This window comes from Panthera tigris, chromosome X, assembly GCF_018350195.1.
Source record: "Panthera tigris isolate Pti1 chromosome X, P.tigris_Pti1_mat1.1, whole genome shotgun sequence".
Lineage (NCBI taxonomy): Eukaryota > Metazoa > Chordata > Mammalia > Carnivora > Felidae > Panthera > Panthera tigris.
The window spans coordinates 43,496,725-43,785,082 of record NC_056677.1 but is presented as its reverse complement, the minus strand read 5'-3'; the positions used below and the strand labels follow the sequence as shown (position 1 = coordinate 43,785,082).

Sequence of the window (288,358 nt, the reverse complement as noted above, 5' to 3'; positions counted from 1 at the left end):
TCCATGTGCACTCGAGAAGAAAGTATATTCTGTTGCTTTGGGATGCAGAGTTCTAAATATATCTGTCAAGTCCATCTGATCCAATGTGTCATTCAGGGCCCTTATTTCTTTATTGACCGTGTGTCTAGATGATCTATCTATTTCTGTAAGTGGGGTGTTAAAGTCCCCTGCAATGACCACATTCTTATCAATAAAGTTGTTTATGTTTATGAATAATTGTTTTATATATTTGGGGGCTCCGGTATTCGGCGCATAGCTCTTCCTGGTGGATAGACCCTGAAATTATTATATAATGCCCTTCTTCATCTCTTGTTACAGCCTTTAATTTAAAGTCTAGTTTGTCTGATATAAGTATGGCTACTCCAGCTTTCTTTTCGCTTCCAGTAGCGTGATAAATAGTTCTCCATCCCCTCACTCTCAATCTAAAGGTGTCCTCAGATCTAAAATGAGTCTCTTGTAGACAGCAAATAGATGGGTCTTGTTTTTTTATCCATTCTGATACCCTATGTCTTTTGGTTGGCACATTTAATCCATTTGCATTCAGTGTTATTATAGAAAGATACGGGTTTAGAGTCATTGTGATGTCTGTATGATTTATGCTTGTAGTGATGTCTCTGGTACTTTGTCTCACAGGAGTCCCCTTAGGATCTCTTGTAGGGCTGGTTTAGTGGTGACAAATTCCTTCAGTTTTTGTTTGTTTGGGAAGACCTTTATCTCTCCTTCTATTCTAAATGACAGACTTGCTGGATAAAGGATTCTCGGCTGCATATTTTTTCCGCTCAGCACATTAAAGATCTCGTGCCAATCCTTTCTGGCCTGCCAAGTTTCAAAAGAGAGATCAGTCATGAGTCTTATAGGTCTCCCTTTATATGTGAGGGCACGTTTATCCCTTGCTGCTTTCAGAATTTTCTCTTTATCCTTGTATTTTGCAAGTTTCACTATGCTATGTCGTGCAGAAGATCGATTCAAGTTACGTCTGAAGGGAGTTCTCTGTGCCTCTTGGATTTCAATGCCTTTTTCCTTCCCCAGTTCAGGGAAGTTCTCAGCTATTATTTCTTCAACTACACCTTCAGCACCTTCCCTCTCTCTTCCTCCTTTGGGATACCAATTATGCGTATATTATTTCTTTTTAGTGTATCACTTAGTTCTCTAATTTTCCCCTCATACTCCTGGATTTTTTATCTCTCTTTCTCTCAGCTTCCTCTTTTTCCATAACTTTATCTTCTAGTTCACCTATTCTCTCCTCTGCCTCTTCAATCCGAGGCGTCGTCGTTTCCATTTTGTTTTGCATTTCGTTTAAAGCGTTTTTCAGCTCCTCATGACTGTTCCTTAGTCCCTTGATCTCTGTAGCAAGAGATTCTCTGCTGTCCTCTATACTGTTTTCAAGCCCAGTGATTAATTTTATGACTATTATTCTGAATTCACTTTCTGTTGTATTGTTTAAATCCTTTTTGATCAGTTCATTAGCTGTTGTTATTTCCTGGAGATTCTTCTGAGGGGAATTCTTCCGTTTGGTTATTTTGGAGAGTCCCTGGCGTGGTGAGGACCTGCAGTGCACTTCCCCTGTGCTGTGGTGTATAACTGGAGTTGGTGGGCGGAGACACAGTCAGCCCTGATGTCTGCCCCCAGCCCACCGCTGGGGCCACAGTCAGACTGGTGTGTGCCTTCTCTTCCCCTCTCCTAGGGGTGGGATTCACTGTGGGGTGGCGTGGCCCATCTGGGCTACTTGCACACTGCCAGGCTTGTGGTGCTGGGGATCTGGCCTATTAGCTGGGGTGGGTAGGCAAGGTGCACGGGGGCAGGAGGGGCAGGCTTAGCTGGCTTCTCCTTAGGTAATCCACTTCAGGAGGGGCCCTGTGGCTGCGGGAGGGAGTCAGACCCGCCGCCGGAAGGGTGGCTCCGCAGAAGCACAGCGTTGGGTATTTGTGCAGAGCAAGCAAGTTCCCTGGCAGGAACTGGGTCCCTTTGGGATTTTGGCTGGGGGATGGGCGAGGGAGATGGCGCTGGCGAGCGCCTTTGTTCCCTGCCAAAAAGCTCTGTCGTCCCAGGGCTCAGCAACTCTCCCTCCCTTTGTCCTCCAGCCTTCCCGATTTCTGAGCAGAGCTGTTAACTTATGACCTCCCAGATGCTAAGTCACGCTTGCTGTCGGAACACACTCTGTCCAGTCCCTCCACTTTTGCAAGCCAGACTCGGGGGCTCCGCTTGGCCAGCAGGCTGCCCCTCTGCCCTAGCTCCTTCCCGCCAGTCCGTGCGGCGCGCACCGCCTCTCTGCCCTTCCTACCCTCTTCCGTGGCCCTCTGGTCTGTGCTTGGCTCCGGAGACTCCGTTCTGCTAGTCTTCTGGTGGTTTTCTGGGTTAGTTAGGCAGGTGTAGGTGGAATCTAAGTGATCAGCAGGACGCGCAGTGAGCCCAGCATCCTCTTACGCCGCCATCTTCTCAACATTCACCAAGTGTTAGAATTTTAATCAAAGGATCTGGAGTCCACACATACAATAACTGTACATTACTGACTCTCATTAATGCTAAAGGGCTAATTAATAGGCAGAGGCTAGTCTTAGTCTCTAGCACAGTGACTTGCACAAAGAAGACATTTATTATATAATTTTGGAATGGTGAATGAACCATTCACTATTTATGCCTCTTTACCATGCAACTTAGTAATAATTGTGCATTTAATCAAATAAATTAGACTTATGTTATTAATTTGTCTAATTACCAAATCAAACTATTTGCCTGGATTCTCCTTCAGCATGGTTCTATGTAATTTAATCATCTTTTCAAACTGCATAGCGAAACCATTCATTCATCCTTCATTGATTGAGAATACTTCCCAGAAAACAAGCCCCCATGTGATCTCTACCAATATAGAGATAGACATAATAACTCACAATCTAGTGGAGGAGACACACATATATACAAATGCAAATGATACTATCTGATCAGAAGCATTGAAAGGGAGAGAAGCATGGGAGAACATAAGAGGAAAACTACATGTGAACATATAGTGCTCTTGTTACCCCAAATGTCTTTTTCTGGTAACAGATTTTATCCAATCTAGATGGGTATATCACCCATTTTATATGTCAACTTGATACCCAGATATCTGGTAAAATATTATTTCTGGGTGTGTCTGTGAGGGTGACTCTGGAAGAGATTAGCATTTTTATCAGTAGACTGAATAAAGATCACCTTCACCAATGCCTGCAGACATCAACCAACCAATAAAGGGGCCTGAATAGAACAAAAAAAAAAAAAGCAGAGAAAAGGCAAATTTGCTATTTACTTGAGCTGAGATATCACTATTTACTCCTGTCTTTGGACATATGTACTCCTGGTTCTCAGACCTTCTGGCTTGGACTGAATTACACCATTACTCCTGGTTCTGCAGCCTCCATGCAGCAGATGGATCATAGGACTTCTTGCCTGTTTGTTTCTCTGATAACCCTGACTCATACACCTGGCTAATTCTCTTTCTCTGGATGTTAGTGGTTCAGGGATGGACTTATTTCTGGAAGTTTTGCTGGGACTATGAGAAAGCAGGTCTGTGTTTACACTGGGGTTGCTAAGTGGCAAGATACAAATATGTAGCTCTTTGTGGTTATCTTGGCCACCATGTAGGGAGAGCCTCCTGGAGAACTGAGCCAACATAAAGATCAGAACTAAGACATAGAAACAGATTGCTGATGACATCATTTGAGCACCGGGATCTATCTATGCCTAAAATTACTCCTGTGCTTTTCAATTAGTATAAAGAACCCTTTTCTTTTGGCTTAAGTTTATTTGTGTTGTATTTCTGTTACATGTGATCAAAAGAGTCCAGATTTATACAGATATATATCTAGACACTGTGTGTGTATGTGCAAGTGTGTGTATGCACACACGTGTGCATGTTGGTTAGTTGAGGAAGGCTTCCTGGAAGAAGTGAGGCCTGAGGTAAATCTTAAAGTGTTGGTAGAGGTTACCTAAAGCAAAGGCAAATGTAGGCTAGATAGAGAAACAGTATGAGTAAAATCATGGAGGTAGGATATACCAGAAAATGAGGGTGGTGGGGATACGGTTTGGTGTTGCCAGAGGGTAAAGTGAGAGAGGAAGGAGAGGCAAAGCTGGGGAGCAGGACAGGGGCCAGTTTTTGGAGCATCTGGAATGCTATGTTAAGAATATGGCAATTAGTATTTCATATATTCTTTTTTCCTATTATAGCACAGCAAAATTTTTACATTTTTTTCCTCTTCTTGTTATTAGTTCTTCAGTAACATGTACCAATAAACAGCATCCATGTAAAAAGATTTCTGGGCTTGGAATTTGGTCAGTCTCAGAATCCTCTAGAGGAGCCTGTTTGTGGTGTCCTATTTGCTGGATATTTAGGGAAGGCAATTTTTATCTTCTATTCCATGATGAAGAGACATATCAAGGTGGTTGCCAGAAGAAAGGGGGGTGGGGTGAATGGAATGGGTGAAAGAAATCAAAGGTACAAACTTCTTATTATAAAATAAATATGTCATGGGTATGTAATGTACAGCATGGTGACTATAGTTAATAATACTGTATTGCATTTTTGAAAGTTGCCAAAGTAAAATCCTAAAAATTCTTATTACAAGAAAATAATTGTAACTATGTATGGTGGTGGATGGTAACTAGACTTATTGTGGTGATTATTTATCACTATATACAAATATTGAATCATTATATTGTACACCTGAAACTAACACAATGTTATATGTTAATTATGACTCAAAAAAAGAGATATATCAAGACACCAACCATAAAGATCCTTCTCTATGACCAAAAATTCCTTTGGTCTTTCACACCTAGGGTCACATGTCAGTGATGATTGAACATCAAGTCCATACCCTATGCCAGACACTGGGGAGAATATTGAAGAATCAGGAACATCCAGCCCAAGATAATTAGAATCAAATATGATCAGGCCCACAATGGAGTGATATAAAGGGGTCAGTGGTAACATCAAGAAAGAACAGCTTAGAAGTATCAAGGAGTGTTTTTTCTACAAGTACAACCTGTGTAACCTTGGAACTGACTTGAAGAAAGAGTAGAGATTGGCCAATGGGCAAGGATGAAGTGAAGGGTATTCCAGACAAGAATAAAAGTTTGTGGAAAGGCCTAGAAGTACAAGAAAACATGTTGTGTCTGGAATAACTGCCCATACTTTGGTATTTTTGGAGATCCAAGTGTGTGTGGAGGAATTTGGGACAGGGTTGTGGCATGGGGGAAAGGTGCTGTCTATGTATGCATGAGCCATATAAGAAGGATCTTAGTCAAAGGAATTAGATTTTATTCGGTAAACAATGGGAAACAATTGAAAAAAATTAAACAGAGGAGTGACATAGAGTTTGTGCTTTAGAAAGAGTGTCCTGGCTGCAAAGTGCTGCAACATGGAGAATGGATTGGAGGCATCTGGGCAGAACTGCAGGCATCAGAGAACCCAGTTAGGAAGCTGTTCTAGTGGTCTAGGTGTGAGATAATGATGGAGTGGCAGTAAAAATATGGAGAGAGCAGATGGATTTGAGAGCTATTTTAGGACTAGAAATGACAGGGCTTTGAGACTGAATGCATGTCAGTGATGTGGGGAGAAAGACAGACTTAAGTATGATAGCCAGGTTTCTGAAGTTTAATCTAAACCAGTGACAGAGAAAACACTGAAAGTTCCCTATGTATTAGAACATCAAGTAACTGTCAGTTTCCTGGAAGTTGCTTCAGAATATTCTTTCTTTAGCAATCTGAGCTGCCAGACTCTCAGAGAAAGGAACCAGTCATTTCCAAATGTGAACATTGGTTCTTCTGTGTGGTTATGTTCATATATCTATACGAGCAAAGGTTGTGTGTGTGCACATCTAAGCACATGTACACCTGCCTAGAACTATCTCCCCCAAAGAAGGTAGTTGGAGAAATGACTCCTTTTCAGAAGCCCTTATGATATTCCTGGAAAAAGGAAGCTGGTTATTCTTTTCTCTTTGGGCTAGGTCATTTTAGATTCAAGCCAAAGCAAGATGGTTTCCTCCTTCGCCAATATTTCATAAATGGGTTCATGTCTACTTGATCCAAAGTAAAAATAAACTATAAAAGAAAAAATAAGCACATCTAAATCTATATTTTGAGTGTCAGCTGTGTACTTCTCCAGAACTTCATCAAAACTGTAGCAGGGGCTTTGTTTTGCTCAAATGCACTCTGAATTGGTGTACCTTCTCTGCCTCTATATGAGAGCAAAATGATGGAAACTTTTTGAGAGCAAAAAGGCTGGGTTTGGTATGTTTGTGCATGTGAATTTTTCCTTCCATAGATGGAGGAGTTGAGGTAAGAGCTTAATACATACCAAAAATATTATTTTATTAAGGAGCAATGAATGGCTCACAGAAAACAGCATTTGAGAAAGTAGAACAGATTGGTTAACCCACAACTGAAAGCAAGGGGTGGCCCCTGTCCAAACTGGGTACCAAGAAGAGGCCACCTCCAAACCCACATGTTGGATCTGAGCAGTTCATTTGATTTTCACATTCTTGATATGAAGGAGTCAATCCCTGGCTGAAACTCCTCTAGAGCAATGGCAAACATCCATTACATACCAGCTGAACCTGTATCAGATGACTGATTTTGCCAATGGCAAATTGAGGTTTTCCAATTGGGCTGACATTAGTGTGAACTTAGAATACAAACAAACCAACTCCTGCCCCAACAAGCCTTCTCAGAAAGCACCGATCACCACAGATGCCACCTCTTTTGCACACACACACGCACACGTGCGCGCGCGCACACACACACACACACACCCAAAAGCTGTCTAAATTTGTCAGTTCAAGGATGAAGAGGCTCTACATCTATAATCTTAAGCATAATACCAAGTCAAGATTCTGAGATTCCATGAGACAATTGGTATTTTTCCTGAGTGGATAAAAGTATAGCATGATCCAAATGGGATACCTTGACAATAAGAGGATTCTTTATAAAGTCACCCAAGAAGAAACTAAAATTCCATATGTCTTTAGCACTATGTACTTACTACAACCTATTTAACTAAAATAGTTAAATAAGGTGATAGTATACTAATGTTATAGTAGCTTTACCTCAAAAGAAACAGTCCTTGACCATAAAATCTTTCCCTAACCCTAGGCAAAATTCTCCAGGAATCAGACTCTTTAATAGGACAGTCTACTTAAAATTGTCTTCTTCTGCACTCCTCCCACCACACCCTTAGATGCACAGCTTGGGTGGAGGGAAGAGCTTGATATTATTTTCATATAATCTGTATATGAATAATACCTGATACATTAAACTATGTTTCCCTTTTTACTGATAATTATCATTGCCCCAGATCTCTCCTCTGTGAGAAATATTCAGAAGAGCCAGGGTAATTGTTGGGCAGGGTGAGGGTAAATCGGGAATAAAGGAAGAGGGGCTGTAGAAGTCCAAGAGGAATAGTCCAGCATATCTAATTGATAAGAGAACTTTTGATATATTTATAACAAAATCCATTTCATTAAAAAAATGCTCTGGGTCCCTATTTGCCTATGAGTTAACTGGTCCAGGAATATTATGGGCCCACCAACATTTGATTTTCCAGGGAAGCATGGATGGATGATTAGTAAAGCAATGAATCTATTTTGCCTTTGGTTTCACCTATAAAATGGTGACATCAATTCTCTTACCTTATTTTTTTCCCAAGGTTCTGATGAAATAAAGAAGAGAACTTGATAAAAATTCACTGAGTATGTGCCATACAGCACTAGATAACAATTACAAAACGCAGGTTAGATTTCTCTAATCTGATCATTTGTCTATGACAAGTGAGAACCCCCCTAGTCAGGAAACAATCTGTAAACTATCTTGGAGCTAGAATAGAAATGGTTTCTTAAATGGTGACTGTTAGCACACACACAGAAAGAGGGAAGTCTCTGACTCCAGAATGGAAGAAAAGGTAAAGAAATGGGACTAAGCAGCCTTTCTAGGTAAAGCCTGCTTCTATGGGAGAAGGGCAACAATCACTTGTGGTAACTATGGGAAGATGGCCTCAAAGCCAAATTCAAGGAGTGTTCTTGATTCTTTCTCTCTTTCCTGCATACACTCAGATCAAACTCCCTTAAGGATCATATGGAGCTTGGGCCTAATACCCACACACACTTTATTTTTTCTCTTTTATATTCTCTCTTGTTTTCAACATTTATTTATTTATTTTTGAGAGAGAGAGAGAGAGAGAGAGAGAGAGCACTTGAGTGGGGCAGGGGCAGAAAGAGAGGGGGACAAAGGATCTGAAGCTGGCTCTGCACTGACAGCAGAGCCTGATGTGGGGCTTGAACTCACAAACCATGAGATCATAACCTGAGCTGAAGTCAGATACTCAACTAACTGAGCCACCCAGGTGCTCCCATACTTTCTTTTTTAAAAAAAATCCCATCCTGTTTTATTTTATTTCTCTTAATTCCAATTAGTTAACATACAGTGTTATATTAGTTTCAGGTGCACAATATAGTGATTCAATACTTTCATATATTAATCAGTGCTTATCATAAGTGAACTCCCAATCCCCTTCACCTATTTTACCCATCCCTCTATCCACCTCTCCTCTGGTAACCACCAGTTTGTTATCTGTAATTAAGAAAGAGTCTGTTTGGGGTTTTTTCTATTTTTTTTTCCTTGTTCATTAGGGTTTTTTCCCTTAAACTTCATATATAAGTGAAATCATATGGTATTTGTCATTCTCTGACTGCCTTATTTCACTTAGCATTATACTCTCAAGATCCATTCATGTTGTTGCAAATGGCAAGATTTCATTTTTTATGGCTGAGTAATATTCCTGTGTGTGTGTGTCTGTGTGTGTGTGTGTGTGTGTGTGTGTGTATCTCATCATCTTTATCCATCATATATCAATCGATATTTGGGCTGCTTCCATAATTTGGCTATTGTAAATAATGCTGCAGTAAACACAGGAGTGCATATATCTTTCTGAATTAATGTTTTTTTATTTGGGGGGTAATTACCCAGTAGTGGAATTAATGGATCATATGGTAGTTATATTTTTAAATTTTGAGGAACCTCCGTACTGTTTTCCATAGTGGCTTCACCAATTTGCATTCTCACCAACAGTGTTTGAGGGTTCCTTTTTCTCCACATCCTCACCAACACTTGCTGTTACTTGAGGTTTTTATTTTAGTCATTCTGAACGTGTGAAGTCATATCTCATTGTGGATTTGATTTGCATTTCCCTGATGATGAGTGATGTTGAGCATCTTTTCATGTGTCTGTCATCCATCTAGATGTCTTCTTTGGAGACACAGGGAGATGCCTAGTCAATCAGCACTGTGTTAAGAAATAGGCCCATATAGACATTCAGGTCACAATATGGAATATATAAGGACACACAAACTATGTAGAAATAGCACCTATCTTGTTTACTCTCAAGTTCGGAACCAACTGAGAAACACAGGAAACAGGCAGAGATGAAAAATATCTGTTTATTACTGTTAAAAGTTGGATAGGTCAACAGAGAATATAAAGGCAGTAATAATAGGCTTCCTAACACTCTTCTCACTTAGCCAGACAGAATTACTAATTCCCCCAGGGGTGGAGAAAGAGGTCAAATGAGTTATTCTAGCAGAAGTACTCCGAAGTAGAAATATGAAGAGAACAGAATGGAGGACTCCAATCACTTGCCCCCTTCCTTGGAAAAGGGAAAAATATGACAGAGACACGATTAATACAGTTATCACAGGATGCTTCCCAGCCTCCTTGCCTTGTAATCCTGGTTTTACCATTTCTTGCCTCAGTTGAAAAGTCACTCACTTCTCACTTGGAAAACAGTTAAAAATACCCATTTTGCAGGGTCATTGTAATCATTGCCAATAATGAATGGAAAGTGCTTTGCAGAATGCCTAGCATTTAGCAATTGTTCCCTCAATCTAGGGCAACTTAAGCACACCTGAATGAATATTGTTAAATTTTCTCTTGAAACACTGTTTCCATAAATATGTAAGTCTTTAAATGAACACATGTTACTTCCATATAACGCAAAGTGATCTATAGATTTAATGCAATCTCTATCAAAATTCCAATGGCATTTTTCACTGAAAGAGAAAAAACAATCCTAAAATTTATATGGGACTACAAAAGACCTTGAATAGCCAAAGCATTCCTGAGAAAAAAGTAGAAAGCTGGAGGCATTACACTTCCTAATTTCAAACTATATTACAAAGCAATAGTAATCAAAACAGTATAATACTGGCATAAAAACAGACACATACATAAATGGAATAGAATAGAAATCCAAGAAGTTAAACCCAAGCATATGTGGTCAGCTTATCTTTAAAAATGGCACCAAGAATACACAATAGGGAAAAGATAGTCCCTTTAATAAGTGCTCTTGGGAAAATTGGACCTCTACATGCAAAAATAATGAAACTGGACCCCTATCTTACACCACCCACAAAAGTGAACTCAAAATGGATGAAAGACTTAAATGTAAGACTTGAAACCATAAAATTCCTAGTAGAAAACATAGGGGAAAATCTTCATGACATTGGTCTTGGCAATGATTTCTTGGACATGACACCAAAGACATAGGCAAGAAAAGCAAAAGTAAACAATTGGGACTACATCAAACTAAAAAGCTTCTGCACAGAAAAACAAACAAAAATAACAAAATGATAGGCAACCTACATAATAAGAGAAAATACTTGCAAACTGTATATCTCCTAAGGGCTTAATATCCAAAATATATAAGGAACTTCTACAACTTCATAGGAAAAAAAAACAAAAAACAAAAAACAACTCCCCCCAAAAAAATCTTGATTAAAAGATAGGCAAAGGACTTGAATAGACATTCATCCAAAGAACACATATAAATATCCAACAGGCATATGAAAAGATGTTCGACATCACTAATCATCAGGGAAATGCAATACATATCACATCATACCTGTTAGGATGATAACTATTAAAGAAAGGAAATCTGTATCAACAAGTGTGGGTGAGGAAGCTGAGAAATTGTAATCTTTGTGCACTATTGGTGGGAAAGTAAAAAATGGGATAGCCACTATGAAAAACAGTATGGAGTTTCTTGGAAAAATTAATAGTAGAATTACCATATGAGCCAGCAATTCCACATCTGGGTATTTATCCAAAAGAATTTAAATCAGGATCTTGAAGAGATATTTGCACTCCCATGGTCACTGAATCATTATTCACAACAGCCTAGAGGTGGAAACAACCTAAATGCCCACTGAAAGATAAATTGCTAAACAAAGTGTGGTATATACAGACAGTGGAAATTGAATATTATTTAGCCTTAAAAAGGAAAGGAAATATTGTCATAAGCTACAACATGGATGAACTTTGAGAACATTGGGCCAAGTGAAATAAGCTAGTCACAAAAGGCAAATACTGCATGATTCCACTTATATGAGGTATCGAAAGTAGTCAAATTCATAGAAGTAGAAAGTAGAATGGTGATTGCTAGGGGCTGGGGAGAGGTGTTGCTGTTCAACAGGTGTTGCTGTTCAATAGGTATAAAGTTTCAGTCATGCAAAATGAAAATGTTCTGGAGATTCACACAGTACATTGTACAACATAGTGCAAATAGTTAACAATACCATAATGTAGACTTAAAAGTTTGTTAACAGGGTAGATTTCATGTTATGTGTTTTTTACCACAATAAAAAAATCTTATATTTTATTAGAGCAAGGATTCTGAAGCTATGGTCTATAACCCTCAGCCCAAATTGAATATAACATTGCATGATGATGTGTAGCTCTCTAGGGGGGAATGCATAGATTTCACTAGAACCTCAAAAGAGTCCTTAATTCAGAAAGGTTCTAGAGGCACGGCTCTGAGGAAAATTGTACTCAAATTTGAGTTTACAAAAGTAGAGCTAAGGAAGTTAAAAAAAAAAGTTCAGGGAACGACTGGTATTTTAGTCTTCTTCCTTCCAAAAAGATAAACTGGTCAATAGATTTTCAATGAAGAAAAGACTCGTGAGGATTTTTTCAATGAGGTGGAAATAAACAGCCTGTTTTTAATTTCTCTCCCTGTTTCTGCAGATTGGCCTTTGTCCACCTCCTCTGTCTGCTCCTTTTTAGATCCTTTGTGATCCTTCTTGACTTTTAAATATTAGCATAATCCAAGATTCCATCTAAAACCCCCTTTTCTTATCATTGTGGTACCCCTGGGTGAGATTATCCACTCCAAAGGCTTCAACTATAATCCAAATGTGTATTATCAACCACCACCCTTCTCTTGATATGCAGTTTCCTATTTTTACCTGCTTACTGGACTTTCCACCTTTACTCTCACAGGCAATGTAACATACTTTAGAGTGTCTTCATTATCTGTCCCTTAGCCACACAATGTGTGCACACCCACACAGAGAAATACATCCTTGGATTTTTCTCCATTGTATTATTTTCACTTGGTTCATCTCCATCATCAAGCCTTTGTTTTCACATATGCTCTATTTTTTGAGAGAGAGAGAGAGAGAGTGAGAGAGAGCACGCACTCATGCATGAGCAGGGGAGGGGAGCAGGGGAGGGGAGAGAGAGAGAGAGAGAGAGAGAGAGAGAGAGAGAGAGAATCCTAAGCAGTCTCCTCGCTGAACAAGGAAGCCTACACAGGGATTGATCCCACAACCCTGGGATATGACCTGAGCCGGAATCAAGAGCTGGAGACTTAACCCACTGAGCCACCCAGGTGCCCCCACACACGCTCTTTTTAGCCACCTGCCAGGAAGTAGTTAACATAACTTGCAAACTGTAGAGAAACTTAAGAAATCAAGTAGCTCGAACCCTTCAGTTTACAGAGAGGGGGTGTGATCTTTTTTTAACATCACATGGCAATTTAACAGTAGAACAAGCTGAGAATCCAGGCATCTCAAGTTCTACCCAATACCCTTTCCACTACATAATCATGCTCCCACTAACTGGAAGGAAGAATAAGATCCCTGCTACTAGCAGTGATTTTTACCAGTAAAGAAGGCAACATTATCCAGCCATCTGATGTTCAAAATGTCTACTTATGTGTTCTTTGCATCAGGGACAAAGTAATTTAGGCTCTTCTGTTGTAATGATAAAAAGGATAAACTAAAGAGTGCAGGAGGACATAGTGTGTAATAAGTCTTGGTATAAAAATAGATTGGTTAAAGGCTAGCTCAACATTTTTTTTCATAATCATGTTATGAGGATTTTTACTCTTTACTTACCAAAGTGTTTTCATATGTATTATTTCATTTTAGTCTTCAACAGGCCTGGGAGGTTATGTAGGTCAGGGTTTTTACTAGCTGAAGTTTAAAGATGAAGAAAATGAGACTAATAACAGTTCAGTGATTTTCCCAAGGTCACTGATCTAATTAGTGACAAGGCCAAGGCTCACATGTGTGTCTCCTATTTCCAAACTTCTTCCTCTAGTCTAGACACATAATTCTAGTAGACTTTGAGTGATGACTACACATTCTGTGAACTGAACTTTACAGATTTCAATGTGCTGAGACTGAAACATGCTGAGTTCTAGCAAGGAACAACCATGAAGATAGGAGTCTTATCCTGCAAAGAAAAAAGTTCAGTTTAAAGGTGAGACCAAGCAAATGCATGTCATAGGTTGACACACAATTAAGAATCAAGATATAGAGATGCCATTTTTCTCAAACTTTCTACTTTCTAGGAGGGGAAATGCAAACCAATGAACATGATCAAAATGGTTCCTGTGGGTCTAGAAGTCTAAAAGATTGAAGGTGGTTTCCTACGTGAATCATCTCTAAAGACTTTAAAAAGGAAGGCTATCACTGTCATTCAACATAGTATTGGAAGTCTTAGTATCTGCAAACAGACAACACAAAGAAATAAAAGGCATACAAATCAGCCAGGAGGAGGTCAAACTTTCACTCTTCGCAGATGACATGATACTCTATATGGAAAACCCAAAAAATTCCACCAAAAAACTGCTAGAACTGATTCATGAATTCAGCAAAGTTTCAGGATATAAAATCAATGCACAGAAATGGGTTGCATTCCTATACACCAACAATGAAGCAACAGAAAGAGAAATCAAGGAATCGATCCCATTTACAGCTGCACCAAAAACCATAAAATACCTAGGAATAAATATAACCCAAGAGGTGAAAAATCTATACACCGAAAACTATAGAAAGCTTATGAAAGAAATTGAAGAAGACACACACAAAAAAATTAGAGAAGAGATTCCATGCTCCTGGATAGGAAGAACAAATATTGTTAAACTGTCAATACTACCCAAAGCAATCTACATATTCAATGCAATCCCCATCAAAGTAACACCAGCATTCTTCACAGAGCTAGAACAAATAATCCTAAAATTTGTGTGGAACCAGAAAAGACCCCCAATAGCCAAAGCAATCATGAAAAAGAAAACCAAAGCAGGAGGCATCACAATCCCAGACTTCAAGCTATACTACAAAGCTGTAATCATCAAGACAGTATGGTACTGGCACAAGAACAGACACTCAGATCAATGGAACAGAATAGAGAACCAAGAAATGGACCCACAAACATATGGCCAACTAATCTTTGACAAAGCAGGAAACAATATCCAATGGAATAAAGACAGTCTCTTCAGCAAGTGGTGCTGGGAAAACTGGACAGCGACATGCAGAAGAATGAACCTGGACCACTTTCTTACACCATACCCAAAAATAAACTCAAAATGGATGAAAGACCTCAATGTAAGACAGGAAGCCATCAAAATCCTCGAGGAGAAAACAGGCAAAAACCTCTTTGATCTTGGCCACAGCAACTTCTTACTCAACACGTCTCTGGAGGCAAGGGAAACAAAAGCAAAAATGAACTACTGGGACCTCACCAAAATAAAAAGCTTCTGCACAGGGAAGGAAACAATCAGCAAAACTAAAAGGCAACCGACAGAATGGGAGAAGATATTTGCAAATGACATGTCAGATAAAGGGTTAGTATCCAAAATCTACAAAGAACTTATCAAACACCCAAAAAACAAATAATCCACTGAAGAAATGGGCAAAAGACATGAATAGACACTTCTCCAAAGAAGACATCCAGATGGCCAAACGACACATGAAAAAATGCTCAACATCACTCATCATCAGGGAAATACAAATCAAAACCACAATGAGATACCACCTTACACCTGTCAGAATGGCTAACATTAACAACTCAGGAAATAGATGTTGGTGAGGATGTGGAGAAAGAGGATCTCTTTTGCATTGTTGGTGGGAATGCAAGCTGGTGCAGCCACTTTGGAAAACAGTATGGAGGTTCCTCAAAAAACCAAAAATAGAACTACCCTAGACCCAGCAATTGCACTACTAGGCATTTATCCAAGGGATACAGGTGTGCTGTTTTGAAGGGACACATGCACCCCCATGTTTATAGCAGCACTATCAACAATAGCCAAAGTATGGAAAGAGCCCAAATGTTCCTCGATGAATGGATAAAGAAGATGTGGTATACACACACACACACACACACACACACACACACACACAATGGAGTATTACTCGGCAATCAAAAAGAATGAAATCTTTCCATTTGCAACTACGTGGATGGAACAGGAGGATATTATGCTAAGTGAAATTAGTCTGTCAGAGAAAGACAAAAATCATATGACTTCACTCATATGAGGACTTTAAGAGACAAAACAGATGAACATAAGGGAAGGGAAACAAAAATAATATAAAAACAGGGACGGGGACAAAACAGAAGAGACTCATAAATATAGAAAGCAAACTGAGGGTTGCTGGAGGGGTTGTGGGAGGGGGGATGGGCTAAATTGGTAAGGGGAATTAAGGAATCTATTCCTGAAATCATTGCTTCACTATTTGCTAATTTGGATATAAATTTTAAAAAATAAAAAATGAAGTTAAAAAAATAAAAAAAAAATGAAAAGGAAGGCTATCAACACCGAAATTGCAGTTTTATTAAAGAAAAGTCTGGTCAGCATCATATAATGCAGGAGTTTAGAAGGCTCAGAAGAAAGGATTGGGGGGAAGGAGGGGGCCTGTGAGAGAAATTTCAGTGGCCTGTTGGGCTACACAGCAGGCATGGGGGAGAGTCAGTGACAAGTGAGGGAATGGAAGTAGAGAGTGGAAACCTTGTCTGCATAAAGCTGACTGTGGAAGGCTGGGTGCCACAGTGTGTTTCTTGGAGATTTGGAACAACTTGCACAGGAAGAGGGCAAGAGACTGAACAGGCAAGAGGGAGTGGGAAGGTCCCCTTGAGTCACAACTGACTTGTTAAAACTTTCCCTCCTAGTGTGAGGTCCTTTAAAAACTCACTGCCTGCATGTGGCTCTAGAGTGAATACCTCAGAGAGGGTAGGCAACTTGTCTAGGTCAAGACTATAAAATCAGCATAATATTTAATAACAGATTCGCTTTTTGAGACTATTACTGGGCGTTTGCTTGTGTGTGTGTGTGTGTGTGTGTGTGTGTGTGTGTGTGTGTGTTTGGTCTGTTCTAAAAGCCCAGCTTAGAAACTACAGCCTCAAGTATGGATAGATGAGCAGAAATATTCTGGACCCTGTCTAAAAGCTGATTCTTCCAAAAGGCACATTGTTAATTGGGCAGCTTATCAACGGATGCTCTTTCCTGTAGGTTTGTTTAGGAGTGGAAACAATAGTACTAGTCTGCTAGCAGTTTAGTGATTCCTGGCTTGGTCATCTCAGTGGGAGCAAGTGCATGGCCGTGCCAGGAACTCCAGATGACTGCAACACACACAAGCACAGTGCTACCCATAGACGCCAGCGCTGAGCCAGGGTGCGGCTAAGCCCGGGCAGGGGGCATCCTCAAAGTGCTTCTTTATTTAAACTATGCTCCGGGGCAATGTTTCAAAATGACCCCACACACCTAGTGCATACACACACAGCAGCCTACACACACAGTCCCACTGTGTTCGCTGGCCTGCTTGCTTTACTTTCCATCCCTCTAGGCAAGGTCCACAAATGAGGAGCCTTGTAACCCTCCCAGGACCCGGTTTGGGGACCCTCAGAAGAAAAAGGCAGTCAGAGAAACATGAACGCACTAATCGGGAAGCCAGAGTTTCAGCCCACTGGGCCACACGGGCTATCCACACTAACGACTTTCACCTCCTCTAGCTTTGGCTGGCCCGAGGGGCGGGGAACCCGGCCATAAGGAGGAGGACCAAAGGGGTGGGGGGGAGCTTGAATGAAACAATGTAACAATTGATGTAAGGCCTCGCCTGGCTCCCGCTCCCCAGCGATCCTATAGGCGAGGTCCCACAGACTGCCCCTCCCCATTGCTCCGTTTTCTTGTCCATTACGCGCTATCCCTCCGCCTCTCCTTCTTTCTTTTCTTTTCTTTTTTTTCCCCCTTCTCCTTCCCCCCTCCCCCTTTCTCCAGCTCTGTGTCATTTCCTCCTCGAGCTAGGCTCGCCCGCTGCCCGAGCTTCTCGGGCCGGGAGAGTAGGCGGAGCAGGGCGGTGCGGGGTGGCGTAGCACTGGAGGGTGATGGTGGCGGAGCTGCTGGGGGCGGAGGCAACGTAGCCCCCGAGGAAAAGGAGCTCTGCGTCGCCTGAGAAGAGCGGAGGATGGAGAGCCGGCCTGGGTCCTTCCAGTACGTCCCCGTGCAGCTGCAAGGGGGGGCGCCCTGGGGCTTCACCCTGAAGGGGGGTCTGGAACACTGCGAACCGCTCACAGTGTCTAAGGTAAGACCTGGCGCCTGTGTCCCAGCAGTGCCCAACTTTGAATGGGCAAGCGGGTGCGCAGGCTGCCGTGGGACGCGGCCCTCAGACCAACTCTGAAACTTGGTCGGAGCTGGGCGTGAAAGCCCTCCTGTGGAGCATTTAGCTGCCCGCAGGAGTCTTGCCACCAAGGCCAGTAAGACACCCTTGACGGGTGGCTGGAGCACTAGACGGGAGCACGCCTGGCCCTGGGGCGAGAGCCCCGTGCGCGCACACTCGGGAGGCTCTGGGGACAGTTTTTGCTCCCCCACGTCGGAGCGGCTGCTCCCCTCAGTTTGAGCTGGAGGAAGTGGTGGCTGTTGGAGGTTTCTCCTTGGAAGTTCCCGCGCCCCTGCGGGACAGGCAGCGCCGCTTGGCAGCTCTCTCGGAAGCGGGGTCGTCCCACCAGGGCAGGTTGCAGGTCAAGGGTTTGGTGTGGGAACGGAGATGGGGCATTGGTGGCTTTCGTCGGACTCACTTCCCACGGCCGGAGGCGCGCACATCCATTCAGCTGGCGAGGCGTTGCTCCTGCGGCTTCGGCCCAGCCTTTCCCTCCCTCCGGAGTCCTGCCCCAGCGCCGGCGAGACTTCCTGCACGTTGAGAAGTGTGGAGGAAACTTTTGCGCCATGGAGCGCAGCTGTGCTGGAGCTGCCGCCGCCGCCGCCGCCGCCGCCGCCGCCGCCGCCGCCGCCGCCGCCGCCGCCGCCGCCGCCGCCGCCGCCGCCGCCGCCGCCGCCGCCGCCAGGGTTTGTTTGTTTTTTAGGAGGCTATGATCCGCTGGAAGCCAAGTTGCAGCCAAGGGCAGGGGAGAGGGGCTCTCCTGAGTGCTCCAGAACTCCACAGACGAGCCATCGTCAGCAGGGGTGAGGGAGTGTGGGGGCTGCGGGGACCGTTCCTGGGAAGAGAGATTTGTGGGGCCACTCACCTTGTGGCCCCAGATTGCCAAGTGAACGGACTTCACGAACTTTATCCCATTTTTTTTGTTGTTTTGTTTCTCGTAAACGTTCGCATCTTGAGAAACTCTTCCCCTGCCAGCCCACGCAGATTGCAGTTGGGGTTGTGGGTGTGGGTTTGGGCTGGAGATAGAAAGGTGTGGCTTCTCAGCAGGGCACAAATATCACTAAGTTTTGGCTTTGTAAGGGGAGGTCACGTCTCAGCAAGGGGTGGCTAGTGTCCTGCCACGCCCCCCCCCCCCCCCCAGGAACCAGTGCTGCTTTTCCGCTCGCATTGGACCTGCTGGTCAGCTTGTAGTGTAGAGGTCCTTCAGGCCTTGGGGCCCATATCGTCACCCAGCTCTCTCTTCCCCATACTAGCCATGTATTTCTAACCAGCCTGAGATGCCTTTGTCACCGACTGCACCTCCCCCTCTTAAGGTACTCTCCCTCCAATATTTTCTGAGGGAGTAATAAGCTTTCTTTGAAAAAAAAAAAAACAACAAAACAAAATGAAACAACACTCTCAAACAACCATTTTGGGGAGGGGAATCCTGACCTTCAGGAATTTCTTCTAATCAGACTCCTGTCTTCCCCTTTTCCACCAAGGTCCGAATTGGCTATACAGCCCTCCAGGGTCTGGCAGTTCCTCCCTTTCTTTTTCTCCTTATACCACCCACAGAATTTCCACAGTCTGCCTAAACAGCCTATCTTGGAGAGATCATGTTTTCACCTCTGCCCAGGGCTGACCCATCCTGAGAAGTGCCCCAGAGAGTGCTTATTGCTGTGGCCCTCCCTGGATTGTTTTCTGTGCCAGTGCTGAGCATAGCAGGGGGTGTTACTAAGTATGGGGCAGCCAGCAATTTGTGGTCTGGCTGGGGGATTATTTGAGGGTAGATGAGGGTTTCCTTGGCCAAGCGGTTGAGGAAGTGACTCGTGTGTTGAGAGGCAGGGTGCCTTTTAATGATTCCCTTTCCACTGAATGTACAGTTGACCCCTATTATATGAAAGCTCATTATTACACACATTTGGGTATGCAGGGGGTAGAATCATTTCTCCCATCCCTCCCACATAGCCTGGCACCTTACAGTAAAAGTATGGTATTTAAGTTCAATGGTATTTTTTTTTCTTACCAAGACACTCTGTGGCATAGTTCATTAGTCCCCTTTTCATTTTTCTAACTTATTTTTGTTTCCCCTTATGCTTCAGAACAATACAGCTTTCTTCTCGAAAGTAGCCTAAGCCTGCACACACTGGTGTGGATGAGAGGGAAGGTAGTAGAAAGAATTGTATTGGCAGATTGAAAACTTGGGTTCTAATCCTTATTCTCCTGCTTATTTGCTTTGGGGTCCTGAGTTCATCACTTCCCCGCCCCCCCCCCCCCCCCGCCACGCTGGGCTTAGGTGTCCGCATGTCTATAACAAAGTTCAAGTTGGGGGGGGTCTTTAAATAAGACTATGACAATCTGGTAGGCAACCCTTTCTGCTAGCTTTGGCCCTTTTCTCAAGGGTTGTGGACTGAAGAAGAGGCTTTGTTCCATTTGCATACAGTGTTACTGTTTATACTGTGTTTCAATATCCCTTGTTTCATTAGCCTCTTCCCGCCACCCCCTGAGGCAGTCAAGGGAAGGTTGTGGAGAAACTGATGGAAAAACTGAGGCTGTGATTCACTGAATGGCTTGCCTAGGTCTGCCATACAGTGAGTCAGTGGTAGGCTCTAAGTCTATCATATTTTCTACTACTTGGAGAGTTTCTTGTTTCTTCTGGTAGTATAGCAGTTTGTGAAGGGGCATGGGGCAGTACCATTCAGGGACGTACCTAGTCTTGACAGCTTCCCCAGTGACTCTTTCTGTGCCAGCCTGTAGCTCCATAGTAGGTGAGGACCAGATTGCAGACACTCCCTGCTGAAGTCTGGGCTCAGGAAGTAGGAGAGGATGGTTTTAGTGCCTCCAAATCACTGTGATCATTTCAGGTCAGGCAGAGAGAGGGGTAAGGTCCAAGACCCATGATGAGAAATGCTGGAGAACCTCCTTTTATGTCATGGGGAAAAAAATGGATCTGGTGTGGCGTACATGCTTGGAGATAGCTTGTGGAGACATCTAGGGAGTGGTGGGATTTGAGAAAGGGTGATTAGTGGGAAAAGATCACACTGAGTGTGAAAGTCTATCTCATATTTGTCATGATCAGGTTGGAAAATGGTCAATTCCTACTGACTGTTGTGATTTTCTTGAATATGGGAATTCAACTGCCCAAGTTTTAGGAGATTGGTGTAGTCTTCTGATAATCAAGTGAGAAAAAAAGAAGAAATGTTAAAAACAAAACAAAACAAAACACCTTTTATTGATTATCCCAAGTGTTAAGGGATGGTTTATGACTTCACCATACATTGTGATGTTTCCAAAGAAACATAACCCACAAGGGCCTTAGGCCCATGACCTTGGTGTTATTAATTCCTTTGGTTAGCATCTTCTACTACCCCCTTGGCCCAGGAGGCCTGTTTGGATAAAGTGGAAATTCTCTTCTAATCATATTTATCTGTTTTGCTATTTGGGGTCCCATCTACAGTATAAACAGCCATCCATGAAGTTGGCTCCCTGCACTGGAAAAGATCTTCTTTGGGGATGGGTGACCCTTCCAAGGTTCTGGCAGCAGTAATTCTGCATCAAACAGGACCTCTCAGAGGCCTCAGAAATTCAATTGTATCCTCCTGTGGGGTGTGTATGCGTGTGTGTGTAGGAGAGAGACAGACAGACAGACAGACAGATAGACAGACAGATGGACAGACGGACAGAGATAGAGAGAGAGAGAGAGAGAGAGAGTTACTGAGCTGTAACTTGAGGTTCCTATACTGATTCTGAGTTCTTGCAAATGTGCCCTGAGGTGAGTGAAAGGTGAAGAAAAGGAGTGCAGACCAGTGGGGATGCAGGAGAAGGAGGAAATTTGGGGAGGAGAAGACAGACTCCTCCTACATATTTGCCGTGTTCCTGGCCCATTTTTGGTGGCAGTCTCCATCTGGCATGGTGAAGCAAGCGGGGGCTAGTTGTCACCGTGGAACAAGGTAGGGTGGGATGGGGGAGTAGCCTGGAGGAGAAGGAAACTTCACTTCCTCCACTTAATGGGTATTGCTATTGCTATATCATTTTACCCTCTGTATACCCAGATGTCTATTTGCTAAATGGGAGTAGGCAGATATCTTTATTATCAAAGATGATGTGAGAATGAATTGGGAAAACTCTAATACTGTTTGCTGTCTTTAGCCTAGAAAGATGGCAGAGCATGCTCTTTAAGTTGTTTTTAACTCCCCCTCACCCATCCCCACTGTGACCTTATTACTAGGAGAAGCACACAAAGAGGTGGTTGAGATTTCAAGAGGACGTGGGTAAAGTAAAATGGAGGCTTTCGTGTGACTGGCAGTAAATTTGGCTGTGAGTTTGAGTTCTTGCTGGCTGCAAAGATAGTGTTCTATGAGAACCATTAGTTACAGTGAAACCTTCCTGGGCCCACCCCAGACCAAGGCTTGGCATTCACAGAGGGACCTTCAAGGGGTGTGCTTCTTGGGAGCTTAGTCCAGTCTGGGTACTTACATGAATACCCTCCTCATCTGCCTCTAGAATCAGCAAACACATCTAGGGCCTCAGTTCCCCAACTGCTACCCTCTCCCAGAAAGTAGAAGGCATTTAGACACATGGAATGGGAATCCATCCAGAGAGATACAAAGAAGGTTAGATGGAGGTAGGGCAGGAAGAGTGGGGAATGGGTAGTGTGTCTGGAAATCCTTGGCTGAGCTTTGAGTACACACTATTTTGGGGCCTGCTAGGCTCTCATAATACACCTGGTACCCTATTGAGATCCATACATGTGCTTCTTAAAGTGAAACAGGTCAAGCCTGTTAGAGGATTTTCCCCCTCCAAAACCTCAGACAAAGAAAATAATTCAATTCCATCTGGAAGACACTTGAGCATTGTCCCTTTTAAAAAAAAAATTAAAATGATTTCCCCTCTTGCTTTTCCCAACCCTCTCCCAGGATTTTTTTTTTAAAGAGGAAAGAGACTCAGGCTTGACATTGGTGTTTATGGAGCGATTATCTGGAGAGAACACCACAGTTTTTATAGTTAAGCTTCTTCAGAACCAGGAGGGCAAAAGGATGCTGACCCGTCTGAGGAGAGTTCATCACTACCCCACCCCCATCAAGCACCAAAGGACAGACTTGACTCAGGGCTGCTAACCGAATGCTGTTGTTGGAGGAGGCCTAGAATCATCACAGACTCTCAGAGCCAAGAGGGCCTTTTGGAAGTCACTTGGTCTTAATCTTAACCAGTCCATTAGTCTTCTGTGTATTTTATTATTTTTTTTTTAATTTTTTAAACGTTTTATTTATATTTGAGAGAGACAGAGCTTGAGTGGGGAAGGGGCAGAGAGTGATGGAGGCAGAATTGAAAGCAGGCTCCAGGCTCCGAGCTGTCAGCACAGAGCCCGATGCAGGGCTTGAACTCATGAACCGTGAGATCATGACCTGAGCTAAAGTCGGACGCTTAACCGACTGAGCCACCCAGGCGCCCCGTATTAGCCTTCTATGTAGTAGCTCTAAGCTTGTTCTCCTGTGCTTATGCTGGGAGTTCACTGCCTTCTTAGCCAATCCATTTCCTGGTTGGAAAGTTTTGACCATAGACAACTTTTTCATATATTGAGCTGCAGTCATTATCCCTCTAGCTTCCATCCACGGGTCCTAGCCCTACCTTCTGGGACCACACAAAACAAGAATGCTTTCTCTTTGTCTCAGGACAGTCTTTAGGAGGTGCAAAGACACAGACCATGTCTCCTTGTCTCACTTTTCTAGGCTAAAGAACCCCAGCAACTTCAGCTATTCCTTATGGCATCTGAGATCCAGCCTTCTCTCCTGCTTCCTCCTCCTACTCTGGATGTAGCCTGTCCATGTTTCTCTTGAATTATGGACCCTGCAGCCAAATACAATAGCTGAGGAGAATCTGACCAGAAGGATGATTCTTTAAAAAAAATACAGCTGAAGACCACTCTGGCTCTTTCTGGTGTCCTTGCCTACAAAAGCCCGATGTCAAGCAAGACCTTTTATTGGAAGTCCATGTGCTGCTGTGAAGCCATACCTGCCCAAGGTGTCTACATAGGCATCTGAGATAGCCACATAATAGATTTGGGAGGAACACATTTCATCTCTTATTGTTTAGTTAGAATTGCTCCAGCCCCATGCCTAGCTCAGGCTAGTGTTAAGAAAAGTGTTCTAAGGGAGATGAGAGAGAAGATATAAGCCCTGACCTCAATGAGCATATATGTTTATACAAAAAGGCACAGAGAAGGAAGGTGTATATTAGAAGAAGGAAGCAGCATTTAATGAATAGGGTCAAAACCAGAGCTTCAGAATGTCAGATTTATTTCATTTTATTTTATTTTATTTTATTTTATTTTATTTTATTTTATTTTATTTTACTTTATTTTATTTTATTATCAACTTTTGGCTTGGAATTTGTAAGAGTAGCCTCTCTGAACGGAATGTTCCCTTTCTGAGAAAAACAGGTGTCTCCAAGATTGAAGATGCTGACCATATGTGACATACAGTCTCCAAGTTGCAGAGCCCCTATATAGGATTTTAGACACAGCAGTTCCCATCCCAAACCCCTGTCAGATATTTATCTCCCTGCATATTGCCACTGGCCCAGACTGCAAAAGCTCCTGCTGTTGCTATCATCCCTGGGTTCTGAGGTCTTCTGTCTATACCTTGAATACCCATAAGGGTCACTTCTGCTGGAGGCCTTGCACCCATGGCCTTATCTCCTCATACCCTTCACATCTACCAGTTTGCCACCTGAGTTGGGCAAATATTTTTTCTTGCTACTAAAGCCCTGATCAGGGAGTGTATTGGATGGAGCTTAATCCTCATTATTATTGAAGGATGAGAAACCTGGAGGAGGCACCATTGAAGAGTAGGAAACATGTCTTTCTGACACAGTGTTATTGATAGTGCCTAGGTTCACAACAGTTCTGGGGAGGCCTACTTAATCCATAGTGTAACTGAAGAAATTATAGAACCTATGGACCATTTATAATATTCTGTCTACAGGAAACCATCCAAAGCTCCAAGCTGTTTATTTTCAAAAAGTATTCTTGAGAAAACAGTTTATTAATAAGTTAGGGACAAGTGCTCTAGAATCTCTGTTACAGAGATCTGGGTGGGTTTGGGGTTTCTACTACTACCGGTGCCCAACATGTTCATATTCTTTTTTTTTTTAAATTTATTTATTTATTTTGAGAGAGAGTGCAAGTACACAAGCGGAGGAAGGGCAGAAAGAGAGAGAGAGAGAGATAATCCCAAGCAGGCTTCATGTTGTCAGCACAGAGCCCAGCATGGGGCTCGATCTCATGAACCATCAGATCATTACCTGAGCTGAAATCAAGAGTTGGATGCTTAATCAACTGTACCACACAGGCACCCCCCTGAACATGCTCATCTTCTTGATGCTGGGAACAGATGTATGTCCCCAGTGTATGTATGGTCAAATTTGTCTCTGAAATTGAACTCCAGGTTTACCTGTTACCTTGTAACCAACAACTGATCCTTTTATATTGCTTATGTTGGTACCTAGATCACTTTCACTCAATTTCTGTGAAGCCAGTATTTTGTCTCCTGGTGCTCTCTCTCCTGAAATATCCCCTTCAAACAGACTTCAGTTAAGTCATTAATGAATAGTTTGAGATATTTTTTCCTGCCTAAAGATTGTGTTCCAAGGACTGGGATGGGGTAGAAATTTGTCTCTTTATACCCCTTTGCCACATCCATTGTAAATAGGCCAAGTGGAAAGATTGTCTTGGGCATTAGTTTTGCAAGGGATGATCCGTTCTTCCTCACATAACACTAGCATGTTTACTTGGGCACATAGCCATCCCGGCTGGGCACTAAGGTTGCAAAGATCAAGACGACTTTGTTTCTCAAAGTGACTAACCCCTCCCCTTTGACTTCACATCCACTCTCTCCTCCATCAGTGCAAGTCTATGGCTATGCTGTGTCGCAGAGTGAGCACTGCCTAGTAGCAATAGAAACACATTTTACTGGTATCCAAGCTTCTCTCTTCTTTCATGTCCAATCTTTGCTTCCCAGCCCCCACCCATCAGCACCAGTTGCTCGAGGCCTACCCTTTGGACTGGCTTATTCAAGTGCCATTGCCTCTTTGTTCATTCATTGGCCACTCAGCCCTCTGTCCAAAACCCAACTTTTTTTTCTTCTTTGGTCACAGAGGGCCCTTCTAGTCTGCTGTACCAACGTTGTCCCTCTTGACTCAGCCATGCTACCAGTGCGAAGCTCACAGAGTAAAGGTTGATAAAGTTTGAAAACACTCAGCAAATTAATAGCTGCACATGGGGGGGGGGGATATTGTCTTATATTGTGTCTCTATCCTGTTTCAGTAGAAGACAGGACCTTTGTCACATTACTGATACTCTTTCATCAACTTGCAGAGTAATCTTGGCAAGCTGCTTCACTTCTCTGCACCCTCCTCTTTCTTCTCAGACTCTCCGTGGGGTGAGCTTCTGCTTTATTGAAGGTCTGTTAAGGGCTCCAGGATCCTTGCTTGGTCTGGGCTGTGGAAGTGTGAAGCCTGACTGACATCAGGCAGTTATTACAGGGCATTGCTTTTCTCCATGCTACTACTTCCCATCTTCCCAGAAGTGGCTGTTTCCTGGTATGTTCTCAGGGATGGCATGCGGCATGGTCTGTTAACTTTCACTCAAGTCTTTTAATGTTACATCTGTGAGGAATGCGAGAGGTGGGACTAATTTGACAAGATCAAGGGTTAAGCCCAGTGAGGGACAGACCCTTTGTGGTGTCTCCTTGCCCCCACCCGAATGCCACTCAGCAGATTCCCAGCGGTATGCTCAGCTCTCTTCCTGAGCCTCTGGCAGGGAAGTTTTGAATGGTTCTCCTATACTGCCTTTCACGGTCCATCAGAAATTGATTTTTCTTTTGGGGAAGGGGGTTGGGGGTGATGTGAGATAGACCTGGGAGTAAAGCTGGTTCAACTAGTTATTCTGGAAAGCGGTTAGAATCTCATGGCTGCAGCCTCATCTTTGCTTATGAGAAGATGACAAGCTAAAGCCTTGTCTTTGTTGAGCTGCCTTGCTGTTTTCCATTTTGTTTTGCATGTGTTTGATGTCAGTAAAAGCTCCTGTGGAAACTTCTGCAGGTAGGCAGCTTTTGATGGCATATTATCTGACGGAGAGGGTGAGTGATGACATCTTGGAGCCTCGGGGGTGAGTAACTAGATCTTGACTCTCATGTTCTTTGAAGGGCTTTGACTGAGAGTTTGGAGCTCTGTGTTAATTTAAAGTTGCAATCAGGGAGTATCAAGACAACAGGCTGAAAAGTGGACTGGGCAAGGACCTGGGTACTCCACGTGTGTGGATGTGCCTCACTGGCTGCAGGCAATGGAGTTTGGAAGGATCTCAGGAACCTCTCACATCCAAAGGGTAGTCAGCGCCTAGACATGGTGGGATACAAGAGGTAACAGACCTGCTATGTGGCAAATACTGCTGCTTCCAGGTGTTTTACATGTATTCTCATTTCATTTTTTACAGTAACTCTTTGAGGTAGATACTGATGTCTCCACTGTAGAGATGAGGGGACTGAAGCTCAGGGAAGTTCAGTAATAGATTCTAAGTCACACAGTAAGTGCAAGAGCTGGCATCAAAATTTACTTCTGTCTGACCCCCAATCCCAGATTCTTTCTACAGTACCATAGGTGAATGAAAGAAAAAGAAAGACAAAAAGAACTGGATAAGAATATGATCCTGGTGGGGGAATGAAATGAGATAGAGAAATAAGATAGAAATGAAAAGAGAAAAATGAGCGGGAGCAGGGGAGAGAGGGAGAGGAAAGGAGGGAGAAAGAAATGAGAGAAATGGAAATTTGTGCAAAAACCAGTAACATTACCTGTATATGCCCCTGAGGGGCCAAGGTCAAAGGAAGGATTTTGTTTCATTTTGTTTTAAATCTCAAATCAGGGTAAGGGGTGCAGGCTCCTATTCAGAAGGCCTGAAGTTTAGTCTGTGCTTTGCTACTCAGTTGTGTGTTCTTAGGCAAGTCATTTCCCTCTCTGTGTCTCAATTTCCTGTTTTGCAAAATGAAAATGATAAAACTCACACTTTTTTCCTAAGAGGAAGGGAGATTGATTTTTATCCTTTATCTCATATAAATACCAGACGTGTATGTGATTTAGGAGAGCAAAAGCATTCCACAGGTGTCTCTTATTAAACAAAAATTCTCTTAAGGGAATTTTGAATTTACAAAATTAATTGTATGAAGTTACGGAATCTTTCAGAAGGTGTGAAGTGGCAAGACACCATTAATGGGATGTCTTCTGCGGCCAGAAGTTGGAAGACCAGACATAATTTCTGGCTAATGTCTGAACAGTCAGCAATTTGAAAGGCTATGCTAAACCTTGTTTGGCCTCTACCTAAGAGCTCTCAACTAAGCCTCCAATCAATCAATCAATCAATCAATCAAACGACCAGTCAACACATATTTGTTGAGTACTTTTAAAATGCCTAACTCTAAACTAGAGAATGCAAGAGATAGCCATCATAGAAGACCTATTCCCTGGAAGTGACAGTTCTGTGAGGAGAGCCACTACTGCAAGCCCAGGAAACAAAAACCTTTAAGTGCTGAAACCATGGTATAGGATCTAAGAGCAACATGTATTCAGTGGAGAGAAATTTCACTGTGGGCTGAGGTGGTTAGGGAGCCTTGTGGAAAAAGGAAGAAGAATTGGAGCTAGGCCATGAGGGATATATAGGACTTAGGTAGGCTGGGGAGGAAGAAAGGCATTAATTCTAGTTAGTATATGCTAGTATATATACTGTGTGTCCTAAAGACAGGAGATTGAGGTTGGTTTGCTCACCCTACGGTGAACTAACAGCATGAGCTCCCCAAGGACAGGTTGTGTGTTGTTTGTTCATTCATTCATTCATTCAATTTATTGAATGTTTGTTCTAGGAACTGAACTAGTTTTCCTCTGGCCTATGAAACCAGCACAGAGCGCCATAACTGTCACTTTTATTTGTTTTCTAACAAGTAAAACTTTCATGGTACATTGTCTGAGCCAGACAGTGGTTTTCCAATTGAACAATTAGGAACTCATTATTAACACCATTCTACAGATATGAAAATTGAGGCATAGAGAGGTTAGTTAACTTGCCCAATGTCATACTGCTTGTATGGTTAGATAAATGAGTCAGTGGAGATCTGCTTGAGGGTTGCAGACTACTGGAATATAAAGGTGAATGGATTTGAGCCAGCTATTCTGAAGAACCCAGAAAAGTTGGATGTAGAATAGATTCAGGTTTGAAGTAGGTAACCATTTTGTTGTTTTGGAGGATTAGAGTTAATGTATTCAAGATAAAGCACCTAGCAGAGTATCAGCCACTTAAGTGCTTCCATGAGGAAAGACCTGAGCTGAACAATATGAAGGGGCATTTTTTTTAAGAGAGAGAGAGAGAATGAGAGAGAGAGAGAGAGAGAGAGAGAGAGAGAGAGAGAGAGAGAGAGAAACAGGCAGAGGGAGAGGGACAGAGAGAATCTTAAGCAGTCTCCACACCCAGGGCAGACGGAGCCTGACGCAGGGCTGGATCTCATGACCGACCATGAACCATGTCCTGAGCCAAACAAAATCAAGAGTCAGACACTCAACAGACTGAGCCATCCAGGTGCCCCATGAAAGGTCATTTTAAGGGAATCAGCCATCTTGGCAATGTTCATTAGCAAGTTGACAGAGATTTGTGATAATACACACCATTTGGATCTAAAGAAATGAAGGGGAGGCAGGGGTTAGAGATGAACCCCTTCCAGTATAACTAGAAGGTTCTAAGTGGTGTTAGGGATTGGGAGGCCAATGAGTTTTTGTTCATTTTTGGGTCTTCTGAGACACAGGTCTGTAGGGACTATCTAGTTAAGAAGTTCCATAGACAGTTTGGAGAAAAAAAAAAAAGATGTGTTTATTTAAGGCCACTGATAGGTTAAAATAACAAATCATTATTTTAGGACCCTAATGGTTAACAAAGGCAATTTACCAATCTGCTGATATTTTTGGAAATTAGTTAATTACCAGACAATCTCATGCTTCAACAGACATCACAGGCCTGCATTGTTATTTAATGGGCTTTTCTGGTCATAGCTTTGTCTTGTTGTTTCATTCAATCTGTGGGATGCCTGGTCACCTGAGTTGTTACTGGCTGAAGTTCCTTCTGTTTAACTTAGTACTTTCAAGTGATGGGAAAGTCCACAAATCAAACAAACAAAAAAATAGAAGAAAATGTCAAAATGCCAAACTTCAGACATGGAGCTTGAAATGTTAAAAGGTTTGAGGCTGTTAAAAAGCATCAGTTGACTTGCCAAGATGTTTAAGGATTGTTTTCTCTATATGAAAAACAGAATGTGGAGGCATGGTAAAACAAACCTCAAACCTCTGGAATTTCAAGTCTGTATTGCATTTAAAAATTTATTTTATTTTATTTTATTTTATTTTATTTTATTTTATTTTAAGAGGTGAGGAGGGGCAAAGAGAGCCAGAGAAAGAATCCCAAGCAGGCTCTGCACTGTCAGCACAGAGTCCTATGCAGGGCTCGATCTCACGAATGTGAGATCATGACCTGAGCCGACACCAAGAGTCAGACACTTAATGCACTGAGCCACCCAGGCATCCCTGTATTGCATTTTTGTTGATAGCCGTTTTCTATTCTGCATAGTGTAATATTATTGATCTGTGAATATCATTCTTAATATTTCTACAGTAGTATTGGTTGTTAAATATGATCTTTGAAAAAGCACTGTTAAACTTGCAAGTATGATTTAACTGCCTTCTGTGGTGTCCTTACCATAGTCTCATCCTGATTCTTATATTAAAATAAGGAGGAAATAGAGAATTGCTTCAAAAATTAATTTATTGCCAATCTGGCTGAAAAATGTCACTTTATTATTAAGAGACGTTTAAAAATTTGGGGGTGATTATCTGACCCAAACCTTAGCTCTGATGCTATGTATACTTACATTCTCAGGAGAGGTTAATTTCGTGTGCAGATGGGCTTATCCATTCCTCTTCTGCCTCCATCCTTCTGAGATTTGCTTTCTAGATCCATTATTTTCGGATAGTGTCACCTGCTTTTCTGCATGGTGAAGAAGTAAAATTCAGAATGTTCCAAAGATGCTTGTGCTGTGGAACTTGGTCTCTCCACTCCCTCCCTACCTCCTTGTAGACACAGCTCCCTTCCTGCTAAGGGCTAATGGGCAGGCACATGGGTTCCTTTACCTAATTGTTCTCTCTGTCAAGGTGAAATAGTTTAAAATTTATATTTGAAATTGACTTGAATATCTAGCTGCTGAGGCTCTTTTGTGTAAAGGACTCCCTGAATGCCCTGGCTTTTATAAGAGCTGGCTTGCTAACTTCTCTCTGCTGTGTGAGTTCTGGTGGGAGGATGATACTCTCCTCCTCTGGATGTAAAGGGTTAAATTTGTAATTTTCATATTTTCCTGTGCCTTTGGCTGGATAAATGTGCAGTATTCTGAAACCTGCCCAAGCCCTGCACATACTGTATCTGCTTAAGGAGGGTTTTGGCTCTTAGCCCTTCTCAGCTGCATTAGGGTTCAGGTTACATCCCTCTCCTCTTCCAGCCACTACTAAAAGCCAAAAGAATTAAGGATCAGGGAGAGTTAATTCCCACTGCTAAGACCCAGGTGGGGCCCTTCCACCTCCCATCCCGGCTTCTAGGTTGGAGCCCTAATTTAGGGCTGAGATCTAGTCTAAGCCTATAAGTGGCAGTGATCTGGAACAGGCCCCAGAAATGCATTTGACAATCAGGTTTTGCCCTATGTTGGCAGTTATCCTGTCTCTGTCTCTGTCTCTCTTTCTCTCTCTCTCTCCCTTCTTCCTCTCTCTATCTCCCTTTTTCTCCCTCTCTCTCTGCTTCCCACTTTTCTGTTGGGATCTCACAAGAGACCAGTGACCCCAGGGGTCAAGCCACCCGATGCTATTACAGAAATGGAAATGATGTATCATAGTTCCTTTCTTCTAAACTGGAAGACTTGGATAGATGAAGCTTCTACTTTTTACTTCTACTTAAGTCCATGACCCAACTTCACTACAATATTAGGAGTCTCATTCAGAATAAGAAGTGTCATTCATATCTCACCCAGCTTAAAAGAAATGCATAGTCATGAGCTTTGAAATAGCTCAGAGTGCAACTTTGAAGGAGGATCTTGCAAGAGCTGGGACAGGCAGGAAGAAGCCTCCTTCTGGAACAACTCTACTACTGTAGTGGCCTCCCTAGTAGTTTCCGTCATTTTGATCATCCCCTCCCCCTGCCACTTAAAGTTAGTGGTTCCCTGCTACCTTTAAAATAGAGCCCAAACTACTTCAGCTTGCTGTATGGACCATTCTCAATCTGGCTCTAGTCTTATTTGTGGCATTCCTTCCTTCCAAGACTCAGGTTTTCAGCAAGAATAATTCCCTCTCTGCCCACCGCCCCCCCAGACACACTGGGGAAATTCTGACCTCCAAATACCCCATCCTGATGTTCCTTGAGTGGCTTTGCTTTACACTGCATACTTGGAAGGCCTTCTCTCATCTCTGCCCCTTCCAAATGGGCCTAACCTTCAAGCCCTAGCCATAAGCCTCAAGGACATCATCTCAGTGTCTTCCTGGAGGAAGTAATCGCTCCCTTTTTTGGATACTGGAGTTCTGATTTTTCCGGTAGAAATCTTTGGGCACTTTGGCTGCCTTGTGTCTGGCTTTCTGGACCAAGATCTTCTAGAGGACGATGGTTATATCTTCTGTATCTTTATTATTATCTTCAGCCCTGAGTACCAAATAGACTCTCCATAATCGTTTGCTGGAGGATTCAAGCAAAAGTCTTGTACTCAATAATTGGTCATTTTCCCCTTCCCACTTCCAACCCCAAATTAGAAAGAGGATATGATTTGAAAAGCTGGATATACTGACCAAGTTTTCTAGTCTTTTGGTGACACCTAGTAAGTAGGGTGAGCCTTAAATGACACACATGTGTGAGCTAGGGACAGGGGGAACATGTAGAAAGAAATAGTGGTTCAGGTATAAATTGAGAGGGATCCCAGAGGCAACCTTGGATGAGAGGGACAATGGCAGCAGTGGGGGATAGGGGAGGTTACCTGCGTGTCTCAGAGCTGCTTGGAGTTTGGTTTGTAACAGTTGGGTTTCTTGCTGTTTCAGCTCTTGTGTGTGAGCTATGTTCCTGAGGCTTGCATGTGAGAGAGGCCTGCTGGCTGATGATTACAGCACTGTCCTTGCTGTTGGGCAGTGTTGTTTTGAGACTCTGAAAATAGCAGCCACTCCTCCTGTTGCTATGTGTTCGAGGAGGGCATAGTGTGAGTCTTCTGCCTGTCTTAAGTGTTTTTGATGCTTCAGCTGAAAGGAGATAGCTTTATGTGAACATACTGTGTGTGTGTGTGTGTGTGTGTGTGTGTGTGTGTGTGTGTGTGTTTCCACTTTTGCTTAAGCAAGCCCTAACGTGTTCTGTTTGACTAGCCTTGGATGTGAGTCATCGTCTGGTATTTATACCCAGTGCCTTAAGTGTCCTCATTATTTGACCATGACATTCCTTTTCTCACTATTTTACTCAAAGCTGAGAATGCTGAAAAGGGCCCCAAAGAACCATCTCTGTTCTTCTTCCCAATGGGGTCTAATGTAATTGGTGACTGTCTCTGTGGAAGTCAGTTAGGTCATGTCAGGGCACCAAAGGAGACAGATTGAAACTCATAGTGGCAGGACTATGACAGTTTAAAAGACACACTGCAGGGCCTTCTCTTAGTTTGCTCCTGCCCAGGTTACTGCTGGAGAGTTTGAATCACTGGAGCTAACTTTGGGAACAGGGCTCAAAAGGGACCCCAGAAGCATTTGTCCTTATCAGGATCACCTAGTAAGTTTGAAAGGAGTACAACCTGAGAAAGCCTTAGAGGAGATGATTCAGCCTTTGCAGGCATTGGTTGGAGAAGCAGAGACTGTTAGCTTGCTCCTTACCACCCTTTCCATCAGGGTCCTCCAAAGCTGAAAGTTTTGTTTTGGAAGCATGCTCCTAAAGTGTGGGAATGGGAAACCCCATTAGGGGCACCATTGTTATCAAAGGGAAAGAACTTCAGAGAGGAAGGACATGACTGCTAGTATGGTCATTTGGAGGACAGGCAGCCAGTAAATCATTTGAGAATGAATTGAAAGTTCAAAGGGCAGGAGGGAATTCTTTGGGAGACTTCATAGGTGCTTGAAAAATGAAAGGGATGGCCGATGTGCTTTTATTTTTTGAGCGCTGGTCCGAAGGCACAAGGGAATGGAAGTGCACAGTAGGAAATGTGCATTGTTGTTTTCGTGTGCTTGGGAGCCCCAGCTCTGGGCTGGGATGATCAAAGCTACCATTAACTAAATGCCAATTATGTTCTAGGAATCTTACATGCATAATCTCCAATCTTCTCATCACTACTGTAAATTAAGTGACAAGTGTTCCTATTTTACAGATGACAAAACAAAAGAGGCTCAGAGAGGCCAAACAACATTCTCAAAGTAACAGAGCCAGTAAATGGTGGAGCTGTGATTTGAACTCAGCTCTATCTGACTCCAAATCCTAAGTTTGTCCCACTATTCTTTAGAATTTTGTTTTAAAATCATCCTTTTGTGCCTCCTTCTTATACCAATATCAGCTATTCCTATGACCATGTTCTTTGTGTTGTAGCCTTGGAGAAAAGTGGATCACACAGACTGCTTGTTCCCAGGCTTTACTAGGAAGCTTGTTAAACACAGCCAACCCTTGAACAACATGGGCTTGAATTATGTGGGACCACTTATGTGACGATTTTTTTCAATAAATACGTGTACGGTACTGTGAATGTATTTTCTCTTCCTTATGATTTTCTTAATAACATATTCTTTTCTCTAGCTTAATTTATTATAAGAATATAATATAGAATACACATAACATACAAATATATGTTCATTGACTGTTTATGTTATCACTAAGGCTTCCAGTCAACAGTAGGCTATTAGTAGTTATGTTTGGGGGCAGTCAAAAGTTATACGTGGATTTTTGATTGTGCAGGGGTTTGGTGCCCCCAACCCCCACGTTGGATTAGACTCACGATTACATAATCTGATATATGAGTGGTACTTAGTAGTATCCCTATTCTAAGATGCATAAATCGAGGTTAAGAGGGTTAATTAACTTTCTAAAATTCATGGGGCCAGTACGTGGCAGAGCTAGTATCTAAAATTCAATTTATCACATTTTAGAGTGTTTGTTCTTCCCAGTGTCCCTGTTGACTCTTATACTGGGATGGGGGGAATGATAAACGAAAAATCAAACTTGATCCTCTTGGCCCTCTACAAAACCGACCTGTGTTAACCTGCCCTCATTGCAACCAATTTTTGTGAAATGAGGAGTGGCCCAATATTCGTCCTTCCTTCCTTCCTTCCTTCCTTCCTTCCTTCCTTCCTTCCTTCCTTCCTTCCTTCCTTCCCTCCTTCATTCCCCTCTTCCCAATACAATCTATTTGTTTAAATTGTTATTCGGGGGATAAGTGATAAATGTTCATGGAAAAAGAATTAAAATTATATAGGTGGGCAAGTGTTTCTTTATCCCTAATTTCTCTTCCCAAAAGCAGCCACTGTTATCAATCCCTTGTTTACCCTTCCAAAGATAGCATGTGCATTATATGTAAGTGTGTAGCATATGCTTGTATATTTGTGTGCTCAGTGTGTCTGTTTTCCTCATAGCCTGTGTACTCCTTGGTCCTCTCCAATCTGGCTTCCATTGAGGTCTTCGTGAGGGCGAAATTTACTGGCCTTTTCATGGTTGTCATCCCACTTGTCTTCTTTACACAATTATTTTATATTTAAAATTATGTGTAGGGGCACCTGGCTGGCTCAGTCGGTTAAGTATCTGACTCTGGCTTTTGGCTCAGGTCATGATCTTGTGGTTCGTGAGACTGAGCCCCACATTGGGCTCTGCACTGACAGTGTGGAGCCTGCTTGGGATTCTCTGTCTCTGTCTCTCTGAAAATAAATAAAAAATAAACATTAAGAAAAATAAAGGGGTGCCTGGGTGGCTCAGTTGGTTGAGTGGCTGACTTTGAATCAGTTTCTGATCTTGTGGTTCGTGAGTTCGAGCCCCATGTCGAGCTCTGTGCTGACAGCTCAAAGCCTGGAACCTGCTTCAAATTCTGTGTTTCCCTCTCTTTCTCTGCCCCTCCCCTGCTCACACTCTGTCTCTCTCTGTCTTCTCAAAAATAAATAAAGATTAAAATAAATAAATAAATAAATAAATAAATAAAGAAATAAAATTATGTGTTGAATAGGTAACATTCACATGGTTCAAAAGCCAGTTAGTATGAAAAGGTAGACAGAGTATAGTGTCCTGCTCTTCATTGTCCTTCATCCTGTCCTAAGTTCTTCACCCCCTACTTTGCTTAGATTTTTTTAATGGGCACCTGAGTGTCCAGTTAAGCATCTGACTCTTGATTTCAGTTCAGATCATGATCTCAAGTTTCGTGATATCGAGCCTTTGCTGTCAGCACAGAGCCTACTTGGGATTCTCTCTCTGCCTCCCTCTCTCAAAATAAATAAATAAACATTTTAAAAAAGAGTCTTAAATGCATCTTTCCAGAGTATCTCTATACACACACGAACAAATCTGGTATGGATTCTTTATCTTGTCTTTAATGCATACTAAACCAATCTTCTGCACTTCGTTTTTTTTAACTTACATATACTGGAGATCTTTCTTTATCAGAATATTCAGGGCTGCTGCATTTTTTAACAGCCATATTATATTTAATTATTTGAACACTCTTTAATATTACTAGTCATTGGCCTTGTTTCCAAGGTACCCGTCTGGTGTTCTCAAAGCCCTGCTGCCAGCATTCTTCTGTGGCACTGAACTATTTTGTTTCTCCACTCTTTCTCACTGTTTTCTCTGTTCTCTTTGTGATTCAACTGCCTCTCGTATCCTTTCTTTTTAAATCTCAAACCCCAATATGTCTAAAATGGAACTTGTTGTCTTCCCCTTGCCAAAGAGTCTCTGTCCTTAGCCTTCTGCCTCCCACTAAACTAGCATTGAAATCTTGGAGTCACTGCTTACTCATTCCCTATATCCAATCAGTTAACACCCCTGTGGTCTTTCTTCCTTCAAGAGAGCCCTCATGTCTATTCCCTTTCTTTCAAGTCCTGCTACTTCCACCCTTTTTGAATCTCCTATTATTTTAATTTCTGGATTTCTGGATTCCTGGCTGGCTCCCCTGCCTCTAGGCTTGCCCCATTTAAATTTACCCTTTAACTCACTTCCCCAATCTGAGAATTTTAGTTTCCTTGTCTTTACAGTGAGGAAGCTGGATCGACTGGTTGATTTCTACAGTCCTTTCCAGCTCTGAAACTCTAGAGTGTCAATCTTCCAAAACAGTGTGTTCCCACCTCCCACCATTGCCACTCCTAGTAGTACTTTGCACAAGTCTTTCCTCCATATTGTTCCTAGTTTCTTTATCCTAAATCAACTTACAGTTGAAAGGGATCTTAGAGGCCATTCAGTTTGGTCAACACTGACCTACTGCCTGACTACCATTTATAACACCCTTGAATTTGGTTGAACAGGATGTGTTTGAACCCTTCCATTGATGGTAACAACTCTCTCACAAACCAGCCCTTTGCATTCATTGCCAGGTAGCTAGAGTTGTTATAAATCTATCACAAAGTGACACAAATTTGTCTGCCTTTCTGACACTCTGTTATTCAGTACTTCCTTCATTTTGATTTAAGTACCAACCCTCAAGTCAGGCATCACAAGTTCTCCAAAATATGGCTCCTACCTTCTCTTCCAGCCTTAAATCCTGGATACTTCCTTTGCACTTCATCCAAATAAAAAATGGCTAACATTTATTGAGCACTTACTGGATGTCAGACACTATTCCAAGTCATTTTACATGTATTACCTCATTTAATCCACACAGCAACCATGTAGGTTTCTATTATTCTTCCTCATTTTACAGAAGTGGGAAATGAGGTTTACAGAAGTCCAAATGATTTACCCAGAGTCTCATAGCTAGTAAATGGTAGTGCTAGGGTTTTCATCCAGAAAGGCTGTCTCAAGAGCTTATATAGTTTTAAATCAGGAAGTGCAGTGCTTCTGGCTGTGTTCTTCTTTCTCAAGATTGTTTTGTCTATTCATGGTCTTTTTTGGTTCCATGTGAAGTTTAGGATTGTTTTTCTATTTCTGTGAAAAATGCCATTGGAATTTTGATATGAGTTGCATTGAATCTGTAGATTGCTTTGGGTCGTATGGACATTTTAACACAATTCTTGCAATCCAAGAACACAGGCTATCATTCCATTTATTCATGTCTTCAATTTCTTTAGTCAATATCTTATAGTTTCAGTGTGCAGGTCTTTCATTTCCTTGGTTAATGTTATTCCTAAGTATTTTAGTATTTTTGATGCTATTGTAAATTGGATTGCTTTCTTAATTTCTTTTTCAGATAGTTTGTTGTTAGTGTATAGAAATGCAACTGAGTTTTGTATGTTGATTTTATATCCTGCAACTTTATTGAATTTGTTTATTTAGTTCTAACATTTTTGGGGGGGAGAGTCTTTAGGGTTTTCTATATATAAGATCATGTCATATGCAAACAGAGACAATTTTACTTCATTTCCAATTTGGATGCCTTTTATTTCTTTTTCTTGCCCAGTAGCTCTGGCTAGGACTTCCAGTGTTATGTTCAATAGAATTCTTGAGAGTGGGCTTTCTCATCGTGTTTCTGATTTCAGAGGAAAAGCTTTTAGCTTAATATTTATTACTTCTCATTTTCCTTCTCCCTTGCCCTTAACATTTATTGCTATTCTATTTACAAATTAATATGAATTTTCTTTTTGACGTAGATGGATGGATAAATATGTCACCACTTGACCTAGAGATTGTGAGGTTTAGTGCAAGTGAGTGCACAAGAGAAAGACAGACAGATGTGGTGGTGGTTGGGTAGTCAGGGAGTGATTCTTTTGGAGTAGAAATGTTCCTTGTCTTCTGTGCTAAGAAAGCTCTTTTAAAATGCTACATCCTATAGATGTAGGATTTCCCCCTCCCTTCCTCTCTCCTTTCTCTCCTCTTCTCTATTTCCTCCCTTCTTTTGGAAGTGATTGTGGTTTCCCACTTGTATTTTGTAAATGATTTCCATCCGAAGTTTCCAAGCTCTCTGGTTGCGTGAGATATTCTTATCTAGCTTGTTAGACAAGGACATGATTTACTACCCAGACAGGCAGACTAATTCAGTGGGTAACACATTGTTCTTTTAAGGATCATGATACTGTTGCTAATTCCCTGTGTGTACCAATTTAATTACATTTCAGAAGTCAGAAAAAATTAAGTAGTTCCAGTCACAGTGTTCCAGTTCACTAAGCATTAACTATAAATCACTAGTGGGTACTTTAAAAAATATGTTGATGGATTGGCTGGTATTTTATATGAGTAGAAGCCACCTACCTAAGGGTCTCTAAGTTGGTTTTGCAAAGTAAAAATGTGCTCTTGATCTCTCTCTCTGGCCTCATAATATCTTTGTCAAACACCCCCTCATTCCATGCACCTTTCACAGGGCCCCCTTTTTTCTCCCTTCATATATTTCATCAGACTCTAAGGGAGTTATAGACTGGTTGTGATTATTACTGAACCATATGGGAACCACACGTCTTATTTTTTTTTCTTCTGTGTTCTTGAATAATGGTTATGTCTTCTTAAATGAATTTAAAAAAAACAAGGCTAGTAGACAAGTTTTTAACTATTGAGAAACTTATTACCAAGTAGCCCTGCCTTAATTTCATCATCTCATAAAGCCAAAAGTTAATAGCCCCTCTTTTTTCTTACACCTAACACCTGAAATCTGTTCCACAGGAGGGGGATAGCAGTTACTGCAATATACATTAGTGTGCAGCCTTCATGACCCCTTATTGTTTTTACTAACAATTTTTTGGATTAGAAAGGTCTGGGAGTCATTATTTAGTCTCTTTTTCCAGAATGAACTGTACATACTGTGTAAAGTTTGACTACAGAATAAGGATACTGATTTTTATTTGCTTGGGAAATCAGTCCCTGTTTTACAGGCATATTCACTATGATGTCGAGGCAAGGTTGAATTATATTTTATAGCTTTATTGTAGTATAAGTGATGTATATAATTATACATGTACAAGTACATATGCAATTTGATGAGCTTTGGTGATGCCTGTGAAACCATCATCACAATAAAGATAATAAACATCTCCATAACCCCCAAAAGTTTTTTGTACCCTTTTATAATCCACCGCAACAATCCCCAGGAAACTACTGATATATCTGCTTTTCTGTTGCTACAGATTAGTTTACATTTTCTGGAATTTTATCTACATAATAATATAGTATTATTATATTCTTCAGCATGAATATTTGTACATTTGTTCAAGATCTTGCATATACTAACGGTTTGTTCCATTTTACTGCTGAGTGATATTCCATTGCATGGATGTACCAAGTTTGCTCATTTATTCACTTATTGTTGAACATTTGGATTGGTTATGGCTATTATGAATAGTTTGGCTATTATGAATAAAACTGCTATGAACATTCATGTATAAGACTTTGTGTGAACACATACTTTCATTTTTCTTGGTTAAATCTATAAGTGAAATGGCTGAGTCATATGGTACGTATATCTTTATCATTTTTTAAAGCTTCCAAGTTATTTTCTAAAGTGGTTGAAAATGTCTTACACCAGCAGTATAAGAGAGTTTCATTCCTCCACATCCTCACCAATACTTATGGTCAATTTTTTTAAAATGTCAGCCATTCTGGTAGGTCTGTATTGGAATTTTTTGGTATTTTTAGTTTATATTTTTCTAATGACTAGTGATGTGCATCTTTTCATGTGCTTCTTTGCCATACATGTTATCTTCTTAGTGAAGTGTCTATTTAAATATTTTGTCTATTTTTATTTGTTTTTCTCTTCTAATATTGAGGTATAAGAGTTCTTTATATATTCTAGATATAAGTCCCTTGTTGGATATATGTGATCTGCAAACATTTTCTCCCAGCCTGGGCTTGCCTTTGCATTTCTTAACAGTATCCTTTGAAAAGTTAAAGGTTTTAATTTTGATTAAATCCAATGTAATGATTTCTTTTATTTTAAGTTTCATCTTTTTTGTGTCCTTTTAAAGAAATCTTTGCCTTACCCAAGGTAACTATGATTTTTTTTCCTATATATTCTTCTAGAAGTTATATAGTTTTAGCTCTTGTACTTGGGTCTAGGATCTATTTTAGGTCAATTTTTTAGGGCCAAGTTTTTTTTTTTTGTCTTTTTTTTTAATTTTTTTTTTGTTTATTTGTCTGTTTTGCATATGAACAGTCAATTGTTCCAGTACCATTTGTTGAAAAGATTATCCTTTTTTCATTTAATTGCTTTGGCACCTTTATCAAAATTCAATTGACCCTATACACATGGGTCTATTTTTGAACATTTTGTTACGTACCATTGACCTATATGTTTATCTTTATGCCAAAACCACATTGTTTTGATTACTGTATCTTTCCAATGTCTTGAGATCAAGTAGTATAAGCTCTCCAAATTTGTTCTTTTTCAAAAGCATTTTGACTATTCTCAGTTGTTTGAATTTTCATATAAAGTTTAGAATCAACTTGTCAATTTCTATTTAAAAAGCCTGCTGGAGGGGCGCCTGGGTGGCGCAGTCGGTTAAGCGTCCGACTTCAGCCAGGTCACGATCTCGCGGTCCGTGAGTTCGAGCCCCGCGTCAGGCTCTGGGCTGATGGCTCGGAGCCTGGAGCCTGTTTCCGATTCTGTGTCTCCCTCTCTCTCTGCCCCTCCCCCGTTCATGCTCTGTCTCTCTCTGTCCCGAAAATAAATAAAAAACATTGAAAAAAAAATTAAAAAAAAATAATAATAAAAAAAATAAATAAATAAAAAGCCTGCTGGGATTTTGATTGAGGTTATGCCATGTCTGTAGGTCAATTTGAAGAGAGTTAACACCTTAACAGTACTGACTCTTCCTATCTAGGAACAAGGTATACATCTCTATTTATTTACATCTTGTTTTGTTTATCTCAGTCATGTTTTGTACTTTCAGTTTACGGCTTCTTAGACATCTTTGGTCAACTTTATCCCAAAGTATTTCATATTTTTGAAACTATCATAAATGGTTTATATTTTAAAATGTCACTTTCTGATTGCTAGTATATAAAAAATATGATTGATTTATATCTATTGATATTTCAGTCCTGCAACGTACTAATCTCACTTAGTAGTTCTAGTAGGCTTTTTGTAGATTCCTTAGAATTTTTCACCTAGCTGATCATATGGTCTATGAAGAAAGATGACTTCACTTCCTTTCTAATTCATATCCAAACCTGGTTTTAACTAGCAGTGTTTAGGTTAGATGTGTCATGTAACTTCTCTTAAACCTCTGTTTCCTCATCAGTAATGTGGGGATCATATAGTACCTGCTCATAGGGTTATTGTGAGGATTCAATAAGATAATGTAAATAATGTTACTAGTACAGGACTTTGCAGAATATATAGCTCCCAAATGCTCATCTTTTGGGTCCTCTTCCTCTTTCACTAAGTCAACATCCATAGTAAGGGATGTCCTCCAAACATTAATTTCCTTTTTACTATCTGTCATCAATGAATTTATCAAAACCTTTTTACCCCCACATTTCTATTGTCAGACTGTTCTAAACATTGGGGATCAATGTGGGTTTTCTTTTGAGGGGGGAAAGGCTGAGGGGGAGGGAGAGAGAAGGAGAATCTAAAGCAAGCTCCATGCCCAGTGTGGGATCATTACCTGAGCCAAAATCAAGAGTCAGCTGCTTAACCGACTGAGCCACCCATGCACCCCAGCAATGTGTTTTATAAGTATACTAATTGTATGAAGTTGAAATATGTATGACATATGGATAAAACTTCATTTTATTTATTGTAAATTTACCATTGTTATGCCTTTTTTTCTAGACATTTTCTAGCCTTATGTTATTGTCCCTGAGATGGGGTGACCAGACCTACACATGATATCCCAGGCAAAGGAAACCCAAGAAGAATGAATTGGAGACAGGGTGACGTGACATAGTGAGGAAATGGAGCATTTTATTTTTTATTCTGTTCCTGACAGGCCTAGACCAATAATTACTTTGTTAATGTTTATTTATTTTTGAGAGATAGAGAAAGAGCACAAGCAGGGGAGGGGCAGAAAGAGAGGGAGACACAGAATTGGAAGCAGGCTCCAGGTTCTGAGCTGTCAGCACAGAGCCTGATGTGGGGCTCAAACACAGGAACTGTGAGATCATGACCTGAGCTGAAATTGGACGCTTAACTGACTGAGCCACCAGGAGCCACACGACCAATAATTATTTTCACTAAAACAGTAAACTAGAAGGGTGTCTTTAGGAAGCAGTGTACAGTGATTTCCAGATCCCTTTCCTTGTTCAGAGCTTATAGCTTGGCATGCATATTCCCAGAGGCTGAACCCCTATGCTAAACAAACAAACAAACAAACAAACAAAAAATACCTTATACTTGTCCCTGCTGAGACTGTATCTGGAGTAGCTGGGAGGTCTCTTGGTCTCCTGGCATACAAATATAGGTATCCAGGGTCATACAAAAGCCTCATTGAAGGTATCCAAACTCCCCACCTCCCACTTCACTCCCATCTCTGCCCTTCTACCCAAGAGCACTCACTGGAAATATATGCATATTTATAGAGCTGCTTGCCAGTATTACCTGCCCACCCCTAATCCATAGTGGACTTCAGCTCTATTTACATGACCAGTGTGGAGCAAAAGAAGAATTTTGGTTTAGAGAAAATGAAAATAAGATGCCTAATATCAGACTGGCCTTTCATGTTAGTCTTCTATTATACTCCTGGTATGTCTTAGAACCTAAAGATATAAAATGAAGGAAATTTTGCAGCTTAACTTGGCATAGTTTGATGACCCTGTGCCAGAGAAGAGAATGTACCCAGGTCATTTCAAATGAACTTTGATAGCTGGTGGGATCAGGTAGGGGTGGAAATAAGGGAAGGAGGATTGGGGTCAGGCATAAGTTTGATTTGAGACTTTACTGTGGGGTGGACAAGAGTAGCTGGGCTATTTAAATTGCCCCATGGCTTTTGTAGCTACACAGGTAGGCCCCTGTCTGTCTCCTAACTTCCTTTCCCCCGAACTACATATGCATTCAGTAAACATGGTTTGCCACCTGCTATGTACAAGGCTTCCATTTTTGAAATCTGGGTTATTTCCTTCTCTGTCCATTTGCTTGTTTGTTTGGAGGGGTCCTTGGCTTGGCAAAGTGACTTTTTGAGATGATTATTCAATTCATGTCAAGTAGAGAATTGGAAATAGAGAACATGCATGGTCCCAGACTTCAGGGAACTTTATCCCACCCCACCCCACCCTCACCAGATTTCTAAGTCATGTAAAGCAAAATACCCTACAGTGTGCAGTTTACATTATTACTTCCATGATATGTTACCTTGGACAAATTACTACCATTTTCTAGGTCTCATTTTCTCCATCTGTAAAGTGGAGAATTTAAACTAGGGACACTAAGGACCTTTCAGTCTTGAACATTCTGGTCCCAACCTTTGTTTTCCTTCTTTGAGTGCAATATAGGGGATAACAAAATACTGTGAATTGTGATGATGGTGGTTTAGTTTTAGATTAAAAAATAATTTTAACTACCTATTTGAATCTTAACTCTGTTAGAAGTTTTGCTTTTCAGGCGATCAAGTAAAACTCTTATCCAGCTTTATGTTTTTTTTAAGTTTTTATTTAAATTCCAGGTAATTAATACTCAGGGTAATGTTAGTTTCAGGTGTAAAATACAGTGATTCAACACTTACATACAACACCCAGTGCACATCCTCACAAGTACCCTCTTTGATCCCCATCCCCCACCCACCTCCCCGCTGATAACCATTAGTTTGTTCTCTATAGTTAAGAGCCTGTTTCTTGGTTTGCCTCTCTTGTTTTTTCTCCTATGTTTCTTTGTCAGCTTTATGTTTTTAAAGACATCAAGTGAGAGATGAAATAGCTGGATCTGTTTGGGGTTAACACATTAATACTTGTCTGTATAATCATGATTTTTATCAATTATGAAAGCCCCCGAGGACACAGACTTCTGAGCTTCTGCTAGCCCAGATGGTGCTTTTATGCCATTTACAAAGAGACTTTCCTTTCTTCAGGTGCATACCCCTCTGTGTAGAGGCACCAGTCTTGGTAAGTAGAGCCCAGGTGCCCATTTACTCCCTCAGCATGCGGACCTTTTGTAGTACTTAGATGTTAGGTGATTTCATTAAAAGCTCTTTTCATAATGTCCTTTACAGATAGGACTCAATTTTGCTTGTTTTTCTAACTCTTTACATTTGAGTTTTCCAATTGGATCTTATCACTGTCATCACAGACTCATTTTCAGCCACAGCATCCTTTGAGGTTACAGTTCAATCATTGCTTCTTCTTCCTCACATTTTTGCCCTTTGTTTGGTATACATATTGTTGATTCTAGATCTCATGATCTCTGCCTACTTTTTGGTTGCCTTTTAAAAATTACCTTGGGGAGCCTGGGTGGCTCAGTCCATTAAGGGTCTGACTCTTGATTTCAGCTCAGGTCATGATCTCAGGGTTCATGAGTTCGAGCCCCATGTCAGGCTCCACGCTGACAGTGCTGGAGCCTGCTTAGGATTCTCTGTCTCCCTCTCTTTCTCTGCCCCTACCCCACTCACTTTCTCTCAAAAATAAATAGACATTTAAAAAGTTCTCTTATTCACAATCACTGGATGTCATATGTAAGTGATGAATCACTGAATTCTACTCCTGAAACCAATATTGCACTGTATGTTAACTAACTAGAATTTAAATAAAAATTTGAAAAAAAGATCATCTTATTTAGATGGTTAAATAGTCTCTCACATGTATACACAGAGAACTTACTGTCTGTTTTCCTGCCTTTGGTATGCATGGGGCTGACTCAGGACTCTTTTGCATACTTCCTTATCCAAAGGATGTATTACTTAACAGCCATGCACTGAGGCCCTCACCCATGTGCCAAACACCCTACTGGGAGCCCCACAGCTATGCCTCTGGTTCCAGGGACCTTTCTTTTCACAGTATGCTGCCACTGCTTGCTAGGAGTTTGGAAGATTCCCAAAGGCCACCACTTGCCACATCCCCTTTCCATCAGGGAGGGAACATTATACTACTTTCCCAGTGCTGCCACCAGTCCCATGCATTATCTCCCTGTGATTTCTCTTAAGAGTAGCATGTGGTTTACCTTAACTGGGGATTATGGTGACTGGGGGAATCCCTAGGGCAAGAAAGAAAAACCAGTGGTAGCAATGTCTAGGAGAGAAGTGTTGGAAGCACACTGTAGGCCTCTCTTCTTCCTGTGTGTTCCTGACTCCCTTATCCCAGCATAGGAGTATCTGTGCTGAATTCCTGTCCAGGAGCAGTCTAGGTAGCTGGGGGTGCAGACAAGTTGCCATTAACCATTTATTGGCCTAGAACACTGAAGGAGAAGTCCCAGAGGTCCAGATTATTACTTTTTGCTTACCCTCCACAAAACTTCGCTTCATGTTTAAGTCACCGAATGTAATATCTACAACACTATTTTAATTCTTTGTATCAGTGAGCTTGTGAACTCTTACAAAAACACATCCTGCTTTTCCAAAATCAGGGTAAGCAGAATAGTCTCATCAACTTTAACCTCATTCTATATTATCTTTTAAAACCATCAACTCTTTCTTTATTGCCTATAAAGCCTCCTGCTTACATTTTTTTTTAATGTTTATTGATTATTTTTCAGAGAGAGAGAGACAGTGTGTGAGCAGGGGAGGGGTAGAGAGAGAGGGAGACACAGAATTGGAAGCAGGCTCCAGGCTCTGAGCTGTGAGCACAGAGACTGACATGGGGCTCGGAACTCATGAACCGGGAGATCACAACCTCAGCCAAAGTTGGACGCTTAACTGACTGAACCACCCAGGCGCCCCCAAGCTTCCTGCTTATAAATATTGGAGAACATGGACTGTGAACTCCTTTGGACCTGAGTTCAAGTATAGCTGTGTAAGCTTTGCCTTTTGTAAAAGAAGACTACCATCAATCTCATTGAAGAGTTGTGATAATTCATTAAGACTATGCCTTTTAAATCTGTAGTGCATAGTCCCTCAAGGAAATAATTCAGTCGTCATGATTATTAATGGCCTGAATTTTGAAATACTTACCATAATGATCTTCTAAGGAAACATGTATAATACCTAAAATTTATATTGTGATAACTGTGGCAGATGCTGTTTAAAGCTTCCCATCACTTTTGCTCATTTAATTCCTTGCAAAAATGTTTTCAATATTAGTATTACTATTTCACAGATGAGGATATTGAGGCACATAGAGGTTAAGAAAAGTGCCCATGTTTACTCAGCTGGAAAATGGTGAAGCCTGGTTTATGATCTCAGGCTGGCAGGCTCCAGATTCCATATTCTTAACCAGTCTGCTATATGAAACAAATTTGATCCTGGTAACTTTAAAATATGGCCTTTAAAATTATTTTTAGTTGATGAGCACTTCCTGGGGGCCTCCTGGATGATAGAAGTTGAGACAAAGGAAGAGAAAAATATGTTACTTCTTTTAATGATCTTACCATATAGGGGAGGAGATGGACAAACACATGAGAGAGGCATAAGGACAGCTTGGAAAGAGTATATAAATCTGTCAATTAATTACAGTTGTCAACACTTTGCTTTACCTTGATAGCTTTAAGGCCTTTTGGGCCAGTGCTTCTCAAACATTACTGTGGAGGCAAATCACCTGGGAATGCTTTTTTTTTTTTTTAATTTTTAAAATTTTTATTTATTTTTGAGAGGGGGGAGGGGCAGAGAGAGAGGGAGACACAGAATCCGAAGCAGACTACAGTCTCTAGCTGTAAGCACAGAGCCTGATGTGGGGCTCGAACTCACCAACCGCGAGATCATGACCTAAGCTTAAGTCAGACTCTCAAATGACTGATCCACCCAGGCTGCCCAGGAATACTCTTAAATTAATGCAGACTTTGATTAAAGAGGTCTGGGAAGAGCCAGAGAGTCTGTCTAAAAAACTCCCAGGTGAGGCTGATGATTCTGCTCCAGAGACCACATTTTGAGTAGAAAGGTATGACACATTGAAGGTCTACAATGTAACACAGTGCTTTCTAGTTAAGCAAAGACATGTTGAAGACTTTAAAGTTGACTGTATGGGGACCGGTATGATAGTTGGACAGTGTCTTAGATGATTTGGTTTAAAGATCATTGTGGTATATGTGAAGAGTACTTAGGAATCTCTGTTTGAGTCTGAGGAAAGGATTCATATGGTCAGAAAGGTGATTCTTGTTGCTTCGTGGAGAGTGGAGAGAGGGTGCCAGAGACTGGAGGAGGTCTAGCTCTGAGACTGGTGTGGAAATTCAGGCAATGAGGGGCTCAAGGCCTGGAGTGTGATTATGTTAGTGGAAATGGGCAGGAAGTCCTGGCTCCAAGAGAGATTGATTTCTATAAATCACCAAAAATTCAGCATACTTAGGATGTCCTCAAGAATAGCTCAGAAGTTAATAGTACTCTAATGTTTGAAAAAAATCATTTCCATTTCCATTAACTCATTTTTAGTGTTTATTTTTGAGAGAGAGAGAGAGAGAGCGAATGAGCATGAGCGGGGGAGGGGCGGGGGGGGCAGAGGATCTGAAGTGGGCTCTGCACTGACAGCAGCAAGCCGTATGCAGGGCTGGAACTCACTAACCATGAGATCATGACCTGAGCCAAAGCTGGATGCTCAACAGCTCCTTTAACTCATTTTATCAACACAGCAACTATGGGAGTTTAGTAGTTACTTTCACCCTCCCTTTTACAAATGAAACTGAAATAATGTAGCAAGCAGCAACTTAAACCATGCCTGAGAAAAGGTAAGTTTAATGTCTGAGAAAAGACACTGTGAAAAGGGTCACAATTATTCATCTTGCTTTTATAAATTGACTTTTCCTCATTAACGGAGTAATATATTTTGATTATACCAGTAATGCATATTTGAAATCATACTACATGGCTATATTATCTGTGTTCCTCCCTCAAATTTTTCCACTTATTAGGTTTCTTTTTTGTTGTCATTAGAAATATTTTGAAAAGTTTAAATTACAATTTAATTTACTACTTCCATGTAATTGTCCATTTAGGTTTTCCAGTTTTTGTTTTTGTAAATAACACTGTGGAAAGCATCTTTGTGCATATATCTTTGTCCAAGCATCCGATAATTTACCTAAAGATGTATGAACTCGCAAATTTACTGATGATTGAATGCTTGTTAGAAGATTGGGTCAGCCTAGGGTTTGAAGAGGTTCTCAAAGTATCTCTAATTGTCTCAGATTACACAGTGAACTCTTGCTGGGCCCCTAGTTTCAGGGAGTCATGTTTTGGAAGTTTCTGCTGCATTCTGTTATCATCGCTGATCTTGGGTCTCCTCATGTTCATCAGCAACAGATAATGAGTATCCATTGGGCTTCAGATAGAAGATGGCATACGACAACAGTGGGGGTGGGGGGGGGGCGGAGAGAAGTAAATAGAAGGCCTACTTCCTGCCTGTGAGGGCCTTATCAGCTCTTTGGAATGAGAGGCCAGACAGAGCAAATCAAGATGCCAGCTCATGTAGCTTGAAAGTCTGTAGAGAAAGAAGATATGTTAATGATTTTTGAGTGATTTGTTTCCCACTTTTTGCTAATCTATATTTTCTGTGGTATCTACAGAGAAGAGGTAGGAAGGCATGTAGTATAGGTCAGGAGGCAGAGGTGAACTGAATTTCTGTCATTTATTCCTTATGTGACGTTGGGCAAGGTATTGAACCTCTCTGAGCCTAATTTATTTATCTGTGAATTGATGATAATGTTACTTATATGCAGATTTTCTGATGTGAAGAGATGATCTAAGCCACTGAGTGCTTAATCCTGTGCCTGGCACCCAGTAATGTTTATTACTAGGTAATAAGTACTACCTAGTATTATTATTTAATATTATTGGATACTATTTAAATAAAAGGTTAAAATATACATATGTAGTTAAATATGTGTGCATGTGTGTATATGTATTTCTATATTCCTATCTATTCTGTTGTTTCTAAATATAACTATAAATAACATGTGTGTATATGTATGTGTATCTATCTATATATACACACGTACACATATATAGTTATATTTAGAAACAACAGAATAGGTAGGAGGTTAAAGAAGCCTAGAAATTCAGTTTTGATTTTCTTTCCTACTTCAGGAGGGAAAGCTTTTCTCTGGTACTGGGCTGCCAAGGGAAAGTTGCTGCTGCCTTGACCATCACCAGTGTTGGGGGCCCAGTGCCTTAGTTGTGCAGGGCTGGAACTATTCAGCAGCAGGCTGAGTTGAAAGACTACAAGTTGTAGAGCCATAGACATCTGGGTCCAAAGCCTGGAAGTTTTCTTTTCTAGCCAGGTACCCTTGAATAATTTCTGTGAAACAGCTCCCTGTATCTCCGTTCCATCATTTTGTTAAGTGGCCATCATATTTAGGTTTCAGGATTGTTGTAAGAAGACTTCAATTAAATAATAATGCTGATGTGACTGTATTTGATCCATGGTTAAGTGAAATTATTTTATTGTGCCTTTCTTTTCTCACTGGAATTTCTGCCTGGCTTTTACAATACCACACACTCCACTGTCTCTCCTAGCCTGTACTAGGGACCACTTCTCCCATTTCTCACACCTTGAAGACACTTTGGATGCTAACGATATCTCCTTTTATTTGCCCCCCAAGTCAGGATCTGCCATCCCCAGATGTTTGTTTCTTAACATGAGTAAGTAAATATGTTAACAGTCATGTGAGCTTGGTAGCAGATCCTTGTCTAGTTGAAGGTCAGATGAAACTCCAGCCCTGACGAACACTTTGATTACAGCCTTGCAAACAGCCCGACTAAGCCATGTCTGAATTCTTTGCCCACAGAAGCTGAGAGATGATAAATGTGTGTTTTGTCCATCCAATATTAAAAATCAGAAAAGAACAAATGGACAGTGTCCAGTTGTCTGGATATTCAAACCATTCTACCTCTATGATGACCATCAAATTTCTAGTGGTGAATAAAGAATCTATGGAGGGGCACCTGGGTGGCTCAGTCAGTTAAGCATCCTACTTCGGCTCAGGTCATGATCTCACAGTTCGTAAGTTTGAGCCCTGTGTCGGACTCTGTGCTGAAAGCTCAGAGCCTGGAGTCTGCTTTGGATTCCGTGTCTCCCTGTCTCTTTTCCCCTCCCCTGCTCATTCTCTCTCTCTCTCTCTCTCTCTCTCTCTCTCTCTCTCTCTCTCTCTCTCTCAAAAATAAATAAAGATTTTTAAAAATTAAAAAAAAAAGAATCTGGAGAATTCTAGAGGCTTGGTTTGTTGCATTTGTTCCATTTTGTTTTCATATTAAACTCGTTCCTTAATCCAACTTAACAGAATCATGGCTGTGAAAATTTATACTGTATGTAAAGCATTTAGCCCAGTTCCTGCCACTACCAGTAGGGACTTAATAAAATGTTAGCTGCTATTTTTCTTAGTAGTAATCATAGTACTGCTAATAAGATATGTGACAACACCTAACACAGGGCCTGGTACACAGTCATTGCTCAATAACATTGGCTGGTTTGGGGTAATTGAATCCATATACATACTCTTCTTTTTTTTTTTTAATTTATTTTTATTTTTTTATTTTTTATTTTTTTTATTTTTTTATTTTTTAATATATGAAATTTACTGTCAAATTGGTTTCCATACAGCACCCAGTGCTCATCCCAAAAGGTGCCCTCCTCAATACCCATCACCCACCCTGCCCTCCGTCCCACCCCCCATCAACCCTCAGTTTGTTCTCAGTTTTTAACAGTCTCTTATGCTTTGGCTCTCTCCCACTCTAACCTCTTTTTTTTTTTTTTTTTCTCCTTCCCCTCCCCCATGGGTTTCTGTTAAGTTTCTCAGGATCCACATAAGAGTGAAACCATATGGTATCTGTCTTTCTCTGTATGGCTTATTTCACTTAGCATCACACACTCCAGTTCCATCCACGTGGCTACAAAAGGCCATATTTCATTTTTTCTCATTGCCACGTAGTATTCCATTGTGTATATAAACCACAATTTCTTTATCCATTCATCAGTTGATGGACATTTAGGCTCTTTCCATAATTTGGCTATTGTTGAGAGTGCTGCTATAAACATTGGGGTACAAGTGCCCCTATGCATCAGTACTCCTGTATCCCTTGGATAAATTCCTAGCAGTGCTATTGCTGGGTCATAGGGTAGGTCTATTTTTAATTTTCTGAGGAACCTCCGCACTGCTTTCCAGAGCGGCTGCACCAATTTGCATTCCCACCAACAGTGCAAGAGGGTTCCCGTTTCTCCACATCCTCTCCAGCATCTATAGTCTCCTGATTTCTTCATTTTGGCCACTCTGACTGGCGTGAGGTGATATCTGAGTGTGGTTTTGATTTGTATTTCCCTGATAAGGAGCGACGTTGAACATCTTTTCATGTGCCTGTTGGCCATCCGGATGTCTTCTTTAGAGAAGTGTCTATTCATGTTTTCTGCCCATTTCTTCACTGGGTTATTTGTTTTTCGGGTGTGGAGTTTGATGAGCTCTTTATAGATTTTGGATACTAGCCCTTTGTCCGATGTGTCATTTGCAAATATCTTTTCCCATTCCGTTGGTTGCCTTTTAGTTTTGTTGGTTGTTTCCTTTGCTGTGCAGAAGCTTTTTATCTTCATAAGGTCCCAGTAATTCACTTTTTCTTTTAATTCCCTTGCCTTTGGGGATGTGCCGAGTAAGAGATTGCTACGGCTGAGGTCAGAGAGGTCTTTTCCTGCTTTCTCCTCTAAGGTTTTGATGGTTTCCTGTCTCACATTCAGGTCCTTTATCCATTTTGAGTTTATTTTTGTGAATGGTGTGAGAAAGTGGTCTAGTTTCAACCTTCTGCATGTTGCTGTCCAGTTCTCCCAGCACCATTTGTTAAAGAGACTGTCTTTTTTCCATTGGATGTTCTTTCCTGCTTTGTCAAAGATGAGTTGGCCATACGTTTGTGGGTCTAGTTCTGGGGTTTCTATTCTATTCCATTGGTCTATGTGTCTGTTTTTATGCCAATACCATGCTGTCTTGATGATGACAGCTTTGTAGTAGAGGCTAAAGTCTGGGATTGTGATGCCTCCTGCTTTGGTCTTCTTCTTCAAAATTACTTTGGCTATTCGGGGCCTTTTGTGGTTCCATATGAATTTTAGGATTGCTTGTTCTAGTTTCGAGAAGAATGCTGGTGCAATTTTGATTGGGATTGCATTGAATGTGTAGATAGCTTTGGGTAGTATTGACATTTTGACAATATTTATTCTTCCAATCCATGAGCAGGGAATGTCTTTCCATTTCTTTATATCTTCTTCAATTACCTGCATAAGCTTTCTATAGTTTTCAGCATACAGATCTTTTACATCTTTGGTTAGATTTATTTCTAGGTATTTTATGCTTCTTGGTGCAATTGTGAATGGGATCAGATTCTTTATTTGTCTTTCTGTTGCTTCATTGTTAGTGTATAAGAATGCAACTGATTTCTGTACATTGATTTTGTATCCTGCAACTTTGCTGAATTCATGTATCAGTTCTAGCAGACTTTTGGTGGAGTCTATCGGATTTTCCATGTATAATATCATGTCATCTGCAAAAAGCGAAAGCTTGACTTCATCTTTGCCAATTTTGATGCCTTTGATTTCCTTTTGTTGTCTGATTGCTGATGCTAGAACTTCCAGCACTATATTAAACAACAGCGGTGAGTGTGGGCATCCCTGTCGTGTTCCTGATCTCAGGGAAAAAGCTCTCAGTTTTTCCCCGTTGAGGATGATGTTAGCTGTGGGCTTTTCATAAATGCCTTTTATGATGTTTAAGTATGTTCCTTCTATCCCGACTTTCTCAAGGGTTTTTATTAAGAAAGGGTGCTGGATTTTGTCAAAGGCCTTTTCTGCATCGATTGACAGGATCATATGGTTCTTCTCTTTTTTTTTGTTAATGTGATGTATCACGTTGATCGATTTGCGAATGTTGAACCAGCCCTGCATCCCAGGAATGAATCCCACTTGATCATGGTGAATAATTCTTTTTATATGCTGTTGAATTCGATTTGCTAGTATCTTATTGAGAATTTTCGCATCCATATTCATCAGAGATATTGGCCTGTAGTTCTCTTTTTTTACTGGGTCTCTGTCTGGTTTAGGAATCAAAGTAATACTGGCTTCATAGAATGAGTCTGGAAGTTTTCCTTCCCTTTCTATTTCTTGGAATAGCTTGAGAAGGATAGGTATTATCTCTGTTTTAAACGTCTGGTAGAACTCCCCTGGGAAGCCATCTGGTCCTGGACTCTTATTTGTTGGGAGATTTTTGATAACCGATTCAATTTCTTCGCTGGTTATGGGTCTGTTCAAGCTTTCTATTTCCGCCTGATTGAGTTTTGGAAGAGTGTGGGTGTTTAGGAATTTGTCCATTTCTTCCAGGTTGTCCAATTTGTTGGCATATAATTTTTCATAGTATTCCCTGATAATTGTTTGTATCTCTGAGGGATTGGTTGTAATAATTCCATTTTCATTCATGATTTTATCTATTTGGGTCATCTCCCTTTTCTTTTTGAGAAGCCTGGCTAGAGGTTTGTCAATTTTGTTTATTTTTTCAAAAAACCAACTCTTGGTTTCATTGATCTGCTCTACTGTTTTTTTAGATTCTATATTGTTTATTTCTGCTCTGATCTTTATTATTTCTCTTCTTCTGCTGGGTTTAGGCTGCCTTTGCTGTTCTGCTTCTATTTCCTTTCGGTGTGCTGTTAGATTTTGTATTTGGGATTTTTCTTGTTTCTTGAGATAGGCCTGGATTGCAATGTATTTTCCTCTCAGGACTGCCTTCGCTGCGTCCCAAAGCGTTTGGATTGTTGTATTTTCATTTTCGCTTGTTTCCATATATTTTTTAATTTCTTCTCTAATTGCCTGGTTGACCCACTCATTCGTTAGTAGGGTGTTCTTCAACATCCATGCTTTTGGAGGTTTTCCAGACTTTTTCCTGTGGTTGATTTCAAGCTTCATAGCATTGTGGTCTGAAAGTATGCATGGTATAATTTCAATTCTTGTAAACTTATGAAGGGCTGTTTTGTGACCCAGTATATGATCTATCTTGGAGAATGTTCCATGTGCACTCGAGAAGAAAGTATATTCTGTTGCTTTGGGATGCAGAGTTCTAAATATATCTGTCAAGTCCATCTGATCCAATGTATCATTCAGGGCCCTTGTTTCTTTATTGACCGTGTGTCTAGATGATCTATCCATTTCTGTAAGTGGGGTGTTAAAGTCCCCTGCAATGACCACATTCTTATCAATAAGGTTGCTTATGTTTATGAGTAATTGTTTTATATATCTGGGGGCTCCGGTATTCGGCGCATAGACATTTATAATTGTTAGCTCTTCCTGATGGATAGACCTTGTAATTATTATATAATGCCCTTCTTCATCTCTTGTTACAGCCTTTAATTTAAAGTCTAGTTTGTGTGATATAAGTATGGCTACTCCAGCTTTCTTTTGGCTTCCAGTAGCATGATAAATAGTTCTCCATCCCCTGACTCTCAATCTAAAGGTGTCCTCAGATCTAAAATGAGTCTCCTGTAGACAGCAAATAGATGGGTCTTGTTTTTTTATCCATTCTGATACCCTATGTCTTTTGGTTGGCGCATTTAATCCATTTACATTCAGTGTTATTATAGAAAGATAGGGGTTTAGAGTCATTGTGATGTCTGTATGTTTTATGCTTGTAGTGATGTCTCTGGTACTTTGTCTCACAGGATCCCCCTTAGGATCTCTTGTAGGGCTGGTTTAGTGGTGACAAATTCCTTCAGTTTTTGTTTGTTTGGGAAGACCTTTATCTCTCCTTCTATTCTAAATGACAGACTTGCTGGATAAAGGATTCTCGGCTGCATATTTTTCCTGTTTAGCACACTGAAGATATCGTGCCAAGCCTTTCTGGCCTGCCAAGTTTCAAAGGAGAGATCAGTCACGAGTCTTATAGGTCTCCCTTTATATGTGAGGGCACGTTTATCCCTTGCTGCTTTCAGAATTTTCTCTTTATCCTTGTATTTTGCCAGTTTCACTATGATATGTCGTGCAGAAGATCGATTCAAGTTACGTCTGAAGGGAGTTCTCTGTGCCTCTTGGATTTCAATGCCTTTTTCCTTCCCCAGGTCAGGGAAGTTCTCAGCTATAATTTCTTCAAGTACCCCTTCAGCACCTTTCCCTCTCTCTTCCTCCTCTGGGATACCAATTATGCGTATATTATTTCTTTTTAGTGTATCACTTAGTTCTCCAATTTTCCCCTCATACTCCTGGATTTTTTTATCTCTCTTTCTTTCAGCTTCCTCTTTCTCTATAACTTTATCTTCTAGTTCACCTATTCTCTCCTCTGCCTCTTCCATCCGAGCCGTCGTGGTTTCCATTTTGTTTTGCATTTTGTTTAAAGCGTTTTTCAGCTCCTCGTGACTGTTCCTTAGTCCCTTGATCTCTGTGGCAAGAGATTCTCTGCTGTCCTCTATATTGTTTTCAAGCCCAGCGATTAATTTTATGACTATTATTCTAAATTCACTTTCTGTTATATTATTTAAATCCTTTTTGATCAGTTCATTAGCTGTTGTTATTTCCTGGAGATTCTTCTGAGGGGAATTCTTCCTTTTGGTCATTTTGGATAGTCCCTGGAGTGGTGAGGACCTGCAGGGCACTTCCCCTGTGCTGTGGTGTATAACTGGAGTTGGTGGGCGGGGCCGCAGTCCGACCCGATGTCTGCCCCCAGCCCACCGCTGGGGCCACAGTCAGACTGGTGTGTGCCTTCTCTTCCCCTCTCCTAGGGGCAGGATTCACTGTGGGGTGGCATGGCCCGTCTGGGCTACTTGCACACTGCCAGGCTTGTGGTGCTGGGGATCTGGCGTATTAGCTGGGGTGGGTAGGCAAGGTGCACGGGGGCAGGAGGGGCAGGCTTAGCTCGCTTCTCCTTAGGTGATCCACTTCAGGAGGGGCCCTGTGGCAGCGGGAGGGAGTCAGATCCACTGCCGGAGGTTTGGCTCCGCAGAAGCACAGAGTTGGGTGTTTGCGGGGAGCGAGCAAGTTCCCTGGCAGGAACTGGTTCCCTTTGGGATTTTGGCTGGGGGATGGGCGGGGGAGATGGCGCTGGCGAGTGCCTTTGTTCCCCGCCAAGCTGAGCTCTGCCGTCCGGGGGCTCAGCAGCTCTCCCTCCCTTTGTCCTCCAGCCTTCCCGCTTTCTGAGCAGAGCTGTTAACTTATGACCTCCCAGACGCTAAGTTGCGCTTGCTGTCGGAACACAGTCCGTCAGGCCCCTCCGCTTTTGCCTGCCAGACTCGGGGGCTCTGCTTGACCGGCGAGCCGCCCCTCCGCCCCGGCTCCCTCTCGCCAGTCCGTGAAGGGCGCACCGCCTCACCGCCCTTCCTACCCTCTTCTGTGGGCCTCTCTTCTGCGCTTGGTCCGGAGACTCCGTTCTGCTAATCCTCTGGCGGTTTTCTGGGTTTTTTAGGCAGGTGTAGGTGGAATCTAAGTGATCAGCAGGACGCGTGGTGAGCCCAGCGTCCTCCTACGCCACCATCTTCCCTCCCATACTCTTCTTTTAAAGTGTAGTAATGAAGGATTTGGCTACCTGCTTCCAGTCTTTCCAAGTTTCCTGCTCTGGCCCCTTGGCCAGTGGTCACATTACAACCTGGAATTTGTTCTCAAGTAATTCTGAAGGTAGAGAGCCTGCCTTATTCATCATGGTACCCCTACAGTTCCTGGCAAATGATAGGTGCTCAGTGAAGGAATACATGGATGGAGGAAGCAAGGGTTTAACTCAAACAAGGACTTGCCTTGCCTTTGTGAGATTTTGGGGACCAGGCTTTGATTTGGGCTGTTGTTTACCCTGGGCTTTTGGAATTAGGTTTTGATGGTTCTGCATATTCCTTGAAAATTTTCTCTGAGCTGGAAATAGTTGTGCTCTTAATGGGGTCTTTCTGGCATGAGTACTCAAAAGTACAGAAGCTGGGTGTGGTAGATTGAGCACTTCAAGGGAGAATGGCCCTTGAGAACAAAGGTGATAGAGCAGCAAATAAGAGCATGAGATTTAGAGTCAAGAGAAACCTGGGGCACCTGGGTGGCTCAGTTGGTTAAGCTTCTGACTTTGGCTCAGGTCATGATCTCTTGGTTCATGAGTTCGAGCCCCCCAGCAGGCTCTCTACTGTCAGTGCAGAGCCTGGTGCCTGCGTCAGATTCTGTGTTTCCCTCTCTCTCCCCCTCATTCACACGTGTGCACGCGCACACACACACACACACACACACACACACAGACACACTGTTTCTCAAAAATAAAGAAATGTTAAAAAAAATTAGAGTCAGGATGCCTGGGTGGCTCAGTCGGTTGAGCGTCGGACTTCAGCTCAGGTCATGATCTAGAGGTTCATGGCTTTGAGCCCCAGGTCAGGCTCTGTGCTAACAGCTCAAAGTCTAGAGTCTGCTTCAGATTCTGTGTCTCCCTTTCTCTCTGCCCCTCCCCTGCTCACACACTGTCTCTCTCTCTCAAAAAATAAATAAACATTATTTTTTTTTAAATTTAGAGTCAAGATAAACCTTAGTTCAAATCCTAGTTTTGTCACTTCTAGCTATGTGTCCTTGGGAAGTCCCTTAAACTCTCTGAGCCTCAGTCTCCTCATCTGTAAGATGGGGGATGATATTAAATACCTCTTGCTGGTGGTGTGAGGGCTAAAATATGATAAGTGTGCTTAAAACTATGGATATAATAATTGCCCAATAAATGTTAGCTACTATTGTTGTTGCATGCCTAATCTACTCTCCTTTTCAAAATGAATATAGTTTGATCACTTTCCATGTCATCAAAAGCAATACTGTCTATTGTTTTAACATCAACTTAGACAATATCTTAAAGTTTAAAGAAAATAAATATTACCTACATGCCTACTACCTAGAGATAACAAGCATTAATAATTAGGTGTATGCAGGGGTGGCTGGGTGGTTCAGTCCTTCAAGTGTCTGACATCGGCTCAGGTCATGATCTCACGGTTCGTGGGTTCGAGCCCAGCGTCAGGCTCTGTGCTGACAACCAGGAGCCTGGAGCTGCTTCGGATTCTGTCTCCCTCTCTCTCTGCCCCTCTTCTGCCTGTGTGCGTGCTCACTCTCTCTTTCTCAAAAATAAATGAATATTGAAAATTTAAAAAAAAATTAGGTGTATGCATATCTCAGTTTATTTTTCTGTTTATATATACACACATACACACATTAAAAATGAGGTTGTATGATATATGTTGTTTTGTAGTCCACTTGTCTATACCTAACAATACATTGTAGAAGTCTTTTCAAATCTACATGATCATTTTAGTGGCTTCATAGTATCACACTTTATGACTATATGAGTACGATAAATATTTTATCTAGTACCATATTAATTTAATTTGCTTCTAATGATTTGCTATTATAAACCATGCTACAGCAGCCATTTGTATACATACATCCTCACACACTTGTCTAATTATTTTATTAGGAAATATTTATAAAAGAAGAATTGCTAGGTCAAAGAGAATACACTTTAAAAATAATCCGCTTCATTAATTGCAGCACACGCTGGATTAATCATTATTGAATGGGAGGAATCTTTACAACTGTCAAGTGCTGTGCAAGTGTGAATTATTGCATTGTGGTTGTTATTGTTAGAGGTGTAGCAGATTGATGACCTTAAGGACTAGGAGAGGGGATAAGGCTTGATTTCTCCCCATGACATATGCCTGTATGAACATGAAATACACCTGTATCAACCTGCATCCATAAGTGGATAGTTACTGTCTATTCTAAAGGATATACATCTCCACTCCCTCCCCAAACTGCCAAGATGGACAAAGGCTCTTGTAATCTTGAAGTGAAACAATTGCTTTTAAATACGGCTGCTTCCAGCCAAATGTTGAGACCTGTTCTTTGCCAGCCTCAGATTCTAGGAAAGCACTTGAGTAGAGAGAGCACAAGTTCTCCCAAGCTGCTTCTGTGCTGAGTTGTTCTGCTATACTCTTGAGAACCAAGCCTGAGGGCCTGCCTGCTTTGTCTGTATGTGTGGTGGTTGGGGGGCAGGGGTGGGTGTTGGGGAGAAATACATTTCTATGGCAAGACTGGTTGGTTGGTCAGTGCCCAGCCTAAAGGTACCTTGGTCACACCTTCAACTTTCCAGCAAGCCTGACATTCCACAGAGCTCAGTCCAGCCTAGAGAGACTAACTCACCCATTCACTCCTCTGGCATCCTGTTTTTCTAGCAGCCAGAGTGTCTCTTGAGTGTAACTTTATTATAAGCATTGTTGAGTAGGGGGAAGTGTGTGTTGAGAAGTCTTGAATCTGGATCTCCTCATCTAACAGCCTGAATTCTCTCTGACTTCAAAGGCTGGGCACTTATCCAGGAATGATGCTTTTGGCCCCTGCTAGAAGGTGGGGCCAGGTGTGGGAATGCATACAGACTGTGGGGGCCCATACAGGGGCGGAAGGCAGCAGGAGAATATGTGATCATGGAGGCGAGCAGATGCCTATGTGCTTGGCCAGGCTTCACCTTATTAAAGGTGCTCTTTGCATGAATGTTTTCAGTGATATCTTTCAGAGAGCTTGGGCTCTTTGTGTGTCTAGATCTGATTCGGGTGATGTTTGCCATAAGCAGTAATGAGCATGGAAATGATTTGTTCTAGGGCCTTGACTATGTTACTGTTATATCACTGGCATACTGATGGGACCTATTGATCCTCCAACTGTTTCCTGAGCTCTCTTTGCAAATCCATTCTTTCCAATCCGATCCCAGCTAATCGGTCATCACTGCTGGCTATGTGTAGGCTGCGATCTTGAAAATCAGAACCCTGTGGGCATTTGGGACTCCATCCTCTTACTTTCTCCCCAGGTCTCCAGCTCACTGAGCTGTGAACTTTCATTACCCCTCCACAATCTGTTTATTTTCTCTTTGAACTCTGTAAGCAAAACTGTGCATAATACCTTTTCTCATGTGTTCAAATGCATTTATGGGTATGCATGCTTGGCAAGAGGTATTGCATTGGAGGGGAGTGATTTGCCTTGTTTAGACAAGCAGGCTTTGTTGAGCCCTTAATTGAATTATGAGTCTAGATAACAGGGAAGTTTATTTCCCGGTGTTGGGGAAAAGATGGAAGATTACACTGACTCTGGAAGAAAATTTCTTCCTTTATTTTTTTTTTTCTAGAGCATGTGGGGTGGACTCAGGTAATGAGTGGATGGTCTAGATTCAAAAGGCCTCTTCTGCTCAGGAAAATGTGGGGTTTGAGATGTGCAGGTGGGCTTAAGACAGGTGAAGGTTTTGAGTGGTTCTAACGTTTCCCACCCTCTCTAGACTCTAAGCCCTTTGAAGGTACATTCTTCCATATTTTCGCATTTCCTCTCTAGGCCTTGCATAACACAGATGCCTAATAAACAGTGAATGGATTATTAAGACAGAAGAATAGACTACTAGGCTTAGTGAGACTGTCGATGGCCTTACAGAGTCCCACATAACTACCTAGGAAGGAAGGCTTAAGCCTGGGAGGTCTTGTTTCCAGAGCTGGCCTTAAACAAGGATCCCACCCTCCGTACTCATGAAATAATTGGCAGAATGGCTAGAACAAGTGAATAATTGTGCCATAATTAGTTTATGACCTGAGGGCATGTCAGTTTGTAGCCCTGCCAGTCTGCTAGCTGCCACCAGCACAGATATGCCTCATAAAAGTGCAAGTGACAAAACTATGGTACTATTCCCTGGGCCTGCTTAAGCCTAATGACTCAGGCCCATGAACTGAGAGTAACTGAGCTAGTGTGTTAACATTTCGAACACTGACCTTTTGTATTTTCATTTTATGCAAAAGTAACCTTTATTTCTTACAATTGTTAATCCTTGCTTTGACTTAATTGTAATGTTCCTCCTTCGCTGTCTTCTTTCCTTCCTTCCTTCCTTCCTTCCTTCCTTCCTTCCTTCCTTCCTCTTTGTTTTGGAAGGGGGAACATAGTGAGGCTAGGGTAAGACAGAGCATTTGGCTCATTGTGTGACAATAATTGAAATCATTCTGTTCTGATATGCTCAGGAAATGGCTCAGCCAATATCTCCTGCAGGTCCCCCCATCCTGCCCTACTACTAGGTTGATATTCTCTTCCAGTGTCCTAAGAGTTCAAGAAACCAAACTTTGGTAAGAAGAAATCTATCAATCTGACAACCTAATAGAGTGTCAGTGTTAGGTGTCAGTAAATCTGGACTCTGGAAGTGGGCTTTGAGTCTGCAGTTCTTTGAGCTCTTCTTTCCTTTCCTGCCCATCAACGTGAGTTGCATTTTTATTTCACATGCTTAACATATGGGAATATTTGAACCCCATTAAAGCTGAATTAAGAGGGGCGCCTGGGTGGCTCAGTCAGTTAAGCGGCTGACCTCAGCTCAGGTCATGATCTCGCGGTCCGTGAGTTCGAGCCCCGCGTTGGGCTCTGTGCTGACAGCTCAGAGCCTGGAGCCTGTTTCAGATTCTGTGTCTCCCTTTCTCTGACCCTCCCCCATTCATGCTCTGTCTCTCTCTGTCTCAAAAATAAATAAACGTTAAAAAAAAATTTAAAAAAAAAAGCTGAATTAAGAGTGTATAGGGGCTCCTAGGTGGCTCAGTTGGTTAAGCGTCTGACTTCGGCTGAGGTCATGATCTCACAGTCCGTGAGTTCAAGCCCCGTGTCAGGCTCTGTGCTGACAGCTCAGAGCCTGGAGTCTGCTTCCAATTCTGTGTCTTCCTCTCTCTCTGACCCCCCCACTGCCTCTCTGTCTCTCTCTCAAAAAAAAATAAACATTAAAAAAAAGTTTTAAAAAAAAGAGCATACATAGTATTTGTAGATGGCCAAAGCACTAAGCAGTTTATGTTCATAGGTAGAGAAAAGAGATTTATAGATTCACTAACACTGTTTTTACAGAAATAAAGCAATTTGCAGAATGACCAAAATCAAAGAATGGCTCTCATTCAGGGATTCCTTTCAGAACTATTAGGATTATTGTTTCCAACATTATAGAAGCAGAATTAACACCCCTCTCCCCATCCAGGGAATAGACCCAAGGTGGGAAATTTTTCACTTTTTGAAATCTTCTTGTCATCACAGCCAAGTTATCATAGCTTGAATTTCTTCTAAGTGTTTTTGTTTTGTTGGTTGTGCTGCTCAAAATGAAGGTGTCGTTCTCTTTTTTTAAATTAAAAAAAAAATGTTTATTTTTGAGACAGAGAGCATGAAGGCGGGGAGGGGGGGGGCGGGGAAGGCCAGAGAGAGAGGGATACAAAGAATCTGAAGCAGGCTCCAGGCTCCAAGCCGTCACAACAGAGCCTGACACGGGGCTCGAAGCCATGAACTGTGAGATCATGACCTGAGCCAAAGTTGGACGCTTAATCAACTGAGCCACCCAGGTGCCCCATGTGTGTCATTCTCTTTCAACATCGCCAACAATCATTTTTCCCACCCCAAAATGTTATTTCTGTTTATTTTGAGTTGCTTTTAAAGTGTCTTCTAACTTCTTTGATGAAGCTGGCATCCACTTCTTTCACAAAAATGCTCTAATATGTTCATGTTACAGTCTATATTTGAGTCATTCACTGATTTCAGATTTGAAGGCTAATTATGTATGACTTTAAGTAATGCCTATAACTTGCAGAGTAGTGACATTTTGCTTTAAAAAATAAGTTTGAGATTGGGTGCTTGATGAAAAATGTAAGACCGTGTTTTACATATTTGTGAAATTCGTTTTCATTATTTCAAAGCAGTAATAAGCTGTAATAAGCCAAAGAAACCTAAGTGTAAATAAATGTATTTTGGTTGATAATGGGCATTTAAGCATGACTCTAAGGAATGAATTTCCTATTACTTGTCCCTAAGTTTCTCTTTAATCACAACATGACCATATGTATTTTCAAGACTTATTTTTTACTTTAATTTCAGTATAGTTAACATACAGTGTTATATTAGTTTCAGGTGTACGAATAGTGATTCAACACTATGTCACCTGGTGCTCATCACAAGTGCACTCTTTAATCCCCATCACCCATTTCACTCATTTCCCCCACAACTTACCTCCCCTCTGGTAACCATCAGTTTGTTTTCTATAGTTAAGAGTCTGTTTCTTGGTCTCTCTCTCTCTCTCTCTTTCATTTGCTTGTTTGTCTTATTTCTTAAATTCCACATGAGTGAGATCATATGGTAGTTCTTTCTCTGACATCACTTAGCATTATACTCTAGCTCCATCCATGTTGATGCAAATGACAACAACATTTCATTCTTTTTATGGCTGAATAATATTCCATTTTATATATATATATATATATATATATATATATATATATATATATATATATATATATATATATATATACCACATCTTCTTTATCCACTCATCTATCAATGGACACTTGAACTACTTCCATAATTTGAGTATTGTAAATAATGCTACTATAAACATAGGTGTGCATGTATCCCTTTGAATTAGTGTTTTTGTGTTCTGCCGGTAAATAACAAGTAGTGCGATTGCTGGATCATAGGGGAGTTCTATTTTTAACTTTTTGAGGAACCTCCATACTGTTTTCCACAGTGGCTGCACCAGTTTGCATTCCCACCAACAGTGCATGAGGGTTCCTTTTTCTCCACATCCTCACCAACACTTGCTGTTTCTTGTGGAGGTTTTTGATGTTAACCATTCTGACAGGTAAAGACTTATAATCTATAGAGTTTAAGGCTATCTTTGCTGATCAGAGGTGTTTCCATTAGAAAATATTTCTAGTATGAACTAGAAGAGTTTTATTCAAAAACAGTGTTCATGAAATGCAGTGTTACTAAGGGCCTGTAATTAAGGCAAAACCATTTCCAGTAATGCCTCAATTATTTGGAAGCTCAGAACATAGCCTGGGCCCCAGGAATTAAGTTTAAAAAATAAGGATTTGAGATTTTCAAACAGCTACCACAAAGCCCATGGTATAGGGGAAGAGGCCTCCATGCCTTGACATTAAAGAGATCCACTGATCCTTCGTTTACTTAGAGCCTATTAGAGGTATTCCCCACTTTTCAAAAGTTCACACCATGCCACCATGCTTTTATGAAAGATTTATATTACTACTCATTTTTACTATTCAAAAGAATTCAAAGCGGATTTTTGCTTTTGAAAAAAAGGTGAAAAGTGAAAATAGTGTTCAGTGTGTATGTGTGTATGTGTGTGTGTGTGTGTTTACAGCAAGCTAGTATAGAGGCAGCAAGAGTGGCCCCACCAAGCTCCTTCCCCACAAAATACACTATTTCAACATCAACTGCCATAGTGTTGAACCGTGTCTGCGAGCATCTGTACTTTATCTCGACTTATTTTGTACCTCCATTAGCAAAATGTATCCTAAGGTATCAGAAAAGCCTAAGAGACATTATTTTTTGGGTCTGTGAACACTCAAACATTTTTCCATATATAGCTGTCCCTTGAACAACATGGGGTTGGGATGCCAATCCCCATGCAGTCCAAAATACGTGCACAACTATTGACTCCCCCAAAACTTAACTATTAACAGCCCACTGTTGAGTGGAAGCCTTACTAATAACATAAACAATCAACACATATTGTGTATGTTATATGTATTCTGTAGTGTATTCTTACAATATAGTAAGCTAGAGGAAAGAAAATGTTAAGAAAGGCATGTGGAGGAGAAAATATATTTACAGTACTGTACGGTATTTATTGAAAAATCTCTGCATATAAGTGGACCCATGCAGTTCAGACCCATGTTGTTTAAGGATCAGCTGTACATTAATAATAAGTGCTTCTTCCCTTTACAACATTTCAGCTTATTGAAGGTTTCATAGAAACCGTCTACTTTCAGATAACAGGAAACCTGTATTCCTTCAGTTATAGCAGAATACAAGCAGTAGATTAGAACTGGTGGTGGCAAGTTGCCTGGGTTTTGAGGAGGTAGTTTACCCTAGAAGTAAGCACAGTGACAGTTGTGTACTAGACACCTGAGATGGAGAGACCACAAAAGGAAAGACCTGGTAGTATGGAATAGGTAGACAGCCTTCCACACAAAAATATAACATTGTGGTATTCTGTAGTACTGATATGCCAGGTTTTGCTTAGCTATCCTGTGAGTATTGGAGATTTAAGTTCTCTAAAAATTTTCACTCTCATGAAAAGTGATGCAGTGAATGATTTCTGTACAAATTGCCTCTATTCCGTTTAGAGTTATTGCTTTCTGGTATCTTACTAAAAGTATAATAACCAGCTCAAAAGGTATGAGCTGTTTTATAGCTGTTGTTACAACATGTTGCCAGATTTTACTCCCCAAAGATTATAAACTGTGTAAGTATGTCTATTTTCTCCCAGTCCTACAACACTGTATGTTATTATTTTTCATATTTTTGTTTAATAGGTATGTGAGTATACTGTTCATTTTAATTGTTATTTAATGAGGCTTTACATTTCTTAATGTCATAATTCCCTTCTTCATTTTCTTTGAGCACTTATCATGTAAAATCTGTTGACCTTCTATATTTTTATCCATGCTTTATATTTTGGGTAGTCCAACTGTGTCATCTGTATTTGTCACATGTTTTTCCAATTTTATTGCTTTCATTTTTGTGTGAGCTTTATTATATTTCACTATGCAAAAGTGTTCTTTTTCACATTTATGTATTCAGATCCATCTATCCTGTCTGTGATGTTTCTTTCATTTTTCAATATTCAGAAATCTACCACTCCCCCACAGCTGGGACAAATATGTGATTCTGTCCTTTCTACTCCCCCAGGGTGTTTTTCTTTTTTGTGTTTAATTCTTGGATCCATCTGGAATTTATTGAACTGTATGGTATGAGGTATGGATCTAAAGTACAATCTCCATACTGATATTCAAATGTTTTAGCAATTCAATTTGGCAAATATTTCTTGAACTCCTTCTATGTGCTAAATATTGTGCTAAGTACCACAAGAAGGTTTTTTTTAATGACGCAAAGCACTGCTAGGAATTTACCCAAGGGATACAGGAGTACTGATGCATAGGGGCACTTCTACCCCAATGTTTATAGCATCACTCTCAACAATAGCCAAATTATGGAAAGAGCCTAAATGTCCATCAACTGATGGATGGATAAAGAAATTGTGGTTTATATACACAATGGAGTACTACGTGGCAATGAGAAAGAATGAAATATGGCCCTTTGTAGCAACATGGATGGAACTGGAGAGTGTTATGCTAAGTGAAATAAGCCATACAGAGAAAGACAGATACCATATGGTTTCACTCTTATGAGGATCCTGAGAAACTTAACAGAAACCCATGGGGGAGGGGAAGGAAAAAAAAAAAGAGGTTAGAGTGGAAGAGAGCCAAAGCATAAGAGACTCTTAAAAACTGAGAACAAACTGAGGGTTGATGGGGGGTGGGAGGGAGGGGAGGGTGGGTGATGGGTATTGAGGAGGGCACCTTTTGGGATGAGCACTGGATGTTGTATGGAAACCAATTTGACAATAAACTTCATATATTGAAAAAAATAAATTAAAAAATAAAATAAAATAAAATAAAGTTCGAAGTTGACTAATCTCATCATTTTATGCAACATTGTATCGGAGATCTTTGTCAGCGAATAATGCAAGAAAATTAATAGATGTTACACACATTAATAAAAAAATAGTAAACCTTTCTTTATTTGTAAATGATATGATTGTATGTGTAGAAGTCACTAAGAAAATAAACATCATTGATAAATCTTTAAAAAAAATAAAAATAAAAAATAAATAAAAATGACGCAAAGCCCAGGGTCTCCAAGTGTGTGATCCCATATCTGTATCTGTCTGTTTCTCACTCTCCCTGTTTCCCTGAAGATGGGAAGGGTGGCAGTGGTAGTAATAAGGTAGATATTTAAATAATTATAACAAAGTATAAGGAAGACTATGATAGGTATCATTAGAGAGTTTAAAAGCAAGAAGCTGTGAGAATTTAAAGGAGTAAGAGATTCCACCTGACATAAAGAAAAGCCTCAAGATGGAGGTGATGTTTAAGAAGGGCACAGATAGGGGCATCTGGGTGGCTTGGTTGAGTGTCTGACATCAACTCAGGTCATGATCTCACAGTTTGTGAGTTTGAGCCCTGAATCAGGCTTGCTGCAGTCAGTGCAGAGCCCCCTTCAGATCTTCTGTTCCCTTCTCTCTCTCTCTCTCTCTCTCTCTCTCTCTCTCTGTTCCTCCCCAGCTTGCACTCCCTCTCTCTCAAAAATAAATAAAACATTTTAAAAAATTAGAAAAAAGGAAGGGCACAGATAGCAGGATTTCATTCATTCAAAAAACACCTACTGAATATCTCTTCTGCCAGGCCTTATCCTTTTGCTAGGGATAGAGATTAACAAGACCTAATCCTGACCTCAAGGAGCTCTCAGACTAGCAAGACAGGGTGCTGCTAAAGGAAACATAGAAGAAGGAGGTAGGACAAAGGGAAATGGATGTCTTTGGAGAAAGTTAAAAGTTGGAGAACAGTAGAGATTGAGACTAGAAAGGAAGGGTGGGGCAGGTTTTGGGTGGACCTTAAATGTCAAGAGGAGGCATTGATTCTTCCTTTGTTTTTGTATGGAGAGGGTTTAGGAATATGAAAGAGTGCCAGGATCAGAGTGGTTTTCTAAGCCAGTCCATTTCATTTGGAAGGTTGTTATCTGTTTGCCAAACTGTTCTCTGAAATGTGAGTGAGGTAAATGTGTGTACCATTTTGATATTTGGTCTCCTTGACAGTATCAAGTCTACCCTTTATAGAGTCTATCGATATTTCTGATACCTCTCTATAATTGACAGCGTTTGTGACATTTTTTGTATATTGCAGCTAGTTCTTTTTTCTGCAGTTCTTCATTCTGTTTCAAGGAGTAGTTTCAAGTAGTCTCTGCCTTTTGCCTAAGTTATTTAGGAGACATTTTAGAGTGAATACATCAAGATGGCTATAATGAGACTGGTGTTTGAAGGAATAAAGTCCAGGTATCAAGAAGATTCAGTTATGAGAAAACAGCTCATTCCCACCTTCTGGAAAAATGAGGGGCCAGTATACATCATGAGACACAAAATTAACTTGAATGTGGCTGTTCACATGAACATATACTTAGTGAATTTGTGAAATATTTTCTTTCCTGTTGTGGGCATGAAGACTACAGTATAGAAATTAAACCTTTGGTAAATGGGCCCAAGGCATCTACAAATTTTAAAATTGATTGTTTCTCAGAGGCCAAGTAAAGCTTAATCAGAGGCTTTAAAAATTAATGGTTTGGGAGCAGGACTTCCAGAAAGGCTGTGTGAGGAGCTTGACAGACCCTCTTCCCAGTGAAATAAGTACTTAACTGGTGATAATTATCATAAACAACCAGTTAATGTCTCTGGAAATTGACCTAGGGGAATTCAATATATTGAAAAGAATTTATTCCAAGAAATCTGCTAAGTCTCAGTAAGAACAATGGGAGTCTAGTTGTCACTTCTCCCCAGACCCATGCTATGGGATGCTTTACTCTGGGCAGGTGTAGCCAAGAACATGGAGCTCCCTTTACCTCTAGGTCCCAGTCACAGGGTTGTGGTTTCATCCCAGGCAGTGTGGGGAGGGAATAGTCTATCAGCATCTTTCTTTCCACTCTCTCAGCTTCATGTTGTAGAAACTTTATTTTGGGCTGGCATGGACAAGATTGGTCTCCCCTCCCAGCTGTAAGATAAGAGGTTCCATGCCAGGGGAAGCAAGCTTAGAAGACCACAGGGTACCAGCCTCCCCCAGGTCCTGCTTGTAGGGTAGAGATTCCATACCAGGAGAGACCTACCAAGAAGATGAGGACTATCATTCCCACCTTACAAATCTTGGTTATAGAGTGAAGGAATCACTCAGGGATAATCAGGCCACCACCAGACCCTCATTCTAGTGAAGTAATACAGAGATCTGGCTTAGGGGTTAGGCAAGATGGGAGGATTGGCAGCTCAGCATCTTTGTTGAGGGAGCTAACTTTATTTGGGAAAAACACAGAGGAACTCATTTCAGAAGGTGTTGTCAAAAACAGTAGAGATCTTTGTGTTGAGCAATTCTTAGAAGGCTAATAGTTCCATGAAACTAGGACAAACAAATGAAATGACACACTAGCCAGAAGCTTAACAGAACCGGAGAGAGAGAGAGAGCACGCACTAAAAAGAGCCATGTTAACATCAGACTTATCCCTGGAGATCAGGAAGGCTGTGCACATATCCTACACTGCATTCACTCAAAATCAACCAGAGTGGGCATTTGAGAGCTAATAGTCACTGCTTGAACATGGATCTGACTTCTAAGCATTTCCCAAGCCACACAGAGATCTAGCATCTTACCAACTCAAGGGGAATAAGCATAACCTCTGACCAATCATTAGCTGAATATTATGAAGTTATGCTCACCTAGGAGCCACTCTGAGGTAGTTAACACACAAATAAGGAGGAAAAACTGAGTAGTAACATCAGAGGTACAATGCAGAGGAAATGGACTTCATAACCTTAATTCAGGCAAGCCACCAGACAACAAGGGCTGTGGTGTTGGTGGTGGTACTAATCAGAATCTGGAGCTGCTATAAAATATGTAAAATGTCCAGTTTTCAGGGGTGCCTGCGTGGCTCAGTTGGTTAAGCATCCGACTCTTGATTTTGGCTCAGGTCATGATCTCACGGTTTGTGAGTTTGAGCCCTGCATTGGGCTCTGCGCTGACGGTGTGGAGCCTGCTTGGGATTCTCTCTCTCCCTCTCTCTCTGCCTCTCTCTCAAAAATAAATAAACAATAAAAAAGTCCAGTTTCAACAAAAATTACAACGAATGCAAAGAAATAATGTGATGATATAGGAATAATATGGGGAAAAAAGCAGGCAATAGAGACTACTTTTGAAGGGGGGCACATGATATATTTAGCAAACAAACACAAACACTTCAAAATAGCTATTATAAATATTTTCAGACAACTGAAGGAGCCAGTTTGAAAAAAAATGATGAAAGGAAGATGTAACAATGAGTCATCAAAGGAGAATATCAGTAAAGGGATAGAAATTATATTAAAGAAACAAATGAAAATTCTGGATTTGAAAAGTACAATAACTGAAATGAAAAATTCACTAGAAGGGCTCAGCATCAGAATTAGGCTGGAAGAAGAAAGAATTAATGAATTCGATAATAAGTAATTAGAGATTATACACTTTGAACAACAGAAGAAAAAAATGAACAGAGCCCTCAAAACCTATGGGATAGGCATTATTAAGTGCACCAACATACACATGATGAAAGTACCAGAAGGTGAGAGTCAAGGGAGCAGAAAAAAGATATAATGGGTGAGAACTTACAAAACATGACGAAAAACATTAATCTATACCTGCAAAAACCTCCCAGAGCTACATGTAGGCATATCAGTTAAAATGTTGAAAGCAAAAGGGAAAACCATAAGATCAGCAAGAGAAAAAAAATATAAGTGAACCGCACCCAATAAGATCAATAGCTGGCTTCTCATCAGAAAAAAATGGAGACCAGAAGGTAGAGGGGTGACATTCAAAATGCTTAAGTGGAAAAAAATCAAATAAGAATTCTATATCCAACAAAACTGTCTTTGAAAAATGTAGACAAAATTTTATTTGATATTCTCTGATAAACAAAGATGAAGATAACTCATTGATAACAGACATGCATTACAAGAAATATTAAAGGAAATTCTTCAGGCAGAAAGGAAGCAACACCACACAGAAATTCAAATCTACATGAAAAAAACAGAGTGCTGGTAAAAGTAATTATGTAGTAACTATAAAATAATATAATTTCATATTCTCATTTTTCCTCAACCAATATGAAAATCATTTGCATAAAAATATCTGTATAACTGAATTTTTTGCCCTGCAGTCTACGGAGATATACTTAATAATGATAGCATGAAGTATTGGGAAGGGAAGGAAGTGATAGTGGAGCACGAATGTGACATCAGAGAGTACCTCAAATGCACAGGAAGAAACAAAGAGTATCATAAATAGTAAATAAGAAGCTTAATATTAAAAAACCCTTTGTATAATTTATTTCTTTTCCCAGTTTACCTAAACAGCATAAACTTATTAAAGAATAGTTATAACATTTTGTTGGTTTTGTAATATATATAGATACAATATATATGACAATAATGCAAAGGAGAGGGAGAGAATGGAACTATAGTGGAACAGATTTTTTAACTAACTGGAATTAAGTTACTATAAAATTTAAGTGGAATATGATAAGTTATGGTCTGTATTGTAATCCTTAGAGGAACAAATAAGAAAATGACTTAAAAATACAGTTAAACATTAAATAAAGGAATTAAAATGGTACATTAGAAAATACCCATTTAACACAAAACAAGACAGTAAAGACAGAACAGAGAAATAGACATGTGACACATAGAAAACAAGTAGCAAGATGGCAGATGTTATTTCTATATTCACAATACTGTTAAATATGAATGAACTAAATGCAATGAAAAGGCAGAGATTCACAGACTGGATGAAAAAAACTTAAATTGTATGCTGTCCAAAAGATACACCTTCAGTTCCAAAATCCAAATAGGTTGCAAGTAAAATGATGAAAAAAATATATCATGCAAACTTCAATCAGGAGACAGCAGGAGTAGCTATACAATATCAGACAAAATACACGTTAAGACAGAAAAAATACTACAGATAAAAAGGGATATTTTATAATGATAAAAGGGTCAATTCATCAGTAAACAACTATGAAAGACACATATGAACTTAACAGGGCCCCAAAAATACATGAAGGAAACTAACAGAATTAAAGAGAGAAACAGACAGTTTAACAATAATAGTTGGGGACTTCCAAATCCATTTTTAATAATGGATAAAATACTTAAAAATCAATAAGAAAATACAGGACTTGAATAACTATACAGACATTTGCAGGCCACTCTACCCAAGAGAAGAATATGCACTCATCTCAAATGTGTATGGAACATTTCCAGAATACATCATATGCTAGGCCATAAAACACTTAAAAGTCGCAAAATACTTAAAATAATAGAAATCTTACCAAGTACATTCACAGACCACGATTCAGAAATGAACAACAGATGAAAATTTGGGAAATTAAAAAATATGTGTAAATTAACACATTTTTAAATAGCCAATAAGTCAAAGGATAAATCACAAAAGAAATTAAAAAAGACATTGAGATGAGTAAAATGAAAACAGCATATCAATACTTAACAGGATGCAGCTAAAACCATACTTACATGGAAATTTAGAGCTGCAAATACCTATATTAAAAAGAATAAAAAGCTAAAAATCAAAAACCTAACCTTCCACCTTTAGAAACTAGGAAATTAAGAGCAAAGTAAATGCAAAGAAAGCAGGAAAGAAATAATAAAGATTAGACTGGAAATAAATGAAATAGAAAACAGAAAAACAGCATGGTGAATCAACAAGACCAATAGTTGGTTCTTTGAAAATATGAAAAAAAAATGGTGTTTTGGTTTGCTAGGGCTGACATAATGAAATACTATAGATTAGGTGGTATAAACAACAGAAATTTATTATTTCGCAGTTTGGAAGGCTAAAAGTCAAAGATTAAGGTGTCAACAGGTTTGGTTTCTACTGAGACTTCTGAACTCTTTGGCTTTCAAATGGCCTCCTTATTGCTGTGTCCTCACATGGTCTTTCCTTTGTGTATGTATATTTATCTGGTGTCTCTTTTGTGTCCACATCCCCTATTCTTATAAGGACACCAGTCAGATTGGATTAGGGGTCACACTAAGGGCATCCTTTTAACTTAATTATCTCTTTAAAGGCCTTACCTCTAAATTCAGTCACATTCTGAGGAATGGGGAGTTAGGGCTTCCATAAATGAATTGAGGGTAGACACAATTCATGCCGTAACAATTAACAAAACCTTAAATATACTGATTGAGAAAAATAAGACTGAAATTACTGATATCAAGAATGACAAGGGAATATCACTACTGAACTTACAGAAAAATGACTAAAAGATCATAGAGAAAACTGTATGCCAACAAATTAGATAACTTAGATGAAATGGACAAATTGTTGGAAAAGTAAAAATTTCCAAACTGCTCAAGAAGAAATAGGAAATTTGAAAAGATTTCTAACAAAGTGATTAGTATTTAAAAATCTTCTCACAAAGAAAAGCCCAGGCTTAGGGAGCTTCACTGGTGAATTCTACCAATGAATTTCATCAGCTCTACTTAAAGAATAGTTAATGACAACCCTTCACAAACTCTTCCAGAAAATAGAGGAGGGAACAAATTCCCATGTGTTCTCCAAGTACTGCTTTGATACCAAAGCCAAAGATATCACAAGAAAAGAAAACTAGAGACCAATTTCCTTTATGAATATAGATGTAAAGATCCAAGACAAAATACTTAAACTGAATCTAACTGCATAAAAAGGATTATACATCATGACCAAGTGGGATTTACCCTAGAAATACAAGGCTCAATTAACATAAAAAATCAATCAATGTGAACATTGTGTTAGTAGAATAAAGTACAAGAGCATGACCAACTCAATAGATGTAGAAAAAGCATTTGACAAAATCCAACACCTGTTTGTGATAAAAACCCTTAAATTTAGAAGAGAAAGGGACTCCTCAAGCTGATAAAGGGCATCTGTTAAAATCTACAGGTAACATCAAATTTAACAGAGAAAGATTGAATGTTTCTGTTTTAAGATGGGAACAAAACAAGGATGTCTGCTGTCACCAGTTTTTTTTTCAACATTGTACTGGAGGTTCTAGCTAGGTCAACTAGACAAGAATAAGTAAATCTGTCTTTATTTGTAGATGGCATGATGTTATACATAGGAGACCCTAAGGAATCCACTAAAAACTACTAGAACTAATGACAAGTTTATCATCTTTGTAGAATATAACATCGATATTAAAATGCAAATGTATTTTTTTTACTGCAGCAATAAACAATCTGAAAACAAAATTTTAAAAAACTACATTCACACTAGCACAAAAAATAAAATAATTAGGAACATATTTGGCCAAAAAGTACAAGACTTGTACACTGAAAACTATAAAACATTAGTGAACGCAACGAGAAAGAAGACCTAAATAAATAGACATCTCACGTCCATGAATTAGAAGACTTACTTTTTTTTTTTTTGCAGAAAATGATAAGTTGATCCTAAAATCCACATGGAAATACAAGGGACAAAACTGTCTTGAAAAAGATCATACTTGGAAGACCCTACACTTGTCCATTTCAAAACTTACTACAAAGCTACAGTAGTCAAGCTCAGTGTGGTACTGGCATAGTGACACATATATAGATGCGTGGCGATCACTTGAGATCCCAGAAATAAACCCTTACATTTATGATCAATTGATTTTTGATAAAATTACCAAGAAAGTTCAAAGGGAAAGAAATTGTGTTTAACTAATAGGGGTTAGCCAATAGGATTGGCCAAGATTGGTTTTTAGCCAAATGGTGTTTAGCTAATAGGATATCCACATGCAAAAAAAAAAAAAAAAAAAAAAAAAAAAAAAAAAAAAAAAAAAAAATTGGTCCTTTACACACCATACACAAAAAATAATTCAAAATGTATAAGAGGCCTAAGTATAAGAGGTTAAACTATAAAACTCTTTGAAGAAAACATTAGGAGTAACTTTTCATGACCTTAGGTTACACAAAGCTTTTTAGACATGACACCAAAACCACAAGTGATAAAAGAAAAAGAAATGAACTGGATTCAAACAGAATTATTTTTTTTTTTACTTCAAAAGATACCACCCTGAAAGTGAAATTTCACCCCAAAGTCTGGGAGAATATACCTATAAATCATTTATATTATAAAGTATTTGGATTCAGAAAATACAAAGGCCTCTTCCAACTCAATTCTAATTTTTTTTAATGATTATTTATTTTTGAGAGAGAGACAGAGTGTGAGCAGGGGAAAGTCAGAGGGAGAGGGAGACACAGAATCCGAAGCAGGTTCCAGGCTCTGAGCTACCAGCACAGAGCCAGACGCCGGCCGAACCCATGGTCTGTGAGATCATGACCTGAGCCGAAGTCAGACGCTCAACCAACTAAGCCAACCAGGCTCCCCATCTTCCAACTCAATTCTAAAAAGACAACTTACCCATTATTGGGGTACCTGGGTGGCTCAGTCGGTTAAGCATTTGACTCTTGATTTCGGCTCAGGACGATCTTACAGTTCTGAGTTCAAGCCCCACATCAGGCTCTGTGCTGGAAGCACGGAGCGTGTTTGGGCTTCTGTTTCCCTTTGCCCCTCCCCTGCTTGCTCTCTCTCTCTGTCTCTCAAAAATAGATAAACATTAAAAAAAATTAAAAGACAAGTTACCCATTAAAAAACAGGATAAAAATTTGAATTGGGTCCTGACTTCGGCTCAGGTCATGATCTCACAGTTCATGAGTTCGAGCCCTGCATTGGGCTCTGGGCCTGGAGCCTGACAAGCTCGGAGCCTGGAGCGTTCTTCAGATTCTGTGTCTTCTCTGTCTTTCTGCCCCTTCCCCACTCACTCGCATGCCCCCTCTCTCTCAAAAATAAACAAACATTAAAAAAGAATTTGAATAAATATTTTCCAAAGAATACATACAGATGGCTAATAAGTACATGAATAGATACTCAACATTAGTCATTAGGGAAATGAAAATCAAAACCACAACTAGATAACATTTCTCACTCACTAGAATGGCTATATTAATAAAAAAGACAATAAGTGTTGGTGAGGATGTGGAAAATTTTGACCTCTTTCATACATTGCTGTTGGGGATGCAAAATGGTGCAGTTTTTGGAAAATAGTTTTGTAGCTCCACAAAATGTTAAACATAGAATTACCATGTGACTTAGCAATTCTGCTTCTACATACCTGTTCATCCAAGAGAAATGAAAATATATGTCCTCATCAAAACTTGTACAAGAGTGTTCATAATGTCATTGTTTATACTAGCCCCAAAGCAGAAACACCCCAAATGTCCATCAAATGATGAACAGATGAATACAATAGGTCTATGTATACAATGGAATATTGTTCCATGACGAAAAGAAATTGAGCACTGTTACATGCTACTAATGTGAATAAGCCTCCAACACATTATGCTCAATGAAAGAAGCCAGACACATAAGGTCACACATTGTATGATTCTGTTTATATGAAATGTTTTGAGTTTTTTTGTTAAAAGCAAATCGGTAAAGACAAAGTGATTGGTGGTTGCCTGGGGCTGGGTGTGGAAATGGAGACTGTAAATGGCAAAAGGATTTTTTAGGCTGATGGACATGTTCTAAAATTAGATTGGACTGATAGTTGCACAACTCTGAATATGCTAACATTCATTAAATTGTACATTATAAATGGGTAGTTTATCATGTATAAATTACATATCAACAAAGCTGTTAAAATGCAGTGGTTTAAGATAATAAATTTGGATGGTTTTATAAAAAATAGGATCACTAAAACAAATTCAACTATTAAGTCCATTCCCAGATAGAGTATAACTCTCCAATTCCTGTTGCCTTTTCAGGACCTTGTTCCATTTGTCAATTTCCCCCATGTACTCTTTCCATACCCTACCATAGACCTCTTGCTTTGGATTTTATGCTCCATCTTTTCACTTGCCTTGAACCTATTTACTCTTCCAAAACTTCTTTCACCCCCAGCATCCTGGTTTGTGCTCTGACTTCTCTCCTAAAGCCCTTTTTCCTTGAGGTTTATTTCATTTCCAAATCCTGAGTGTTTTTCTCAAACTGCTGGTTCTATCTCTTTGGTGAAAAGTGGTAAATAGTTTCTCTTGGATTTATGCATTTGACAGACATTTACTGAACATGTGCTGTGTGCTTTACCCCATGATGATACTTGTTGTGGCTTATGTCGCTGATCCTTATATTTGGGGAGAATATGAATTTTAATGTGTCACGTAAAATATTCTGTGTAGAAGCCAGGACAACGGCTGTATTTTATGGCAATTTTTGCTCAACAAATAGAAGGTTATCTATTTAAAAGTGACAAAAGGGTGATGGGTATTGAGGAGGGCACCTTTTGGGATGAGCACTGGGTGTTGTATGGAAACCAATTTGACAATAAACTTCATATTAAAAAAAAAATAAAAGTGGCAAAAGTATAATTGCCTTCTCTTTGTCCCTGAGTTGCCCTTGTGTCTTAGGGCTTAAGGCACTGGAGTGCTGGTAATGGCTCTCCATGGAAAATTAAATAAATAAAACCTGATTTGTAGTATTTGTGATTTCCAGAGTGGCTATACTCCCACCATAGCCAGTTTCAAGTAACTAATGTGATATTACTGAATGCAGAGTTGGGAAGCTAGCCAGTTTGAACCCTCTACTAAGATGCAATTGTTTAGTCCTAATGCCCCAAGAATAATTTTCACACTGTCCCCGAGATACCACCCAACCTGGTATTGGAAGGACTTTGGGATGAAGAGAACTAATGCTTTTATAGTAGCAACTCTGTGCTAGGCAATGTGCCATTTAAGTACTCTTTTTCATACCTGTGAGGAAGATACCCAATTCACAGGTGAGTATATGGATGCTAAGAGAGTTAAAATAGTCTGCCCAAAGCCACACAGTACACTTCCAAGCTAAGATTTGAATCCTGATCATTAGGATGCCAAATCTGATGCTACTTTCATTGAACCATGATACTTCCTAGGGCAAAGCTAGCAATGGAGATAATGAGGCAATGCACTTTTCCAGTGATAGTGCTCTGGATATTGTTCACCTTCTGAGGATTTAGTATCAGGACATCGTTTATAGTGAATTTGGCTTGCTAGAGAATATTTGGGCAATCCCTCTGAGCAGCAGGCAAGGAAGGCAGTGAAGACCAATGCATGATGTGGGACAGAGAACTTCTCAACTCTGATTGATTTGAGTCTAAGGAGGGACTGAGTTGAATGGCTAGTAGTTCCTGACTTCTCTGGAGGAGTGGAAGAGATTCTGAAGCAGCACATTCTTTTTCAACTTCAGGCAAGGCCTAGACCTGTCCATTTGAGAGATCCATGCTGTCCCTGGAGGTAGTGGTTTACAAATCAAGTCAGGAGGTATAAATGATTGAAGCAAATTTCTGAAGACAGGTCTATGCCTATTTTTCACTAGAAACAAAACTCCCTAACAACAGGAATCTTTGTTTTCTTCATTGCTATATCCCTGCTGTCTAGAACAGTGCTTGACACTCAGTATGTTGCATGGATGAATGGATGGATGAACAGATGATTTGCCTCCAGGCCTGTAGGTCTTTCCATTTTGGTTACTACCTGAAACCAAGTTTTTTCTCAGATCCATAAGAGGCCAACACTTAAGTTTCTCACATTTCTTCCAGCTAAGGATCCCTTTAGCAATTATGTAAAGACAAATGATGTCACTTGAGTGATGAGATGTATAACATCGCTTTGGAAAGCCCTTTTTATTTTCCTTGAGTAGCATAGCTACCAATTATTGAGTGTTTCTGTGTGCCTGGTAGAGAGATAAGTGCTTTACATCCATTAACCCATTAAATCTTCATAATGACCTTCTGAAATAGACATTTAATTAGGCACATTTTACAGATGAGGAAACTGAGACCTGAAGAGTTTGTAGGTTGCCCAAGGCTGCACAGCTAGTATGAGGAAGAGCCAGTAATCAAACCAAATTCTTCCATTAATCCTGATCTTCTTCCACTATTCTACATTGTCTCCTTTTCTGTGTTACTACTTATTCAGTGATTCAGGGAACATTTATTAAGGCCCAAACTCTACTCTATGCCACACACTTAGACCTACTTAAGGGAAAGGGGAATCTTGCCTTGCTGAAATGTCATAAAAAACACTTATATTTTCTAACACCATGTCTTCTCTTTCCTGTAACAATGATTGCCTGGTGATTTGGAGTTACCAGGGATCATTAAATAACTTCATCCCTCCTCTTCCAAAATGCTTCAGCAAGTTCCCTGGGGTGAGAGTGTCTTATTTAGCCCCAGAAGATGAATGAAATCTCAAGCAATGGTTTTATAAACTCTATTATGGCCAAGTCCCAAAAGTTTTCTTTTTGCTTTTAGAACTTGAAATGCTCTTCTCCAAAACATTTACCTTCTATCCGATGGGGTCAGGGTCTTACGAATACAGCCTTTCCTTTCAAGAATGTTCTTTCAAACATGCTAAATACTCTTAATGCTAGTAAAAGGGCTTTAAAGTGTCACATAAGGAGTCCAGAAGCACAAATTCCTCATCTTGGGCTTGGAGACTCAGAAAGAGGTAGGAAGAGATTGGGTTAAACCCAGGGCTGAACCAACTGTTCCTTGATACCCCTGTTAAGGTTCTTGTCCTTTTTCTGTTGCTGTTGTTCTTTTGTTCCTTCAACAAACATTTATAGAATGTCAACTATGTGCCAGGCAAGGTGCTAGGCTAGTGTTACCCAAAAGAAATATAATGAGAGCTACATATATGCCATTGTAAATGTTCAAGTAATCATATTAAAAAGGTAAAAAGGAACAAGTAAGATATATTTTAATAATATATTTTATTTAACCCAATGTATCCAAAATGTTAACATTCCAACATGTAATCATTATAAAAAATTATTCATGTGATATTTTACATCCTTTCTTTCATATTAAATCTTTGAAATCTGGTGTGTATATTAAACTTACAAACACATTTCAATTTGGCCTAGTAACATTTAAGTGCTCAAAGTCACACATGGCTAGCATGTAGCTACTGTACTGGACAACTCAGAGCTAGGCCTTCCTCTCATGGATACTGAAATGTATTAGATACCTTTCTGTAGTGATGAGGAAAGGCACATCAGCTGGAATGAGTCTGATAATTTATTTAGCAGAAATATGTTCTTTCAATTATTACCTAGATGGGCTGCAAATCAGGAGGCTAAAATCCCATTTAACATTAACAATCTTTTAAGTTCTTTCAAAGTCTCTTCCACTGCTTCTGGGAGAGTAATTATCTTAAATCAGGACGTCATTTTGATTCTGCAAACATTTTCCAAGGCATGGAGGTCACAGACCTCTGCATGGTGGCCGTGAACTGAGGCAGGAAGCAATTTAAGGTAGGGACTTAAGGGTCATCCAAGAAAAGTCCCCTGCCACTCAAGTCCTTCAAGTGATCAAGGAGAAAGACCAAGAAAGAACTACCTACCAGCCTGACAATTCTCTCATTTCTCTATCTACTCTTACATTGCTCAATCTCTTCTCCCAGGACATTCCATCTCTTAGAGGCTCCCTGTGTTTCCTCTATGATCTGGTGTGGGGAGGGGGGGGGAATGTGTAACTGTATGTGGGAGGGTATGCAGTCACACAGTGACTGTGTGAGGGTGTATGACTGTGTGTGGGCTATCATGGCTCAGCTTTGTAAGTAATGGGTAGATGGATGAGTTTATAGGCCCAAAGTGTATCTAGAAATAAGCAAGGGAAAAAAATTCTTTCTAGTTTGTGTCCTCTAAGCAGGAGACACAAGTTAATGGAGACTGAATTTGGACCCTGAGCTCACCTGACAATTTCCAGTGATAGACTCTCCCTATAGTTGCAGGGGCTGTCTATCACAAAGGGGGATTCAAAACTGAAATTGGGTTCTTCTTTGGAAGACAATATTTTAAATCTATTTTCTTACATAAAGGACTGTTAGAGTTGTCTTAAGTGGTCTTAGGTCTTCCTTGATTCGAGATTTAGATATGTGTTTTTTAAATGTTTATTATTGAGAGAGAGAGAGAGAGAGAGAGAGAGAGAGAGAGAAGGAGGGAATATCCCAAGCAGACTCTGCACTGTTAGTACAGAGCCTGATTTGGGGCTCGAACCCATGAACCGTGAGATTATGACCTGAACTGAAATCAAGAGTCAGATGCTTAACCGATTGAGCCACCCAGACAACCCTAGAAATGTGTTTTTATTTAAAAACATTTTTTTAATGTTTATTTATTTTTGAGAGAGAGAGCATGAGCAGGGGAGGGGCAGAGAGAGAAGGAGACAGAATCCGAAGCAGGCTCCAGGCTCTGAGCTGTCAGCACAGAGCCCAACACAGGGCTTAAACCACAAACTGTGAGATCGTGACCCGAGCCGAAGTCGGACGCTCAACTGACTGAGCCACCCAGGCACCCCTAGAAATGTGTTTTTAAAGAGGGCCCTTTGAGAAGGAGGGTTTCTTTTTTTAACCATTTGGGGTAGAATGGAAAGGCGTGATGAGACAGCAATACTTTTTAGGAGGGATTGTTTGAAGCAGCCCTTGAGCTACATTAGACCTTCTCTTAGACTTCTTATGAAGACACTTTGGCTAATGGGGTTAATCATCTGAAAAGTAAGACAGGTGGCCATCTTGCTGCCCTGAAACAGACACAATCAGATTGTTGTCTGCTTTCTCCAGGGAGAAGACGTTGCTGTAAGTCAGCACATCAAAACAGAAGAAAAAAGGCACATTCCTTAGGATTTAGGTATGAGTGAGACTTACACTGTCTGCTCTATCAGAATAGGAAGTGCTTATAGACCACATTTCCCAGAGGGATTAGTCTGCTTGTTGAAGAACCATGTGCATCCAGCAGTGACTAAATCTGGGTTTAAAGCTGGAGGGGGATCAGGACAAGGAATCCTTGTAATATTGGACAAAAAAAAAAACCATGAAACAAAATGTTTATCCTCTATGTTTAGTCAAGATTTACTGAACACCTGATCATAACATTCTGTGTTATCTTGCTAGATGTAGGGATTATAGAGAAGAAAGGAGGTAACTTTAATTTACAGAGATGTGCCAAGCACTTTACATATTCTTAAGGCCATCCTGTGGGGTAGATGGCATATTCCACAGTTCATAGATAAGGGAACTAAGACCAACAGTCCTTATGTGACTTATAGCTAGTAAGGAAGGGAGTTAAACCTAAATATGCCTTATTCCAAAGCCCATTCTTCCCACTGCCCTATGCTCCTGTCTTAAATCTTACTGTTTAGGGAGATATAACTTGTATTCTCAAGAAACAATCAGAGGAAAAAAAGTACTATGTTAACTATAATTAAACTCTAATAAGAATGTAAAGTGGAGACAATATATATTTGACACGATTAGGAATACTTCTAAGGTCAGGCAGGGAACACTTTATATTTCCCTGATAGTGCTGGTTACTATTATATTGGGTAGTAGGAAAAGTAGACAAGGAGCTGTCAATAATGCAGCTTACTGTTGCCTGAAGAAAGTGACTATGGTAACTCTCCCCTCAAACTACTGCAGAAACAAACTTGTACCAAAAATCTAACAATGAATCCCACTTTTTCTTGATAGACAGAGTATCATTAGCTCTTTAGCTGACACTATTTTGCCATAGTGATAGACACTCTTTGGGTAACACTAGGTCTGATTTCTACCAGTGGGTGGAGAAATACTAGTCTTGTATTGTTCCCCCAGGACCTATAGCTGAGGATTTAATGCCTGATAGTTCTAGAAGATAAAAGCTCCATTATTCTTTTATTCTATTGTCACAGCACCCTAGGAGCAACAATTTCACAGTTGGTCAAAGTGGTGGTACCACATGGGCCCATCTATATTCTCAACTCTGTTTAGCATGGAGTATGTGATTTCAGTTAGAGTGACAGGATTCTTTTTTTAAGTTTATTTATTTATTTTGAGGGAGAAGAGAGAGAGTGAGGGAGGAGCAGAAAGAGAGGGAGAGAGAATCCCAAACAACCTCTGCATTGTCGATGAGAAGTCTGATGCAGGGCTCGAACTCATGAACTGTGAGATTATGACCTGAGCCAAAATCAAGAGTCAGATGCTTAACCTACTGAGCCACCCAGGCACCCCTAGAGTGACAGGATTCTGTTATTGCCTCATAAGTCTTGATAACAACAATTACCTTGTTATAAATGAATAAAGACAGGTTTAATTAGCATGCTTCCAAAAATACATTCTTCTATGTTTGTCTTTATGAAAACATGGGTGAAGATGAATGAAGGCAAGTCTTAAAATTTCATCCTATTTTGGGGTGCCTGGGTGGCTCAGTCTGTTAAGCAGCAGATTTCAGCTCAGCTCATGATCTCACAGTTCGTGGGTTCGAGCCCCACGTTGGGATCTGTGCTGACAGCTCAGAGCCTGGAGTCTGCTTCAGATTCTGTGTCTCCCTCTCTCTTTACCCTTCTCCCGCTTGTGCTCTGTCTCTGTCTCTCAAAGATGAATAAATGTTAAAGAAAAAATTATTTTAAAAATTCATCTTATTTTTACTGAGCAAGACAGATACACTTGTGATGAACATAGCATAATGTATAGAGTTGTGGAATCACTATGTCACACACCTGAAACTAATGTAAAATTATATGTCAACTATACTTCAATAAAAATTAAATTTTCAAAAAAGAGTCTTACTGTTAAATATGGAATATCATATGAAATGGTGTTTTAATGGCTTGGCAGATCTTTTGTGTTGATGATTTATGACCAGCTTAAAGTTCTCAAGAAGCATCTCTGTTGTCCATTACTAGTTCACTTTGATAACCCTCAAAGAGATAGATGATGGAGATCTGTCTTCTAAAAATCAGATTTCTGGTGGCCCAGTCTGCGATCACCAGTAGAAGGCATGTCATTGTATCAGCAATTGTTAAGTTGGCTGAAAGTCTAGTTTTAGAGAGAATCTCCCTGTAATGAGAATACCAAGAAGTTGATTCATCACATCCTTACACATCCTATACCCTAACCAATCTATATCTGAAAAGCAGTCTTCTTTTTTTTCAATATATGAAGTTTATTGTCAAATTTGTTTCCATACAACACCCAGTGCTCATCCCAAAAGGTGCCCTCCTCAACACCCATCCCCCACCCTCCCCTCCCTCCCACCCCCCATCAACCCTCAGTTTGTTCTCAGTTTTTAAGAGTCTCTTACGCTTTGGCTCTCTTCCACTCTAACCTCTTTTTTTTTCCTTCCCCTCCCCCATGGGTTTCTGTTAAGTTTCTCAGGATCCACAAAAGGGTGAAACCATATGGTATCTGTCTTTCTCTGTATGGCTTATTTCACTTAGCATAACACTCTCCAGTTCCATCCATGTTGCTACAAAGGGCCATATTTCATTCTTTCTCATTGCCACGTAGTACTCCATTGTGTATATAAACCACAATTTCTTTATCCATTCATCAGTTGATGGACATTTAGGCTCTTTCCATAATTTGGCTATTGTTGAGAGTGCTAAAGCAGTGTTCTTCAAATGTACCAAGATCTTTCTCACTTCTTTGTCTTTGCACATGTTGCACCCTTTGCTAGAATGTCCATTCTTCAAGGTCCACTCTTCAACCTTCTTCGAGGTCCAGCTCAAATGATATATCATCTGTATACCTTTCCCTCATTCCCACCCTACCCTTTCTGTGGTCCCAAAGCCTTTTGTATAGATCTCTATTCTAGCATTGCTCATATGAGGGAGTAAGTTATCTATGAGGGTACCTCTCTGTTAAACTGTGACCCTTTCAAAAGTGGAAATTATGTCTTATTATCTCTGTTATCTCCAATAGCCAGAACAGAGACTGGCATACAGCAGGCTGAACCAAGCAAATTCTGATTGAGTAATTGAATTATTTATTCAGATTCAGCTTGGGTTACATATTTCTGGGTTCTATCATTCTTAGGCTTGATTCGGTATCATACCTTGTGTGTGTATTTCAGGGACCTCTTGTTTAATGAAATGGTTAGGCTTTTTGACCTTTTTTGTTTGTTTCCTTGAGAAAAATGTACGTTGGTAGGCTTCAAGTGAATTGGTTCAATGCCCAGATTCCAATGGAACACCACTGGCTCCCTCTTGTGAGGCAGGCTCAGATTTTCTCCTATAATTAATTTTTAAGGAGACCTGTGAACAAGTTCCTCTTAGTAGAGTTGTTCCAGTAGTATGAATGCTTTGGCTCCTAAGTGTTGCGAACCAACTAGTTCCTTCTTGGGAAAGGTTAAGGCCTTCACTTGAAAAGGGTAAAGGAGCCATTCTGGGAATCCTGACCAGCTCAAAATCTGAGCATCCTAGAGTTGAAAGGGTTCCTGGAGGTTATATTCATAACTAAATTTCACAAAACAACTCATGCCAGTTTTGAGTAGCTGCCTTCTAGAGGTTTCTCTGTATTTTAGAAGAATATTCCTTTTGAGGAACTAAAATCTGCCTCCAACTGGTCCAAAGCCTAGCCTTTGGAGCCATACAAAATAGCCTGTGTGTTCTTTTTTAAAATTTTATTTTTTAATTTCTAAAATTTACATCTAAATTAGTTAGCATATAGTGAAACAATGATTTCAGGAGTAGATTCCTTAATGCCCCTTACCCATTTAGCCCATACCCCCTCCAACAACCCCTCCAGCAACGCTTTGGATTTTAATGACCTTTTTTTTTGTGTGTGCAGGTTTTTGTTTTGTTTTGTTTTGTTACATTTATGAACACTTTTCTAGTGCCAGGCACCCTGGTCTAATCTTCTCCAGGTCCCTCAACAGTTTCCCATATGTCAGGTTTCCACTCCTTTGAATCACTTCTTCTAGATAATTTCCATCTTGTCACTGGCTCGAAGTTTATAACTTGTTTCATGTTACGCTTGTTAAATGCTTCCCGTTTTTTCCAGCCAGTCCATATGTTTAGGATCCCATAATATGTAGGACCTACTATGTCTTGGTTGAGCTTGCTCTTTTTAGTTTACCAGTATAAGTTCTTAGTTATGGGACTTTGGAATAGCACTTCTCACGAAACAGCATGGTAGAGTTGAATTGGAGGGCACCAGATATATGCTCAATTCATTTAACCTCTTTGAGACTAAAATAGTGATGATTATCCTTCCTTCATAGGATCATTGTCAGAATTCATTAGATATTGTCTATAAGGCATTAAGCACTGTGCCTGAACACTTAGTGGGTGCATGACAGAAGTTAATGTCCCTCTTTTCTTTCTGCCATCCTTGCCCTACCCACCACTGCCCTCTACTGAGAAGAGTCAGTAACTGCTTTGAACTTGAATTTTGAACTTGAATTTCTGGTTTGAGCCAAGTAGCTCTGTTCCAATTAATTTCTTTTTAGCCCTTTAGAGAATGGCAATCTTGCATGAAATATTACACAAACTGACAGACTGGCTCCAATTTTGCAAAGTAGTTCTTATAAAAATATTGTGGTAGTATCTTTGCCAATTTCTGACACAGCACAACTGAGTTAGAGTTCTATATTGCATGGATAGTTATTGGTGAGAACTTTTTAATATCATAAGATCTCAAGGTGCTAATCATGGATGCTTGGAATATAATCAGTCCAGTTTGTGTTGTTCATTGTCATGTAAACAGTCAAAATCACACCCCTAATCTGAATTCATTCATAGGTTTTCTGGATAATGTGATTCCTGTATTTTTGAGGAGGAACATTTATATGACTTGATGCTTTTAATTCCTCTGAAAGGATGATGTAGGTTTGAGTAAAATCAATAAAAATATAGGTAACAAAATGACACTCAGTGCCACACTGATAAAAGGTCATATAACTGGAATTCTCTTCTATGAGAGGATTTGGGGATGTGGAGGAAAGTCTCTAAGCTTGGCAATCAGACATATAGTAGAATTTGGGTCATCTTGGTGTCAGATCTAAGTTTGGAATTTATATCTGCCATTCACTAGTTGTATGGTCTAGGACAAGTTCTGTGACCTCATGTTACCACAGCTTTGTCTTATGTAAAATGAGAAACAATTATATCAACCTTGAAGCTTACTGTAAGTATTATAAATGGCGTTAACAATTCTGTACCACTTAACACAGTGCTTGGCACCTAGTAGGCAAACATTAATCATTGCTCTTAGGATCAATTCCAGTTAATAGCAGCTAAGCACTTGGAGCTACAGTGTCATTTCCCTGTTGGAGACTTAAAGGAGTAGTATGTCCAGGATTGGAGATTTAATTCCTGGGTTCATGTAGAAACTGAATATCCCTGGGTCCTTCAGATTTTGCTAGAAGTTTATAACCATTCCCCTGAAGGGCAATGGGAATACACTGGTTTGCTTAATAGCCCTTGGTGGCACATGGATAAAGATAGTGAGAAGAACCCTGGAGAGTTAAGGCACCTCTTAAGCTATGGCCCACAATTCTTTAGATGCAAAAACTTGGATTTACCAACCCAAACAAGAGTGAAGTTGCTGCTGCCCTTTTTTATTTTTATTTATTTTTATTTAAAAAATGATTTTTAATGTTTATTATTTTCGAGAGAGAGAGAAAGAGAGCGAGCAGGGGAGGGGCAGAGAGAGAGGGAGACACAGAATCTGAAGCAGGCTCCAGGTTCTCAGCTGTCAGCACAGAGCCCAACACGGGGCTTGAACTCACAAACCATGAGATCATAACCCAAGCCAAAGTCAGAGGCTTAACCGACTGAGCCACCCAGGCGCCCCATTGCTGCCCTTTTTAGATGTCTATAAACATATATTCATGAATCTGGTGAGCTAGTCACCAAGGCTCCCTTTGGAGGGGAGGAAGGTAGCTGGAATATTTGTTTCCTGTTGAGGAATCTTGACCTAGAGACAAAAATAAAATCCCTAAAATATTCTGCTCACAAGAAAAGAGCAATCTGGCTGATATGGGTTTCTTAGTGAAGGATAAACTTCATCACCAATCATCTTTTTAAATTAAAAATAGGCCCACAAACTAACCAGTAGTGACAGAACGATGATCAATGGTTGCCTGAGGAAGTGAGGAAAAGAAAGGTAGGTGGCAGTACAAAGGGCAGAAATAAACTTTGGGGTTAATGTGTGTGTGTGTGTGTATATATATATATATATATATATATATATATATATATTCACTATCTTGATTATGGTGATGGTGCATACATATGTCAAAGCTCATCAAATTGTACACTTTATGTTCAGTTTAATGTATGTCAACTGTACATTAACAACGCTGTTACTTAGAGCAAACTCAGTGCACATAACACCTGGCACATAGTAGGTGTTTGCTAAATACATGTTGAATTAAATAATTGTAACAGTCCAACTTTTGGAATAGCTGTGTGAGGAGCTCAGCAGAGCCTCTTATCAGTGAAATAACCACTAAACTCTGGTAAAAGTTATCAAAAACAGCCATTTAAAGTATCTGGAAATTGGTTTAAGAGCATGCAACAAATTGAAAAGCATTTATTCAAGAAAATTTATGGAATCTTGGTAAGAAAAATCGGCATCTGTGACATTTGAGCCAGGACATGCTCCTACTCCTCATCTAGCTTTATGTTGCAGAAGATTTATTTCAGGTGGATGCAGCAAAAACAAAAAAAAAAAACAAAAACAAACAAAAAAAAAAAACAAAAAAAAAAACAAAAAACAAAAAAAACCCCAACAGGGGTTCTCCTTTTTACCAGCTCCAGGTTGTAGGGCTATTGTTGCACTTCAGAATGGGGAGGCTGCTAGTGCCTGTCATTCCACCCTCTAGTTCTGTGTTGTAGGTGATTTATTTCGGGTGGGAATGGCCAAGAACATTGAGGGTTCCCATCCTTTGCCAAGCTCCTATTCTTAAGGTGGAGTCTATATCCTGAAAGATGCAGCAAACTCTGAGTGGTATTTAGAGAAGACTGGGGGCTACCATTTTCTCCCTTCCAGGGCCAGGACCCAGATTTGCTTGTCAGATAAGGATTTCAAGAGCTCATATTGTCACTCCAGAAGAAGCAGGCTGCCATATCACCCTCTCCCCATCTAGCTCCAGCATAGTGGCACAGCCTATGGAGGCTTTTTGTTTTTAATACGGAGCATGAAGGAACTCATGCCTAAAGGTGTTGTTGAAAACCATAGAGATAATAGTAGTGAAAATTAGAATATCAATTACAAATTAATAGCAGACATAAAAGAGCAGACCAGCAAGATTCTTGTCAGACAGACCTAAGGAAAGAAAACATCAAAAAGAGATCTTGCTAAGATCAAACTCATCTCTAGTAGACTGGAAGGCTATACACATGCATTAGAGATGTTATTTGTGAACTGCTAAACTCTGTTTGAATGTAGGGTAGAATCAAAAACTCTCTGAACTGTGAAAGCAGTCCCCAAGCTATACAAAGATACAGTGGATAGAAACTTTACTGGATCTAGGAGCTTAAGAAAAACCTCTTACTATTTTATCACAGGTTAAACACTACGCTGAACTACAGGTGACTTCTAGAAAGCCAAACTTAAAAATAAAACAAAAGGGAAAATGAGCATGATGTCAGAGGCTGCACACTGCAGAGAAACTAGACTTCAGAGAGAAATAAAACAACAGAAATTCATTAAACAAATAGAGCAAAACAAAGCAGAACAAACACAAACAGGACCTGTGGGTGGATAAGCAGAATCCAGAGTTATTACACAATATATTTAAATATCTAGTTTGAAACAATGATGATCCTTGTCAAAAATAACAATAATAATGAAAGACAAAGAGTGGGAAAGTATGAACATGGAAAAGAAGTAAATCAGGCAATAGAAATTACTTCTGAGGGAGCCCAGATGTTGTGCTTGTCAGATAAAGACCTATAAGCAGTTATAAAAATGCTCAAAGAACTAAAGGAAAGCATGTTTTATGATATAAAGAAAAGTATGATGGCAATGATAATCAAATAAAGAATATTAAATGAAAAGACAGAACATATTTTAAAAAGACAGAGAGCCATATGGAAATTCTGGATTTCAAAAGTATAATAGGGGCACCTGGGTGGCTCAGTCGGTTAAGTGTCTGACTCTTGATTTCAGCTCAGGTCATGATCTCTTGGTCTGTGCTGACAGCACAGAGCCTGCTTGGGATTTTCTGTCTCTGACCATCTCCTGCTTGCATGTGAGCTCTCTGTTTCTCTCTAAATAAATAAATAATAAAAGAAAAGTACAATAACCTAAATGAAAAATTAATAAGAGAGGATCAACAATATATTTGACATGGCAGAAGATAGAATTACTGAACTGGAAGACAGATCAATAGAAAATATACATTCTAAAGAAGAGGAAGTAAAAAAAAGTGAAGAAAAATAAACAGACACATGTAGAACACAATTAAGCTCATCAACATAGGTGTAATGGACATACACAAAGGAGAGGAAAGAAAGGGACAGAAAAAGTTTTCATATAAATTATGGCTTAAAAGTTCCCAAATATGATAAAATATGTTTATCTAAACTTCCAAGAAGTTCAGTGAGCTCCAAGTAAGATAAACTTAAACAGATCCACACCTAGAAATATAGTCAAAATGTTAAATCTAAAGCCAAAGACCAAGTCTTGAAAGCAGCAAGAGAAAAATGACGCATCACAAAAAGGAACCACAGTAAGTTTGGAAACTGTTTTTATAATAAATAAGTCTTATTTAAAAAAAAAAAGAAAAGAAAGAAAACTAACTTTTCATGAGAAACCATGGATATCATGAGATGAGAGGATGGATGACATATTCAAAGTTATAAAAATTAACCAATAATGCTATATGTAGAAAAACTAACTTTCAAAAATGTAAGTGAAATAAAGATGTTCCCAGATAATCAAAGATAGAGAGAATGTGTATATAGCAGACATCCATTATAAGAAAAATGAAAAGAAATCCTTCAGGCTGAAAACAAGTAACATTGGGCAATAATTTGAATCCACATGAAAAAGAGTGCTGATAAAGTAATTATGTAATAACTATAAGAGGCAGTATAAATACATATTCCTTCTCCCTCTTCTCTTAGTTGATGTTAAAAGCAATAGCATACTAAAACAGTAATGTGCACTCCTAATACCCAGACTGTATACCATTGTCCAATAAAAAGAACTGGAGAATCCTTGGATAATTGGCTGATTCTAGAACCAGGAAAAAAAAACATACAAGATTAGCCTGGAAAATCTTGTAGTTCCCAAAATAAAGAAGAGCTAAAGTGCTAACACACACACACACACACACACACACACACACACACACTCACACTCACACACACTCACACAGACACAAATGCAATGAAGGGGGTATATTAAAGAGACACTGGAGTCAACTGAAAGAGGTCCCAATGGCCAAAGCTGGAACAACTTAAGCATAAAAAATAATAGTTATAAGGTAGCAATGATCTGTGTCCCTAGGTATAAAATGAATATCCATGAGTTTATACAGGTAGAAATAAATGATTGAACAAACATATAAATAGGGAGAATAGACAACTCTTTCATGTGGAAGAATTCCAAATAATTTATGTTGATCCTCTTCCTTCAGGTCCACAGAGTATAACTTCCCTCTCTTTAAGTAAGGTCTGTTCATAGTAGCCACTTTGTAAAAGTACAGTTTGGAAAGGAAAAAATAAGAGTAATTTATAGTGAGGAAAGCTGACAAACACTACCTCAGCCAGGTGATGAAGGTTAACATCAGCAGACAAGTCTTGTTGATAATATGTCCCTTGATATAATGTGATAAAAGGGAATTTCACTTCTGTGATCTTCCCTTTAAAAACCCATAACCCCAGCCTAATCATGAGAAAAACATTAGACAAATACCCGTGAAGAAACATTCTACAAAGTGCCTAACCAGTACCCTCAAAACTGTCAAGGTCATCAAAAACAAAGGGAGTCTGAAAAACTGTCAAAGGAAAGAAGAGCCTAAAGGGATGTACCAACTAAATGTAATGTCATATCCTTGGTTGGCATCCTGGAACAGAAAAAAGGACATTAGATAAACACTAAAGAACAGAGGGTTACTGGAGGGGTTGTGGGAGGGGGGATTGGCTAAATGGGTAAAGGGCATTAAGGAATCTACTCCTGAAATCATTGTTGCACTATATGCTAACTAATTTGGATTTAATTAAAAAAATAAAATTTAAAAAATTAAAAAAAAATAAAGCTTTTGTGCTCCTCAAAAAGAAATCTGAATAATATGGACTTTAGTTGATGATAATGCATCAATATTGGTTAATTATTTTCAATATATTAACGTAATATATTAATAATAGGGGACATGGGGGTATATGGGAAACCTCTGTACTCTATTTGAAATTTGCCTGTAAAGCTAAAACTATTCTAAAATAAAAGTTTATTTATTTATTTATTTATTTATTTATTTATTTTTCAATATATGAAATATATTGTCAAACTGGTTTCCATACAACACCCAGTGCTCATCCCAAAAGGTGCCCTCCTCAATACCCATCCCCCACCCTCCCCTCCCTCCCACCCCCCATCAACCCTCAGTTTGTTCTCAGTTCTTAAGAGTCTCTTATGCTTTGGCTCTCTCCCACTCTAACCTCTTTTTTTTTTTTTTTTTCCTTCCCCTCCTCCATGGCTTTCTGTTAAGTTTCTCAGGATCCACATAAGAGTGAAACCATATGGTATCTGTCTTTCTCTGTATGGCTTATTTCACTTAGCATCACACTCTCCAGTTCCATCCACGTGGCTACAAAGGGCCATATTTCATTCTTTCTCATTGCCACGTAGTACTCCATTGTGTATATAAACCACAATTTCTTTATCCATTCATCAGTTGATGGACATTTAGGCTCTTTCCATAATTTGGCTATTGTTGAGAGTGCTGCTATAAACATTGGGGTACAAGTGCCCCAATGCATCAGTACTCCTGTATCCCTTGGGTAAATTCCTAACAGTTCTATTGCTGGGTCATAGGGTAGGTCTATTTTTAATTTTCTGAGGAACCTCCACACTGTTTTCCAAAGTGGCTGCACTAATTTGCATTCCCACCAACAGTGCAAGAGGGTTCCCGTTTCTCCACATCCTCTCCAGCATCTATAGTCTCCTGATTTGTTCATTTTGGCCACTCTGACTGGCGTGAGGTGATATCTCAGTGTGGTTTTGATTTGTATTTCCCTGATAAGGAGCGACGTTGAGCATCTTTTCATGTGCCTGTTGGCCATCCGGATGTCTTCTTTAGAGAAGTGTCTATTCATGTTTTCTGCCCATTTCTTCACTGGGTTATTTGTTTTTCGGGTGTGGAGTTCAGTAAGTACTTTATAGATTTTGGATACTAACCCTTTAACCGATATGTCATTAGCAAATATATTTTCCCGTTCCGTTGGTTGCCTTTTAGTTTTGTTGATTGTTTTCTTTACAGCGCAGAAGCTTTTAATCTTGATGAAGTCCCAATAGTTCATTTTTGTTTTTAATTCCCTTGCCTTTGGAGATGTGTCAAGCAACAAATTGCTGTGGCTGAGGTCAAAGAGGTTGTTGCCTGCTTTCTTTTCTAGGGTTTTGATGGTTTCCTGTCTCACATTTAGGTCTTTCATCCATTTTGAGTTTATTTTTGTGAATGGTGTAAGAAAGTGGTCTAGTTTCATTCTTCTGCATGTTGCTGTCCAGTTCTCCCAGCACCATTTGTTAAAGACACTGTCTTTTTTCCATTGGATACTCTTCACTGCTTTGGCAAAGATTAGTTGGCCATACATTTGTGGGTCCAATTCTGGGTTCTCTATTCTATTCCATTGGTCTATGTGTCTGTTTTTGTATGCCAGTAGCATACTGTCTTGATGATTACAGCTTTGTAGTAGAGGCTAAAGTCTGGGATTGTGATGCCTCCAGCTTTGGTTTTCTTCTTCAATATTGCTTTGGCTATTTAGGATCTTTTGTGGTTCCATACAAATTTTAGTATTGTTTGTTCTAGCTTTGAGAATAATGCCAGTGCAATTTTGATTGGGATTGCATTGAAAGTGTAGATCGCTTTGGGTAGTATTGACATTTTAACAATATTTATTCTTCCAATCCATGAGCATGGAATGTTTTTCCATTTCTTTGTGTCTTCTTCAATTTCCTTCATAAGTTTTCTATAGTTTTCAGCATACAGATCTTTTACATCTTTGCTTAGGCTTATTCCTAGGGATTTTATGGTTCTTGGTACAATTGTAAATGGGATCAAGTTTCTTTATTTCTCTTTCTCTTGCTTCATTATTAGTGTATAAAAATGCAACCGATTTCTATATGTTGATATTGTACCCTGTGACTTTGCTGAATTCATGTATCAATTCTAGCAGTCTTGGTGGAGTCTATCAGATTTTCCATGTATAATATCATGTCATCTGCGAAAAGTGAAAGTTTGACTTCCTCTTTGCCAATTTTGATGCCTTTTATTTCATTTTGTTCTCTGATTGCTGAAGCTAGGACCTCCAACACTATATTAAACAACAGCAGTGAGAGTGGACATTCCAGTCATGTTCCTGATCTCATGGGGAAAGCTCTCAGTTTTCCCCTATTGAGGATGATACTAGCTGTGGGCTTTTCATAAATGGCTTCTATGATGTTTATGTATGTTCCTTCTATCCCAACTTTCTTGAGGGATTTTATTAAGAAAGCATGCTGTATTTTTGTCAAATGCTTTTTCTGCATCTGTTGACAGGATCATATAGTTCTTATCCTTTCTTTTATTAATGTGATGTATCACATTGATTTATTTGCAAATATTGATGCAGCCCTGCAGCCCAGGAATGAATCCCATTTGATCATGGTGAATAATTCTTTTTACTTGCTGTTGAATTTGATTTGCTAGTATTCTTGTTGAGAATTTCTGCATCCATGTTCATGAGGATATTGGCATGTAACTCTCCTTTTTTGTGGGGTCTCTGTCTGGTTTGGGAATCAATGTAATGCTGGCTTTATTGAATGAGTCTGGAAGTTTTCTTTCCATTTCTATTTTTGGGAACAGCTTGAGAAAGAGAGGTATTAACTCTGCTTTAAATGTCTGGTAGAATTCCCCAGGGAAGCCATCTCGCCCAGGACTCTTATTTTTTGGGAGATTTTGATAACTGATTCAATTTCTTCACTGGTTATGGGTCTGTTCAAATTTTCTCTTTCTTCCCATTTGAGTTTTGGTGGTGCGTGGGTTTTAAGAATTTGTCTATTTCTTCCAGGTTGTCCAGTTTTCTGGCATATAATTTTTCATAGTATTCTCTGATAATTAATTGCTTGTATTTCTGAGGGATTGGTTGTGATAACTCCATTTTCATTTGCGATTTTATCTATTTGTGTCCTTTTTCTTTCCTTTTTGAGAAGCCTGGCTAGGGGTTTATCAATTTTGTTTATTTTTTCAAAAAACAAACTCTTAGTTTCAATGATCTGTTCTACTGTTTTTTTTATCTATTTTGTTTATTTCTGATCTCATCTTTATTATATCTGTTTTTCTGCTGAGTTAGGGGTTTCTTTATTTTTCTGCTTTTAGTACATTTAGGTGTGCTGTTAGATTTTTTATTTGGGATTTTGCTTGTTTGTTGAGATAGGCCTAGATTGCAATGTATTTTCCTCTCAGGACTGCCTTTGCTACATCACAAAGGGTTTGGATTGTTGTGTCTTCATTTTCATTTGTTTCCACATATTTTGTAATTACTTCTTTAATTGCCCGGTTGACCCATTCATTCTTTAGTAGGATGTTCTTTAACCTCCATGCATATGAAGGTTTTCCAAACTTTATCCTGTGGTTGACTTCAAGTTTCATAGCATTGTGATCTGAAAGTGTGCATGGTATGATCTCAATTCTTTTACATTTATTGAAGGCTGTTTTGTGACCCAGTGTGTGATCCATCTTGGAGAATGTTCCATGTGCACTTGAGAAGAATGTGTATTCTTCTGCTTTAGGATGAAAAGTTTTGAATATATCTGTCAGTCTGTCTGGTCCAGTGTATCACTCAGGACCATTGTTTCTTTATTGATTTTCTGTCAAGATGATCTGTACATTGTTGTAACTGGAGTATTAAGGTCCCCTGCAATTACCACATTCTTAACAATAAGATTGCTTATGTTTGTGATTAATTGTTTTATATATTTGGGTGATACTGAATTCGGTGCATAAACACTTATAATTACTAGCTTTTCTTGATGGATAGACCCCATAATTATGATATAATGTCCTTCTTCATCTCTTGTTACAGCCTTTAGTTCAAAGTCTAGTTTGTCTGATAGAAGTATGGCCACTCCAGCTTTCTTTTGACTTCCAGTAGCATGATAGATGGTTCTCCGTCCCCACACTTTCAATCTGAAGGTGTCCTTAGGACTAAAATGGGTCTCTTGTGGACAGCAAATGGATGGGTCTGGTTTTTTTTTTTTTATCCATTCTGATACTCTATGTCTTTTGATTGGAGAATTTAGTCCATTTACATTCAGTGTTATTATTGAAAGATATGCATTTAGAGTCATTGTGTTATCTGTAGGTTTCATGCTTTTAGTGATGTCTCTGGCCCTTTGTGGTCTTTGCAACATTCCACTCACAGACCCCCCCTTAGGATCTCTTGTAGGGCTTGTTTAGTGGTGATGAATTCCTTCAGTTTTGTTTTTGTTTTTGTTTTTTTCTGGGAAACCCTTTATCTCTCCTTTTATTCTGAGTGACAGGCTTGCTGGATGAAAGATTCTTGGCTGCATATTTTTCCTATTCAACACATTGAAAATTTCCTGTCACCCCTTCTAGCCTGACAAATTTCAGTAGATAGGTCTGCTACTACCATTATGTGTCTACCCTTCTAGGTTAAGGCCCATTTATCCCTAGCTACTTTCAGAATTCTCTCTTTAGCTTTGTATTTTGTCAGTTTTACTAGGATATGTCATGCAGAAGATCGATTCAAGTTACATTTAATGGGAGTTCTCTTTGCCTCCTGAATTTCAATGTATGTTTCCTTCCCCAGATTGGGGAAGTTCTCAGCTATTATTTGTTCAAGTGCACCTTCAGCTTCTTTCTTTCTGTCTTCTTTTTCTGGAACATGTATGATACAGATATTGTTCCACTTCATTGAATCATTTAGTTTTCTAATTCTCCCCTCATGGTCCAGAATTTTTTTATCTGTCTTTTTCTTGGCTTCGTCTTTTTCCATAATTTTATCTTCTATTTCACTTAATCTCCCCTGCCTCTTCAATCCTCATTGTCACCACCTCTAGTTTATTTTGCATCTCATTTACAGCATTTTTTAATTCATCATGACTATTTTTTATTTCCTGGATTTCTGCAGCAATAGATTATCTCCTGTCTTCTATGCTTCTTTTCAACCCCAGCAATTATTTTTTATTTTTTTATTTTTATTTTTTTTCAATATATGAAATTTATTGTCAAATTGGTTTCCATACAACACCCAGTGCTCATCCCAAAAGGTGCCCTAGCAATTAATTTTATGACTATCATTCTAAATTCTTGTTCAGTTATATTGTTTGTATCTGTTTTGATCAATTATTTAGCTATCATTTCTTCCTGGAATTTCTTCTAAGGAGAATTCTTCCATTTCATCATTTGGCTAGTTTTCTGTTCCTTATGTTTTTTACAAGCTCACTATGTGCCCTGCACCTGCAAGCACTATGTTTAAAAGGGGTCATACGCTCTCCAGGGCCTGGACCTTCAGGAGGTGTTTTTTGGAGAGTGTTACTTGCTCTCTGTTGTTGTGACTTTGGTCCTGTATCTCCCCCACTCGTATTAATGTTTTGGACCTGCCACCAGGTGTGCTTTGGTTTGTTCACTGAAGTAGCCCAGGAAAGGAAAACAAACAAACAAACAAACAGAAAATAAACAGAAAACAAAAACACAAACAAAAAACAAAAACAAAAAGCCAGAAACACCAGCTACAAGTAAATAACAGGGTGGAGGCAGTGCTGATGGAAGAGGCCCATACAAAGAGAGAAATGACAGGGGCAGGGAAAAATAAAATAAAACAAAATTGACCAGACAGCAAAACTATAAGGCTTAATCCAGAGAGAGAGAGAAAGGAAAATAACGAAGGAGGTGTAGAACTTGTATAAAGAGAATAGATTAAATATGTCTGCTTAAAGAAACTAACAACCAGAGTAACCAGACTAGAGGAAGAAAGAGATAAGGAGAAAAGGAAGGAAGAATATATCTATATAATAAGAATTGTCAGAGTTAAATCAGGCAATGCAACAGCACTGGTCTGGAGGAGGGGCTGTCTGCTTCCTCAGGGTCAATCTCACTCTATTAGATACTCAGTTACCAGGCACAGAGGGGCGTGGTTTGGTGTAGGCGGGTCCTGCCTCCACTGTGGGTGGGCTGTCTGTTCCCTGAAGCCCCACCTTGTTGGTGATGGGTAGAGAAATAGCAACACCCCAGTCTCTCCTCCACCGACCAGGTATCCCAAACCCCTCCTTCCAAGCTGTCCTCATTGTGCCCTGGGTGTGAAGGAGGTGGTTTGTCCTGCTCCACTGACTCCTGTGCCTCCCTTGTGCTCAACTGGAATTTAAACTCCGATGTCTTAAAGATTCCCACTCCATGCACCCCTGCTCCAGGGAATTGCTGCTCTGTGCCACTGATATATAGCCTCTGGCTGGCAGGCACAGGAAATCTTTGTCCTTTGAACAGTTAGATATCTTCTTCCCACCGCCCTCCAGGGAGGGGATTGCTTTCACCCACTGTGGACTGCACCTCTGAACTAGTTACCAGGGCTGGGGCTGGCTCCCTTCCTCTCCAGGTGCAGAACAGGGCAGCCAGCCCCCATCTGGAGAAACCCCACAGTTAGAGATTGGATCTTTCTCTGTCCTGGTCCGTGGTTTTTCTCTTGTGCAGATACAGTCTTAAGCTTCCCAGCCTCTTTTTCTTTCCTTTTTCTCTGAAGAAGGGGATCCCTCCCCTCAGTTCTTCTGCCTCCCATTTTATCTCTCCCAGTCCACAATCACATGCCAATGGCCTGTCAGATTATCCTGGTGAGTCCCTGGAGGCATCTCTGTCACTCTGCCACCCGGACTCTTGGAGTTCAAAGTCCTTTGGCCTCAACACTGCTGTGTTGAGAGATGAGGGAACTTCAGATCCCCCTACTTCTCTGCCATGTTGACCCCTTCTCCCCTTCTTTGTCTTAAATTCTTCAAAATACACTAGATTAGAAAGCAATCATTATAATACTATTTTCTTGGGTTTGCAACATTTAAAAGTGTATGTTTTAATATATAAACAGGAATGCAAGGCTGGTTTAACATTCAAAAATCAAGTAATGTGGGGCACCCGGGTGGCTCAGTTGGTACAGCATGTGACTCTTGATCTCAGGGTTGTGAGTTCAAGCCCCACATTGGGTGTATGACTTACTTTAAATAAATACATAGATGAATATGAAAAAAATACAATGATGAGGGAAAAGTCATGGCCCACAAATACTTAAAAACTACACCAAAAATCAACTCATGTAACATATTAGTAGAAAAGAGGGCAAAAACATGATTATCTCAATAGATGAAGTCAAAGCATATGAAAAACATGGGAAACACTCATGTAAAAACCCTCAACAAGCTAGGAGGGTAACACATTTTCTTCAAAATTATAATGAGAATCTGTTAAAAACCCATAGCTAACATGATAACCAGGCATGTCTAATTGATTCCCCCAAATATCAAATGAGAAAAGGATGTCAACACTTGACTCTTCTATTCAACATTGCACTGGAGATTCTAGCCAAAATAAGTGAGCAAGAAAAATAAATAAAAAACATCCATATTTGAAAAGAAGAGGTTAAACTCTGTTTGTAGATGACATGGTCTTATATATAGAAAACTCTAAGGACTCTTTAAAAAGCACCCAAATCTAGTGAGTTAAACAAGGTAACAAAATACAAGATAAGTGTACAAAAGTCTATTGTATTTCTATACACAACAATGAACAATTCAACAGTAAAATTAAGAAAACAATTCTCTTCATAGTAGCATCAAAAAAATAAAAAAAAACTTCTGAATAAATATAACAAAAGAAGTACAAATATTACACATTGAAAACTACAAAATGTTGACCAAAAAATTAAAGAAAACCTCAGTAAATATAAACACATCCCAATTTAATGGATCAGAAGTGTCAAAGTTGTTAGATAGCAGCAGTCCACAGTTTGGCTCAATGCAAACCATATCAATATCCAAGATTTTTTTTTAGAAATTGAAACATTTATACCAAAATTCATATTTAAAAGAGAAACAAAACAGTGAAAACAATCTTGATAAAGATGGAAGAGGATTTAAACTTACTGATCTCAAAACTTACTGTGAAACTACTGTAATCAAGATAATGGAATGGATTTGAGATTTCAGAAAGAAATGCTTACATTTATGGTGAATTGATTTTTTGACCAGATGATGTACGAAAGAAGAAAAACATACAGTTAATTCAACTGACTCAGAAAGAAGACTTGATAAAATTCAACAAACTTTCATGAGAAAAACATTGAATAAAAGGGCATCTAGGAAAAATCCACAAGCAACAGCATATCTAATTGTGAAAAACTGAAAGCTATCCTTTATTCAAGAATAAGACAGAGATGTCCACTCTTGCCACTTCTATTCAACATTGTTCTAGAATTTTTAGCCAGGAGAATTAGGCAAGAAAAAGAAATATAGGTCATCCATACACAGATGACATGATTGTTTATATAAAAAATTCTAAGTAATAAGAAAAAAATCTATTAGAGATTGTAAACAAAATGAGCAAATTTTCAGGATACATGATCAACATTAAAATATCAGTTGTTTAATGAAAAACCATGGGAATCTACCCCAAAAGCCAAGAACACATTTTACACACTATATGTTAGCCAATTTGACAATAAATTATATTAAAAAAATAAAAACCAATAGTACAAAATAGATAAAATAAAATATCAATTGTATTTCTACATGTATGCAATGAACAATCCACATATGAAATTAAGAAAATTCCATTTCCAATACTATCAAAAAGAATACTTAGGAATAAATTTAACCAAGTAAGTGCAAGACTTGTACACTGAAAACTACAGAATGTTGTTGAAAATAATTAATGAAAACCTAAAATAAATTGAAAGACACTCTATGTTCATGGATTGAAAGACTTAATATTGTTAAGATGACAGTACTTTCCAAAGTGATCTGCAGATTCAGTGCAATTCCCATCAAAATTCCAATGGCCTTTTTTTTTTTTTGGCAGAAATGGACAAGCTGGATATTCATTTCATTCATTCATATTCATCTAATGTTAATTCTGAAATCCACATTGTTACATGTATTCTCTTTAGCCAAAACAATCTTGACAAAAAAATAAAAAACAAAGTTAAAGGACTCACTCCTCTTAATTAAAATTTAGTACAAAGCCACAGTGATCAAGACAATATAAGGAAAGGCATATATAGATAAATGCAATAGAATTGAGAGTCCAGCAATAAACCCATACATCTATGGCTTATTACCATATGATCTAGCAATTCTACCCAGAAAGAAATGAAAACATTTGTCCACATGGAAACTTGTACATGAATGTTATTCCTAATAGCCAAAGTGTGGAAATGTCCCAAATATCCATCAGCTGGTGAATGGATAAACAAAATGTGATATATCCATACAATGGTGAACTATTTGACAATAAAAAGAATTGAAGCACTGATACATGTCACAACATGGATGAACCTTGAAAACATTATGCTAAGGGAAAGAAATCGGACATAAAAAAACATGTTTTATGATTCTACTTATAAGGCAAATCTATATAGACAGAAGTGATTAGTGGTTGCCTAGGGCTGGGAGCGGGAACATGGAGTGTGTATGAGCTCACGGTTTCTTTTTGAGAGTGATGGACATGTTCTAAAATTAGATGTGGTGATGGTTGCACAACTTTACAAACGCACTAAAAATCATTGAATTGCACTTAAAATTGACGAGTTGTATGGTATAATTGTATGGTATGTAAATTATATGTCAATAAAGCTGTTAACTAAAATATTATAAATAATTGTTCCCCTAAATGCTACACATTGTCACAAGACTTCATTGTACTTTAAGATATATATCTCTATCTCTCTCTCTTTCTTTCTCTCTCTCTCGAGAAAGGAAATGATAGGAAGGGAGCAAGATAGAAAATAAAATCTACCCCCCTAGTCATTTTTCTGTAATTGGGATTTCAAAACTGAAATTGTCTGTGAGTAGGTTCTCAGTCTGGGATAGACATACTCATGACCAGGTTTCTCATTTGGGCTCTATTTCAGAATTGTAAAAATATATAAAGAGGGAAGCCTGGGACGTTTTTGTAAGACCTTCCTGTTCTATTAGGAGTGTGGGCTTCCCAGGAGTGCATTGCTGGCTGCCTTTGCCTATGAAGTGCTTTTGCTACATTTCAGGGCTTTAATTTCCTCGGTTAATGGGGCAGGGCTGGGAGCCCACACCTTGGGGTTGTGCTGACACTATGGCAGCTGCTGATGACCAGAGCAAAGTCAGTCTGAGTGTTGATGGCAGAGGAAGTAAAGGCTGGAGCTGGCCAGGGTGTCAGGGGCCACTTCCCTTAGGTAAGATTTTGCCTGACTTCTATACACTTGCCCTACCTGAAAACCTGCCCTGCAACAGCATTCCTTGGCCTTCCCTGAACATTGCTGTGGGCCCCCACACTGGATTTCTCTCCCTCCTCCGGACTTTTCCAGAAACATCTTTTCTGCATTGTGGCAAACCTTCATTTTCTTTCCCCACTCTGCTATTACTTAACTCAAGGACAGAGGAAATAGCTGCAATACAGAAACATACTTAATAATAGGAAGAAGAAGAAGAAGAAGAAGAAGAAGAAGAAGAAGAAGAAGAAGAGAGGAGGAAGGAGAGAGGAGGAGGAGGAGGAAGGAGAGGAGGAAGAAAAAGAAAGGGCAGAAGCCCCAAACCCATCCCAAATCTTTAAGAAAACAATCCTGGAGGATTTCGCTTTGAATTGCCATGCAATGTGGGGAATGTGAAACATGTGCTAATCAAGGCCCCTTCTGCTTGGAGCCTACCTGACTTCTCCCCACCCTCCCTAGCCAGCTGGGCTAGGCTGAGCCCAGGGGAGCTGCAAACCTGCTAGCTTAGAAGATGGAGACAAATGGGGAGGCCCCAAAGGACAAAGCATGACTTGTTACTAGTCTTGAGGCCAGAGCTACACAAGCAGTGTTTAAGGGCCATAGGGGTAGGTGCTGCAAATCCTGGAATCCCAGCTTTGAAGTTAAACTGAGGCTGACTTGCAGTGACTGCTCTGGAGGCAGCATTTTCTGAGCTGGGCCCCCATTTCCTTCACCACTCTGACTCTTGCTTTCACTATTGCCATACATTTCCAACTCAGCCTCCCTGAAGCGAATCTGCCCACATGGCTGCCACAAGTGCTCTTTCCGAAACAGAGATTCAATCTCTACTCCTTTCTCGTCTCTCATCTTCAGGAGAAAACCTGCAATTCTTAATATGATATATGAGACCCTGTATAAACTGGCCTCATGTTCCATCACCTATCCTCACCCTCAGGTAACCCCACAAGACTATTTACCATTTTTCTGAACATGTTTTTTTCTTTCCTGCATCAGCCCCTTTGCATCTGCTATCCCTTCAGCCAGTAATGGATAACTTTTCTTCTTTTTCTCCCATAAGGCATGTCCCACTCATCATTTAAGACCAAGTGCCTCTGTGAAACCTTAGGCTTACTGGGGAGGGGTTTTCATATTCCTTCTTGTTGCCAGAGCTCAATGAGTATATCTCAGAAAGGCAGAGTAGTGCCATGGAAAGAGCCCAGATTATAGAGTTAGCCAGACTGTGTGATAATGGGTAAATTACTTAATCTCTCTCTGAGTTTCAGTTTCCTCATCTGTAAAATGGAAATATGATTCCCAATAGGGCAAAGGAGGTGATGATAAGTGCCAAGCACAGTGCCTGATACATGTTAGGTACTTAGGTAATGTTGCATGTTGTGAAAGAAATAGAAAAATGATTCTTTAATCCTTAGTTGGTACTCTCAGGAGGCTTTTATCACCAGGCAACCCACTGGGTGGTGTTCACTGGGACCTGCTTTACCTATTTGTCTTCTTGGGATTCACCTGCCTTTGGCCACACCCTTGTCTAAAGTGTGTTTTGTAAGTATCCTGCCTTGCTGGGAGCAGCTATCAGCTCCTTTCCCATTCATATCCCTTAGAAATATGTATGGGTAGGTATGAGGGAGGAGAGATGAAATTTTAGCACCCCTTTATTCTTTTCCTCATGCCCTAGTCTTGCCCTCAAGCCTCAAAGAGATTGTCTAGCAGTCACTCCAATGTTGGCCTTGCTCTTTTCTACAACCTGGCTCCCTAGTCCTTTTTCTGAAATTGGGATTTCAGAAATGAAAATATCCATGAGTAGGAATATACCATTCTAAGATTGGGATGGACATGCACATGAGCTGGTTTCTCATCTGGACTCTATTTCAGAAATGTACACAAGATGTCAAAAATATACCACTTGGAACCAGAGCAGTATTTATTTTTTAAAAATTAAGGGAAAACATTTCCTTGCTTCAGTTCCTGCTGGAATGTAAAATAACTATGTGTTGATGCTGCACTTTGACAGCATTGATTTAGTTACCCTCAGCGTCACTAGGTGAGTGGTGCATGCACACACACACACACACACACACACACACACACACACACATCCCGAGTACTTTGTTGTGAATTTCAGCCATTCTGATGGTGGAGTAAGGCTTTATTGGATCAAGTCATCCATTAACAACACTTTACTAAGTGTTCCTTTGTGTGCCAAGTATTGTGCTAGGCAGAAAGAAGAAAAGAAGCCAGGGCAGCAGAAGTCACAGATGGAATAATGAGAACACAACAAGAAAGCATAAAGAAAGCACTAAGACAATGATACAGACTAAATATTAAAGGAGAAGGGCTTGAGGTTACTGAACTGGAGTCCCAGGGCAAATTTCCTGGAGGGGATGATGAGACCAGAGCAAGGCTTTGAAGGACAGGACTGGAGTCATCTGCAGTATTCTCTTAGAAATGTCAATTAGAATGGATTGAATGAGGGGCACCTGGCTGGCTCAGTCAGTGAAGTATGTTTCTCTTGATCTCAGCATTGTGAGTTAGAGCCCCACGTTGGGTGTAGAAATTACTTAAAAATAAAGTCTTCGTTTCGAAAAATAATGGATTGAATGAGTGTTAGTTTGCAGGAAGTGAGAATACGAAAGATCTGGAATTATTCTCAAGGGGACCATATGGAAGATTGAGGGGAACATGAGACTAAGAGGCAGAGGGCATCTTAGTCCTCATGCCACCACTGATTAATTGTGAATGATGTTGGGCAAGTCCATCCTTCTGAACCTCAGTTTCCCCAACCATACATTGTAACTAAATAATACCAGTCTTACCCACCTCTTAGGACCATTGTTAAGAAAACAAATGAGATAATTGTGTGACTGCTTGGAATAGTAGACAGGACTATCCATAACATAGGGTGGTATTATGAAGGCAGGTGTTTATACTGTAGCCACTCTCCTACAGCTGGGAATAGGATGACCTCAGTATTTGAATGAATTTTTCTTGGCATGCCTCTTGCCTGCCATAATTATAGCCTGCCAGCCACTGGTTTAGTGTGTATACTTAAACAGAATCTGTCACATAAGTATACACCTGTGTGTGTGTGTGTGTGTGTGTGTGTGTGTGTGTGTGTAATGTGTGTAAGCTCACATTGAGCTAGGATAGTGGCGCCATAACAGCAGAAAGACTGGAGAACTATTAGGAACAAAGGTGATAGGCAGAGATGGCAATTTGTGCAAGCATCTTTGCGCCTCTTACAGAAAGAACATGCCCTGTTGCAACTGCACTAAGCCCCGTTATCTGTCTTCCTTGGTGTATTGCAAAGCCTTTCTACTACTCCCAGACTTCATGCTACTCCAATCTGGTCTATCCATCACACTGCTGCTAAAGTGTTCCTTCCAACACACATGGAATTCCTGGGCTTCTGGATGCCATGGGTAACATTCATGCTCATTCACATGATATTGAAGGAGGACATGGATACAGTCACACATTTTGTTAAAATTATGGAATACTTTGATACCAGCTTCTCCTCTGAGTCCCCTCAAGACCCCTTCTGCTACCTTGTTCCCCACTCCCGGACCTCTTTTTGACATCTTCAGGACTCAGCAACTAAAGGGATAGTGCCCAGCACAGCAGGGAGCCTGGTGATCACTATTCCATGGGTTGACCTGCATCCATACTGCTTGCTCGGTGCTCCCGCTCTTTGGGTTTTTTAATATTTTGAGGATTACCTCTGCATTTATTATTCTTCTTATCCCAGCTTATCTTTCTGGCCTCATCTTTATTTATTTATTTAAAAATTTTTTTTAATGTTTATTTATTTTTGAGAAAGGGAGAGAGACAGAGCGTGAGTGGGGGAGGGACAGAGAGAGAGGGAGACACAGAATCGGAAGCGGGCTCCAGGCTCGGAGCTGTCAGCACAGAGCCTGATGCGGGGCTCGAACTCACAGACTGAGATCATGACCTGAGCCGAAGTTGGACGCTTAACCAACAGAGCCACCCAGGCACCCCTCTGGCCTCATATTTAACAAGTTCTCTAGATAGATGTCAATAACACTGAAATTCTCATATTCCATGTCTGGATTTATACACCTGTCTCTCTCACTATACTGGGAACTCCTTGTGTTTCCAGGCTTCCTTATCAATGTAGTACCAAAGCCCAGCTTAAGACTGAACACATAGTGGAAACTATGTTTCTTAACATAGAGAATGCTAATAGATAGGACCATTCTGTTTGTAATCTTATAAACCACTCCAGGGTCCAGACCTGAAGCTGGTGGAAGGCACTTTCCTGGTCTTAATATGTACCTCATGAATGCTATTCACATTTCCAGTATCCTTGAAAGAGAAAGAAAGAGAAAGTACTATTTCCATTCTATTACTGGAGAGATGGAAATATTTCAAGAGTGTGTCTCAACCACACAATGAATGCTTAATAGAACTGAGACATAAAGTCATGTCTCTGGAACTTTTCCTTACCCACAGTGCGGTAAAGCCCTTTGGGATTTGGGGGTGAAAACTGCTGCCCTAATGTGAGTAATTATAGACAGCTGCCTTCTGGGGAGTTGTTAGCTTTCAGTCTCTCTAAGGGGACCCGAGGACTATCTGTTGGAAGTGATATAAATGTTCTTGCCCCTTCTCCTCTAGTACTGCCAGGAGAGACACTGGCTTGTGGAGCTGGGGTGGAGAATATATTATGTCTCTCTTGATTTAGTTGCCAGCTTCTGCCTCATTAACATGGTTCATAACTGGTAGTCCCTTGAACAACAAGCTAACTTTTGTTTCAGAAATCTCTGACAACCTTTCCATCTGTTGTACCCCCATAAGAATAGTCAACTGTAGCCATCCAAGTTGTGAGTTTTGTCGAGAAGTTCAGACGGGTAGAATGGGTGAGCCCTATCTTCAAAGAACATAGTCTTCCTGAGGAAGCAGGCCTCATACATCAAGTATGACTTAGGCTGAAAGTAACTAAAAGTCTGACTCTGGAAATTATCTCACATAACAGGAAGTCCAGGGAGAGGTTGGTTGTTCACCTGCTCATGACTGTCAGCAGGTACTAGGATGATTAGTTACCTTGTTCTCATCTAGCAGGAGAGAGAAGAATATAATAACTAGTAGTCTAGGAAACCACATTGGCATCAAATGCACTCAGTTTCATCTTTATAGATAATAGAGAAACATGGGCACTGGAGAAAATAGGGTAGACTCAGAGTACCCACTGAGTTCATATTAACTGTGTGGACTTGAACAAGTCAATTAACTGCTCTGAGCCAGTGTCTGCATGTGTCAAGTGACAATCATTATAGTATCTGACTTGCCTCCTAAGAGGCTTGCAGTGGGGATCATATAAGTTAATGTGAAAGCATTTGGTAAGCCATATAAAGTGCCATATACCTTTGAGACCTTTTTAAATTACTATCATCAGAGAAGATATACATGGAACACCTACTGTGTACAAGGGACTATTAGATTACAAGGTTAGAATAAAATCTACTTAATAACCTCAAGTTCCCCCTCTTGCGTTATGGGTGGGAATGCAAACTGGTACAGCCACTGTGGAAAACAGTATGGAGGTTCCTTAAGAAGTTAAAAGTAGAATTACCTTACAATTCAGTAATTGTGTTTCTGGGTATTTCAAATTCAATTCAAAGGGATGCATACATACCCCTATATTTATAGCAGCAGTATACAATAGCCAAGATGTGGAAGCAGCCCAAGTGTCCATCGATAGATGAATGGGTAACGAAGAATGTGGTGTGTATATATGTGTGTATGTATATGTGTATATATATATATATAACAGAATATTATTCAGCCATAAAAAAGAATGAAATCTTGCCATTTGCAGTGACATGGATGGAGCTAGAGAGTATAATGCTAAGTGAAATAAGTCAGAGAAATAAGTTAGAGAAAGACAAATACCATATGATTTCACTCAAGTGGAATTTAAGAAACCAATGAGCAAAGGGGAAAAAAAGAGAAAGACAAAACAAGAAAACATCTCTCTTAACCATAGAGAATGAAGTCATGGTTACCAGAGGGGAGGTGGGTGGGGTGATGAAATAGGTGATGGGGATTAATGTGCACTTGTCGATGAGCACTGGGTGTTGTATGGAGGTGTTAAACCACTCTATTGTACACCTAAACTAATATAATACTGTAAACTAACTGGAATTAAAATTAAAAACTTTAAAAAAATAACCTCAAATTCCCCTAAACAGTTCAACAAACATCTACTAAGCACCCATGGGTGCTGAGGACAAAGATACGAGAAAAGACCTAGTCTCTGCCTTCAGGGAGCTTCTAGTAGAGCAGGAAACAGGCCCATGAACAGACAGTTTCAATAAAATTTGGTAAGTGCATGGAACAGTAGAGGTGTGTGCAGAGTACATTGGGAGTACACAGGAGTTACTGAACTATCCAGGCTACATAGTGAAGGGATAGGGGTAGTGTCAGGAATTTAGAAAGCAATAAGAAGATAAGAAAAGTGCCATATAATATAGATACATGTATAGCAGAACCTCCAAACAGCATTCTTAATTTATACTTTAGGAGAAAACTAAGGAGTAGACTCTGTAGAAAACAATGAGTAAACAATGGGGTGATGAATTCTTTTGTCCCTCCTCTCCATATATTGTGGTTAACCCACACATGCTCCCTAGAGCTTCCCATCCACATTTACAGTATGAAATCTAAGCATCTCCATGTGTAATAGGGTCTCAGATTGTCACTGAACATTGATCCTCACTGGCAGGACAGTATCCTCTGAAGTTGCTTCATGATCTTCCATAGCATGTCCTCTGGGAATTGCAGAAGATTAGGCCCCTGATAACTTACTGGGGCATGTGTATCAACTTTTTTCAGAGAAGATTATTTAGGACTGTAGGGTCTCACATATCCTGCCATTAAAAATTACCATCTCCTATCACACATTTCTATTTTAACATTATTTATTTATTTATTCATTTATTCATTCATTCATTCATTCATTCATTTATTATTTTTTTAACAATTGTTTTTTTTAATTTTATTTTTTTTATTTTTTAGAATTTACATCCAAATTAGTTAGCATATAGTGCAACAATGATTTCAGGAGTATATTCCTTAGTGCCCCTTACCCATTTAGCCCATCCCCCCTCCCACAACCCCTCCAGTAACCCTCACTTTGTTCTCTGTATTTATGAGTCTCTTCTGTTTTGTCCCCCTCCCTGTTTTTATATTATTTTTCATCATCAGGGAAATACAAATCAAAACCACAATGAGATATCACCTTACACCTGTCAGAATGACTAACATTAACAACTCAGGCAACAACAGATGTTGGCGAGGATGCGGAGAAAGAGGATCACTTTTGCATTGTTGGTGGGAATGCAAGCTGGTGCAGCCACTCTGGAAAACAGTATGGAGGTTCCTTAACATACTTTAAAACTATATTTATTCTTTCTCATTGCCAAGTAGTATTCTATTGAATATATAAGCCACATCTCTTTATCCATTCATCAGTTGATGGACATTTAAATCATGCCATTTACCTAGTATCCAAAATCTATAAAGAGCTCACCAAACTCCACACCCGAAAAACAAATAATCCAGTGAAGAAATGGGCAGAAAACATGAATAGACACTTCTCTAAAGAAGACATCCAGATGGCCAACAGGCATATGAAAAGATGTTCAACATTGCCTTTCATCATGGAAATACAAATCAAAACCACACTCAGATATCACCTCATGCCAGTCAGAGTGGCCAAAATGAACAAATCAGGAAACTATAGATGCTGGAGAGGATGTGGAGAAACGGGAACCCTCTTGCACTGTTGGTGGGAATGCAAATTGGTGCAGCCACTCTGGAAAACAGTGTGGAGGTTCCTCAAAAAATTAAAAATAGACCTACCCTATGACCCAGCAATAGCAATGCTAGGAATTTACCCAAGGGATACAGGAGTACTGATGCATAGGGGCACTTGTACCCCAATGTTTATAGCAGCACTCTCAACAATAGCCAAATTGCGGAAAGAGCCTAAATGTCCATCAACTGATGAATGGATAAAGAAATTGTGGTTTATATACACAATGGAATACTACGTGGCAATGAGAAAGAATGAAATATGGCCCTTTGTAGCCACGTGGATGGAACTGGAGAGTGTGATGCTAAGTGAAATAAGCCATAAAGAGAAAGACAGATACCATATGTTTTCACTCTTATGTGGATCCTGAGAAACTTAACAGAAACCCATGGGGGAGGGGAAGGAAAAAAAAAAAGAGGTTAGAGTGGGAGAGAGCCAAAGCATAAGAGACTCTTATTTTTTTTTAACGTTTATTTTTATGTTTTAAACAGAGAGAGACAGAGAATGAACGAGGGAGGGTCAGAGAGAGAGGGAGACACAGAATCTGAAGCAGGCTCCAGGCTCTGAGCGGTCAGCACAGAGCCCGACGCGGGGCTCGAACTCACAGACTGCAAGATCATGACCTGAGCCAAAGTCGGATGCTTAACTGACTAAGCCACCCAGGTGCCCCATAAGAGACTCTTAAAAACTGAGAACAAACTGAGGGTTGATGGGGCGTGGGAGGGCAGGGAGGGTAGGTGATGGGTATTGAAGAGGGCATCTTTTGGGATGAGCACTGGGTGTTGTATGGAAACCAATTTGACAATAAATTTCATATATTAAAAATAAATATAAAATTAAATTAAATTAAATTAAATTAAATTAAATTAAATTAAATTAATAAAATAAAATAAAATAAAATAAAATAAAATAAAAATAAATCATGCCATTTACAGCAATGTGGATGGAACCGGAAGGTATTATGCTGAGTGAAATAAGTCAGTCAGAGAAGGACAGATATATGTTTTCACTCATATGTGGATCTTGAGAAACTAAACAGAAGACCATAGGGGAGGGGAAGGGGGAAAAAATAGATACAAACAGAGAGTGAGGGAGGCAAACCACAAGAGACTCTTAAATACAGAGAACAAACTAAGGGTGGATTGGGAGGTGGGGGAGAGGGAAAATGAGTGATGGCATTGAGGAGGGCACTTGGGATGAGCACTGGGTGTTATATGTAAGCCAATTTGACAATAAATTATATCCATTAAAAATAAATGCTAAATAAAACTATATTTATAAATGGTTTTTGTGCATTTTTTAAAACAAGATATACTTTACATATAAAGCAAGCTTTTAGTTTATTCACATACTGTTCTCATTGACCTTATCCATTCCTTGAACTGTGTAAAGCCCTGATGGAGGTGCTGTGGTGATAGGGTATATAAAGTCTGTAGGATCTAATCCTTGAACCAAACCTCAGGGGTAAATGTTGAGTCCCAGTGACAATGTCTTGCCCAAGGTCATACTTCTACTAAGTGGCAGAACTAAGATTTAAAATATGGCCTAGCACATAGTAGAGTCCCAGCTCATGTATATTGTTTGTGGAATAAATGAATGAGAGGCCTTTCTGATCACTCTTCTGTAGAGATCTTTGCTGCCCAAGGCTGCCTCCTACAATATCTTAATTAGAGTCTGATTGGATTTGACCACTAGAAAGTCTGCTGTGCTTTTGGTACATGGTTTCCTGTGCTATGAAGAGTATTGCTGTTCAGTAGGCTCATAAAGCACTCTCCTGGACAGCTTCTCAGGCCCAAATTTCTGCTCTTTGGCAGACTCTGTGCTTTATTACCTCCTGAGGTACCTAGCCACCTGCCTGTTCTCAGGTTGCACCGCCAGGCCCAAAGTTTGACAGTACTTTCCTGGGGGACACAGTTGTTTTCTCTGTTGCCCCAGACCAATGAGGGGACTCACAAAAGCCAGAGGCAACCACTTGCAGGGGCCTGGCCTTAAAAAGTGGAACACTTCACCTCTTGCACACCAGTTAGTGAATGATGTGATCTGCATTAAGTGGAAGAGGGCTGAGAGAATCCTTCCAGAAAATAAACAGAAACCAAGAAGGGGTGTACACTTTCTCCAGATGGTGGGGCTCCTTTTCTTTTGGGACTCATCCAGGAGCTGGAAAAGATGCCAGAGCTGTAGGAGAGGATGAACAAGTGAGCTAACTATAAAGGATTTTGACCGTGGGTTCAAATGGGTGTAGCAGAATTACCTTAGACCACATTCCAACTTCACTATTTTTCTTAAATTTGTCTTCTACTCCATTCAAAAAAATAAGTTGCTTTCTAGCTTTTTTGTTTATTTTTTTGCAAAAGGGAGTTTGCAATCCAAAACATGGTTGAATATCAGACTAATCAGTTAAAAACATTTGAGTCCTATACAAACACCATAATCTAAGGTCTTGGCCCAAGCTGCAAACAATTTCCAAGAAACAAAAAGTGCTCAGCAATTAAGTTGAAGCTGTCCTAAAAGGACTTCCAAGGTTGAAACACTGTGGGTCTCAAGGGAGTGAGGAACAAGAAGCATTTCATTGAGAGTTCCCTACTCAATATAGTTCTCATTAAGAGCTCAGCAATTTTAATGTAATTCCAACAATAACCAATCTGTGAGGAAGGTGTTGTTATTCTCCCCATTTAACAGAGAAAGAAGCAAGTTTCAGAGAGATGGAGTGACTTGCCCAAGGTTAATACTACTAAATGGCAGAGCCAGGATTTGAACTAGTGCCTAGCACATACTAGTTTCATCTCATGTATATTATTTGTGAAATGAATAAATTAATGAAAGGTATTTCTGACAATTATATCCAGTAGTATTTTTCTTTCCTGTTTATGTTTCTGACACTTCATAACAAAATTTTCAAACATAGAGAAAAGTTTAAAGAATTTTACATTAAACACTTATATGCCCATCATTTAGATTCTATTACTAACATTTTACTATATTTGCTTTATCACATTATCTATTCATTTATTGATTCCCTCTGTCTATTCATTACTCCCTATTATTTTCTGGTACATTTCAAAGTAAATTGAGGACATCAGTACAGGTCCCTATAAATATTTCAGCATGCATATCACTACCATTTGTTTACAGTTCTTTTGTTTACAGTTCTTTCTTTTTTCTTTTGAGGTAAAATTTACATACGATGAAAGGCACAAACTTTTAATAAATCTTTGGGTGAGTTTTGACACAAGCTGCCCCTGTATATCCCAAGTCCCTATCAGTATATAGGACGTCACTATTGGGGTGCTTGGGTGGCTCAGTTGGTTAAGTGTTGGACTTCAGCTCAGGTCCTGGTCTCAAGGTTCATGAGTTTGAGCCCCGAGTCGGGTTCTGTGCTGACAGTGCAGAGCCTGGAGCCTGCTTTGGATTCCATGTCTCCCTCTCTCTTTGCCCTCTCCTGCTCACACTCTGTCTCCCTTCCTCTTCCTCTCTCAAAAATAAATAACCATTAAAAAGAAAAGAACATCACCGTCAACCCAGAAATTTCCCTCATATATGTTCTTAAATGCTGTGCAACTTCCCCAATTGAACCAGCGGCTCTGTTGGCAGCCAGAAGTCATCAATGATTCTAACTGGGAAGCTGTGTTGAAATTGCTTTTCTTTAATTGACTGATACTCTGGGGGAGAACCAGGTGGCATTTAACAAGATTTGGTCCTTAGGGCCTTTCACTTTGATAAATTTCACCTGGAAGCATTTCTTCTCCTTTCAAGTAAACATTTGTGAAAGATTGCCTGTTGATTACGGCAATTAACTTTATCAGTTTAAACTGAGGTGAAACAATAAATTTATTTTATTGTGATTTAATGTCATTAAATGCACAAATGCTAGCATTAATGGCTGCTTTTTTCAGCAGGGACTCTTTCATCTGTGTTTGTTTAAAAGTAAAAATAATGCTGCTAAACATAAAATGTTTCCAGCTTTGTCCTCACCATGAACTCCACTCAGTTCATTGAAACTCAGATCAGGGCTAAGAGCTGAAATATACACACAACACTCAAAGGAGAGTGTGTACCTGAGTAGGATTTAGATAACCAAAAGGACCTTTCGCCTATTTTAAAAAGGCGTATTGGAGCAGATAAGCTGTGTTACCTCCTGGAAACCCAGGATTTTAGTAATTTGGTATTTAGTAAGAATCTGGCTGTTCCATGATTTGGGGACTGTGAGAGGCATTATAGGTTGAATTGGCAGAGATAATGATGGGCCTACCAAACATGCCTGTGGCTTTGGTACTTTTGGTTAATGGTACTGTTGCTGGTTGGCAGTGTGAGCATTGTCACTAGGACTTTTTATCTAGGGATTTTCACAATTTAAAGTTTATCAGAATTGCCCCCCAACGGATTAAAACACATATTGCTGTCCCACCCCCCACCAGAGTTTGTGACTCTGTAGACCTAGAGTGGGTCCTGGAAATTTGCATTTCTTTTTTTTAAGTTTATTTATTTTGAGAGAGAGAGAGAGAGGGAGGGAGAGAGTCGTGGGAGGGACAGAGAGAGATGGAGAGAATTTCAAGCAGGCTCTGCACTGTCAGTGCAGAGCCCAACATGGGGCTTGAACTCCTGAACCGTGAGATCATGCTCTTAGCCGAAACCAAGAGTCAGATACTTACCCGGCTGAGCCACCCAGGTGTCCCCTGGAAATTTACATTGCTAATAAGCTCCCTGGAGATGCTGTTGCTGATTCAGAAACTACACTTTTGAGAACCACTGCTTGAATGAATGAATGAATGAATGAATGAATAGGATCCCTTGTGTGAGACCACATTTCTTCCCCTCCATAACCCTTTGGCATTATTTAGAGTTGAGTGAGAATGGACAGCCCCTGTGTAGCATGTGCCTGTTCCTGCTAAGTTTTAGAGTTGGGGGATGCTAGGGAGGAGAATATATACACTACCTGCTTCTCCAAACTACACAGCAAGAATTTGTGCTTGGCTTATGATGATCCTGTTTTTTTCACAGTTCTAACTCATCTTGCCACAGACAAGGAAAGAACCCAGGCCCCAAACCACATGGCATAGTTTTAATTAACTCCCTCCTGTGTCAGGACCCTTAGAAAGAGATAATATGTAGCCATGGAGACCATACGTCCCGTATTTCCTAGGACAGCTCTGATTTCACATATTATGTCCTCTCGTCCCCATAAATATAATTGTCAGACCATGTCCTGCTTTTGGGTTCAGAAAAGATTGTTCCCATATGCCTGGCCCTAGGGAGCCAAAACCAAGTCTTTGCTTTCTTTCTTAAGATTGTGGGGGCCAGGGCAAAAGCTTGGCTCTTGGAAAGGGCTAGAAGCTGGGGTAAATCTAAACATTTTAGATGAGCAACAAGCTGCTTGTTACTTTTTTTTTCTTTCTTTTTTTTTTTTTTAGGTATCTCTCAGTGATCCCAATTATAGATCCTTGTATGTTACAAATGTGAGATTTGGAGTCCTGAGAAGGACTGAATTGGACCTCTGGCTGCCTCTCTTTCTTCCTCCCCCTCCCTACTTCCACTCTCACCCACTGGAAAGACCACACAGAAATAGCCCAGACAGAAGAGCCACTCAAAAGAAGGAAATCCCACAGCCTTCATTGACCGACCGCTCAGCCTAGTATTTACCTACCTTCTCTGGCATGAAGCTCTTCCTTCTTGCTAGCATAAGTCCCCATCATTGCAATTTCAGTTTCTTTTCCCTTGCTCTGCTTTCAATAAAAATTAACAATAGCTGGTCCTCACCCTCTGTGTTCTTTATGTGTTCTTTATAAAAAAACCTAGTAAACCATCTTTCCTGGGCCCGGGTTTAACCATCCTTGGAGCTCCTTTTTCCTTCCTGCATATATCTGACTTGCCAACCATTTAATGATCTTTTGCCATAGGGAAGCAACTTAGGCAGTTTGGGCCAACAGTGCAGCAAAGTCTAATGCTTTATGACTTGTGCTAATGGACGTGCTAAATGTTTAGTAGAGACTATTTTTGAGCACACAATTGTGAACAATTTAAAGTGGACTGTACATGGAACCCATTTCCTCTCCCAGTTCCCCCAACAGGGCCTCCCCTTAGCAGCTGAAATGAGTTAGTGGCAATCAGTGCAGAGTAGGAATCCTGTGGTTTCTTCCCTTCCCTCCTGCTGGTTCAATGGCAGCTAGTCTCTTTAAAATGAGCTTTGTCCTTAGTATGGCCGGTAAATGTGACTTTAGAATCAGCTGGGCATGGAGTCTAGAAATCACCTTAGCCAAAAAGCAGGAGGTACTAATAGTGCTGAAGCTCCACATGAATTTTAGTAGAGGGTGGGGGGACAGGGGTGAACAGGGATCCATGAGCTAAAAATTGGACCCAGCATGTTTGCCATCTACAGAATGATTGCACCTCAGAGTTGTACAGGCCAGATTTGCAAGTTTGCAGAGAACTTGTCTGGCTTTTGTTTGGGGACTTGGCCTTGGTCCACCGTACCAACTCAGTGAAAGTGATGCCTACAGTCTGTGGCAGAAGTCCAGCCTCAGAGCCTGTTGGGTTCCTAAAGAGAGGAGGTAACTTGCCCATGCGATGGGATTCTCTTTTGTCAGGTGGGTTACCTGCCTTTGATGGGATGTGTTCCTGAACTGTTTGCATGGTGTGGGATGCTATCTTAGGTCACACTGCAGGCTGATCAGGGTGACCTAGATCTAGCTGATGGCACTGCAGAGGAAAGGGATAGGGCCAACCCCTATTTGTCCTGTTCTCATCTTCTCACTGTTGGCTCCTCCCTTTTAATCAAACCTTAAAAGGTCTTCTCTTCATAAAGGCTAGCCAGGCAGTTTGCCTTGGCAAAGCTGCAGAAGCAATTCATAGACCTGGCCATAAAGAAGGAAGAGAAAGTGACAGAGAAAAAAAAAGTTGGCATTTGTATTAAGGTGTCATTGAGGGCTTCATCACAGATACACTCAAGACACAGACAGGAACAGAAATTGTCTTGGGGTGGCGGGTGGGGAGAGCAGTTTGATTGAAGCATCAGCTGCCTTGGCACTGAACCAAGGCAAATTGCCAGAGAACCATTATACTTTGTGTAATTCCATATAATTCACAGCAGCAACAGGTAATCTGAATCAGACCTGACAAAACTTCCCTATCACTTAGCGTCCATTAGTGCCAAATGCATACTCTACAGTTAAACCTTTTTAGTCATATCATGGTGGCTATATTATCCAAACCCCAAATCAGGAAACCTGCCTTGACCAAGGATTTTTTTTTCCCTGACTCATGAATTTGTTTATATGAAAAGCCTCACAAATACATAAACACTAAACTGCGCTTAAACACTGAACAAATGGCCGTTAAGGAAGGAACTATAGTCACATGAAATTGGGTTAGTGCAAACTCCCATTCAGACATTGGTGAGCCCCCCACCCCCTGCCGTCATACACCTTTTTAGGGGTCTGAAGGAATTGGTTAACTAAGCACTAAATCAAATTAGAGTCTGTTTTAAACCCATCATCTGGATTTGCTCTTAAAATTTTCCAGGATGGTAGACTGAAAGGGCCTTGTTGTAATGTCTGTACACAGGAAGGTGGAGTAGATGTTACTTTGAATTCCCAGATGCTGGGAGCAGTTAAATCTCCCAGTATTCATGGTCTGTTTGTGAGGGCTTGTGTGTGTTTTAAATTAACTTCTTAAGGCTGAGAATGTTAAAAACTAAGGAGAATCCTATATGAAGACAACATATTGTTACCATGTACCTAAGTTTACTTAAAAGCTTCATTCCTCCCATCAAATTAAGAGCCTAACAGTCACCTCTGGGCACTCACCACAAACAGGAGACAGTTAGCTCAAAGGATAATTATTTTGGAATACTCTGAGCCAATAATAATAATGCTTTTTAAAAGGCTTGGTGACTTAAAGTCCCTCTTTAACCAGAGCTCTTTGCATTGCTAGTTAAGGATCATGAGTAGCAATATAACTATGGAAAGCAAAAATGTTTTGTTGCATCCTCACAGAAGAAAATATCTTAAACCTCATAGATTCTCTATCTTGTGCAAGTCACAGAACATCCATGAACCTCAGTCAGATGATCAGTGAAGTGAAAATGTTATTTGTCCAGAAGCAGGCAAATGAGTAGGATGACATCCTGAAATTATTTCAATTCTACTTTCAACAAATACTTATTGAGCAACTACTACACAGCTCAATACAGACATTTGTTTTTGTAGGTGCCAGCGATAGAGCTATAAAAATATGGTCTGTGTTTCCCACTATAATGTAGGTATCCTGCTGGAAAGCAAACATATCCAGAAATAAATGAGCTAATGTAAAATGATAAATTCTGTGAAGAAAATAAAACAAGATAATGTGAGGGAGAATGATGAGGATCAGGGCTGGGGAAAGAGAGAAGGCATCTACTTTATATTGGTGGTCAGGGAAGGCCTCTCTATGGAGGTAGCATTTAAACTGACCCTTGCATGATGAAAGGAGCTACATAAGGACCTAGAAAAAGAATGTTCTCAACAGAGAGAAATGCAAGGGCCAGTGTCCTAGATGAGGATGGCTTTGACCTCTCTGAGGAACAGAAAGTTCAGTATGACTTCAGTGTGTGTAGGAAATGAGGCCAAAACGGCAGGCATGGCCAGACTGTGTAGTGTTTCTAATCTTCTGCTATTTGAATTGCAAGAATCTTTCCTTGGTCTCCCTGTCTTATTTAATTAGTGAACATAAGTGCCAGATGTTAATGATAGGGGTGCTTCATGTTTGCCCATAAGAACCCCAGGAAGAGGCACTGCTGGGGGGTGAAGGAGAGGCTAAGACAGACAAGACAAGCTCAGATGTCTGGCAGGGGAAAGAAGTGTGGATGGAAGAGAGTGTGTACTCAGGAGAAGTGGTTAGGGAGAGGTGTAAGAAGTCTGGAGGAAGAAGGGAAGGCACCAGAGTGACCTTGGCTATGAGGAACATCTTCAGTGCCAAGGTTTGTGGCATCTGCTGTCAGAAGGTGTCAACCATTACAGGAGAAGATGCAGGGTTCTATCCTTGTGTTTAAGATTAGAAAGTGGGGATGAGCAGGGACAGGAGCTAAAAATCTTCTGGAGGTGGGGGGGAGGTAGTGGTGGTGGAGTGGGCCAAATGGGTGAAGGGGAATGGGAGGTAGAGGCTTCCAGCTGTGAAATGAATAAGGCATAGCATAGAGAATATGGTCGATATTCTTGTAATAGTGTTGTATGGTGACAGATGGTAGCTATACTTGTGGTAAGCCCAGCATAACATGTAGAAATGTTGAATAATGATGTTGTACATCTGACACCTAATGTAACTAATGTAACAGTGTGCATCAACTATACTCAAATAATAATTTAAAAAGCTGGTTCTTTTCATCCAGCCATAACCTGTAAAGCAAACCTGCTACCAGGAGAAAGATTTCTATACTACTTTACTCTTATCAATTCCCCAGATCTTGAACTCAAATGCCCACCATGTCTTGCTTCATTTGCTTCTCAGACTAATCCTGGCATTGCAAAGGGAAATGCTCTCTGATGTAAGTGTCCCTCCCCTCCACTAACACACAAAAAATTGACTGTATCTTCTCTCCCTTTTTTTCAACTGCGGAAGCAGTTTTGTTTTATGTTATTTGATACATCTTGCTGGGCGGGGTAAGAGATATGTCACTTCTCAGTCACCATGTGAACAGGACAGTAGCCTGGAACAGAATGGTGTGATGGCTTATGTGTTCCCAGATTTGCACACTATGTGAAAACAGCAGTAAGTGGACCAGTTTAATTTAAAATTGGATCTACCCTAGGGTCAGTAAAGCATATTATTGTTATTGCCTTTGCAACATACATGTATACCTTGGTAGGTTATTTATGTGGGAACTGTTGGCTTTGATAGCAGTTATGCAGAAGTATGGGAGGAAATTAAATGTCCCTTTCCCTCCTTCTTCATCTAACACTGTTCAGAGTGCTCAGTGAAGACCAAAGATTAAAATCACTGATGGAGAAAGGGGGCCTGGGCAGAGGCAAACAATGTTCTGGGAGCAGAATGCAGGGGCCAAGCTTTGGAAAATAGAAAGCAAACTCCCTCTTCCTTTGTCCACATCTGGTAGAAGGCATGCGGGTGCCCAGTAAGCTTGACAAGTGGTTTCCAGACAGTAGACCAAGCTGAGTGGTTTCCAGAGGCAGCATTTTGTCCCTGTCCTGAAGGGTGTTAATCCTTTGGTCTTTTTCCAGTCAGAAATGACTAATGTTGGATTTGTGCACTCTTTAGAAACTGTCTTTGGCTTTTTGCATAATGGGTTATAAATAAATGGCTTCAGGGAACCAGCAATGAGTTATTGAGTGAACCTGGCTTTGGGATGGTTCAGATTCTGGATAGTTAATCACATCATCTTGGGCTGAAAGGCTGTATCTAACTCATTTGCATTCAGCTGGAAAGTTAAAAAGATTCTTTGGGTCAACTTAAATAGTTTTAACATCAACCATGGGTTGATGCTGGAGAAATAAAGATTACATTAATCCAAGTAGAATTATTTCCATCTCTCTCTAGTTATCTGCTGGAATTTAATGTCCATTTTTGGTTTAATTGGGGCATTTCTTATAAGCATTCATTGTACAGTTCATAAATGCCAATAAGTTAATATATCCTATTTCTAGCAGTTTTATATTAGGTGGTATGAAAAAGACTTTTGGTGTTTCCACCCATGTAGGCTCACCCACTAGATTTGCACACTGTTCTATCTTAATGCTGGGGGCCATCATATGGATCTTCTGGTTTGTCTTCAACTGTTTTAACCCTATACAAGGAAGCTTATATCATGGTTGTATATAGTGAATTCTGTTACTGCTTCTAGAAGTCAGGAACAAAGTCTTTAACACACTACCATAGCCTTTCTTCTCCTTCCTTGCACCCAGTCTTCCCTGAACTCTCTACTATATCACCGTTGCAAGGTTCTTTGCTCACTTGTACCACTGAAATGCAGAGTTTATTAGACAGCCAACTTCATAGGCAATCCAGTAGGAAGCAGTAATGATTGATGCCTGAAGAAGAAATAGTTGCCTATATGGCCTTGGCCTGACCAGGAGTTCTGGTTCTCACAGTGGGTATTAGCAATTCTGAGGACCACAAGAAAGAGATATATCTGGGATAGGCAGAGCAGAAGTAGATGTCTCTGAGACTAGATAAGGGATTGATTCCATTTCTATGATATGTCAGGATAGAAATGAGTTGGTGATTAAAAAAAAAAAACACTCTTCACCATTACCAGTTGGCAGATTAAAAAATGAAGTGTTTGTCTTCATTTTCATTTCCTACTGAAACCATTCACTTTATGAACACGCACTGTCTCAAAGCAGAGAGGAACAATGAGGACATTCATAAATTATAGCCCTATCATGAATGATTGCCCTTTAAAGTGAAATGCTTTGCCTTGATTAAAGCTATGAGTATGTAGAAACAGTGGGTGCTTGTTGGTCCCTACCTTAGAAATATAATCTGTAGTCTAGTGCTCTTTATTTTAAAAATTCTTAAGGAATAACATATACAGAGAGTAAAATGCACAAGTCTCAATTAATTTTTATTTTATTTTATTTTATTTTATTTTATTTTATTTTTTTTACATTTATTTATTTTTGAGAAACAGAGTGAGACAAAGCATGAGTGGTGGAGGGGCAGAGAGAGAAGGAGACACAGAATCTGAAGCAGGCTCCAGGCTCTGAGCAAGCGGTCAGTACAGAGCCTGATGCGGGGCTCGAACCCATGGACTGTGAGATCATGACCTGAGCTGAAGTCAGATGCTCAACCGACTGAACCACCAAGGAGCCCTTAAACTTTTTTTAATGTTTATTTATTTTTGAGACAGAGAGAGACAGAGAATGAACGGGGGAGGGCAGAGAGAGAGAGGGAGACACAGAATCCGAAGCAGGCTCCAGGCTCTGAGCTGTCAGCACAGAGCCCGACGCAGGGCTCGAACCCACCAACCGTGAGATCATAACCTGAGCCGAAGTCAGATGCTTAGCCAACTGAGCCACCCAGATGCCCCTCAATGAATTTTTAGATATGTATAATGTTCCAGGTAATCAGCACCCAGATCAACATGTGAAACATTTCCAGCACCACTGAAAATAATGCTCATGTGCCTTCACAGTCAGTACACACCCACTCCAGAAGTAACTAATATTCTGAGTTTTGTCAACATAGATTAGCTTTGTCTGTTCTTGACCTACATCTGAAATGGAATCACACAGGATGTATTATTGTAGTCTGCTCTCTTTTACTAAGCATAATATTTTTGAGATTCATCCAATTTTTTACATTCATCAATAGCTTGTTCTTATTGCTGTGTAATGTATAATTTTGTGTATGTGTGGGTTTTTAAGTTTTTATTTTAATTCCAGTTAACATACAGCGTTCTATTAGTTTCAGGAGTACAATATAGTGATTCAATACAGTGATTCACACTTTCCTACAATACCCTGCCCTTATCAGTACAGGTATGCTCATTAAGCCCCATCACATATTTAACCCATCCTCCCATCCCCCTCCCCTCTGGTACCCATCAGTTTGTTCTCTGTAATTAAGAATCTGTTTCTTGATTTCTGTCTCTGTTCTTTTTTGCCCTTTGCTCATTTTTTTTTTGTTTCTTGAATTCCACATATGAGTGAAATCATATGGTACTTTTCTTTCTCTGTATGACTTATTTTGCTTAGCATAATACTCTCTAGCTCCATCCATGTCTTGCAAATAGCAACATTTCATTCTTTTTTCTTGGCTGAGTAATATTCCATTCTATATATTTATAATACATTTTATATATATATAAAATAATATAATAATATAATAAATTTATACACACATACACATACCCCACATCTTCCTTTCCATTCATCCATCGATGGGCACATGGGCTGCTTCGATATCTTGGCTATTATAAATAATGCTGCTATAAACATAGAGGTGCATGTATCCCTTTGAATTAGTGTTCTTGTATTCTTTGGGTAAATACCCCATAGTGCTGTTACCAGATCATAAAGTAGTTCTATTTTTAATGTTCTGAGGAACCTCCACACTGTTTTCCAGAGTGGCTACACCAGTTTGCATTCCCACCAGTTGTGCAAGAGTGTTCTTTTTCTTCACATCCTTGACAGAACCTGTTATTTCTTGTGTCGTTGATTTTAGCTATTCTGACAGGTGTAAAGTGATATCTCATTGTAGTTTTGATTTCTATTTCCCTCATGATAAGTGATAATGAACATCTTTTCATTGTCTGTTGGCCATCTGGATGTCTTCTTTGGAGAAATATCTGTTTATTCCTTCTCATTTTGTAATTGGATTATTTGTTTTTGGGTGTTGATTTTTGTAAGTTCTTTGTATACTTTGGATGCTAAGTCTTTATCAGATATGTCACTTGCAAATATCTGCTCCAGTTCTGTAGGTTGCCTTTTAGTTTTGTTGATTTTTTTCCTTCACTGTGCAGAATCTTCTTATTTTGATGAGTCGTAATACTTTATTTTTGCTTTTGTTTCCCTTGCCTCAGGAGACCTATCTAAAAAGAAGTTGATACAGCCAACGTCAAAGAAATTACTGCCTGTGTTCTCTTTTAGGATTTTTATGGTTTCAGGTCTCACATTAAGGTCTTCAATCCATTTCGAATTTATTTTTGTGTGTGGTGTAAGAAAGTGGTCCAGTTTCATTCTTTTGCATGCTGCTGTCCAGTTTTCCCAAGACCATATGTTGAAGAGACTTTTTCTCATTGTATTTTCCATTCTTTCATGATTTGCTGAGGATTAATTGACCACATAGTTGTGGGTCTATGTGTCTGTTTTTGTGTCAGTACCATACAGTCTTTTTTTAAAGTATTTATTTTTTATTTGAGAGAGAGAGAGAGAACATGAGCAGGGTGGAGTGGCAGAGAGAGAAAAGGAGAGAGAGAAGGAGAGAGAGAGGGAGAGGGAGGGAGGAAGAGAGAGAGAGAGAGAGAAGAGAATCTCAAGCAGTCTCCATGCTCAGCATGGTGCCTGCCATGGGGCCCAATCCCACAACCCTGGGATCATGACCTGAGGTGAAATCAAGAGTCAGATGCTCAACTGACTGAGCCACCCAGGCACCCCCAGTACCGTACTGTTGTGAGCACTACTTTTGTAATAAAACTTAAAGTCTGAAATTGTGATGCCTCAAGCTTTGCTTTTCTTTTTCAAAGTTGCTTTTACTATTCAGGGTCTTTTTGTGGTTCCACACAAATTTTAAGATTGTTTCTTCTAGTTCTGTGAAAAATGCTATTGGCATCTTGATTGGGATTGCATTAAATGTGTAGATTGCTTTGGGTAGTATAGACATCTTTTTAAAAAAATATTTATTTAGTTTTGGGAGAATGCAAGCATGGGAAGGGCAGAGAGAGAGGGACAGAGGATCTGAAGCGGGCTCTGCACTTGCTGACAGCAGCAAGCCTGATGCGGGGCTTGAACAAACCGTGGGATCCTGACCTGAGCCAAAGCCGTATGCTCAACTGACGGAGCCACCCAGGTGCCCCATTGGTAGTATAGACATCTTAACAATATTTGTTCTTCCAGTCCATGAACATGAAATGTTTTTCCACTTCTTTGTGTCCTCTTCAATTTCTTTCATCAGTGTTTTATGGTTTTCAGAGTACAGGTTTTTCACCTCATTGGTTAGGTTTATTCCTAGGTATCTTATTATTTTCGGTGCAACTGTAAATGAGATGGTTTTGTTAATTTTTCTGCTACTTCACTTTGGTGTTTAGAAATGCAAGAGATTTCTGTGCATTGATTTTTGTATCCTGTTACTTTACAGAATTAATTTATCAGTTCTAGCAGTTTTTTGGTGGAGTGGTTCAGGTTTTCTATATAGAATATCATGTCATCTGCAAATAATGAAAGTTTTACTTCTCCCTTAACGATTTGGATTCCTTTTATTTCTTTTTCCTGTTTGATTGCTGTGGCTAGGACTTCCAGGACTATGTTGAATAAAGGTGGTGAGAGTGGACGTCCTTGCCTTGTTCCTGACCTTAGCAGAAAAGCTCTCAGTTTTTCTTAAGGATAATATTAGCTATGGGTTTTTCATATATGACCTTCATTATGTTGAGTTATGTTCCCTCTAAACCTACTTTATTGAGGTTTTTTTTTAATATCAGGAATGGATGTTGTACTTCGTCCAAAGCTTTTTCTGTGTCTATTGAAATTATCAGGTATGGTTCTTATCCTTTCTCTTGTTGATTAGCTGTATAATGTTGATTGATTTGTGAATATTGAACCATCCTTGCAACATAGAAACAAATCCCACTTGATTGTGGTGAATGGTTTTTGTAATGTATTATTGAATTCAGTTTGCTATTATTTTGTTCAGGATTTTTACATCCATGTTCATCATGGATATTGGCCTGCATTTCTCTTTTATTTTATTTTTTATTTTTTAATTATTTCATTTTATTATTTTTTTTAATATGAAATTTATTGTCCAATTGGTTTCTTACATTTCTCTTTTTTAATGGTGTTTTTATCTGGTTTTGGTATCAGGCTAATGCTGGCCTCATAGAATGAATTTGGAAGTTTTCCTTGCTTTTCTGTTTTTTGGAATAGTTTGAGAAGAATAGGTATTAACTCTTCTTTAAATATTTGGCAGAATTTGCCTGTGAAGCCATCTGGTCCTGGACTTTGTTTGTTGGGAATTTTTTGATTACTGCTTCAATTTCTTGGCTGGTATCAGTCTATTCAAATTGTCTATTTCTTCCTGTTTCAGTTTTGGTAGTTCATATGTTGCTATGAATTTATCCATTTCTTCTAGGTTGTCCAATTTGTCAGCATATCGTTTTTCATAATATTCTCTTATGATTGTTTGTTATTTCTGTGGTGTTTGTTTTTCTTTCTCCTCTCTCATTTGTTATTTATTTGAATCCTTTCTATTTTTTCCTTTGTAAGTCTTGATATGGGTTTATCAATTTTAGTAATATTTTCAGAGAACCAGCTCTTGGTTTCATTGATCTGTTCTATTGTTTTAGTTTCTGTATTATTTATTTCTGCTCTACTCTTTATTATTTCCTCCCTTCTGCTAGTTTTAGGTTTTGTTTGTTGTTCTTTTTCTAGATCCTTTAGGATCCTTTAAGTGTAAAGTTAGGTTGTTTGAGATTTATCTTGCTTCTTGAGATAGGCCTGTATTGCTATAAACTTCCATTTTAGAACTGCTTTTGCTGCATCCCAGAGGTTTTGGACCATTGTGTTTTCATTTTAATTTGTTTCCATGTACTTTTCAAATTTTTCTTTGATTTTCCATTGACCCATTCATTGTTTAGTAGCATGTTGCTTAAAACCTCCATGTATTTGTGGCCTTTCCAGATTTTTTCTAGTGGTTGACTTCTAGTTTTGACACTATTGTGTTGTTGTCAGAAAAGGTGCATGGTATGATTTCAACCTCTTTGTACTTGTTGTAGCTGGTTTTGCAGCTAGCATGTGATCTATTCTGGAGAAAGTTCCATGTGCACTTGAAAAGAATACATATTCTGCTGTTTTAGGATGGAATGTTCAGAATATATCTGTTAAGTCTATCTGTTCCCATGTGTCATTCAAAGCTATAATTTCCTTGTAGATATTCTGTTTAGATGATCTGTTCATTTATGTACATCAGGTGTTAAAGTTCCCTGCTGTTATTATATCAATTAGTTCCTTTATGTTTGTTATTAACTGTTTTTATGTGTTTGGGTGCTTCTGCTTCTGTGTTGTGTGCATAAATATTTTCAATTGTTACATCTTCTTATTGTAATGTCCCCTTTATGATTATATAGTGTTCTTGTTTGTCTCTTGTTACAGTCTTTGTTTTAAAAGACTGTATTGTCACATGTATTGTGACTCTGGCTTTCTTTTGACATCAATTTGCATAATAGATGTTTCTCCATCTCCTTATTTTCAATCTGCATGTCTTTAGGTCTAAAATGAGTCCCTTGTAAGCAGCATACAGATGGCCCCCCCTTTTTTATTATTTTTTTAATATATGAAATTTATTGTCAAATTGGTTTCCACACAACACCCAGTGCTCATCCCAAAAGGTGCCCTCCTCAATACCCATCACCCACCCTCCCCTCCCTCCCACCCCCCCATCAACCCTCAGTTTGTTCTCAGTTTTTAACAATCTCTTATGCTTTGGCTCTCTCCCACTCTAACCTCTTTTTTTTTTTCCTTCCCCTCCCCCATGGGTTTCTGTTAAGTTTCTCAGGATCTACATAAGAGTGAAACCATATGGTATCTGTCTTTCCCTGTAGGGCTTATTTCACTTAGCATCACACTCTCCAGTTCCATCCACGTTGCTACAAAAGGCCATATTTCATTCTTTCTCATTGCCACGTAGTATTCCATTGCGTATATAAACCACAGTTTCTTTATCCATTCATCAGTTGATGGACATTTAGGCTCTTTCCATAATTTGGCAATTGTTGAGAGTGCTGCTATAAACATTGGGGTACAAGTGCCCCTATGCACCAGTACTCCTGTATCCCTTGGATAAATTCCTAGCAGTGCTATTGCTGGGTCATAGGGTAGGTCTATTTTTAATTTTCTGAGGAACCTCCACACTGTTTTCCAGAGTGGCTGCACAAATTTGCATTCCCACCAACAGTGCAAGAGGGTTCCCATTTCTCCACATCCTCTCCAGCATCTATAGTCTCCTGATTTGTTCATTTTGGCCACTCTGACTGGCATGAGGTGATATCTGAGTGTGGTTTTGATTTGTATTTCCCTGATAAGGAGCGACGTTGAGCATCTTTTCATGTGCCTGTTGGCCATCCGGATGTCTTCTTTAGAGAAGTGTCTATTCATGTTTTCTGCCCATTTCTTCACTGGGTTATTTGTTTTTCGGGTGTGGAGTTTGGTGAGCTCTTTATACATTTTGGATACTAGCCCTTTGTCCGATATGTCATTTGCAAATATCTTTTCCCATTCCGTTGGTTGCCTTTTAGTTTTGTTGGTTGTTTCCTTTGCTGTGCAGAAGCTTTTTATCTTCATAAGGTCCCAGTAATTCACTTTTGCTTTTAATTCCCTTGCCTTTGGGGATGTGTCGAGTAAGAGATTGCTACGGCTGAGGTCAGAGAGGTCTTTTCCTGCTTTCTCCTGTAAGGTTTTGATGGTTTCCTGTCTCACATTCAGGTCCTTTATCCATTTTGAGTTTATTTTTGTGAATGGTGTGAGAAAGTGGTCTAGTTTCAACCTTCTGCATGTTGCTGTCCAGTTCTCCCAGCACCATTTGTTAAAGAGACTGTCTTTTTTCCATTGGATGTTCTTTCCTGCTTTGTCAAAGATGAGTTGGCCATATGTTTGTGGGTCTAGTTCTGGGGTTTCTATTCTATTCCATTGGTCTATGTGTCTGTTTTTATGCCAATACCATGTTGTCTTGATGATGACAGCTTTGTAGTAGAGGCTAAAGTCTGGGATTGTGATGCCTCCTGCTTTGGTCTTCTTCTTCAAAATCACTTTGGCTATTCGGGGCCTTTTGTGGTTCCATATGAATTTTAGGATTGCTTGTTCTAGTTTCGAGAAGAATGCTGGTGCAATTTTGATTGGGATTGCATTGAATGTGTAGATAGCTTTGGGTAGTATTGACATTTTGACAATATTTATTCTTCCAATCCATGAGCAGGGAATGTCTTTCCATTTCTTTATATCTTCTTCAATTACCTTCATAAGCTTTCTATAGTTTTCAGCATACAGATCTTTTACATCTTTGGTTAGATTTATTTCTAGGTATTTTATGCTTCTTGGTGCAATTGTGAATGGGATCAGTTTCTTTATTTGTCTTTCTGTTGCTTCATTGTTAGTGTATAAGAATGCAACTGATTTCTGTACATTGATTTTGTATCCTGCGACTTTGCTGAATTCATGTATCAGTTCTAGCAGACTTTTGGTGGAGTCTATCGGATTTTCCATGTATAATATCATGTCATCTGCAAAAAGCGAAAGCTTGACTTCATCTTTAATGGCCCCCCTTTTTTATCCATTCTGATACCCTATGTTTTTTGATTGTCCCATTGAGTCCATTTAAATTTAAAGTAATCATTGACAGATATGTATTTATTGCCATTTTATTACTTGTTTTGTAGTTGTTTCTGAACTGTTTCTCTGTCCTTTCTTTCTCTCCTTCATGATCTGCTGATTTTCTTTAGTGATGTATCTAGATTTCTTTCTCTTTATTCTTTGCATGTTTAGTAGTGGTTTTTGATATATGATTACTATTAGGTTTGTATATAACCTCTTGTGCATATAGAAGCCTATATTAAGTTGATGGTCATTTAAGTTTGAACTCATTCTTTTCTCCTCTCATCCCCACATTTTAGATATATGTTACTATATTTTATATCCTTTTTTGTGATGTCCTTGACTCTTTTCTTAATAGAAATATTCATTTTAAAAAATTTTTTAATGTTTATTCTTGAGAGAGACAGAACGTAGGTGGAGAAGAGGCAGAGAGATAGGAAGACACAGAATCCAAAGAAGGCTCCAGGCTCCAAGCTGTCAGCACAGAGCCCAATACGGGGCTTGAACTCATGAACTGTGAGATTGTGACCTTAACCAAAGTCGGAAGCTTAACCGACTGAGCCACCCAAGTGCCCCAGAAATATTCAGTTTTTAATGGTTTTGTGTTATTACCTCTATAGTGTCACTTTTGGTCTCTCCTTTCCACCCAGAGTACCCTTTAATACTTCTTGTTGGGCCAGCTTAGTGGTCACAAACACTATTTTTTGTTTTCTGGGAAACTCTTTATCTCTCCTTCTATTCTGAATGACAGCCTTGCTGGATAGTGTATTTTTGGCTGCAGATTTTTTCCCTTTCAGCACTTTAAATATATCATGCCACTCCCTTCTGGCTTTCCAACTTTCTATTGAAAAATCTCCTGCTAGCCTTATAGGCTTTCCGTTGTAAGTTAGTGACTTCTTTTGTCTTGCTGCTTTTAAGATTTTTTTCTTTATCACTATATTTTGCCAATTTAATTACAGTATGTCTGGATGTTGGTCTGCTTTTGTTGACTTGGATGGGAGTTCTCTGTGCCTCCTGGATCTGGATGTCTGTTTCCTTCCCTAGATTACAGAGGTTTTCAACTAGTGTTTCTTCAAATAAATTTTCTGCCTCCTTTTCTCTCTCTTCTTCTTCTGGGATTCCTATAATACAAATGCTGTTACCTTTGGTGGAGTCACTCAAGTCCCTGAGTCTACTTTTGTTTTGTGTAATTCTTTTTTCTCTCTTTTCAACTTGGCTGCTTTCCATTACTCTGGCTTCTAGGTCGCTAATTCATTCCTTGCTTCTTCCACCTTGCTATTCATTCCATCAAGCATGTTTCTAGTTTTGTTTATTGAGTCCTTTATGACTGCTATGTTATTCCTTATCTCTGTGTTAAGGGTCTCTCTCATGTCTTCCACTCTTTTCTCAGGTCCAGTGAGTATTCTTATGATCACTGCTTTAAAGTCTCTCTAAGGCATGTTACTTACATCTGTCTAACTCAGATATCTGGCCATTGTCTTGTCCTGTTCTTTCATTTGGGATAAATTTCTCTGTCTCCTCAGTTTGTCTGCCTCTCTGTGTCTGTTTCTTTATGTTAAGAATGTCAGCTGTGTCTTCTGCCTTGAAAGGAGTGACTTCATGAAGAGGAGTCCTGGAATGCCGTGCATTGTAACATCCCCTGTTCACCAGTACTTGGCACTTCAGGAGAGTATCCTGTGTGTTGCTTACACGCTGGTGTTTTGTCTAAGTCACTTTTCCTTTCAGTGTAGTCATCTTCACTGACTCTCTGCCAGTTGTGGTGCTTGCTGTTGGTAGTGTTAGTGGGACCATGGCAGGCCAGCTATGAGGGAGGCATGCCCTCCTGAAAACTTGGGAGCATGGCAGCCTTGTTAGTAAAACTTGTGTTGGGCCACTATTCCTATGCTGGATCCCCTGAAGCACTATGGTGGCTGGAGGCAAAGGTGGGTGCAGCACATGTTGGTGACTAGGGAAGTGTGACTGGGCTTGGTGCAGGCGCTGGGCAGGGAATGCAATGGTCACTGTGCTCCCAGTGACTTGGTGGGACATGTGCAGAGCTTTAAAAAATTTGCCCTGAAATAACTCACCAAACTCCACGCCTGAAAAACAAATAATCCAGTGAAGAAATGGGCAGAAGACATGAATAGACACTTCTCTAAAGAAGGCATCCAAATGGCCAACAGGCACATGAAAAGATGCTCAATGTCACTCCTCATCAGGGAAATACAAATCAAATCCACACTCAGATATCACCTCATGCCAGTCAGAGTGGCTAAAATGAACAAATCAGGAGACTATAGATGCTGGAGAGGATGTGAAGAAACGGGAACCCTCTTGCACTGCTGGTGGGAATGCAAACTGGTGCAGCCGCTCTGGAAAACAGTGTGGAGGTTCCTCAAAAAATTAAAAATAGATCTACACTGTGACCCAGCAATAGCACTGCTAGGAATTTACCCAAGGGATACAGGAGTGCTGATGCATAGGGGCACTTGTACCCCAATGTTTATAGCAGCACTCTCAACAACAGCCAAATTATGGAAAGAGCCTAAATGTCCATCAATTTACAAATGGATAAAGAAGTTGTGGTTTATATATACAATGGAATACTACTTGGCAATGAGAAAGAATGAAATATGGCCTTTTGTAGCAATGTGGATGGAACTGGAGAGTGTTATGCTAAGTGAAATAAGTCATACAGAGAAAGACAGATACCATATGTTTTCACTCTTATGTGGATCCTGAGAAACTTAACAGAAGACCATGGGTGAGGGGAAGGGGAAAAAAAAGTTACAGAGAGGAAAGGAGTCAAACCATAAGAGACTCTTAAAAACTGAGAATAAACTGAGGGTTGATGGGGGGTGGGAGGGAGGTGGGGGTGGGTGATGGCTATTGAGGAGGGCACCTGTTGGGATGAGCACTGGGTGTTGTATGGAAACCAATTTGACAATAAATTTCGTATTAAAAAAATAAATTTGCCCTGAGCCGAGGCTACAAGTGTCTGTGGAGACTTGCCTCCTGCAGGTGGCTCTGTGTTTATGCTGGACGATGGGAGAGGGAAATCGAGCCTACCAATTCATGCCTTCTCAAAGAAGTCCCAAAACACTCTCCAAAATCAATATGAATAGGTCTGCCTCCCATTTGCCAGCAGCATTTTGTAAACTGCTGTTTTTATGTTGCCTGTCTGCATAGACTGCTGTCTCTTTAAGTCAGCAACTTAGCAATCACTAGCTCTCCCAGCTAGCCCAGTACTGAGGCAGCTGAATATTAAAGCTCCAGGCTCCAAGTTCCACTGGTTTTACAAACTCACAGAATTAATCCCCTCTGGTTTTTAAAGCCAAAAGTTATGGGGATTAGTCTTCCCTGTGTGAGCTCCCTGGTACAAGTGCCTGTTTCTCTTCTCCTTCCCTTTCTCCTGCAGGCAACCCCCATCTGCCTTTTCTTTTTTTAAAAAAATTAACGTTTATTTATTATTTTTGAGACACAGAGACAGAGCATGAGCAGGGAAGGGGCAGAGAGAGAAGGAGACACAGAATCCAAAGCAGGCTCAAGGCTCTGAGCTGTCAGCACAGAGCCCAACGTGAGGCCTGAACCTACGAACCACAAGATCATGAATTGAGCCTAAGTCTGCCACTTAACCAACTGAGCCACCCAGGCACCTCCTGCCTCTGCCTTTCTGACCTTCCTAACCTTTTAGATGCTGATTCTTCTCTATATTTGTTTGTGGAGTTTGTTCTGCCAGTCTTCAGATCACTCTCCTGTTTACTGACTTGGATGTAGATGATAACTAGTTGTAAATGTGGGATGGGGTTAGCTCAGGGTCCTCCTGCACCACCATCTTCCCAAGTTCTTGGATGTGTGTGTTTTGATGGACATTAGGGTTGTTCCTACTTTTTTTGTCTATTGTGAATAAAGCTATTATGTCCAATCACATCTTTTTGTGGACACCTGCATTTCCTTCTCTTGGATATACCTAAGTGTGGGATTTCTGGGTCCAACAGAGTGTGTACAGAATTTCTACACTGAATGTACAATTTTATACTCCCACCAGCAGTGTAGAGTTCAAATGCTATATGTTCCTGCCAATACATGGTATTTTCAGTCTTTTTAAGTATTCTAATGGATACTTTAAATTGCATTTCTCTGATGAATAATGATATTGAGTACCTTTTCATGTGTCTATTGGGTATTTGGCTATCGTTAGTGAAATGCCTGTTCAAGTCTTCTGCCAATTGTTAATTGGCTGTGTTTTTCTTCTTGATTTGTAGGAGTTCTTTTCATATTCTGGATACAAGTCCTTTGTCAGGTATATGTAGTATGAATATTTTTTCCTAGTCTGTGACTTGCCTTTTTACTTCTTTAGTGACATTTTTGATGAATATATATGTGTGTGTGTATATATATATTATTCTGATGAACTCCAATATAGCACGCATTCTTTTATGGTTATTGCTTTTGCATCCTTTCCAAGAAATCTTTGCCCACCTCAAGGTCACAAAGATATTCTCCTATGTTTACCTCTAAAAGCTTTTTGGTTTTAGCCCTCTCATTTAAGTCTATGATTTGGCCAAATTTTTAGTAAAAATTTACACCAGCAAAAATGTTTTAAGTTTGTGTTTCCAGTACACATAATTTTATTTATGAATTATATAATTTACTACCACTGATATTAAATATTAATAATGCTTGATTTTTAAATTATTTTTTGACTATTTTGGAGAGAGAGAGAGACAGAGCATGAGCAGGGGAAGGGCAGAGAGAGAGAGGGAAACACAGAATCCAAAGCAGGCTGCAAGCTCGGAGCTGTTATCACAGAGCCTGATGCAGGGCTCAAACCCACAGACTGCAAGACCATGACCTGAGCTGAAGTCGGACGCCCAACTGACTGAGCCACCCAGGTGCCCCTAAATTATTTTAGATAAAGGTAAACATAAACAGAAGTTCAAATCTCTCCCCTTCCAGTAGATTATCTTGTGCATAACCTGGGATATATACACCCCACTCTGGAGATCATTGTTCTGAACCACCAAAGGCTGATTTTTTTGACGAACGCTGAGAATATTATTAATGTCAGCAAAAGACTTCAGTGTAAATAAGTAGCTAGAGTTGACAAAGTGTCACCAGGACCTCAATAAGCATATTTGCTGATAATGTAAGAAGCCCTGAGCTGACTTTTGCACAGTGATGTTTGTTTCCCCTTACTTGATTTATGGAGATAGCAGGATGATCTGAATTGGTAGGAGTAAAGACCAATTTGCTTTTGATTGCTGATGTAGGATGCAGTGCTTTTGACTCTACTCCTTTCTTTATCACCAAATTCCTAGAACTGAGCTTGGTTCTGGACTAAGTTTTTGGCAAAGATACTTAGAATTCAACTTGGGCTAATTCCTAGGGAAATTTAATGATTCAGAGCTTAGGGGACCTTTGTTGTAAGGATTAGTTAACTAGATGGCGATTAAGCAGCTAGGGAGGAAGGCACTGTCTGTAAGGATAGGTCATGCTGTGTGGCATAGCATAGTTCCATTGGTCCAAGATCAGGGGAGACCATGGGCCTTATCTACAGAACTTTACACTCTTGGAGCAGCTCTATGTAGGATTTGGGCATCTGCTTCTGAGATAGTAGAGGGGAAAAAATCTCCTCACTTGGTGTCCACCTCCTCAATCTATCTGCATAAAGGGATTACCACATAGAACCAGGCCCACTTATATCTTTTTAATTGGTGGTTGTTTTTGAATTGTTGTTTAAGAGACAGGTTATGTTTTCTGTTTTGCCTTTGGGTAAAGTAGGGAAGATGAGGAAAAGCAGAGTTTCTTGTTTTTCCAGTCTAAACTACTTTGGAAATTTGAGAGGGATTTTGAAGGAAGAGAGTTGCTAAGAAAAAGAAGTTACAGCAGCCAGTATGTCCACAGCCTGGCATCAGAGTGTTGAAAGCTATGGCAAAGAGATGGCAGATGTTTCAAGGCCTCTGTCTTCCCTGTCCAGGGCACTCTGATGAATTTTTCCTAGCATTATCAAATTCTAAGGGATACCAATCTGGGAGAGGGCAGATCAGAAACAGATATAGCTCAAGATTTCAAACTAAGTTTCAAAATAAGCATGGACTGTATCGATTATTTTATAATCCTACTTCCTAATATAACTACTTCCTAATAAACTTCTTTTTTTAATGTTTATTTATTTTTGAGAGAGAGAGACAGAGAAAGTCAGAGCATGAACATGGAAGGGGCAGTGAGGGAGGGAAACACAGAATCCGAAGCAGGCTCCAGGCTCTGAGCTGTCAGCACAGAGCCCAACCTGGGGTTGGAACTCACAAACCATGAGATCATGACCTGAGCCGAAGTTGGACACTCAACCGACTGAGCCACCCAGGTACCCCAAAATTTCTTAAATCCACCTTTTATCCCCTGTCTACATTTTCTCTCAGTTGATTCCCCAGAAAAGACTGAATTACTGAATTGGTGTCTAAAGTGTCACTAAAAACTTGAAAATCTTTTGAAGGGTGTTAATAGGACATTCAGAGGAGATTCTTTTTTTTAAGCAATATGACCACTATTTAAGGTGGACCTTTTCTGTCTATTTGCAAAAAAATAAATCAATGTAAACAATTGACTATATTAAACTATGTTTAAATATGTTGTTTGCCTTCTTAGACTATAGACAAGCTGGTGGAAGTAGGAGTGTGGGCTGGTAATTTGGCCAGAAACTCCTAGAACTGGTCAGGAAAGTTTTAGTCAATACCTATTTTTTTACAATAAATTTTGTGTAGCAAACTGAGGTATTCACAGTCATGCCATTGATTTTTAATGCTGCTCTTACACTATTATAATAAGAATTCAATACATGTTGGTTATTGTTGCAGATGATGTGTCTCCTGATGACTGCCTTTGAAAAGATAAACCTTATTTAACTTTTCTTTCCTTCACTCTCTTCTATCTCCTAAATCTATTCAAAAGCCCCAAGCAAGTACCTGCTAGCATCTGACTAAATAAAAGCTACTACTAAAAAGCCAGTAAGTGTTTCTAAGTCCATTTTTCTTTGCCTTGACTCTCAAGGGGCCAGCTTGTCACTTTGTTGACAGGTATCAGAGCACTTCATGCTTCATTGGAGATGCATTAAAAATTTCCAAGTTGCCAGCTCATTAGCACAAAATTGGGCTTCATTCAGGAATCTCTTTCTCTCAGTGTCCCAACTGTACTTTTCAAAGTGTTCCAACCTTGATGGCCCGCTCCAAAACAATGGATAAAGACCACAGGGAAATGAGAGATGAATGTTAATTAGTCAGTCTTGAAGGAGTGAAACATGGGTGAAGGCAAAGTACAGTGGGGCAAAAAGCTGAGATTATCTGTGCCAGCAGAAGGATAATGCATGATTTTGTTAACTGTTCACAGGTCACTGGATGTCAGAGCTCCAAGGGCCCTCAGAGATCATCTAGTCAGATCCCCATGTTTTATCAGTAAGGGTAAAAGAAGCCACAAGAGGGGAAAGGGACTTGTCCAAGGTCAGTCAGCTCTTCCCATTTTCCAGACACGAGCTGGCTTTTGGTTATATGACCTTTATGCAATCCATTTTCAATTACTCAGGCCACTCACTGCTAGCCCAGAAATCGCTTGGAAAATCCAAAATGACACCTAAGTTAACCATCATTTACATTGGGCTTTGTGATGTGTGTTTATACTGACATTCCAGTGTGTCTGGGTCCAATCTGAGAATTCCCAACACTTGAAATGAAACAAGAAAGCCACCCTAAAAGTCTGATTCAGGAAGGGCTGGGATGTTTGTCAGCCTTACTGAATAAGCAGTATCAAATAATGGTACACAGCCTCTCAAGCAGGGCATGTTATCCTCAGCAAGTTTGTTGATTCACAGTTTCCCTGGGCCTCAGCCAGACTTATGAATGGGGTGCTGGAAAGGGAAAACAAAACATTTTATAAAAGAATATATGCATCTTCTCTCCCTGCCGCCCCCTTCCTCCTTCCTTCCTTTCCTTGCTTCCTTCCTTCCTTCCTTCCTTCCTTCCTTCCTTCCTTCTTTCCTTCCTTCCTTCCTTCCCTTTTCATTTTTTTTCCTTGATAGAAAAATGAGCAGCTGTTTTATCTTCTATGTAAACAAATATGCGGTTGAGCCATTGACCTGGAGAACTGGCTATCAGGAAGCAAAACAATAAATGGAAGACATGCTGTAATGAAGAGGTGGAATGGAGGAAAGACTAGTAAACAATAATTTTTAAAAGCATCAAAAAGTCAGGAGAAGTAAAAAGGAACCAGTTGCATAAATTAGTAAGTGCCCAGGGTCTGGGAAAGAATTGGTTTGGAGTATAGTCCGAGGGACCTTCAATCAATTTCATCTCCTGATCCAGACTCATCTGGACTCTAGGATTGTGCCAGCTACCCATAATTTACTGCTTTGTTGTCTGCAGATTCTTGCACTTGTGCTAAATTGGTATTATTACACTCAACACATCTGTCCTGAGGAGGATGCTGCTAGTGACTGAGAAAGGGCAGTAAACAGAAAAGCGGCATGCGTAGTTGACCTGAGGCTTATAGTCCAAGAAAGAGTCCCTGCAAGGACTCAGTGGCAGCCCCAGTGGCAGAAGGGAATGCAAAATGCTTAAGCTTTTCCTGCAGCAATAATTAAGATTTTAGTTTAAAAGGTCCCCCCTCCTTTCATTTTCTGGCCTAGAATAAACAGAGATCTTGTTGATGTAACAAAGTGCTTAATTAACTCGAGGTGGTACTTAATATCAATACTTAATGAAGGGAAGACTTGCTATTGGTAACAGTAATATAGATAATTGAGTTGCATGAATAAAAAATGGGTAGAGTGAATGCAGACTAATGTACATCAACAGGAAAAATCTATTAGTATTCATTAGTTAGGCTCCTGTTTATGGTGCTTTGTTAGCCTAAGGAAGCACTTTTAGATGGCTGATCCTTTTTGAAAGTCCTGCCTGATGCTGAGGGCCTTCTGCAGATGCCAAAGGAATGAGTCATTCAAATAGAACTTCTGAAATTCAAGTACAGCACTTTACCTTTTTTTTTTTTTTTTTTTTTTTTTTTTTTTTGGCAGCAGGCAGCACTGACTGTGAAGTAATAATGATAATGACAATGGAAATAAGAATGTGATCCTAATTAATTTGCTGAAAGTTGTTCCCCATTTACCAATATTGGCTTGTTTTGTCTTGAGTGGTGGCCCAGGTACTGGAACAAAGGTATATATATATTCAATGTCACTTGGCTAACTTATGATTTGTCAGACAAAGGTTAATTAAAAAAAACACAAATGTTGGGTTAGCAGCAATAAATTTAATAAGTCTGTGATTTAACTTAGAATTTCAATTTATTTGATGGAGATTTAAAATCCTGAATTAACATTTTTCTCTGTACTCAGGAGGTCTCAACTGCCAAATTGTACATGAGCTGGCCAACCTAAACCTCAACAATATTCTGACTTGCATGCTGGGGGATAGATTGGAGGGGTGCTATAAAAGACTGAGAAAAAGATTGGAAGAAGAGTAGAAATGTAAAAACACCTGCAGAAAGGACCAACCTTTAGTTGCCCACTTCCCTAAACACTGTATGGCTTAATCATCCTCACCTCACTTGTCCTGAGGAGAAAAACAAACAAGCAAACATCTCTTCCTGATTTTATCAGTGGAGTGGATTTTTTTTTTTTTACCTAACCATCTCTGTGGACATATGAACTTCAGACAGTAACCTAACCTTGAGGCTGAGTGCCATGTGTGCTTTGTTCATTTCACTATGTCTAGCACTTAGCATGCTGATCTGTGCATGCTAGAAATTTACTAAAAACTTGAGGAATGATTAATGGATGGATGAGATGACTTCTGCCACCATGGATGGAACTGATGTTCTAATAGGTATACTTCACCTTAGTGGTAGAAGGAATATAAAAGTAGCCATAATCAAGCCCTCCCCGCCCCCCACCACAGCGGGGACATTCTGCTTTGCTTTTCTTTTGCCTACCTTACCTGCTATTATTTATCCCTTTGCTTTCAATGCCCTCCAGCCTGAATACCTCTCTGCCAAGATTGCCCTGGTCAATGGAAATTCTGTAGGCTGTGGTGAAACAGTGAACACCCATGTTTCCAGATTTTGGTGAATTCCCACTATGTTCCAGGACCCTAGAAGCACTCTTCTAGGCACTTGTTGGAGACATAGGTAAATGATCAGGTACTTTGTTTGTACATACTTTTTTGAATTTGCAATGCCACTCACAGCATACTGAGCTGAAAGCTCAAGGTCTTCAGAGTCAACTCCCTTGCTATAATCATCAGAGCTCACAATGATTGAGGACTTAACTGCTCTCAGATATTTCATGTGTTGACAACCCTGTGAGGTAGGTACTCTTGTTATTTATACTTCACATATCAGGTAATTGAGACACAAAGAGGTCAGGTAACTTTCTCCAGGTCACACAGTTAGGAAGTACTAGAACCAAAATTCAAACTCAAATTTATCAGACTTCAAAGGCTGACCAAAGATAGGAAAGGACTTGCCAAAAGTCATTTTGCTGCAGCCTAGCTCTTCTGTCTGTAATTTGTGGGCATGTTTTGTTATGCCATGCTGCTCCTTCAGCTCACACTGTCCCATTCCTTCCAAACATTATTCTCATTTAGAAGCACTTGTCTTCCCAGATGAACCGTGGATTCCTCCAGAGCAGAAATTGCATTATTTCTGTGTTGTCTCCTTCCTGAAGGGTTTGCCCAAGCTTTGCCTTCAGTAAGTAATGACCTGTGATGAGCTTCTTAGCTGTTTCTTGGAGCTTCCTGGAGCCATCCCCCAGTACTACTTGAGGCTCAGAGGTTGGGAGGAACCAGGATGTCGAATTTTGGGTAAGGGGTCGTCTCACCACCTGCTTTCTGTTTTGTTCTCTACAACACAGATTGAAGATGGGGGCAAGGCAGCCTTGTCCCAGAAGATGAAAACCGGTGATGAACTGGTGAATATCAATGGCACTCCACTGTATGGATCCCGCCAAGAGGCCCTCATCCTCATCAAAGGCTCCTTCCGGATCCTCAAGCTGATAGTCAGGAGGTAAGGCACAGGGAGATTTTCTGTAAGGAACAGGGACCGCTGAGACCACTTGGTTGGTACTAAAGCCTCAATACAGTTATGTCTCTTATCAGTATCATCAGAGAAAGAGGTGTTTTTCATAAACCGAATTTTGCAGACAGCTGAAGCAGAGTGGCATAGGAGAAAGGGTCTTTGGTTCAACTCATGACACTGCCACATATTACCCATGTCACCTTAGTTCACATCGATGGCACTACCCGTGTCATCTTGGTTAAACTTATTTCACATCTGCAAGACTTGGTCTCCCTATTTGCTACTGAGAGAACTAAATGACTCCATACACACCAAGAGCCTATCTAACCTGATGTTCTTCTGTACCCTTCATAACAGGCTGCCACTGCTCAATCACATAGATTTATTTCTTTTTCAACTTTTTATTTAAATCAATGACACCTATTTAAAGAGACCCTACTACCAGCCATGATAGGCATTCTGGAAGCTGTGGCAACCTCTAAGATAGAAACGCTGCCCTTGAGGAATATATAGCCTGATAGGGGAGACAAGACACACGTGTGACAAATTAATTAGCGATACATTTTTGAAAAAAAGCTATAAAGGAGATTTCACAGGGTGAAGGGTGATTGTCAAATGGATTGTCCAGACAGAATTTCCTACTATAATTCAAGAGAAAGTACTTCAGAAGAGATTGATAGGGTAAAAGTTCAGAGAGGAGGTGGAATTTGAGCTAAAGTTTAGGTAGAATTAGACAAATAAGACATCAGGAGGAGAAAGGCACTCAAGAGAAGTAGAGTGGCATAAGCAGAAGGAAGGTAAAGACGTATTTGAGCATAGTTGTGCTGTTGCTACTACATATCTGGTTGTTGATAAATTTTCCATATGGCTTCTTTTTCATTTTGCTGCTGTATCTTTGCTCTGTACTACTGGAGCTCATACTTCTCCCTTCTATTAGTTTCCTGCATCCTGTATACATGCCTGAGTTTCTCCATCTTAATTATTTTTATTAAAAAAATATTTTAAGCCATCTTCCCATCATCATACTTCCCCTTCTGGCTACTGCCCCATCTTTCTCCTTTTGTTAATACTTAGTCTCTTAAAAGAAGAGTGTGTACTCACCACCTTCATCTACAGTTTAGCTTTCCACCCACCGCAGTCCGAATTGTGCCTCTAGAACCCCACTGAAACTACTCTGTCAAAAGCTACATATTACTTCCTAATTGTCAAAGTCAATGGATTATTTTCAGTCTTTATCATGTGTGACTGGCATATGACATTTGACATTGTTGCTCTGGATTATGTCCTCCTTGGTGAAATTCTCCTTTCTTGCTTGCACGACACATTTTCTTGTTCTTTTCCTACCTCTCAGCTCATTTTTTAAATATTTATTTTTATTTCAAGTTTTTATTTAAGTTCCAATTAGTTAACATATATGGTAAAATTGGTTTAGGCGTAGAACTTGGTGATTCATCACTTACATACAACACCCAGCACTCATCACAAGTGCCCTCCTTAATACCCATCACCCATTTAGCCCATCCCCTGCCCACCTCCCTACATAAACTCTCAGTTTGTTCTTTATAGTTAAGAGTCTCCCATGGTTTGCTTTTTTTTTTTTTTAGAATTTCTTTCAAGAGTAATCAGGTTTTTTTAACTTAAATTCAAGTTAGTTAACATACAATATAATCTTGGCTTCTTGACTAGAACCTGGTGATTCATCTCTTACATATGACTCCCAGTGCTCATCCCAAAAAGTTCCCTCCTTAATGGCCATCACCCATTTAACCCATCCCCCCACCCCATCTCCAGCAATCCTCAGTTTGTTCTCTGTATTTAAGAGTCTCTTATGGCTTGTCATCTTCTCTGTTTGACTGATGAATGGATAAATATGTGGTGTATATATATATATATATATATATATATATATATATATATAATGAAATATTATTTGACAATGAAAAATAATGAAATCTTGCCATTTGCAACAACTTGGATGGAACTCGAGTGTATTATGCTAAGCGAAATAAGTCAGCCATAGAAAGACAGATATCATATGATTTCACTCACATGTAGAATTTGATAAACTCAACAGATGAACATAGCGGGAGAAATCATTTGCTTTTTAACACCAGGCTCCTCTACTACCTGATCTTCCTCTGATCATCCATTAAATGTTGGTGTTTTCTCTAGTTCCACTCTTTCTAACTTCATTAATATACCGTGGAAAACCTCACTCAGTTATAGAGCTTCAATTATCATTTATATGTATCTGTGACTATATCTTTTGAGCCCCAGACCCATATAGTCAACTGCCTACTAGACATCTATACTTGAATGTCTCAAAAGCATTTCAAGCACAATATGCTCAAAACCTAACATATAATCTTCTCCTCCAAGCCCCTTATCTCTGTGCCTGGGATCAACTATGCCCTCAACCAAACCAGAAACACAGAAGCCATCTGTAATTCTTCCACTGTTCTCATGCTCTACATCCAATTGATTTATCTCGAGGGAATACATAAGGGAGAAAGGGTTTTAAGTTAGTAAGGGTGAGGTTACATAGGATCCCATTGATTTATTGGATAACTTGCTGGTACCTAAGGTTAAGCTATCCCTGCTCACATACCTGGATAGGAAGGGACATGTTAATAAATGCCTTACACAATAGACACATTGTTACTGATTCAGTCTTGAATTGGTCAGGATTTACGTTTTAGATAAGGCTTCTTGGAGAGGTCACTTGGTAGTTTTTCCTTTAGAGTCAGATCCATGTATGGCACTGCCTAGTTCCATCACGTGGGAAATAATAGTTCCTATGTAATGGCACTGTTGTGATGATTATATAAGGCAATTTATATAAAATGCCTTTCATGTAGTGAATTCTCAAGGAATCTCATTCCCATTCCTTTCTCTGGGGTATAAAAGAAGCATAATTGGAGTAACTAAGCATTATTAAATAAGGAGAACATCAGAACTCTAATGTGCTTTGCAGCCTAACCTTCAAAGCACAAAATTCACAGGGAAATCATTAGGGGTGACAAAGATGTGGACATGAAATAGAGGTCCCTGTGAGATACTGGTTATACACAGATACCAGCACTTGGAGGGAGTGTAGATACCATCCATGGTGGCTTCTGAGTCAGTCCTAAAAATGAGAGTATCTGGGTGTGTCACCTACTCAATCTCTCCTGGTGATCTCCATGTTCTCTTTGTTCCTGCTGTAGCAACATCTCAGGAATGGTTGTAATCCTGGCTTTGGAGATAGTAGGGCCCTTTGGTTTTCATGGTGTGGCAGGTCCTATGGCTCCCAGAACCTACTCTGTCTACCCTTTCAGCCTCCCATCTCAGCCGCCTATTGGAGGAGGGGCTCAATGACATAATTTATTAGGTGATGCTGCCCTCTTGTGGAAAACTGAAACTTCATGTATGGATTACCCCAGGAATGGTACAGGGAGGGCATTTATTTATTCCCCCTTTCTTAGTCCAGATGATTTCTTGGATTTATGAGGGTACTCTTAGCACATAAAAGAAATGTTATCTCCCTGAGATTTAATATTTAGCCTAGTGTTTTATACTAAAGTAGAAAAACTTTGGTTTGAGTAAGCAATCAACTGGCAAAGATTCAACACTCAGCTTTAGGTCTGTACTTGAGCCCTTTGGGATGAATATAATGAGAAAGAAGAACTTTAGAAAATGGCCTATTCTGAAAAGCCAGGCCAGCTTTTTCTCCTATATTTCTTTTTAGACAATGGTCAACTAAGTCAGAAATCTAGGTATTAACCCTCAACTCTTCTCACTTGTCCCAACCCCCTTCAATCTAAGTAATTCCAAGTCTTGATGATTCTACTTGCTATAAACCTCTCTGCAGCCTGTCTCAATCCAATTACTCATGATTTCTTACCTGGACTATTGTAAGAGTCTTTTCACTGGCTTCTCATCTTTTGGTTTTACCTCCTTATAATAAGTCCATTTTCCAAATAAGGCCAAATAAATTTTCCAAATAAATGACCATGTCATTTATCTATTTGGAAACAAAACAAAACAGGATCAATAACCATATAATCATTTTGGTCCCAAGAGATTTATTTTGCATTTATATTTATATCCTTATAATTAAGTATTTTATATTCATGAGACATATTTTTACATCCAAATATTTAAATAAATAACTATTGGCAATACAAGAAGAAAACTTACAGAAATGTCTTTATGGAAGACTTCCCACAATTTAGCTATGACATATAAAGTAAGTAAAAATAAGCGCTTAGAATATATGAAAAACATAATTCATCAGATTTAATTAATACCAAAAATTATATTTGATGGACAGTGAATATACCCTCTTTTCAAATATCCAGAGAACATTTTTTAAATGATCATATGGTATACAACAAAGAAAATCTTTGCATACTGTTACAAGTAGAAATCATACTTGCCCTGTTCTCTGATGATAATGTAAAACTTCTACAAATTTAGAAACAAAGCTAAACAAAAGTCTTCCATTGCTATAATATTTCAGAACACATTTATATGCAAGTATTAGACAAAAGAAACACTGGCTTCTAGTGACTAATAAAAAATAACAAAAATGAGATCAGGACTTATAAAAACTTTGAGAGCAATATTCAGAAGTAAATTAATAACCTTAAATATTTCATTATTAAAAATGAAGAATGAGATTACATGATTAAGAATCCAATATAATATTAAGCCAAGGGCTATGTTGTTTTTATGGGGAGATGAATTAAGTATATAAGCCTCCAGCAAATTTAATTAAGAAAACAAAGATAAATTATAAATAAAATTTAAATGATAAATGGAATATAACAACAAATACAAAGAAGTTTTCTTAAATTATAGGAAACTACTGTAATTTTACCTCAATAAATTTGAAAATCTCACCAAGTTTGAAATATAAAATGTTAAACACCAAGCATTAGTAAGAAATTTAAAACTTAAATGGACCTGCAACTGTAGAAACCTTGAAAACAATTATCAAAGAGAAACTACCAACAGTACTTTAGGGCCACATGTTTTTTTCTTCACATTTTCTAGGAATAGCTAATTCTATAACAATATTATAGAATTGTTATAGAACACTGTTATAGAAATGAAAATCTTACAGAGTTATTCACATTGATTTTGAAACTAGCATCATTCTAATACCAATATCTGATGGACGGTTCCAAAAAGAATATTCTCTTCAGTTTGTAAGCTTAGATACAAAACCTATAAATGAATTTTATCAAATCTATTTCAATAAAATTGCACAATAACAATTCATAGCAAATGTTAAAAGGTAATTTTTTAAAAGGTAAAAATCTTAACTCATAATGATATAAAAATGAACATATGTTAAAGATTTTATTGAGGAAATTGTAAGGTGTTACAACGAGCTCAAAGGATAAGTCAAAGAAGCACAAATTTAATTTAAAACAACAATAGACCAGAATAACCAATTAAGAGCTATAAGGAGAAATACATTCCATTCATGATAGCAACCAAACACAAAAAATTCTTAGGAATGGCCTTAAGAATAAATATGTATGACAGAAAGAGGATGTATATGGTAAAAATTATAGAACTATACAGAATGAGAAAATGTGTATAAGTAATTTTTGATCATGTGGGTAAAGTCTCAGGTCATTGTATTAAATGATAAAATAAAAAAGCCAAGACACAATTTAATGGACAGTGTGTTCATATGCCCTGATTTAGGCATGCTCTCTATATACAACTTCCAAAGCATTATTCCTCCACCCTCATGCAGAATCTCTTCACTTTTGAAATCCAAATATGCAGGCTTTGGAATTTTCCTTTCCCTACCACTGGCATCTATCAGCCTCCAGGTCATTCTCCCACTTCCATTTTATACTTTGGCACTTGCTTCACCATCATCTTCCCTACCTCAATTCATACTGTCATACTGAAAGATTTCATTGTCCTTGTAAAGGATCACAAACTTTAGTTTTATGAGTCTTTGATTATAATTTCAGCAATAAACTCTCTATAGCAGGAGCTTCCTCCTCTGACTGTACTATGGACCTTGCCAATCTTTCAGTCAACATGTATTAATTGAATATCTAACTTATGCTAGAATCTGGAGAATCAATCATGAATAACATAGGTATGATCTCTGCTCTCATGGCCTCTGACACTTTCCAGTCTTTCTGACAGGGTTCCTTGAATCACAGGACAAAGAAAGTCAGTTGAGTTCCATTATCTTAGTATCCTCAAGGATGACACATAACTAGAAGCATTCTAGATGCATAAAAGAGAAGTTAACTTATTGCATACAATGGATGCTTTTGGGCTGTGATTCTTGCTGGTGAACATCACTTAAGAACTTGTTAAAATGCAGATTATTGGATACCACCAGAGACCTACTGACTCAAAACTCTGGGGCGCATGCCAAGCAATGTGTTTTAACAAAGCTTTCCAGGTGAAAAGCATACAGTTTGAGAATGACTGCCTCAAGGCATTAAAGGATTAATTAAAGGATTTTCAGGAATCTGTTGTGAAAGACTAAATTCACCTTTCTGATAGCAATCTCTTCTCCTTTTAGCTTTCTCATACTCCATTCTCTTCACAGCTACTTTTTAATATCATCAAAGTCTCAAATATCATTTTCTCCTATTCTTCCAGTCTCCTATAATCACCATGGCCCATGACTCTCCTTACTCTACTCACTGAATCTGAGCATCTTCATTCATTCATGGTTTTAACTACCACCTCTGTGCTCATAACTGTATCTCTAGTTCTAATCTGTCCCCAAAATTCATATGTACAGTAGCCTGGCAAAAATCTCCATGGGAAAACCCAACAGTAAATGCATTGCAATGTGTATAAATCTGAATTCATTATCTAGCTTATAAAACTCTCCTTCCAATAGCACTTGGTGATACTTTCATCCACCTAGTCATCCAAGTGAGAAACCCAAGTCGTTCTTGACTTCTTTCTCTCCTCACTAAGCCATGTTAATTTTACCTTCCAGATGCTTCTATAATTTATCCTCTTCTCAACATTTCCATTACTTTTTCCCTGGTTCAGGTCCTCATTATCTCACCCTTGGACTTTTTCAGTAGCCTCTCAGCTGTCTCAGATCTGTCTGCCAAAGTGTTGCCACAGAGATATATCTAAAATACAGATTCAATTATATCAATCCCCTGCTGAAAACTTGTCAGTGGTCGTCATTGCCCAAAGGCATGGTGTGTGTGTGTGTGTGTGTGTGCGCCTATGGTATATATATACACACCATGGTATATATATTTTATAGCGTCATCCCTACCCTTACCTACAACTTCATCTGGCATTCCTTATCTTTTATTTTAGAGCAATAACATTGCCCAAGAATTTCATGCTGTTTATCAATTATGTGACTCTGTTCATTCTCTGCTTTTTACTTGGAGCCTACTTTCCCCTTTCTTTGCTTACTTAATGCCTTCATATTAACATTCTTTAAGACTCAGCTCTGGGGTTAATGTTTATAGGATACTTTCTTTAATGCCTTAGGTTAAGTTAGGTGGCCTTCTTCTGACTCCCAGAGAACCATAGAACTCTAGCTTTTATCACATTGTATTGAAATAATTTGTTTCTGTATTAATCTTCCACATTAGACTAGACAGGGGTAGGCACACTTTAGCCCATGGGCTAATTCTGGCCCACTACCTGTTTTTGAGTGGTCTGCTAGCCATGAGTGTTTTTTAAAATATATTTTTAAATGGTTGGGGAGATAAAAAATCAAAAGAAAAATAGCATTTCATGACATGTGAAAATTATATGAAAGTCAAATTTCAGTGTCCATAAATAAAGTTTTATTGGAACAAAACTATGCCTATTCAACAACAGCACAGTTTAGTAGTTCTGATTGAAACTCTATGACCTAAAAAGCCTAAAAGTGCTTTTTATGTGGGCCTCTACAGATAAAACATTTTGCCAACTCTTGGGGGCATGAGAGAAGGCACTGCTTTGTATGTATTGTTGTATCCCTAGCATCTAATATATGTATGGCCCATTGGAAGGATTCAGAATTTTTTATTTATACATCTTGATATAGGGAAGCAGAGAATATGAGTAACTGGTCCACTTGGTAGTTATATTGTCATGGTCACCTGAACTGGCAGGTAAGATTGTATTCAGTCTCTTGTGAGTATGCTTATTTGTGACTCTTGTTTTTCAGTAACTGATCAGCTCTAGACACACTGATCAAAAAACAAACAAAAAATCTAGTTTTTGTCCTGAAAACCTGATGTCCAGATCTTAGATCAACATGAATATGAAAAGGAACTACCATATTTTGGGGCTTTGTCCAGTCTACCCGCCAACTTCCCTAGTTGATCTCTCTCTGTTGTTTTCATTATACCCATGTGATCTACAATTAAATGGAAGCTGTTAAACTGTTAAAACTGATTAAAACTGTAATTATCCTGTTGTGTATTAATATACCAGGGATATGCTGCCTCACTAAAGCCAATAGGCATGTCCCAGCCCTGTGCCTTCCCACTGTTCCACTAAAGCCAGTGGGCATGACCTGGTCCTACTATCTTGCTCTGCCTTGTTAAAACCAGTGGACATGTGTAGTCCACACAGGAGAAACCCCTTGATCTCCTGGATATTATGGCCAGGGGCCTTGCATCTCTAGGTCAATAGGACTGAAAAATTCAGAGACACAGTTCTGGTCAGGCTACTACTACCAGGGCATTGCACAGGCAGCAGGCACCCCCTGAGTCTTCCCATGAAAAAAGCCTATTTACTTGTCCTGGAGCTTCAACCTTAGGGATAGGTGTCAGGTTTCCCATACATATAGAGGCTAAGGAGATACTCTTAGGGAACATAGGCTGGGGAATGCCATATTTGCCTTGTTAGAGTTTGTTGGTACCCTCCAGAAAGGAGCTTGTACATTGTTCAGAGCCCTGATTTTTGCAACTGTTGCCTAGGGGAAACCTCCAGATTGCTGGGACAGGCCAGCAAGGATTATGACTGCAGTCCCACATGCCTGTATATATTTGCATACATTAAAACCTGCTGCCTGAGGGGCTGACTTCCAATCAGCCTGAAACTAGGTGCTGACTGAGAGGACAGATCTTGGCATACCCTCAAAAACTGGCAACTATTAAGAATAAATCAGGCTAGTTAAATAATCACAAACATTTCAGAGACAACTAAAAGCAAGGGCAAAGTTAAATGATAAGGTTTATCACCTACACAGGCTGCTCCTCTAAGGCTGGGAGCTAGAGCTGTTTCACCTAATACATGGAAACAAACAGACAGTCAAGCAAAATGAGGAAACAGAAAAATATGTTCCAAGCAAAATAACAAGATAAAACCTCAAAAAGAAATCTTAATAAAATAGAGATAAGTAATTTACTTGATAAAGAGTTTAAAGTAATAGTCATAAAGATGTTCACCAAACTTTAAAGAACAATGGATAAACACAAGAACTTCAACAAAGAGATAGAAAATATGAGAATGTACCAAACAAGTCACAGAGCTGAAGAATACAATAACTGAACTGAAAAGTACACTAGAGGAGTTCAAAGGCAGACTAAGCAGAAGAAAGTATCAGTGATCTGGAAAACAGGGCAGTGGAATTCACCCAAACAGAACAGTGAAAAGAAGAACTTTAGAAAGTGAAGATTACTTAAAGGACTTACGGGGAAACACCAATCAAAATAACATTTACATTATAGGGGTTCCAGAAGGAGAAGAGAGAGAGAAAGGGGCAGAAAACTTATTTGAACAAATAATGGCCAAAAACCTCCCTAACCTGAAGAAGGAAACAGACATCCACATCCAGAGAGCCCAGAGAGTTTGAAATAAAATGAACCCCAAAGATCCACACCAAGACACATTATAATGAAAATGTCAAAATTTAAAGAGAAAATATTAAAAGCAGCAAGAAAAAAAAAAAAAACTTCCACACACAAGGAAACCCCCATAAGGCTATCAGCAGATTTTTCAGCAGAAAGTTTGCAGACTAGAAGAGAGTGGCATGATATATCCAAAGTGCTGAAAGGAAAAAACTTCCAACAAACAATATTCTGTCTGGTAAGGTTATCGTGGAGAATTGAAGGAGAGGTAGGGTTTTCTAGACAAATAAAAGCTAAGGGAGTGCATTACCACTAAACTGGTCTTATAAGAAAGTTTAAGGGACTTCTTTAAACTGAAAAAAAGGTACTAATTAGTAATGAGAAAATTTATAAAAGTAAAAATCTTATTGATAAAAGTAAATATATAGTAAAGGTAGTGAATTAATCACTTATACATCACTTAATATGAAGATTAAAACAAAAAAGGAGTAAAATAACGATGGCTACAATAATTAGTGAAGAGACACAAAATAAAAATATGTAAAATATAACATCAAAAATATAAAATGGGAGGATGGAATAAAAAGGTAGAGCTTTAGAATATGTTCAAACTGAACTTGCTATCAACTTACAATTGACCACTTTATATATATAGGCTATTACATGTGAGATTCATAGTAATTACAAAATAAAAACCTATAGTTGATACACAAAAGATGAGAAAGGAATATAAGCATAACACTAAAAAAAGCCATCAAACCACAAGGGAAGAGAGCAAGAGAAAACTAATGATGAGAAAGGAACTAAATAGCCAGAAAACAATTAACAAAATGGCAGTAAATATATACTTTACTTTAAATATAAATGGACTAAATTCTCCAAGAAGATATAGAGTGGCTGAATGGATTTAGAAAACAAGACAAATTTATATGTTGCCTACAGGAGACTCACATCAGATGTAAGGACACACATAGATTGAAAGTGAAGGGTTAACAGACTCTTAACTATAGAGAACAAACTGATGGTTACCAGAAGGGAGGTGGGTGGGGAGATGGGTGAAACAGGTGGTGGGAATTAATGAGTGTACTTGTCAGTGAGCATTAGGTGATGTATGCAGTTGTTGAATCACTACATTGTACACCTGAAACTAATATAACACTGTTAACTATATTGAAATTATTTTTTTAATTTTTAAAAATTAAAAAAAAGAAAGTGAAAGGATAGAAAAAGATTTTTCATGCAAATAGGAATCAAAAGAAAGCTGGGTTACCTATACTTATATCAGACAAGATAAATTTTAAAACCAAATAGTTAATAAAAGACAAAGATGTGTATTATATAATGGAATAGGGATCACTTCAACAAGAAGAGAAATAAAATTTGTAAATATTTATGTACCCAACATAGGAGTGCATAAATATAAAGCAAACATTAACAGACCAGAAGGGAGAAATTGACAATACTACAATAATAGTAGGGGGCATTAATATCCCACTTACATTAATGGTTAGATCATCCAGACGAAAAATCAATAAGGAAACATCGGCTTTAAATGAAAAATGATAGCAGATGGACTTAATAGATATATCCAGAACATTCCATCCAAAATCACCAGAATACACATTGTTCACAAGTACACACAGAACATTATCCAAAATAGATATGTTAAACCACAAAACATGTCTCAATAAATTTAAGATTGAAATCATATCAAACATCTCTTCCAATAGCAATGGTATGAAAGTAGAAATCAATTACAAGAAGAAAACTATAAAAGTCACACATATATGTATATTAAACAATGTGTACTGAACAACTGATGGGTCAATGAAAGAATCAAAGGAGAAATAAAATATCTTGAGACAAATGAAATTGAAATACAACATAGGAAAATCTATGGGATGCAGCAAAATCAGTTGTAAGGGAAGTTCATAGAGATAAAGGCCTACATCAAGAAACAAGAAAAAATTTAAATCTAACAGTACACATAAAGAAACTAGAAAAAAGAACAAATGGGGCACCTGGGTTTCTCAGTTGGCTAAACCTCTGACTTTAGCTTAGGTCATGATCTCACAGTTTGTGAGTTTGAGCCCCATGTCGGTTTCTGTGCTGACAGCTCAGAGCCTGGAGCCTGCTTCAGATTCTATGTATCCCTCTATCTCTGCCCCTCCCCTGCTTGCTCTCTCTCTCTGTCTCAAAAATAAAAAAAAAAAATTCAAATTTTTTAGAAAAAAAAGAACAAATGAAACTTGAAGTAAGTAGAAGGAAGGAAATAATAAAGATCAGAGATGAAATAAAGACTAAAAAGACACTAGAAAAGATCAGTGAAACTGAGAGTTGATTATTTGACAAGATAAAATTGATAAACCTTTAGCTAGACTAAGAAAAAAATAAGGGCTCACATAAATAAAATCAGAAATAAAAAAGAAATTACAACTGATACCACAGAAATACAAAGGGTCATAATAGACTACAATGAACAATTATACATTAACAACTTGAACAACCTAGATGAAATGGATAAACTCCTAGAAACATAAAATCTTCCAAGATTGAATCATGAAAAAATAAAAAATCTGAAGAGACTTGTTACTAGTAGGGAGTAAAATAATCAAACAGTAATAAAAACAGTAATCAAAAGCCTCCCAACAAACAAACTCCAGGACCAGCTGGCTTCACTGATGAATTATACCAAACATTTAAAGAAGATTTGATACATATCTTACTCAGACTCTTCCAAAAATTTTAAAAGGAAGGGGTGCTTTCAAACTCTTTTTATGAAGCCAGCATTATCCTGATAACAAAGCCAGATAAGGACACCACACACAAAAAAATAAACCTACAAGCTAATATTCCTGATAAAGATCAATGCCTTAACTCTCAACAAAATATTAGCAAACTGAACTCTACAATAAAAGGATCCTACATCATGATCAAGTAGGATTTATACTAAGGATGCAAGGATGGTTGAGCAAATCTGAAAATCAATCAAAGTGATACAACACATTAAGAAAGTGAAGGGTAAGGGGCCAAGATGACAGAACAGCATGAAGTCTTGTTTTCCTCTCTTGTCCCTGAATTACAGCCGGATCAACACTAAACCATCCTGCACATCTAGAAAACTGATTTGAGGATTAACACAACAATCTACACAACATGAACCACAGAACTCAGCAGGTTCACGGTGAAGAGAGGTGAACTGTGGGAGAAAGGAGCCACAGAGTGCATGGAGCTGTTTTTGCTTGCAGAGAGAGGACAGAGATGGGGGAAAGTATGGGAAAAGCAGCCCCTAAAGCACCTGGAGAGAAAGTGGAAAAGTGGAAACAGTCATAGGGACTGAACAAAAAAGGGAGAAAGGATAAAGGAGAGAGTTTAAATTCCATTAAGACTCCATAAACAGGGGGAGCACAGAGTCTGAAACTCTGCAGCTCGATACCTGGTGATGCTCTGGTGAGAAGGACAAATCCTCAGGAGCAGAGAGCGAGGTCTGAAGGGTCACACAGGGAGAGACTCTTCCCCTGCTGGGAGGACATTTGGTAGAGGTTGTGCAGCCACCCCACAGGAAAAGGTCCCAAGGGACCCCAGAGAACAACCACATTCACTGGTAATGGAAAAAAGACATTAAGGGTGAAGCCTGGTGCCAGATGTGTGTTGTGATTTACCATAATCCCAGAAACATTGCTGCTACATGATCATGTGTACTTTTTTCTGGGGTGAGCTGGGACCCAGCCACAGTCTCTGGGCATCTGCAGCAGCATGGTTCTGCAAAGGTTCCTGGTGGTGTGCAGACACCCAGCCACTGCTCGGTGAGACCCTCCCCCAGATGGTCTGAGCAGGTCAAAGCCTCAGTCCCTAAGAAGTGAGGGGTTGGAAAACACAGCTGCATCTGAGATAAAACTCAGGAGGGAGGTGCCTCCTGGCAACCTGATAGCTTGGTCACAGTATAAAAGTAGGGAGTGGATGGAAGCCAGAGACAAAGGAGGGATGCAGATTGATGGTCAGGGAGAAGAGATTTCGGATACTAGAGACTGAGTAGCTGGATGATGCCATTTTCACCCCTCCCACACATGTGCATACACACCTACAAGCACCACAACAATCCGCCCCAGTAAGCTAAGCAGTGCCATCTACTGGAGAACAAAGCTATTGCACTAAGCCCCGCCCAACTGGGCCAACCTTGCTCTTCATGAACACCACATGTCTCTCTGCCTGCTTAGTTTACAGACTATAAAGTGCTTCACAGTTTAACGTCTAGGGGAAACTGATGTAATTTCAATAGTATTTCAGTCTGTTTGCTGGTCCATCTATTCAATTTTTTTCTTTTTTTTCCTTTTCTTATTCTTGTATACAGAAAGAGAAAAAATATTTTTATATTCAATTTTTATTAAAAATATTTTTCTTTATTTTTTTATACTATATATTTACTTTATGGTAATTTTTTCAAATTCTATTTTACTTCCATCATGTCATCTTATTCTATTTCATTGTATTCATTTTTTCAAATTTTCAAATGTTTTCCTTATTTTTTCTTTTTCCTTTTTCTTTTTCTTCTTTTCTCTTCTTTCCCTTTTTTCTACAATCTATCAAGCTCCTATCGACAACCAGACAAAAACACACCCAGGATCTAGCATCATTATTTGATTATTTTGTGTTGTTTTTAATTAGTTAATTTTAATTTTTATTACCTTATTAATTCCTTTTCTTCCTTCAAAATGATGAAACGAAGGAATTCACCCCCAAAAGAAAGACCAGGAAGAAATGACAGCCAGGGACTTAATACAAGCAAGATGTCTGAACCAGAATTTAAAATCACAATAACAATACTAGCTGGGATTAAAAAATAGATTATAGAGGCAGGGAAGATGGTGGCGAAGGAGGACGCTGGGCTCACCGCGCGTCATGCTGATCACTTAGATTCCACCTACACCTGCCTAAATAACCCAGAAAACCACCAGAGGATTAGCAGAACGGAGTCTCCGGAGCCAAGCACAGACGAGAGGCCCACAGAAGAGGGTAGGAAGGGTGGCGAGGCGGTGCGCGCTCCACGGACTGGCGGGAGGGAGCCGGGGCGGAGGGGCAGCCTGCCGGCCAAGAAGAGCCCCCAAGTCTGGCTGGCAAAAGCGGAGGGGCTGGACGGAGTGGGTTCCGACAGCAAGTGCGACTTAGCATCTGGGAGGTCATAAGTTAACAGCTCTGCTCAGAAAGCGGGAAGGCTGGAGGACAAAGGGAGGGAGAGTTGCTGAGCACCCAGATGACAGAGCTCAGCTTGGTGGGGAACAAAGGCGCTCGCCAGCGCCATCTGCCTCACCCATCCCCCAGCCAAAATCCCAAAGGGAACCAGTTCCTGCCAGGGAACTTGCTGGCTCCGCGCAAACACCCAACTCTGTGCTTCTGTGGAGCCAAACCTCTGGCAGCGGATCTGACTCCCTCCCGCTGCCACAGGGCCCCTCCTGAAGTGGATCACCTAAGGAGAAGCGAGCTAAGCCTGCCCCTCCTGCCCCCGTGCACCTTGCCTTCCCACCCCAGCTAATACGCCAGATCCCCAGCACCACAAGCCTGGCAGTGTGCAAGTAGCCCAGACGGGCCACGCCACCCCACAGTGAATCCCGCCCCTAGGAGAGGGGAAGAGAAGGCACACACCAGTCTGACTGTGGCCCCAGCGGTGGGCTGGGGGCAGACATCAGGTTGGACTGCGGCCCCGCCCACCAACTCCAGTTATACACCACAGCACAGGGGAAGTGCCCTGCAGGTCCTCACCACTCCAGGGACTATCCAAAATGACCAAACGGAAGAATTCCCCTCAGAAGAATCTCCAGGAAATAACAACAGCAAATGAACTGATCAAAAAGGATTTAAATAATATAACAGAAAGTGAATTTAGAATAATAGTCATAAAACTAATCGCTGGGCTTGACAACAGTATAGAGGACAGCAGATAATCTCTTGCTACAGAGATCAAGGGACTAAGGAACAGTCAGGAGGAGCTGACAAACGCTTTAAACGAAATGCAAAACAAAATGGAAACGATGACGGCTCGGATTGAAGAGGCACAGGAGAGAATAGGTGAACTAGAAGATAAAGTTATGGAAAAAGAGGAAGCTGAGAGAAAGAGAGATAAAAAAATCCAGGAGTATTTTAAGGGAAAATTAGAGAACTGAGTGATACACTAAAAAGAAATAATATACGCATAATTGGTATCCCAGAGGAGGAAGAGAGAGGGAAAGGTGCTGAAGGGGTACTTGAAGAAATTATAGCTGAGAACTTCCCTGACCTGGGGAAGGAAAAAGGCATTGAAATCCAAGAGGCACAGAGAACTCCCTTCAGACGTAACTTGAATCGATCTTCTGCACGACATATCTTAGTGAAACTGGCAAAATACAAGGATAAAGAGAAAATTCTGAAAGCAGCAAGGGATAAACGTGCCCTCACATATAAAGGGAGACCTATAAGACTCGTGACTGATCTCTCTTTTGAAACTTGGCAGGCCAGAAAGGATTGGCACGAGATCTTCAGTGTGCTAAACAGAAAAAATATGCAGCCGAGAATCCTTTATCCAGCAAGTCTGTCATTTAGAATAGAAGGAGAGATAAAGGTCTTCCCAAACAAACAAAAACTGAAGGAATTTGTCACCACTAAACCAGCCCTACAAGAGATCCTAAGGGGGATCCTGTGAGACAAAGTACCAGAGACATCACTACAAGCATAAAACATACAGACATCACAATGACTCTAAACCCGTATCTTTCTATAATAACACTGAATGTAAATGGATTAAATGCGCCAACCAAAAGACATAGGGTATCAGAATGGATAAAAAAACAAGACCCATCTATTTGCTGTCTACAAGAGACTCATTTTAGACCTGAGGACACCTTTAGATTGAGAGTGAGGGGATGGAGAACAATTTATCATGCTACTGGAAGCCAAAAGAAAGCTGGAGTAGCCATACTTATATCAGACAAACTAGACTTTAAATTAAAGGCTGTAACAAGAGATGAAGAAGGGCATTATATAATAATCACAGGGTCTATCCATCAGGAAGAGCTAACTATTATAAATGTCTATGCGCCAAATACCGGAGCCCCCAAATATATAAAACAATTACTCATAAACATAAGCAACCTTATTGATAAGAATGTGGTCATTGCAGGGGACTTTAACACCCCACTTACAGAAATGGATAGATCATCTAGACACATGGTCAATAAAGAAACAAGGGCCCTGAATGATACATTGGATCAGATGGACTTGACAGGTATATTTAGAACTCTGCATCCCAAAGCAACAGAATATACTTCCTTCTCGAGTGCACATGGAACATTCTCCAAGATAGATCATATACTGGGTCACAAAACAGCCCTTCATAAGTTTACAAGAATTGAAATTATACCACACATACTTTCAGACCACAATGCTATGAAGCTTGAAATCAACCACAGGAAAAAGTCTGGAAAACCTCCAAAAGCATGGAGGTTAAAGAACACCTTACTAACGAATGAGTGGGTCAACCAGGCAATTAGAGAAGAAATTAAAAAATATATGGAAACAAACGAAAATGAAAATACAACAATCCAAACGCTTTGGGACACAGCAAAGGCAGTCCTGAGAGGAAAATACATTGCAATCAAGGCCTATCTCAAGAAACAAGAACAATCCCAAAAAGAAAATCTAACAACACACCCAAAGGAAATAGAAGCAGAACAGCAAAGGCAGCCTAAACCCAGCAGAAGAAGAGAAATAATAAAGATCAGAGCAGAAATAGACAATTTAGAATCTAAAAAAACTGTAGAGCAGATCAACGAAACCAAGAGTTGGTTTTTTGAAAAAATAAACAAAATTGACAAACCTCTAGCCAGGCTTCTCAAAAAGAAAAGGGAGATGACACAAATAGATAAAATCATGAATGAAAATGAGATTATTACAACCAATCCCTCAGAGATACAAGCAATTATCAGGGAATACTATGAAAATTATACGCCAACAAATTGGACAACCTGGAAGAAATGGACAAATTCCTAAACACCCACACTCTTCCAAAACTCAATCAGGAGGAAATAGAAAGCTTGAACAGACCCATAACCAGCGAAGAAATTGAATTGGTTATCAAAAATCTCCCAACAAATAAGAGTCCAGGACCAGATGGCTTCCCAGGGGAGTTCTACCAGACGTTTAAAGCGAGATAATACCTATTCTTCTCAAGCTAATCCAAGAAATAGAAAGGGAAGGAAAACTTCCAGACTCATTCTATGAAGCCAGTATTACTTTGATTCCTAAACCAGACAGAGACCCAGTAAAAAAAGAGAACTACAGGAAATATCCCTGATGAATATGGATGCAAAAATTCTCAATAAGATACTAGCAAATCGAATTCAACGACATATAAAAAGAATTATTCACCAGGATCAAGTGGGATTCATTCCTGGGATGCAGGGCTGGTTCAACATTCGGAAATCAATCAACGTGATACATCACATTAATAAAAAAAAAAAGAGAAGAACCATATAATCCTGTCAATCGATGCAGAAAGGCCTTTGACAAAATCCAGCACCCTTTCTTAATAAAAACCCTAGAGAAAGTCTGGATAGAAGGAACATACTGAAAGATCATAAAAGCCATTTATGAAAAGCCCACAGCTAACATCATCCTCAATGGGGAAAAACTGAGAGCTTTTTCCCTGAGATCAGGAACACGACAGGGATGCCCACTCTCACTGCTGTTGTTTAGTATAGTGTTCGAAGTTCTAGCATCAGCAATCAGGCAACAAAAGGAAATCAAAGGCATCCAAATTGGCAAAGATGAAGTCAAGCTTTCGCTTTTTGCAGATGACATGATATTATACATGAAAAATCCGATAGACTCCACCAAAAGTCTGCTAGAACTGATACATGAATTCAGCAAAGTTGCAGGATACAAAATCAATGTACAGAAATCAGTTGCATTCTTATACACTAACAATGAAGCAACAGAAAGACAAATAAAGAAACTGATCCCATTCACAATTGCACCAAGAAGCATAAAATACCTAGAAATAAATCTAACCAAAGATGTAAAAGATCTGTATGCTGAAAACTATAGAAAGCTTATGAAGGTAATTGAAGAAGATATAAAGAAATGGAAAGACATTCCCTGCTCATGGATTGGAAGAATAAATATTGTCAAAATGTCAATACTATCCAAAGCTATCTACACATTCAATGCAATCCCAATCAAAATTGCACCAGCATTCTTCTCGAAACTAGAACAAGCCATCGTAAAATTCATATGGAACGACAAGAGGCCCCGAATTAGCCAAAATAATTCTGAAGAAGAAGACCAAAGCAGGAGGCATCACAATCCCAGACTTTAGCCTCTACTACAAAGCTGTCATCATCAAGACAGCATGGTATTGGCACAAAAACAGACACATAGACCAATGGAATAGAATAGAAAGCCCAGAACTAGACCCACAAACGTATGGCCAGCTAATCTTTGACAAAGCAGGAAAGAACATCCAATGGAAAAAAGACAGTCTCTTTAACAAATGGTGCTGGGAGAACTGGACAGCAACATGCAGAAGGTTGAAACTAGACCACTTTCTCACACCATTCACAAAAATAAACTCAAAATGGATAAAGGACCTGAATGTGAGACAGGAAACCATCAAAACCTTAGAGGAGAAAGCAGGAAAAGACCTCTCTGACCTCAGCCGTAGCAATCTCTTGCTCGGCACATCCCCAAAGGCAAGGGAAATAAAAGCAAAAATGAATTACTGGGACCTTATGAAGACAAAAAGCTTCTGCACAGCAAAGGAAACAACCAACAAAACTAAAAGGCAACCAACAGAATGGGAAAAGATATTTGCAAATGACATACCGGACAAAGGGCTAGTATCCAAAATCTATAAAGAGCTCACCATCTCCACACCCGAAAAACAAATAACCCAGTGAAGAAATGGGCAGAAAACATGAATGGACACTTCTCTAAAGAAGACTTCTGGATGGCCAATAGGCACATGAAAAGATGTTCAACGTCGCTCCTTATCAGGGAAATACAAATCAAAACCACACTCAGATATCACCTCACGCCAGTCAGAGTGGCCAAAATGAAAAAATCAGGAGACTATAGATGCTGGAGAGGATGTGGAGAAACGGGAACCCTCTTGCACTGTTGGTGGGAATGCAAATTGGTGCAGCCGCTGTGGGAAGCAGTGTGGAGGTTCCTCAGAAAATTAAAAATAGACCTACCCTATGACCCAGCAATAGCACTGCTAGGAATTTACCCAAGGGATACAGGAGTACTGATGCATAGGGGCACTTGTACCCCAATGTTTATAGCAGTACTCTCAACAATAGGCAAATTATGGAAAGAGCCTAAATGTCCATCAACTGATGAATGGATAAAGAAATTGTGGATTATATACACAATGGAATACTACGTGGCAATGAGAAAGAATGAAATATGGCCCTTTGTAGCAACGTGGATGGAACAGGAGAGTGTGATGCTAAGTGAAATAAGCCATACAGAGAAAGACAGATACCATATGGTTTCACTCTTATGTGGATCCTGAGAAACTTAACAGAAACCCATGGGGGAGGGGAAGGAAAAAAAAAGAGGTTAGAGTGGGAGAGAGCCAAAGCATAGGAGACTCTTAAAAACTGAGAACAAACTGAGGGTTGATGGGGGTGGGAGGGAGGGGAGGGTGGGTGATGGGAATTGAGGAGGGCACCTTTTGGGATGAGCACTGGGTGTTGTATGGAAACCAATTTGACAATAAATTTCATATATTGAAAAAAATAGATTATAATCCCTTTCTGCGGAGATAAAATAAGTAAAAGCTAGTCAGGATGAAATAAAAAATGCTATCACTGAGCTGAAATCAGAAATGGTTGCCATGGCAGCAAGGATGGATGAGGCAGAGCAGCGAATCAGCGATATAGAGGACAAACTTATGGAGAATAATGAAGCAGAAAACAAGAGGGAGACTAAGGCTAAAGAGCACAACTTAAGAACTAGAGAAATCAGTCACTCATTAAAAAGGAACAACATCAGAATCATAGGGGTCCCAGAGGATGAAGAGAGAGAAAAGGGGGTAGAAGTGTTACGTGAGCAAATCATAGTGGAAAACTTTCCTAACCAGGGGAAAGACACAGAAATCAGAATCCAGGAAGCACAGAGGACTACCATAAGATTCAACCAAAAATGACCATCAAGGCATAACATAGTCAAATTCACAAAAAACTCAGGCAAGGAAAGAATCATGAAAGCATCAAGGGGGAAAAAGCCTTTAACCTACAAGGGAAGATAGATCAGGTTTGCAGCAGACCTATCCACAGAAACTTCGCAGGCTACAAAACAGTGGCAGGATATATTCAATGTGCTGAATTAGAGAAAAATTTGCAGCCAAGAATTCTTTATCCAGCAAGCCTGTCATTTAAAATAGAAGAGATAAAAATTTTCCCAAACAAAAATTAAAGGAGTTTGTGACCACTAAAGCAGCCCTGCAAGAAATTTTAAGGGGGACTCTCTGAGGGGAGAAAAGAAAAAAAGAAAACCAGAGGCAACAAAGAAAGAGAAGACCAGAGAAACCACCAGAAATTCCAACTCTACAGGCAATATAATGGCAATAAATTCATATCTTTCAGTACTCTAAACGTCAATGGACTCAACCCTCCAATCAAAAGACATAGGGTAACAGAATGGATAGGAAAACAAGATACATCTATATGCTGTTTACAAGAGCCCACTTTACAATTAAAGACACTTTCGGATTGAAAGTAAGGGGATGGCGAACCATCTCTCATGCTACTGGTCAACAAAAGCAAACCGAAGTAGCCATACTTACATACACAATCTAGAATTTGAAATAAAGACTGTCACAAGAAATGAAGAAGGGCATTATATCATAATTAAAGGGTCTATCCAGCAAGGAGACCTAACAATTATAAATATTTATGCTCCCAACGTAGAATATACCAAAATATATAAATCAATTAATCACAAACATAAAGAAACTCATTGATAATAATACCATAATAGTAGGGGACATCAACACTCCACTTACAGCAATGGACAGATCATCTAAACAGAAAATCAACAAGGAAACAATGGCTTTGAATGACACACTGGACTGGATGGACCTAACAGATATATTCAGAACATTTCATCCTAAAGCAGCAGAATATACATTGTTCTCCAGTGCACATGGAACATTCTCCAGAATAGATCACATAATGGGACACATATCAGTTCTCAACAAGTACAAAAAGATTGAGATCATATCGTGCATATTTACAGACCACAAAACTATGAAACTCGAAATCAACCACAAGAAAAAAATGTGGGAAGATAACAAATACTTGGAGACTAAAGACCATCCTACTGAAGAATGAATGGGCTAACTAAGAAGTTAAAGAGAAAATTAAAAAGTACATGGAAGCCAATGAAAATGATAACACCACAGCCCAAAACCACTGGGACACAGCGAAGGTGATCATAAGAGGAAAATATATAGCAATCCAGGACTTCCTAAAGAAGGAAGTAAGGTCCCAGATACACAACCTAAACTTATATCTTAAAGAGCTGGAAAAAGAACAGCAAATAAAACCCAAAACCAGCAGAAGACAGGAAATAATAAAGATTAGAGCAGAAATCAGTGCTATTGAAACAAACAGCAACAACAACAACAAAATGGTAGAACGGATCAATGAAACCATAAGCTGGTTCTTTGAAAGAATTAACAAAATTGATAAACCCCTAGCCAGTTTGATCAAAAAGAAAAAGGAAGGGACCCAAATAAATAAAATCAACAATGAAAGAGGAGAGATCACAACCAACACAGCAGGAATACAAACAATAAGAGAATATTAGGAGCAATTATACAGCAATAAAATGGGCATTCTGGAAGAAATGGACAAATTCCTAGAAACATATACACTACCAAAACTGAAACAGGAAGAAATATAAATTTTGAAAAGACCCAGCCAGACCAGTAAGGAAATTGAATTAGTAATCAAAAATCTCCCAAAAAACAAGAGTCGAGGGCCAGATGGCTTTCCAGGGGAATTCTACCAAACATTTAAAGAAGAGTTAACACCTATTCTCTTGAAGGTGTTCCAAAAAACAGAAATGGAAGGAAAACTTCCAAACTCATTCTATTAAGCCATATTTACCTTGATTCCAAATCCAGACAATGACCCCACTAAAAAGGAGAACTATAGACCAATTTCCCTGATGAACATGGATGCAAAAATCCTCAACAAAATATTAGCCAAACGGATCCAATAATACACTAAAAAAATTACTCACCATGGCCAAGTGGGATTTATACCTGGGATGCAGGGCTGGTTCAATATCCACAAAACAATTAATGTGATTCATCACATCAATAAAAGAAAGAACAAGGACCACATGATCCTCTTAATACATGCAGAGAAAGCATTTGACAAAATACAGCATCCTTTCTTGATAGAAAAAATCCTCAAGAAAGTAGGGATAGAAGGATCATACCTCGAGATCATAGAAGCCATTTTTGAAAGACCCAACACTAATATCATCCTCAATGGGGAAAAACTGAGAGCTTTCCCCCAAGGTTAGGAACACGACAGAGATGTCCACTCTCACCACTGTTATTCAGCATAGTATTGAAGGCTTAGCCTCAGCAATCAGAAAACACAAAGAAATAAAAGGCATCCAGATCGGCCAGGAGGGGGTCAAATTTTCTCTTCACAGGTGACATGATAGTCTATGTGGAAAACCCAAAAGAGTCCACCAAAAAGCGCTAGAACTGATCCATGAATTCAGCAGTGTCGCAGGATATAAAATCAATGCACAGAAATTAGTTTCATTCCTATACACCAACAATGAAGCAACAGGAAGAGAAATCAAGGAATCTATCCCATTTACAATTGCACCAAAACTGATAAAATACCTAGGAATAAATCTAGCCAAAGAGGTGAAAAATCTATACACTGAAAAGTATGGAGCTTATGAAAGAAATTGAAGAAGACACAAAAAAATGGAAAAAAGATTCCATGCTCCTGAATAGGAAGAGAAAATACTGTTAAAATGTCAATACTACCAAAAGCAATCTACATATTCAATGAAATCCCTATCAAAATAACACCAGCATTCTTCACAGAGCTAGAACAAACTATCATAAATCTTGTATGGAACCAGAAAAGACCCCAAATAGCCAAAGTAATCTTAGAAAACCAAAGCTGGAATCTCAGACTTCAAGCTGTATCACAAAGATGTAATCATCAAGACATACTGGCACAAGAACAGACACTCAGATCAATGGAACAGAATAGAGAACTCAGAATTGGACCCACAAACGTATGGCCAACTAATCTTTGACAAAGCAGGTGAGAATATCGAATGGAATAAAGACAGTCTCTTCAGCAAGTGGTGCTGGGAAAACTGGAGAGTGACATTCAGAAAGATGAATATGGACCACTTTCTTATACCATATACAAAAATAAAGTCATAATGGATGAAAGATCTAAACGTAAGGTAGGAAGCCATCAAAATCCTCAAGGAGAAATCAGGTAAAAACCTCTTTGACCTTGGCCGCAGCAACTTCTTACTCAACACATCTCCAGAGGCAATGGAAACAGAAGCAAAAATGAACTATTGGGACCTCATCAAAATAAAAACTTCTGCACAGCAATGGAAACAATCAGCAAAACTAAAAGGCAACCGGCAGAAAGGGAGAAGATATTTGCAAATGACATATCAGATCAAGGGCTAGTATCCAAAATCTATAAAGAACTTATCAAACTCAACACCCAAAAAACAAATAATCCAGTGAAGAAATGGGAAAAAGACATGAATAGACATTTCTCCAAAGAAGACATCCAGATGGCCAACCGACACATGAAAAAATGCTCAACATCACTCATCATCAGGGAAATACAAATCAAAACCATGAGATACCACCTCACACCTGTCCTAATGGCTAACATTAACAACTTAGGCAACAACAGATGTTGGTGAGGATGCGGAGAAAGAGGATCTCTTTTGCATTGTTGGTGGGAATTCAAGCTGGTGCAGCCACTCTGGAAAACAGTATGGAGGTTCCTCAAAAAACTAAAAGTAGAACAACCCTACAGCCCAGCAATTGCACTACTAGGCATTTATCCACGGGATACAGGTGTGCTGTTTTAAAGGGGCACATGCACCTGAATGTTTATAGCAGCATCAACAATAGCCAAGGTATGGAAAAAGCCCAAATGTCCATCGATGGATGAATGGATAAAGAAGATGTGGTATATGTATACAATGGAGTATTACTCAGCAATCAAAAATAATGAAATCTTGCCATTTGCAACTGTGTGGATGGAACTAGAGGCTATTATGCTAAGCAAAATTAGAGAAAGACAAATGTCATATGACTTCACTCATATGAGGACTTTAAGATACAAAACAGATGAACATAAGGGAAGAGAAGCAAAAATAATATAGAAATGGAGGGGGACAAAACATAAGAGACTCTTAGATATGGAGAACAAATGGAGGGTTGCTGTAGGGGTTGTGGGAGGGGGAATGGGCTAAATTGGTAAGAGGCATTAAGGAATCTACTCCTGAAATCATTGTTGCACTGTATGCCAACTAACTTGGATGTAAATTTAAAAAAATAATAAACTATTAAAAAAAGAAAACAGAAAGTGAAGGGTAAAAATCCTATGATCATCTCAATAGATGCAGAAAAAGCATTTAATAAAATTCAGCATCCATTTGTAAGAAAAACTCTCAACAAAGTGGTTATAGAGGGAACCTATATCAACATAATAAAGGCTTTATATGACATGTCCACTGCTAACATCATATTTAACGGTGAAAAGCTTAAAGCTTTTCCTCTACAATAAGGATTAAGACAGGATGCCCACTCTTGACAATTTTGTTCTGCATAATACAGGCATACCACAGAGATATTGTGGAATGATTCCAGGTCACCACAATAATGTAAATAAAGTCAATTGAATTTTTCAGTTTCAGTGCATGTAAAAGTTATGTTTATATTATACTGTGGTCTATTAAATATGTAATAGAATTATGTCTAAAATAATGTGCATACCTTAATTAAAAATATTGCTGGGGTGCCTGGGTGGCTCAGTCGGTTAGGCGTCTGACCAGCTCAGGTCATGATCTCACGGTTCATGAGTATGAGCCCCACATCGGGCTCTCTGCTGTCAGTACAGAGCCCATTTAGGTAAATCTGTCCCCCTCTCTCTCTGCCCGTCTCCTGCTTGTGCTCTCCTTTCTCTCTCTCTCTCTCTCTCAAAAATAAATAAACATTTAAAAAATACTTTACTGCTAAAAAATGCTAATCATCATCTGAACTTTCAGTGAGTTGCATTTTTGCTTGTAGAGGGTCTTGTCTCAATGTTGATGGCTGCTGACTGATCAGGATGTTGGTTACTGAATGTTGGAGTGGCTGTGTCAATTTCTTAAAATAAGATAACAGTGAAGTTTGCCACATCGATTGACTTTTCTCCTGAATGATTTCTCTGTAGCATGAGATGTGTTTGATAACATTTTACCCATAGTATAACTTCTTTCAGAATTAGAGTCAATCCTCTCAAACTCTGCTGCTGCTTTATCAACTAGATTTATGTAATATTTTAAGTCCTTCGTTCTCATTTCAGCAATCTTCACGGTATCTGCACCAGGAGTAGATTTCATCTTGAGAAACCACTTTCTTTGCTTATCCATAGGAAGCAACTTCTCATCCATTCAAATTTTATCATAAGATCACACTGATTCAGTGTCATCTTCTGGCTCTACTTTAATTCTAGTTCTCTTGTTATATCTACCACATCTGCATTCACTTCCTTCACTGAATCTTGAAACCCTCAAAGTCATCTATGAGAGTTGTAATCAACTTCTTCCAAACTCCTGTTAATATTGGCATTTTGACTTCTTCCCATCAATCATGAATGTTTTTGATGATCTAAAATGGTGAATACTTTCCAGAAAGTTTTCTATTTATTTTCCCATATCCATCAGAGGAAACACTATCTATGACAGCTATGGTTTTACAAAATGTATCTCTTAAATAAGACTCGAAAGTCAAAATTACTCCTTGATTCATGGGCTACAGAATGGATATTTTTTTAGCAGGCATGAAAATAACATAATCTTATTGTGCATTTTCATCAGAGCTCTTGGTTGACCAGGTGCATTGTCAATAAGCTGTAATATTTTAAAAGGACTCGTTTCTTCTTTTTTTTTCCTCATCAGTAGGTCTTAACAGTGGGCTTAAAATATTCAGCAAACCATGTTGTAAATAGATGTGCTGTCATCCAGGCTTTATTGTCCCATTTATAGAGCACGGGCAGAGTAGATTTAACATAATTTTTAGGGGCCCTAGAATTTTCAGAATGGTAAATGAGAATTGGCTTTAACATAAAGTCACCAACAGCCCCTAAGAAGAGAGTTAGCCTGTCCTTTGAACCTTTGAAGCTAGAGAGTGACTTCTATCTAGCTATAAAAGTCCCAGATGTCATCTTCTTCCAATATAAGGCTGTTTAATCTACATCAAAAAATCTGTTTTTTATTGTGGCCACCTTCATTAATTATCTTAGCTAGATCTTATGGATAATTTGGTGCAGCTTCTACACCAGCACTTGCTGTTTCACCTTGTACTGTTATGTTACAGGGTTGGCTAATTTCCTTAAACCTCATGAACCAACCTCTGCTAGCTTCAAACTTTTTTTCTTTAGCTTCCTCACCTTTCTCAGCCTTCATAGAACTGAAGAGAGTCTGGGTCTTATTCTAGATTAGGTTTTAGCTAAAGGGAATGTTGTGACTGGTTTGATCTTCTATCCAGACCACTAAAACTTTCTCCATATCAGCAATAAGATTGTTTTGCTTTCTTATCATTTGTGTGTTCACTGGAGTAGCATTTTAAATTTCCTACAAGAACTTTTCCTTTGTATTCACAACTTGGCCAACTGTTTGAAGAGGCCTAGATTTTGGCCTATCTCAGCTTTTCACATGCCTTCCTCATTAAGCTTAATCATTTCTAGCTTTTGATTTAAAGTGAAAGACGTAGGGTGCCTGGGTGGCTCAGACAGTTGAGCAGTTGAGTGTCCGACTCTTGATTTCAACTCAGGTCATGATCCCAGGGTCGTGGGATTGAACCGCGTGTTGGGCTCTGCTCTGAGAAGGGGGCCTGCTTAAGATTCTCTCTCTCTCTCTCTCTCTCTCTCTCTCTCTCTCTCTCTCTCCTCCCCTGCCCCCTCCCCTGCTCATACTTTCTTTCTCTGTCTAAAGTAAAAAATAAATAAGATAAGAGACACATGACTCTTCCTTTCACTTAAACACTTAGAAGCCATTTTAGGATTATTGATTGGCCTAATTTCAATATAGCTGTCTCAAGGAGTAGGGAGTTCCAAGGAGATGGATAGTGGATAATAGCTTCTCGGTGGAGTAATCAGAGAATACACATTTACTGATTAAGTTTGCTGTCTTATATGGGCATGGTTCATGGCACCCAAAAACAATTACAGTAGTAACATTAAAGATCACTGATCACATATTACCATAACAAATATAATAATAATGAAAATGTTTGAAATATTGCAAGAATTACCAAATTATGACACAGAGACATGAAGTGAGCAAATGCTGTTGGAAAAAATGACACCAATAAACTTGCTTAACACATGATTTCCATAGACCTTCAATTTGTAAGAAAAAAACCGAGTACCTGTGAAGCATAATAAAGTAAATAAAATAGAATGAGGCATCCCTGTTTTGGAAGTCCTATCCAGAACAATAAGTAAATAAAAGAAATAAAATGCATCCAAATTGGAATGGAAAAAGTAAACTGTCACTATTTGTAGACAACATAATTTTATATAGAGAAAACCCTAAAGATGTTACCAAACAACTGTTAGAACTATTAAATGAATTCAGTGAAGTTATGGGGCACAAATCAACATACAAAAAATAGGTTAAATTTCTATACATTGACAATGAACTATCAGAAGGAGAAATTAAGAAAATCATTTAATTTACAATTGCATCAGAAAGAATGAAATATATAGAAATAAATTTTATGTAGGAAATTAAGATCTATATAATGAAAATTATAATATATTGATGAAATAAATCAAAGATGTCACAGATGAGTAGAAAGCAATTTCATGCTTATGGGTTAGAATAATTAATAATATTAAAAATGTTCATTTACCCAAAGAAATCTACAGATTCATTATAATCCCTATCAAAATTCCAATGACTTTTTTCCCCAGAAATAGAAAAAAATAGTCCTAAAAGTCAATGGAACCACAACAAGACCCTGAATAACCAAAGCAATTTTGAGAAAGATAATAGCGGGAGGCATCACACTCCTTGATTTCAAACTATGTTACAAAGCTATAGTAATCAAAACAGTATGGTATTGGCATAAAAACAGACACGTGGATCAATAGAATAGAATAGAGAGTATGGAAATAAACCCACAAATATAGGGTAAATTAACTTATGACAAAGAAACGAAGAATATACAATGAGGAAAGGGCAGTCTCTTCAATACATGATGCTGGGAAATCTGGACAGCCACATGCAAAGGAATGAAACTAGACTATCTTTTACCATATACAAAAATTAACTCACAATGGATTAAAGACTCAAATGTAAGATCTGAAACTGTATAACTTCTAGAAGAAAACAGATGATAAGCTCCTTGACATCAGTCTTTGCCTAGATCTTTTGGATCTGACTCCAAGTGCAAAGGCAGTAAGAGCAAATACAAATAAGTGGCACTACATCAAACTAAATATATTTTACAGAGCAAAAGAAGCCATCAACTAAATGGAAAGACACCTTACTGAAATGGGAGAAAATATTTGCAAATTATATATCTGATAAAGGATTCATATCTAAAATATATAAATAACTCATACAACTCAACAGCAAAAAAGCAAATCCGATTAAAAAATGGGCTGAGGATCTGAATGGACATTTTTCCAAAGAAGACATACAGGCATATGAAAAACTGTTCAACATCACAAATCACCAGGGAAATGCAAGTGAAAGCACAAAGAGATACCACCCCACACTTCTTAGAATGGCTATTATCAAAAAGACAAGAAATAACAAGTATTGGCAAGGATGTGGAAAAAAGGGAACTCTAGTTCACTGTTAATGGAAATGTAAATTGGTGTAGCCACTATGGAAAACAGCATAGAGGTTTCTCAAAAAATTTAAAATAGAACTCCCATATGTTTCAGGAATTCCACTTCTGAGTACTTAACCTAAAGAAACAAAAACACTAATTTGAAAACATACATGCACCCCTATGTTTATTGCAGCATTATTTACACTAACCAACCTACAAAAACAATTTAAGCATCAGTGGATGAATGGAAAAGAAGAAGTGGTATATATGTACAATAGAACACTGCTCAGCCATAAAAAAGTAAAATCTTCCTATCTGCAACAACATAGATGGGCTCCAAGGGTATTTGCTAGGTTGAATAAGTCAGACAGAGAAAGACAACTGCCATATAATTTCACTTATATGCGGAATCTAAACAAAAAACAAATGAACAAACAAAAAGTCCTGTACACAGAGAACAAAATGGTGGTTGTCAGGGGGTAAGACGTTTGGGGTTTTGACAAAATAGGTGAAGGGAGTCAAGATATACAGTATAAAATCAATCAGTCATAGGGATGTAATGTATAGCATGGTGACTACAATCAATAATATTGTATTGCATATTTGAAAGTTGGTAAGAGAATAAATCTTAGAAGTTCTCATCACAAGAAGAAAAAGTTTTTTGTAATTTTGTATGGTGAAAAATGGTAAATAGACTTACTGTGATGATCATTCCTTTTTTTATATGAAATTTAGTGTCAAATTGGTTTTCATAAAACACACAGTGCTCATCCCAACAGGTGACCTCCTCAATGCTCAACACACACTTTCCCCTCCCTCCCACCCCCTATCAACCTTCAGTTTATTCTCAGTTTTTAAGAGTCTCTTATGGTTTGCCTCCTTCCCTCTCTGTAATTTTCACCCCCTACTCCTCCCCCCTGGTCTTCTGTTGAGTTTCTCAGGATCCACATATGAGTGAAAACATATGGTATCTGTCTTTCTCTGCCTGACTTATTTCACTTAGGGTAACACTCTCCAGTTTCATTGATTTATTTGCAAATATTGAACCAGCCCTACAGCTGAGGAATGAATCCCACTTGATCATGGTGAATAACTCTTTTTATATGCAGTTGAATTCGATTTGCTAGTATCTTTTTTTTTAATTTTTTTTAACGTTTTTATTTATTTTTGAGACAGAGAGAGACAGAGCATGAATGGGGGAGGGGCAGAGAGAGAGGGAGACACAGAATCGGAAGCAGGCTCCAGGCTCTGAGCCATCAGCCCAGAGCCCGACGCGGGGCTCGAAATCACAGACTGTGAGATCGTGACCTGAGCCGAAGTCGGACGCTTAACCGACTGAGCCACCCAGGCGCCCCATCGATTTGCTAGTATCTTGAGAATTTTTGCATCCATATTCATCAGGGATATTGGCCTGTAGTTCTATTTTTTTTTTTTTTTCTGGGTCTCTGTCTGCTTTGGGAACCACAGTAATGCTGGTTTCATAGAATGAGTCTGGAATTTTTCCTTCCTTTTCTATTTTTTGAGACAGCTTGAGAAGGATAGGTATTATCTCTGCTTTAAATGTCTGGTAGAATTCCCCAGGGAAACTATCTGGTCCTGGACTCTTATTTGTTGGGAGATTTTTGATAACTGATTCAATTTCTTCACTGGTTATGGGTCTGTTCAACTTTTCTATTTCTTCCTGTTTGAGTTTTGGAAGTGTGTGGGTGCTTAGGAATTTGTCTATTTTTTCCAGGTTGTCCAGTTTGTTGGCATATAGTTTTTCATAGTATTCCCTGATAACTGCTTGTATTTCTGAGGTATTGGTTATAATTATTCCATTTTTATTCATGGTTTTGTCTATTTGGGTCCTGTGCCTTTTTTTTTTTTGAGAAGCCTGCCTAGAGGTTTATCAATTTTGTTTATTTTTTCAAAAAATCAACTCTTGGTTTCATTGATCTGATCTACACTTTTTTTAGATTCTATATTGTTTATTTCTGCTCTGATCTTTATTATTTCTCTTCTTCTGCTGGGTTTGGGGTGTCTTTGCTGTTCTGCTTCTATTTCCTTTAGGTGTGCTGTTAGATTTTGTATTTGGGTTTTTTCTTGTTTCTTTTTGTTTTTAATATATGAAATTTATTGTCAAATTGGTTTCCATATAACACCCAGTGCTGATCCCAAAAGGTGCCCTCCTCAATACCACTCACCCACCTTCCCCTCCCTCCCACCCCCCATCAAACCTCAGTTTGTTCTCAGTTTTTAACAGTCTCTTATGCTTTGGCTCTCTCCCACTCTAACCTCTTTTTTTTTTCCTTCCCCTCCCCCATGGGTTTCTGTTAAGTTTCTCAGGATCCACATAAGAGTGAAACCATATGGTATCTGTCTTTCCCTGTAGGGCTTACTTCACTTAGAATCACACTCTCCTGTTCCATCCACGTTGCTACAAAAGGCCATATTTCATTCTTTCTCATTGCCACGTAGTATTCCATTGTGTATATAAACCACAATTTCTTTATCCATTCATCAGTTGATGGACATTTAGGCTCTTTCCATAATTTGGCTATTGTTGAGAGTGCTGCTATAAACATTGGGGTACAAGCGCCCCTATGCATCAGTACTCCTGTATCCCTTGGATAAATTCCTAGCAGTGCTATTGCTGGGTCATAGGGTAGGTCTATTTTTAATTTTCTGAGGAACCTCCACACTGCTCTCCAGAGCGGCTGCACCAATTTGCATTCCCACCAACAGTGCAAGAGGGTTCCCGTTTCTCCACATCCTCTCCAGCATCTATAGTCTCCTGATTTGTTCATTTTGGCCACTCTGACTGGCATGAGGTGATATCTGAGTGTGGTTTTGATTTGTATTTCCCTGATAAGGAGCGACGTTGAACATCTTTTCATGTGCCTATTGGCCATCCGGAAGTCTTCTTTAGAGAAGTGTCTATTCATGTTTTCTGCCCATTTCTTCACTGGGTTATTTGTTTTTCGGGTGTGGAGTTTGGTGAGCTCTTTATAGATTTTGGATACTAGCCCTTTGTCCGATATGTCATTTGCAAATATCTTTTCCCATTCCGTTGGTTGCCTTTTAGTTTTGTTGGTTGTTTCCTTTGTGCAGAAGCTTTTTATCTTCATAAGGTCCCAGTAATTCACTTTTGCTTTTATTTCCCTTGCCTTTGGGGATGTGTCGAGTAAGAGGTTGCTACGGCTGAGGTCAGAGAGGTCTTTTCCTGCTTTCTCCTCTAAGGTTTTGATGGTTTCCTGTCTCACATTCAGGTCCTTTATCCATTTTGAGTTTATTTTTGTGAATGGTGTGAGAAAGTGGTCTAGTTTCAACCTTCTGCATGTTGCTGTCCAGTTCTCCCAGCACCATTTGTTAAAGAGACTGTCTTTTTTCCATTGGATGTTCTTTCCTGCTTTGTCAAAGATTAGCTGGCCATACGTTTGTGGGTCTAGTTCTGGGGTTTCTATTCTATTCCATTGGTCTATGTGTCTGTTTTTGTGCCAATACCATGCTGTCTTGATGATGACAGCTTTGTAGTAGAGGGTAAAGTCTGGGATTGTGATGCCTCCTGCTTTGGTCTTCTTCTTCAAAATTACTTTGGCTATTCGGGGCCTTTTGTGGTTCCATATGAATTTTAGGATGGCTTGTTCTAGTTTCGAGAAGAATGCTGGTGCAATTTTGATTGGGATTGCATTGAATGTGTAGATAGCTTTGGGTAGTATTGACATTTTGACAATGTTTATTCTTCCAATCCATGAGCAGGGAATGTCTTTCCATTTCTTTATATCTTCTTCAATTACCTTCATAAGATTTCTATAGTTTTCAGCATACAGATCTTTTACATCTTTGGTTAGATTTATTCCTAGGTATTTTATGCTTCTTGGTGCAATTGTGAATGGGATCAGTGTCTTTATTTGTCTTTCTGTTGCTTCATTGTTAGTGTATACGAATGCAACTGATTTCTGTACATTGATTTTGTATCCTGCAACTTTGCTGAATTCATGTATCAGTTCTAGCAGACTTTTGGTGGAGTCTATCAGATTTTCCATGTATAATATCATGTCATCTGCAAAAAGCGAAAGCTTGACTTCATCTTTGCCAATTTGGATGCCTTTGATTTCCTTTTGTTGCCTGATTGCTGATGCTAGAACTTCCAGCACTATGTTAAACAACAGCGGTGAGAGTGGGCATCCCTGTCGTGTTCCTGATCTTAGGGAAAAAGCTCTCCGTTTTTCCCCATTGAGGATGATGTTAGCTGTGGGCTTTTAATAAATGGTTTTTATGATCTTTAAGTATGTTCCTTCTATCCCGACTTTCTCAAGGGTTTTTATTAAGAAAGGGTGCTGGATTTTGGGGCGCCTGGGTGGCGCAGTCGGTTAAGCATCTGACTTCAGCCAGGTCACGATCTCACGGTCCGTGAGTTTGAGCCCTGTGTCAGGCTCTGGGCTGATGGCTCCGGGCCTGGAGCCTGTTTCCGATTCTGTGTCTCCCTCTCTCTCTGCCCCTCCCCCGTTCATGCTCTGTCTCTCTCTGTCCCAAAAATAAATAAAAAACGTTGAAAAAGAAAAAGAAAGGGTGCTGGATTTTGTCAAAGGCCTTTTCTGCATCGATTGACAGGATCATATGGTTCTTCTCTTTTTTTTGGTTAATGTGATGTATCACGTTGATTGATTTGCGAATGTTGAACCAGCCCTGCATCCCAGGAATGAATCCCACTTGATTCTGGTGAATAATTCTTTTTATATGCCGTTGAATTCGATTTGCTAGTATCTTATTGAGAATTTTTGCATCCATATTCATCAGGGATATTGGCCTGTAGTTCTCTTTTTTTACTGGGTCTCTGTCTGGTTTAGGAATCAAAGTAATACTGGCTTCATAGAATGAGTCTGGAAGTTTTCCTTCCCTTTCTATTTCTTGGAATAGCTTGAGAAGAATAGGTATTATCTCGCTTTAAACATCTGGTAGAACTCCCCTGGGAAGCCATCTGGTCCTGGACTCTTATTTGTTGGGAGATTTTTGATAACCAATTCAATTTCTTCGCTGGTTATGGGTCTGTTCAAGCTTTCTATTTCCTCCTGATTGAGTTTTGGAAGAGTGTGGGTGTTTAGGAATTTGTCCATTTCTTCCAGGTTGTCCAATTTGTTGGCATATAATTTTTCATAGTATTCCCTGATAATTGTTTGTATCTATGAGGGATTGGTTGTAATAATTCCATTTTCATTCATGATTTTATCGATTTGGGTCATCTCCCTTTTCTTTTTGAGAAGACTGGCTGGAAGTTTGTCAATTTTGTTTATTTTTCAAAAAACCAACTCTTGGTTTCGTTGATCTGCTCTACAGTTTTTTTAGATTCTAAATTGTTTATTTCTGCTCTGATCTTTATTATTTCTCCTCTTCTGCTGGGTTTAGGCTGCCTTTGCTGTTCTGCTTCTATTTCCTTTAGGTGTCCTGTTAGATTTTGTATTTGGGATTTTTCTTGTTTCTTGAGATAGGCCTGGATTGTGATGTATTTTCCTCTCAGGACTTCCTTCGCTGCATCCCAAAGCGTTTAGATTGTTGTATTTTCATTTTCGTTTGTTTCCATATATTTTTTAATTTCTTCTCCAATTGCCTGGTTGACCCACTCATTCGTTAGTAGGGTGTTCTTTAACCTACATGCTTTTGGAGGTTTTCCAGACTTTTTCCTGTGGTTGATTTCAAGCTTTATAGCATTGTGGTCTGAAAGTATGCATGGTATGATTTCAATTCTTATGAACTTATGAAGGGCTGTTTTGTGACCCAGTATATGATCTATCTTGGAGAATGTTCCATGTGCACTCGAGAAGGAAGTATATTCTGTTGCTTTGGGATGCAGAGTTCTAAATATATCTGTCAAGTCCCTCTGATCCAATGTATCATTCAGGGCCCTTGTTTCTTTATTGACCGTGTGTCTAGATGATCTATCCATTTCTGTAAGTGGGGTGTTAAAGTCCCCTGCAATTACCACATTCTTATCAATAAGGTTGCTTATGTTTATGAGTAATTGTTTTATATATTTGGGGGCTCCGGTATTCGGCGCATAGACATTTATAATTGTTAGCTCTTCCTGATGGAGAGACCCTGTAATTATTATATAATGCCCTTCTTCATCTCTTATTACAGCCTTTAATTTAAAGTCTAGTTTGTCTGATAGAAGTATGGCTACTGCAGCTTTCTTTTCGCTTCCAGTAGTATCCTAAATAGTTCTCCATCCCCTCACTCTCAATCTAAAGGTGTCCTCAGGTCTAAAATGAGTCTCTTGTAGACAGCAAATAGATGGGTCTTGTTTTTTTTATCCATTCTGATACCCTATGTCTTTTGGTTGGCGCATTTAATCCATTTACATTCAGTGTTATTATAGAAAGATAGGGGTTTAGAGTCATTGTGATGTCTGTATGTTTTATGCTGGTAGTGATGTCTCTGGTACTTTGTCTCACAGGATCCCCCTTAGGATCTCTTGTAGGGCTGGTTTAGTGGTGACAAATTCCTTCAGTTTTTGTTTGTTTGGGAAGACCTTTATCTCTCCTTCTATTCTAAATGACAGACTTGCTGGATAAAGGATTCTTGGCTGCATATTTTTTCTGTTTAGCACACTGAAGATATCGTGCCAATCCTTTTTGGCCTGCCAAGTTTCAAAAGAGAGATCAGTCACGAGTCTTATAGGTCTCCCTTTATATGTGAGGGCAAGTGTATCCCTTGCTGCTTTCAGAATTTTCTCTTTATCCTTGTATTTTGCCAGTTTCACTATTATATGTCGTGCAGAAGATCGATTCAGGTTACGTCTGAAGGGAGTTCTCTGTGCCTCTTGGATTTCAATGCCTTTTTCCTTCCCCAGTTCAGGGAAGTTCTCAGCTATAATTTCTTCAAGTACCCCTTCAGCACCCTTCCCTCTCTCTTCCTCCTCTGGGATACCAATTATGCGTATATTATTTCTTTTTAGTGTATCACTTAGTTCTCTAATTTTCCCCTCATACTCCTGGATTTTTTATCTCTCTTTCTCTCAGCTTCCTCTTTTTCCATAACTTTATCTTCTAGTTCACCTATTCTCTCCTCTGCCTCTTCAATCCAAGCTGTCGTTGTTTCCATTTTGTTTTGCATTTTGTTTAAAGCGCTTTTCAGCTCCTCGTGACTGTTCCTTAGTCACTTGATCTCTGTAGCAAGAGATTCTCTGCTGTCCTCTATACTGTTTTAAAGCCCAGCAATTAGTTTTATGACTATTATTCTAAATTCACTCTCTGTTATATTATTTAAATCCTTTTGATCAGTTCATTGGCTGTTGTTATTTCCTGGAGATTCTTCTGAGGGGAATTCTTCCGTTTGGTCATTTTGGATAGTCCCTGGAGTGGTGAGGACCTGCAGGGCACTTCCCCTGTGCTGTGGTGTATAACTGGAGTTGGTGGGCGGGGCCGCAGTCCAACCTGATGTCTGCCCCCAGCCCACCGCTGGGGCCACAGTCAGACTGGTGTGTGCCTTCTCTTCCCCTCTCCTAGGGGTGGGATTCACTGTGGGGTGGCATGGCCCGTCTGGGCTACTTGCACACTGCCAGGCTTGTGGTGCTGGGGATTTGGCGTGTTAGCTGGAGTGGGTAGGCAAGGTGCATGGGGGCAGGAGGGGCAGGCTTAACTCGTTTCTCCTTAGGTGATCCACTTCAGGAGGGGCCCTGTGGCAGCGGGAGGGAGTCAGATCTGCTGCCGCTGCTGGAGGTTTGGCTCCGCAGAAGCACAGAGTTGGGTGTTTACGCGGAGCAAGTTCCCTGGCAGGAACTGGTTCCCTTTGGGATTTTGGCTGGGGGATGGGTGGGGGAGATGGCGCTGGCGAGCACCTTTGTTCCCCAGCAAACTGAGCTCTGTCGTCCGGGGGCTCAGCAGCTCTCCCTCCCTTTGTCCTCCAGCCTTCCTGCTTTCCGAGCAGAGCTGTTAACTTATGACCTCCCAGACGCTAAGTCGCACTTGCTTTCGGAACACACTCCGTCCTGCCCCTCCGCTTTTGCCAGCCAGACTCAGGGGCTCTGTTTGGCCAGCGAGCCACCCCTCCGCCCTGGCTCCCTCCCGCCAGTCCGTGGAGCGCGCACCGCCTCGCCGCCCTTCCTACCCTCTTCCGTGGGCCTCTTGTCTGCGCTTGGCTCCGGAGACTCCGTTCAGCTAATCCTCTGGCGGTTTTCTGGGTTATTTAGGCAGGTGCAGGTGGAATCTAAGTGATCAGCAGGACGCACGGTGAGCCCAGCGTCCTCCTACGCCGCCATCTTCCCTCTCTCCCTCTTGTTTCTTGAGATAGGCTTGGATTGCAATGTATTTTCCTCTCTGGACTGCCTTCACTGCATCCCAAAGCGTTTGGATTGTTGTATTTTCATTTTCATTTGTTTCCATATATTTTTTAATTTCTTCTCTAATTGCCTGGTTGACCCATTCATTCTTTACTAGGGTGTTCTTTAACTTCCATGCTTTTTGAGGCTTTCCACACTTTTTCCTGTGGTTGATTTCAAGTTTCATAGCATTGTAGTCTGAAAGTGTGCATGGTATAATCTCAATTCTCTTATACTTATTAAGGGATGTTTTGTGCCACATTATGTGATCTATCTTGGAGAATGTTTTATGCACACTCGAGAAGAAAGTATATTCTGTTGCTTTGGGATGCAGAATGCTAAATACATCTGTCAAGTCCATCTGATCTAATATATCATTCAGGGCTTTTGTTTATTTATTTATTCTCTGTCTAGATGTTGTATCCATTTCTGTATGTGGAGTATTAAAGTCTCTTGCAATTACCACATTCTTATCAGTAAAGATGCCTATGTTTGTGATTAAGTGTTTTATATATTTGGAAGCTCCCAAATTCAGTGCATAGACATTTATAATTGTTAGCTCTTCCTGATGGATAGACCCTGTAATTATTATATAATGCCCTTCTTCATCTCTTGTTACAGCCTTTAATTTAAAGTCTAGTTTTTCTGGTGTATGTATGGCTACTCCACCTTTCTTTTGACTTCCAGTAGCATGATAGATAGTTCTCCATCCCCTCCCTTTCAATCTGAAGGTGTCTTCAGGTCTAAAATGAGTTTCTTCTAGACAGAAAATAGATGGATCTCGTTTTTCTATCCATTCTGATACCTTATGTCTTTTGGTTGGAGCATTTAATCCATTTACATTTAGTGTTATTATTGAAAGATATGTGTTTGGAGTCATTGTGATATCTGTAGGTTTCATGCTTGTATTGGTGTCTCTGGTACTTTGTGGGCCTTGCAACATTTCACTCACGGAGTTCCCCTTAGGATCTCTTGTAGGGCTGGTTTAGTGGTGATGAATTCCTTCAGTTTTTGTTTGTTTGGGAAAACCTTTATCTCTCCTTCGATTCTGAATGACAGACTTGATGGGTAAAGGATTCTTGGCTGCATATTTTTTCTGTTCCTCACATTGAAGATTTCCTGCCATTCCTTTGAGGCCTGCCAAATTTCAGTAGAAAGGTCTGTTACTACCCTTATGTGTGTACCTTTATATGTTAAGGCCCGTTTATCCCTAGCTGCTTTCAGAATTCTCTTTTTATCCTTGTAATTTGCCAGTTTCACTATGATATGTCGTGCAGAAAATTGATTCAAGTTACGTCTGAAGGGAGTTCTCTGTGCCTCTTGGATTTCAATGCCTGTTTCCTTCCCCAGATGAGGGAAGTTCTCAGCTATGATTTATTCAAGTACACCTTCAGCCCCTTTCTCTTCTTCTTCTTCTGGAATTCCTATGATACGTACATTGTTCCATTTGATTGCATCACTTTGTTCTCTAATTCTCCCCTCATACTCCTGGATTTTTTTTTCTTCTCTCTTTTTCTCAGCTTCCTCTTTTTTCATAATTTTATCTTCTAATTCACCTATTCTCTCCTCTGCCTCTTCAATCCACACAGTGGCCACCTCCATTTTATTTTGCACCTCATTTATAGCATTTATTAATTCCTCATGACTATTTTTTAGTCCCTTGATCTCTGTAGCAATAGATTCTCTGTTGCCCTCTATGGTTTTTTCAAGCCCAGGGAATTAATTTTATGACTATTATTCTAAATTCTTTTTCCGTTATATTGCTTAAATCAGTTTTGATCAATTAGTTAGCTGTTGCTAGTTCCTGGAATTTCTTTTGAGGAGAATTCTTATGTTTTATCATTTTAGCTAGTTTTCTATCCCTTATGCCTTTTAAATGCTTGTGTGCTCTGCACCTGTAAGCACTGCTATATTAAAGGAGAATCATATACTGTTCAGGGCCTGGCCCTTCAGGAGGTTTGTTTTTTTGTTTTTTTGTTTTTTTTTTCTGGGATTGTTACATATTCTCTGTTGTTGTGACTTTGGTCATTTTATTACCCTACTTGTAGTAATATTTTGGACCCTCCACAAAATGTGCCTTGACTTGTTATTTGGAGTAGCTCTGTAAAGGAAAACAGATAGACAAACAGGAGACAAAAACATGCAAACACACAAACAAATAACACAAACAAACAAATAAAAACAAAAATCTAAAGACTAAAAACAAAAAACCCAAAATCATAGACTACAAGTAAAGAAGAGGGTGGAGGAAGTGCTGAGGGAAGAGCACATACAAAGAGAAATGACAACAGTGGGGCGGGGGATAAACGTTGATTAGGCAGTTGATTATTCAGAGAGACTAAAAGGCTTAATCCAGAGAGAGAGAAAGGAAAATAAAGAAGGAGGCAGGGAAAATGAAACGAAGATAAAATTACCCATAAAGAGAAACTATATGGCTTGATTATTCCATAAAGAAAGGAGTGTAAAGAAGTATAAAACATGTATCAAGACAATGGATTAAATATGTGTGTTTAGACAGACCAATAGTCAGAGTAACCAGCCTAGGGGAGGGAAGAGATAAGGAGGAGAAATGGGGCAGGGGAGAATATATGTATGTATCCAGAATTGACCTGGAGTTAGTCTAGGCAATGCTGCAGCGCTTGTTGGGAGTAGCTGTCCACAGGGTCTGTGCTGCTCCGGTGGATATGCGGTTACACAGTGCAAAGGGGCGTGGTTTGGCGTTTTCTGAACCCACCTCCCCTATGGGGCGGGTGTGGGGGGGTGATCCCTGAGCCCCACCTTGGTGGTGGTGGGGCGGGGAGGGGGGGGGGAGAATGGTGCATCCCTAATCTCTTCTCCTTGGAGCCCTGCCGGTGGACTCAGTTTGAGTAGTCCTCACTGTGCCATGTGCGCAGATGGACAGTCCTTCTGTCTCCACCAACTCCCCTGACCCTGGACTTGGCTAGGATTCAAAGTCCTGTTCTGTGTGCTCTGGCCCTGGGGAAGCACCTCTCAGTGCTGCGGTATGTGGTCCTGGCTGGCTTTGTCTGTGCTGCCGCACTTCAGGGAGGACCGCTTTCTCCTACTGTGGACTGAGCCACTGTCCTCACCTCGAGCCCCCAGGGCGGCAGATGCAAGCAGGCTTTGTCTTTTCCCACAGCACTCCAGGGAAATGGTGGCCTTACACTCCTACAGACTGAGCCCTCAGCCCAGCCACTGTGCCTGGGGGTGGAGGACACAGGCAGGTTCTGTGCTATCACACAGCCCTCCAGGGAAGGAACCACTTTCTCCAGCTGTGGACTGAGCCCCTGACCTACAACGCACCCAGGCCTGGCTCCCCTCCTCCCCAGGTGTGCAAACAGGGAGCCGGTTCCAGTCTGAAGAAAGCACAGCAGTTAGAGATCGGATCCCTCTTAGCCTCAGTCCAAGGTCTTTCTCCTGCCCAGATAGCGTCCTGCACTCGCCTAGCTGCTCTTTCTCTTCTTCCCTTTTTCTCTCTCCTCAGAAGGGGGTCCTCCCCCTCCATGCCCATGCGGACTTTTTTTCATCTCCCCCAGTTCACAGTTACCCATGTATCTTTTTTCCAGCTTTCTCATTTTCTTCCTAATAGATTCAGTCTCTTTTCCTCCCAGGCTCTAGTGTTCAAAGTCCTTTGGCTTCTACACTTCTTTGTTTGAAAGACGCGGGGCATATGGATTCCCCCTACTTCTCCCCTATGTTGGCCCTCATCCTGTGATGATTATTTCTTAGTGTGTACAAATATCAAATTAGTATGTTGTATACCTGAAATTAATAATTAATATAAATTTAAAGTAATATTGAATATATATATATATATATATATATATATATATATATATATAATTTCATGGATAGGAGGAGTTTCATAGTTGACACAGTTTTAGAGAAGTCCTGGAAAGGCCATAGGTGGAGGTATCAAAGTAATATTATAAAGCAAGTGTAGGTAAACTATGGCCAGATCTGGCTTGCCACCTGTTATTGTAAATAAAGTTTTAGTGGAACACAGGCTTTCTCTGCTATCCATGTGTTGTGTGTGGCTGCTTTTATACCAGTGTTAAAGAATTGAGTTGTTGCAACACAGAACATATGGCCCTCAGAGCCGAAAATATTTACTACCGGGCCCTTTACAGAAAAAGTTTGCTGGCTTCTGATATAAACATCCTCCAAAAAGAAGACCTTGAGACTCTGTATAAAGGCTAAAAAGACAGAAAGAGAACCATCACAGTCTATAAGTGAGAAGGAATTAAAAAATCACAGAATAGTTAAACCAACGAACACATGAGGAATACAAATAAAGTTTTGAGATTTTAGTATTCTTTTCTTTATTGAAGTACAGTTGGCATACAATGGTAGTGTCAGGTGTACAACGTAATGACTAAACACTTGTATACACTAGCATGTATAGAATATACTTATTACAATAAATGTAGTTACCATCTGCCACCACAAAAAAGTTTCACAATACTATTGACTCTATTCCTTGTGCTGTACTTTTCTTTTGAATTTGGGTGATGGTGTGGTTAGTATAAGGCAAAATGAGTGGTATTTGTGTTCACATAAGTATGTACTTGCTTGCTTGCTTCCTCCTATTAAAATATATTTATTGAGTACTACTGTAATCTAGATACTGAGATACCGGCTGGGAATATTATGGAGAATAAAACTGACATATTCCCTGTCCATATAGAGCTTATAATGTACTGTATTTGACCTGGTACTACCCTACTAGCTGTGTGACTTTGAGTGTATAGAACTTCTTTTAGCCATTCTTTTCCCAACTTTATAATGAAAATACTAATGCCTCTTTTGTAAATTTGTCATAAGGATTAAACAAGATTTTGTATATTTTTTCCAAGTCATACAAAGAATATTACTGAGTTTCAACTAATGTGTTAGGCACTATTCCAGATATTGTTGATACAGCAGTTAATAAAACAGATTTAAAAAGAAAATCTTGCCCTCATAGAAATTGCCTTTTAGTCCAATAATTGAAAGTACCTGAAATAAAAAAGTAGGCATTTGATAACTGTCCTTTTCCTTTTCCTAAATTAATAAGAGATAGACAATGTGTATTCTTCAGTACTGATTTTAGCAGGGAGTGCAATACTGGTTAAAACTTTATTACACAAATTCCCATTAATGGTAGCACTTTTGACAATATAGATTATATATTATTATCAATCATTTAGTACCTTAATAATTGTGAATCAGGGTAATTGTTAGGTTGGATATTTCAAGGTGTGAAAAACAACTAGTTCCAAGTTGGCTTACTTCTCATTTCTTAAATGCTCCTCTTTACCTTTTCTATGTTTTCCTTGACCTAGAAAGTTTTCCATCCCTCTCTGCCAATCCAAAGACTGGACATACACTAAAGGCCAGTTGCAAAGGAAAATGCATCTTTTTTTAATGTTTATTTTTGAGAGATATTGTGTGAGCCGGGGAGGAGCAGAGAGAGGGGGAGACACAGAATCTGAAGCAGGTTCGAGGCTGTCATCACAGAGGCTAATGCAGGGCTCAAACTCACGGACCACGAGATCATCACCTGTGCTGAAGTTGGATAGTCAACCAACTGAGCCACCCAGGCACCCCAACAAAGGCAAATGTAATGTCAGAATGAAAGGGGTTTCTGTAGTCACTATATTCAGAGGCCCTATTTTATAGGTGAAAAAACTGAGGCCCAGGACAAAAAAGAACTTTCCTAAGGCCACACAGCTTGGAAGTGATAGGGGTAGGACTAAACCAGCAGCTTCTGCTTACCAGTCAAGCGTTCTTTGCCATGCTTCTGGGATGTCTCACATTTGCTACCTCCTCTAGGAATCCTTCCTGCACTTGAGGGAAGTGTCTTCTTCTTACACCTCAAAGTACATTCATGATTCTATCTTTTACCTTATCTTTTTCTTCTGCCAATTCTTCCTTTATGAACTGATACATTTCCAAGAGTTTCACCTCTCCTGTATACAGGAGACTGCCAGATTGCTCTTCCCAGCCTTATCTTCTTCCTAAGGTGCAAACTTTCATTCCAAAGTGTGCATTACCCCTCATCCAACCTCCCTCCTGATATCTCTATTTCTGTCCGTAGCATATTTCCCATCCCTGTAAGTCAAGCTCATGACTGTAGAATCCTTTTCTCTTCAATTTCCTCTTATGTAAGTCCCAAACAGTCTTTAAGACCTTTCCGAGCTCCTTCTGGAGTGTTTCTATTATCCACTCATCTATCTCCTTTGCCTTCTTCCTGCTACTGCCAGGGACTCATTACCCCTTGTCTGGATGTCCTCCAATCCATTCTATGCAATTCTGCCAAGTGAATCTCCCTAAAGCACATTTCTGTATTCATTTCAATCAGCAGTAATTGTGCTCTGGGTAAACCTTATGAGTTATGAGATCTTGATGGTGTTTATCATGGGTCATATCATTCCCTTTATCAAAAAGAAAAAAAAGCCCCAATTGCCTCCAGAATTAAGTCCATAAACTTCATTCCAGCATTGAACACACTGCACAGATGGGTCTAACTGACTTTTTTTCCCTATCCTTATCTTTCTGAAACCCAAACGGTTATGTATTGAAAGAGTTTATCTCTTCACCTGAATATATCCCAATTCTTTCATTTGTGGCCTGGACCTCATTCCCCTCTACTTCCTGAAGAAATCTTGCTCCTTTGATTCCCACTCTCCCTTTTTCATGTATGCTCAGCCTGTTATCCTTTCCTTTGCCCTACTTCCATCCTTTTGTTTACAGACCGACTCAGGTCTTTCTAGTCTTGAAAACAACCTTTCCCAGACCTGTATTCATCTTTAGATAGTACCCTCGCTTCTTTCATAGCTAAACTACTTTGAAAAGTTGTCTACACTCACTGTTTTTATTCTACCACCTTCTGTTCACAAGTACAACCCATAACCATCTAATTCTGTCCCCTCACCACATCCCTCAAGTGACTCTGGTCAACATTAGCAATTATTTAATTATTTAAAGTAATAAACTTTTTCCAGTTCTTATCTTACTTCACCTCTAGGTTAGTGTGCTAAGGCTGCCGCAACCAAGTATCACAAACTAAGGACCTTAAAACAACAGAAATTCTGTCATAGTTCTTGGGACTAGATGTCTGAAAGCAAAGTATTTACAAGGCCATTCTCATTCTCAAGACTCTAGGAAAGAATCTGTCCTTGCCTCTTCCTAGCTTCTGGTGGTTGCCAGCAACCCTTGGCATTTCTTTTCCCATAGATGCATCACTTCAATCTTTGCCCACCATCTGCGTCACAGCGTTTTTCCTGTGGCCTCTGAATCTGCATGGCCTTCTTATAAAGACACCATTCATTGGATTTAAGGCCTGCTTGAATCTAGTATGACTTCCTCTTGCCTAATTACATCTGCAAAGACTCTGTTTCCAAATGAGGTTGAGGTCCTGAATGGACATGAATGGGGGGTGGGCAAAACATTCAACTCAGTACATCCTTTCCTCAGCACTTAACACTGTTTACCACTGCTTCCTGCTCAAAATTCTCTTTCTTTTGTTACGGAATCAGGCTGGAACACTGGCCTGGTGTAAAAACCAAGCAGCACTCAGAGACCTTGGTGGATTGGAGATTTATTTAACACCAGCAGGCTCAGACGAGACTGTTTCTCCAAAGGTCTGAGCCTGGAATGCAAGTGGGGAGGGTAATTTATAGCCAACAGCCTCCATATCCGTGGGGGGGTTTTGCATGCACAGCAAACAAAGGAAGAAGAAACCGGAGAAGGGGTCTCTAAGCTAGAGACCAGAGTTTGTTTTAGTCCAATCAGCCATCTTTGGTGTACTTTATCTACTTCTCCAACATTCCCCCTGTTTGATGCCTTTAAAAAAAAAATTAGTAGGCATCACCTTTCAGTTTTACAGGTTGGTACTCTTGGAAGTCTAAGATATGTGCAGTAGTTTGGCAAGCAACAGTGTTTTCAATAAAATGTACAATGGCATTCAGTATACAGGGGCCGATGGATACAAGTAAAATTATGGAGAGGAGGGGCCCCACCAGGGCAGGAAGCCAGGATGCCCAATCTGTGAGATCCCATCCTTTCCATTGATTGATATTTTCCTGTTGTCTATGTTGAATTCTTTCCTTGAGTTCCTTAACCTTTGTTGTAACTATTCCTGGCTGGTTTACGAAATAGCAACATCCCTCCCCCAGAAAGATGCAAGTCCCTCCTTTTTATGAAGTGAGGAAGTTGAGGGCTCGCCTATTTTGGAGGGTCACTGCCACCAGAGAGTTTATTTGGCTTTGTAAGGTTACCAGAGAATCTGCCACCTGTTCCATGTCTTCATTTAGCTCTTGAGATAGTTTATGGTAGAGTCCTATGTATGAACCTATGCCCCCTATTCAAGTTCCTATTCCTGTCGCAATTCCTGCTCCTATCAGAACAGGTAGCAGGATGTCCTGTTTAGTCCGAGACTTGGGGCTAAAGGCTGTTAGGAGCTGATCTTCAGTGTGTACGGATATCTCTGGGGTTAGGAAGATGGAATAATATATCTGAGTCCAGTTGGCCTCTAAGCATCGGTAGCCCAAATTAGAACATAGATAGAACACCCCAGGGGTTGAACAAAGGGTTGTATTCCTCTTTAAGGTTATATTTATTCCATATAGAGAGGTACCATTCATACTTTCAGGGACTGTACAGATTAGATTGTTGGCATTTTTGAGACAGATCCCAGTGGCCAGGGGTCCAATTAAGACAGAAGTGTTGGTTTTGAGATTTTCAGGAGCTTCCCAGGTCAAAGGGATAGGAGTGACTAAGTAAGCCCTCCAGCTAAGGGGAAGCACATCCAGCAGGTTTGGATGTGATTATCTATTTTATGGAGGACTGGTAGAGTAGTGTTAGTCCAACACTGGAGTGGGGAATTGGTAAGCATCTGATTGAGGGCTGAAAGGCTCAAATCCTGGTAGGCTGCAAGGGGTAGTGGTTGCCTTTATGGCTTATATTACTCTGTCCCGGGTATCCTTTATAACCTTTTGAAGGGTCCTGTCTTGCATCCCTTTCCTATCCAAGATTCCCCCATTGAGGAAGGTAAGTGTAGCAAGCTTACCTCTCTGGAGGCCCTTGTTGTGACATGGGTTCCTGACATTTTGGGTTATCTCTATGGTCCAATATTTAGTCCTTGGGGCACCGGGTGACTGACAGACAGTGGGTGTTTTTTCCTTGTAGCAGTCTTTGTGGAGGGAGGTGAAGGCGCTGAATGCCCTTGACCCCCCTGTTGTCATATAACAATCCTGGGGGAAAAGTGGGTAAGCGGCAGTTGTGAGGGTGAGAGAGGTTATTATAGTATACAGGCAATACTTAATAATCCTCCCATCCAGAGGAGGTATGTGAGATCCAGCATGCATCTTTTTTCCCATGTCCAGCTTGTTGGTGCAGTCTCTATCAGCCAACAGTAAGAAGTAAGATCAGGGCTATGACACAAGTGAGGGGCAAGGGCTGGCAGATTTACATCTGAACCCCTGGGCTCGGTCCATGTGTTGACTCCTCAAGCCTCTGCCATGCGCAGGCCAGCCAGCTTCCAGGGTGTGGCTGGAGCAGGGCTGGAGATCTCAGGGGCCAGTATCTTTTTGAGGGTCAGTTTAAGCAGGTTGACTGGATCTGGATCACTTCGCTAGATTGAGGGTTCCTTTGAGTTGGCCTTCTTAGCTCTGGAGTGATGGACCCATGGGGTGATACCTGAGAATGAATCCTGTATTTGGTTGTATATCTGTAAAGTCCACCTCCAAGTCTTTGAAAGTGGCGGGTTTATGGTAACTGTCAGATCAGGTTTAGGGAAGATATGGTTTGCATATTTAGAGATCCATCCTGTTTTCCAGTTGTTTAAATAATCATATATCCATGGGGTCTTATTATTATCCCCATAGTATAACAAGCACAGAAGATTGCCTATATATGAAATACTGTGACAATTTTCTGAAGGTTATCTCAAGTTGTCTAGTTTAGGCAAACAACAAACATTTAAAGGCAATTATAACTAGAATTTAACATCCATAACGGTGCACTGTTGAAACATAGTTGTTCTCTCTAACCGCCCCCCTTCCAGAGATAGCCAAATTGAGACCAATGCATTTGTAGGATAAATCCAGTCTTAACAAATATGGCCTAATTATTTACATAAGCTCAGCAAGAATAGCGATTGATCATGAGGATCTTTTAAAGTTTGCTTTGATGGAACCTTTTATAAGGAATCTCCAAGTTGAACTTTTAGTAGCCTCTCCAGCCCAGAAACCAAGCCAAATACTTGCCATCAGACAGGCCTGAAATACCTGTAGAATTGGGCAAATTCCTCTTCTTGAGGTCCCCAAGATATCCTGAGGTTCCTGCACCTTCCAGGAAGTGACCTTCTTTATTTACCTGGTGAGGCTGCTGGGAACTCTGTAAGCAAGGCACCAGGCCAACATTTCCAAGGGGCTTTATGGCTCCATGTTTTATAAAGCCAACCCTAATTCCTTAAAGCTGTCTGGTCATATCTGAGTCTATGAATGTTATACTCAAATATGACATTCCAGTCAAAGCCTTGGTAAAGTAACCAGTATTTCCAAATGGTGACCTGTTATAAGATGAACAGATTCTTATTGAACTTATGCAAACAATTGTAATTGCCATGAAAGAAAGAATACTCATTGAGAGTTTTGAATTTCATGGGAATTATGTAGAGACAAAAGATAAATGCTTCAGTTTACAAACGCATACTTTATGAAATTTTTGTATATCATATATATCTTAAGAGAAAGTTTCCTTAATCTGGAAGAGGAAACATTAGGGAACCAACAATATTTTCAACAAGAATCACAAAACTATAATCTTCCTCAGTTTATTTAATCCCATGTTTTTAATTCTTGTTCAATTTGAATGCAGCATTTTAGTTCTGGAAATTTTTACCCATTTTAGTATTAATCTTAAAGATGTCGAATACCTGTATTTATCCCCAAAGTCCTTTTTATAAATCTCCTTGAAGAAGAAATATGTTTTGTGAGAGAATGAGAACAATTATAAATGGCAAAATCTCAGAAATAGACATCATTAAAGATCTGATGAGAGTTCATTATGATGCAATTGACAAAGAAATTCGGTTATTTCTGTGACACATAACATCTCAAGTGATCAGAATATTAAGTGATGACCTTATATCAAAACATTAAAATTTTAGGAATTGCATATATTCAGGCAGTTAAAGCATTTACCTGTGCAATACAATCTAAGGTTTACCATTGTATGACAGAGCTTTTCCAAGTAACTTAACATCCCAAATAAAAGGGCCTAATTGGTCAAGAAGACTTCATTTACCATTTAAATCCTGGGAAGTTTGTTAAAACCCCAGAAGTCATAAGTGCATCCTAAATAGGATTACAGATCATTAAAAATCCTACAATTTTATATATTCAACCAAAGTGGAAATAAAAGATTCCAAAGGTGAATGTATAGCATTATACAGTTGTTATCAAAACCTAGCTCCTTTAACATTTAGAGGTTTTAACTAAGTAATCAAAGACCTGATAGAGATGAGACCTAAAACTTTGATTTTCATGGAGGATAAACCTTTGTTTGCATAGTCTTATCAAAAGCAGATCAACAGTTCAAGAAAACTTTGTCATTTGAGCAGAGAGAAAAACAGGATTTTACACTGTTATACCAGTGTACACTTATACCAGTGTACTATTAAAATTTCATTCATCTCAACCTTCTATAACTTTCTTTTGCTTCTAAATTTTGTTCCAAAGCCATTTTTTTCCAAATAGCCAGTCTCATTTGGGACAAAATTACTTTATTCTACCCTCAACAAAACTGTATTTCCACTCCTTATATCTTTCTTATATACCTCCTATTTTTTTTTTACATACAGAGTTGTTTTCTTTATTTTTATCAGTCTTAAGTACATTTAGCAGAATTTTAACTCTTAGGAAACCTTAGTCTCCAACTGAGGACTTAGTAACCAATTGAGAGGTGTTTACATCAGAATTTTCTTAGATGGCAAATTCATGAACCAATTAAGTACAAAGCATGATTTACAATTGGTCCGAATAGCCTTAATTTCTCAGCAATAAGAAGTTAAAAACACAAACCTATGTTCAATAATCAAAGCTTTAGCATTCCATCCTATTTGGAAACTTTCAGGTGACCAAGGTCCTTGACCGTTATCTTAACAATTATCCATGAAAACTTTGAGACAGACAAAATTAATTATCATTAACAAATTGCAACAGAGATAACATGAGCTTATTTGACCTTTGCTGATAACTTTAAAGACAGGTCCAATAAACTTAGATTAGTTTAAACAACGAATATGTTTCACCTGCATCCACCTAAAAGTCAATTTTTCCCCGTTGTCAATTTTCATTTGAGGCACCAGTGGAGATATCTGAAATGGGTGGTCCAAGGTGGGGGTGCACTTTGCTCCTTTACTTGGAGGGTGGGAGGAGGAACCAATGGTGCCTGAGACACTGAGGATGGTATAGGGCCACACCCAAGTTGGTGCAGAAACATGAGGGGGAGGGGAAGGCAGAAGCAGCAACGGCTTGGGAATATCCCTTAAAGTCCTTTTCCTGAGGTAGACCAACGATAGTTGGCTCCAATTATAGCCTTAACCTGGGAAATGAGGGACAATCCTTCATATCTATTAAGCAGAGGAACAGGGAGAGAGAGTCAGTGTCCCCTTTTAGTCTGGTTCTATCTCAGCTAGACCAAAAAGGTCCCCTTCTCAAGGTTCCTCCTGATTTCCACCGGGTTTTTGGGACTTTCCTTGGTTGGGGCATTTATTCTTTTTAATGTCCTTTCCCCTTGCATCTGGGCATATTTATGGCCTTCTCAGCCCCCTGCTCTGATCCCTCTGAGGGCCTCTTGATATCAACGGATGTGGACCGGTATCTGGAGAGCACCTGCACCTGGTCGAGGGCACAATCTGGCTGTGGGGCCTTATGGGGGAGGATTTTCTGGCCTGGAAGGGGAGGAGAAATGGGCATCTGCCATAGGTAGGAGTTTCAAGCTCAGGGGAGAGGGGAGGGAGCCTAAAGAGTCATGAAGAGGGGAACATTAGGGGAGTGGTGGGTCGCTTCTTTGGTTCCCTGGGTGAGTCTCCAGATAAAGCGGCTAAAACCTTGGCTGGCTCTCATGGCTCCGTCCCGAACCCCAATGCTCCCATGAGGCGGAGTCAAAAAGACAGAGAGACAGAGGCACTCCTCCCAATGAGGAGACAAGCCAGATGCCTGCCTGGCCATGTCCCGAAGGAATCCAGGCGATGCTCAGCAGACAGGTCCCAGCCCTGCGACCCACGATCAAAAACATTCTGATACCACCACAGACCAATCGCCATCCATCATGGAATCGCAGATGGGCCCACTCAGACTCCATGGACCTCTGAGGACCCCAAGGCCACCTGCCTGTGGAGCCACAGAATCGAACTCTGCAGGCAAGCTAGATCGAATCCCACATTCAAATTCACATACACACCACAGGTTATTATATTCCCTACCAAAGAATCCCTACCTGTGAGACTTCTGAAGTCTTGGGAAGTGATCAGGTCCCCCTTTCACTCTTTTTTTTAATTATGAAATTTATTGTCAAATTGGTTTCCATACAACACCCAGTGCTCATCCCAAAAGGTACCCTCCTCAATACCCATCACCCACCCCCACCTCCCTCCCACCCCCCATCAACCCTCAGTTTGTTCTCAGTTTTTAAGAGTCTCTTATGCTTTGGCTCTCTCCCACTCTAACCTCTTTTTATTTTTGTCCCCTCCCCCACAGACTTCTGTTAAGTTTCTCAGGATCCACATAAGAGTGAAAACATATGGTATCTGTCTTTCTCTGTATGACTTATTTCACTTAACATAACACTCTCCACTTCCATCCACGTTGCTACAAAGGGCCATATTTCATTCTTTCTCATTGCCACGTAATACTCCATTGTGTATATAAACCACAATTTCTTTATCCATTCGTCAGTTGATGGACATTTAGGCTCTTTCCATAATTTGGCTATTGTTGAGAGTGCTGCTATAAACATTGGGGAACAAGTGCCCCTATGCATCAGCACTCCTGCATCCCTTGGGTAAATTCCTAGCAGTGCAATTGCTGGGTCATAGGGTAGGTCTACTTTTAATTTTTTGAGGGACCTCCACACTGTTTTCCAGAGTGGCAACACAAGTTTGCATTCCCACCAACAGTGCAAGAGGGTTCCCGTGTCTCCACATCCTCTCCAGCATCTATAGTCTCCTGATTTGTTCATTTTAGCCACTCTGACTGGCGTGAGGTGATATCTGAGTGTGGTTTTGATTTGTATTTCCCTGATGAGGAGCGACGTTGGGCATCTTTTCATGTGCCTGTTGGCCATCTGGATGTCTTCTTTAGAGAAGTGTCTATTCATGTTTTCTGCCCATTTCTTCACTGGATTCTTTGATTTTTGGGTGTGGAGTTTGGTGAGCTCTTTATAGGTTTTGGATACTAGCCCTTTGTCCGATATGTCATTTGCAAATATCTTTTCCCATTCCGTTGGTTGCCTTTTAGCTTTGTGGATTGTTTCCTTTGCAGTGCAGAAGCTTTTTATCTTCATGAGATCCCAATAGTTCATTTTTTTTTTTCAATTCCCTTGCCTTCGGGGATGTGTCAAGTAAGAAATTGCTGAGGCTGAGGTCACAGAGGTTTTTTCCTGCTTTCTCCTCTAGGGTTTTGATGGTTTCCTGTCTCACATTCGGTCCTTTATCCATTTTGAGTTTCTTTTTGTGAATGGTGTAAGAAAGTGGTCTACTTTCATTCTTCTGCACGTTGCTGTCCAGTTCTCCCAGCACCATTTGTTAAAGAGACTGTTTGGATATTCTTTCCAGCTTTGCCAAAGATTAGTTGGCCATACTGTTGTGGGTCTAGTTCTGGGGTTTTTATTCTATTCTATTGGTCTATGTGTCTGTTTTTGTGCCAATACCATGCTGTCTTGACGATTAAAGCTTTGTACTAGAGGCTAAAGTCTGGGATTGTGATGCCTCCTGCTTTGGTCTTCTTCAAAATTACTTTGGCTATTCGGGGCCTTTTGTGGTTCCATATGAATTTTAGGATTGCTTGTTCTAGTTTTGAGAAGAATGCTGGTGCAATTTTGATTGGGATTGCATTGAATGTGTAGATAGCTTTGGGTAGTATTGGCATTTTAACAATATTTATTCTTCCAATCCATGAGCACGGAATGTTTTTCCATTACTTTATATCTTCTTCAATTTCCTTCATAAGCTTTCTATAGTTTTCAGCATACAGATTTTTTACATCTTTGGTTAGGTTTATTCCTAAGTATTTTATGATTCTTGGTGCAATTGTGAATGGAATCAATTTCTTTATTTGTCTTTCTGTTGCTTCATTATTAGTGTATAAGAAGGAAACTGATTTCTGTACATTGATTTTGTACCCTGCTACTTTGCTGAATTCATGTATCTGTTCTAGCAGACTTTTAGTGGAGTCTATCGGGTTGTCCATGTATAATATCATATCATCTGTAAAAAGTGAAAGCTTGACTTCATCTTTGCCAATTTGGATGCCTTTGATTTCCTTTTGTTGTCTGATTTCTGATGCTAGCATTTCCAACACTATGTGAAACAACAGTGGTGAGAGTGGACATCCATGTCGTGTTCCTAATCTCAGGGAGAAAGCTCTCAGTTTTTTTCCATTGAGGATGATATTAGCTTTTCATAAATGGCTTTGATGATGTTTAAGTATGTTCCTTCTATCCCGACTTTCTCGAGGCTTTTTATTAAGAAAGGATGCTGAATTTTGTCAAATGCTTTTTCTGCATCGATTGAGAGGATCATATGGCTCTTATCTTTTCTTTTATTAATGCGATGTATCCCATTGATTGATTTGCGAATGTTGAACCAGCCCTGCGTCCCAGGAATGAATCCCACTTGATCCTGGTGAATAATTCTTTTTATATGCTGTTGAATTCGATTTGCTAGTATCTTATTGAGAATTTTTGCATCCATATTCATCAGGGATATTGGCCTGTAGTTCTCTTTTTTTACTGGGTCTCTGTCTGGTTTAGGAATCAAAGTAATGCTGGCTTCATACAATGAGTCTGGAAGTTTTTCTTCCCTTTCTATTTTTTGGAATAGCTTGAGAAGGATAGGTATTATTTCTGCTTTAAATGTCTGGTAGAATTCCCCTGGGAAGCCATCTGGTCCTGGACTCTTATTTGTTGGGAGATTTTTGAAAACTGATTCAATTTCTTCACTGGTTATGGGTCTGTTAAAGCTTTTTATTTCTTCCTGTTTGAGTTTTGGAAGTGTGTAGGTGTTTAGGAATTTGTCCACTTCTTCCAGGTTGTCCAGTGTGTTTTCATATAATTTTTTTATTGTATTCCCTGAAAATTGTTTGTATTTCTGAGGGATTGGTTGTAATAATTCCATTTTCATTCATGATTTTATCTATTTGGGTCATCTCCCTTTTCTTTTTGAGAAGCCTGGCTAGAGTTTTATCAATTTTGTTTATTTTTTCAAAAAACCAACTCTTGGTTTCGTTGATCTGCTCTACCGTTTTTTCAGATTCTATATTGTTTATTTCTGCTCTGATATTTATTATTTCTCTTCTGCTGGGTGTGGGGTGTCTTTGCTGTTCTGCTTCTATTTCCTTTCGGTGTGCTGTTAGATTTTGTATTTGGGATTTTTCTTGTTTCTTGAGATAGGCCTGGATTGCAATGTACTTTCCTCTCAGGACTGCCTTCACTGCGTCCCAAAGCATTTGGATTGTTGTATTTTCATTTTCATTTGTTTCCATATATTTTTAAATTTCTTCTCTAATTGCCTGGTTGACCCACTCATTCTTTAGTAGGGTGTTCTTTAACCTCCATGCTTTTGGAGGTTTTCCAGACTTTTTCCTGTGGTTGATTTCAAGATTCATAGCATTGTGGTCTGAAAGTGTGCGTGGTATGATCTCAATTCTTGTATACTTATGAAGGGCTGTTTTGTGACCCAGTATGTGATCTATCTTGGAGAATGTTCCATGTGCACTCAAGAAGAAAGTATATTCTGTTGCTTTTGGATGCAGAGTTCTAAATATATCTGTCAAGTGCATCTGATCCAATGTATCATTCAAGGCCCTTGTTTCTTTATTTATCCTGTGTCTAGATGATCTATCCATTGTTGTAAGTGGAGTATTAAAGTCCCCTGCAATTACCACATTCTTATCAATAAGGCTGCTTATGTCTGTGAGTAATTGTTTTATATATTTGGGGGCTCCCATATTCGGCACATAGACTTTTATAATTGTTAGCTCTTCCTGATGGATAGACCCTGTAATTATTATATAATGCCCTTCTTCATCTCTTGTTACAGCCTTTAATTGAAAGTCTAGTTTGTCTGATAGAAATATGGCTACTCCAGCTTTCTTTTGACTTCTAGTAGCATGATAGATAATTCTCCGTTCCCTCACTTTCATTCTGAAGGTGTCCTCATGTCTAAAATGAGTCTCATGTAGACAGCAAATAGATGGGTCTTGTTTTTTTTTATCCATTCTGATACCCTATGTCTTTCAGTTGGAGCATTTAGTCCATTTACATTCAGTGTTATTATAGAAAGATATGGGTTTAGAGTCATTGTGATGTCTATAGTATTCATGCTTGTAGTGATGTCTCTTGTACTTTGTGGTCCTTGCAACATTTCACTCACAGAATCCCCCATAGGACCTCTTGTAGGGCTGGTTTAGTGATGATGAATTCCTTCAGTTTTTGTTTCTTTGGGAAGACCTTTATCTCTCCTTGGATTCTGAATGACAGACTTGCTGGATAAAGGATTCTTGGCTGCATGTTTTTTCTGTTCATCACATTGAAGATTCCCTGCGGTTCCTTTCTGGCCTGCCAAGTTTCAGTAGATAGATCTGCCACCAGTCTTATGGGTCTCCCCTTATAAGTTAGGGCATGTTTATCTGTAGCTGCTTTCAGAATTTTCTCTTTATCCTTGTGTTTTGCCAGTTTCACTATGATATGTCATGCAGAAGATCGATTCAAGTTACATCTGAAGGGAGTTCTCTGTGCCTCTTGGATTTCAATGCCTTTTTCCTTCCCCAGATCAGGGAAGTTCTCAGCTATGGTTTCTTCAAGTACACCTTCAGCACCTTTCCCTCTCTCTTCCTCCTCTCGAATCCCAATTATGCTTATGTTATTACGTTTAATTTTGTCACTTATTTCTCTAATTATCCCCTCATACTCCTGGATTTTTTTATCTCTCTTTTTCTTAGCTTCCTCTTTTTCCATAATTTTATCTTCTAATTCACCTATTCTCTCCTCTGCCTCTTCAATCCGAGCTGTGGTTGCCTCCATTTTATTTTGCATCTCATTTTTAGCATTTTTTAGCTACTCCTGTGTCTTAGTCCCTTGATCTCTGTAGTAATAGATTCTCTGCTGTCCTCTATACTTTTTTCAATCCCAGAGATTAATTTTATGACTATTATTTTAATTCCTTTTCTGTTACATTGCTTAAATCATTTTTGATCAGTTCGTTAGCTGTCGCTACTTCCTGGAGTTTCTTTTGAGGAGAATTCTTCCATTTCGTCATTTTGGGTAGTCCCTAGAGTGGTGTGGAACTGCAGAGATCTTCCTCTGTGCTGTCTGGTGTAACTTGCATTGGTGGGCGGGGCCACAGTCAGACTTGATGTCTGCCCCCCGCCCACCACTGGGGGCCACAGTCAGACTGGTGTGTACCTTATCTTCCCTCTCCCAGGGGCAGGACTCACTGTGGAGTGGTGTGACCCCTGTCTGGGCTACTTGCACACTGCCAGGCTTGTGGTGCTACTTCTATGGGACCTGGTGTATTAGTCGGGGAGGATCCACAAGGTGCACAGGGGTGGGAAGGGCAGACTCAGCTTGCTTTGCCTTTGGTGGTCTGCTTCAGGAGGGGCCCTGCAGCACTGGGGGGAAGGCAGACCTGTTGGAGGGATGGATCCGCACAACAGGCAGACCTGTTGGAGGGATGGAAGCACAGTGTTGGGTGTTTGCACACTGCAAGCAAGTTCCGTGACAGGAACTGGTTCCTTTTGGGATTTTGGCTGGGGGATGGGCAAGGGAGATGGCGCTGGCGAGTGCCTTTGTTCCCCACCAAGTTGAGCTCTGTCCTCCGGGACTCTACAACTCTCCCTCCCGTTGTCCTCTAGCCCTCCCGCTCTTGGAGCAGAGCTGTTGACTTATAACATTCCAGATGTTAAGTCCCACTGGTTGTCAGAACACACTCCGTCCTGCCCCTCTGCTTTTGCAAGCCAGACTCAGGGGCTCTGCCTTGCCACCGCCCCGGCTCCCTCCTGCCAGTCCGTGTAGCGTTCACTGCCTCTCTGTCTTTCCTACCCTCTTCTGTGAGCCTCTCGTCTACACTTGGTTCTGGAGAGTCCATTCTGCTAGTCTCCTGGCGGTTTTCTGGGTTATTTAGACAGATGTGGGTGGAATCTAAGTAGTCAGCAGGACACGGTGAGCCCAGCATCCTCCTACGCTGCCATCTTCCTCCTCCTCAACCCCCCTTCCACTCTTGCAAGTGGTCCTGACTAGATTGGGCCCCAGCATTACCAGTTCTGATGTCAGGTCCAGGTCCTCACCTGCCATGTCTCCTGGAGTCTGGTGGGAGTGGCAGAGTGGGGCCGGCCTGAAGGGGACAGAGCTGGAGACTGCCAAAATTTAGGCAGGGTGCATGCTCTCCCTTGTGATCCATCATTCCTTCACTGCCTCACTGTTCTCCCAGACTGGTGGCAACAATAAGCCAGCACAGTTGGGTTTCCTGGTCAGGGAACCAAGTATGTTATGTAATCAGGCTGGAATGCTGGCAGAAAAACCAAGTGGCACTCAGAGACCTTGGTGGATTGGAGATTTATTTAACACTGGTGGTCTCAGAGGAGACTGTTTCTCCAAAGGTCTGAGCCCAGAATGTAAGTGGGGATGGTAATTTATAGCCAACAGCCTCCATATTTGTGGGGGGTTTCACATGCAGAGCAAACAAAGGAAGAAAAAACTGGAGGAGGGGTCTCTAAGCTAGAGGCCAGAGTTTGTTTTAGTCCGATCAGCCATCTTTGGTGTACTTTATCCATTTCTCCAACACTTTAGCTCCAGTAACACTGTGCTTCCCCTGTTGTTTCTTTGGTTTCTCTTGTCTATATTTTTTTCTGTGGTTTCTCTTCCTCCACCTTTCCCGTAAGTATTATATTCTCCAAAGTTCAGCCCAAGGTTCTCTACTCTTCTCACACTACACATTCTGGGTGATTTTAATTCATTCTCATGATTTTACTTAGCAAGTAAGACTTCTAAATCTCATTTCACCCTATGCTACTCTCCCATATATCCCACTTCTTTCTAGATATCTCTGTTGATTATCTCAATCTCTACACATGTATATTAAACTCATTAATCTCTACCTCCAACACGTGATTCTCCTCCTACTTACCCCTGTATAAGTTACTACTTCAAAGTGTACTCATTTTTTTAACTACATCCTTTTGTATCTGTGGATCAAGTCTTGGCAATTTTTACCTATTCACCATTTTTCAAATTTCTCCTCTCTTGTTTGTTCACTGCAGTAATCTCTCAACTAGTTTATCTACCTCCAGTCTTGCCATGTTTTCTTCTTCCTGAATTTGTTCTCTACTCTGCAAAGAGTTTTCTTTTTAAATGTAAATCTGGTCTTGAAACTCTTACTCACTAAAACCCTTCAAGGTTCCCTACTGTGTTCAGTATAAAATCCAAACTCTTTAATTTGGTTGAAAAAGGCCCTTTAAATATCATCCTTATTTATCTCTACACAAGCTTTTAGTGTATGCTATAGCCATATTCAACTGTGTGTACCTTCCCAACTATAACATCATCTTTCATATCTGTGTCTTTTCACATTCTGCTCCTTATTCCTGGAATGACCCCTGCTCCCTCTTCTTTGCTTAGCTAACTCTTACTTAACACTCAAGAGTTGACCAAGGCTTTAATCCCTTGTAAGACTATTTCTTTAGCTCTTTCATCCTTGGACTATATTAAATTTCCCTCCCCTAAACAACATCCTTTAATTTCCTCTATCTAGAACTGTCTATTCTATATTGTATAGCCTATTTACTTGCTTACTTCCCCATGTAAAATTTGATCAGTATCCATGTGTTACTCATCCTTATATCTCTAGCATAGCCATCATAGTGCCTAACAGGGTTACAAACTTAATACTCATTGAATAGCTAATTGAATTGAAGGAATGTGTGCCAGGAAAGGGCAATCAGGGTTACTGGAGTGAAGATTAAAAGCTGAGAATATCAGGGGTGTTGGGTTGTCAGACTTCCAAATACTTGAAAATTGAGGTGGTGGGTTCAATAAAAGAAATACATATGAGTCAAAGATGAATCAAAAAAATCCTGCTTAATAGACTAGATGGAGCTACAAGAACTAGCACTTACTGAGTGCCTACTAGGTACTGAGCATTTGACTCAGTATTTCATATGTATCATATCAGAAGGAAGGAAAATAATGTGTTTAGTTTTAGACATGTGGAGTTTTATGCATCTGTAAGACCTCTGAGTAGAAGTGTCCATCAGGTGATTGTAACTCTAATTCCTGGGCACAGGAAAGGAACAAGGATTCAATAATTAGACTGGGGGTTATTTGGATAGATGGTAATTGCAGCCATGGGTCAGGGGTGGAGGATCTTCCAAAAAGCATAGTGTAGAAGGGAAGGAAAGAGGACGGGGACATGATCTTGAGTAACATATATTTAAGAGCTGAGCATAGGCAGAGGAATCCTTCCTTCCTGCCTTCATGCCTTCCTTTCTTCCTTCCTTCCCTCCTTCCTTCTAAAAATATTTATTAGGGCCATATTCAGTGTTAGGTGTACTCGTGTAGGAACTGAGGATATAGCAGTGAACAAATAGTCCTTCCCCTCGTGGATTTGATATTCTAATGGAGATAGAAGAAGTTGATAATAATCATAAACAAGTAAATATATAATAGTGATAAGTGTTATAAAGAAACCAAAGCAGTATAAAAGCATATAAAATGGCTGAATGTGGGTATGGTGGGGGCCTTCAGAGGGGCCTTCCCTGAACTAGCTAAAGGCCTTCTGAGGATATTTGAACTAAGAATTAAATGATGAGAGAGAAGCGGCCATATAAAGATCTGAGAGGAAGAGCATTCCAGACAGAAGGAAATAAAATATAAAGGCCCTTAAATGGGAAATACCTGATATATTCAAGGATCAGAAAGAAAGCTACTGAAACTGGAGTGTAGTAAGCAAAAAGAAGCATAAAAGCAGATTAAGTTGAAGAGGTAGTCAGGGACACAATCCCCTAGGGCCTTATAAGCTCTTGTAAAAAGTTCAAATTCATTCTAATTGTGGAGGGAAGGTGTTCTAAGCAGGATAGTGGTATGATTTGTTTTGGACTTGGAGATGAATGCCCTGGTTGCTGTATAAGGAATAGACTATAAGAGGGATATAGGAAAGCAGAGGAAATTTGTTTGAAGGCTAATTGCAATAATTCAAGCAAGAGCTGGTTATGAGTTAGGGCTTGGGTTTTAGTAATAGAGATAGAGAAATGTAGTTGTATGTGGGATTTGTTTTGGAAGACTTGTTAATGGATTCAGTGTGACTTGGGCAGAGTTATAGTATGGAGTGGGTAGGCAAGGAATAAAAACTTCCTTGGTTTGGGCCTAAATAACTGGATGATGCCAGTTACTGAGAGAAAGACTGGAAGAGGAACAAGTTTAATGAGTGGTATGAAGAAGTAAGAAATAAATAGGTGTCTTTTGTATATGTAAAGTTTGAGATGTTCATTGGGGAGCTACATGCTAATGTTTAGTAAGAAATTATAACTGAGTCTAAAGTTCAGGAAATAATTCAATATTAAATATATAAATTTTAGAGTCACCCTCTGTGAAGTAAAGCTTTGAGACTAGATGAGATGGCTAATGAGTTAAGTGGAGACAGCTAAGAGGAGAGGTTCTTGGACTGAGCTCAGGATTTAGAGATAGAGCAGATGAGGAGCAGCCAGAGAAATAAACTGAGAAGTGGCCAGCGTGGTAGGAGGAAAACTAAGAGAGTGGTATCCCACAGTCCAAGTGAAGAAACTGATTAAAGAAACAGGAGTAGTCAACTGTGTCAAATGTTGATGAGACATTAATTCTGAGAATTGACTATTGATTTTGGCAACATGGAGGTCATTAGTAACCTTGACAATAAAATGCTGGAGACAAAATCCTGAACGGATTGTTTCTTTAAAGAATGAGAAGTGAAGACATGAAGACAGTAACTCGTTTTAGGTGTTTAGTTGTTACGGGGTAAAGAAAAGTAGAGTATTAGCTGGAAGGCAATTGGGATCAAGAAAGTGATATTTTCTTTTAAATAATGTATATTAATTATGTGACTGCTAATGGGATAATCTAGTTGTGAGGGAGAAGTTGATGGTATAGAAAAAAAGGGATGGGGCACCTGGGTAGCTCTATCAGTTGAGCCTCCAACTCTTGGTGTTGGCCCAGGTCATGATCTCACGGTTCATGTGTTCAAGCCAACTGTCAGTGGGGAGCCTGCTTGGGATTCTCTCTTTCTTTCTCTCTCACTGCCCCTCCCCTGCTTGTTCTCTCTCTCTCTCTTTCTGTCTCAAAATAAATAAACTTTTTTTAAAAAGGGATAATTTTAACAGTAAGGTTCTTCGGGAGGTCAGAGCAGAAGTAGGGGAGTGAACTTTGACTTTTTTAAAAAAAGGATTATATATGTGTGTGTGTGTGTGTGTGTGTGTGTGTGTGTGTGTGTGTGATGGGGATGTTCTCAGTGCTTCTCTTTTTTAACCACACGGAAGGGAAGTCATCAGCTGAGTGTGAGAGGAGAAAGGGAGTATAAATTAAGAGAAATAAAGAGCAATAAGAGATATAGGAGGAGATATATGGGAGAGTGGTGTCATGGAAACCAAGGGCAGGGGGAAGACTTCAAGAAGGAACAAGCCATTGATCAATACTGTTAAATTCTCTTGTGTTCAGGTTGTATGAATATTGAAGAGAGGCTATTGGGTTTGCTAATTAGATTGTTATTTCACCTTGGCAGAAGAGGCTTCATTAAAATACTAGGTAGGGGTGGGGCACCTGGGTGGCTCAGTCGGTTAAACATCTGACTTCAGCTCAGGTCAGGATCTCATAGTTTGTGTGTTCGAGCCCTGTATTGGTCTCTTTGCTGACAGCTCTGAACCTGGAGCCTCCTTTGGATTCTGTGTCTGCCCCTTTCTCTGCCCCTCCCCTGCTCACACTCTGTATCTCTTCTCTCTCCAAAATAAATAAACATTAAAAAAAAAACATTAGGGGCAGAGGCACAATTTCAATAAAGGGTAAATGGGAGGTAAGGAATTATATATGAAAATAGTATTTTTTGGAAAAGGGGCTGGGGTATAAGTTGAAGATGAAGAGAAGGATTTATTTATCTCCTTTATTAGACTGCAGATTCCTTGAAGAAGAAGAATATGTCAGATTCACATGGTATACCTAGTGACTTGTACACGGTGTGTGCTGGTTTCCAATAAAAGTTGGATATGTGAGTAAATAAATGAACTCTCTACTCAGAGTCAACAAAATATTCTAAGATGGTTTTTAGAGAAATTGGATCTGTTCTGTGCTCAAAAAATGTAGTTGGAAAAAAATGGTCAAAGAGGTGCTTCTGTACCCTAGAGGAATAGAAGAATAGAGATGACAGAGGAGGTAGTTCAACGTAATCTGTGGTCTCTGGACACTCACAGAACTGCGCAGCTTATGGGCAGAAACCTGGAAGATCTGACCCTAGGACTGTAAGAAATTACAGACCTTCCTTGACTTATGATGGGCTATGTTCTGATAAACCCATCGTAAGTCGAAAATGAATTTAATACACCTAACATACCAAACATCATAACTTATCCCAGCCTACCTTAAACATGCTCAGAACAGTTGCATTAGGCTACAGGTTGGCAAAATCATCTAACATCAGACCTATTTTACAATAAAGTATTGAGTAGCTTATAATTTATTGAATACTGAAAGTGAAAAAACAGAATGTTTGTAAGTGTATCAGTTGTATATCCTCATGATCACATGGCCGATTGGGAATTGCTTCTCACCGCCCCTGCCCAGCATTATGAAAAATATCGTACTGTAAATTGCTCACCCAGGAAAGGATGAAAATTCAAAATTCAAAGTACGTACAAAGTTTCTACAGAGTATGTATTGATTTTCTCTGCATAGGGTAGGAAATACTGAGGTGGCTAGAAGTTGTGGTAGAGATGCAGAGTTTCCTCTGCCAAAGTTATCATGAGTCACCCAATGGATTCTTAGAGATGGGAGGGAATAGGGTATGATAGCCATGTAGCTATATTTCAAGGGTATAAATGTAACAACAAATAAAGAATTGTATAGACTGGGATCAGAGCAGATGAGAGCATAAATCAAGACAAGGGCTATTTAGGCTATCAGATAAACCATCTTGACACTGAAAATTTCTGGATTGTGGGCTAACCTTTGAGAGGAAATAGTGGAAACCCTGCCACTGAGTCATTTATAATTATTTACAATTAGGCAAGACAATGTAGTTGAGAAATAATGTGGCATAATACAAGGAGCAGTTTTACTCAGTTCCCAAAGGGATGGACTGGATATGACCTAATAGCTTTTTCCTACATTAATTTGGTTGATTGTGTAAGAGAAAAGTCTGGTTGAACATTTTCTTTTCCTCCTGTTGAGTGAATCATATTTGCACTGACCACAAGGATATAAATTTGAGAATCCCATTGATTAGGCAGGTGACAGAATGTGGACTGGGAGGCCAACAGACTAGAGAAGACTCAAACTAATTTGGCGAGTTGGTCAAGAACAGGTAAACCTCCCTAAAGATAGAACCTTTTGCTGTTCACCATTAATTTCATGACATGACTCCAGAGCCTGGAATATATCATTTGATGAATATACAACTGATGAATGAATGAATGACACCTTGGGAAGAAAACTTAGAACACCAATGTAATCCAAGTAGTAGGCTGACAGGTTAAAACTGTTCCTTAATATCTCTGAGGCAGGTCTCTCATCTTTTCAGTGGGTTCTAGGGATGAAATGAGAGCATATAGATAAGATACTTGAGATTTAGCATCTTAAGAGGTAACAGCTGTCTTTCCTCTTTATTTTTCCAGATTTAATATCTACAGACAAGTCAAACTTTCTGTTTTACCACATTGGGAAAAGAGAAAATTATGCCCTTTCTCTTGAAATAATAATAAATATTAATGTTAGAACAGCTGAGGTTGAGGTGCCTGGGTGGCTCAGTCGGTTAAATGTCTGACTCTTGATTTCGGCTCAGGTCATGATCTCAGAGTTCATGAGTTTGAGTGCCATGTGGGGCTCTGCACTGACACTGCAGAGCCTGCTTGGGATTCTCTTTCCCCCACCCCTCTCTCTGCCCCTCCCCTGCTCACTTGTGCTCTCTCTCTCTCTCTCTCTCAAAATAAATAAACTTAAAAAAAATCTTAAAAAGAACAGCTGAGGTTAACACCACAAGCAATTTTAGAGCAATTTTTAAAAAGAATAAATAGCTAAGCCACTGCCAGGTACGATACTCCTTTACTTGGTTTTTATCAACTCAACCCCAAATCTTAATGCAAACAAAATAAAAAAAAGCTCTTTGGCAACATGTTCTCATCCTTGGTATTCACTCAGTATCCAAAATACCCAATCTGCCTTTCTCAGCGATTAGCTGTAATTCACACTATGTTGGCCATAGATAAGCTATTTCCCTAGCCTTAGCCATTGGAGCTAACCAGTGAGAAACTCCGATATTACTTTTTCAACTTCCTTGCTTCTAGATTTCCTTCTATCATTTTTTTTCTCCTTCCATACCAGACAGAATTTGTAAGGAAAACAGTAACTTCATTAAAAAAATAAAAATCTCTTTTCTCTCTTTCCTTAAGCAGGAAATATTTTCTATTTTTCTCTTTTGTATTTCTTTCCTTCCTTCTACTTTGCTGTTTTTTTAAACTGGAGTTAGGAGACACCAGATTAATTTGAATACAATAACTGGACTTAATTAATATCCCAAGGTAGTTTATCTTCCTTAGTAACACTGTCTGACACTTTTTTTCTCTGAAATATTTTCTTCAAGGGATTTTTTGAACAATATTTAAACACAGTTTTTGATCATAGAATTAAAGTGATCCTATCATAACAGCTAAAGATGAGTGCAGAGAGTTTGATGAACAATCCAGGAAGTGCTATAAAATGATTAATGAAAGAAAACTCATCTAAGTCAAGGCTTTGTAAAATAATCAAGATTATTCAATCCAGAGAAGATAAAGTTTTCAGCCCCTTAGAAATAGCTACTTGCCATGGATAGTTTAAAAAAAAAACACTTCAACTTAATTTATTTCACAACAAATTGAATGTTCACGAAGGATTTTTGCCTTGCAAAGTAAATAAGCTATGTGTTGGATTTTTTATATACTTGTTTTGTAAGACAGGAAGACATGATTTAATAAGTGCTTTTAGGCAGGAAAAAAAATCTGCTTTTCTACAGTCCCATGTCTCCTCTATCCACTCCTTTTTTGCTGTCAACTCTAAGACTTCCCATCAGCCACTTTATTTTTAATTTTTCTGAAAAACCTACTTTCCCATGCTGTCCATACCAGAAAACACATTATGTGATGTACACAACATGATGTCTGTTGTTTTTCCCCCATTAAGGAGAGTATACGAGGAAATGGCATCATTTGTAGCAGGGGGTATTTTAGCTAGGTCTTCTAGAGGACTTCCAAATTACTTTCTGTAGTCAATTATAATTTACTAAAGAAAGCTATGGAATTTTCTTTACTGACCTCAGCAGATCCTTACCTCCCCAGAGATGCCACACTGAGACTGAAGAGGAGAAAGGAGTTGGCAGTGATCGCTGAGAAATGGATGAACTACAGCCCTTTCATCTCTTTATTTTATTCAATCCAGAGTTCTCTAAATGTTAATGCATTGAGGGGAATCTAAACTACTTTTGTGAAGACTGGCAAGTAGTCAAAAAAGAACATTCGACTTTTTTCCATCAATTTCTTTTTGTCACACACACACACACACACACACACACACACACACACACACACACACAGCTTCTCAGTCTGTCTTTTCAATATGTAACATAATTTACTGCCATGGCTTCAACTACCTTAAGACTGATGCCACTCACATTTACATCTCGAGCCTGGAACTATTTTCTGAATACCAACCGCATACTTCCAGTTGTCCAAAGGACATTTTTGTCCAGAAACACAGCTTCTAAACCTCATCATGTCCTGATATTACCCCCCACCCCAAAAATAAGAGCCCCCCTTGCTTTCCTGTTCCCAATCTCATCGAATAGTCCTACTTCCCTAAAGTAGGACTTAGAGAAGCATCTTGATCCCTCCTTTATCTTAGCTACCCATCTCACTTTTATCAAACCAGTTAGAAAATCCTTTTGATTCTACCTCAAATATATCCTTTTTCACATCTCATGCTTTTAACCTCTTGAACATCTTAACCATTCCCTGAGCACACAGTATCCTTTCACGACTCTTGGCCTTACAGATGCTGTTCTCTCTGCTTGGGATAGTCTCCCACTCCTTTACCTGGTAAGCCCCTACTCAGCGATAAAGGGCCCTACTGTATATTACAAGCCATTACTCATTTCCATAGAATTGCTCATGGTTCTCTCGTCTGTGGACTTACCACATGTCATCATGACTACCAGGTTAAGTATCTGTTTTCCCTGCTAAAATATAAACTTTCTGAAGGCTGGGACTGCATCTTAATCATCTTTAAAGTTGCAGCACCTAACATGTAATAGTCTGTGATAACAGTTAATAAAGAATGAATGATGTAACCTAAATCCAATTTATCAATGTTTCCTTTAATGGGTCATGCTTTCGGTGTCAAGTTTAAGAACTCTTTGCATAATCTTAGGTTCTACAGATTTTCTCCTATTTTTTGATTCTAAAACATATATAGTTTTATGTTTACATAAAATGTATGATCCATTCTGAGGGTTTATTATGTGTATGAGACTTATATTGAGGTTCAATTTTAGGCCAGTAGATGTCCAATTGTTACAGCACCATTTGTTGAAAAGGCTATCTTTCCTCCATCGAATTGTTTTTGCAACTTTGTCAGAAATAAGTTGGGCATATCTGTCTGGGTCTATTTCTGGGTTTTCTGGTTTGTTCCTATTTCCTCTGACTCTCTAGAATAATTGTGTCTATACATACAAAATATCTTGATGATATTTTGATGGGAATTGCGCTAAATCTGTATATGAATTTGGAGAGAGTTGACATCTTTACTATGTTGAGTCTTCCAATCCATGAACACAGTGTGTCTCTCTATTTAGATCTTTGTTTTATCAGCACTGTTGCAGTTTTCAACATGAGTGTCCTATATATGTTCTGTTACATTTACATCTAAGTATTTCTTTTACTTTGCAGCAATTGTAAATGCTATTTTTAAAAATTCTTTTCCATATCCTCATTGTTAGTGTATAGAAATGTGATTGCTTTTTGTGTGTTGATCTTGTGTGCTTCAAATTTGCTGAATTTATGAGTTATTGGAGTTTCTTTGGCTTGTTTGTATTTGTTTTTATATTCCTTGGCATTTTCTACATATGTCATCTGCAAATAGGGACAGTTTTATTTCTTCCTTTGCAATCTGAATGGTTTTTATTGCTTTTACTTACCTTATAATTCCAGTTATAAATTCCTGTGTTGAATAAGAGCGTAAGAGTAGATATCATTTACTTGTTTCTGATGTTAGGGGGAAAGCATTCAGTCTTTAATTATTAAGTATGATGTTAACAATAGGATTTTTTTTAGATGCTCTTTATCAAGTTGATGGAGTTTCCCTTTATTCCATATATGCTGAGAGTTGTTATCATGACAGGATGTTGGATTTGGTCAAATGCTTTTCTGCATCAGTATTATTATATGAGTTTTCTTCGTTAGCCTGTTGATATGGTGTTATGTTGACTTGATTTTTGGAAGTTGTACCAGCTTTATATCACAGGAATAAACTCCACTCCACTTGGCCAATATAACTCTTTTTATATATTGCCAAATTCTATTTTCTGATATTTTGTTAAGGATTTTTAAGTTAAATATGTCATTATTCATGAAGTCTGTAGTTTTATATTTTATACTATCTTTGGTTTCTATATCAGGATAACACTAGCTTCACAAAATGAATTGAGAAGTGTTCCATCTTTTTGATTTTCTGGAATATAATGTGTAGAATTGGTGCTAATTCTTCTTTAGTCATTTGATAGAATTCTCCAGTGAAACCATATCACCTTGGAATTTCTTTTCTGATAATTTTCAATTTATGTATTAAATTTCCCTAATAACTATAGGAGTATTCAAATGATTTATTTCATATTGGGTAAGCTGTGGTAGATTGTAGTTTTCAAGAAATTGGTCCATTTCACCTAAATCATCAAATTTATGCATATAGAATTACTCATAGTATTCCCTCATTGTCTTTATGATGTCCACAAAGTCTATAAGTGATAGCCCCTGTGTCATTTTCTCTTTTTTCTTTATCCATCTTGCTAGAGGTTTTTCAATTTCATCAGCTTTTTCAAAGAATCAGCTTTTTCTCATTGGTTTTCTCTAATTTTTTAATTTCAATTTTATTGATTTTGGTCTTGCCTTTACTGTATCCTGCCTTTTGCTTGCTTTGAGTTTCTCTTACCCTTCTTTTTCTTCTTTTTGCCATCGTAACTTAGATTGTTGATTTGAGCCTTTTCTTCTTTTCAAATACAAACACTTAGTGCTATAAATTCTCCTCAACACTGTTTCAACTGTGTCTCACAAATTTTGATATGTTGTGCTTTTGTTTTCATTTAGTTAATGTAGTTTGTGATTTCTTTGGAGAGTGCCTCTTTTATTCATAGATTACTTAGAACTATGTTGTTTAGTTTCTATTTATTTGCTATTATTCATTTCTAGTTTGATTTAATTGCGTTCAGAGAATATACTGTATATTATTTCAATTATTTTAAATCTGTTCAAGTTTGTTTTATAGCCCAGGATATAGTCTATATTGGCATATGTTCCATGGGCACTTGAAAATAATATGCATCCTACTGTAGTTGATGGTAATGTTGACTTCTTCTATATCCTTGTTTTGTGTCTAATTGTTCTATTAACTGTTGAGAGAGGAGTGTTAAAGTCTTCAAGTATAACTATGGAGTTATGTATTTCTCCTTCCAGTTTTATGAGTTTTTGTTCGTGTATTTTGAAGTTCTGTTGTTTGATATATACACATTTAGGATTGTTATGTTGTCCTGGTGAATTGACTCTTTTATCATTTTGCAGTGTTGCTTTCTTTCTCCAGTAATTTTCTTCACTTGGAACCTGCATTATCTGCTATTAATATAGCCATTCCTTCCTTGTTTTGATTAGTATTTACATGATATATTTTCCATCCTTTTATTTTCAACCTGCCTATATTATTTTATTTCAAGTGAATTTATTTGTACAGTATAGAGTTGGGTCATGTATTTTGATGCATTCTGCCAGTCTCCATCTTTTAATTGATGTATTTAGACCATTCACATTTGGCGTAATTACAGATATGTTAGGATTTTATCTAACGTTTCATTTTGTTTTCTCTTTGTACTTTTTGTCTTTCGTTTCTCTGTTTTCTTTTTTCATACCTTACTCTAGGTTACTTAAACGGATTAGAATTAAATTTTTATTTATCTATAGTTTTTAGATATATCTCTTCATATAGATTTTTAGTGATTGCTTTTAGGTATTATGTTATTTATACATAACCTATTTAAGTTTATTGGTATTGTCATTTTATTAGTTTTGGTTAAGTATAGAAAATTTATCTTTCTTTATATCCATTTATTCTCCTTCACTTATAATAAAACTGTCTTCAATATTTACTCAAATATATACATTTAGAACCATATAAGACATTGTTATAATGTTTGTTTCCACCATCACACATAATTTAAAAAACTGAAGAGAAAGAAGTCTAGTGTGTGTGTGTGCACGCACACCCACACTGTTCCAAGTCGGTTCTTCCTTTCAGGTATTCCAAGATTTCTTATTTTGTCATTTCCTCTTTAGAGAACTTCCTTTAGCCACTCTAAAGGAAGCTTATTCTAAAAAGAGTACATCTGCCAGTGATGAATTACCTTAGTTTCCTTTATTTGAGAATGTCTTTATTTCCCCTTCATTCCTGAAGGATATTTTCCCTGGATATAGGATTCTGAGTTTACAGTTCTCTTCTTCCAGCAGTTGAAAATTTTGTGCCACTTCCTTCTGCTTGCATTGATTCATGATGACAAATCATGCCTTTCAAATTACCTTTCCTATACAGGAAAGGTATCATCTCTCTCACTCTTTCTCTCTCTCCTTCCAAGACTTCATCTATAGCTTTCAGACATTTGGCTAAGATGTGTCTTGGTATTGAATTTCTTTGAGTTTATCCTATTGGAGTTTGTTTAGCTTGCTGAATTTGCAGGTTTATGTCTTTTGCCAAATTTGAGGGAGTTTTATGCATTGTTTGTTCAAATATTTTCTTTTTGTCCTACTTTCTTCTCTCCTTCTGGGACACCAGTGCTGTGAATGTTAGATCTTTCATTATAGCCCCACAGGTCCCTGGGTCTCTCTTTATTTTTTCAGTCTAATTTCTTTCTGCTTTTCTTATTGGGTAATTTTTGTTGTTCTGTCTTTAGATCCACTGATGCTTATGTCCCGTCCATCTTGCTGTAGACTGTTTACTTAGGTTTTTTTTTTCATATTATATTTTTAAATTCTAAAAACCTATTTTATTCTTATTTATATCTTCTGTTTATTTGCCAAGGCTTGCTACTTCTTGGCTTAAAATTTATACTTTTTTATTTGTTTCATGTATATCTGTAATTGGTCATTGAAATGTTTTTTTTTTTTTTATGATGGCTCCTTTGTCATATGATTCTAACATTTCTATTATCTTGATAATGGTCTCCTCTGATGCTCTTTTTTCTTGTAGTTTGAGATCCTCCTTGTTATTAGTATGACAAGTGATTTTCAATTGAAATCTAGAAATTTTGAGTATTATAGTATGAAACTTTGAATCATACTTAAAATTTATATTTTCTGGTTTCCTCTAACACCACTCTGGCAGGGAAAGGGGGTTTGCTGCCTCATTACTGCCACATGGAGGTAGAAGTCCAGGTTCCCTATTTGGCATTTATTAATAACAAGGAAGGAGGCTCCCTTTTCCTGCTAATCAGTCTCCACTGATACCTCCCTTACTGGGAGGGGTAGGATGCTTCCTTGCTATATCCACTGAGGCTTCCCTTGACACAGAAGGATGTGGCCTCCTTACTGCTAGGCAGTGGTAGAAGTTCTGACTGTCCATTAAGTCTCGTCTGACACCACCTCAGTACGGAGAGGGAGTGGTTCCTTATTACCACAAGGTGGGGGTACATGCCCATGCTCCTCACATGGTCTCCATTGACAATGTGAGTAGAGGAGGTTTTGTTACCACCCAGCATGGATTAAAGTCTTGTCTTCATGTCTAGCCTCTTCTGCCACCATCTTGGCCATGATGATGTTAGAAAAGACCAGGACAGGACAGAGGTCTAAGCTCCCCACTCAGCCTTTGGCATGAGTGGAGATGAGGCCACAGTTTTTCTGTGGTGTTTGGCTGGAGTAGAGCAACTATTGTCTAAATTTTTCTCTTTCTTATTAGTCTACCCCTTTCCTGGTTCTCTGGATAGGGAGAGGAAACTTCTGTTGGGACTTATTTTATCTGTGTCCATTAGCATTTCCAGGTTGTTGCTCCTCAGTTTCAAACCTGGCTACATAAGGCAAAAAAAAAAAAAAAAGGAACTTACTACTGAGTTTCTAGCCAGTCTGCTTTCTTAATGTAGTAGAAGTCTTCTTCATTACATCAAGACTCGTCTAATTGGATTATTTTTTACTCTTGAGTTTTAAATATCCTTTATATATTCTAGATACTAGTCCTTTTTCATACATGTGTTTTGCAAATATTTTCTCCAAATGAATGGTATTAGAGGAAACCAGATGAGAGTCTTCTTATGTTTGTTTTACATGTAATATCCAAAGCTTTTAGTTGTACTTAGTGGGAGGAATAGGGAAAAGTTTACTTCATTTTCATAGAAGCAGAAGTCTCAATTATAATCCCTCATCTTGATATTTATAAACCTTAATTCCACATATGTTTAATAATTCAAAATTAAATAAATATCTAACTTGAATAAATGTCTTTATTAAAAATCAAATATCTTACAAAAATAAAACTAAAAAAATATAGACATAGACCCTACACCATTCACAAAAATTGACTCAAAATGGATCATAGACCTAAATGTAAAAGTATAAAACTCCTAATATATAACATAGGAAAACTTAGATAACCTTGGGTATAGTGACTTTTTAGATACAGCACCAAAGGCATGATCCATGAGAGAAATAATTAATAAGGTGGACTTCATTAAAATAAAAAATTTCTGCCCTGTGAAAGACATTGTCAAGACAATGAGAAGACAAGCCACAGACTAGAAGAATATATTTTCAAACAATACATCTGATAAAGGACTGTTATTCCAAATATACAAAGAATTCTTAAAACACAACAATAAAAAAAATAGGGGCACCTGGGTGGCTCAGTCAGTTAAGCGTCCAACTTTGGCTCAGGTCATGATCTCACGATCTGTGGGTTCGAGCCCCACGTCAGACTCTGTGCTGACAGCTCAGAGCCTGGAGCCATCTTCGGATTCTGTGTCTCCCTCTCTCTCTGCCCCTCCCCCACTCATGCTCTGTCTCTCTCTGCCTCTCAAAAATAAAGAAACGTAACAATAAAAAAAATTAAAAAAAAAAAACTGATTAAGAAATGGGCCAAAGACCTGAACAGACAACTCCATGTCATATGTCATCAGGGAAATGCAAATTAAAACAACAGTGAGATATAATTACACACTTACTAGAATAGCCAAAATCTGGAACACTGACAATACCAAATGTTGGCAAGGATGTGGAACAACAGGAACTCATTCATTGCTAGTGAGAACACAACGTGGTACAGCCACTTTGCAAGACAGTTTGGCGGTTTCTTACAGAACTAAATATACTCTTACTAAATGACACAGCAATTGCACTCCTTGGTATTTACCCAAAGGGGTTGAAAATGTATGTCCATACAAAAACATGCACATGGGTGTTTATAGCAGCTTTATTTATATTTTCCAAAACTTGGAAGCAACCAAGATGTCCTTCAGTAGGTAAATGGATAAATAAACCATAGTATATCCAGGCAATGGAATATTATTCAGTATTAAATAGAAATAAGCAGTCAAGGGGCGCCTGGGTGGCTCAGTCGGTTGAGCGGCCGACTTCAGCTCAGGTCACAATCCTGCGGTCCATGAGTTTGAGCCCCGCGTCAGGCTCTGTGCTGACAGCTCGGAGCCTGGAGCCTGTTTCCGATTCTGTGTCTCCCTCTCTCTCTCTGACCCTCCCCCATTCATGCTCTGTCTCTCTCTGTCTCAAAAGTAAATAAACGTTAAAAAAATTTAAAAAAAAAAAGAAATAAGCAGTCAAGCCATGAAACTTAAATACATATTACTAAATGAAAGAAGCTGATCTGAAAAGTCTCATTATTGTATGATTCCATCTATATCACATTCTGGAAAAGGCAAAAGAAAATGGAGATAGTAAAAATATCAGTGGTTGCCAGGGGTTAGTTAGAAGGGAGGGAGGGATGAAAAGGCAGAGCACAGAGGATTTCTAGGGTAGAATATCACACTATTCTGTATGATACTCTGATGGTGGATACATGGCATTACACATTTGTTCAAACCTATAGAACATACAACACTAAGAGTGAACCATAGTGTAAACTATGGACTTTGGTTAATTATGATGTATCCATGTAGGTTCATCAACTGTAAAAAATGTACCACGCTCTAGGGGGATGTGGATAACGGGGGGAGGTTATGCATGTGTGGAGACCGGGGATATATGGGAAATCTCTGTACCTTTCTCTTAATTTTGGTGTAAACCTAAAACTACACCTCCCCAAAATAGTCTTCTTAAAAATCTAATGTCATTATTAAAAACAGCTAACCTAAACAAACCTCAAGTACCAAAGGTGTTTCTTTTAGCTGATGAAAGAAACATATGAATCCTAAAGATGGTCAGTACGTTTTGCCAGCTCTTATTACTTAACAGCTTCTTCAAGCTCTAGTCTTAAACTTAGGTCCTGATGAGTATGCCAAACCTGGATCTTAGTTCAAGTGTCAAGATCCCTTCTGGGGATTTGTCTCTGAACTGCCAGCTTTCTGGACTTCAGGCCAGTTTCTATTTTGAGTGAAATCTCCAATCTAGCAAGAGTGCATTGATTGCTTTCCAACTAATCAAAGGGAAAGCATTGGTTGGCCATTCTAGCATGCTTATTCAGCTAAAAATGATTATGTCTCTGGCTCCTAATACAAAGATATATTCTTTCTTATTTTCCCCTGTGATGAGGGTGCAGTATATCCTTCAATTTTGTTAAGTATACAGCTAATGTATGCCTTTGAATAATCTTTGAGAAGTTATACAGTGTAGGTTTTCTCTCTAAGGGAAGGAGTAGAACATCACCTGCCCTTCTCTTTTTCTCAGTCATAAAATTTGACGTAAATTTACATACAGTGAAAGTTACTTACCTGAAGTTGACCCTCTTTGCACTTCAGGAATACATTTCTTAAAGTACCCATGCCCCTTCCAACAGAATGGAATAAATTTTGAATAAAAATTAAAAACTAGTTTTGGTGCATGAATTTTGTATTAGATTAGGATTTTTTTCTTGTGACAATCCTTCCTTCTCTCCCTATCCCTCCCTCTCTCCCTCTCTCCCTTTCTCTCTCTCTCTCTCTCTCTCTCTCTCTCTCTCTCTCTCTCTCTCTCCGTGTGTGTGTGTGTGTGTGTGTGTGTGTGTGTGTGTATGTGTGTGATTCTTTGCTACTTGCTACTCTGTACTTCTTGGAAGAAGCTTGGTGCTTGATAAAGGAAAGTTTAAGGTTGAGTGGGAGAGGACACTCATGAAGTGATAAGGAGTATTACTGATCTCTTATATGTGATTCAGGATCACTATTATGATGAATCCCCCCCAAAGAAGAATTTCTAGAGGCCCCTTTTCATGCCACAGTAAAAATAATTTTTTCTCCCCTCCAAGTTGCTTATCAGGGTAGTCACTTGCAATTGCCATTGGTTTGTCACAGCTGTACATGGAAAGTAGCTTTGTGTTGCTTGTGTATTATATCACAGGATCTGATTAGTTTGCTTGGCCTGAGACCCTGTGTGATCATGAGAATATAATAATGATAGCAACTTACATTCTCACCACAGTTCTACAAAGTCTGTATCATCTGAGGAAACCAAGGCTCAGAATGGATGTGTCAGTTGTCTAATGCCAAATAACTAATAAGCATCAGAGCTGGGACTCAAATCCAGTCTCTGTGTGACTCCAGAACCCATCAATTTTCCCTGTATCAACATTGCTGAGTTTTTATGAATTCCGGTCATTGGGACTATCATAGTTCCATAGTTCCATAGGATAGTGCTATATTACTCCTTTCCTGAGTAGTTGGCTTAAAATGTTAATACTAGTAAGGGAAGAATGGCGTTCTCTTTAGGAATTTGGAGTCAGGTGATAAGGTCCCACCAAGGAGCCTTCTCACCTAAGTTTGAAGAGGTTGAAGCAGAAATATGATTCCTTTCAGATTTAATAAACATGCTTTAAATGTTAGTTTCTGTCCTTCTATCCCAGCACTCACTATGGATCAGATACAGTGCTAGCAGCTCTCAAGTACATAGTGTCATTTAATCATCACAGCTCTCTTATGAGGTATTGGGATGAGCGTACCCCCATCGTACAGATGAAGAGATTGGGGGACAAATAAATGAGGTGACTAGCACATATACTATCTTATAACCAGGTCTGTCTGACTCTGGATATAGTTTGGTCTCTAAACACCTCCGTTGGTTTCTGCCTACCTACCTACTTTGCTTCTGTCTCAGTAATACCTTCAGAGGCCTTAAATTGAATATTTTAGTTGAGGTCTTCAAGAAATCTTTGTATGACTTTACAAATCCTTAGGCTGTGCATGCTTTCTCCCTTGCCTCACCCTGTGAGTATTATCCTCAGCTGTAACCTTGCATCCCAGTAAAGCCCAGAGAAAAATCAAGTGTAAACTGGCCTGAGAGGATAATTGAGTGTTTCTCGATCACCCAGGATTTAGCTTTGCCTTGACCTGGAATGCTTGCTAGTTTCAAAAGGAGAATAAACTGAGTTAATTAGCTCTTGGATAGGGTGAGAGTTAAAGTTCTAGGTGTGGGTCTGTGCAACTAAACTGATGGCTGTTGGTTTCTTAAGATATTCAGTAGCCATCTGACAGGTGAAGGCATCTTCTTTTCTGACCTGAAGCTGGGTCAGTCTCAGTCCATGGGAAAATGTTGTCATTTGTATTCTGCATTCCTCCTGTTTCTTTGGGGTGTGCTCTGTTTAATAAAGCACGCATTAGGAGATACTGAAAAGAAAAAAGAGTTTTTAATCTAGTCTTTTTTCCCCAATAGGTTTAAATTGCCCCAAAGTGTGTGTTTGTGTGTGTATGTGTGTGTGTGTTTTAGACTAAGTATCACTGAAGAAGTTGACACCTCATTATGTGTAGGTTATTGCATTTGTGGAACAAAATCTCCCTTAAATGATATATCTACTATGTGTCATAAAAAATTAATTCACTTTATGTGTGCATGTTTTCATTTCAGTCATCTTTAATAGGGAAATATATTCTGGTAGATTAGTTTACGGTGTTTCTAAATAATAAATCATAAACACCAATAAAAGAAAACATCTAAAATGTGAAAATTCGTGAGTTGATTATATGTTGATTAACCTTATGTGCTTTTGCCATAATTTTTATTATTGTCATTTTCCCTTGCTGTCAAACAACAATTCATTTTTGGAACATAAGATGCATAATTATGAATGTTAATACAGCACCCTGCTGCATCTCATCTCCCTTTGCGTTGTGGCACAGGTTTACTTTGGGGACACAAAAGTACTTTCTCTCATTATTCATAGGAACTGTAATTAGACACTAAACGAGATGTAAATATATTCATTATTTACCTATTTTGTTAATTAGAATTTTTCTTATACCAAGACTCTAGAAAAATATTGTTTATAATTCAACTAAGAACCATGGGACCGTGTTTAAAAAATAAAAATAGGGGCGCCTGGGTGGCTCAGTCGGTTAAGCCTCCGACTTCAGCTCAGGTCACAATCTCACGGTCCGGTCCGTGAGTTCAAGCCCTGCGTCGGGCTCTGGGCTGATGGCTCAGAGCCTGGAGCCTGCTTCCGATTCTGTGTCTCCCTCTCTCTCTGCCCCTCCCCCGTTCATGCTCTGTCTCTCTCTGTCTCAAAAATAAATAAACGTTAAAAAAAATTAAAAAAAATAAAAATAGAAAGAAAGGAATCTGTGTTATGAAGAATAGAGCAATGGACTTGGGGGTTTTAAGTATAAACTCTGAGTACTCAGTGAAAATAGTGGAAATACTAGGCAAGCCTCTAACCATCATGTAGTCTTGTCATTATGGGTAATTCAGGGATGTAATTCCCACCTGATGGGGATCTGGTAAAGATTAAACAGGTACTTCATGAGAAAATGCCTAGAACAATATCTGATACCAGGTACATTACCAGTGAATGTATATTGTTTTTAATATGGCATTTGAAAGTTAAAAAGAAATAGACATTTTCTACACAGTAACTCACCAAATATCTCTTTAAATAGCAAGTTCCCATGATACAATTTCACTGATTTAATAAATATTTTTGAGTGTGAGTATTTAGCACGTACTTAGCAATATGTTAAACAATGTGGTGGTGATCATAGCAAAAGTATACTCTAGGGGTGCCTGGGTGGCTCAGTCGGTTAAGCATCCAACTTGGGCTCAGGTCATGATCTCACAGCTCATGAGTTCCAGCCCTGCCTCCGGCTCTGTGCTGACAGCTCAGAGCCTGGAGCCTGCTTCAGATTCTGTCTCCCTCTCTTTCTCTGCCACTCCCCGCTCACATTCTGTCTCTCTCTCTTAAAAATAAATAACTATTAAAAATTAAGAAAAAAAAGAAGTATGCTCTAGCCCTGAACTCTAGGGGAGGGAGATGAGACATGTATAGGTAAAATGGTTGAGTAAGGAAATAGATGATTGTCAAAATGAGTGATAACCAGCAACAAGTGATTGTGAACGCTGGAAGAACACCACAAGGAGCTTGCAAAAACAAACAAAAAACCAGAAAACAAAACAAAACAAAACAAAAACAACTAAAACTAAAACAAAACAAAAAACAAAAAGAGGGGGAGCTTGGCCAAATTCCTAAATGGTATGTGGGAAGGCATAAAGAGAAGATAGAGAGAAATGTAGGTTTGGGGACTATTAAGGAAGCCCATCCAACGTAAGATTTATGTAGGGAATCAGTAAGAGGAAAATTTGGGCAATCTATAGAAAGCCCAGAAAAGCAAACTTTACCTATTATGCAGAGACAACTATTGCAGGATTGTGAGTAGGTGAATAAGAATGAAATTGGTGTTTGTGGAAGATTGGTGTGGGTTGGATTGTATGTAAGGAGGCCACGTGGTGTGATTGCTTATATAGAGTAGTGACAGTAGGAATAGACAGGAAGAGTTAATGGGGGAGACATTTCAAAGCCAGGACTTAGTGACTGATTCAATACACAGGCTAAAGGAGAGGAGAAGTAAACTGGTTACGAGGTTTGAGCCAGTCAGACCTTTAAAGATTTAAAGCAAACAAATAAACAAGATATTTTTTAAAAAAGATAAATTAGGAAGAGTTGGGCTTGGTGTCAATGTTTGTTTGTTTGTTTGTTTTTTCGGTTTTCTATTTACTTTGAGGTGATTGATCAGATATGTAGAGATTCAACTGGCAGTTGAACAGCATAGGTAGATCAAGACCAAAGATTGTTTTAGACCCACAGAATGCTATTCCCAATATAAACTAGTCTCAATTACATGTAAGTATCTTTAGGTAGGCACTCCCTCCTAAAAACATCACGTGACCTTAACCTTCATCCTCCTCCAACTACCAGTGTCTTTCCCTTCACATCTCAGCTGCTTAGGCTCTTGAAAAGTATTCTTATACTACTTGTCTCCCTTTTTCCCCCTCCCATCTCCTCAATGCATTCTGGCTTCTTCCACTACCATAACCCTCTTCTCTGTGTAGTTCCAAGATGAATTAGTGTCTTCAAGATTGAAAAAAGATGAAGGGCCTCTTTCCTTCTTTTCCAGTTGGCAATTTTCCAATTGAGTTTTTCAGCAGTGTAGTATAGAGGAAGGTATGTAGCCATTAGTATATAATAGCACTGGTGCCAAAACATTTACCAACTGGCCAACCTTTAGCAATTTACCTAATCACAATTTCTTCATCTGAAAGATTTCTGTAGCCTTATGGAGTCATATGAGTAAATGAGATGATATGTATAGAGCTCTTTGGAAGTATTTGTTGCTTAATAAATATTAGCCTGGTTGAATACCTCTTTTTGGAAATTTCTTCTCTTTGATTTTTAAACATCTCTCTCTTCTGGTTTTCTTCCTACTGCTTATTTTCAGCTCTTTTTCCTTAATCTGTCTCCTAACTACTGGTATACCCTAAAACAGTGGTCCTCAAATTTCAGTGTGCATAAGAATTCTCTGGAGGATTTAAAGATCATATTGCTGCCCTCCTCCCCATACAGTTTCTGATCCAATCAGGGCCCAAGAAGTTCTCAGGTAGTGCTGGTGCTATTGGTCTGAGTACTGGACCCTGATAACCACTAACCTAAAGTTCTATCTCAGACCCTCTTTCTCATTCTATGAACTTTTCTCAAGAGATTTCAGGTACCGCTGATAACTGTCAGATATCTGTATCCAGAGAAGACCACACTCCCATATTCCAGATTCAACCGCGTATTACATGTCTCCACAAAACTGTCTCCCAGACACATCCTAATCCAACATGCCCTAATCCAACATGCCCATGATTCCAAAGTACATATGGAAATATACATCTGTAAGATTAGTCAGGAAAGGTCTGAAAAAGAAGAGTAATAAGGGAGAAAGGGACCAGTCCTTTTGGAACATATTATAAAACTACAGTAATTAAAACAGTTTAATTACAACTGGCACATGAGTAGACAGATCAGTGGACCATAATTGGGTCTAGAAATTGATCCAAAGACATATTTTAGTACATGATTTTTAATATATGATTTTATCTTGAAATATTAAAGGTCTTTCTAAACAAGACACAGAGGAAGCCAAAAAGGGGAACATTGTTAAATTCGACTACATAAAAGAATGTACAGCACTGCAAAAATACATAAACAGTATCTGAAGACAAAAAACTGAGAAGAATGTTTTGCATCTGGTATGGGCAAAGGCTTTATATATAAAGAGCTCTTCAGATTGAGAATCACTAAGGAAAATACCAGCAAACCATTATAAATGAGAAAAAAGGACCTAAACAGGCAGTCCACAGAAAAAGAAAGTCGGCTTATAAAAATAAATGGAAAGATGCTCAACAAAACTCATAATTAAAGAAATGAATATTTATTTAAGCAACAACTCTTACCTTAAGATACAACCTTCACCTATCTCAGTGGCAAAAATCAGAGCGTTTAGCATACGCTATTTTTTTGTCAAGCATGCAGAGAAATGCACTCTCACACCTTGCTATCTACCTTGTTACTTAAACTGTGATCCTTGGACCAGCAGTATCTGTATCAACCCAGAGTTTGTTAGAAACACAGTCCCAACCCAGATCTACTAAATCAGAATCTGCATTTTAATGAGCTCCCCAAGCAATTTGTTTGTACATGAAAGTTTGAAAAGCATTGCTGTAAAGCAATTCAATGCATTGAAAAGCATTCTTGGTGGAAGTGCAAATTAGCATAACCTCTTTGGATTTCAGGAGACTTTATCACAAATATTCGCATATTCTGTGAACCATAATTGTAGTGGAATTATCTAACAGATATAATCATCTGTGTATGTGAAGATGTACAGAGATATTCACTGCAGCATTATTGGTAATAGCAAAAAAGAAACAATCTCAATATTCATTAATTGGGTAAGAGTAAAATAAACTGAAAAAAATTTGCATGCTGAAATACTATGCAGTTATTTAAAAATATGTGAAAAAGCACATACAGATATGAAATTATCTCCATGATATATTGTTTAGCAAAAGCATCAAGTTTCTGAACAGCATTCTAGTATGCTTTTTGTGCTCTATTATTATAATTCCCATTTTACAGATGATGTTACCGAGGCACAGATATTAAATAACTATCCCAAAGCACCCATACAGCTAGCAATGATGGATTCAGATCCAGTCTGGTTATAGAGCATATGCTTTTAATACTATTGTACCATACTGCTACCCAGGGATAAATAAGAAGCTGTTAATAGTGGTTTCCCCAGGAGTGTGGGAGACTCATTTTTTATTGTATATGCCTTTGTACTGTTTGAATGGTTTGCCTTCTGTGAGTATTGCTTTAAAAAAAGAAATAACTAAAAATCAACTTGTCCAAAATTGGATTGATTTCTCTCTCCACTCTTCTGGTATTGGTGACAGGCTGAATAATTTACTGAAGTGCGAAATCTGGGAGACATTCTGGACTCTCTCCTCTTCTTTACTCCTCACATCTGTCCAATCAGGCACCAAGATTTATTGGTTCTACCTCCCAGACAAGATAATTCTCAGATATACCTCTCCACTCTATCCCTGAATTACAGATAACTTGGACTGTAACATTTATTTCCTGAGTGGCCCACCTGCCCCTTTTCTCCCTATGAAACATCAACTGATAACATCTTTCCAAAATGTAAATCTGGTCCTGCCACCATCGTGCTTCAAATCTTACACTGGCCCTCCAGTGCCTGTGGGGAAAGTCCAAACTCATTAACATGGCAACTTAGTTCTTCCATGTTCTGGCCCAGCCTGCTTCTCAAGCCTTACCTCTCACCACCTCTCCTCTCACATCCTATCCTCAGAACGCCATTTTTCCCACACGTTTCCATAATTTTCACATGCTATTTCTTCTACAGAAGTTCCTTTCATCTGGGTCAATCCCTACACTTCCTTCAAGACCAAACCTCAAGCATGACGTCCTTTATGTAGATTTCTCTGCCTGCAGGTTATTAGACATTATGTATTCTATACTGGGAAGGTCAGGATCCCCCAAAGTCCCATGGTATCTCAGTGTCCCACAGGAATAATCTCCAATGTCAAAGCCCTCCTACCTGAACACTGTGTATTCACACTCCTTGCAGACTCCCAACATGGATGCAATATCCTGCAGCCTGCTCCTCTAGCTCTCCCCCCATGGCTAGTTCAGGGTCTTTTCCCCAGTCTCCTTACACCTCCAGCACTCTTCTTGGTCGCCTGGGACATTTGAGAGACTTCCCCTTTAATTCTCAACTTTAGATTCATCATCCTCCCCTCACCATCCTTTTGTCTCTATCTGTAGGCAAGGCAGGTGAGAATAGTGGTTAAAAATGTAATCATCTGTGTATGTGAAGATGTACAGAGATACATCTGGAGCCAGGCTCTGGAGCCAGACTCCCTGGGTTTCAATACTAACTTTTTAGTTCTGTGATCTTGAGCAAGTTACTCAGCCTCTCTGAGCTGCTGATATTCCCCTCTGTAAAATGGGGATGACAATAGTAGTACCTGCCTCGTAGGGTTGTTATGAGTATAAAATGTTTTAATATTTGGAACACATAGTAAACATTGTGTTTTTGAGATTAAAATGCCCAAATTATGAAGTGGGAGAATCTTCTCAAATTGGCATAGGAGGCAAGCCTCTTTCTCCTTTGGAATTCTTTTCTACTAAAGGTGGCTCCTTAAGATTAGGACCAAGTATAGGTGAGGAATCAAGAATCCCCACCCCTTCTCAAGTCTCCTGTAATTCTGGCTTGTTTCCTCAAATGGATGAATTGAAAGCTTCTCTTTTTTTAATGTTTATTTGTTTATTTTTGAGAGAGAGAAAGAGTGTGAGAGAGTGCAAGTTGGGGAGGCGCAAAGAGAGAGAAAGAGAATCCCAAGCGGTTGGCAGTTTGGAGCCAGAAGCAGGGCTTGAACTCACGGAACCATGAGATCACGACCTGAGCCGAAATCTAGTCAGACGCTTAACTGACTGAGCCACCCAGGCACCCTGGATTGAAAGCCTCTTGAAGGCAAGGATCATAGTGCAGACTTTTAGACTATTTGGCCCCCACTAGACACATAGTAGAAACAAGGTTTATTTCCATCACTCTTAAAATTAAATCCAGAGTCCTTAGAATGAGCCACTCACCTGGCCCCAGGCTCCTTCCTCAACCTCATTTCCTCCCCTTCTTTGTCTTGCTCATTCCATTCCAGCCACGTTGACTTTCCTGCTGTTCTTGGACGATGGCAAAGTGATCCTATCTCAGGACCATCACCTTTGCTGATCCTTCTGCCCAGGCACATTCTTATGTGCCTGACTACTTCCCTGACTTAGGCCACTGCTCAAGTATCACCTCCCAACAGAGGCCTTCACTGACCACACTCTCTGAAATAGCATTGGCCCCCACACACTCCTGTCAGTCAGTCCACCTTTACCCTGCTTTCTCTGTCTTCAGAGCATTTACCACGACCTGACATGTATTTCATATTTTTTGAGTTGAACCCCATGAGGACTGAGATCTTGTCTGTTTTCTTCATTGCTTTGTCCCCAGCACCCCAGAATAGTGCTTGCTTGGCTCTCAATAACTAACCAATGAATGAATGAATGAATGAATGAATGAATTTAGTGCGAGTACCTATGAAGAAAAGGGAATAACAACAAATTCTGTTCATTGCTAGAATTTTGAATACTTTATAATTTTAATTCCATGATTCTTTTAGCTTTAGCATTTTCAGAATAAATCTATATTTATGTATGAGTTTTGTTTCAATTTTACAAACATTACCCTGACAAAATTTAAAATCCGGTTTAAGTCAAGTCCAATTTTTTAAAAAAATACCTGATCTGTTTATTCTCCATCCCAAGGGAAAGGAATGTGTATGATTGAGTGCATGAGTGTATGTATGTATGACAGAGACAGACAGAGAATGAGAGAGAGAACAGTTACCTGCAGTGAGGAAATTGGATAGGGAGTGGGTTGGGGAGGCATGAGTAGGGGAGTTCATGTTACCCAGAAAGAAAATAATTTTGTTTCAATTGCTGCATTTTTTTTCTAAATTGTTGTTTGAAAATCCTGTAAAAAAAAAAAATGAAAACCAAAGAAATGAAAAGCTTGGTCAACAAGAGGTTTGTAATTGTAAAGACATCAGATCAGGAAATTTCCCAGGGGCTCATGCAGGACATTGTGGAACCATGTGAAAGCTTTTATGAAGTGAAACTTCAGAAGAGGAGATAAATATATGGCAGCTGCTCTCCAGCTCATATCCCCTTCAAACAGGGAAGATGTGAGCAGGGGATTGCCCTCTTGGTTCTGGGACCTTCCTCACCATGAAGTAGTATGTTCCCACCCACCCCTGGAGCCCACATTCTATTCAGGCAGCCCCCTATATTGTGTATACAGCCACTGACAGTTGAAGAGAGTCTCCCAGCCTGCCCTGGAAGACAAAAACCCACTTAAGTCAAAGCATCAGCAGCCAGTATTTTAAAGAAGCCATTTAAAAATCTGTTTTAAAAAATATATGGTAGCATTCTTTAAAGCAATGGCTCTCAAACTTGGGTATGCATCAGAATCACTTGGAGGGCTTGTTAAAATTCAGATTGCTGGGTCCCACTCCCAGAGTTTATGATCCAGAAGTTCCAGAGTAGGGCCCCAGAGTTTCGTTTCTAACAAGTTCTCTGGTGATGCTGATGCTGATCTATATAACAAACTTTGAGAACCACTGTTCAGGGAAAAAACACAGGAATTTTGAGGCAAAGAACTTCAGTTCAAGCCTTCTGTGATTTATTTCACCTCTGAACCTGAGTTTCTTCTTTCCTGAAGTGGAGTTTATAAAGTTGTTTTAAGAATTAAATGGAATGGTGTCTATGAAAGTTCTGTGTGAACTGTGAATGTGGTGTACAAATATTAGCAATCAGATGGCTTTACAGATGGTACTTACTGCCACACACCCCCACCAGATTTTCCTGTGGCTCTCCCCTCTCCATGCAATTTTGTCCCACCAAGTTCATGAGGCACTTGGGAAAAAACTATAGCCAACAAGGCCTTGAGTAGCAATTTTTTTCAATCCACTGAGCACAGCCTTGATGCTGACTTTGACTTGACATTTCTTTTCCTTTGCCTGGTTTCCTTTAACTTGCCCCTTGTTCTTCCAGCCCTGGCCACCTCTGACAGCAAAGAACAGCTCCCATTGCTAATATTGTGGTAAAAAAAAACCTGTCAGATGGAGGTTTTTTTAATTAGTACAATAGACAGAGGAATCCACCACCAAAGAGCAAAGCATTTGTTGGGGAAGCATTTTGTTAGGTTGGTGGGCTCTAGGCTGATTTATCTGAGGGCAAAATACAGATGTTTGAAATAGTTAAGTATACGAGTATTACAATTATGCAAGTATTATGAGTATTGCGTATTCCTAACTTAGGAATGTATCAGACAGTTGCATCAGATGATTGTCAGGGTAAATGATATGCCCATGTAGAATGGTGTCTTTTTTCTTTGAAAACTTTTTCTCATTCAGCTCTAATACATGTGTAGTGTAGAAAGCTTTGAAATTTTTTAAAGGTATAAAAAATAAGAATGACCCTTAATTCTGCCACATAGAGACAAACACCTGCTGGTAAGATATTGATGTATTGGCATTCAGCCCTATAATATGTGTAGGCTTGTATATGAATATATATGTACATCCATATATATTTTTTGAAATGGGCTGATACTATGTACAGGTTTGGATGCTTTTTCTTTCACTTGCCATTATATTGTGAGCCTTTTCCAGGATCATTAAGTAGTCTTGAGAAACATGGCTTTTAATGGCAGATTATTTTTCCTTCATGTAGATGTACAATACCTCCCTTAACTCTTCCTAAATGTTGGACAGTTAGGATATTCCTGTTTTTACCTTTATAAATAACTCTGCAGTAGATGACACTTCATGTACATAAATCAATGTGTGCATCTCTAATTGCTCTCTTAGGGTAGAATCTTAGGAGTGGAAAGACTGTATCAAAAGGTAGGAACATTTTTTAAAACAGATATAATTCACATACCATAAAATGCATTACCTTCAAGTGTGTAATTCAGTGGCTTTTAGTATATTCACAAGGTTGCACAACCATTAATACTGTCTAATTCCAGCGGAGAAAAAATGGAGTGCTTCATAAATTTGCATGTCAGCCTTTGCAGGAGCCATGCTAATCTCTGCATCATTCTAATTTTCATGTATGTTGGCTGAAGCAAGCACAATAGGAACATTTTGATGTCTCTTGATATGGCACATTTCTTTCTAGCAAATGTATACCCATATCCCTTCCCACCCAGGAATGTACAAGAATGCCCATTTCCCTGAAATTTTACTGACACTTAGTTTAAAAATATATATTACCAATATCATTGAAAATGACGGGGCGCCTGGGTGGCTCAGTCGGTTAGGCATCTGACTTAAGCTCAGACCATGATCTCACAGTTCCTCGGTTCAAGCCCCATGTTGGGCTCTGTGCTGATAGCTCAGAGCCGGGAGCCTCCTTTGCATTCTGTATTTCCCTCTCTCTCTGCCCCTCCCTGCTTGCACTCATGCATTCTCTCTATATATATCAAAAATAAATTTAAAAAACATTTAAAAAATTTAAAAAAAGAAAATGACATTTTTATTGTTTTGTCTCTTTGATTAGCATGTCTTCTTCTCCCACCTAAACTCTAGCTGTTCTACAGGGACCTGTCATCCATGGTCTTTCCTTTGCACACATTTACCATGGGCAGTCATAGCCAATGAAGCATGTCAGCTGCCTCCTCTCAGAATAATGACCACATGTCCATACCCTGCCCTAACCTCTTTCTAGCGTTGTGGCCCAGACATTGAGGTGCTTGCTGGGCGTGTCTATCTACATAATTTGATAGCGTGTGAAACAAATTCATGTCTAAAATCAAACATTTCTCTGGCTCCTGCCCCAACTTCCCTATCTAGGTTGGCACTACCACTTTTCTTCCACGTGCTTCATGATCATGCTAACCCCGTTCTCATATTTAATGAGTAGTCCAACCTTGTTGGTTCTGTGTCTCGTGTTCTCTTTCCATCTTTCCCTTCTGTCGTATCCCCACTGTCATGTTCTAGCTCTACCTTTTATTGTATCTATTGTGTAAGCCTCCTCACTTCATGCTTTCAGTATTTATCCACACAATTCAACCTACACATGACTACCAAAATAACCTTCCCAACATACTGCTTTTACCATGTTGCTCTCCTATTCTGTATCTTCCTAAGCTTCTCTCTTGCCTATTGGGTTATGTGAGGTAAATACACTGACACTTAAAGCCCACCGTTTTCTTGCATCATTTTAACTTTACTTCCTGTGTGCCTTATATAAACTGTGCTTCATTCAGCATATTCCTTCTTTTCCCACTCTTACTTATGCAAACCTGGCATGACGTCTCCAGTCTCCTCCAGTTTAAACCGAGACTGGGGCGCCTGGGTTTAAACTGGAGGAGACTGGAGACGTCATGCCAGGTTTATATAGACAATGGAATACTACTTGGCAATGAGAAAGAATGAAATCCTGCCATTTGCAACAATGTGGATGGAACTGGAGGGTATTATGCTAAGTGAAATAAGTCAATCAGAGAAAGACAGATATCATATGTTTTCACTCATGTGGAACTTGAGAAACTTAACAGAAGACCATGGGGGAGGGAAGGGGAAAAAATAGTTTCAAACAGAGAGGGAGGCAAACCCAAAAGAGACTCTTAAATACAGAGAACAAACTGAGGGCTGACGCGGTGGTGGGGTATGGGAGAGGGGGAAATGGGCGATGGGCATTGAGGAGGGCACTTGTTGGGATGAGCACTGAGTGTTATTATGTAAGTGATGAGTCACAGGAATTTATTCCTGAAACCAAAAGCACAATGTATACGCTGTAAGTTAGCTAACTTGACAATAAATTGTATTAAAAATAATAAATAAACTGAGTCTTCAAGATTTAGCCCAGAGGCACTGTGAAGTCTTCCTTAATTAACCTGTGCTTTCTCTTTTTTTAAACCCTCATTTTGTTAGCATTTCCTTCAATGACATAACTTTCCGGTTAGGGTTTAGTGGTTACTTAGGTATTTCTATTCATCCCCTCTCACATTGTAAATTCTTTAAGCACAGGGATTATATCATCTTCATTTTGGCATGTTCCGTAGTACCTCTCCAAGCACCTTAAATTGTGGATGGAAGCTCCATAAATGCTTGAATAAGAGAATGGTGAAGATTGCCAACTTTTTTTAAAAATATATATATATACTACTAATGAGTCAATTTCAGGAATGAACTCTGTGTTAAGAAGGTACAGATGCCAAATGACCCAAATATCATGGCTTCTTCTTTTTCCCTCACTCTCCACATTCAGTCCATCAACAAGTACTGTCAGCTCTACCTCTTCAAGATCTCTCGAATCAAACTTCTTTTCTCTACCCTACTGCTTCTTCCCTAGAACAAACCACTATTATCTCTTACCTATGAGAGCCTTTTTAACTGGTTGCTTGGATTCTACTCTCATCCTGCTTAAATTCATCAGCCAAGTGAGATATTTATAAAATGTAGATCATGCTAGTCCCCTGCTTAACAATGTCCAGCAGCTTCCCATTGCACTGAGAATTAAATGCATACCTCTTACTTTGGCCTTTGAAAACTCTACAATCTGGTCTTGGCATTTTCCCAACCTCATCTCCCACTGCTTTCCACCTGGCTCACTGTGGTCCAGCTCTGCTGAGCATTGACCCTTCCTCATTTTCATGTTTGCACAAAGCAGAGGGAGTGGGTACTGTTGGTTCTACCAGGGTCCTCACTATTGTTGGCTATTGTCGTAGGGCTCCATGTCCTTCGTAGTGGAGATGAGTTGAAGACTGGCCAGAAGTAATTCTAAGGGCTTTGAGACTTAACTTTAGGAAAAACCTTTGTGGGTTTCACCATCCTCTTGAAAAAGTGGCATCTCCAGTACTGAGTCTAAGCTGAAGAAGATATTTGGCTTAAAGGGAAAAGAAAGAAAATCTTGTATTATTCCCATATCTTCCTTCCCAAGGGATACTACAAATATTACTAATAGAAACCAGAGCTGGAGGACAAACATCCTCCACCTTCTTTATCACTCTGGGTGTTGGTTTAGGAAATTGGGCATCACACCAGAAACTGGCTCAACAGATGATTCTCTGTGAACCTATTGTCATTTTCCCTATATTCTCTCCTGAAGTCTCCCTCAGCCCTCTGGTGTTGCACTCTTAGCTTTTGTACATACAGGGAAGTGAGAAAAACTCTCTTTCATTATTCAGATTCTTGACTTGCTCACCTTGCTTCTAGAAGCTGTGAAATATGAACCGTCAACCTTCTTGCCTTTGGGATCGTTGACAAGAAACAGTCTATGATGGCTATGTCTTATTAGACTGTACATAGAACTAAAATATACTCTCTATCCCACTCTGAAAGAGAATTACAGGTACTGTGCTTCTAAAATACTAAGCATTTTTTAGCCCCTAATATTTGCAAAACTCTCTTGCATCAGTCATAGGTTGCCTCTTTCCAGCCTTCTTTAAAAAAATAGGTGTCCCCCTGTTTTAAAGATTTCAATGTGAAAATTGATACATGAAAACAGAAGGTGAAATATAAAGACCCTTATCAGATAAAGTTATCATTCTCTAATTGGAGAGCACAAAGGTACCCCCTGACACATACAACAGCATTTGAGGGAGTCTTTATTTCCACTGCAACATTCCCTTTCTTATTCACTGCCCTTGGTTTCCTTTTAGCCAGGGATGGATCCCGAGATGGAGGGTGGAGAGGTGGATCCAGCATATTTACATGAAAGAGCTTGACCTGACTGTTCAGAGAGGTGAGGGAAGGTTGGAGGAGGTAGGGAATGTGGGGAGACAGAAGTATACCAAAGACCCTCTATGTAAAATACCCACATTTCAGATGGCCGAAACTATGACTTTCCCAGACAGACAAGAAAGCCACTGTTGTAAAAGTTGTCTTTAAAATTACACACACACACACACACACACACACACACACACACACACACGTTCCCCCTTGGTTTGGTCTGTAATAAGAAAGGGCCCTGGATCACCAGGCCTCAAGGTCCCCCACTAGCAGTGGGGTGTGAGTGGACCTTCATAGCTCTGTATCCTTCCATGGTGATCAAGCAGCTTTTCCCCTATTTTGTCAGATAAACAAGCCATGCATTGTTCTGTCCACCGGTCTGTATGCAGGCTTCCCTTCCTGCAGAGCTGGCCAGAATAAGCTTGGACTCCTTCATGTGGGGCAAGTGGAATGTACTGTTCAGGGGGAGGCTGGAAAAACCACAGAAAGTAAACAAAGCTAATCAAGGACACTCTTTTGTGCTTCTTCTTATCTAAATACTTTCAAAAGAGGAAAGAGCCTGCAATAGGTTATATCCCAGACCTCGGATTAAGCACAATCCCAAGCAACACAGGCCATGTTTTCCTTCTTGCCCTGGGTTGGGGCAAAGCCATGGTTCTCTTTCTCTGTGTGCCTCTAAGTATTGCTTAATGGGTCTGCTGGGAGCCAGAATCAGAGATGGGTAATGCTGCCAGAAGGTACTGGGGCAAGAGCCCACTAAGGCACCCCATCCAGAATTTTTGCATCTCCCTCTCCTCATCTCTCACAAGTGTTTACCAGAGGACTCTTCTGGGAGCTAGCTTCTGGCTTATCTGCCACTTTCACCTTCATGTGCCCATCCTCATCTTGCATCCATGCCAAGTTCTTATTTTCTGAGTGCTTGGGAAAGAAGCAGTCATCTTTACCTTCCCCCAAACATAGGAGGTTATATTTGATAATGTAATCTGGAACTCAGCATTGATAAGTGAGAGGATTCCCCTTTTACCCTCACCCCAACCCCCAGCCTCTTTTCCAAATCCCAAATTGGCCACACTGTTCGTGTTCCTATTTTATCTTCCTTTGCCCAAGAATTTTTCAAGTATATTCCACCTGTGCCCACCTGCTTATCATATCACCTCATTTGGTGATTCCGCATCTCCTCCGCCCGCCCCACCTATACCTCAGGAAGTCCCATGAACATGCTTGCTCCTCTACTCATAATTTTCTCAGCCTCACCTGGCTACAGACAGGACCCAACTCCTATCAAACTCATTGTTATTTATTCTTTTAGGATGTGGGGATCAGCAGATCTCATCAGGAAAGCACTGTTTTGCACTGGGTTGCTGAGTGAAAGGAGGAAGGTACTTGATAACCAGAAGATTAGGGAAGGCTGGGCACCCAGGCCTGAGGAATGACATGAGAAGAAACTGTTTATCCCCATGCTTTTTCAGACCAAGAATTATTCTTTAGTATACTGTTAATGGTACTGTATTCCCTAGTGTATTGTCAAAGGATGGTGATCACACCAGCAGCATCAGCATTACTGTAGAGCTTGTTAGAAAGTTAGATCTGGAGCCTGCTCTAGACCTGCTAAAACAGAATCTGCATTTTAGCAAGATCACAGGTGATTAATATGCCCATTGAAGTTTGAGAAGCTCTTCTCTAGAGTATAGGTTTGGCTTTTGAACATTATTTTCTTCTTTTAAATGTTTTAATTTTTATTTAATCCCAGGGTAGTTAACATACATCCTTATGTGAGCTTCAGATGTACAATGTAGTGATTCAACACTTCCATATGTCTTCCGGTGCTCATCCCAACAAGTGCACTCCTTAATCCTCATCTCCTGTTTAAACCATCCCCCCACCCACCTCCCCTCTGGTAACCATCTGTTTTGAACCTTCTTTAAATTAGCCCTTTCTCATTAATCTTCATTTGGAATGAAGAAGTCATTTTTCATGCTATTAACAGTACTTTGCCCATTATTATTTTGTGTAGAAGATAATATTAACAGAAGGTACCATTTGTTGAATGCCTGCAGATGAGAAAATGAAGGCTCTGTGACATACCCAAGACCAAACAAGTAGTGAATGGTAAAGCTGAGACTCTAAGCCATATTATACACCCATAAAATCCCCAGACTTTGCCCATACAGTACTAACTACCAAAGGAGGGCCTATGGGCTTACTTGGATGGCACCTGTCTTTTAGGGAGTAGACAAAAAGTCAACCAGACTTCACTAGGTGGTACAGAGGAAAGAGAAGGGAAGGGGCCTCCAGGCATGATTTCCCCAGAGATAAATGGCCTGAGCATACTTCTTGTCCTGAGGGAGCTCACATAAGCCTTCTTGGGCCAGAAATTGCTGGAATTAGGACCAGACGCCAAGGGAACCTGGAGTGGGGATCAGGAGTATTACAAAAGGAAACCCCCAACCCTAAATCCCTGAGAGAAATTAAACCCTGATGCCTGATTTTGGGCTTGGGATATACAGCAAAATCATGTGGGGCCACTCTGGTTTCTGGCTATCACATAGGTCAGTGAGGACATCATTTGAAGCCCCAGCCTGGGGCCTAGGACTATTACATCATAACATGCTATAGCTGGAAGGGTTGTTTGTGACAATGGAGTCCAATGTTTTATTTTGCAGAGAGGAAACAGAAGCTCAGAGAATGGGAGTAAGTTGTCAGAGTTCAGAGAGAATTCATGGCAGGGCCAGGGATGCTGACTCCAAGCACCACTATCTCAGTTGCAAAATGAAGTTTTCTTTGGATCTTTCCAGGTGCCCATAGGAAGTGCAGACCCTGTAAATATGACTGAGACTGGTTTGTAAGTCTGTATAGCTCAGCAGGACATTCACCTTGGAAAATCTCTAGGTCACTATCCCCCAGCCATGTAAAATAAGCTGTAGTACTTACTACTTGCTCTTCAGGACCTGGAGTCTGCTAGGCTTGGCTGCTCTGGGCTTTCCTTTTCTGGGGCCCAGAGGACCCACGGAGATGGCTGGGTGGGGTCAGCTCAGTTCAGGAAGCACAGGAATTCTTTTAAGTGTATGTGTCTGGGGTTTTTTTCTCTCTTACTTACGTGTATTTTTAAAAATTCTTTTTAGACACTCGCTTTATCTTTCCCAAACATCATTTCCTTGCTCCTTTCCTGAGTTCTAGCAGTGGCTGGGGGCCCAGCTTCCTTATTGGCCCCTGAGCTGTGGAAGGGGGTGGGCCAGGGCTCAGAAGAGGCTGGAGTAGGGAACAGGGGGATTGTTTATGCTTCTGGAACTGCCTTTCATCCTTCCCTTTGCCACCAGGGTACTGGCTGGTTTCTGGAGCAGCGTCTTCACTCCTGTCCTGCTCTTGACACTGGCTTTCCTTCCTCTGGCTGTGGTTGCATCTGAGTCCAACGGTTGATGGCCATACCCTGCCTTCAATGCGACTCCTCTCTCTTCTTGGAACTGGGACCTGACTGTGCCTGAGCCCTTTGCATCACACTCAGCAGCTTGGGCTGAATGTCCCTCATCTCAGGAGGTCTTAACAGGAAGGCAGATGGGTCTCACCTAAGGGAAGATCCAGCCTGCAGAAAGAAGCCCTAGGAGCTGGCTGGAGGGGTTGTTGAACACCTGAGCTGGCTGGATACCCAGTTTTTCTCCTAAGCCATCTCCCCACCAGGAGCAACTTCCATGGTAGGTGCTGCTGGTAGCCATGGCTGCTGCCTCTCTTCCCCCTTCTGCTTTCTTTCTTCAGTATCCCTTTATTTTTGCTTTCTAAGAAAGGAACTTTGGAGTAATGAATGGTATGGTATGTGTTAATGACAGTACCTGAGCCAGTCTTAGGAGAAAGGGCAGGCACTGATGCCATTCCTTCCATGGCTAGGCCTGGAGCTGCATGTTTGGTGGTTGGCATTTTCTCAACTCTCCACTTCTTTCTCTTCATCACTCTTTCCCACTGCCCAAAGAGGGTATGGTTTAAACTCAAGGACCACCAAGACTTTCCCTTTATGACTGCTTCTTGTAGAAACAGCTAGGAGAAGCCTCAGATATACAAGCTTGTTGAGTCAAGTCCCTCTTTGGGGAGGAGGAGTCCTGTGGTATCCTAGAAAGGGCTGGAGGTTCTGAGCCTCATCCTCATTATGTGTGCTCTTGGCAAAGCAATTTATCTGCGTCTCTGTTTCCTCATCTGTAAACTGAGGATAATAATAGCTCTTACTGATAAGGTTGGAGTGAGGACTGAATCAACTAATATATACAAAGTGCTTAGTGCCCGGCACATCTAAGTGGTCAATTAATGGTCCCTGTTCTGTTTTTGCAAAGTTAATGGCATGTCAGGTACTACACTGAGTGGTTTCACACACAGAGTTGCATTTAATCCAGGCTATAATTCGTGAGTAAGGGGTTCTCTTCATAGTTTTACAGACAAAGAACCTACAACTCAGAGAAGTGACTTATCCAAGGTAACACAGCTAGGAGTGGAATGTCAGTGTAGACTGTCTCCAAGTCTAGGGATGTTTAGTAATAATACTAGACTGAGTATTAGAACCTATTGATAGTTTCCTCTCCTTTTCCAAACTAGGGCTAGAAGTCTCCAGCTCTGGCTACAGTTCCTCTGCTAGGATTTTCCTTCCCATAACTTGTGGTTTTCTCTCAGTGGTCCCAAATCCCTATTGCCTTGATTCTGTCTCTTTGGGATTGTTTCCAACTCCTGGAGAGACCCTAGAGAGTAGATGCCTTTGTTAGCTACATTTCAAATTGTGGCTGAGGAGTGGTGTAGCCAAACCTTGATAGCAGATAGACAAATCTGGTGGGAGTACTTTTGAACAATCCAGAAGGACAAGTCTGAACTGATAACCTTTATTATAGTATGTGCTATTTATTGACCACTTGTTATGTATCAGGCTGTGTCTCAGATGCTTTGAAAATATTATCCCTAATCCTCACCATAACCTAGCCAGGTAAGGATTATTGTTCCCTTTTTCAGATAAGAAAACCAAAGCTCAGATGGGTTAAGTGCCTTGCATACAGTCACACATCCAAATTGGTAGAGTTAGGATATGAACCGAGATCCATCTCATTCATGTTAGTTTCCTTCCTTACTGGCCTGATACAGTTGGTGAGATGAGACTGTCATACATGAAATGATGATGTGCAATATAAAACATAATATTACTATAAGATAAATTGTGAGGATTAGATTACTAAGGGCAAGCACCCTGGAGGACATGGTACTTGAGCAGCACCTTAGAGAATAGGTGGGATGCAGATTGACAAAATTAGAGGGGGATTCCAGGTGAAGAGAATAGTCAGAGTAATAACTAAGATAGGCTGAGGGCTTACCAGACCTTGTTCTAAGCAGTCAACATACATTGTCTCATGTGATCTTTACAACCCCACGAATTAGGTATTTTATCCCCATTTTAGAGCTCTGAGAAGTGAAGTCACCTGTGCAAAATAACAGGCTCATAAGTGGGAGAGCTGGGATTCAAACCAAGGTGGTCCATCTACAGAGCCTGTGCTAGATTCTATTGGAGAACCAATGGCAAAGGTGCAAAGTTGTTTACAGGACATGACTGGATCACAGATATGGGAGATTGGGCCAGGTGGGTAAAGATAGCTCATAGACAGCTTTGAGCATCTCACCCGGTTTATATTTGATGCAGGACAGGGGAAGAAACAGGGAGTCAGGGAAGATTCTTGAATAGGTGAGTGCCACAATTCAATTGGTGTTTGACGTGATATGACCCAAAAGCAATGACTGGAGATGGAACAATGAGAGACTGGCTGGCAGACTGACACAGTATTTTGGACATTATGGTGTTAAGGGCCTGGACTAGAACAGAAGGTGTTGGTGGTGGGTTCTGTGGAGAAGTGTAATTATGTAGAATAGAATCAATGAAAATGGAGAGAGAGAGAGAGAGAGAGAGAGAGAGAGAGAGAGAGAGAGAGAGAGAGGCAAAGCCAGAAAGATATAAAAGAAGACCCAGTAGAACTCAATGAAAGATTAGATGGCTGGGGGAAGGTGGTATCAAGGCTGACCACTCACATTTTAAACCCTGGACTCTTCAGAAATCCTGGATGTGGAAAAAGGGCCCAAAATAAGAGAGGTGCCTTGTTCTCCACTGTATCTCAGTGCCTGGAAGCATAGTACCTAGTAGAAACACATGACTCTTAGTATGTAGCAATACACAGTACTTCTGTCAGCTGCTTTATCTACAGTTGTTATTGGATGACTACCAGGTAATATTAGCTGGAAAGATTTCTACCAACATGGCTTTGTGTGTGAAACTCTGGAACAGGCACCCCACCTCCTCCTGCTCTAAGGTCTTCTTGTACCTCTAGATTCCCTGCTGGGCATTCTGAAACCCATAATGGAACACTATAGTTAAAAGTGGGGGCCTCACTTGGCTTCCCTCCCCATAAATCTAGCCAGCGCTACTGACCTGTGGCTCCAGTTCCTGACCTTTGACAAGCAGCTTCCCTTGCCCTTCCTCTTACACCTCCTTGTCCATGTCTGGCCTGTTACCACTCAACCCTTGTTTTCCCTAGCAAGGCTGTTCTCCTCAGGACTGCCTTTTTAGGCCTTGGGCCTCTAGAACCTTGTACTGCTGGGATTTTCTGTGTTTCCACTAGGGTGAGGGGCATTCCCAGCCAGGATGGAATCCAGCTCAAGTCTATCCACTACTGCTCCTAGGAGGTAGAGAGCTGATTTATCTCACTAGATTACAAGCTTGTTCAAAACAGGGGCCATTATCTTAGTCAACTCTGCACTGTTAGTGTCTAGCATGGAGCCTGCCACAGTAAATGACTGAATAAATTAAAGGGGCTATCATCTCTCTCTCTCTCTCTCTCTCTCTCTCTCTCTCTGTCTCTCATCTACTAATTTATCCTCCTCTTACTCTGTCATTCATCCCTTTCTCTATCACCCATTTCTCTCTACTATGTATTCCTCTATAATCTCTCAGTTTTCTCCCATTGTGTCATTTGTTTCCTCTCTCACTCTTTGTTTTTAATTTTTTTAATGTTTATGTGTTTTTGAGAGAGAGAGAGAGAGAGAGAGAGAGAGAGAGAGAGAGAATGAGTGGGGGAGGGGCAGAGAGAGAGGGAGACACAGAATCTGAAGCAGGCTCCAGGCTCCAAACTGTCAGCACAGCGCCCGATGCAGGGCTCAAACTCATGAACTGTGAGATCATGACCTGAGCTGAAGTAGGACAATTAACTGACTGAGCCACCCAGGTTCCCTCCCTCTCTCACCCTTATCTCTTCTTTCTTTCTTTCTTTCTTTTCTTTTCTTTCTTTCTTTCTTTCTTTCTTTCTTTCTTTCTTTCTTTCTTTTCTTTCTTTCTCTTTCATTCTTTTTCTCTGTTTCCTCCCCCCCTCCCATCTCATCAACCTTCTCCTTATCTTCCGGTGAATTACCTAGGTCCTACGTGTGCTCTTCCCCATGTCATTCTTCTCCACTTGTAAGGGTGGCATCTATTCACGGGGACTATACCAGAGGACAGGAATGGGTCTTGCCTATGCCAGTCAGTGCAAGAGTATGGCTGAAGCCTCCAGCACCAGACACCTTGTGGTTGCCTCCAGGGCATTGGCCTCAGACCTGTATCCCTCTATGTACCCCCGCCATGCAGAGCAGACAGTCTCTCTGTCAGCCCAGCACTGCATCACTCACCACTTAGTGCTGTTTTCCCTGGCAGGAGTTGGGGCTCCTTGTCCCCCTCTGCCTACAAACTCAGGCATCTCACCTCTGTGCCCATCTTATCCTTCACTCCCTCAGTGCCTTCACCATACTTTATTCGAATTAGCTCTCTCTCCCACTAATCTGTAAGCAAAGACTATGTTTGATTCATCTCTGTATCCCCAGAGCTATACACAGACGGTACATTGTGAAGAAGTAAACATATAACAAATGCTTATCACAGGAACAAGTGAAAATTGGAGGATTTGCATCCTGGTGTTGACTTCTTTGAACTTCTCAATCACTGGCCTATTTTTTTCTTTAAAAAATTTTTAATGTTTATTTATTTTTGAGAGAGACAGAGTGTGAGCGGGGGAGGGGAAGAGAGAGAGAGAGGCACAGAATCTGAAGGAGGATACAGGCTCCCAGCTGTCAGCACAGAACCCGATGTGGGGCTCAAACTTGCTGATCACAAGATCATGACCTGAGCCAAAGATGGACACTTAACCAACTGAGCCACCTAGGCACCCCTTGCCTATTCTTTTCTTAGAGAAAAATGGGAAGTTTGTCCAGATTGATTTTTTTCCTCAAAGACAACTTAGGGTAGGCTCACTGTTGATTGGGCAGCAGTACTCATTTATTCCACAAATACTTACTGAGCATCTACTATGGGTCTGGCACTGCTGTGTGTGCCTGGGATACATCCATGAGCAAGATAGCCTTGTGAAACTGACATTCTGTATATCCATGCCTCATCCTCAGCACGAAGGAGATTTGAGTCCTGGGAACCAAAGAGGGCCACTAAGATTCCCATACCAGCTCCTTGCAAGATGTTTTATTTCATTTAAGGGAAAGAGGGGATGGGGGTGGAAGCTGCATGGGAAGTGATTTCAGCTCTGTTTCCCTAAGCTGACTTCCTGTCCCTTTCTTGATGTAGGAGAAACGCCCCTGTCAGTAGGCCACACTCATGGCATGTGGCCAAGCTGCTGGAGGGATGCCCTGAAGTGGCTACCACCATGCGTTTCCCTTCTGAAACCTTCAGCTTGTCCTGGCATTCCGGCTGCAACACAAGGTGAGTCTAGAATCCTCCCCTTCAAGATGAACTGGAGGGTAGACCATCTGGCCACTCCTACCCTTCTGCTCTAGTCCCATATGCATGCTATAGAGCCCAGAGTGCTATAATGGAAAATGGAGTGGGAATCCATAGTACCTGGGTTCTAGTCCTAGGCTACTTACTGCTAATTCTCTGACTTTGGGACAGTCCCTTTCCTTCTAGAAAATATTTCCCTGAAATACTGCACTTGGCTTGCAAGACACCACACTCTCCTACTTTTCATCCTATTTCAGTGGCTGCTCATTTTCAGTCTTTTCTCCTAGTTCCTCCTAATTCCCCCGGGTCTCAATTCAGGAGGGCACTGGGGCTCAGTTCTGGTTCTCTTCTCTAGCTACAATGACTCACTGGTGATCTCATCCAGAGTTCATCAGCTCTGTCACAGGGCCAAAGCCCTCAGAATGGGCACCTCTCTGAAGAACAGGGTCTATTTGCCATGAGGATCTCTCAATTCAGGGGGCCTAGTATTGTCTGTTGTGAAAACAGCTGCCCAGAAGGGGAAGAGAACTTTTTCTGCAAACTCAGAGCCCAAAGGGCTGCTGGCCTCAGCTATCTTTTCCATTCCACAACAAGAACTTCCCTCTAAGAAGGAATTTCTGGTGATGAGGCTCAGGGAAGCTAAGGGTTGAGTTTGCCCCCAGTCAATGACTTTATTTAGCACCAAAAGACAGGAGCTCCGGGCAGAGGCAGTTCTGTTCTGGAAGAATACACTGAAACACATTCTTAGCTTGGCTTCTGTTTGAGTGGGGGTGTGGTTGTCTGCAGCAGGAAGGGTGGTAGGGTGGGTGGCAGGTTGCCTTACTAACAAGGAATTGATGGATTCTTAGTCCAGAAGTCACGTGAGCAGAGTGGCTAAGTGGCAAGGCAGGAAGCAAGTATGAAGGGAGGCTGATCTGGGGATCTTGGGAGCCCTTGCCACCTCTCAGTTCTGGGTCTCTGAACTATGGCCTTTCTGAGAACAGTCTGTGACCTCAGGGGTTCTAGGCATAGGGAGTTACTGACATGACTTGGCTCACTTTGGCTTTGTTTGTGGGAAATGGTACTTAAAATTCAAGATTGTGTCTTATCCCGGTTCCTTCCTTGGTCTCCCTGGTTTGGCTTTGCTATGGGGGATGAGGGAGTGATGGGTATGCAGGGCCAACCATAATATCAACACTAGTGATACAGAGGGTGCTGATAACAATATCAATTAAAACAAAAAGTAAGAGAGCAGCAGCTAGCTGTGTATTGAACCTTTGCTAGGGCCTGGGCTGCAACAAGAGCTTTACATTTATTAACTGATGCCACCCATAAAGCAACCTGATATTATATTATTATTATTATTATTATTATTAATACAGATATTATTATTATTCCAGTTTAACAAATAGTATAGCAGAAAAGCTAAGACATTGGACTCACAGAGACTTGGGTTCAAATTCCAGCTTTGCTTCTTTAGCAGCTATGTGAGTTTGTCAATTTACATTGCTAAGCTTGTTTTCTCAGTTATTGGTGGGGGGATAATAATCTGTCCCCTTCAGTCTGAAATGAGACATTGTAAAGTGCCTGGCACATTGTAGGTCCTTGGTAAATGGTCAGGATCACTACTACCAAGAAGAGAACCAGACGCTGCCTAAATTCCAGCCCTGTCTGGGTCACAAGCTACAGCTGGGTGATCTTGAGAAAATCACCTCCACAAAATCACTTCCTTTTGCAGGGCTCGCTTTACTCCAGCAATTCTCAAAAGTGTGGTCCCTGGACCAACAAAGAGTACCAACATCACCTGGGGACTTGTCAAAGGCAAAAATTCTCAGGATTCACCCAGACTTAACACTCTGGGGATGGGGCCCAAAAACCTGTGTTGTTTGGACAAGTCCTCCCTGTGCTTCTGATGCACATTCAAATTTGACAGCCAGTGATTTACAAAGTGGGCTTGCTGAAATTGAATCAATCCTTTAGAGTCTCTCTCTAATACTAATATTCTGTGATTGTCTCTCCTGGCAGAGAGCCACATGCTGACTTCCTAAGGACAGTGACAGGCCAGAAGCAATTCTAGACTCACTGGCGGCAGGGAAACAGAGCATAAGCCCCAGTGGAGTTCTTACACTTTTACTCTTTGGGATCTTGCCCTCTCTTGTTTCCATATGTTGTTTTGTCTCCCATTTTACCACGTCTCTCTGGCGCCCCAGTATCCATATCTTTGTTTCCCTTCTTCCTTTTTTTGCCTTATCTCCTTCTCATTTGTGGCACGGGTGCCTCTGGGTTGTTCTGCCTTCTCCCACGGCAGGGCTGGCCATGGCGGGAGAGGGATGTGGTAATTTGGCTAACTAACCAGTGTGCCCTGTGTCTTGCAGTGACGTGTGTGTGCAGTGGTGTCCACTCTCCCGGCACTGCAGCACTGAGAAAAGCAGCTCCATTGGCAGCATGGAGAGCCTGGAGCAACCAGGCCAAGCTTCCTATGAGGGCCACCTCTTGCCCATGGATCAGAACATGTACCCCAACCAGCGTGACTCAGCCTATAGCTCCTTCTCAGCCAGCTCAAATGCCTCTGACTGTGCCCTTTCCCTCAAGCCAGAAGAGCCAGGCTCTGCAGACTGCATCATGCTAGGCCCGGGGCCAACAAAAGCTGCCAGTGGCCGGCCCAATGTGACTGAGACCTCTGGAGGTAGCCGGCGCACCACCAATGGGGGCCACCTGACTCCCAGCTCCCAGATGTCATCCCGTCCACAGGAGGCCCACTACTCTGGGCCTGCCAAGGCTACCAGAGGCCCACCACAGCCTCCAGTGAGGCGAGACAGTCTTCAGGCCTCCAGAGCCCAGCTCCTTAATGGAGAGCAGCATTGGACCTCTGAGCATGTGGACTCCTTGCAGCAGAAGGAGATAGTGAGCTTAGACACCGTGCTATCCCCAAGGAACCCTAACAGGTTCTGCTGCCTCAGCGGGCAAGACCAAGTGACAAATGAGGGCCATCAGAACTGTGAGTTCAGCCAAGGTCCTGAATCCAGCCAGCAGGACTCTGAGCAGCTACTGATGGAGGCCTCAGCCAAAGCCATTGGATTCCCAAAAGTGTATGACAAAGCTTCCAGCATAGATTCCAGCCCACTCAAGAAGGCTTCAGCAGAACCAACTAAGGCTGCTTCTCTTGGCAGCCCTCCACACCTCACAGGACCCACGGGGCATCGTCATAGTGCCCCTGAACAGCTTCTGGCATCCCACTTACAGCATGTACACCTTGATATGAGGGGCAGCAAGGGAATGGAGCTCCCAACTGGGGAGGATGGGCATGAGTGGACTCTGTCACCTTTGCATAGCAGCCACACAGGGAAGAAAAGTCCATGTTCCTCCACAGGAAGAGCCCAGGACCAGCCTAGCAAAGAGAGAAAGACCAGGCAAGTGGATGACAGGTCTTTGGGTTCAGGACACCAGAGCGCAAGCAGTTCCCCACATGGAGAGGCTGATGGACACCCTCCAGAGATAAGTTTCCAGGACCCAAACAGAGCCTGTAGAGCAAGCAGTGAATTAGCCAGCCAGCAGCCCTCTGCCTCTGGCTCCCTTGTTCAACAAACCAGAGATTGTTATTCAACCACTAAAGTAGCTGGCAGCATGGAGGCTACTGAAGAAGGGGACAGTGAACCCAAGGAATGTGGCCAGGTAGGTGGGAGACGAAATAGAGGGCCCCGGGGCCTCTCAATCCAAAACCGGCGTAAGAGTGAGCGTTTTGCTACCAATCTGCGTAATGAGATTCAGAGGAGGAAGGCCCAGCTCCAGAAGAGCAAGAATCCCTTGTCAAAGCTGTGTGACACTAAGGAGCCAGTGGAAGAGACTGAGGAGCCCCTAGAAAGTACTCCACGTTCTGCCTCGAACTCATGTCTTCTATCTTCATATAAAAAACCACCTAGCCCCAGGGACAAGCTCTTCAACAAGAGCATGATACTCAAGGCTAGGTCTTCAGAGTGCCTCACCCAAGCCACTGAGAGCCATGAATCTAGGACAGGCTTAGAGGGACAAATAAGCCCCGGCCAGAGGCCTGGCCAGCCCTCTTTTGGCCTGAACACCTGGTGGAAAGCATCTGACCTGTCCTCCTCAGACTCTGAGAAAACAAATGTTCACCATGGAGTCTGTGGAGGTCACTGGAGATGGTCTCCAGAGAACAACCTACAGCCACATGTGGCACTATCCATGGAAGGCCCTTCTAACCCAAGTGACAGCAAGGAATTGAAGGTTTCTACTGCCCAAGCTGGGGAGGAAGCCATCCTCCTTCCCTTTGCAGACAGAAGAAAGTTCTTTGAAGAGAGTAGCAAATCTTTATCTACATCACATTTGCCAGGTTTAACCACTCATAGCAATAAGACTTTTACCCAGAGACCAAAACCTATAGACCAAAACTTCCAGCCAATGAGCTCCAGCTATAGGGAATTGAGGCGCCATCCAATGGACCAATCATATCATTCTACAGACCAGCCATATCATGCCACAGACAAATCATATCATTCGGTGTCACCCCTTCAGTCAGAAACTCCTACATACTCAGAATGTTTTGCAAGCAAAGGTCTAGAACCATCCATGTGCTGTAAGTCGCTGCACTGTGGGGATTTTGACTACCACAGGACCTGCTCCTACTCCTGCAGTGTCCAGGGAGCCATAGTCCATGACCCTTGCATGTATTGTTCTGGGGAAATCTGCCCTGCTTTGCGAAAGAGAAATATGATGCCAAACTGCTACAACTGTCGGTGCCACCACCACCAATACATCCGGTGTTCAGCTTGCTATCATAATCCCCTGCACAGTAGCCCTGAGGATGGCAGTTTGGCACCTAGCAACACTTGGAAACCCAGGAAGCTGACAGTGCAGGTGAGGACTTGGTTCTTGGATAGTTTTCCTTCCATTATTCTCTTGGTGAAGAGAAAGTGAGGCAAATCATTGGAAAATATAATGATTACAATTCCTTTAAACTGTATAGCCCTGGCTTCCCCAAGTGGTAGCTTAGTAACCTTGGGTAAGACACTCAGCCACCAAAGTTGCAGTTAACCCATCTTCAGATGAAAATGACATTTGCCTCACAAAATGGACAGAACTGGGATGTATATCCTGACTGTAAAATTGGTATCTGAGTGACCTTGAGCAAGTAAGTCATTCAACCACCAAAACTTGCATTACATGACCTTTTAAAAATGTTATTTATTTATTTTGAGAGAGAGAGAGAGAGAGAACATGAGCAGGGGAGGGGCAGAGAGAGGGAGAGAGAATCCCAAGTGGGGTCCACACTGTCAGTGCAGAGCCTGATGTGGGACTTGAACTCACAAACTGTGAGATCCTGACCTGAGCCGAAACCAAGAATCAGATGCTCAACCGACTGAGCCACCTAGGTGCCCCACAGTTACATGATTTTTAAACGGAAAAAAAACAGAACTTTTACCTCATAAAATGGCTAGTACTGAGAGAAGTCTTATTACCTCATCTCTAAAGTAGAGGAAAATAATGGCTGCCTCATAGATCAGTTGTGAAGATCAAACAGGTCTAATGCCTGACAGAAAATAGCACTTATTCCCTTCCAAATCCTGCTTAAAAATCTACTTGGACCTGCAAAATTTGTAAATGTCCCCCAGGTTTTCTAAAGAACAAATCCTTATGCCCTTCTCCAGCCTATCTTTGTCAGAGGCCCAGGTCTAGACTAGCTGTTGTTATACTCTGGTTATAACCTACCCCCCACCCCCAAACACAGGCTACCACCAATCCCCCAAGGGACTCCTGAGAGGATCCCCTATGTCCTTACCAGCTCACTGCCAGGTTCCTTCCCCATGGCTTCCCTAGCACCACCTTTTGGCTGGTGCACTCAAATCAGAAGTTAATTCCTGTGTTGAACTGTTGTTGCAGAGGCAGACACTCCTGAATGACTTAGTGTGTGGAGTTCTTCAATACACATTCTTTGAAGAAAAAAAAAAAGGAAACTTAGGGGTGAAAGAAGCCTTACACAAAAGAGTATATGCTATTCCTTTTATGTAACATTCTATAACAGCTATTCTGTGGGAAACAAGAAAACACTGGTTACCTACTGAAGGTGCCACAGAGATTGAGCAGGAAAACGCATGAGGGAACTTTGTCAGATGGTGGTAGTGTTCTGTATCTTGATAACCATTTGAGTTACACAGGTGTATGCATTCATTGAAACTCAACAGATGTGCACTTAATACTTGTGCATTTCCCTGCAAGTAAATTTTCCCTAAAAATATTATAAACAAATATCAAACTTTATTTAATATGTATGCTGATGTTTTTGAAGTATATTGATGTATACAACTTATAGTTTTCAGCATACAAATGTTGCAAATATTTAGCTATTTATCCCTAGAATTTCATGTTTTTGATGCTATTGTAAATGGTATTGTTTTCTTAATGTCAAGTTAAAATTCGTTGTTAATACTATATGGAAATACAATTTAATTTTGTATATTGGTCTTGTATCTTGCAACCTTGCCAAACTCACTGGTTCTAGTAGCTTTGTAGATTTTAAAAAGATTTTCTATATAGACAATCATGTCATCTGCAAATGAAATTGTTTTTTATCTTCCTTTCTATTGTGTATACATTTTCTAGGGGAGGGGGGGCCTTCTTGCACTGTCTAGGACCTCCAACACAATGTTTAGTAGAAATAGTAAGTGTGGCTAGTGTTGCATTGTTCCTAATCTCTCCATATTAAGTTTGATGTTAGCTATAAGTTTTCATAGATGCCCTTTGACAGCTTGAGGAAGTTCCCTTTCATTCTTAATTTGCTGAGAGCTTTGGTCAGGAGCAGATGCTGGATTCTTTAAAATGCTTTGTCTATATCTAGTGGAGTGATCCTATAGTTTTCTCTTTTACTCTATTGATACGGTGAATTCTATTGATTGATTTTTGAAATAAGAACAAGACTAGATTTGCTAATATTTTGTTAGGGATTTTTGTGTTTATGATGATCAGGGATTTTAGTCTGTAGTTTTCTTATAATGTCCTTGTCTGGTTTTCATGACAAGATGCTGGCCTTACCAAATATGTCGGGAGGTTGTTCCTCCTCTTCCATCTTCAAAAAGAGTTTGCATACTACTGGTATTATTTCTTCCTTAAATGTTTAGTAGAATTTATCATCGAAGCCATTGGGGCCTGGAGTTTTCTTTGTGGAAAGATTTTAAACTACAAATTCCATTTCTTTAATAGATACAGGTCGTTTCAATTATCTTTTTCTTCTTGAGTGAGCTTTGGTAATTCATCAAGAAAAATCTGTCTATTTTCTTTAAGTTTTCAAATTTATGGGTATAAATCTCTTTTTGACTTTAAAAATGCATCAAGAATGTAAGATAGATTGGTGGATGGGTAGAGGAGTGAATAGGTATGGAATCAGGCAGATGTAGTAACATAATCATTGCAAAATCTAAGTGGTGGGTATATAGATGATTGTAAACTTGTCCAACTTTTCTGGATGCTTGGAAATACTTAAGACAAAATGTTGAAGCAAAGAGGAGAGGAAATATAAAATAATGATTAAAAAATCACTGATGCTGGAACCAGACTGCTTGCATTCAAATTCCTAAGCTTCCCCATGTGAAAAAAAAAATGCAAGTAATAACTTACTTCATAAGTTGGTTGAGAGGATTAAATGGTAGAACATGGGTAAAGCGCTTAGAACAGTGACTACCAGAGAGTTATCATCTTTTGAGTGTGAGTTATTGTCTCCTAAACTAAAGGGAGATTTGAGCATAGTTTGAAATGTTTGCTGAAAGAAGGTCCTGCGAGTAGACAGTAGAGGAAGTAGGCTGAAGTTGGGGGAAAGGACATGATGGCTTGCAGGAGTATTGGCCCAGAGCTGGTAGCTCCATAAGAGAAGGAGATGAAATGTGAAGGTTGCAGCAGTTGGTAGCAGCAATGCAGGTGTGCCTGTGCCCACACCATACCTCTCCTTTTGTACTCTGAAGGAAGGGGACACAATGGGTTCCCGATGCCAGTTAGACCAGCTCAGCAAGTCTGCTTATACACTAGGCTTTCAGATATGTGGAGCCACTTCATGCCTGTTCTTCCCCTGCCACCTGAACACACACACATGTACATGCCAGACATAGGAAAACTTACAATATGGGATAGGACACCCCAGGTCAAATGACCAAGGTGGTTGTGATGGTCGGTGGCTGTCTGAAGTAGGGTTGAGATTCTGCTCCTTATGGCCCCTGAAAGAGGTTAGGGAGCTAATTATCTCCTTAGTACTTTAAGAGAACTAAAATCAGCATGCACTTACATTCCTCATACTTCATGCCAGTTAGTTTTTCACATATTATCAGATTATTTCATTTAACAATTGTTTGAGATTAAGGTATAATAGGATCCCCATTTTTAAATTATTTTTTATTTTTTATTTTTTTGTGTTTATTTATTTTTGAGAGAGACAGAGTGCAAGCAGGGAAGGGGCATGGCGAGAGGGAGACACAGAATTCAAAGCAGGCTCCAGTCTCTGAGCTGTCAGCACAGAGCCCGATGCGGGGCTCCAACTCACGAACTGCAAGATCACGACTTGACCTGAAGTCGGACACTCAACTGACTGAGCCATCCAGGCACCCATAGAATCCCCATTTTATAGCCAAGGAAGCTGAGGCTCACAGAGGTGACACATCTAGCAAGTGGCAAACGCAAAACTTGAACAACATAACCGTAACTGACATTTGAGTATCCACTTTGCACTCAGTATTATTCTAGGCACTTTATATGTATCAACTCATTTAGTCCTGGAAGCAATCAGGAAATAGGTACTGTTATTATGATGATCTCACTATTAAATAGCTGGGGGAGATAAGCTAAAGAGAAACTGTGTAGTTTGCCTGAAGTCATACCACTAGGGAAGGGCAGGTGTGGTATTTGAATCCATGTCATCTAGCTTTAGAGGCCAAGCTTCTAGTTGTGCTACACTGCCTCTCCATAAGCTAATTGAAAAGCCCAGGCCCAAACTGAGGGTTGATGGGGGGAAAGGGGAGAGGGGAAAATGCATGATGGGCATTGTTGGGATGAGCACTGGGTGTTGTATATAAATGATGAATCATGAGAATCTACACCCCAAACCAAGAACACACTGTAGACACTGTATGTTAGCCAACTTGACAATAAATTATATTAAAAAAAATAGAATATACTATTTAAAAGGTAAAAAAATAAAAGCCTTGGTTAATATTGTCAAATTCTCCTCCTGAAACAGTGCTTGTCTTCCCCATAACCTTGTTAATATTTAGCATTTTCATTAAGTTTAACCTGGGCCAATCAAATAAAGACAAAATTGGAATGCAAAAAGAAAAAGAAAGGAAAGCCCAGGCCCTCTCCAGTATGGCAGGATGCCTTCTAGCAGTATAACTTCGATTGGGGCAACAATTGAACCCCATCTGCGACAAGCTGTAGGGATCACTGCCTCATTGGTCAATAGAGTACAGGCAGTTTACACCAACTTAAGTGATTCAAGGAAACAAAGTAAGGTGATACTGGGGAGCTGAAAAGGAGATTGCAAATTGGGACAGGACTTTGGTTTGGCCACTGCTATTTACTGAGCACTTTCCACAGGGCATGGACAGGAAATCCTGGCTTCCATTGTGCCTGAATGAGTAATAGTGTCTTTGAGGGCAGGGACATCTCAGAAGGGTGTTGAGGCAGAGTTTGAAGTCTAACAAGTGGTCAGAGCTGCTCTAATATGACAAGTACAGGCAGGGACCGCTCTGGTCTTGGGAAAGCTATAAAACCTCATCTTTCTTGTGACTGCTAACATCTACAGCCTCTCGCATGCCAAGCATTGTGCTAGGCATTCTCTATGCATATCCCATTTTGTACTCACTCCCGGGAAGCCAGCAAAGCTTGATGGCATAGCCCTTATTTACTAGATAGGAAGCTGAGGTTCAGAGAGGTGATATAACTTCCCTCAGACAGCACAGCTAATAAGTGTCTTAGCCAGTATGACAGACACTAAGTATCTTACCCCCAAAAGGGAGTAAAAATTTTTTTTACTGGGGCAAAGGTTAATAAAACTTTGAATAGGACTAATGACAGCATTGGAGGAAGAGGGAATTTGGGAGATCAGTGAGGTTTAGGAAAAATTGTGCTTTCCTGTTGAGTTAAGCTTTGGGTTGCCAGGTAGAGAATGCTGGATGCAAAGTCAGGGAGAATGTCAAAAGGCAAATTTGCATCAGGTTTGGAGCTAGAATAGGAAGGGAGGAGCATTTTTACAAATGGCACATATGGCTTGAGCTACAGTTTGCTTGGGCAAAGCCCTTAAGGAAAAAATGGCCAGGGTGGAGAGCATGCTTCTGTAATATGGGGACCGTGGCACCTGGCACTCGTGTTCCCCAGAGATGAGCCCGCCTCAGCCTCTACTAGTGGATCTGGGAGGAGAAGGAAGGGCCCCTGCAGTACAAAGATGTGCTGGCATGCATTCTCTGTGTGTGCCTCACCTTGGGAAAAGGTTAGAGCAGCACGGGGCTTCAGGCCTGAAAGCCCCCTCAAGGGCCAGGGCTTCGAAGAAGATGCTTTCTATGTTAGAAGAGGCAAGAGGAATGAGCAGGTTCATGTAGCAGAATAAACAAAAAGACCTCCTTCACAAGAGCCAGAGCAAACAGCAAACGTGCTAAACTGGTTTACAAGATGGTTTGGGAGGGGAGTGGAGAAAGAGAGGGAAACACGGAGTTTCTAGAGCACATGATCCAGGTCTCTGAGTACTCTCTTAGTCTCTGCATGCCCCCAGCAGTTCACCAGGCCTCTGGACAGAAAGGCAGCACTCCAGGTGCATATTTCTCTAGCCTGTGTGGGAAAGTAGAAGAAACCAAGTGCGGGGAGCGGGGTCTGGCCAGGGACAGGCTTCTGACCTCTTCACATTTTTGAAGACATCTGGATACCTGGATGCTCAGAGCTCCCTAATTTATCACAATTTTGCTTTGCAGGAATTTCCTGGGGATAAATGGAAACCAATAACAGGAAACAGGAAGACCAGCCAGTCAGGGAGGTAAGTGATCACTCAGGGAGTAGGGTGTGTTGATGTCTCTGAGACTTCTATAGAAATTGCTAAGATCTTCTGTTTGCTCAGTTTCCTTTGAGGAACCTGGCCTGGTGTGTCCATACCAAGAACTTCATACCACAGATGTAATCTAGCCTGCTCCCCAGGCAGCTGGGCTACAGACCAAACTGATCACTATGACGTTTTGGAATACATAGTATTCCCCATAGTATTGTGGGGAAGTGTGCCCATCAGCTCAGAGGCCTGGGGCAGGCTTGCCCAGCCACAAGGACATGTGGGAGCAGATCATGCTGAAATATAGGTGAGACGGCATAAAGTATGCTCACATCTACAGCAGCCACTGAACAATTAATTGGAAAGGACAGAGACGAGATAAGACTGTCCAGCTACCACTGTGCCTTTGCCTCCTTTGTTGGAGACACCTGTTTTTGGCCTCTGCCACCTTTCTTTTTACAGGGCTTTGTGAAGAACTTAAGGCATATCCAGGGGCAGATCATGCTAACGATAGATTAAAATTCCTGGAAGAAGGTAGGGACATTTTTGCAAATGGCACATATGGCCTGGACTAAAGGAAAGAGAGTTGCTTGGGCAAAACCCTTAAGGAAAAAAAAAAGTAGAGAGTCTACTCCTGTAATGTGAGGAGCTTGGCACCCAGTGCTTATGCTCCCCAGAGATAAGCCCACTTGCCATAGGTGACTAGAAGGAGTGGACAGTTAGTTTTTCCAGTTTGCTCTCCATCAATCAGCCTGGCAGCCTTCTTTTTCATGAAATTCCTTGATATGTTCTTTTAGCCAATTCTTCTCTGGGTCAAATTATACAAGATACCCTGAAATTATATTGATTCTTTAACTCAAACTCTAGAAATGAAGGAGGAAGAAGGCCCTTAGTTGTGCCTCTGTGGGGGCACCAATGGAGAGAGCACCAAGGAAGTGGACTAGAATCCCGGGTCTTCTGACCCCCTGTGATTTGGTGGTACATGCAGGAATAATTTTGGCTTTCTTTTGACTCCAAAGTATGGGGCACCCATCAGGTTTCTGGTTGGCCATGAGAAAAGAGAGGAACCCAACATTTTTGAATAATCTACTAAGTGTCAGTCACTGGACTGGATCTTTTTTAACCCATAATCTCATTTATTCCCCACAACAGTTCATTTCATTACATATTTTATAGATGAGGTCACACAACCAATAAGCGATGAAGCCAGAATTTGGACCCAGGTTTGTCTGGCCCCAAAGTTTATGCTTTTCCCCTTACAACTTCATCGATTAGGATCCCAAAGGAAACCTTTCAAAAGGATCCCTCAGCATCCTGTCTCAGAAGTCTGAGGCCTTTGGAACTCTCTGGCTGGTCTGATTCCCTGCTGTGGATCTGCTGAGTTTCCCATATTAGACTGAGACCTTTGAGAGAGGAGACCACATCTCAGCCTTATCTTCTTACCACAGAGACTTATCCTCTGTGCCTAACATAGCGCCTGACACAGAGAAGTCCCTCAAGAGGTATTTGCCGTTGGCTTACCAACTGAGGAAACAGAGCCTCCTCCACCATTGAATGGGTGAAATGACACAAAAATAATAATGCTAACTAACATTTCTTGAGCACATTGCTCTATTCTAGGCACCAAAGCACTTTACAAATATTTACAGCTGACCCTTGAATGACACAGGTCTGAACTGCATGGGTTTGCTTATACATGGATTTTTTTTCCAATGAATACAATACAGTACTTTAAATATATTTTCTCTCCTTAATGATTTTTCAAAATGTTTATTTATTTTGAGAGAGAGCAAGTGAGGGAGGGGCAAAGAGAAACGGAGAGAGAATCCCAAGCAGGCTCCACGCTGTCAGCACAGAGTCCTACACCTACATGGGGCTCAATCTCACAAACCATGAGATCGTGACCTGGGCTGAAATCAACTGACTGAGCCATCCTGGTGCACCCCCCCAACTTATGATTTGCTTAATGACATTTTTCTTTTCCCTAGCTTACTTCCTCATAAGAATATAGCATACGATACCTAAGACATACAAAATATGAGCTCATTGACTATGTTATCAGTAAGGCTGCCAGTCAACAGTAGGCTGTTAGTAGTTAAGTTTTGGGGGAGTCGAGAGTTATACATGGATTTCCAACTGCATGGGGGGTGGGGATTGGTGTCCCTAACCCCCACATTGTTCAAAGGTCAACTGTGTCTATCACCATAACCTAAAGGGGTAGTTATTATTAGTCTCTCTGGCAGAAGAAACTGATAAATTCACTTGCCTAAAATCCCACAGGTGTAGTAAGTTGATTAGACCCAGGTGGTCTACCTTTAGAGACACTAGACTCAACTACAGTGCTTCTACAAAATGGTTCTCTTCCCAGTCAGCCTGTGAAGTAAGAGGACTTTATTCAAAACCTAGTGTACGCATTGCCTTTTTCTAGGCAAGCAGGGGAGTATTAGAGAGCGAGCATCAGGAAGCACAATGCCTGTCCACCCACAGCTTGAGCAAGGAAGACTAACCCACACAAAGTTAAGTAGCAATAATCATAAATTACCACTTACAAAACAATGTGCTGCAAGCTAAGTTACACATATTATGTTATGTTTTATATTTTCCAAGATCCTGTCAGGTATGTATTATAACTAGAACAGTGGCTTTCAAACTTGAATGTGCTTTAGAAACACCTGGAGGGCTTGTTAAAACACAGACAGGTGGATCCTACACTTACCCCCCAACCCCTTCCAGAAACTGTGATTCAGTAGGTATGGAATAAAAGTAAAAATCTGCATTTCTAACAAGGTTGCCCAGGTGATGCTCATGCAGCTGGTCCTGGGATCACACTTTGGGAACCACTGACTCAGAGAAAGATGTGAGGCTCAGAGAAGTTATAGTAGTTTACTGAAGGTCTCATGGCTATCAAAGGGACAAACCAGGATTTAAACTTAGCTTTTGCTTACTCTGATGAGTTGTTGTAAGATGAAAAGTGTCAAATACATGGTTTAAACAAGAAGTATCTGGCACGTGGTAAGGAGCCAATACATGATAAATTGTTTTCTATTTAAGTTTGCTGGAGGGTAAGAAAACTGAAGGCTGGGACCTACAGGAGGAAAAACCCAGGGGAGCTAAGCAGAGTATGTTGGAGAAATAAACTTCACGGGTTAACGGTTCTGGCCTTGGAATCAGCCTGCCTGGGTTCAAATCCAGATTCTTATTTTCTCTAGCTTGTGTAACCTTGGCAAGTGGGTGGCTCTTCCTCTCTCTGCCCTATCAGTTTCTTTATTTGTGAAATGGGGTAAGAGTACATAGCTCAGGTGATTGTTGCCAGGATTAAATTAGAAAATATGTACAAAGCATTTGGAACAAAACCTGGCACAGTAAACCCTCGGTAAATGTTAGTTGTAATAATAAAGAGGAATACCGGGGAGCAGCAGCAGCAGTAACAGTAGAGGAAAGGGGTGAAGAGTGAAATATTGGACCAGGATAGGTAGGCCTTGAAAACTATTATAGTATCACAAATACGAAAGATACTGCAGGTTATCGATCAGGTAAATGATGTGATAAATGTGGGACTGAGGCAATCTTGCTGCATTTGTAGCCTAGATAGGTTGAAGGAAGAAAAATTAGGGTAAGTGATCCAGGCATGGAAGAGGAGGGCCTTGGATTGGGAAGGTGGAGGTGCAGTAGGAATGAAGCAGAAGAGATAGATAAATATGTGTGATATTTTGGAGGGGGGGTGCGCAGAGATGTTTATTGTGAAAACAAAATTACAGGAAATTAAAAACAGAAGAAAAAGTAGCCTTATTCCTACCACCCAAACACCCTGATTGTTTTTATTTCCCTACCAACTTTTATCTATAGGTATGGAGATTTTTTTGGCATAGTTATATAAAAACTATGTAGATGCGATTTTTGTGTGTCCGGCTTCTTTTTTTCCCCACTAAGCATTACTTGGCAAACAATTTTTCATGTTACTATACAGGCCTCCTCAATCGTTATAAATTTTAATGGCTGCATATTTCACCAGCTTAATGTGCTGTGATTTGCTTAATCATTCCCAAATTGTTGGATAATTAGGTTGTTTCAAATTTCTTGCTATTATAAAGTAATGCTGCAGAAAAATTTGGAGTAGCTATAACCTTTTTCTCATTTTGAATTATCTCATTAAAAATAATTATCTAGAGTTGTGATTACTAGTTGAAGCAATATGAACATTCTTCTTGTTCTTGATAGATTTCACCAAATTGTTTTCCCAGGAGGCATTTTACACTGCCATTAGCAATATATAAGGATACCAATTTCCCCCAAATCTTGCCATCTGTGGAAAATGTTTCTAATGCAATGGGCATAAATGGCACCTATTATAATTTTAATTGGCTTACTTTGATTATTCTAGTTTGAAATGTTTTTGTGTGTTTATTTAATATTTGCATTGTTTCTCAAGTGAATTGTTCAAATGATTTGCTTACAAATAAGTGACACATTTTGAGGGAAGAGTAGAGAGAACTGGTGACTGGAATTTGGGAAAGAAAAGTAATAAGTCAAAAATAACTCTGGGCAAAACAACAACACTCTGAGCCCTAGGTGACCTGGAGAAAGTTATTGAAGTAGCTGGGACAGGTGAGAGAGGGGAGCTAGCTTGGTGCAGAAGATAAGCTTGAGTTGAGATATGTTGAACTTGAAATTAGTGAGGAAGACAGGTGGATTCTTTGCAGGAGGTTTGTCAATCATCCAGGCAGGGAGTAGGATGAGGAAGAAGAACCAGTAAAGGAAACTGAATGGGCAAGCAGCTGGTGTGGCAGAAGAGGTTGGCCAGTGCACCATCACAGAAGATACAGAGAGAATCGCTACTGGCTCTGACAATTGGGAATCGCAAGTGACCTTCAAGAAAGCAAACTTAGTAAAGCAGTGGGCATAGCAAGTAGATGGCATGATGGTCTGTGAGGGGTATTCATAGAAGAAAAATGTATAGAGCTTTACACATCATAAATTCACCTATTTTAAGTGTGGAATTCAGTGAGCTTTGGTAAATTTATGATGCTATGCAATCATCACCACAATCCAATTTTAAGACCTATCCATCTCCCTACAAAGATTCCCTGTGCCCATTTACAGTCACTCCCCATTCCCACCATCAACCTCAAGCAACCACAAATCTACTTTCTGTTCCTGTGGATTTGCCTATACTGTACACTTCCAGTAGATGGAATGATACAATATGAGGGCTTTTGTGTCTGGCTTCTTTCACTTCGTGTGCTATAATGGTTCATTGTGTTGTAGCCTGTATCCGTATTTCATGCCTTTTCTTTGCCAAATAATAGTCCACTGTATGGATATACCACTTTTTATGTATCCACTTATCTATTTAGTGGACATTTGTGTTATTTTCACTTTTTAGCTGTTGTGAATAATGCTGCCATGACCATTCATGTACAAGTTTCTGTGTGGACATGTTTTCAGTTCTCTCATACTTAGGAGTGGAATTTGGGGGCCATATGGTAACTCTATTAACTTTCCAAGGAACAGCCTGTTTTTCAAAGTGGCTGTACCATTTCACATTTCCACTAGCACTGTAGGAAGGTTTCAGTTTCCTTTCATTAATTTTAATACAATGAATATGTGTTAGGGTGACCGTGTGATTTGAAAAACATTTTAAAGGAAGAATTTGAACACTTCAAAATGCTCTAAAAGAAAAAGTTGGCCAGGGAAAGGAAGGAGATAAATGGGGTGGTAATTAGAAAGAGCAATGAGGTTTAAGTTGGTGGTTCTCAGAATGTGTTCCTAGGACCAACACCCTCAGTATCTCCTCTGAATTTGTTAGGGATGAAAATTCCAAGGCCCCACTCAGACCTACTGAATCAGAAACTGGGATGGGGCCCACAGTCTGTGTTTTAACAGCCCTGCAAGTGATTCTGATTCCAGCTACTGATGAGAACCACTGGTTTAGGTGAAGGTTTGGTCAGGATCTGGGAGACTGGTTTAAATTTAAAACCAGAAGAGAGAGGTCAATGGAAGGAAAAAGAGTATGGATTCTTAAGACGGATGACAGTTTATGACCTCAGGGAAGATGAGAAGGTCAAGGGCAGAGATGACACTTAAGAAGAGAAATATTGATGGAGTTTCCGCTCACCTTCCCCTCCAACCACCACAACACAAATTTTTAACATTTCTTATGTCGTTTCTGTCTCAATTGGAATGATGGGTGTAGGTGGGAAAATCAAATGTATATTCTTGAGCCACTCTCTTTGCTTGGAAGCCTGCAATGAATTTTAATTCCAGGTAGTTACACTCTTGGTTGTATCCCTCCACTGTTATTTGGTTTGTGTGCAGAGAATGCAAATGCATTATAATATTAGCAGGAGGGAAAACCGGCAGTGAGTAGCTCTGCTGGGAGAAAAAGCTATATACATAAGCTATGTATTTAAAAGCCAAAAGAAAGTATTTGCCAGATTAACTCTTTTGGTTTTCTTTACCTACAATTGCTTCCTGTGATCTTTTCCATTTTACCACTTTGCACAGAGCTTTAAAGTGTGTAGAGTGTTTTTATACACATGGCTACATTTACAGTTAATCCTCACAACAACCCTATGCAGTTAAGCCTTATTTTTTCCCATTTCACTGAAGGAAGCTGAGACTCAGGAAAGGTAGTATTATACTATTATTAGCAACGACAACAAAAGGTATAATAGCTAACGTTTATTAAGTGTTTCTTATGTGTCAGTCACTGCTATAAGCATTTCCCTTTCATTATTCATTATTTATCATGACCCTACAAGATAGTTAGCATTTATTGACCCAATTTTACAGACAAGGGAACTTACAGATAGATTAAAGTCCTTTTCCCAAGGTCAAACAGGTATCTGACTCCAAAGCCCTTTGCTTCTGGGATTATAAAGCAAGTACGTGACAAAACTGGACTACTACCCAGTTGTTTCAGTTCTCAGCCTAGGGCTTTCTTCCTTCCTTTTATCAAACCACAAACCAAATAGGACAGCATTTCCTATTTGCTGACTGAGTGAAAGAAAATGGATAATTCAGAGTTGAATCTCATTGTATTAGGAAGAGTACACTTTTCAGGAAGGCTTTGCATCTAAGAAGAATGCAGTCTTCCGAGGCATGGAAGGATTTGTCAAAAGTGTGACAAAGGGAATTTAAATATCTGGGTATTAATTTAATCCTGGGCACACAAAACTTATCCAAGGAAAATTATAAAACTCTAATGGGAGAAATAAAGACCTGAATAAATGCATAGCTGTACTCTGCTTCAATTTGGGAAGACTAAATATAGCAATGATTATAACACTCCCTAAGTTAATATATAGATGTAATGCACTACTGATTAGAGTCACTGTGGGATACTTTATAGAACTTGCCAAATTCATAGTGAAATTTATCTGGAAGAACAAGTAGGCAGTAATACCAAAGAATACATTTATTTAAAAAGGCAATGATGGTAGACCTACCCTATCAGATTTTAAAGCCTGTCATAAAGTGACAATTATCAAAACCATATGATAGTGGGTTGAAAACAAGAAAACAGTGAAATGTTTTTTTAAAGATTCTAGGAATAGATTCAAGCTATTCTAAGAATATAGAGCACTGGAAACATCCCTGAACTGGGGAAAGGAATCACTCTTTCTTTAATGTTGGAATTGTAGGTATCATTATGGAGAATAATTAAATTTCTTAACGTTTATTTTATTTTTGAGAGACAGAGACAGAGCACGAGTGGGAGAGGGGCAGAGAGAGAGGGAGACACACAATTTGAAGCAAGCTCCAGGCTCTGAGCTGTCAGCACAGAGCCCACCGCGGGACTCAAAGTCATGGACCATGAGATCATGACCTGAGCCAAAGTCGGATGCTTAACTGACTGAGCCACCCAGGCACCCAAGAATGATTAACTTAGATAACTAGTACACACTTTACTCCGTAGTAAATTCCAAAAAGCAGACAGTGAGATAGCATATTTATTCCAGCTTAGATAGAAGATAAATTTGTGTCTGTTAAATGGAGGATACCATTAGAGACAAGATGGATGATTTTAAATATATGAAAGTGGGGGGGGAGACCTTTGTACAACAAAATGTAATAAAAAGCTGAACAACAGAATGAGGAAAATATCTGCGGCCAGCATCACTGATAACAGTTGACTGTCCAAACAATATAAAGAATGGATATAGATATAGAAAGTCAGCTTTCAGATTCAGCTTCATAAAAGAGCAAGGAAACTGGGCAGGCACTTTACACGTGAGAACATAAAGGCAGTAAAATCACTGCATGGAAAAGTACAAGCTTAGTAGCAATTAAAGACATGCAAACAAAAACAACTTCCACATATCACAACTTGCTTATTAAACTATCAACAATTAATGGAAATGATCAATAGAAATTACAAAACACTATCTTGACAAGGCTGTGGGGAAACTGTTTCTGGGAGCAGTATAAGTTGGTTCAGTTTTTCTGGAGGGCAATCAGAAATATGTGACAGAAGTTATAAAGCTATTTGTTCATACTATTTGGCCCAGCAGACCCCCAAGGGAATAACCTAGAAAGGAAAAAATGATTTGTTTAAATATATTCATAGTAGTGCTATTTATAATCGGGGAAAACATTTACCATGCTAATATATTATCATCATGGAACAGAATATAGCCATTAACAATGGCAGGTGTACAAATATTGGGTCTTGCACAGAAATGAGTATTTGTAATAATATTAACCAAAAAAGGGCTAAATCCTAAATCACATGTTGAATCTGATAGTAGCCATACACAAAGAAAATTCAGAAAGGCAACTGGTAAAGTGTAAGTAGCTGGAATTGAATGTGCATGGTGTTTTTTGGGTATATGTCAAATTGCTGGATTTTTATAATGAAAAAGAAAATCTCAAGAAGAGAACTGGTTGGTTTGATTTAGGCCTGGGAAGTTAAAGATCAAAGACTTTGGAAAGATCCACATACTAATGACAGATAGACAATATTACTTACTAAACACATTTGATCTCACTGTTACCTAGAATTCAGTTTGATAGAATTCTCCATCAACCAACACTTCTGCTTATTTAAATCTGTAAGAGCTTTGATGTTTCTGAGGGTGTACATCACCAGACCTTTGCGAATTTCCAAATCTGTCACTACCACCCCAACATAGAACCTCCCCAACCCCACAAATAAACATTGTATTTTCTAGCTGAGAAGCATCACTTTCTTAAGAACTTTCCATCACTTCTGTGTCCAGTACTAACTTGCAGATAATTTGCATTTCAGTGCCATTATTCAAAAGAAGCACATTTTCTCTCTGCCACAGTTACTGCACCTGTGTACCTCAATGGCAAATAGAAACCCACCAAGCCACATTGAAATGCCAAGTTGTTGACTAGGCTCTCTCCTTTCTTTGGTGACTTGTCCTATAAGCCAGTATTGTGATGCCTTGAAGTCAAATTCATATCCTTTGCAAAATGACCAGTTACTACATTTCCTGAATTTTTAGGGTTACTCTTAAATGTTAAATACATGCATCCCAGAGAACTACTCCATAATAATAATTCTCATTAATAATTGAACAAGAATGTCTTTTATTTTTTATTTTTTAAATGTTTATTTTTGAGATAGAGAGAAATAAAGAAAGACAGAGAGAGAGCATGAGAGCATGAGCAGGGGAAGGGCAGAGACAGAGGGAGACATAGATTCTGAAGCAGGCTCCAGGCTCTGAGCTGTCAACACAGAGCCTGACGTGGGGCTTGAACTCACGAACCGTGAGATCATGATCTGAGCTGAAGTTGGATGCTTAACTGACTGAGCCACCCAGGTGCCCCAAAAATGCCTTTTAAACTTTTAAACAAGATAGAATCATGTTCTTTATAACTTTCCCATTGTATTCTTTAAAATTCAGTACATTAACATCTGGTATACATGAGGACTCAAATAGACAACACTCCCTCTCTTTCCCTGACCCATCCATTGCTTAACCATGGTTGGGCACCAAATTTCCTTGAGTAACATCAGGATTCCCGGAACTTTTTGGACCTCCAGTATTCCCATTATTTTATTTTGTAAATCTTCAGCCCAGTTGTCACATGGATGGTATATATATATATATATATATATATATATATATATATATATATAGTTAATTGAATGAATTTAGTTTTGAGAAGTTTTTTTTTTCCAAATGGCTTTATACCTCTTAAGATAACCTGATGAGTTGGGAACCTGGTAGGTAATGATGATTAGAGCAGTAGATCTCAAAGTGTGGTCCCAGACCAGCAGTACCATCATCATCTGGGAAATTGTTAGAAACAAAATTTTCCACCCTTCCCCAGACTCACTAAATCAGACATTCTGGGGATAGAACCCAGCAGTCTGTGTTTGAACAAGCCCTCTAGGTGGCTCTGATGCATGCCCAAGTTTCAGAACCTCTGCGTATCAGAGAATAGAACCTTGATTGCCTTGGCCAGCCTGATCCTCAGCGGAATTGTTCTCGTGGATATCAGACCATTCAGGTCCCTTGACAGTGTTTTATTTATTCCTAAAATGCCTTTTATTAAATCTCTTGAGAGGGTTATCAGAACCCTGGCGAGGCAGCATGTTTTATTAGCAAAAGTGTGGGCATCAGAGTCAGACCTCAGCTGTTACTTCTCCTGGCCCCTATTCCCTTTGTGTTCACCCAGTTGTTTAACTTCTCTGAGCCTCATTTCTAACATGGGCAAAAGAAAACCTATTCCAGAAGATGTCTTGAGAGTTAAATGAAATCAGGTCTGTGTGCTGTCCAGCCCTGTGCCTGATGCATGATGGACTCTCAGTAAACAAGACCGATTGTTATCATCCCTTGCCACCATGTCCATGACACTATGTAAAATCCAGAGAAGTAATGGGAAGACCTCTTCAAAATTCGAAGTTGGGGCCATTGGAGAAAGGGAGCTAGTCTTTACCCAGGACAGTCCCAATAATCCAATGACTTCTCTGATGTCTTCAAAGGACACTTTACAACAGCCCCCTGCGGGGCTGTAGAAGGTTCAGGACGAGTCTTGCTACTTGCATTTGTCATTTCCAGATGAGTTGTTCTTTACTTTAAGTTCTGTGATGCCAGAGGCAGAGAAGGGTGGCAACAACAAACTCTTTGGCCCTTCTCCCCTCCCTGTGCAAGCCTCCTTGTGTCTCACTTCCTGGATCTTGCAAATATTTCCTTCAGCAATAACCTGGGAGTGGCTGTTTCTCTTGGAGCAGCCTTATCTTTTGGCTGCTGAGGAAAGGGAAAGGGGAGAGGGGCTGACCTGTGTGCCCTTGCTGCCGAGATCCTGGAATGCCAAGCTATTGTGGTGGGTTTAAAAATAAAATTTCCAAACAAGAAAACTTCAGAAGAGCTGAGGAAGAGGCAGGGGAGATTTTTCAATCTCGGCAAATACTGGGTTTCATTTTCAGTCATTATTAGGCTCAAAAAAAAAAAAAAAAAAGAAAGAAAGATTTTAACAAAACGGGCAAATCTATTCATCAGAAGAAAAGGTAACCTGTGCCAAGAGGAAAAGAGAAGAACAGCCCAGGTCTTGGCAGGCAACTTGCTTTTGTTTTTGAGATGTAGTCTCCTTGCTGGTGTCAACAATGCCCTTTCTTACACTTAGCTTTCATGATGCCATGGAAAGAGCTAATGTCTCCATGGACACCTGGAGATGACTGCTGTGCAAGTACCTTTTGCCTCACCTTAGGAGTCCTTGATTCGATGGGATTGTCACTTGGAGTCAGATAAGGCAATTTTCAGTCTGGACACTACTGTTTCTTACTAGCTGGGAAAATGATATACTCCTTCTAAGCCTTGGGATTCTCATCTGCCAACTGGCAATAATGGCACCGACTTTGATGGGTTGATGGGAAGACTAATAGAAGTACATACATGAAAGTGCTTGAAACAGTGCCTAAGACACACTTGAAAGAAACTCTAGTTCTTTTTCCCTTCATGAAACTCCTTATCCTTCACTCCACTCCACTTGGTCCCAAAGCACAGATGTAGATATCTGTGCATATAGACAGCTCGAGCCTGCTGAAAATAGGACCTCTAGGGGCCAGTATCCTTCTTTGAGCCTGACACACTTCAATGGCAGCCTTCTGTTCACCAGTCTGCTTCATCTGTAGTGCCTGGAAGGGAGGGGCTATATCGGTTTTGCTCCCCTTTGATCTGGTCACCTTGCACAGAATATGTGCTCATTGACCCAGCTGATTCCATTGAAGGTTCTTTCCCTTTGTGGAGTCATTCCCACTTCTGCTCCCCTGTCAGAAGTGACTCTGCAAAGCTCATGCTGGCCCTGTAAGTAGGGAGAGGGGAGTGCCTTTAAAATCAGTATTGATGCAGAGAATAGAAATTTCCAAGTTGCCTTGCCAGAGCCCAGTGCCTCCAGATAAGGTTACAGTGCCAAGAATTGGGACACCAAATGTCTAGAAGGGCACTGTATGTTTCTTCCAACTGATTCTGGAGTTGGCTACCTATAGGTAAATTCTGTAAGGCTGACATAAGCAATGGGTGCCCAAACAAGATAACTTAGAATATCTAATCCTTTTGATTTTCACACTGCTCTTAAGCCTCAACTTGCCTTTTATTATATGTCCGTTTTTAGTAGATGAGAACAGTGAGTGAATGAGCCTCGGGTTAAAATCCTTGGTTGGTGAGGGCCTCCTGGCTAGGCAGACATGTGGCTGAGCTGAGACCCAAGATCTCCTGGTTTCTTGGCTATTGATCAGGGCTAAACATTAACCAGGGGACCTTGCAGTCCAATTCCTTTGATGAGAATGAGGAAAAAGGCTGAAACACACAGCAGTGAAGGTAGTACACTGCACGACTTGCACAACAATATGCTGTGGCCCTGAGTTAGGGACTTTGTTCTAACAATAAACATAGTTCTGTTATTATTAATCATCTTTCCATGTGCCCAGCATCATTTCTAGGTCCTTTTTATATAGTTAATCCTGACAGCAGCTTTGTAAGATAAATATTTTACTGAAACTGAGATAAATTACTGTGCTCAAGGTCATGCAGCTTCTGTGTTATGGAGCCAGATTTTAAATTTTTACTGGAACTCAGACCCAAGTCTTTCTGACACTGTTCTTTCCACTCTGCTCTATTGCCTTTCCTGTGCCCTTGCGAGGGAAAAGGAAAGAGTGGTAAATTTGAGTACTATCATGCAGCAGGATTCTTACCACAGCTGCAGGACATAGGCCCAGCAGGAGCCTTTGGAGATGTGGCTGCCACCACCTGCATTTCATAAGATCTAGATTGGAAATGAAGGTGGAGAAGGGGGAGAGAGGCAGGGAAAGGATGTGGGAATGTGTGTGGTGAGAGACTGGAAGTCAGGCTGTATAGATTGGAAACCAACCTAACTGTAACAAATAACTCTGCCCCCAAACCTCCACCCCAGACCACGGCACTCCCATCCTTTTCACCCTGGACCTTTGTTTCCACAGTGTGGTCCCTGAACCACTTGTATTAGAATCCCTTGGGGCAGTTGTTAAAAAGGCAGGTTCCTATGCGCCACCACAGAGGTACTCAGTCCAAATTTGGGGGGGAGGGGCTGTGAATTTGCATTTTAAACAACCTCTCCAGGTAATTTCGATCAGGAGCCACGTTGATTAGGAACAACTGTTCCAGACTGGTGTTGTCCAACTTTCTGGATCATGCACCCTTTTCAGAAAGAATTTTTTGAGCATGCACTTTCAATATATGTTGGTAGTTTATAAATAAATTCCTGATATGTACTAATGTCCTAATATTTATGTTTTTAAATAGAAAAAAAGGTGAGGATTTTGCATTCATATTCTTAGGTGAAAATGGTTTCTAGTTTTTCATTATGTATGTTCTAGTTGTTGAGTTTGGGTATTGACATTACACAGGATTCTTTTCTTCTCCCTCAATAGATTCTAGAGTCTAGGAAGTATAAATAGTATTGAGGTTGTCTGTTCCTTGAAGGTTGATAGAATTAATGCAAGACCATGTGAGTGTGCTTTTTTGTCAAATTTATCAACATTTTTTCCAATGGTTAACAGGTGGGTTTAGATACCCCCATTCTTTGGCAATTGGTTTTGGTAATTTTTGTTTTCCTAGAAAACCATTCTAAGTTTTCAAATTTCTTTTCATAGAGTAGAGCAAATTATTCTCCTATTCTTTTCATTTACTCTGTAACTGTGGTTATTTCTCCATTTCTAATTTTGTGTGTTTAGGGTTTTAATTAGATTGGCAAGTGGTTTATCTTTTTTATTGTTTTATGTTTTCTTTTGAAGAAGTAGCTTTTGGCTTTAATTATTAATTCTATCATTTATATCCAAGTATGTTAATTTCTGCCATCAGTTCTCTTTCTGCTTTGTTTGGGTTGATTTTTGTGGCTGTTTTCTTGACTTCTTTTGCTCAATGCTTAATTCAGTGATTTTAATTTATTCTTATTTATTAATGTAAGCATCAAAGGCTTCAGATTTTCCTTTGACTACTGCTTTAATTGGTCATATTCTCTAGTTTCTGATATTTTCCTTGTTATTTTCTAGGTATTCTACAATTTCAGATTAGAGCTCTTCTTTGACTAGAAAGGAGAATATGTTTTCCCTTTTATTTTCTATGTACTAGAAATACATAGAAAATTTTCTCATTTTTGTTACTAATTTCTAGTGTTGTTGTGTTATGAGTAGGTGCTGTAGTTTGTACTTATTTCACTTTTTGGCTTAATATGTAGTCAATTTTAAAAAGGTTAAATGGACCCTTGAAAATAGAGAAGTTGAAATGTTCCCATTATCTTTGTTTTGACTGTCATGTCTGTCATCAGCTGAAACAGTCTCATAGTTTATTTCTCCTTTTTTCTGCCTTTGCATTTCCTATGGATTTTGCTTTCTGAATTGTGATGCTATGTTATTTGATACATAAAGATTTAGAGTAGTTAGATCTTAATCATGCATTCTAACCACTAATTTATAGCACCCTTCTTTGTCTTATTTGTTGATTTTTGCCTTTAATTCAACTTTTTTATGCTATGAATATCATGGCTGTTGTTTTTTTTTTATTTTTGGCATGAATTCATTTATTTTTTTATTGAATTATAGTAGATACACAATGTTACATTAGCTTCAGGTGTACAACATGGTGATTTGAGAAGTCTATACATTATGCTATGCTCACAAAGGTAACTGGAAGCCTGTATCTCCCATTTCCCTTTACCAATTTTGCCCATCAAGCTCACCCCCACCCTCACCTGCACCCTTCTGGCAACCATCAGGTTGTTTTCTATATTTATGGGTCCATTCCTGCTTTTTGTTTGTTTGCTTTGTTTTTTAGATTCCACATATGAAGAAAATCATATGATATTTATCTTTCTCTATATGACTTAGTTTACTTAGCATAATACCCTCTAGGTCCATCTTGTTGCAAATGGCAAGATCTCATCCTTTTTTATGGCTGTGTACAATTCCTCTGTGTGTGTGTGCGTGTGTGTGTGTGTGTGTACACATACCATCTTTTTTATCCATTCATCTTCTTTATCCATTTATCTGTTTTCTTTATCCATTCATCTATTGATGACACTTGGCTTGCTTCTATAACTTGGCTATTGTAAATAATGCTGCAGTGAATGTATAGAGGTACGTATATCTTTTCAAACTAGTGTTTTCATTTTCTTTGGCTAAATACCCAGTAGTGGAATTACTGGATAATATGGTATTTCTGTTCATTAATTTATTTATTAAGCAAATATTTATTAAATACCCACTGTGTACCAGGCACTAGGTACTAGATAAATTAGACACACAAGATCTCTGCTCTCATGGAGCTTACATTTTAGCTAGTAGAGCACAAAATAAACAAGTAAAATTAGATATGTGATATAATATTAGGTGGGGATGTATGTACTGAGAAAGAACAAAACAGAAAAAGGATAATTAAGGATAAGTCATCTCTATTTTAGATAAGGTGGTCAGGAAAGGCCTCTGCTTATAGCATTTGTCATCCTTTTACTTTACAATAACCATCATGTTTGTTTGTTTCCTGATGGAGGAAATGCCAGGTGGAACAGTTTGCACACAAGGAGTTGTTATAATCCTAAGGAACTATAGGTGGCCAAAGGCCCAAATGAGATTATGGATGTGAATTTCTGATCCATGTGAGTGATGAGCTAGCCAGGATGGGGACTGGAGATGAGCTAAGTGAAAGAGATTTTGTTCTTCATTCTATCTGAGCTTGGCTATCATTATGTATATTATTATTTCTTAAAGAAATATTCTCGGTTTTCAACATGACTATTGAATGGGTATTCTGTCTGATGATTTAATTAAACTGCTGGAATTTCCTGTCACTAAGCAGTACTTACTTAGCATGATGCTGATTGCTCACAGGCTACAGCAGGAAGCCCAGATCTTCTGGTATAGAGGGCTTAACTCTTTATACTCTGAGCCTAAAGAGATGTCCTTTGACTTTGGTCACTCTTTATTAGACAGAAGTTTGCCTTCTTATGCATATTTTTGTATATATTTAAATAAACCTGTACTTCTTTCTTTAAATATTTTTTCTATTGCTTATAAGAATCTCATTTTGCCTCACAAGTGATAGTCTTTTTAATTTTCTCAGTGTTTTTTTCTTATAAACATATACTATATATACATGTATACACATATATCTATTAAAATACACACACACACACACACACACCCTTAACTCTTGAAGCTGCAATTTATTTTGGTATATAATAGAAGGTACAGCTCTAAATGTCACTGCTCTGCAGTTATCTCAAAACATTTTTTTAATATCATTTTTTATCTCCTTGTTATGGAAGGTGAATTATAGATGATGTTTTTATAGATAGCTTGATATGTTTCTGGAGTTTTCATTCTGTTATATTAATCAGTAACACACTGTTTTAATTATAATTGCTTTATAACATGCTTAATCCCTTACCCTCATTTCTTCTGCAGCAAAATACTTTTTAATATTATATCTTACTTTATTTTGCAGGTTAATAAAAAATGCTGTTGTTAAAAATTCCTGTTGAGAATTCTGAGGAGAATTGCATTAGGAGGATCTATTCTAAACCCCAAGTAGCAAGCATTTGTAAATTTCCTGCTTGATATTTTTTGGTGCTAATATAAAAGCTTGGACAGAAAACATGTCATATTCATGATATAGCTTGCATCTGGAGAGGCATCAGGGGAATAGAAGTGGGGAGTGAAACAAAGGCTATTAGCATTTCTTTAAAAAAATCATAAAGTATAGATGGCATGGTATTAAAATGTGCTAATCCGGGGTGCCTGGGTGGCTCAGTCGGTTGAACGTCCGACTTCGGCTCAGGTCATGATCTCATGGTTTGTGGGTTCAAGCCCCGCATCAGGCTCTGTGCTGACCTCTTGCTCAAAGCCTGGAGCCTGCTTCAGATTCTGTGTCTCCTTCTCTCTCTGCCCCTCCCCTGCTCACACTTTGTCTCACTCTGTTTCTTAAAAATAAATAAATGTAAAAAAAATTTTTTTTAATAAAATGTGCTAATCCTGGGCAGTAGGTGGGAACATGAATATTTATTATAGCAATCTCTGTATGTTTCTAAATATTTAAAATTTTTGTGATTAAAAACAAAGCAAACAAAAACAATATAACAGGATAACCAGATTTGTAAGCCCCAGTACACAGCACATTCAATCTGAGTGCTACAGAGTGGGCGTAGTGCATGTATCCAACTTTGGAGTTAGACTGTCCAGGTTCAAATCCCAGCTCTACCACTTACTAGCTTTACAACCCTGAGCAAGTTACTTAAACTGCCCATGCCTCAGTTTTCCTGGCTGTAAAATTGGGATGATAATAATAGCTACCTCCTAGGGTTATTGTATTAACTAAGTTAACACTGGGAAAGCACTTAAAACAGTACCTGGCACTTAGTACACACTCAATAAGTGTTAGCTATCAATATTATGTGTTAGTATTACTATTCTTATTATTTCATCTACTATGAATATTTGCATCTGTTTTTGGCCGTTGTAAATTTTACATAAATGATTTTATCCAAAATAGGGGGCCACCTGCAACTTGCTTGTTTTACACAATCCTCATCTTGCTGTTTTGCAGAGAAATGGCTCATTCCAAGGCTAGCTTTTCGTGGGCAACTCCGTTCGATCCTTGCCTTGAGAACCCAGCACTGGGCTTGTCAAGCTACCGAGCAGTCTCTTCTCTTGACCTCCTTGCAGACTTCAAGCACTCTTCAAAAAAAACAGAGGAAACTTCTGTTTATGAGGAGGGGAGCTCCATGGCCTCCATGCCCCACCCACTGCGCAACCGTGCCTTCTCCGAAAGCCATATAAGCTTGGAGCCCCAGAGCTCCCTGGCCTGGAGGCAGCATAGGAGAGAGCTCTTTACTAAGGTTGAGACCCAGCCGGATCCTCTGGGAGCCAGGAAGAAGGCCTTTCCTCCTCCTCGCCCTCCTCCTCCCAACTGGGAGAAGTACAGGCTTTTCCGTGCAGCCCAGCAGCAGCAGAAGCAGCAGCAACAGCAGCAGAAGGAGAAGGAGGAAGAGGAGGAAGAAGAGGAGGAAGAGGAGGAAGGGGCAGAGGAAGAAGAGGAGGGGGAGGAGGAGGAGGAGCTGCCACCCCAGTATTTCAGTTCAGAAACCACTGGTACCAGTGCCCTCAATCCTGAAGAGGTCCTGGAGCAGCCACAACCCCCGGGCTTTGGCCACCTGGAGGATTCAAGGCAGGGATCAGAAAGCCTCTCAGCAGAGCAAGAGTCCTTTGGTCTCCATTCCAGCAATTTCCTGCCTCCAATAAGGGGACACTTGGGCTCTCAACCTGAGAAGGCTCAGCCCCCTTGCTATTATGGTATTGGTGGCCTTTGGAGAACATCAGAGAAGGAGACCACTGATTCCTCCAAGTAAGTGCTTATGAAACAAAGGTCCCCAAAGAGGCTGCAGCATGAGTTTGCAATATCACCTCCCGGCTGTGTGACCTTTGATCAATGAATTAAACTGTTCCCAGCTTCATTTTTCTCACCAGGAAAATGGGCATGATTATACCTATTCTACACAGTTGTAAATATGAAGATAATCTGTATAAAGCCGAGAGCCCCACGTGTAGCTCATAGTAGGTACTCAGTAAATAGTAGCTGCTGGTGTTCTTAAATATCACTATCAAAATACACTATTATTCCTCAGTTTGTCTTTAAGGTATGCATCAGTTTCAGGCTTGTGAGCCAGAAGGCATTACTTTTTTTTTTTAGTTTATTTATTTTTGAGAGAGAAAGCAAGGGAGGGGCAGAGAGAGAAGGAGAGAGAGGATCCCAAGCAGCCTCTGCACTGTCAGCGCAGAGCTCAATGTGGGGCTTGAACTAACAAACCGAGAGATCATTACCTGAACTGAAATCAAAAGTCAGATGTTCAACAAACTGAGCCACCCAGGCACCCCTGAGCCAGAAGGCATAAACCCTTGTTCCCTTATGGCATTTCCCAAAAGCCTGGCTCAGGCCCTTTTCTGCCTTTTCTTTTGCTTGCTCTCTAGAATAAGAGGCCAGCTCACAACCTGACCTACCTCCATTCTAGGCCCTGCCTGGGCTTCTAAGCTCTTCCCTTACCCCCAGCAGCAAAGGTATACCTGGAGTTGGGCCCTTTATGCCCTGCTTATTCCTTATAATAGGTAAGGGCACTCTTTTCCTCTTCCACATTCTCTATTCCCCCCACCCTTGTCCCCCCGCCTCTTTGCATTTGCCTCAGTGGGCAATAGGTGGTAGTTGATTGGGTGAGCTGCCTGGGCAGGGAGACCAAAGCAGGAGTGTAGTCTAGCCCCAGGACTGCTCGTGTTGGCTTCCCTGTGCCAGTGCTCATCTGCATGCCCTGTAGCACCTGGTTGTCTGCTTGGTTCCGAAGCAGAGGAGCTTGGGCCTCAGTTCTGCCAGTCATCCTGCTGAGAGCTCAAGCAATGCTCTGATGGGGGTGGGGGGTGGGGGGGCCTGGTATCTATCCCAGAAGTGCTTTCTTTAAATCCCTTTATAGAAGGTACTTGCCTGAGATTTGTTGCTATTAGAAGTACCTTGTTGGGGGGCACCTGGGTGGCTCAGTTGGTTGAGCGTCCAACTTCGGCTCAGGTCATGATCTCACGGTTTGTGAGTTCGAGCCCCACGCCAGGCTCTGTGCTGGCAGCTCAGAGCCTGGAGCCTGCTTCAAATTCTATGTCTCCCTCTCTGCTCCTCCCTGGCTCATGCTCTGTCTCTCTCTCCTTCAAAAATAAATAAAAACATTAAAAAAAAAAGAAGTACCTTGTTGGGGCACCTGGGTGGCTCAGTCAGTTGAGCATCTGACTTCAGCTCGGGTCATGATCTTGAGGTTCGTGAGTTCAAGCCCTACATCGGGCTCTGTGCTATCAGTGCAGAGTGCACTTCAGATCCTCTGTCCCCCTCTCTCTCTGCACCTCCCCCACTTGTACGCTCTCTCAAACATAAATAAAACATTTAGAAGAACCTTGTTATCGTGTCTTTTACTGACACACAAATCCTTTACTGAGATCTGGGCTATTTGGAGCTAAGTGAGAAGTTTTCTGGCATAAGGTGCTACCAGTAAGACACTACAGGGCCTGGCTCCTAGATACTGTGAGAATCTATCAGATCCCTAGCACCTGCTTCTCAAGCTATCCATCTAGCCAGAAGCGTTCTTACCGTAATTAGAAAACATTTTGTGGAAAGTGACTGTGATTGTTACTGGTCACAGCAGGGAGAAGGGAAGGCGACCTAGCACACAGTAGGCACTTAACATTTCAGAAGAAAGAACAGAAAAATGAAGGGTCAAACATGTATTAAGCATTTGCTGTGTGCCAGACACTGGTAGTCATTTTATATGACTGCGGGCCATTAATTACTCCCATTTGACAGATGAGGAAACTAAAGCTAAGAAAGATAAGAGACTAACTCAGAATTGCACAGCAAAGATTCCAAAGTTAGATCTTTGTTACTCTAAAACCTATGCTTAATTTGCTATTCTAGGCAGCCTTTCTCAGAGAGATCTTGTTCTTGCAATAGGCTGAGCCTTTACCAGGCCCTCTTGTTCCCTGTAGGGCAGTGTGTACAAGAGGTAGTAGTTCCAGGCCCCAGACTTGCCCCTTTCAGCCTCCTAGTCCTTCCTCCTTCATGTACCTCCTTCATGTACCTTGGCCCCTTGGCCAGAGAGAAAGAAACTGCTATTACTAGAGATCTTGTAACTTGTTCCAGAGATTTATTTCTTTTGATGACTTTGGGATGCGAGGAGAAACATTTGTTTGCACACAGCTTTAGCTTGTGGCTGCAAAAAATCAATTACAGATGCTTCTTTGAATGATTTAGATTTAAGGAACAGCATTATTCCCAACATAGCTAATATTTTTGGCCTGCTTACTATGTGCCAAGCATTGTTCTAAAGTAAGCACTTTTATGTGTTGATTGATTTAATCTTCACAACCAACTTATGAAATAGATATCATTGGTGTGCTACATCTTTTAGAATGAGGAATTACAGGTGGCTAAAGGAACCTGCAGAAGACCACAGGTAGCCAGAACCCAGGCCGTCTGGTTCACTGTGCCCATTGCATCCTCATAGGATCTCTGGGCTCCTTGAGATCTTATTCCAGATTCTTGCAGAACATAGAGTTCTAACCAGAAGGAAGTGGCTTTAAGATTTTGTAAGGGAGGGGCACCTGGGTGGCTCAGTCAGTTAAGTGTCGGACTTCGGCTCAGGTCATGATCTCGAGGTCCATGAGTTCCAGCCCCACGTTGGGCTCTGTGCTGACAGCTCGAGCCTGGATCCTGCTTCAGATTCTGTCTCCCTCTGTCTCCACCCCTCCCCCGTTTGTGCTCTCTCCTTCTCTCTCTCTCTCTCTCAAAATAATAAGCATTTTAAAAATTTAAAAAAAGATTTTGGGGTGCCTGGGTGGCTCAGTCGGTTAAGCGTCCAACTTTGGCTCAGGTCATGATGTTATGGTCCATGAGTTCAAGCCCCGTGTAGGGCTCTATGCTGACAGCTCAGAGCTGGAGCCTGCTTTGGATTCTGTGTCTCCCTGTCTAGGCCCCTCCCCTGCTTGTGCGCTCTCTCTCTCTTTCTCTCTCAAGAATAAATAAACATTAATTTTTTTTAAAAAAGAAGGCTTTGTAAGGGAGAAGTGTTAGAACGAGTAGATACATATTTTGAATCTAAAATGCAAAAAACCCCAAAGACATCCTAATTTCAGCCAAGTCAAACCAGAGTGTCTCTGTAACCCACCTACTATTCAGTTAGAAAACACTATGATACATGTAGGAGCAGGTTAGTGAAATTTCCAAGTGTTGCTTAAGTCTCAAAACTGGTTCAAGTATAGGTATAGTTTGCTTCCTCAACTCCATGCATTTCCTCTCAGTGCTCTGCAGAAGGAATTTGATTTTTGCTTCAATGTTCATTATCAACTGCAGAATATGTTCTCAAAGATCTCCTGTACCCTCTGCCCTATTAGTGGAGATTATGAGGAAAGGAACACTAGGACATATAGTGCCTAATATGATACACTGTAATATGGTGCAGGGCTGTGTCTGCTGTGAACTCAGTCTATAATTAGCACACCCTTTTAAAAATATTTCCAGGTGTTTTTTTTTTTAATTTTTTAATGTTTATTTTTGAGAGTGAGAGCAAGATGGAGCATGAGTGGGGGAGGGGCAGAGAGAGGGAGACACACCATCTGAAACAGGCTCCAGGCTCTGAGCTGTCAGCAGAGTGAACCATGAGATCATGACCTGAGCTGAAGTCAGATGCTTAACTGACTGAGCCACCCAGGTGCATCAAAATACATATACATATATATATTTCCAGTTTTACTAAGATATAATTGGCATACAGCCACATCCTTTTTCCTCTTCATTCTGTGTTTTTAGTAACTTCTGAGTCAGAACTCTCACACATACCCTAAATATATTTTTCTTATAAGTAAGAATTCCCTAAGTTCATACATTCATATTCCCTCCAGAATGTTCTCTTGTCTGTTAATATAGATATAGTCCAGCCATAAAAGCCCTTACATGCAAAGTTTTATATTATATCAAGTTGTCCCTTTGGCAATATAGCATTATGTCTAAAAACATAGATTCTGGAGTTAGCTTACCTAGGTCTAAATCCTGGATCTGTCATTTACTGGCTGGTGACATTGGTGAACTCACTTTCCCTCTCAGTTCTCATGTTCCTTATCTATAAAATGGTTGTCATGAGCATTACATTTTATAGATATATCTACACACACACACACACACACACACACACACATCTTAAGACAGCTTCCAGGGCATGGTAAGCACTATGTGAATATTAGCTAGTATTGCTCGTCTATTAGTGTTATTAGCTTAAAAACCTACATGTAAAATGAATACCTCAGATGAGGAATATTGGCATGCCCAAGTTTCTTTTGTGTGATGAATTAGAAGACAGCATAGCATGAATCAGTAAATAGCTGTGGAGCCCTTTAACCATTATTTTTGACCTTTATCTAAGAGCTGCAAGTAGCTGCAAAAATGACTAATGAGTTACTTCTATTTTTCCTTTCAACTAGAGGTTAGCAAAGGGGCAGTGACACAGGCAGGTGGAGGGTAGGGGTGGCTGGTAGACAACAAGAATATACTGGGGTGTTGGCCTCCTTCTCACATAAACCATGGGTGGAATTATTGCCCTTCCATCACTGAAACCTGACATTGAAGCTTTTCTATTTCCTTCCTCACACCAGACCAGAAGCCTTGATGGCAGAAGAGTCCAAACCCAAGCCAGCATGGAGCCAGAGCTACTTCTTTCCTGAGGAGCAGTTCTCTTTCATGGGCTGGAGCTCTGAGAAGCAGCACCTCAGTCCCATGGGCTTCAGTGAATCCAAGACAACAGGGTCTGCCATTCCACTTGTCAAGCCCCTGGGTGCCACTGGTCCCATTTTTTCCCCATTTCATTCTGCAACCATGGAGGAGACTGGGGCCACTGGGGATATGCCAGAAGTGGAGAGATCCTATCCCTTCCCAGGCCGAAGGCCTGCCTCACAGGCAGTCTCAGAAGAGCTCATGAGATATGTGGTAGGCCGTGACAAGTCCCTGGCACAGGTCTTAACCCCGGCCTCCAACATGGTGACCACTGCTGAGGTCATGGGTGACCTCTTCACTGTGGGAGATCTGCAGTGGAGGGGCCATTTCAAGCAGGAGTGGCACCATCAGGAAAGAAGAAATAATGAGAGTGTCCAGGAAAGCCACAGGGTGCTTTTGTAAGCAAGCTGACTAGATAGAGCAGAAGCAGGCAGGGATCTGGGATGGGTAGGAGGGAGGTCAGCAGTCTTGGAGGATGAAGAGGTAAGGTCTCAGCCATATCCCTATCACTGCCTCCTTCCCTGGGGATTCATACACTGGGGCCATAAACCCAGGGGCATCATGGAAGATCAGAAGCCCAGAACTTTGGGGACCTGCCAGTTTTTCTGGATCTTAGTAGGGTGATGAACAAACCAAATCATCTCTAAAGAAGTCCCCCTACCTATGATAGTCAGGGGCATAGAAATAGCCTCCCAAGTTCTCAAAGTTGGCCTTGACTTGGCTTCTAGGTAATCTTCATGTGGCCTGTTTACATTTCAACAGTGCTTCCTGGTCCATTATTTCCTTATTTCATAGCTCCATTGGTGAAGCAGGGTCCCATTTTTACAGATGGGGAAATCAAGAAGCAGAAAGGTCAAGAGCCTCTCAGCAGAAGTGCTCAAATGGTCATTCTTTGTTTCCACAGACAAGAGTTTCAGCACTTCTTACCTCCTCCAGGGGCCCCAGGGATCCCCACCTCTTACTCAGCTTATTACAATATTTCGGTGGCCAAGGCAGAGCTGTTGAACAAGTTGAAAGACCAACCTGAGATGGCAGAGACTGGCCTGGGAGAGGAAGAAGTTGACCATGAACTGGCTCAAAAAAAGGTGACATTTTTTTGATATGACTTAGATTTTCAGCATTTAGTTTAAGTATCTGGAAGTTGACCTGTCCTCTACGCTTCTCCAGAACAACTTGGTATATTCCCATATTTTCAGTATGGAAATAAAATAGCTTCTCTGTGTTTCTCAGAAATGTTTCTCCAGTCTCCTTTTGACCCAGCAAATACTAGTAATAATAGTAGTAGAAATCATAATCATCATCACTGTGTCTCTTGAATCTTTAAAATAATTCGACAACGATCCCCTTTTTACTGGTTGAGAGGATTAGGTTGCCCAGGGTTACAGACTAAGTGGTAGATCTAGGACTTGAAGTCAAGACTGTCTCACTTTCTACTGTATCATGACATCCCCCTCTGAAATAAGCCAGCCTTGCAAGTAACTCACCTCCCGTGGCACATCAGAGTTTTTGCCAATGAGTTCTAACCAATCCAGCCACTGACTGTATTCTCTGTAACTTTCTGGGAGATGAAATAGATTGACTAAGCAAGAGAAGGAGAAATTATGGCCTGGTAAACTTTAGTATTTATTTGCAAGAATAATCAATAATTTCTTAAAAGCACTAGAATGATCAACAGAAATTATGTTGTTCTGAAGCCTACCCATTCTTCCTCTAAGCATCACTAGGCTGGTTTTCTTTTTTTCTTCTTTTTTTTTCAATATATGAAGTTTATTGTCAAATTTGTTTCCATACAACACCCAGTGCTCATCCCAAAAGGTACCCTCCTCAATACCCATCACCCACTCCCCCTCCCTCCCACCCCCCATCAACCCTCAGTTTGTTCTCAGTTTTTAAGAGTCTCTTATGCTTTGGCTCTCTTCCACTCTAACCTCTTTTTTTTTCCCTTCCCCTCCCCCCATGGGTTTCTGTTAAGTTTCTCAGGATCCACATAAGAGTGAAACCATATGGTATCTGTCTTTCTCTGTATGGCTTATTTCACATGGATGGAACTGGAGAGTGTTATGCTAGGCTGGTTTTCTAATCAAATTCCTGGAATCACTTTGCCCTCCCTGTACTTACCCATTTTATTTCATAAGCAAATAGGATTTCCATGGCAACCCCAAAGGCCCAATTTACCACTTTGTGGACAACTGAACTCAACATAAACTGCTCCTCTGCCCATAATTTTCATTCAGGATATGACCTGTAGGAAAACTGAAGGCCATTTGCAAGAGACACCCCCACCACTTTCAAAGCAAAATGTCAGGGAAGTAATTGAAATCATGGTGGTATCAAAGTTTTATTGATCCAGATGCCTACCTCCTTGGATCCTGTGTTCCCTGAGCATGGCAAGGCTGCTCCCAGCTTACTCAGGACCTTTCTTTAGGAGCAAACCTAATAAGAGTCTGACCAGGAAAAGAGAAAAATGATCAGAAATGTCAAAGGACAGAACAGCAGATAGTGATTTGAAGTGATTATCGGGGGGGGGGGGGACGAGGGGGAGGGGCGGCTAGGACAGTTTTTGTCTCTGAGGACAGGTGAAGAAGGTCACCTATTTGCAATATCCTAGAAAAGCAACTCAACTCAAACAGGGTCTGTGATGACTCCTCAGATCTATCCAGTACACTTTCTCCAGGGTTGAAGTTCAGGTTGCAAAGCCCAGGTGCCAAGAAACAAAGGGCTCTCTTTTCTTGCATCCTTCTAGATCTTGGGAACTGAAGAGCTGGGATGGGTAGGTGATTTTCCAAGTTGACCGTTTGGCCCCCACCCCTCCCTTGACCCTGGCACTGACTTTTGTTTGGGAGAGCAGAGGGTAGGTATATAACTGGGAGTCTTTGGTATCTAATTGTGTTGCTTTGTTTCTATCATTGATTCCTAATTCCTAGTAGGTTTTAGAATTTCCCCTAAATGTAAACCTATGACACTTTAGATTTAAGATCATGGTGATCTCCTGACCTTTGGCCAGTTCTGAAATATGATAATAGGCCCTGGACCCAGATCAGGCTCTCTTGGTCTTGGTCACCTTGGACATGTCTAAATAACCTACTAGAAAGGAGCACATGCTAGAAAACTACAAACCTATGTATGGTCCCAGAGTACATGGGCAGGAATAATAATAAAACAAGCACTGAAGCAGACTTCAGTATATACATACAAGATACAGAATACTATTGTAAGCATGTAACCTGTATTAGAACAATACTATGAGGTAGGTGCTATTGTTGTCCTATTTTTTTAGATGGGGAAATTGAGGGGCACCTGGGTGACTCAGTCTGTTGAGCCTGACTCCAACTCAGGTCATGATCTTGTGGTTTGTGAGTTCAAGCCCTGTGTCGGGCTCTATGCTGACAGCTCAGAGCTTGGAGCCTGTTTCAGATTCTGTGTCTCCCTCTCTCTCTGCCCTTCCCCTGCTCATGCTCTCTCTCTCTCTCCCTCTCTCACTCTCTTTCTCACTCCCTCTCTCTCTCTCTGTCTCTAAAAAATTAATAAACATTAAAAAAATTAGATGGGGAAATTGAGTCACAGAAAGGTTGAGTAATTTGCTCAAGGTCACACCAGTGCTTTGTGGCAGAACTAGGGTTCAAGCCCAAGTAGTTCTTGCACTAGAGTTCATGCTCTTAACCATGATGCGATGCTTGATCTGCTGGGGCAGGTCAATTCTCGTTAGGACTTTGCAGTAGACAATCATCTATTATCTCAGAGTGCCTGGTAATAATAATAATAACAATAGCAGCAGCAGCAGCAGCAGCATCCACTCTACCACACTACCTTCCTGGGAGTGGAGTTCCAGAACTGGTTATACCTACAGGGAAGACAAATCAGAAGACACAGGCAGTGCTTCCCTTAAGAAACTTACCATCAATAGGAGAGGGATCAGACGTACCCACATGAAACAGGGAATGAGCCACTTCAAATTACACTATAGGTCCTATTTCTGAAAGGCAGGAGAGTTCAGAAAAGAAAGACTCATTAAGGGAAGCAGAAGCTTCCATGAGGGAGGGTGGGAGCAAAGCTGGGCTCTGAAGAAAGAATGGGAATAGCCAAAGTGAAGGAAGAGATTGAGAGCAGGTAGAACTGCATAATGCAAATCAGGAACACCAGGGTGAGTGTGGTGAACACAGAGGAGAACGAGAAGCTAATCATGAAAGTTTTGGAGCCCTGAGATTGGAATGGTAGGGCAGGGTCAGACTGCATAATAACAATAGCAGCCAGCCTTGATTAAACACTTAGTCCATGTTAAGTCCTTTGCATGCATCATGTCGTTCAGTCCTTATTACAGTTCAGCGAAGTGGGTATTACAATTTGTACCCACTCTGCAGATAAAAAAAGTAAAACACCATGAGACATTCACACATGTCACACAGCCAGGAAGTTGGCAGAGCTAGTAGTCCAAGCTGAAGTCATTGGGACTTCAGAACTCACAGTCTTAACCAAAAGGCCTCAGAGGCCAAATGGAGGGAGGGAGGGAAGGAAGATCCGGCACAGTGTCATACACACCAGAGGTACTTCAGTGGATTGAAGGGGAAAGAATGAAGCCATAGGCAAATATTTGACAATACTTTTCCAACCTATGCTCTCACGAGCATTCCAGTTCCTGTTTATTAAATAGTCTCTTTTCCAAAGAAGACATCCAGGTGGCTAACAGACACATGAAAAGATGCTCAACATCACTCATCATCAGGGAAATATAAATCAAAACTCCAATGAGATACCTCACACCTGTCAGAATGGCTAACATTAACAACTCAGGCAACAACAGGTGTTGGTGAGGATGCAGAGAAAGAGGATCCTTTTCACACTGTTGGTAGGAATGAAAACTGGTGCAGCCATTCTGGAAAACAATGTGGAGGTTCCTCAAAAAGTTAAAAATAGAACTACCCTATGACCCAGCAATTGCACTACTAGGTATTGATCCAAAGAATACAAAAATGCTGATTCAAAGGGGCACACGCACCCCAATGTTTATAGCAGTGCTATCAACAATAGTCAAATTATGGAGAGAACCCAAACAAATGTCCATTGACTGGCTAATGGATAAAGAAGATGTGGTGTGTGTGTGTGTGTGTGTGTGTGTGTGTGTGTGTGTGTGTGCGCGTGTACAGTGTTCAAAAAGGATGAAATCTTGCCATTTGCAACAATGTGGATGGAACTATAGTGTATTATTTTAAGTGAAATAAATCAGAGAAAGATAAATATCATATGATTTCACTCATATGTGGAATTTAAGAAACACAACAGATGAACATAGGGGAAGGGAAGGAAAAATAAGATAAAAAGAAAGGGAGGCAAACCATAAGATACTCTTAACTACAGAGAACAAACTGAAGGTTGCTGGTGGGGATGTTGGGTAGGGGGGTATATACATACATATATGCTGGTTCAAATTTATTTTGAAAATACAGATTTCAGTAAGTATAAATTAAACAAGACTAAGCTATTAAAAATAGTCTCAGCAAGTGTTTATTAAGTTACATCTGGCAAATGAGAATTAGCCCATGGGTATCACTTATCTAATGCCAAGAAGTTTGGTGGTGACTGACTCCTGCAAGATATGAAGAGATGAGAGGGAGGGTGGCTATTCAAAAAACTTGAATTGCTCATGACTTGCTTGGGTTTCCTTTGTTTCTGGTAATGGGTAGAGCCTGCCATCTGTTCCATGGATCCCAAAACAGAGGTTACAAGCACAGATCAGTTTCTGTCAGTCCCCATTCTCATCCTTCGCCTTCTCCTGTTTATTTCTCCTAGATACAGCTTATTGAAAGCATTGGCAGAAAACTGTCGGTCCTGCGGGAGGCCCAGCGAGGACTGCTAGAGGACATCAGTGCCAATTCTGCCCTTGGGGAGGAGGTGGAGGCCAACCTGAAAGCTGTCTGTAAATCCAATGAGTTTGAAAAATACCGCTTGTTTATCGGGGACCTGGACAAAGTGGTCAACCTGTTGCTGTCACTCTCTGGACGACTAGCCCGGGTGGAGAATGCTCTCAACAGCATTGATTCAGAAGCTAACCAGGAGAAGGTAGAGTTGGGGGTCTCTGGGGTATAGATGGAGGTAAATGCCATTGGTTTCTTCTCAGGGCCCCCTCTTTCAAGTTTGGCTTGTCTTGGAGACAGTAAAGCATAATGTTAAGAGTGCGGGCACTGGCTTTTAAGTGCCTTGCAATTCTGGCTCTACCAATAATTAGCTATGTGACTATGGGCAGCTTACTCAACTGTACTCTACCTCAGTCTCTTCAAAAATGGGGTGAACACACTACCTAACTCATAGGATTGTGAGAATTAAATTAGTCCACAGTAATTACTTAAAACAGGTCCTGGAATAGGGTAAACACTGAATCAGTTCTAGCTGCCAGTAGTAGTGGTAGCAGTAGTAGTAGTGATGGTGGTATTGATAGTGATAGTGGTAGTAATAGTAGTAATGGCGGTGGTGGTATTGATGGCAATAGTGGTAATAATAGTATTAGTGGTATTTGTACTGATGGTGGTAGTAATAGTAGTAGTAGCAATAGTGGTGTGCGTATTGGCAGTGATAGTGGTAATAATAGCAGTAGTGGTGGTGGTAGTGGCATTGGTAGTGATACCAGTGATAGTAGTAGTAGTGGTATTGGTACTGATGGTGGTAGTAATAGTAGTAGAATAGTGGTGGGGGTATTGGTGGTAATAATGGTGGTAGTAGTAGTACTAGTACTAGTACTAGTACTAGTAGTGGTAGTAGCAGCAGCAGCAATTTTACCTCACTTTCTCTCTGAGTTAGAGGAAGAGGTCTCACCAAGTAGTTGAAATTGGGAGTCTGTCATTTTCATGGGTTGGGCCACACTGTGTACATTCCAGAACCAAACCTACATCACCTTTCCATATACAAGTGGTTTGGGATACAAATTTGAATCCACAATAAGAAGCACTCAGGCATGTGCATACACACACAGACACATACACTCACACATGTACACCCACACAGAGACACATACCATCTTGAAAGCACTGTCATAGTGATACCTATTCTCCAGGTGGAAGGGGTCTGAGCTGGCTTTGTCAGAGCCTTCCCCCACCCTAACCCCAGGGGTGGTCCATGGATTAAAGACAGCTTAGAGATGGAAAGAGGTGAATGCATATAGCCCCGCCCAGTATCACTGTTGTGTTTATCCTCCCCCTGCCATAGCACAGAAGGGCTTTTGCCTGAAGGTGGACTTCAGGGCAGGAAATATAGGACTGATCAGTTAGTAGAGTGGGGAGCTGCTGTGCTCCACTGTGGAGCAGTGGGTTAGTGAGATGACTAGTAACTGGGATGGCTCTTAATTGGTCTATCTGATTCCCCAGTTGGTCCTGATAGAGAAGAAGCAGCAGCTGACAGGGCAGTTGGCAGATGCCAAGGAGCTGAAGGAGCATGTGGACCGCCGGGAGAAGTTGGTGTTTGGCATGGTCTCCCGCTACCTGCCTCAGGACCAGCTCCAAGATTACCAGCACTTTGTGAAGATGAAATCTGCTCTCATCATCGAACAGCGAGAGCTGGAAGAGAAAATCAAGCTTGGGGAAGAACAGCTCAAATGTCTCAGGGAGAGCCTACTCCTGGGGCCCAGCAATTTCTAATTCCACCAGCAGACTGTCACACCATCCCCGCCCAGCCACAACGGGAAGTGCTTTCAGTCTTCGTTAGCAGTTTGTTAGCAAGTAGATAGCAGTTTAGTTAGCAGTTTGTTCCATATCCTCTACCTTGTACATCTCTCACTGCCCCTTACCTAGCATTGCTCCCAACCAGCTAGGAGTTCCTGCTGAGGCCCCCAAGCCTCTACTCTAGGGAATAGATGCAAGAGCTAGGAGCTGCCTGCAGCAAAGGGTGATCATACAACCACACTCCCCTTCCCACAGTTTGCACAGGCAAGTGCTCATCACACACAGAACCAACAAAGTGCCTTCATTCTTCTTGGTCCAAGGACTGCAAAGACACCATGCACTCACCACCCACCCATGCCCCAATCAGCCTCTCAAGGCTCAGAGAGAAGCTGCCTGTGCAGCTCCATTCTGCCCAAGGCTCAAAGCCCAGCCATTTCCCACAGAGATCTGGCTGTCTTGAGAGCATCACTTCCCACCAGTTTAAGGGCCTCACCTAAGCTTTACAGTGGGAAGCACAGAAGGAGAAATTACACTAAACAGAATGTGAGCAAAGATCGGGAATCCCTAGGTGCCCTGCCGAAGCTAGGTTTAAACAAATGGGATCCACCCCCACTGGCCCCAGCATCTGGTTGAGGGGGAAGAGGCCTACTCCAACTAGTGTGGCCTTCCTCCTGTCCTCATACTTCTGGCTTACCACTTCCTGTTCCATCTTGCCTTTTCATTGCCAGTGGTCACCGGTGCCTACCCTAAGGGCTTCACACTATGGACCATTAATAGCTCTACTAAAGCTGACTTCTGGATACCCATTTCATTATTGGGATGAAGGGTTCTTTGTTGTATTTTAAATGGCCTTTTGATTTTATTTATTTTTATTTTTTGATTTATTTTTTCCTTTTGTAACTAATAAGGTGAGAAGAGGGGAGGTGGAAAGGGAAAAGGAATCCTAGAAGGAAAGCGTGTTCTGCAGATCAGCCTGGATTCACCATGGCTAGATGAGGGAATGCCAAGGCCTTAAATTCTTCCCACCAAACACTACAAGTGTCTAAGAAAGGAGTTCTCACCTTAAACTTAATTTACTATGGCCTGGCCCTATACTGAAGTCAGCAATGACCATAAGCTTAGCATTCCCCAATGGATTTCAGTTTTTTACTTATTTTTTCTCGAAACCAAAGATATCTGAAACTGACAAAAGTTCATCACCCATTTTTCTACTATCTCCCATCTAAGGAAATGGGTAGAAGTGAGCTCAGGAGGAGATCCTCTATCTCACAATTGCTTTCTCAGCCTGTGGCCTGACTCAGGGAACTGAAAGTCATGGTAGCTGGAAGCTCCAGCCAGGGCCAGCCCCCCAGAGCAAATTATGATCCAGCCAGGATCTTAGGCACACAAACAACTAATGCTGCTGTTGTTGCCAATTCCCTGACACCACTAGCCAGTTTCTGTCCTGGAAAATCCCTCAGGTGGGTGATGGCAGGAAGGGAATTGCGGCCAAACTCTGGCCTGTTATCCAGCTCAATTCCCCATTCCTTGCTCACTGGCACCCACGGTTCATACTGCACAGCTCTGCCCAACAAACCTGGGCATCTCTTCTAGTTACTGCTGAGTTCCTCAGGATCCTTGGAGGTTAATTGTAGCAGCAGGGATGCCTCATTCAACCAAAGGATTTGCCAAAGAACTTTGCTGCTGCTACAAATAGTGGTCTCTAGCTTCTGTTTCCTTTTCATTGTATTTGGAAACAATGGAAGAATCTTGGCCAGCAGGGTGTCCTGAGGGGGGCCCTGGGTATGCTCTTAGTACACTGCTGCTCTCAGAACCACTGTTAAAATGTCAACCTGCCATTCTCCCCTCAAGTGGGGAAGTCTACCCTATTCAGGAAGGCCGATGGCTCGTAAAAGGCTAGGCTTACCCAAGCCACATTTGAGGAAGGTGGGGGAGTGCTATGAATAGAAGCTATGGTTGCCATCTTTTTTTTTTCTTAAGCAGACTCTAGGATAAACAATGAGTAAGTTGAGACATCCTATATTGGGGGGTGAGGCCAATGTAGTCCATCATTCTAAGATTTTCTGGGGCCAGAATAGCTTTTTGGGAACACAGGCCGAGGTAAGAGTGGTCACTTGCCTGGGCATGATGACCGTGGTCTGGGTTTTTCTAGTCAGTGTTACATTGGTTGTACATTACATTTCTCACACAAAAAAGTACTATTGATTGTATTATTTTTGTCCCTTATCCCACCTGAAATTAAAGTTGAAACAAGAACACAAGGATGCTTACTCACTTTCACACAGAAGAAGGGTAGTTTCTAAAACAATATAATAACCACCAACCTATACTGATCAGTGAAGCTTGGCAGACAGGTGAAGTACCAAAAGGGAACTAATGCCCTGCGCTGCTGAGGCAGCAGTGCCATCGTGCCTCATAATGCTTCAGAGCTGCGATGTGGTGTCTCTCCCCTGTTCTCATTTCCTGGGCTCAGCCCTCTTGCAAGGCCTGCCAGGAGTAAGCAGTTTGGAAGGCAGGCCAAGGGATTTCCCCAAAGACAATTACTGGTCTTAATTTTTGCCGTCTCTCTTCAGATACCCATATAGGCCCGAGTGGGTAATAGGTTGATCTAGAGAGAGGAATCAGTACAAGAGTTACTATCACTTGTCCCTTCTCGCTCCCCCACCCCCACCTAGATAATTGAGTCTCCTTGAGTCCCACCAATTGCAGACCCAGCCAGGGTATAGTGGTAAATGCTCAAGGGGAATCTGAGAGAAAGAGGCAGACACACTAAAAGCTCTAGAAAAGGAGAGACTGGAAGCAGAGGAACTGAGAGGGTGAAAGACAAAAAGTTTTTTTCAAGGCCAGAGTCAGGTTCTGTTTTCCATTTAACCTCGTGTCAAAAAGCTGCCCTGGGCACTAGAGCCATAACCTTTAACCCCCCATCTCCCTGAAGGTGATGCTCTGTCAGTAGTACCAAGTCCCAGATGGAGGAAGCTGGGCACATTTACGGCCACTCCCTCCTGTCTGGAGCTTGGTGACTCCCACTGTCTTTGCCAAAGGAGTTGTCTATGCCAATAGTATTTCTTTAACAGACTATTGTATTCTTGGAAGATTAGTAGATCTTTAGAGGGGGGTGGGGCAGGGGACAGTTTCTATAAAGAACCAGTGTTTGTTGTACAACTGTTGGGGGTCATCTATGCCATGTTATTATTTTTCTGAATCTTATAGTTTCTGCAATTGTGTCCTCCACCATTCCCTTCTTGGCTGACATTGATATGTCTGCCAGATGGTCATCAAGGGTTATACTTCAATAAAAGGTGCTAAGGACAAAAAAAAAAAGAAATTATCTCACGTGTTTTGACTGAAGTGATGGAAATTCTCTAATATTCTGCTGAAAAATATTGGAAAACAATTTGGTCACATATCAATAATCCTTCATATGTAACTGTATGACCAGAGTCTTACCCACATCCCTAAACTCTTACCCTGGCCCATTGGGGATAGCATTGATGCTATACCATTCATTATCCCCAGTAAAATAATTCAGAATTCAGGAAGACTCAACAATAAGTGTAATCTCAAGTATAGACCTCAGTAGTATACAGAGTCCACTTCTGGAGTCTAGCCTAATCAGAGAGCTGAGACACCTTCTACACCTCCTCCAATCTTGAGTTCTACGATCTTCTACCTAATAGTCCAGTCCCTTCCCTCTTCGCAACCTGGAAAGCAAGGTTCTCACTGACCAGCTCTCTCTAAGTAACCTCATTTAGACCCAAATGCACTCCAGGAACCAACTCTGACACTTAAAAGCATACATTTTCCCTCAGTCTACACATTGTTTAAATTCCAACTGATCTCCTATTCTAGGTATCCAGTGTGGTAGAGTGGAAAGAGCCCAGTTTTGGCATTAAAATGAAATGTGTTCAAATCCTGGTTTTGCCACTTATTATATGAACCTGGGTTATTTTTTCAACTTTTGAGTTCATTTTTTATCTGTAAAATGGGAATAATAATATGTACCTTGCATAGTTGTGGCTTGAAACTAATAAATGAAAGTTACCAGCTGTCTACTGAGAAATGGTTAGAAAGGCAGAATCCCAGCTCCACCCCATGCCCACTAATAGTCTGCATTTTAACTAGATTCTCAGAGGATTTATATGTATATTAAAGGCTGAGAAGCACTAACCTATCATAAACTTAGTACATGGTAACAACCTTATATTCTAGTCCTGATTTATTCAAGTCATTCTTTTCTACTCCCAAGCATATTCTTGATCTTCTCATGCTGCTCCCAACTACCTGCCTAAATGAGTTCAGCAACATTGAGGATACAGGTTTGATACATAAAACCACTTGTGTCTCTACACACTAGTAATCAACAATTTGGAAACAAAATTAAGAAAACAATTCCATTTAAAAAATTATAAAAAGAAAATAGGGACACCTAGGTGGCTCAGTCCATTGAGCATCCAAGTCTTGATTTTGGCTCAGGTCATTATCTCATGGTTCTGAGATGGAGCCTCATGCTGACAGCACAGAGCCTGCTTGGGATGCTCTCTTCCTCTCTGTCTGCCTCTCCCCCACTCATGCACTCAAGCACATGTGCACTCTTTCTCTCTCAGAATAAACTTTTTTTTAATTATAAAAAATAAAACAATTCCACTTACAATAGCATCAATAAGAACAAAACAGGAATACATTTAATGAAAGAAATGTAACAATTTTATACTGAAAACTACAAAAATATTGTTGAAAAAAATTAAAATCTAAAAAAGTACTTAGACTAAAATCTATTTTAGATAACAATACTCCCCAAATTGATCTACACATTCAATCTAAAAGAATCTTAGCTGTCTTTTTTGCATAAATTGAAAAGCCAAACCTAAAATTCATATGAAATTGCAAGGGACCCAGAATAGTCAAAACAATCTTTAAAAAGAACTTGGAGAACTCACACTTCTCAATTTCAAAACTTATTACAAAGCTACAGTAATCAAGACAGTATGGTACACATACAAGGGTAGACATGTAAATAGAATATCATTGAGAGTACAGAAATAAGCCCTATATTTATGATCAGTTAATTTTTGATAATGGTTCCAAGACAATAAAAAATAAAGAATAGTTTTTCAACACATGATGGGGGGGACAACTGGATATCCATATAGAAAAAAATGAAGTTAGACTCCTTCCTTACAACACACAAAAATCAACTAAAAAGAGATTATAAACCTAAATGTAAGAATTACATTTACATGGGGTACCTGGGTAACTTGGTTAGGCATCCGACTTTGGCTAAGGTCATGATCTCACAGTTCATGGGTTCAAGCCCTATGTCAGGCTCTGTGCTGACAGCTTAGAGCCTAGAGCCTGTTTCAGATTCTGTGTCTCCCTCTCTCTCTCTCTGCCTCTCCCCTGCTTGCGTTCCCTCTCTCAAAAATAAATAAATAAATAAATAAATAAATAATAAAACATTTAAATAATTACATTCACAAAAGAATTACAAAACGCTAAAAAGAAAACATGGGAGTAAATCATCTTGATATTGTGTTAGGCAATGATTACTTAGAACTCCAGAAGCACGTGGCAAAAGAAAATATAAATAAATTGGAGTACATTAAAAGTAAAAACTATGCTGCAAACAATACTACCAATAAAGTGAAAATATAATCCATATAATCAGAAAAATATTTACATATCATATATCTAATATTAGACTTTTATCTATAACATATAAAGAACCGTTACAGCTCAATAATAAAAATAACCAAAAAATGGGCAAAGAATCAGAATAGACATTTCTACAAAGAATAATGTAAATGGGCAATAAACATAGGCAAAGATGCTCAACACTGAGGAAATACAAATCAAAACAATGAGATACCACTTCATACACTATGATCAAAAAGACAATAACAAGTGTTGGTGAGGTTGCAGAGAAATTGAAACAGTCCTACATTGCTGGTCGGAATGTAAAATGTTGTGGCCACATTGGAAAACAATTTGGCAGTTCCTTAAAATGTTAAATACAGAGTTTCCATGTGATTTAGCATTCTTCTTCTAGACATATACCTAACAGAACTGAAAACAA

At 40.1% G+C, this 288,358-nt stretch overlaps 1 protein-coding gene and 1 pseudogene across 1 annotated transcript; one reads left to right on the top strand and one right to left on the bottom strand.

The window, feature by feature from the left end:
- Positions 1-131,642: 131,642 nt before the first annotated feature.
- On the top strand, positions 131,643-285,752 carry SHROOM4 (shroom family member 4). Its single transcript, XM_042973944.1, has 10 exons — positions 131,643-131,726; positions 140,684-140,835; positions 239,693-239,827; positions 242,200-244,696; positions 250,780-250,841; positions 268,898-269,695; positions 274,522-274,671; positions 275,544-275,724; positions 280,424-280,693; positions 281,992-285,752. The coding sequence occupies exons 1-10, from the start codon at positions 131,643-131,645 to the stop codon at positions 282,259-282,261; spliced, it is 4,599 nt and encodes a 1,532-aa protein (XP_042829878.1). The 3' UTR covers positions 282,262-285,752.
- LOC122235589 lies at positions 227,374-227,473 on the bottom strand (annotated as a pseudogene).
- Positions 285,753-288,358: the final 2,606 nt, after the last annotated feature.

Coding starts and splice junctions, on each gene's coding strand:
- SHROOM4 (XM_042973944.1), top strand. CDS start 131,643: ATGGCAGCCTTGTTAGTAAAACTTGTGTTGGGCCACTATTCCTATGCT. Junction 140,836..239,692: donor CTCAAGCTGATAGTCAGGAG/GTAAGGCACAGG, acceptor TTCTTGATGTAG/GAGAAACGCCCCTGTCAGTA. Junction 280,694..281,991: donor CAGAAGCTAACCAGGAGAAG/GTAGAGTTGGGG, acceptor CTGATTCCCCAG/TTGGTCCTGATAGAGAAGAA.